The sequence below is a fragment of the Eutrigla gurnardus genome, assembly GCF_963514095.1.
Source record: "Eutrigla gurnardus genome assembly, chromosome: 6".
NCBI lineage: Eukaryota > Metazoa > Chordata > Actinopteri > Perciformes > Triglidae > Eutrigla > Eutrigla gurnardus.
The window spans coordinates 25,331,852-25,612,969 of record NC_139920.1 but is presented as its reverse complement, the minus strand read 5'-3'; the positions used below and the strand labels follow the sequence as shown (position 1 = coordinate 25,612,969).

Genomic DNA, 281,118 nt, shown 5'->3' with positions numbered 1-281,118 from the left:
TGCAGTTTATTTGTGTTAGTACATAGCAACAGTTTTTTTTTGGCACATAATGGCCTATAATAAAACTCAAAGGTGGATAATATATATAATGTGAAATTTAAATAAAGAGGGTATGATGGGAAGGCACATAACCTACACTTTTGATTTAGATTAGTCAAAATACAGTTATGTCATTTTGCACCACCGTCTTTTTAAAGCCAGGTAAAAAAAACGATTCAATTCATTGTTCAAATGTTACATTTGTCACTTTGCTGACAAAACAAGCCATTTTGAAGACGTCACAGGGGTTTCAGACAAATTTCACTCGTTATATAAACTATATAAGCAGTCAATTAAATGGAAACGATCAACAATTGCTAGTTGGATCCCTACAGCCAGGAAATGACGACACTGAAAACACATTATATGGAAAATGAAAGACGATATTTCTCTGAATTATGATATCAGGACTTGTAGAGGTGGGCGATTTTCAAATTAATTTGCATTGCGATGATATGATCATATAACATGCGTAATGTCAAATTCTGTTCTCAAAACAAAACTTTATAATTGATTTACATGTATTAAGAGTGGGGGGGAAAGTGCAACACGACTCACTGCATTAGGCATTACTGGAATTTTTGATATAAGTTTGGATAGAGTTGCCACATATTGATGTTATGACACAGATTTCAACCGTACCACCCAGCCCGTACTGATTCTTTCAAACAGTACATTTACCACACGTCGGAGATACCAACCTGTGGTGACGGCAAAATAACAGCTGATCAGTTTTTTTTCTATAACTGGACCCATTATTATATCCAGGCAGGAAAATCTGTAAACATTCATGTAAAAAGGTGATGGTTAACTTCAGATGCCACTTGGGACTTGTTTGGACAAGAACATTTCAATCTAATTGGGTTGTATTTTTCTTAGGAATGATGTGTGACTAAATTGTGAGTAATTCTGTACCTGCCTGGTGTAGGTGGGGTGAAACCTGTGATCGGCGTAGGTCATACAGTCCTCACGCAATCATTCGCCGTGATCTTTGGCACTTCCATGTCATAATAAGCAAAATCAACCCTTTTTTTGGATAATTAAAAAATGATATAATATGCTGAACAGAAGGTAGAAGTGACCTCTCGTGTTGCTGGAATCTCACCAGGCATTTGCTCCATTCTCCGGATGTTTGGAATAGTGAGTGGGTTACCTGAACAAGTTTACACCTGGTGGAGCTGCCCTGCTGCATTCATTTTTCACTTTCACACACCGAGCCATAATGAGTTTCCTCACGATCCAGTGCACACCGCCATGACTCCTATAATTGTCGTCTAATGACAATAACTAAGCATATTCAATATCCTTGAGAGGTATATATATCATAAATTCAACATGCATACAATTGAACAGTAACTGTATAGAGGCTGATTTGGACCTAAGCCTTTTAGATCGTATGTTTATTACAAATTAATCACACATTTGAGAATTTTAATGACTGCATTTGATAACATTTAAATGTTACTGTAAACACTGGTATGAAGTGAATACATTTGATTAGCCCTGACGGTTCAAAATGTTAATTCCTTTAAGTTCCTAACGAGTTCATGCTGTTGGGCACCTGTGGCTCCGGCTGCGGCTGCTCCGTTCATCGGTGTTTCTTCATGATTGAGGCAGATGTGACCGACTTTCTACTGAATGTGACCCAGAAGGAACACAAGGCCTCATTGACCAATTTAAGTTAAACACAAAATAAAAAAACCCTTCTGGACTCGAAGCCCATACTGTCTTATGGCTGTGCATGTTTTTCCCGTTGGACATGAACTATCACTGAGTCAGCAGGAGACACACTGATGTGACAGTGTGTCTCCTGTAACAAAAATATTGTGACCAAGCTTCATTATGGGAACCAGTGACTTGTGACTGACAATGACCTTACTATGGAGATCTCTCTGTGTGCCTTTCTTTCTCTGGTATAAAGAGTGATACATATATTTCTACAATTAAATTATTTATTTTTATTGTAAAGTTGATGAAATGCAATTGTGAAGATTAATTATATAAAACATATTGACAGCTGGACCAGAGGTAAAAAAAACAGCGCTTCCATACAAAAACATGTATAAGCTATTCTCTCAAAACCACCAAACACACTTGAAAAGCTTGAAGCCGTGAAAATTTTGAATTTGACTCATCGATCTTTCGACTAATCACTTCAGGTTTTCTTCATGCTGCTTCGTAGAGGTCTATAATCGATTATTAATTTTAAAAAAAATTAAGTAATGTAGCACATCAACTATATCCTACAAACAGGAATTTGTTTGAAAGATTTAATAAAAAAAATCTGAATCGGATCGTGACCCTCTGAATACTGCTCATTTTTAATTAATTATTTTTATAGTTGTAGTTGTTGAAGACTTAATACAGCCTAGACATGATTTGAAATTCCATCTCTTTTTTTGCCATTCTTCTGATCGACTAATGGAGTAGACAGTGTCCATTTCTGGTTATTATTTGTATCCTTATGGATGTGATGCAAGGAAGAAAGGTGTGTTTACTGGTATGTCTGCCTTTTATGCATCTTTGTCTCGATCCTAGACATGCATTGGTCCCGGTTCGACCACAGTATTTTCCTGTTGGCTACGTGGAGCCTCCAGCGTTGATGGCTGGTCGGTTGGTGTCAGAAGGCCTGCAGCAGTTCTAGCCTCCCATGGCCAGTCTCAGAGACCCAACTGCGATGGTGCCAAGCGGCACTATCTACTGTAGCTGGCAGCCTCATACTAAACAATAGACGGCTCCGACACACACAGCTCTGCCTTTGTCGCCCGCTGATCCTGTGCCATGCTCTGGGCCGGCGTCGGCCCGGCTGCATGACTCCAGTCACACAACTGGAGAAAAGACACGGCGAGTTTTACGACTATAAACTGTTGAAGGTAAACTCTATCCTTTCTGTGTGACAGCTCCTCTCGGCTGTGGTTAGTTACTGCAGCAGCGATGGTTTCTGTTTTGGTTTCTAAATGACATATTATCATCCAAGTGTGAACAATTCATGAGGTATGTCTACAAATCAATGCCATGGCATGCCTTCAAATCGGAGGTGTTTTTATTGAAACGCATCACGTTTTTTTGTTTTTTTTTCCAGCGTCATCTTCATCGTCATACCTGCGTAATGTTCCACCTCATCTCTCGTGCCGTTGCCTTTCATGATACGAGCCTCAGGCTGAAACACATTGATTAAAATAAATATTTGAGTGTGGAAGGTCATATCTGGTGTTTTTGGTAGGCGGAGGCATATGGTATAATGGATCCATGGTGGTCATAGAGGCAGCACCACATCACAGGCGAGCTGACGCTGAGAGCCTCTCTTCAGGGGGGTTGCGTCAGCCGGAGGAGAGTGACGTCACTCCCAGGCAGCTGAAAGCATTGCAACGCTCGCTGCCCCCGATGCCTCGTTACTGTCAAAGACCTCCTTGGCTGAGAGACGAGAATCCTCGATGAGCAGGCCAAAGCGCCGTCACTCGTGTTTGCGATGCAGAGGCAAAATGGCCAAAACAATGTGAACATATTATCTGAAAGGGCTGCTTTCCACTCATTTGCAGTATCTTTGCGATCAAAGCAACATTGTCTTAGTTGCTTATTTACCGTTTCGTAAAAATGACTGGCTTTTCTTTTGTGGTGAATTAGTAACTGGGCCCGTTTTGAAGGCTCTGCAAAAGAAAGAAAGAAAAGAAAGATAAAACACAAAAATCCTCCTTAACATTAACATGATTTCCTGTGGAGAGGAAGGGCTGGACTCGATGTAATTGTTGAATTATAGAAAATAGAACTGAAAATTTAATCTCCGAGGGTTAGACTTCTGGACAGCAGGCTGTAAAACAGCCTGGAAAATGAGGAGGGGATGGCGGGGGGTTGGGGGGGGGGTGCGGTCCACACATTTCTGAGGAGTGTCTAAGTGCTTTGTGACCCACATTCAGGCTCCCCAAGGTAAAGGAAGTGGCAACTTGCATGTGCGCACACACACACACACTTATACACACACACACACAGACATGCATGCTCGCTCGTTCAAACAGATCTGCCTAACCTGGACACACATTTCAATGAATGCTCACATAATGCACACACACTCACGGATGAATATATACACACATTTTCTTTGTCATTTAGACGTCTTATAAACAATGCACGCACACACACACACACACACACACACACAGGCACGTACGTACGTAGGTTCGGGACTCCTTGGGCGGGCCGAAAAAACAGGGCAATGCAACAACACAAAAGGCTGATTGAGTCAGGAAAGGTCAGAGCCTGCCTCAGATGGCCTTTTGAACCAGACCGGGGGTGTTTGAAGAGCCAGGCCACCCTCCGGGCTCCCACCCAGCCCCACCCTTTGCAGCACTCTTCCTTTTTGGTTCTGAACCCATGCAGGATACCTATATTTGTCTGATGGGTCATCCCATCCTTCACTCTCTGTCTCCCTGTTGAACTCATAGTATTTCTGTCTTTGTCTTGCAGGTGTCAGCTGGTAAAACGTGTGTGTGAGTGAGTGCGTGTGTGTGTGGGTGTGTGTGTGTGCGCGCGTGCAGGCACGTGTGATTCCCCAGGCCGATCAGTATTTGGAGCAGAGTGTGGCCTGAAACACATCAGAGGGACAATGAGTGAGCTGGAACAGTTGCGGCAGGAAGCCGAGCAACTACGCAATCAGATCCGGGTACAGCAACGTTTTGTTTGCACGTGTTTGCTTCTGTAAATGTGTGTTTGTGTTTGTGTGTATTGTACTAGTGTTTGTAAGTTGCATGTGTGCCACTGTCTGTTCACTGCGAGCTGTGACTCACACGGTTTCAAGATGAGAGAGTGACGCACTCAACATATAACTTGTCAATCAGCCACCTCCACTCTCGTGCAGAAATGCCATGTGGGCACTGATCTATAAATGTCAGTCGCTGCTGTGTGATTATTCTGCGATCACTGAGATATTCGGTTTCTGTGATTATCAATAACATAATGATGTGCTACTCTTCAACATCAACATGATTATTTGGGTTTTTTGTTGTTGCAGGATGCCAGGAAAGCCTGCAGTGACTCCACTCTGTCGCAGGTAAGATTTCCCCCACTTTTGGTAAACAATCCCTGTATTTTGCTCAAGGAGGGGGGTTGACATTCAGTGTTACTCTAAATGGCCCAAACCATTAAAAATAGTGTGGAGTGACACTGCAGACGCTCCTTCCTGTGTTTTGGCAGATCACAGCTGGTCTGGACTCAGTGGGCCGGATACAGATGCGGACGCGACGCACCCTCAGGGGCCACCTGGCCAAGATCTATGCAATGCATTGGGGGAGCGACTCCAGGTAGTGTAGTTATCCTACAGTCAACACAATCATTTGCTAGGAAATTAACCTTTTTATAATTGGTCTTTTTGTCTTCTTGTCGTCCGTTTGACTTAAATGCTTAAATTCTTATTTAATAGTAATTTGTTGAGTAATGCCACCAAGTTGAATGTCAACTTATTACAGCGGAACTCCAACTCTCACTGCAAATGTACACGAGTGCAATTAACAAGAATATTTTGTTATATTAGTATTATTATTTTGTGTTTAATATGTCTGTGTCACCCTTTTACCTTTCTCTCTGTCCATCTGTCTCCCAATGCAATGCACTGGGGCAGTGACGGCAGTCCCAGGTGTGGGGCTAAACTACTACCAGTACCACTACTACTATTACTACTACTACCACCACCACTACTACTATTCCCCTAATATGACTAATACCACCATATTTGACTGTCACTACCGCCACCTCCACTACTACTGTACACCTGTCTACTGCTCACTATAAGCACATTAATGATACTAGCTGGGCACAGAGACGGGCAGCCACAGCAGCTTATTTGATATTTCCTTAAAGATGCAGTTTGTAAGATCTTTTAAAAAAAAATTGTTCAAAATGTTATGATGATTCACAATTAATCTTTGAGGCCAGATTGGACACCAGCTGTGGCTGCTTGCATTGAGTCACTCAATTTTAAAAGTCACAAACTGCTTTTTTAACTGTTTGCTGCAATTCTGAGCACCAAAAATCATATTATCCCAATAGTATGCATGCGATGCAGTGTTCCTTGTCCGCAGGAAGTTAACTGTAGGAGAATGTAGACAAAACCTAGTTCTGTTTTTATGGTTGTTGAAGTGTTTTTAGAAGTCATAGGTCACACACTTCTGTTAAAGCAAAGTAGTTTTCTCTTTTTTCACCAAACCTACTGGAATTACCTGCAGCTGATGATGCAAATATGATTATTCTGTCGAGTGTGTGTGTGCGCGTGTGTGTGTGTGTGTGTGCATGTGCATGTGTGGGCGCGCCGAGCACCCTCTGGGTGACCCTGCAGGAGGCCAGTGTTTATTTTGTATACAGCTTCTGACATTTGAGCATGATGGCTCTGCTCTTGATTGTAGCGTAGCACCATCAAACCACTTCCTGTCCCCGGAGAGACAGACAGACAGGATGGGATGGAGGGGTTTCCAGCTGTTTTTCTGCATCTGCACCACCTATAACTCTTAACTCTACACTTTTCCTATCATCCATCATCTTCTCTGCATTCCTTTTCCTCGCCGTCCCTTCTTGCTGCCACGCCCCGGCTTCTTTCTAGCGCTTTCCACCTCCCACTCGACTGTAGGACTTTTACATAACCGGGGTAATGAATATTACATGGAGTGGGACATTAAAAGTGGCATCCCTGGATGAGGAGACTTCCACCGGGAGTGGGGGAGGAAGAGGAAAGATGGAGAGAAAATGGGTTCTGGGAGAGAAGAGTAGGGAACTCACGCCGAATGCTTTTTGACAGAGCACCTTATACTATATTCAGACAGAATACTGTTTGGTGGCTGCTGGCTCTCATTGCTTTTGAATGATCCAGGTGCATGTACCTCCAGATTATGTGGGGGTTTTTTTTCCAACGTCTGAGCCACGTGTCATGGCGGCTGTTTTTTTTTTCTCAAAATTGTTTCCAGGTTACTCGTCAGTGCCTCGCAAGATGGAAAGCTTATCATCTGGGACAGCTACACAACAAATAAGGTGAGACTATTAATAATAAATGATAGAATGTTTAATATTTACAAGAACTTTTACAGCACATTTTGGAGTTCTATTATAAATAGAAGAAGGCATCCTTTAAGGATTCTGTCTGACTTAAAAGCATCACACACAAAAGGTCACAATTGACCTTTTAAAGCTCGACATCGCTTACTTTATTGTATTTTCGTAAATAAATGACTCCGACTCTCCTCGTCTCCAGATGCATGCCATCCCGCTGCGTTCTTCCTGGGTGATGACGTGCGCTTACGCCCCTTCTGGGAACTATGTGGCCTGCGGAGGCCTGGACAACATCTGCTCTATATACAGCCTGAAGACCCGCGAGGGCAACGTGCGCGTCACCCGAGAGCTACCCGGACACACAGGTAGGCCCAGGGTCAGCCGAGACTCGACGGCATGGCTCGTTTTCATGCATGTTGTTATTTAACATACTTACCTGGGTCAGTGTAAGCATGAAATAAAGTACATTTTGCTGCAAATAGAGGAGAATGTAGTTTACAGTAGATTTAATTAGTCAGCCTGGGGAGGGAGAGTGTAGTATTTTATCATGGTTAGAAATTGTCTTCACAGTAGTTTTGCTAATAGTTTGACTCCAGAGCCTGAATGTGGAGGGATGTTTTCTACCACAGGGCTACAGCGCTGAATCAATACACCCATTTCTCAACTCGTTTTTATCTCAAATCGCAGGATGTGGATTAAGTTTAGGCTCAGCTAGGAGGAAAAGATGTCCCTCTTGTTTAAGCAACATAGTGGAGACGGGCTAGCACAGCAGTGAATATTCAGTCGTGGTAGGCCACCATGTGAGGGCCGAAGCAGAGCTCCCCTTCACTGACGTTGAACCCGTTTATCTCCAGGTTACTTATCCTGCTGTCGTTTCCTGGATGACAACCAGATACTGACGAGCTCTGGAGACACCACCTGGTGAGCAACGACCCCCTGAATGCTGTTTACATGATAGAAATAACATTGTTTTCTTGCTACATATAAGAGTAAAGAAACACCATCATATTGAATAAGAAGAGTTCTTCTCCAAATTTCTAATAATTCACATAAATCAGAAAACTCTGTTGTTATTGATGCCAGGATGTCTTATTATGTGTGTATATACTGTAACATGGCACGGCATCGAATGTAAAAGCATGTATTGTCTCAGGGGACACTTATACCGATACACCTTCCTTTCTTGCAGTGCATTGTGGGACATAGAGACAGGCCAGCAGGCCACCAACTTCACTGGCCACACAGGGGATGTGATGAGTTTGTCTCTGAGTCCGGACTACAAGACCTTTGTGTCAGGAGCCTGCGATGCCACCTCCAAGCTGTGGGACATCCGCGACGGCATGTGCAGGCAGTCCTTCACCGGCCACGTGTCCGACATCAACGCCGTCACCGTGAGTCCTGAACCTTCACGTCACACACACTGATCGAAGATTGACTATGGTTCAATATCGCTTGATTTTTGGAAAATGCAAATTTAACAGTGTCAAGATTCTCATAAATAATACATTTTTAATAAATAATACATTTTTAAGTGAAACCCACTTAAGAATTACTTTTGTGATCAAAAGAGTCCAACAAGCCACATGATTTTGGCTTTATTAACGTTTTAGTGTTTAAATCGGTGTATGTGACAACATGAATATATATCATGAGTATTGGTCATCACCGTCCTACTTCTACAGTATTACACATGTCAAAGTGCTCCTTTTGAAGCAGGTCAGTATCTTGGTTCTGTGCTCTTATATTGACCTTGGTTGGGGTTGTTAGGCTTTGGGGAAAAACAATGAGCATCTTTAGAGAAAACCTCTCCCCAGAGGCCTCAGTCATGTGCCTCAGACACATGATGAAATTTAACAACACTGTCCTGACTTTTTTTTTTTTTTTTTCCTCTCCTGCAGTTTTTCCCCAATGGAAATGCCTTTGGCACAGGCTCAGATGATGCCACCTGCAGGCTGTTTGACCTGCGCGCTGACCAGGAGCTCATGATGTACAGCCACGACAACATCATCTGCGGCATCACCTCCGTGTCCTTCTCCAAGAGTGGCAGACTGCTCCTGGCCGGCTACGATGACTTCAACTGCAACGTCTGGGACACTCTGAAGGGCGAGCGAGCAGGTAAATCACATGAAGCCCGGTCATTTTATTGAGTTTATTCATTTTTGACAAGGCTGTGAATTCCCAATTTTCGGAACTGAAATGTTTGGCTTTTATGCTTAAACTTTCATTAAACAGTTAAAAAATAATTTTGCAAATCAAACAATGGATTCAGCTCTAATATCTCACATGTAAGCATCCTAGAATAGGTATGAACAGAAAATTGAACATAAAGAGATTTATATTGACCAACCTTGATTGGTTCAGTTGATTCAGTTGTTAATGTATTTCTTTCTTACCTCCAGGTGTGCTGGCGGGCCACGACAACAGAGTGAGCTGCCTCGGGGTGACGGAAGACGGCATGGCTGTGGCCACCGGCTCCTGGGACAGTTTCCTCCGGATCTGGAACTAAACAAATCTCTTCCCTTGTTGTACTCAATCACTGCCTGCCAACTTGCTCCCCACCCCCCCCCACCCCCCATATCCCAACTCATCTACTGGGCTGGACCTGAGGGGTGCACACTGTGTCAGCCGAAATCCTCTCAACTCACAACCCCCCTCCCCCACCCTCCCCCACCCACCCAGTTCCCCTCTCTGCTGGCGACCCGCACACTTGTGAGAAAGTACCAACTCTTTCTACCTTTCAAAGTGACATTTTTTTTCACCCAGCTATTACACAGAAACAAAAATAACAACCTTCCAGTCCAATTGTCCAATCAAAAATAATAAAAAAAAAAAGAGAAATGAGTTATGAAAAACTGAAGGAAAAAAATATATAGAAGAATTCACCCCTTATACCAATTCTCTTCTAGGGGGCGATAAAGAGCATCTGTTACCGTGACTAACAACCAACGAGATGAACGTCAGTTTGTAATATGTAAATGTATATATAAAGACAGTATATATGTATAGCATTATGTGTGTATATATGCATCATATATGCATATATAATGTGTATGTATATATTTTTGTAGTTTATTTCCCACCCTTGGGTTTTTTTTTTATGATTTTGGGGGTGTTCTGTTTTATTTCAAATGTACATATTCACATTACTACAAAACATAATGCCAGAAACACGTATTTCGTCCTGTGTCAGACAGATTTAGACACGGCAACGTATCATAATTTGACCTTAAAAAGTCTAATTTCATCTTCTGATCTTTCTGGTACTTGCTGATTTAGAGAAGCCTGCTGGTCTAGCAACCAAAGAGGATTTAGCACGTGAACAAATTTACAAAACTAGAATTTGGCCCAGCTAAACCTCACTTTCCTCATCTGTGTGTATTATAGTTGCAGGCAGCAGGTATAAATACATGTGAATGATAGCATTTTAATACCACGACCCCTTGCATTCCTCACCACAGTCTTTTCATTTCATAGGAAACCGCCACACTGCTGTGAATTAATTAGGCAGAGCGCTTCAAAAACCAATAAATGGTGTTTTTAGTTCTTTTTTTTAACGTCTGGATTCAGCTTTAGCTCCAAAGTAGAAACTGGTGAATTTTAGGCTAAGATAGAAAACTTAATTTAACTGGAGGCCCTGCCTTGGCCTCCCTCCACTCAACATGGATTGTGGTTTCAAGTCCTTGGATGCTGAATATCTGAAGACAAGATTCATTCCATGCAAATCAACAGCTGTGTGACATGATTGAGAACCCAATAGTCCTAACTGGGGATTTTGCATCATAATATCTCCCGTCAGCTGTGGCCTATAGAATCCACTTCTCCTTAGAGTCGAGGCGAGCATCTCAAGTTGCCTGTACAAATGACACTGATGGAAAGGAGGGGCATCGCAAAGAGATGTGCGTTCTCCCCGAGCAGATGCTGTTTTCTACCTGCGAGCCTGTAGTGCTGAGGCCTGTATGGACTAATGGTAGAGCGGCCTGGTGTTACATGAAGATATTTAAAGGACTGTAACGGACAGCAGTGACTCTGTCAGCAGCCTCTGAGGACCAGAGAAAAGTTGTAGAGGGAAAAAGAAAGATGTCCGTCAATGCCATGTCATTAAATTGTTTGGGTTTTTTTTTTTTCCAAAGAGATGGATCGAGTCCTTTTCGTCGTCAACAAGGTGTGAACTGAGTGACTGCATGGAACTGAAATCATGTTAGCTGCTCCAAAACCACACCAGTGCCACCACAAGCCTGTAAAAAAAAAAGTTTGTTTTTTTAAAGGGTTCAACACTTTTTTTTTTCATCACCAAAACATGTTATGAACTGTTGAATATTGCTTGTGAAGAAAGTACACTTGATAGACAGAAATGTACACTTAGTAGAGAGCTAGACATGCACTCACAAACTGTAATACAAATGTAAACCATTGAGCACATGTGACTTATTTACCCATAGAAGTGCTATCTTTTGATTTTTGAGTATTTTCTCATCACACATCTTCCATCATTTTGGTTCCTCTAAAGGCTTAGAAAACAAAAACACACACATAACGTATGTGAGTTGGACCTATCCATTGGCTGTCTCAGGTGCCTATCTCTGAATACAAACATTTGACCCACACGGGCTGGATAAAGGAGGGTCTGTGCTCCTGTGAGATGTGGCACTCTCGTGTCTCCATTCTGCCTTACAATGCCATTCATGATAGAAGGTGATACTAGCATCGACTACAGTAATGTTTTTTCTCTTACTATTCCTTTTTACACCGTGATTAATAAGAGAGATTGATGATTATGTTTTCTTTTCCCAATAGAAGCACATTCTGATACTAGTGAACACTAAAAAAAAGCATGCTTACAGAAGACCACCGCGAACACATGCAGCTCCATAACGTAAAGCGAGTGTTTTACATCACTTTTTATACAATTCTGCTTTCTACTACTACCTTACAGTTTGTAGTATTTATTTAGGCTCAATCGGCTATCAATGAAACCCCTCTTTGGCATACTGTGATTCTAGTGACCTTTTTTTTGTTTGTTTTTAAATGTATTAGCTTCTTCTCCCTGGCTTTGCATTAATTAAATCCATTTTGAGAGAATGTTAAAAATAACAGTTATAGTTTTTAGCCTGAGAATCTCTTCAAGGTGTGTAGGGTGTGATATGTATTGCATATCAGTGTTGAGGTGTGTGTGTGCTTGGGTGGGGGGAGGGGAGGGAAGGGAAGGGTGTGATTTGCTGATGTATGTGGATAACTTATAGATTAAGTGTTACTTCCTCATTTGTGCCAATGTTATCCACAGACCCTGAGCTGTGAACTAAAAACTAGTCAATGTGACAAAAAAAAACAAACAAAAAAAAACAACATGTTTGCTCACTTTACTCAAGTGCCAGCCTTCTCCATATCCATCAATTAAAGTCACGTCGGTATCTGATTTTATACCCAGTTTGTTGTCTGATCGAACTGGTGGACTGCTTATATTCTGAATATGGGTTTTTGTATCCCAAAGTGGTTTTTAAGTTAACAGTGTTTTAGAGTAAATCTGACGTTCATGTGCCGCCAGATAAAGATGATGAAATGTATTTAAAGGAATAACTTGTTATTTTGGAGGGGAGGGGGGGGGGTTGTTTTGTGGAGGTTAGATGAGAAGGTTCTACACCATTATTCTGTCTATTTAAAAAAAATTAGGCTACAACGAGCAGCCTGTTAGCTTAGCTTTGCACAACCGGGAGATGGCTAGCCTGGCTAATTAGCATGTTATATATATATTATTTGTGAAACCAAAAACAAATTGTTAAAACGGTACTTGCCTTGTTAAATTCCCGCTGGTTGCCTGGCAACTGGTCAGGCACATACCCATTATATTACATGTGAAATTGTTTCTGTTCTTTGTGCTAAGCTAAACTAGCGGGCTGCTAGCAATAGCATAAGTTTGTTTGTTACAAACCAAATTATACCTTCCCCCTAACTACTCCAGAAAGCAATTGAGCGTCTTTCCCCAAAATGTCAAATTATTCGAATAAACCCATCCCCCGTTCTTTCATGACATTATTATAAGCTGTGTGAAATTTGGAGGAGAAAAAAAAAAAAAAAAAAAATACACCGTAGCCCTTAACCGGTGAACAGGGGATTGTGTGCGTTTCTGGCAATGAAATTCAGCAGGCAACCATTTCCCCCTCCGCTCTGTGTGTACATTCAGCAGTATTAGCAGCTGGAACCTGGAATAGTAACACTTCTACGTGCCTGTGCAGTTCTCTCATTAATCCTCAAAGGTGCTTGACTTCATTCAATTTCATCGTTATTTACCTGAAATCTCCTCCAGTTTTTTCTCTTAGCTGTACAACCGATACGGAGCTGTTGAATCAACTTCTTTGGTGTTACGAAATGTTGACTTTTGGTGCATTTACAGTATTGTCTGAAGTGCAAAGATCTATCTTTGCATCACTGGAGTGTTTTTTTGTTTTTTTGGGGGCGGCCAATCTAAGTTGCCATTCGTCCCCCTCAGTGGCAACACCTAAGAGCAGATGAGAAAATGTCACTTTCCCCCCGAATCTCCAAATTTTATACCTGGATATGAGAAATAGAAAGTTCCTGATTCAATGACACCCCACCACTTGAATTGATCGCCACATGATCACCACCACAGCACCGTCACAAAAATAATGCACTGCCCTTTGACTCTACAACCTACTGTTCTGACATATTTCTTTTGATTTATTTATTCTTTTATGTTTTAAGCCAGTAAATACCAGGGACTTGGTGCCATGATAATTCTCTTACAGTGCTATTGTGTGAAATTATAATCACTTGTTATGGAATAATTTTTATAGTCTTTTTCACACCAGACCTTTTTTTTTGTATTTGTACAGTGGCTTGGTGATACTGATATGTTGCCATGAGTTATTGTATCCAATAAAAAGCTTCTAACCAAGAATACAAATCTTGAATAATTTCCTTTTACAAAAGATGAGACTGTATACGTCTACTTTCAGAGAAATGTGTTTAAATAAGAACAACTGTTGAGGAGAAAATGGACACCTACTGTCATTGCAAAGGACCTGAAATAATCAAAGACAATTAAAAAAAATATATATATATTTTTTTACAATTAACAGGTTCATTTTGACAGCAATGTTTCATTATATTAAGAATATTAAGAAAGGGACATTGAAATAACAATTAAAAAGCGAACATTTGGTTATGGTTGGGGTTGATATATTAGATACGGAAGAGAACAGAATGTGGAAAATAGCATCTACTTAATTCAAAACATTTCTGGGGAAGGACCCCCCACATATCAAATGCTGCTGACGCCCCTGCATTTGGTGTTTTTAAGCCAAAAGCTCAACTGTATTAATATTTGAGCATTTAATACCCATTAATGTTTCATTTCATTAATGATTTTAACAGGTGGAACAAGTGTGAAATGTAAAAACTAGAATTAAAACTTGTCATGTCACAGTTTGCATTATTTTGTCCTATTAGATGTTTGTAAAATAAGAAAAAAAGTGAATGAAAAAGAAAAAATATGCAGTAACACACATTCAATGCATTTCCTTCCTTGAGCATTTGCAAAGCTTCAAAAGTATTTGAAATTGTGCAATCTTTACACCCTGCAGTCATCTTCACTGCCTTTGTTTTTACGCAACTGCCATCAATTGTTGATCAGTGTTGAAGCATGAAACCATTCACAGGATACGAGTCATGTTGCCTACGTAGTCAGGCATGTGCACGTGCTCCTCGTGCACAATACCACTCTCTGATAAAAAAGCATTTCTCTATGGTGCACATAGTGGTGGAGACTTTCAAATAAATGCACAAAACGTCTATTCGATTGTGGCAGATTTAATACAATCGGACAAACCTGGAGGTATTTCAACACACGTTCAACAAAAACGAAAAACCAAGACAATTTTACAAGTGCAGACTGGTGTTATTGTTGTAAGTCTGATGGGTATAAATAAAGTAGAAAACTATAAAATATATGAAATTTTCCAAAGCCTTTGATCTGTACAGGTTGGATAGTTAGAAAATAGGACATGAACCAACATATGCTAAAGACATGCTTTTCCCTTCCTACTCAAATCAGTGTATTTACTTAAACTAGGTCCTTATAATTATGGAAACAACTGTTCTCTTTAATTATTAAACATTTATTTTTTTGTTGCCAAAACAACAGATCATCTGCCCTTAACAGATACATGTTGTAGACACTCCAACTTCATTTGCTCCACAAAAGTTAGTCAAGAAAAAAAAAAAAGGCATATTCACAGTTAGAAGCACGTCAGTGTCAAAATGTAGCACCCGACCGGTAACCTTCCCGCCGACCGAGATTCTATCACCACCTTGTAGAGTGTCTTTGCGCATGAGCCCACATTTCGGTCTCACAGGCAGATATTGTTTACTGTACGGTTTTGTTCACTGTAGTTCCTCGAGCACCTGAAACGCCTGGTTGGCAGAGGAGGAGGGGAAAATACTGTCATGTAAAATAATGTCCGGGCCTTCTCTCTCCTCTGTCCACTAAGAGGGAAACTACAGATTATTTTCATTATCATTTAACTATTTTACTCATTTCTTTCTTGATTAACCGATTAGTCTACCAAATGTCCAAGTTGACTATGTGGCATGACAAAAAAAAAGAAAAAAAAACATTAACATCTTTTACAAAAAAAGAAAGAAAAAGGGCCGAATCTTCACATTTGAGAAGCTGTAGAATTTTGGTGTTCTTGTCTGATAAATGACAAACCTTTCTTTGATTATCAAAATATCTATGATTTCTTGAATTCGTCTATCCAGCAGCACTACTGTCCACACAACAACTGTGGTGTAGTTTTGGGGGATGAGGGCCGGGGCGCCGTGAGGAATGACTGGCTCAACGAGAGCCAAACTACGGAGTGATGAAGGAGAGGCAGCTCACTGCTGAGGGTGCAGGTACTGGTTTGTGAATGCCTCCAGCTGTTTCTCCAGATCCGTCGCTTTATGTCTGCAAGGGGAAACAAACGCATGTCAGACCAACTTTATACAAACGACTTCAAAAGTAAAGCTTGTAATTTAATTCATTTCTAACTGTTAAATTGTAACATCTGTATAAAATAATTTTAAAATATGTATAAAATGAATGAATAGCCAATGTTGTGCCATAAACCTTTCAACAAGAGGAAATAAAATAGAACATAATCATTTTTCAGACTTGCAAACTGCCTAAAACCCTATTAATTTGACCATATCTGAAAAGATCCATTTGAAAATCAATTAGCTGCTTCTTAAACTGCAATTTTTTGCAATTTGATTGTCTCCAGGTCTTGAAATGTATTCACTACTTCCTGTAGTATCAACCCCATCATCATACTCGTTTCCCCCAGACTTGACTTTCCAAAATAGCCATCTACCCCCCCCTCCCCACCCCCCTCTTCATGGTGCCCCCAATGGGAGAAGGAGCCGGACTGACCGCAGGCTCTTGGAGTGGCTCTGGACGGTCTCCAGCTGATCTATCTTAGCTGTCAGTTGGCGGATTTCAGCCTCGAGCTCTTTCTGCGTCTGGTCCACCTGCTGACAGAGCCGAGCAAAGGTCGCCGCCATCTCCCTGGCAACACAGAGGGCACAGCAATGCAGTGCTTATTTATTTAGCCCCGCTACACAGAGGAAGGCTGGGTGGGGAACAGAGCAGGGCTGGGCTGGGATCTGTGTCTGTGTGTGTGTGTATTGGTAATATTAGACAGGCTTTGTCGGTGGGTTAAATACCACAGAGAACTGCTGCAGAGAAGGGTTGTCATCAGTTTACCATTAATTGGCTCCCAACAATATTTCTGACCAGTCTATAGGTTCAGTTCAAATTTAAACGGGTGCAGAAGGAGGATTCGATGCTCGTGTTAAATGCTGTGGCAAACATGCGTGTGTGTGTGTGTCCAGCTGTGTCACTTGAGAAGAAAGCAGACAAATTAGTATTGAAAATGTTTCAATTCAGAATCGATGCTTCATCTGATCTTTGTAGAGACCACGATCAAACTATCTAGAAGGAATATCAGCGGAGGTCCAATCGAATGGTTCACCCTTAAAGTAAAATTAAAATGTGCTCAATAAACGTCGGCAAACTAAAGTAAATACCAATTTTAAACAGGAAACGGTTGAATTTCAGCACCTCTAAATGGACAGCTCTTCCGAACTGCGACTTACTGTTGGACCTGGTGGCTACAGTTTGCACTCGTAAAGCTGACGATGAGCTGCAGCTTCTCGGTTGCGTAGTCCACAAACTGCCGCTTCAGAGTTCGCTCCTTTGCCTTCGTGGTCCAGGTGAGTCTCTCGTACAGGTAGAGAAAGCCGTACAGGGAGGCCGAGAGGGCGATCAACCTCCAGCCAACCGTTCTCCACACCTTAAAAAAATAAATGAATAAAGAGGAGCTGGGTTTATTCCCTCAGTTAGTCCAGCCTTATCGTGGATGGTTTGTAGTGAAATGTGCTGCATTCGTATGTCAATAAAAAAAAGGAGGTTGCTAAGTTTTCTTTGCATTCAAATCTTTACACCTGATATTTATTATCCTATAGCAAAAAAAAACCTTTGAAAGCAAATGACTGGGAACATTTTTAATCCACAACTTGGAGCAGAACATGACAAAAAACAGAAATTTGAACCAAACAGAAGGTATTCTGAGCTGAAATGCAGAGAAGAAAACATCAACATCATATATAACTGTACCGGATGTCGATATACACAAACAACAAAAACATACCACTCCGCCAACGATGACGGCGCTCATTGACGTGCGGGAGGTGAGGGATGCCACGTTGGTTGCCATGGCCACCATCAAGTCCTCTTGGGTCATGAGTGCCGTCTCGTTGTTTGGCGGGGCTGTGGTGGAGGGGGGCCCAGAGGAGGGCGTAAGGGCCAGGGGCAGCACTGGTCCAGAGGCCTGAGTAAGACAACACACTCTGACTTTCTTCAATATATGGTTTGCATTCATGAGAGTAAGAATCATTACCGACATTTAATATCACAATATGAATAAAACCACGTACCTGGATTTTCTGGTCCACCAGCTTGAGTGCTCTCTGTGCATTGACAGATCCCAGGAAGCGATGGACTAACGCAGTCCATCCCAATGAAAACTGAAACTCAATGTTCTCCTGGAAGTCATTGCAAAGTGTGGCGCAGTTGAGGTCGTAACTGAGGTCAAACTTCCTGCTGGGCACCAGCATGTGGACTTGGCTCTGGGCCATGGAGGGAAGCAGTGGGAGCATGCTCTCTGGAGAGCGAGAAAACACCAGTATTAAACCATGCACTGAAAATATATATATATATATGAATATCTGGCTTTTCTTTATCACTCCTTGGGGGGGAAAATACAAAAAATAAAATCACACCACAATTTCATAACAGCACCTGAGTCCTTTTCATCAGAGGGCACATTAACACCTTTTCAACACCGCTGTCAATGAGCACAGCTTGCATGCGTGTGCCTGACACAGTGACGCATTTGTAGCATAATGGGGCATGTGATGATGGCATTCAGCGAGGAGGGTAAATATAGCAGAGCGCTGGGTGTTGCAAACCATAGCCCGACTGCCCAAAAGGTTTTGACTAAGTTTAGCAACACTAAATGAGCGATTGAGTGGGGGAAAAAAAACAGTGTTAGCTTAAAATCTGGACTGAGGTCATTTGATATTAAATGATTTATTCCTTGGCCTTTAAAGCAAGGAACGTTTTTGAGAAAATTATATTATTTGCTTTAGCCTTAAATCTTCCCTATTCTTTCATCAGCTTATATTTTTTCGTATTTCTGCTTCATTAAAAAGATATACTCTAGAACACTTAATATGATAAATGACCAAGAGAAAGCTATAATCCCTCACTGATGGTGGAATTCACTTCGACCATTAAGACATAATTGATGGGGTGCAGATAATTATTCTAACTTCATGTATTTCAGCCTAACTGTTCACTGATGGGGAAACCTAAGAGCTATTTGTTCTTGGTAAGCCTCGAAATTACTGGAACATGACCAATAACACTCAGTACTGCAAAGGAGATCTCATTATTTTGTGCAGAGTTATGTTTCCAGTTTAATTACCCATCATGTATCTCTGAGAGGACTGGACAGAAGCGTTGACGGCGTTGGAGCAGCGGAAGGCCAGGTTCTTGCCCATCCCCTCCTCCACGTGAGTGAGCAGCTCCTGTAAACAGTGACAGGAGTGACATGACAACATGCAGGAGATATAAAAAGAGATGTTTCCTCAGAAACGTATGATCCCAGTGAATTAAACTCACATTCTTGTAGATTTTGAGGACATGCGACGAGGGGTGGAAGTCAGTGTGGAACTCATCAACGATGACGTGGAGACGGCAGATCTCCTCTCCCATAGCGTTGGATACCTGAATGAAACACGTCGACAGTAATCAGCTACAACACATCACATCAGCACAGGAGCAGGCGGGATGATCGGTACACACTGGAGCTGCATGCTGTTGTAGAGGTATTTATTTGGGAGACGTTAAACTCAAACTCATTTAGAGAACGGGTGAAATCATTTGTTGGTTGATTTATTATTTGATAAACAAAAGAATAATGCAATTTGGATAATTGCTTAATATTTTTTAAAGATCATGCAAAATGACTCTTCCACCCCCCGACCCCCCGAAATGTTCTGCTATTATAACCAGACTGTTAATCAAGACAATACTACATGCATTGATATCAATCAATGATGAAAACCATTGTTATTTGCAGTCCTTAATCAGAGTTGGTAGGGGGGCAGGTCCCGTGGACTACAGTTGGGGTAAAAACACATGAACAGGACTTTTACCTTAGACTCCACCTCCTGACTGATGGCTTTGATCTTCTTCTTGATATCATCAATCAGCAAGTTGAGCTGATTCTTGACGAACTCCAACCGGTCCATCTGATACTCTCTGTCCTCCAGCGCCGCCACTCTGAGGCCCCACCCCACAACAGGAGAATAAAGTCACAGACGGCACACTAGCAGCTAAACGCTTTCGCTGTCAAAAAGAATCAGGTGAAGAGCAACACAGTAGAAAGTAGCACTACCCACTGATAGTTATATTCTTGAATTTATCCCTATATTATCAAACGAAAATACCATTTAAATCATGTCCCACCATTGATTTTGTTTCAGAGATTACCTCTATAAGCACTTCCTGTCATCAACACCCAGAAAAAGTAATCTGTACGAACCCACTTACACTAAAAAGAGTATGGACGGACCAAGGTACTCACCTCTTCTCTGCCGCCTCGATGTTGATGGCATCCATGATGCTCTTGACTGTTTCTGTGATCTGCTTGGCCCTGATAGTGTGCTGCTCAAACTTAGTTTTCACTGCTGACTGCGAGATACACTCCTGCGAGGCCATAACACACACGTTACTGTGACGGCTAAAGGGGCTGCTGCTGGATAGGGTGCAATTAACTTGCACGCTACCAGAGACGAAACAGAGAACAAGATAGACACCTGCTACTTCAACTTAAAAGAAATGGAAACACAGGTGTGACGATTACAGCAGCAATGTGTCTATCTCGCGTCCTGCAGCCGACATATTGTAAAGTCACAGTAATGTGTTGGTGAAGCCACAACAAAATTAAAAACAACAACAAGAAAAAAACATAGCAAATGCATACAATCAAGAATTCAATTGAAATAAAATAAAATAAAGCATATAAAAGAAGGAATATTGTGTCATTTTGGGATAAATTATTAGTTATGATAATTCACTCAACACTCCAAAACAGATGTGTAAAGCATCATCATTATTTCACTTAGTTATAATCCTTAAGATTTTCATGAAATCACACCTTTTCAAATTATTTGAATTCAGTAATCATCTCTAAACGCTTTAAAGTCGTTTTTATTGATTGTATGCAAATTACCTTTGCATACAAGTGGGACTCACAGAATGCATGCAATCCGATGTGATTATACCTCACTGATAACAAGCTCACTTTCTATTGTTCACTCGACTAATGGCGTATCTGGGCTGCACTCAACTGGGTAAAAACAAAACGGTGGGGCTTTTATTGTGAAAGTGCAGGAGTCACTACATTTGTCCCAGACAGTCTGCACAACTCCAAGTCCTCAGCAGGTTACACACTTTACTGCTGTTGTGTGGAAAACCACTTGTGTAGCTAAACCGACCACAACTGCAATCTTAAGGATTATAACTTTTATTCTCATGATAATTTCCTCCCAGAATGGACACAATAACATCCCAGCTACTTATGAGCAAAACACAGAAAACTGTCCAAGAACAAAATCAAAAGTGCAAAGAAAACAAAACGGATGTCCTCGCCTAAATGAATCTAGACTTCAGCAATGAAGACGCAGGTTGATGGAAAAGGCACAGTGATTGGTCTAGAAGGCCCTGGAGTCGCCAGCTTCATTGTTCATGATTGGTGGCGAAACCTAACCACTGAGCCAAGTTGGAGCATTCTAGTTGACACATTATTGTAATGTTATTACTTTCCCCCGGTAACGAGTAGTGTAAGGCATTACAATATCCAAAACAGTTATTATACTAAAATTATGAATCAGGCAATTTGTATTTTTGAGCGAGGTAGACTTGTTATGATGACGCACTGCTTGGGGTGAATTTTCGTGCAAATATTGCCTCAGGTGCATGTGTGTCCAAACCCTGAGGAAAAAACAGGCCCACTGCTACGAGGGTGCAAAAGCATGCTGCGCACCCGCAGTTTAATATTTAGCACCGTTAGTTGAAATGTGTCTAATAAATGCCAGTGCAAAGTGATCATCTCCATGCACACTTTCTTCTTTGGTTCATGTATGTGCAGCTGCACAACACGCAGCACGGCTGTGACGGTGAATACCGATTTTAATTATTACTCTTAGGAGAAGGACTGTGGATGCTTCTTGTTCTTTTCAATTTCTATCACCATGCAATAATCTCAAACACATGCTTCTCATAATAGTGATTTCCTTTCCCTCTTCAATTGTAACTCATTCTCTCCAGCTGCAGCCAGACTGTGCTGTTTTTGGCTTGATTTGACATTAGCTCCCCCACGTAGGAATACCCGTTGAGATGTCTTTCGGGGGGCAAATATATCGGCGTATAATTACAAATATGCCAAAATGATTGAAAACAGCTCCATTTTCTTTCAAATCCGCCTGTCAGGTTCAGACAGTAAAATAGATTTGGCTCTGAGAAGTGTGAATACAATTACTGGAAGCTATGAAGAGGACACACACACACACACACACACACAAACCTCAAACCTCCTCTCAAAGCATTGGAACTCCTTCAGCCTCTCCTGGAAACCCTCAGCCAGGGCTCCACCTGTTGGATGAAATGACCACATTGTTTTTTAAATGATGCACAAATACAGAGCTTGCATGGAAACAAACACATTATCCGATCAGGTATAAAATACAGAAGTAAAAAAATATATATATATCAATGCCGGTTGTGAATGATATCACAGCTCCTCCACAGCCTCACCTGTTTCAGGCATGCCCTGTGCACGTTGCATGCGGGAATTGAGCACCTCTTTGGCAGAGACAAAGAAAATGCGGTTGGGTGCTTGATCACGGTCCACAACCTTCAGCTCCTCCACCAGGAAGTTCACGCAACGGTCAGTGTGCTGCTTCCTCACCTGGAGGAAAAGTGACAAAACAAATGTTATCTACTTATCTACTAATCTGTTGAACCAAACTGTAAACCTAGGGGTAGCGTTTGCAAAAATCTCTAAGACAATCTCTATTGACCCATTCTGTAACAATCAAATGTTAGAAATTCGGTTGACTCACATCCTCCATGTACTCTGGTTCGTTTGCGGAGGCATCCCAGCGGTTGTTGAGGATGAAGATGTTGGGCTTTGACAGGCGTTCGTTCACTTTGTGGAAAAAGTGCTTTTCCTAGATGGTAGATGGGGGAACAGAGAGGACACATAAGTCATTGTCAATTCAAATTCAGTACCTACATTGGATGTATGTACTATACATCCAGTGCTCAGTCCAGAAACAGGCAATCAGTGCTTTTAAACTACAAAGACATACAGGAAAAACTAGCAAAGATAAATGGGACAAAAATGTGGGCATTCTAGCATATATCTAAGGTTAAACTGAAGGGTTGAATCAGTTAAAATTAATATTCTGGAATGGTAGAAAAGCAAGAATAAAAAACAAAACAAAAAAAAGCATGTTACAACATGGATGACTGCTTACTAGTGTAGTGGTATTCATCCCAGTTAAGGCAAGGCATACCCATGTATTACCTTGCAAACCAGGACAGCAAAGCTGGTTGGCAACAATCCTCGTTTGCACAACCGGACAGAATTCCGGCTCTCAATGACGCATGAAACCGCGACCGGGACTATCCTTGATTATTTACATAATGTCGGGGATTTATTTCCATGGAAAGCCCCAGAGGGAAATGTGTGTTTGCTTTCCCTTTAAGAGCTACTGCCGGGTTGAGGAGCTCTGTGATTGACTGTGTGTCCAGCTTCACATTGCATGAATGCCTGAGCAGACAGAAACAAGAGTGGGGCACTGTGTGGCCGGACACAAACACAGACAGCCACATTCTCCACTCAGTAATCAGCTCAGCATAGAAAACAACCGCGCTGGCCCTTTAAGTACACATAAGTGACTGATAACTGAAGAATTACTTTGCTTGCTATTGTGGTATTGTGTTATTATAAAGGCGATATGATGATGATTTCATATCACAAATATCCTGCCATAAATAATTGTGGTTCACGATATTATCACAAAAATCATCAGAATGAGAATAAAACTCTTAAAATGGCACTCAAAGACACACAACATCCTTTTTGGTGAAAATCGAAAAACTTCAAATAAGATGATCATGAATTGTCATGTCATATGTTTGCATTAATAAAGGATAAAAACATTTAAAAAGTAAAATACTGAGAGTTCACAGCTAATATTCAAAGAAAAAAAAAATCTGTCCTTTGATCAGTTGTTGAATTAAGGATGCAAAGTCGTTTTACTATCACTTACGATTGTAAAAGGCACCTAACCTGTTTGTATTTCCAGTTATTATGACTGTAAACTGCATAATAAAGTCAAGGTGTCATCTCAGCTTTGTAAATCCGTGATGCATAACAACAACAAAAGGCCAAACCTAAGTACCAACATGTAGTGTATTGGCCAGTCGTGCGCTTCATGAGGCTCAGGGGCGTTACCGTGTTCATAAGTGTGGATTCAGAGTTGGCCACCAGCACAAAGACGTCAGCGTCCAGGCAAAACTTGTCAATCCAGCTGTCCAGTTGTGATGTGACATCTGTCCCTGGGCTATGGGTTGTGGAAGAGAGGTCAAGAGGTCAAATAAATAACAACAACAACAATGTGACGTAAAAATGTCTGATTGAGCTTGATTTCTTTCCCCCTCGGTTTATATCCAACTTTTTTTTTTTTTTTTTTTTTTTTTTACACATTTTCCCAACCTTCCAGATCTAATGAGGCGATCTTGTTACCTGTCTACAAGCACCAGGTCGTCTCGAAGCAGAGCACACTTAGTCTTCGGCCAAAACACGCGGACGAGACAGCCGGCGTCCAGACTCTCGTCCATGTGGAGCGCGTGAGCCAGCTGGTTTACAGTCTGCAGAGGAGACGTAAACAGACTGAAGCAATGGTGGATAAGGTCATGACTTCTCTTTAATGCAAAAGCATTTTGCAGCTTTTGTGTGGTTGAGCTCAGGAGAAAACAACTATAACATGATAACTTCTTTATAAAGATATTTAATGTGTTATCTAATTTTTACAGCATTTAATGAAAACTTACATACTTCTAAGACGTAGCATTATCATTATTTGCAGTATTAGCCAATAATATAATAATTTAAACAGTGAAATGTTATTAGAAAGCTTTTCGTTGGATGTGTATTACATTGCCAAGCTTCCTATACTATCAACTACCAACATCAACAGATATTAAAGTTAAATTCACTCGACAACTCAAATTAAGCTCTGAAACTGCAGACAACGATGTAAAAGCTTTAAAGAGATAAAGAAAATATAAGAGGAGAATAATGAACTGAATTACTGTTAAACGCAGGCCGACATTCAGTTCAATGAGTCAAACTTAAGAGAGGGTGAGTCTTCCCACATCAGGCTTTCGTTTCGTTTTCGACACCTGACACCGCCGAGACTCTCCTGCATACCTGTGTCTATTTTAACATGGCTGTCGCTTCAGGTAGCATGTGTTCAGTTCACACATGTTGGCTTAAGAAAAACAACACAAGCCAGTGGCTGCATGGAAACAGTATTCTTTTCTGCGCCTTCAACTGACAAGTAGACATGCAAAATGTAAGGATTTCTGTGAGAATTAACGAACTAACTATATTATTACATTGAAATTGACTTTAAAAATACACTACTGTTTATCAAACCATTTAATACGACCTGTCGTATTCCTGCCTTTCCAACTGCACATTGGCAAACACCACTGATGTTCTGCTTAGTGAACATGGCTATATTTGGGTTTGTGTAAAACAGTTTCCACGATTACTGACAAAGTAGATCTCAATAGCTGAGAAGAACTAAAATCTGCAAATAGAATGGGAGACCAGTGCTCATAAAAGACCAGACCATGTATTAAAATAACACTTACCTTAATGCTCTTCTCCTCATCAGAGCCCTCAGTCTTGAGGTAGGCCTTGTCCTCATCCGTGCCCTCGACACTCAGGAAGCAGTTGGTGGTGTGGCCGATCCCGCTGGGCAGCACGCGGTCCCTCAGCATGGCATTGACCACCGTGCTTTTACCATTACTGGTCCTAAAAAAACAAAAACCAAACCGTCACTGAATGTATGTGGAGCCAAATAATGCACTCATATTCCACCTGGCGAGCAAAGCTCCTAAGGGTGTCGCATCCTGATTTACTTTGAATGTTAATGCAACACAAAATGTCGGACCGAGCAGGAAATCTGGATACACTTGCAACACAAAGAATTAAGCAGAGGAAATCGTTTTTTCCCTCTGACACACCCTCCCTGCTGTGTTCAGCATGGTGCAATTAACATCCTTTTAAACTCAATTAGGAAAAACGGGTTTTAAACAATAGAAAATGAACGAGGCAACTGAAAAATATCCCTTACAGTTGTCAATTACATCTGCAAAGGCTGCTTTTATGACGAATCAAAACAGAAAAGTCTTAAAAGACGGTAACATCTACAAAATACAGTTCAGGGTGCGTGTGTAGATGTTTTCACCTGCCAAAAAAGGCCACTTTCATGTGTCTGCGTGCCAGCACCTCCTTGATGACAGCGAGTTTGTCGGCGTACGACTGAATCTGCGACTTCTGGTCCTGACTGGCAATGTTCTCCAGAGCTTTATTCCCACAGGTTTCTGTCCCAACACACACACACACAGCAGCTACTTCATTCATTCATTCAGACAGAAGCCGGCTTCTACCAGTGAAATGATGTCTACTATTAAGTGTTCCCGTTGTGGTGCCAAAAAGTGATTGTCCAGCAGAAACTGATTGCTGCTGTATTGCCCAGTTTATATACGTCTAGAGCTGCTTTTATCTGGATCAAACAGTCATAACTACACATACAAATAACTTCATGTTCATGGTTATAGCAAAGGTATGTCTTCGTGAAACTTTAATGTTTCTTGTAATCGGATAATCATGATTGTGACCAAAGTGTTTGCAGTTTATATCAGAATCAGTGCATGACATTTAAGTGATTACAGGCAATAGTATAACATTGTGTTAATATGCGTTTGTATTGCCTGAATTTGGAAACTAGACTGTTATTAACATGATAATGGATGGGTTATGTAAAAAATAAAGAATTGATCTTTATTACAATTGTCCTCATGACTCTCCATTATCTTACCTGCTCTGTGCCCTATATTATAACCAATCCAGTCCTCTTTACCTGTTGAAATAGGTTTAAAGAGGAAGAAAACTCCTCTCACCTTCCACAAACTCCGACGTCTCTTTCACATAGACCAGAAGCTGCTCAAACACGTCGCTTATGGTCTTCTTGGCCACGACGAAGCGCTTGAGAGGGGAGAACTCCCCCCGGGCCGAGTCGGTCCGGAGGAGAGGAGGAGCAGCGGCCATACTGTTCAATCTAAACAGTTACATCACAAGAGCAGCGTCGGTCAACAACGTTCATATTTTTTTATTTATGTATTCATTTTAGATCGAGCTGAACGGTTAATATATATGTATTTTTTAAGGTAACGTTAAAAGTTAGCTGGCACGTAAAAATAACGCAACGTTAGCTAAAGTTATCCAGATGACGTCCTAGAAGTTAGCAGTGACCTCGTGCAACTTCCGACACGCATGACGCGTCAGAATAACAAGACTGTCTATATAAACGTACGTTTTTGGCTTTAAATTCATTATAATGTTTGGAAAGTCGTACGTTAAACGAGCTGACGCCGGTGTACTGGTGGCCAAATAAGCCCACAGATTAAGCTAGCTGACGTTGCAGGCAGCAGCGCGGTACTGAACTAGCACGGCTAGATGGCGGTGTTATTTACTTACCAACGTCAACACAGCCAGTGTCCTCTTCTCCAAACACGCACAGTATCGATCCCAGGCGACGGCACAGAGGAACCCCTTCCCTCGCTGAATGATAACCTAGCTGTCAGCCTGGCTAACCTTCTGTTTGTATCCTCCTGTCCTGTGGAATGGCACCGATGTCAAGGTAGTCGCACAATTGAGGAAGCCTTCCGGAACAAAACTTCAAAATAAAAGCCGAGTACAAGTCGAGCCGAGTCGCTGCGTGATAACAGACACGGGGTTTCAGTTTCATTTCACACTAATAATAATACATGTTTTGCGTACGTAAAAAAGAGGGATTGTACGTACGACGAAAAGTATTCTGATGCATAACATCCCGCCTACGTCTTCTAGATTGCAGAAAGTATTGATTAACTATTTCTCTCAGACATTCCATTTCACTTCCATTTCACTTATAAAATGGGTAGGCTGCAGCTAAATGTTTTTTTACCATACTAATGACAACATATAATTCTAGAAACACATGTTTGTAGTTCTTCATAAAGTTATTTTAAAAAAAATAAACACAATAAATATTCCATATATTCACCCCTCTCAACCGACAGCGAGCCGATCCATGTTTTTATATTGGATTTGAAAGTAAAAGTATCAAACTTCCGGCTCTGTTGGGATTTTACTGTCGGGAGCTTGGCGCAGCTTTCAACCGCACTGACGGGGCAGGAGGGGGGATGGGGGCGGGGCCAAGCGACGATAAATGTGTTGGCCAATAACCAATCAGCGTGCGAAGAATCCATTCAACCCCTGAAATCTCCTTTACTGTAACTGACTGAAGTACACGAAGGGTAGATTGATTACACACAGGTCACGTTTGTGGCATAAACAGAACGAAACGTGTCAGAAATGATGGTAAATATAGTAGTAATGCACACAACAATTATGCATAATTATTTACTTGGGTAAAAATAAATATAGAATCTTTTTCAGACCAGAATCAATATCACTTTATCAACAAACACTACTACAATAATGTCCACATATCAATCCATCCAATCTATTGTACTATGGACCTTCCATTGTGTCCTGAATAAACTGTATTATATTATATTATAATATGACAATTATAATCCATCAATAACGTTAACTGTTAAACCCATTTTCAATATTATAGGTGGCAACAGGAATATATGAACACACATTTGTGTGCATGGACAATGGCAGGAGGAAAGCCCCCCCTCTCTCTGTGTGTGTGTGTGTGTGTGTGTGTGTGTGTGTGGTTGACCTTAGCAACTGTGGCACACTGTCATCAGTCAGAGCTCTGCACACTGAAATACCTCCACCGGGACCGTCGGCATCTGGTTTGGATTTGGGATATTTGTCAACCTTTTTATCGTCTCAGGAACTTGGAATTGAACTGTTTTTACTTTTCTTGCTGGATTTTATTTTGTTACGGATTGATGATGGAGAATTAAAATGGTGAGGAAGAAAAAGCTGCTGGTGTTTGAGTAAGTATTATTCCTGTATGAATTTGCTCTGTGTTGACTGTTGACATGAATTCAAAATTACAATCATCATCATTACAACAATGGACTTTAATGGTATCTTTAATTTGTATATATTGTCTACAGAATGGTTTATATACATACCATTCTATATATATTCATAAATTATGAATGATCACAAAATAATGACATAATCTCCATAGAGAGTTAAACTGTTTGTTTCATGTTAGAGTATGAAGTTTGGTAAAATAACATGGGGCTTTTTTTTCTCAGCGTGGCTCCAGCATCGTGCATTAATGATGACATGGATATACTAATTGCTCTCCTGGGCAGATATAGATTTCATCCCATCCCCGTGTAATTTTGATCCAAACTAAACTCGCCTCTCTGCAGGAGTAACAGGAAGTCTGGAAACTTTTACACAGCCTGCGTGTGCTATGAGTCGTTTACATTCACAATTAGTTTTACGGGTGATTATTTCTGTGTGAAATAATGTGGGCTCCAGCTATGTTTCTGTCAGCTTCCCCATTGTGTGGAGGCCATTGTGGCAGCAGAGGTGACACAAGAGCCCACGTCTGTATTGTCTGTGTGCGTATGTATAGGTGCCCTTTGCATTGTGTCATCCTATCTAGCATTCTCTGTCTCTGAGATTTGAGTTATTTTGCCTTTTGACTCTTGTCTTGACATAAACTCAGTAAAAAACACACACACATATATATAATATAATTCACGTCCAGTGATCTATTCTGTTGTTTGTTTTTTTAAATATCTGTGTTTTCTTTTCCTTTTAGAACTTGTGGAAGCATGATGTGGGATGGATAAACAACAACAAAACTCTGATGTAAGTATGACCTGAAATTAAACAATGTGTGATTTTATGATGGACAAATGTATGTAATCATGGAGTATGAATGACCTTTGCTGACCTCTGAAAAGGGAAACGGTTTCGTGGGTCATTTCAATAGTCTATTCACAGCTCTATAGTTTCCCTAAATTGTAACATTTATATAACTTTGACAAATAATTCAGCACCCGTTGATAGAAAAGTAAGTTTTGAATGTGTTGAAGTTGTCAAGGCTTGTCATATTGCATCAGATGTTATTATAATATGAAATAATTTTAACTTTGAACATTTCCAAAATGTCAATTGTTCCATCATTTTTTTTAAATAATAGACACAAGCTTTGTATAACTTCTGTGAAAGCAATTATGTGACATATTTGTATATTTTATCTGAATAAACTGTATCTCTCTCTCTTTCTCTCTCTCTCTCTCTCTGTGTGCAGATGGCCTCTCGTGACCCGGACCTTCCTGACCCCTCTGGTGACCCCCAGCCTGGTGACCTCATTGAGATCTTCAGACCAGCCTATCAGCACTGGGCCCTCTACCTGGGAGATGGTTACATCATCAACTTAACACCTGTTGGTCAGTAGGAAACCAGACAAGTGGAGCCGGCTGAGCTAACATCAGCATTTCTACTTATTTAAAGGGTCTAAATGTCTCTTCCGACACTGTGATTTGGTTTAAAACCCCTGGAAACATGTCTTTTTTCTTCATTACATTCCTTTCAGACCTTAAGGCGATAAAACTGCTCCTGTTTTGGATGAAATGATATACATGATGGTGTTAAACTGTGTTTCTGTGGTCAGGAGCCAGAATTGCTTTGGGCTGTGTTTGCTGTGCATCCCCTCCATCAACTTCTATTTTCCTAAACCTGCAAGATTCCAGGTCTGAGAATATTTACTTTAGGTAGAAAACCTCACTTTCCCTTTCTTCCCCCCTCTAGATGAGAACCAGGCAGCTGCCATGTCCAGTGTGAAATCCGTCTTCAGCCGGAAGGCAGTGGTGCGCATGCAGCTGCTGAAGGAGGTGGTGGGAAGCGACTCGTATCGTGTCAACAACAAGTACGACCACAACCACGCACCCCTGGCCGTTTCCGAAATCATTCAGCGATCGCAAGTCCTCATTGGCCAGGAGGTGTCTTACGATCTCCTGGGGAGCAACTGCGAGCACTTTGTTACCCTCCTGCGCTACGGGGAGGGGGTGTCCGAGCAGGTCTCACTGTTTCTTTTCTCTCTGTTTTTAATGTGCCATCAGGGCAAAAACACTAACTTTTCCCTCCACATAGGCTACCACAGTGACTGGCATCATGTCACCACGGTTTAGAACAGAACAGGGCATTTAAAATAACATTTATTTGAAGTAAACCTAAAAATCTACTATTACTTTTTGGACTAGATACTGTTTTCTGTGTACATTTCAATTATGTGATTGTGGTTGCCAATTTGTGTAATATAAAGAGACAGTATTTTATCATTTATTTTACTCAGAGTGGATTTAACCAGTTTATTTCCTTCCCATAAGTTTGGCAAAATTAGATAAATGGTATCTCAACTAAACATAATCACTGGGCCTGATTGGTTGGCTTTAGACACAGGTTTGGAGGTGTTAAAGTTAAGGCTACAGTCTGGGTGGATATAAGAAAGATACTCCACCCAATGTTTTGAACGTCATTCCCCTCCATAGCCTTGAAAAGTAGATTTTGTACTTCACAGAGGATAGCAGTTGTGGTAAGGTTGAATTAACTTAAGTTTAATTTAGCAATACTTTTGCAATGGTTTTAGGTGGAAACATAGTCCTGGTTATTTCATTTGTTGAAGATCACGGTAATCCTTAGCCCACCTCCTCCTGTCCTCCTTGTCTCCTCAGGCTACGCGGGCCATCGGGGCCATCAGTTTGGTGACGGCAGCAGCCAGTGCCTTCTCTGTCCTGGGACTGATCAACACACGATCCAGAAACAGGCCTTTCTGACCGCTGTCTTTCACTGAAGGGTGTTGTTTCCCAACATTCATGCGCTGTGATTAAAGATAAATAAAAATAAATTATAAAAATGTGAATGACTGTGTTTGTTCTTCAGAAACTGGCCTCCTGTAGTTTACGCCATGTGGTCGCCCAAATTACAATGTTTGGTTGGTTGTTAAAAACTTTTCATTAACTTTTAATGGTATCTGATCATGCAGACAGTTTTGGTTTTATACGTCCAGGTTTTGAGATGTCTGTCTCTGAGGTTCTTGCCACCATGTCAGTACAAAGTGGTTGGAATTAAGTTGAATATGTTTGCATGAGGACTGTTTCTCCAGGAGAAAATAGCTCTTATGAAAACTGTTCACAGCCACATTGTCTGTGGATTATCCATAGTAACATGGACACCGTTCCTGGAGGGAAACATGCTGAAATGTTGTATGTAATGTATATTTTAAATGCAGTGACCTCAATGTAAATTTACTATACACTATATTATACATTTTAAAACATGCACACATTAAGAAAAAAATAGCTGCGTGGCTAGATTCCACTTTGTAAGAGGAAGTTGTAGTTTTGTGTGATTTTTACTGCATCATCATACATCATTTAGTACTGTCTGCAGGGTAATACATACCTTTTCGTGACATTTTGTATGTAAAAACTTAAGCAGAAACATGTAGTGAACTAAAAAGTACATCGGCCTCTAAAAAAGTGGCGTTTACATTTTTATTACATACATTTAATCAAGTGCACTTTGACTTCTTACACTGGATGTCATCTGCTGTGCGGACAGCAGGTGGCGACAACACCCAGTAAACATCAGCGACACAAACCAGAAGAAGAGGAAAAACGTCACGTGTGACGTCAAACGCCTGCGCCGAGTCACAGCGCGCACGTGTATGTTTTCATGGACGTCTGAGTGCGTTTCTGTGCTCCTTCTCCGTTCTCCTAAAGAGTAGAAAAAACACCGCGACAAACATGGGGAAGAAACTCAAAGTTGGAAAAAGCAGGAAGGATAAATTCTACCACCTGGCTAAAGAAACAGGTAAAGTACTAAGATAGCAAGCTCGAGGCTGCGGGATATGCGTATATATATCAGCGTTATTAGCAAGGATACTAGCTAACTCGCTAACAGGGTCAGCCATCTGTTAACTTCGTCCTTTTTTTCCAGGTTATCGCTCACGTTCTTCCTTCAAACTCATCCAGCTCAACCGTAAATTCCAGTTTCTCCAGAAAGCCAGAGCTCTGGTGGATCTGTGTGCTGCTCCTGGTGGATGGTGAGCTGCCTGTCAACACCCAATCAGATGCGATTTACCTGTCGAGGAACATGTCAAGGGTTTAAAAGCAAAACTGTAGAGACGTAGAGGGAGACACACAAAGTGTATTCACGACCTGCTCAAAGATTACTGGAGGGAAACAAAGAGATTTGAGTTCCTTCTGAAATCAGCAAATCCTCCAAAAAACAGTATCTTGGCCTCCTCAGGTCACATTGTTGCAGGTGAATTCGTTTTGTTGTCCTCAGGACGCAGATATATCTTGCATGACAACTTCTCTCAATCATTTATCCCTTTTGCACACAAGCTCTTAAATTTAAACTTTCTATAGGTTCTTATATGATGCTTCTCCCCCCTCATGGACTCATTAATTCCAGTTAATGCTCCTTGGTGTGTCTATCTCTTCGTTTGATGTATTTATGAGACAACCTGCAGTTGCTCAAAATCAGCAAAATACAGTTGTTTGAATTGAACTGAAGTGAACAAATAATAAAACATATGTTTAGTTCCCAGCAGAATGCAATGTGACCAACTGTGGGATATAGTTGCCACAAAGAAACACTCATGATTTAAAAATCTCCTCACAGGTTGCAGGTGGCGTCCAAGTTTATGCCCGTATCAAGTCTCATTATTGGTAAGTGTTTTCTTTTTTGTAAATTTTTTTTTTGTGGTTTGGGGAAAAGCCTGATTTCCAGTTGCAATCTTATTTTGATTACCGGGATACTGTGAGAATTATTTTATTTAAAAAGTGTTTCCTCCTGTCAGGTGTTGACCTGGTGCCCATCAGGCCCATCCCCAATGTGGTGGCGCTGCAAGAAGACATCACCACTGACAAATGCAAACAGGTGAGATATACACAGAATAACCAGTGTAACGACACACCTGCGTTGTTTACCAAGCATTGTATTTCTCTGACATGCATTTGGTAAGTGAGGTACGCTCTTGTCTCACAAACAGGCTTTACGAAAAGAACTGCAGACATGGAAGGTAGACGTCGTGTTAAACGACGGAGCCCCAAATGTGGGAGCCAACTGGTCACATGATGCTTTCTCACAAGGTTGGTGCCACTAAAGCAAAGAAAGTAATGTGTTTATTAATAGGTATCATGGGTCTGAAAAATATCAATACATAAAGAAATGGAAATTTAAATATTTACCATTGTTTCCTGTATATCCACCTGACATAATGGATCCATTTGAAGCTAATCTCCCAAAACTGCACCTTGTTCCCCTCTCACCTCTAGCTCATTTGACTCTCATGGCCACGAAGTTGGCCTGCGACTTTCTGACCAAAGGCGGCACTTTCGTCACCAAGGTCTTCCGCTCCAAAGACTACCAGCCGCTGCTGTGGATCTTCCAGCAGTTCTTCAAGAAGGTGCAGGCCACCAAGCCGCAGGCCTCCAGGAACGAGTCCGCCGAAATCTTTGTCGTATGTCAAGGTCAGTGGCGGCTGCACATTATTAGTCTGTGATGAGATGACGTATTTCTCAGCCACTTTCTGCAGGATTACGTCTGAGCTGAATTTGTCTTTTCCCTACCAGGTTATCTTGCTCCGGACAAAATCGACAGTAAGTTCTTTGACCCCAAATACGCGTTCAAAGAAGTGGAGGTGCAGGCGAAAACTGTGAGGGATCTGATTCCTGTCAAGAAGCCAAAGGCATGTACTCTGTACACAGATGATGGTATACTAGATGATTATTGTTTAACAGATTGTTTGAAGTAACCTGATGAATACACCAAGCTGACCTTTTTCCTTGATTTCCTGTACTTTCCTGAATAGTTGTCACTATGATTTGCTATTGCAATGATATGTTGCGATTAGATCTCATTCACAAATATTATAATGTTTACTTTGGCCCTCATTTGCCTCCAAATGTTGAACTCTCCACTGACTAAGCTGCTCTTGTGTTCCAGGCAGAGGGATACGACGACGGGGATCTGACACTCCACCACAGTTTCACATTGACGTCCTTTCTGAAAGCAGACAGCGCCATAGACTTCCTGAACAAAACCAGCGAGGTGAGATCTCTGTGCCACTATAACTTGTCGAAAGACTGCTGCTGGAAGTCCACACGTTCTCTTATTTCATAGAAAATACTGGTGGATATACTGTAAAATGCAGCTGTAGGAGAAGGATGGTGAACAAAAGTGAAGGTTTTATGATGAATTATCCTGGACCCATTATTTAAAATAAGTCCACAGTACAATGTATGCAATGTAAAATGACCAGTGAGAAAAGAGATGGGGAAGATCAAGTGTTTCTGTTCTCTTGTTCACTTAGATCACCTTTGACAACACCGACCTGGAGGCTCACCCGGCCACCACTAGCGAGATAAAGGAGTGTTGTCGTGACATCAAAGTCTTGGGCCGCAAAGAGCTCCGGTAAGTCTTCGGCTCAGTAATGCCTGTAGGGGCACGAACGTCCACCTGGACTCATGGCTGAACTGATTGGATTTGGAGGTCAAAGGTCACTGTGGACTCATTTCACAGTCTTGGGAATGCCTCAAGCTCATTTCTTCAAATTCCTTCAGCGTCAACTTGCATTCAAGGTTGAACTGATTCGTATTTGGTGGCCGATGGTCACTGTGACCTCACAAAACACGTTTTTTTTTTTTTGCCATAACTGTTAAGAATTCATAAGCTAATTATGGCAATTTCCCACAATTCTCTAAAAGGATAAATTGATTAAGTGATGATATTCTTGACAGCCATGGATGTGATGTGATTCAAGTATGCATGTGTGTGTTCTTCTTTCCCCCATCCTCACACCTGCAGTCTGCTGCTGAACTGGAGGTCCAAGCTGAGGAGATTCCTGGGCAAAAAACTGAAGGGGGAGACCAAACCGCGTGACCCAGAGATCAAGTAAGAACTTTACAATCACATTTACAAGTCTTTGCCAAAAAGTGTCATTGCAGATGATAAAAAATATCCTCTTTACTTTGTTTTTAGCTTAAGTTCTGATGAAGAAAAAGGGGATTCAGATGAAGAACCAGACAAAAAGAAAAAGGATGGGGAAGAAAAAGAGGAGGACGAGGAGGAAGAAATGGAGAGAAAACTGGCAGAAATTAAAGCCGAGGAAATGTCTGAGCTCAAAAGGTATAATGCAAAATTGTTTGTATTACTACTACAACTTTATTTTCTACTCATGATTTATGATCTGTTGCAGAATTAAGTTGCAACAGACTCTGCAGGCAGTGAAGTAGCACTTCGATAGGCCTTGTTAACCTGTTCCGTTTGAAGTCGGGGGGAAAAATATACAAAATTGAACTTGTGGTTTTGACAATTCTTAAGAAATGTTTTTTTCATAATTGTCCTGCTCGGTTAGGAAGAAGAGGAAGCTGCTGAAGGAGCGGAGGAAGCTGAGGGAGAGGGTGGAGCTGAAGATGGACCTGCCTGGCGTCTCTATTGCAGATTCACACGACACGTCCATGTTCTCCCTCAGCGCCATCAAGAAGAAACAGGTAAAGACGACAGACAGACACAGAGAAACGAACTAATAAAGCCCCAGTCCCTCTAAACTATGTTCCTTTGGCATTCACGTCTCTCTATCAGGCCCTGGTGGATCTATCCAAGGGGGACATGCAGCTGGCAGACTCCCTAGTTGAAGGAAATGACGACGTCCACCTGTCTGACGATGACGACGACGAGGCAGATAAAATGTCCCTGGCCTCTGATTTGGATGACGATGACATGGAAGAGGTGGAGCAGAGACAGACAGAGCTGGAGCAGAAGGCTCCAAAGAAGTACGTGAATTAATTCCCGCATGAAAGTCAGTTTGCTATTTGAAATTTCTGTTCCTGCCACGTTTTCAGGAATGATGTCCTACTTTCACAGGAGAGAAGACGGGGGTCACACCCTCAATGATGATGAATTGTACTCTTATTTCGTTCTTGCTTTTTTGTGTCTTGTTTTCCAGAGTAAAGTTCACTGAAGAAGAGGAGGACGATGACGATGAAGGGCAGGATAGCGGCTTGTTGGTGGAACTGGAGGGAAAGGATGAGAAGAAGGAACGAGAGACTAACTTGTGGTTCAGCAAGGTTTGTCAGCTTGAGCTCCCATAATGTAATATACGTATAAACAATGTTTAACAGTTCCACAAGCTGCTGTTTTATAATGGTTTATTACCTGCTACTTTGTTCACATCATTACTGATCCCACTGAGTTTATAAATGTGCCGCCTGTGACCTTTGACCCTCCATCCTTTTGTTCTGTAGGGCATATTCTCAGAGATCGACCTGGAAGGAGACGCAGAGAGCGAGCTCCGACAGACCGAGATGCTTCAGAACAAACAAGCTGGTAACCGTCTCCCCTGTTTCTATTTTTCTTTTCTAAATTTAATTTCCTAGAAGAAGGTATATCTAGTATAAAATATCACTATTAAAAGGATAATTCTCCTAAATCATCGCCTGACAAAATAATGACAGTTTTACATCTTTTTTTGGAAAAAGGCAAAAAGAGGAAAGCCGAAGAGCAACAGGAGGAGAAGGAGGAGGAGGAGGAAGAAGAAGAGAAGGCTGCTCCGCCAGAGGAGGAAAAGGCGGGACCTTCAAAGGAAGCTGAAGAGGATAGTGACAGTGACTCGGATGACAGCAGCGATGATGAGAAGTAAAACCTCAATAACTGTGATGATTTGTTATATTTATGTTCAAAATATATAATGGATCCAACTGGATTCATACCGTTAAGAACAGAAAAATAACCGTTTCTGCTTGTTCCAGGGAGATTACCAAGATGAAGCAGAAAGGGGCTGGTGGAAAGTCAAAGGAGACCAAAGAAGATAAGCTCCAGGTTGTTCCCGTAGAAAGCACCAGTGAGTATGAGAAACATGTATGTTTCCGGTGTTACGCTGTTGATCTCTAACCTACACAAACCAGTTTGGAAAACCGAAACGCTAAACTCAAAACCACGATAAATAAATGTATGATTTTAAAAAACAGCGAGTGAAAGCTGTTCAGCTTCATGTTTTTGTGCAACTCGTGCGTTTGTGACATGTTTGCTGGTTCCCGTGCTCCTCAGGTAAGAGAGCCAGGATCCTGGACGCAGAAGGCCTCGCCCTGGGCTGCCAGATCGCTACGTCTAAGAAGACGGCCAGGAACCTGATGGACGGCTCCTTCCACAGGTGTGTATGTTTGAACATGTGGTATTCAATGTGTGCCCACTTCCCAAGTGGTTTGTATTGTCTCACAATGCTTCAAATGATTCAAATATAAAGCTGAAGTTATATTTAGACCGCTGACTGAAAGCTTGCTTTATAAGAAAGATTTTCTGGACAGATTTGAGTGTGTGGAGACTTTTTTTCATTAGGTTTGATAACTGACTAATACTGGGTGAGCGGTGTTTTCTTCTCCATACTCAATCCCACATATAAAGACTTGCTGTCGTTGCTTGCTGCTGCAAAAATATACTTTGAAAATTCAAACACACACTATATTTGTGAACCATTTGAAAACCATTTTACATCTTCAATAGAAACAAACAGGCTTGAAGGTGCAGACACACTAAACTGACATCACTGGACTAGTGGTGACAATGGTTGACTGTTGCTTTGCTTGTGTCTCAGCCAACGAGCACGTATGATCTGTGTCGATGTACGGACGGAGGAAATGACTCCATTCCAGCAGGTGGCGGTAGTCTGTTTCATTCAAAAGGGGAAACCAGAAGACCTCTGACTTCAGTTATACAAGCTGTTGTTACGATGCATACATGAAACAAAGAAGATGAATAATGAGAAGAGCCTACTGTGGAACCTCACTGCCATTTCTTCTCGTCTACACTGATTCGCTTAAACTAAACAGCCAATCAGAGTGATTTCTCACACCAAGTGCTTCTTAAACACTTCTCAATCGGCCAAAAGGGCACCGACATGGGCAGACACTTAAGTGCATAATAGGGAGGACAATAAGAGAAATATAAAATAACACAAGACTCACAAGTTACATGCAGTATCTGATTTGTAATACAAGTTCATTTAAAAGATGCCTGTACAGCGAGCTGATTGTGTGTTCCTGCAGGTTTGCTAACTCCGAGGAGCAGTGGGAGATACCGGAGTGGTTCCTGGTCGATGAACAGAAACACCGGAAGAAGCCCACCCCGGTCACCAAGGAGATGGTGGAGGAGTTCAAACAAAAATGGAAGGAGATTGATGCCCGTCCCATCAAACGAGTTGCTGAGGCCAAGGCCAGGAAGAAGAGGAGGGTAAGATCGGGGGGTAGGGGGGAGTTCAGCGGTGCAACAGTTGATGCCAAAGAAGATCAGACATAAATAAAGAACATGATTGAAAACGTTAACTTAAGGCAAAGTATTTCTGTAGATCTTCTGTTGATGTTAGTCTCTCTGTGCCGTTTCCAGATGCTGAAGAAGATGGAGCAGGCCAAGAAGAAGGCGGAGGCCGTTGTCAACACAGTGGACATATCTGAGAGGGAGAAGACGGCTCAGCTGAAGAGGTATGACATCACACCTGAAGGGTTTGAGCTGCACCCTCAAACGACAATGATGACTCTGTGAAACTAACCTCGTACTGTATCAGTAACAGAACTTTAACCCTTTTTTTCTTGTCCTCCCCCATTCTGTCAGTATCTACAAGAAAGCAGGCCTTGGGAAGGAGAAGAGAGAAGTCACATATGTTGTGAGCAAAAAGGGAGCGGGAAAGAAGGTGAGGCGGCCCGCCGGCATCAAGGGAGCCTTCAAAGTGGTGGACGGTCGTATGAAGAAAGACATGCGGGGGATGCAGAGGAAAGAACAACGTACTAAAGGGGGCAAAGGCAGAGGAGGACCAGCAAAGGGTGGCAGAGGAGGGATGAAGGGTGGTAAAGGGCGAAAAGGAAAATAAATTGCCAGTCTCGCCTTTTTAACTATGGAAAAATGTCCCTGTTTCACCTGAACATGTTGCAGGTGAGCATTTATGGAGCTTTATGAGCTAAGGTGCCTGCCGCAGTTTGGCTACTGTATCCTGAACAGAGGCTCAGATGAGGTTGATCATTCACACGGACACCGTCTTCTTTGTGCAACTTTTGCTGAGGTTCCTCAAACTCCTTGAAACAATGTATTTAAAGGCTGGTGTTTTGTATGCATTTATCTGAAAATGTAGATTTGTCTGGAACGCTGAACAGAATGGTTTGAACAGCTGAAGAAAATCAAGTAAAACATAATAAATGCCTTCCTAAGAAATGTTGCTATTAATGTAAATATTGTATACACATTTTTACAATACATTTTTTGAATCCTTATTTAAGTGTTTCTGTGATTATTATTATTATTTTTTAATTGTATTTTATTGTTGAGATTTTAGTAATGAATTGTGCTTTGTCAAATGACATCACTTGACACTAGAGAAGTTCTATTAGTCTGTTTCTCTCTCCAGTGTAGCCATGTAGTTATGATTCCACATTTTTAACTTCAATCTGTGAAATAATTTCCCATTAAGTCCTAATGCAAAGACAAATAACTCGAACAAGTGTGTTATTTTCTTATATTGTGTTTTTGAGGTGCATTTACTGGCTGTGAAATGCATTATCATACCACTGTATTTTGACTTTAGTAAGACATTGAATCATCCAGGTATTTATATATATATATATATATATATATATATATTTATTTCACATTTGTTTCTGTAATTAAGACTATAATTATCATTATATTATTAATAATTAACTAACTTACGGAGTAAAAAAAAATGTTACGTTTGTCAAATATTATTTTAGTCTTTCCTGACCAAAATAACCTTTTCTATTAAAAAAAACTACCGTTCCCGTGAGCCTTTGCGACCTAAGTCGTGTGACCCGCTTGTGCCGTAAAGCGGTTCTGTCGTGTAGTGTTGTTAATCATCTGCACTAGCTGTTTTGTGTATTTTAGAGTTGAAAGGCTTTAATATTTACCTTATTAATTGTAGCTTGACGCGTCGTTCAAAGCCTTAAATTAGCATAACAGCTACTGTTAACTTGTTTAGCTGGTTAACGTCACTTTAATCAAATTCGCGTTAATTTAAGTTAGCTAGCCACTTTGTTTTCGCTTTCCCCCCAAGCTTGTTTGGATGTTCGTTAGCTGTTTAGCTTCAACACCGACGGCTAGCCGGGATGCTCCTCGTTGTCCTGGCGTGCTGCCTGTCCCTGGCTGTCGTGGGACAGGACGTGGACAACGACTGGATAGACCCTTACGACATGATCAACTACGATGCGAGCACGAAAACCATGAAGAAGCCCGCTGAGGTTGGCCGATGTTCAATGTCCATACAGCCCGAATTGCATTTGGTTAACGTTGCCCTATAATGTTGACATCTCCGTTAATGGCTGTGTGTTGTGTCCTTGCAGACAGTCAACTATGTCAATGTCCCAACCAAGAGAAGAGAGCATACCCAGGAGGACCCAACCAAGAGAAGAGAGCATACCCAGGAGGACTCCAGTCAAATGGAGCTGACGCAGTGTCGCACACAAGTAATGCACCTACAGAGATACTTATATATTTTTTTGCACAGATGTAAGCAAAAAACTATCCCCAACTCTATCGCTTTCCAAATTTAATTATCTCAAATCTCTCAAATTGATTAACTCTAAAAAAGTATTAAAACTCTCAAACTCTGTAATTTATTTATTGAAGATTCATATTTTATATATATATATATATATATATATATATTTATTTTATATGGTGTGTTATACTGGAATTTTTTTAATTTAGTTTATTTTTTCTCAATGTGTTGTCAAAAGTCAATTTTATGTGGACTACATGTCTGCTGTATAGGTGAAATTCTTAAATAAAGTTTGTAAAAACAAAACAAAAACAGCGAATTATAAACTTATTATACCACAGCAGACAATGGCGATTAGTTCGGCTTTTAATTACTGTTCAAACAGACAGTAAATGTCTTTAATATGCACGTCAATCAGTCTGGAAAATGCAAGATACAGAAATTTAAATATAAGTGGAACTATGAATAAAAATAGCACAGTAAATTATTTAGAATTTATATCTTGAAGGGGTGTTCATGTACGGCTTCCTTGGCTCACTGAGTTTAATCTTTTAACAAAGTTGTTAGAACAGATGAGTATTTCAGTATTTCTGTTCCATTGATTTTGTTAGTCTTCTAAATGTTCGAGAATCAGAGCAACAAACAAGAACAGATGCCTAAAACAGTCAAAACAACAAATAAATACAAAATTGAAAACCACAAAAAATGTATATTAGCTTCTTAAGTTTATTTTATTTTGTAGGGACAAAGCGTCTGAAAACTTGCCTTCATGGACGAAATCAAGCCTCACTGATATTTTTCCTTTGCTGTCATTCAGATTGAAGACCTGAAGAAGAAAAACACACTCATCTCACAGCAGCCTACATGCAACCCAGTGTTCAAGCGATTCCTTACCAGACTAAGGAAGGAAATACAAAGAGTTGGTTCGGTATGTGGCTTTTTTTACGAGTCTTAAATGCATTCTACTGAACCGTCCTTGGTTAGCATTTGACAACCTGTCCCCCTTTTTGTCCCCAGCCCAGTGACTCTGCAGACCTCTACTATGATGCCAAAATCAGACTGTCCACACAGGCCATGACAGAGATTCAGACATTTCTGGAGGGCGAAGAAGGCTTGAGGACAGGGGCTCTGGACAATGCCATCAGTCAGATACTTGTAGATCTCAGACCACACGACTACAATGCCTGGAAGTGGCGTTTTGAAGACACCTTTGGCCTGGAGCTTGACACAATATTAAAAGTAAGCTCATTCATTAATCTGAAAGCTTTACATCTGAGTGTAGTCTGAAGTCTTATTTGCATGCAGCTGATTTGCAGATGCTTTTGGTGTATATTTTGTGTATATACTGTATTTTTTTTTATTAAGTGGATTTTTTTATGCAACCAGTCAAGTTGTACTATTTTTGTCTGTCTTGTGTTTCAGTTGGGCCTGGGTTTTCTGATCATAGTGGCCATCATATGCACTCAGCTGTGGTCGATGGTGTCCTGGTCTGTGCAGTTCTATAGGCTGTTTGCTGTCTCCTTCTTTGTCAGTGTTTTCTGGAACTGGCTCTATCTGTACAAGGTGAAGAAGACCTCTTTCAGTTCCCGCGCTCTCGTTTAGCTGTCACTCGGTGCTTTGTTTGTTTTGTCTGGCAGATACATTTGTAATCCTACAACGTCTTTTTTCAGATTGCCTTTGCTGATCACCAAAGAAACATAGCAAAGATGGATGACGTCTATGAAAAATGCAGCGGAGTAAAGAAAATAGACTGGATCGATAGCTTGAAAGGTGAGTCACACAGCATGAACATATTTATTATGCACATTTAAAGGATAACTTCAGACCCTATTTTACCATGTTACATGAATAGTCACGATTCGATTATTAAACTCTATTGTGGATTTAAATATACCTTCTAATCTTTCAAACCAAATTGCATAACACTTAAGCTACGCAAAAGTCACCTTTCAGAAGGAGACCTTTAGAAAAAGAAAAACATGGGAATATGTGGTTGAGGTTGAAAAATACAAAAGTTGCCCTTTTATGTGCAAAATGCACTTTTGCCTGCAATGTTATGTAATATGTTCTTTATATCCTACACTCTCTACTACTGACTGTGACAGTGACACAAAGCTTTTGAAGAAAGACACTAGTTTCCACTAACTCTTAGCTGCCTCTCCTGTCTGGTTGCTTTCTTGCAGAGTTTTACAGAAGTACCTTGACTCTTCAAGATGACCCTTGTAAGAAATACTATGAAGCCATCCTAGTCAACCCCGTTCTGATGGTGCCTCCAACCAAGGTAGGCCAATGATGGCATATGTGCTTTTCCCACTGCATGCACAGGCTACATCCCCAACTATTCTTTTTTTGAAATTGCTATCAGTTTCGGTATTTTGGCAAAATTGCATTCTAAACATCCTTTTACTCCGTTTAGGCCTTCGCAGTTACCATCACAACCGTCATCACAGAGCCACTAAAGCACATTGGACAGGGGATCAGTGAGTTTCTCGTAGCACTCCTCAAAGATCTACCCATTACCCTGCAGATTCCAGTTCTCCTCATTATCGTGCTCGCCATTGTGGTAAGGACCCTTAATAAATGACAGCTCGTGCAAATGAATGAAATCAGATTATCTATACTGGTATGATCATTGAACTCTTCTACAGGTGTGTGTGTATGGAAGTGTGCAGGCAGCCTTCCTGCATGGCATCGCCGCACCTTTCCGCCGCCCTCGAGGAGACCCACCTCCTCCACAGCTGGAGCAGCCGGGGCATCACGTCCAGGAGATCGAAGATGGTGACCACTTGGCAGAAGGGGATGGTCAGCGACACGTCCCGAGGCAACAAGCCCTAAGGCTAGAAGCCCCAAGGCAACACGCCCCAAGGCAACAAGCCAATGGTGGCAGATTACAAGCGAACCAGGATGTTCGTCGGCGGGTCCACAGATGCATAGAAGAGCCAGCCCGGGGGGGTGTGGAGACACTGGGCACTGCCGAGGATGAGGCGGATTTGAACCTGCGGGAGGTGCAGCGGAATCTCTCCGCTGCGTCAGAAAACCTGCAGGAGACGCAAGAGGACCTGGAAGGAGAAAGTGCAGGCGCTGTTGCTGACACAACCCAGTCAACAACTAACCCCACTGAATCAGATGCTCCATCAAATGCTCAACCTCTGCATGTGAAGGAAAAGCTCTCTGAGGACCGACTCAGCAGAGACGGAGCAGCAACTAGATCTCAGCCAGTAGGAACGCTGCCGTCACAAACCGATGTCGAGGTGAGTTGTTTTTAAAATACCTGAAAACTAAATCAATTTCATCTTTATAATATCCGACTTTGCACCTACGATTGTGCCTCTTAACTGTCACTCAACCTTTAAAGTGCTCTCTTCATGTCATGTTTTAATGCTTCAGCTTTGCAAACACACTAATGGGATGGTGAATATTCACATGCAACATAAATTGGTAAATAAGTATTTGATTTATTGCTGTTGAGCTTGTCTTGTGAGTGTTTGTGCCACGTGGATCGATATGATAGCTTTATATGCAAATTTATTTGCTGCCACACAATATCTCTTAAGTTTGGCTCAACGTTTAATAACATAAATGATTATAACAGTGGATTTTTGAGGTGCCATGGCATATGGTGTCTGATTTCCAAGAACCTCATTTGATTAAAATTGGTTTTATCTACAAAATTGTTATTTTAAAATTTGTTTTGCTCTTACGATATAGCAAATCGATACAACTGATACCAAGATGTATCTTATAAATATAGACTTTTATACTTAATATCATTTTGTTCACAATATTGAGGTTGATTCCACTGCAAATGAGCAAATTTAGTACATTAAATGTTATCTCCATTTGAAGGGGTTGTTGCAGCAAATAAAATGACTCCTTCTCTTTCTGAAATGTAATGCAACTAAATGTCAAGTTTCAACATTTTTGGGATTCAAGCCAGTGATATGCTTATCATGAGAATCCAGCTGCAGTGCAATGCAATTACGTTATTTACTCCATGAGAGTGGAGATGTTTTATTGGTTGAATAGCTCTAAATGTAAATGTGTTACCCTTTGCTTTATGCATTTAATTGAATTTCATTATGTAAACCCCCATCTCTGCAGGACTCACACCCCTTTGCAGAACACAGGACCGATCCGGTTTCGCTGCTGCCTGTTGAAAACATCAGAGTTTCTGTTCAGGAGACATCAGTGGAGTAGGCGAAGCTTCTACCTCGTTTAAAGCTGCAAGATAAACGTTGTCAGTGTTGGATGTGCTGGACTGTGGAGGCCATGATGCCAAGGAGCACTCGTATCCCGGATTGACTGACCTCCAGACGTTGTTTAAATGTGCATACAACATGTTGGAGGTAACCTCATGGAGAAACCAGCCCAGTGTTGCCAGCTAACTTATCTTGTTGCCATGCGGTCAACTAAGCAGAGTTAACATACTGTTGTTTCAAACTCTTCAAAATTAATTCATGGAGATTTTTGCTCAGCTGCACTTCATCGGTTAGAAAGAGCAAAATGTTTTATTCAACCGCAGCCAGACGACATCAGGTATGAAGGAAACGGCAGGCGGATATGTTGAAACCGTATTACTTGATGTGGTGTTTCCGAGGGTCTTAGGTAGAATCAGGGTCAGGTTTTTCTAAGGGAAGAGCTTAATTATCACAATGATTCAATTTTAAAGTTGAAATACACATTTCGATTTTTTTAATGTTAAAAGGGATAAAAACAACTTATTTATGCTGTTTTTTTGTACAATAAGCTTTTTGTATATAGAGGGCTTGAGAAAGCGATGCTTAGGGCAGCAGTGCAACTTGTTTTCACTTTCTATTGGATGAGGCGAACACGAAGCATGGCGGGATGTTGCATCATGGCAAATTACAGAATCATTGATATAAAGTTCATATATGAACATATATTAACAGCTCCAGTAGAAACCTCTTTCTAAAGACCTCTGAAGTATATAATGTTTCATATCTGGTGGCTTATCACAGTAATGTTTACTTGGTATGGGATAATATAAATAAATATATCTTTTGCTAATAAAACAATACAAATAATTTGTTGTTGTCCTGTTTGAAGTCACTCAGCTTATGTCATATTCAGATTCAGATTCACTTTATTGTGTCTCCCAGGGGAGAAATTTGTCTCGGTTTTTGGGTTGGTTGCTGCATCACATGACATACAACATACAGCTAGTTAACCGTATGGGTAAGACAATTAAAAACATAAGAAAGAGAAGTAAAAACATTTGAACAGTGCAAAAAATGGTTGTGATATTGTGCAAAGAACGCAATTAACCAGCCATTCCATTCCCATTCATTCTTTACATTCACTCTCTCATACATGTGCAAAACAGCAATCACACCACCCAACATAGATCCTGAGCATACTGTCCCTCCATTCATACATCTATACCTGTGCAAAGTAGCAATCCCACCAAACATACAGTTATTCATTTTAGTCTCATTCATTCATCCTTACATACACATCCATCAGATCCTGTCCACTACAGTATGCATACAATTTTCCCTCCACAACTCCCTATACATTTAGTCCTAGTTACCTATACAGTTCTACAGTACTACATTGCTTCCTCCACACAGTCATGATCACCGTTTCTCATTGATGAGCTTGACTGAGAGAGGAATGAACGAGTGTTCACACAATACTTCATCACTAATAAAAGTTTCCCTGACAGTTATTCCTAAAATAAATAAAACAATTACAGAAATAAACTACTTTTTTTTTCTTTTTTTTTTGGCTGGAAAACATAATCCCAACAATAATTGGTGAACAGTAGATAAAAAGCACTTTTTTTGTTTTGTTTTTTGGACCCATCTCGATCCTCTCGGTGGCCCCCGGTGGGTCCGCGGGCCGGAGATAGGAGACCTTTGAGCCGCCTGAAACTCATTTCCTGATTGGCTGAGTGGAAGGTGCCTGGTGTCGCAGAAAGCCCAGCTGAAGAGACTTCTCTTCGTTTTAACTGTCTGTCAGCCTTTCGACAAACTACCACGTGGATAATCAATCATGGAATTATTGGTTCGATATCTGGACAGGAGCAATTCAATCAGGTATGATCATATATATGTGTGTGTGTGTTTTTTGTAATGATCGGCGTTGGAAACCAGCTTAGCGGCTTGTTTGGACAAAACACTTGGTTGAGTGTGAAATAGTTTTAGAATTATGACTCTAAAATATGATTTTAGGCCAAACTAACTGAAATATCGGATTTATTTGCTACAATGAACACAAAACCTTTTTAAATATCCAAACATTGTTGCCTTAACTTTTTTACAGCACCTCATTTAATTCTTTCTCACAGGATCAGACAGTTATTTCAAACAATTCAGCTGAAAATGCCTGTAAAATGTCTGATTCACCGTAAACCTCCTTTATGGTTATTTTCCAACAACAGTACAAGTAGAGGGACTCCATTATCACAGATCCGGCTATTTGAGTCATTATTTTCCCAAAATCTGACATTGATATTGGTGCATCTTTAGTAACAGTACATGGTTAATTTCAGGATAACCTCTGCGTGTCTTTAAAACAGTCAAAAAATTAATTCTAGAGATGGAATGCGATTTAATTTTTTCGAGTAATTTATGTTAGAACTTGCATTAATAAATCATCAATATTAGACCACACAAAGGCCTTTTGTTTATTTTCTCCCTCTGTTCATCTCCCTCTCTCTCAGTTTGTATGCCACATGATCCAAAGACTGCAAACCTATGGAAAACCCAGAATTCATCCTTTTTTGGTGATAAAAAATTTATTGCATGTGTTTGCAGCTCTCATGCATCACTTACTTTTTCTTTTTGGAGGTACATTCAAATCCTCCATTTTTGCTTTCAGGCTCAAAATAAAGTTCCAGCTGAAAGGAATCAACCTCCAGACGGTGCGTTCACGGGAGTTACCTGACTGCTACTCGTTCTACGTTACGGTGCGGCTCAGCTGTAGTTTTTTATCATTATGAAATAAAGTTTACTTTGCAGCAACTTCAAAACATATTGCTCACATAACATTTGATGAAACTTCTCGTTGTTTTGCTAATCTACTTCCCTTGGTCTCGTCTAGATAACATTCGACAACCAGTGTCACAGTGGAAAAGTGAAAGTGTTCCTGGACATAGATGCTCAGAGCTCCACGTGTGAAGACTGGAAGATATCTGGGACGGGTAAGTGTCGTACAAATGATCGCATTCAGCAGGTTGACCTCACTAAGCACTTTAAACAAATGTTCACATTTTTGGGAAGAAGATGTTGATTCAAACCACCTTAGTATTCCTAGAGGAGGCGACTTACTGCCCACGAAGCCAATTAAGAGGTATATACACCTTTGGCATGTGTGGCATCAAGAATCAATCACTGAGGGCAATTTTTATGTAAAAGTGAACATAAGTCTGTGGGATTCTGACGAGTTGTCCAAAATGTATAACTTTTTCTCAAAAGCCTGTTTTTTTTTCATTTTCGGAGCAGAAGATTATTGGAGCGCATGTGAAAAGAACGACATAGATAATGAGAAAAAGTTTGACTCTGAGCAAAGCTGTTTTTTGAGATAAATGTTAACTAAATTTGGACAGTGCTAATGCTGCTAGCGTTAGCTGTGCTGCTAACGTTTGTTTCTATGATCGAAATGAATAACGTTGTTACTCGAGCCAATTATTTTTTAATAAGAAAATACTGCCAGACAAATGACCTGTTTCCAGTGGAGCGTCCTCAATTTCGACCTCATTCGACTCCGTTGTTCGGCGGTTTGAGGGCAAGGTAGTTGGTGCTAATGTTCGTTAGCTTGCTGTACAGTGTTGTAACAACACTGTTGTAGCAGCATGCGCTGTGACCTGCACCGTTCCTCGGATGTAATTTCTTTTTCATTTAGTTTTCCGCTGCTTAACCAGCAGATGGTGCTGCCAGCCTGCCACTATAGACTGTATAGCCTGCCGCACACTTATACACACAAACACACACAAACACACACACTAAATTATTTATATACTACACAAATCATGTGGCAGTGCCATCTAGTCTTCATTTCGCGATCCATTTTTTTCAAAAATCGATACTATCACGCTGAAATATCACGTTTTGTATCGCGATATTTCGCCAAACGATATTTCGTCCCATCCCTAGTTCACATAGTCAGGTGCAAATATGACTTGTATAAAAGTCATCGTCTACCGCTTATCCTGTATTCAGGGTCGCGGGGTGGGCTGGAGCCGATCCCAGCTGTCATTGGGCGAAGGCAGGGTTCACCCTGGACAGGACGCCAGTCTATCACAGGGCTAACATGTAGAGACAAACAACCATTCACGCTCACATTCACACCTACGGGACATTTAGAGTCAATGAACCTATCCCCATCCTGCATGTCTTTGGACTGTGGGAGGAAGCTGGAGAACCCAGAGAGAACCCACGCTCACACGGGGAGAACATGCAAACTCCACACAGAAGGAACCCGGGCCGACCCGGGAATCGAACGCGGGACCAGTGTTCAGTCGTTTCCTCTTCTTATGGTTGATTTTTTTATATTTGTTTTGCACTGTGACCTTCACTAGATGTACCATCAGTCGTCACACACTTCGTCCCATAGAGGTGGATTATTGTGATTCTCACAATTCTCAAGTTGGCATGGTCTACAAGCAGGCATACATGGCAGTCCATATGCCCTGCAACTGCACCGTTGATCAGTTGATCATCTGCAGGAGGCCTTCTGGGGCAGCAGTCTTCCTTTCCAATCCACACCATGAGTGGTGGATGTGCAGGTCACAACTTGTCCACAAAAGCGTATTGGAGATGTTGGATTGTGTATTTGACGAGTTTGATGAGGGAAACCAGGAAGTCCCATTAGCCTCCGTAGCATAGCTCTGAGCAGCTAAAAATAGCTTACACCGACAAATAAAGGTAATGAACCTATTGCTGTGACTATAGGGATTATAGCAATGGGCCAATTTGCCAGAGTGTTGACCTATCCCTTTGTTTTTGTTTTTTGGAAAAAAAATTCTGGCATAGACGCCTTTTATTTAGCAGTGGACAGAGAGGGGGGTCACTGTGCTGCCCTGAATGAGGAGGAGGGTGGAGCAGGAGTGGAAGGAAGGAGTGGTGAGCTAGATGGATGAAGGGTGTTTTTTATACATATATATATATCCATCCATCCATCCATCCATTTTCTTCCGCTTTATCCGGGACCGGGTCGCGGGGGCAGCTGCCTGAGCAGGGACGCCCAGACTTCCCTCTCCCCGGACACTTCCCCCAGCTCCTCCGGGAGGACCCCAAGGCGTTCCCAGGCCAGCCGGGTGACATAGTCACTCCAGCGTGTCCTGGGTCTTCCTCGGGGTCTCCTCCCGGTGGGACATGCCTGGAACACCTCCCGAGGGAGGCGTCCAGGGGGCATCCGATACAGATGCCCGAGCCACCTCAACTGGCTCCTCTCGATGTGGAGGAGCAGCGCCTCTACTCCGAGCTCCTCCCGTGTGACGGAGCTCCTCACCCTATCTCTAAGGGAGCGCCCCGCCACCCTGCGGAGGAAGCTCATTTCGGCCGCTTGTATCCGGGATCTTATTCTTTCGGTCATGACCCAAAGTTCATGACCATAGGTGAGGGTAGGAACGTAGATTGACCGGTAAATTGAGAGCTTCGCCTTTCGGCTCAGCTCTCTCTTTACCACGACGGACCGATACAACGACTGCATTACTGCAGCCGCTGCACCGATCCGCCTGTCAATCTCACGTTCCATCCTTCCCTCACTCGTGAACAAGACCCCAAGATACTTAAACTCCTCCACTTGAGGCAGGAACTCCCCCCCGACCTGGAGGGAGCAAGCCACCTTTTTCCGGTCGAGAACCATGGCCTCAGATTTGGAGGTGCTAATCCTCATCCCGGCTGCTTCACACTCGGCTGCAAACCGCCCCAGGGCATGCTGGAGGTCCTGGCTCGAAGGAGCCAACAGGACCACATCGTCTGCAAAAAGCAGGGATGAAATCCAGTGGCTCCCGAACCAGATCCCCTCCGGCCCACGGCTGCGCCTAGAAATCCTGTCCATAAAAATAATGAACAGGACCGGTGACAAAGGGCAGCCCTGCCGGAGTCCAACATGCACCTGAAACAGGTCTGACTTACTGCCGGCAATGCGAACCAAGCTCCTGCTCCGGTCATACAGGGACCGAACAGCCCTTAGCAGAGGGCCCCCGACCCCGTACTCCCGAAGTACCTCCCACAGAATGCCACGAGGAACACGGTCGAATGCCTTCTCCAAGTCCACAAAACACATGTGGACTGGTTGGGCAAACTCCCATGAACCCTCGAGCACCCTGCAGAGGGTATAGAGCTGGTCCAGTGTTCCACGGCCAGGACGAAAACCGCATTGTTCCTCCTGAATCTGAGGTTCGACTATCGGCCGAATTTTCCTCTCCAGTACCCTGGAATAGACTTTCCCGGGGAGGCTGAGAAGTGTGATCCCCCGATAGTTGGAACACACCCTCCGGTCCCCCTTTTTGAATAGAGGGACCACCACCCCGGTCTGCCAGTCCAGAGGCACTGTCCCCGACTGCCACGCGATGTTGCAGAGACGTGTCAGCCACGACAGCCCCACAGCATCCAGAGACTTGAGGTACTCAGGGCGGATCTCATCCACCCCCGGTGCCTTGCCACCGGGGAGCTTCTTAACTACCTCGGTGACTTCAGCCCGGGTAATGGGTGGATGAACCTCCGAGTCTCCAGCCTCTGCTTCCTTATATATATATACATACATATTTATGTACTGTATATATTGTGGGAGAAACCTGAGCAACCCTTTTACATTGGAGGTGAGGAATAACAGAGTGGAGGGAGATGGAGGTGAGGTAGATGATGAAGGATGTTTTTTTAAATATAAACATAATATATATGTATATATTGTGGGAGAAACCTGAGCGCCAGGAGAAAACCCTTTTATGTTGGAGGTGAGGAAGGACAGAGGTGAGGAAGGACAGAGGTGAGGTAGATGATGAAGGGTGTTTTTTTAAATATAAACATAATATATATGTATATATTGTGGGAGAAACCTGAGTGCCAGGAGAAAACCCTTTTACGTTGGAGGTGAGGAAGGACAGAGGTGAGGGAGACGGAGGTGAGGTAGATGATGAAGGGTGTTTTTTTAAATATAAACATAATATATATGTATATATTGTGGGAGAAACCTGAGCGCCAGGAGAAAACCCTTTTACGTTGGAGGTGAGGAAGGACAGAGGTGAGGTAGATGGAGGTGAGGTAGATGATGAAGGGTGTTTTTTTAAATATAAACATAATATATATGCATATATTTTGGGAGAAACCTGGGCACCAGGAGAAAACCTCTTTCAAAGGGGAGCTAGTGTCCAACCTAAGCTGAACAATCAGCAGCTTCCTCCACCTTTTCGTCGACACTCAAACTATTTGAATTTAGCCTCTCGTCACATTCTTTCTCCTCCTTCTGCCGCTTGGCTTCCTTCTCCTTCTCCTCCTTCTGCCGCTTGGCTTCCTTCTCCTTCTCCTCCTTCTGCCGCTTGGCTTCCTTCTTCTTCTCCTTCTCGTGCATCTTGTCCTTCATCTTCTGAAGCACTGCCTGCTCGTCCTGGATCCTGCCGAAGAAGATTCCTCTCCTCTTCTTCTTCATGTTCAGACAGAGCTTCTCCAGGACCCTGTTGTCCTCAAGGACCTCTTGGACTCTTGTCTCACAGATCTGTACTTCATTGGCCAGGGCCTCCTCCAGCAGTTGGACTTTTGCCTCCAGCACGCGGCTGCTTGCCTGCGAGCTCTGCTGGGACACAGCCAGGTACTTTTGGAACTTGTCCTCCAGGTCCTTTTTGTCGTCCTCCATCTGTTGGACTTTTGTCTCCAGCAGGTGGATGCTTGTCTGCGAGCTCTGCTGGAACACAGCCAGGTCCTTTTGGAACTTGTCCTCCAGTCCCTTTTTGTTGTCCTCCATCAGTTGGACTTTTGTCTCCAGCAGGCAGCTGCTTGTCGGCGAGCTCTGCTGGGACACAGCCAGGTACTTTTGGAACTTGTCCTCCAGTTCCTTTTTGTCGTCCTCCAACTGTTGGACTTTTGTCTCCAGCAGGTGGATGCTTGTCTCCGAGCTCTGCTGGGACACAGCCAGGTCCTTTTGGAACTTGTCCTCCAGTTCCTTTTTGTCGTCCTCCATCTGTTGGACTTTTGTCTCCAGCAGGTGGATGCTTGTCTGCGAGCTCTGCTGGGACACAGCCAGGTCCTTTTGGAACTTGTCCTCCAGTTCCTTTTTGTCGTCCTCCATCTGTTGGACTTTTGTCTCCAGCAGGTGGATGCTTGTCTCCGAGCTCTGCTTAGACACAGCCAGGTCCTTTTGGAACTTGTCCTCCATTTCCTTTTTCTCATCCTCCATCTCTCGGACTTTTGTCTCCAGCAGGTGGATGCTTGTCTGCAAGCTCTGCTGGGACTCGGCCAGGTCCTTTTGAAACTTGTCGTCCAGTTCTGTCTTCTCCTCCTGTGTCTGAAAAAGCTTCCTCAGTTGGTTGACCTTCGTCCCCTGCTTCTGCATGGTTTGGTCGTTCTTCTCTGTCTTCTCCTCCTGTGTCTGAAAAAGCTTCCTAAGTTGGTTGAACTTCGTCCCCTGCTTCGGCATGGTTTGGTCGTTCTTCTCTGTCTTCTCCTCCTGTGTCTGAAAAAGTTTCCTCAGTTGGTTGAACTTCGTCCCCTGCTTCGGCATGGTTTGGTCGTTCTTCTCTGTCTTCTCCTCCTGTGTCTGAAAAAGCTTCCTCAGTTGGTTGAACTTCGTCCCCTGCTTCGGCATGGTTTGGTCGTTCTTCTCTGTCTTCTCCTCCTGTGTCTGAAAAAGCTTCCTCAGTTGGTTGAACTTCGTCCCCTGCTTCGGCATGGTTTGGTCGTTCTTCTCTGTCTTCTCCTCCTGTGTCTGAAAAAGCTTCCTCAGTTGGTTGACCTTCGCCCCCTGCTTCTGCATTCTATCTCTTGATTGGACTTTCCTGCAACACCTTGAAGAATGGTTGTGTTTGTTCAGTACCTGCACTCTATTTATAGACTGCAGTGCTTTGAACATGTGACATCACAGAGACATCAACGCTGCTTTGATGTCTCTGTGATGTCATCAGAATGGAATGGAATCACAGAAGGAAAAAAAACATCAAAGCCACCATAGACTGTGGATTCTTTTTTGTGCACTGTAGCACTTTGAGGTCATTGAGTTGATGTAAAGTGCATTATAAATAAATAAATAAATTATTATTATTATTATTATTATTATCAATGAAGGGAAAAAAATAAAGAATAGGGAAAGAACATGGAATGAAATTATGTCACACACACTGGTATTTGTTTGTTTGTGTGACTCCACCCTCATTGATATAAATGTGTTGGACAAAATATATAACAAATATTTAAATATTAGAGACCACAATGGAAATAAGCCTTGGGGCTTTACTGTGTCATCCCTGACTATAGTTATGTATATAATGTATGGCACAGGTTGCTGTTTCATATATTTATATCAAGAATGGTCAAATAAAATAAATTCAAAAACATAAAGCAAGTCCAGTTTCCTATGATATAGCTTTCAAAGATCATAGTATCATCATCTTCAATTTTTAAATCATGTGGCGCGCAGGTGGAAGAGTGGTTAGAGCGCATGCCATGTACCCATGAGCATACGCAGCGGACGCAGGTTCCAATCCCAGCACACCCCCCTCTCTCTCCTGTCTTTCCTATCGGTCCACTGCTAATAAAAAAAGGTGTCTATGCCTGAAAATATCTTAACATTTTTATTTTTAATTAAATCATGTTGGATACCTATTGAAGGAGACATTGGGGGTCATTCGGCTGTAAGAACTTTCTGTGGTGTGCAATGTAGTGAGCGGCTTCGGCTGCAGGGCAACAATCGATCCACTCTCTCCTCTCACACTTTCTTTTCACTTTCTTTACATCCCGCTCTCCACCCAACCTCCACCTGCTGCTACCTTTTATTAATGTCTCCATCCTAGTTCTCTCTCCCCCATTTGTTGTTATGCTTGAGACATTTATCTTACTGTAAAAGATGATGAATGGTGGATTTGAGTGTTTCTGTTTGCTGTTTTAATGACAGCAGAAGCACGATTCATACTACAAATCACAGTTATCTGCTGAGGTGATCATTTGAGTAGCGTGTTCATAAATCTGGATACAAGATAAAGGTTGTCGTTATACTGTAACTGCAAACCTCCATTGTGTTTCACACTTTCCTTTCATCTCTCCCTCGTTCCATCCAACAGTTTTGCTATTTTTTGTTATTCTACTCCGATGTCACTTACCTTGTCTTCCACATGCTTTCTCTTTGGCTTCTACTTCCTTTCTTTTACCAGTATCAGGAGGAATGCATGTTCAGACATGGAATTAGAGCATCACATATTTCACATAAACTCAAAAGCCTCCTCTTTCTGTAAACAATGTCTGTCATGCTGTCTTAAAACTACTGGCTGGACTGAGGCTCGGTTGGTGGTAACAGTATTGAATCCCTCAACTCTCACTCATCTCCAAAATCCATCGTCTTGTCAAAATCTGGATAAAAATGGATCTTCGATTCATGTTGACTTCAGCTGGGACCTTAATAAATCTTTGACAAACCCTAATTCACCAGAGCCTGTCAGAATAATTTAATAGTAAAACTATCCGCCTCCTTCCAGCCCCCTTCTTTCAGCATCTCTACACGTAAGCAGTGTAAAACAAGACTGTAAGCAACATCAGCTGTGTGTGTGTGTGTGTGTGTGTGCTAGAATAGGCCTCGTAAAAAAACCAAAAAGTTGATTATCCAGCCATAATTTACATACATTAAATCATTAGTTAGTTCAATAAATATGAATTTGTCGCCAAGTCGTTTACTGTGTATATTTCTTCTGAGCCAAAAAAAACCCAATGCATTCAGGGTTTACGTTTCAGATTGTAAGATTGATTCATTGATATCTAACAATTGGTCCCTGACTGATTAATAATGGCGGAGAGAGTCATTATAAGAAATTCTGTAAATTCCTACTGACCCCAGGTGGTGTCAATCAACCCCATCCTGCATGTCTTTGGACTGTGGGAGGAAGCCAGTGAGAACCCACGCTCACAAGGGGAGAACATGCAAACTCCACACAGAAGGATCCCGGGCCCAACTGGGAATCGAACCCGGGACCCCCTTGCTGCAAGGTGAGATTGCTACCCACTACACCACCGTGCAGCCAAACCCCTATACAATCAGACGTATTTTTGCAACCAGTGGAGTCACCCCATGATGGCCAGAGAGACAATACAAGTTTAAGGTACTTCAGATTGGCTTCACTTTTCAGAATCAAAGGTTGCTGCCAGGCAGCAACGCAACGTGATGCCATCTGGCAATTTTTAACTCGACTTCCTGTAAGTCTCACTAGTACCTTAAAACAATGCATATCAACTTACTTTGCCCCACCTCTTTTTGACGATGACACCAGTCCCGTGGTGTAACAACTATCAGTGGAGTACTAACGTTACGAGGCATACAGAGACAGACTAATGGAGTAAAATGTAATAACTTAATGCTTCATCCACACACTCTAATCACACTGTAGGAAACAACATGGATATTGAATGACGACATTGTTAGCCTGTACTTTCTGCATATACTTCTTTTAGAAATGGGGCTAAACTTTCACAGAACTGCTCATAGAATTTGACTGTAAAGCCATCTATTCCATGTGATTTATTGATCTTTAAATGGTTCATAGCGCTGATGATTTCATTCAATATAATAGGGCGATTGCAAAAAATACTATCTGCTTCACTCAGCTGATTAATATTAGGAATAGAGTCAAAAAAGTCAGAGCTAGATTGAAGGCAGTACTTGGAGGTATAGAGATTACTGTAAAATTCAGCACAATAATTAGCTCTTCTCTTTGGATCCTCACTACCGCCCCGGTGGGTTCAACTGCACCTGCAGGTTGGGGGGGGGTACGAGGCGTGAACGGATGACCTCACCAAGTGTCAGCGTGAGTCAAACATCAACTGCTTCATTCTTGTTTTTGTAAGGGGTGAAATATATGACTCAACTCTTGTTAACGTCTCCGCCGTTCCAGCTGTGTGTAACCCTCCGTGTCAGAACTATGGAGTGTGTGTCGGCCCAAACAGCTGTACCTGTCCTCCCGGCTACCCTGGACCAGGCTGCTCAGGTGCAAACATCATTGTAGAATATACTGACGTCACAGTTATTTGCCGTTGCTGTGAGATAACGGATCGGTGTCGACTGTGTTCTTCAGCCATGTGCTCCCCACCCTGCGCCCATGGAGGTACCTGCATGCGCCGGAACAAGTGTCTGTGTCCTCCCGGCTGGACCGGAGCCGGCTGCCACACAGGTACGTCACCTCTGCTGCCACACTTCTGCACCAGCGAGCACTGCAGAGACTCATTGACATTCGTTCTCCCCGTCTCAGCGGTGTGTGAGCTGCCCTGCGCCAACGGCGGCCGCTGCGTGGGGCCTGATACCTGGCAGTGTCCCTCTGACTACACCGGCCCCCAGTGCCTCTTACGTGAGTAAACAACACCACCATCTGGCATCCGTTAAACTGGGTACTTCTGGGAAATTGCTAGTCATTTCTACCTCCCTGCCTCCAAGCTTGTAGAAAATGTCGTGTTTAGTTTACACATTATATCGCCTAGAATCATTTTCAAACACAGACCGTGTGTCCGTGTGTGTGTGTGTGTGTGTGTGTGTGTGTGTGTGTGTGTGTGTGTGTGTGTGTGTGTGTGTGTGTGTGTGTGTGTGTGTGTGTTGCAGCCCTGTGCACTCCTGCCTGCCAAACGGGGGAAGATGTGTGGATGTCAACAAATGCACGTGTGTCGGTGGATGGCAAGGAGCTCGTTGTCAGATAGGTGAAACTACACTCACCATCTGAATCCATACACTGTTATATGATGGGAAAGTTAGTCAGCATTCATTTTACATACGGGACCCATGGTCAACCTGTGTTTTAAGGTAGTAAAACAAATATTATCAATAACCACTCATCGTCAAGAGGATGGTCCACTAAGTCCTAATTCAAGCAAAGCAGGAAATATAATGAAAAAACTTTGATGAGGTGGTAACTTTGTTCTCTGCTCCTGGCACACTGATTTTAATTTGCTTCCATAAGGAGGTTTTACCTCCCTGCAGGAGTCACGGACTGATATGTAAGATTCCAATAGTCCATCAGCTGTTGGGCTTTTTTACCAGCTGTGGATGCAGCGGAGATGTCCTTGGTTTCTGGCTGGATTTACTTCACACTTTTTAGATAAGACAGTTTTCTTTTTCTGTTGCTGCCTTTTTCAGTATTTATCATCATTTACTGCTGTCTTAAAGCCATATCCCCCTACTAGGAGATAAACTTGAGAGGGAAAAAATACTGTCAGAGCGGGAATGATTAGTCAATGACAGAAAATTAATTGGGAGCAACTCTGATCATCAATCATTTAAATTATTTTTCAAGGAGAAATTCAAAACAAAATTGCTGGTTCCAGCCTCTCAAATGTGAAGATTGCCTGATTTTCTTTCTTTTATATAAACTGAATTCCTTTGCTTTATAATTGCTGTCCAGACAAAACAAGCATTTTGTAGAAGTCATCTTTGGCTTAACTATTTTACATTTTATAGATCAATGAAGTGTTTGACAGATTTCCCTTCAATGAACCTAGTTAGTTGCAGCCTTTAGGCTTCAGAAAATGTGGCTTTCATTTTAAACTATCACCCACGGCCACAAGGTGGCGATGTGCACAGATTATAGAGCAGCACCAGCATCTCTAAAGGCCTGTTTGTAAATCCAGCAGCCTTCAAAAAACCAACAGCCTTTATAATAAGTGAACTCTATTGACTACATAATAAACTGGTGGATTTTGCAGGTTTTAAACAATATCTTGTTCATTTAATTTAGCTTATAATTATCGTCCTTTTTTATTGTCTTTTTATTGTCTACTTGTCTTAATGTGTTGCATTTGTGTTTGTTATTGTAAAGTCAATTTCAGCTACATGAAATATGCTCCATTCATAAAGTGATTGCTATTATATTCTACCAATGACCCTACTACAATAGCTGCTCTGTGGATTTCTAGCATAAACGTTGGTGTATCTTGACTTCTGTGTCCCTCAGAGCCGGTTCAGTGTCAGAAACCTTGTAAGAACGGCGGCGTGTGTGTCGGCCTCAACAGGTGCCGCTGTGCTAAAGGGTTTACTGGAAGTCTCTGTGAAACAGGTTGGTCTGCCTGTGTGTGTGTGTGTGTGTGTGTGTTTTAAAGACCTTTGTTTGCCGTCACTCTGCATTAAGACTCTCGCTGTGTGATGCTTCTGCAGCGGTGACCACTCCCTGTGTGCCGCCCTGCCAGCACGGGGCCACCCGTAGTCCTCACAACACCTGTACGTGTCCGGAGGGCACCGCCGGCCTGCGCTGTGAGAGGCTGTAAGACTGTAACACACAAACAACACCAACAACGTCTGCTGCTCTGCCTATATTTTGTCGATATTGTCGCACACAAAGCTGCATTCTTCTCTGTTTAGGCCATCGCAGTCACCATCACAACCGTCATCACAGAGCCGCTAAATGGAGATTTTTGCTCAGCTGCACTTCATCGGTTAGAAAGAGCAAAATGTTTTATTCAACCGCAGCCAGACGACATCAGGTATGAAGGAAACGGCAGGCGGATATGTTGAAACCGTATTACTTGATGTGGTGTTTTCGAGGGCCTTAGGTAGAATCAGGGTCAGGTTTTTCTAAGGGAAGAGCTTAATTATCACAATGATTCAATTTTAATGTTGAAATACACATTTAGATTTTTTAATATTAAAAGGGATAAAAACAACTTATTTATGCTGTTTTTTTTGTACAATAAGCTTTTTGTATATAGAGGGCTTGAGAAAGCGATGCTTAGGGCAGCAGTGCAACTTGTTTTCACTTTCTACTGGATGAGGCGAACACGAAGCATGGCAGGATGGTTGCATCATGGGAAATACAGAATCATTGATATAAAGTTTATATATGAACATCTCTAGAAACCTCTTTTCCAAACACCGTAAGTATATAATGTTTCATATCTGGTGGCTTATCACAGTAATGTTTACTTGGTATGGGATTATATAAATAAATATATCTTTTGCTAATAAAACAATACAAATAATTAGTTGTTTGTCCTGTTTGAAGTCACTCAGCTTATGTCAAACATCCACACTGACCAATCCATTGGATTTGGGATATCTTGGGTCTTGGAGAGCAGCAGCAGAGGAGCAGATATCATGAATGGCCTGCTGTTGGACTCATGCAAAATACATTCTCCTCAACAATCTTTCACAATACTCATCTATCAGCAGAGATGCATTTCCTTAAAAGTGGTTTTGATGTCACATCTGAAGCAATCCCCACCTATCTCATCCCAAAACTGAAACTGTTCATCCTGTGAGTGTGCACACAAACGAAGGATGCTGTGAGAAATGTTCACTGACCAGGATGAAAACTATGAATGAAAGTCATAACTTCTTCAGCATTCATTTGTGTGAATGTTTTTAAAGTTTCTTTTTTACTACTTTGAGCATCATACCTACTTACACACACACACACACACACATACTACTACACGGTGAAATTACACCCAAATATGGTCACGTCACAGTTTGCATTTCTATTAAACAATATGGACTTCAACTATCAACCTACACTTCCTCAGATGTTAAACCCCACCGAGGAGTGTTTCTGTGTGTTGGCTATGACCCGGTGTGATGTGAGGCCGGTTTTACGTTAAGGGACACCATTCAGACACTGGTCATATTTTTATGGAGGTGTTTTTGCAGCCATGGGGAAGTTTACATGCAGCAACTTAAAACAGTTATAGATTTTATAGACTGATAATATGTTTTAATATATTCACACATTACTTCATCACTAATAAAAGTGTTTCCCCGACAGTTATTCCTAAAATAAATAAAACAATTACAGAAATAAACTACTTTTTTTGTTTTTGCTAAAGACATAATCCCAACAATAATTGGTGAACAGTAGATAAAAAAGCACTATTTTTTTCTTTTTTGGACCCATCTCGATCCTCTCGGTGGCCCCCGGTGGGTCCGCGGGCCGGAGATAGGAGACCTTTGAGCCGCCTGAAACTCATTTCCTGATTGGCTGAGTGGAAGGTGCCTGGTGTCGCAGAAAGCCCAGCTGAAGAGACTTCTCTTCGTTTTAACTGTCTGTCAGCCTTTCGACAAACTACCACGTGGATAATCAATCATGGAATTATTGGTTCGATATCTGGACAGGAGCAATTCAATCAGGTATGATAATATATGTGTGTGTGTGTGTGTGTTTTTTGTAATGATCGGCGTTGGACACCAGCTTAGCGGCTTGTTTGGACGAAAAACTTGGTTGAGTGTGAAATAGTTTTAGAATTATGTCTCTAAAATATGATTTTAGGCCAAACTAACTGAAATATCGGATTTATTTGCCACAATGAACATAAAACCTTTTTAAATATCCAAACATTGTTGCCTTAACTTTTTTACAGCACCTCTCATTTAATTCTTCCTCACAGGATCAGACAGTTATTTCAAACAATTCAGCTGAAAATGCCTGTAAAATGTCTGATTCACCGTAAACCTCCTTTATGGTTATTTTCCAGTACAAGTAGAGGGAGAGCTTGTGGGCGACACAACTGTGGGGGGAAATACTGAAAGTGCACTCCCTGAGCTAACCTTGGACTTAAACCTGGGCAGCAGCATGAATGCAGCCAGTGTACTTGGTACATGGAGTCCTTCCTGTGAGGGATGACTATTGCTCAAATATTATCATCATGAAATAACTGCAGCTTTCACTTCTGTTTTTTACCCCCCTTCTCCACCCTGAATGTCTTGGCTTCTTCATATTATAATTTGTGTAAGATATTACATTTTTGTGACTCTTTTTTTCTTTTGGTTTCAGCTCTGCGGCGTCGAATCAAGACGTGATCAAAGAGGACAATCTGAGAGATGACCTGAAGTATTACTTCATGAGCCCGTGTGAGAAGTACCGGACCCGGCAACACAAACCCTGGAAACTCGTGGTGCAGATTCTGAAGATCGTCATGATCACAACACAAGTATGCACAGTGTGGGAATTAATGTAGATCTGGTGGAAAGGAGATCCACCCAGAAAACACTCCCCAGAGCTGTTAGGATGTGTGTTTTTAAATGTGTATCATATTACACAAACAGGGTCCTATATACAATCTGAGCTTCTTTTCAAATGGAAGATGATGAAATAAGTGAACCCCACAGATGCACGTGATGAAGTTGACTAAACAGATATTTGTTCTTATGTTGCACCAGAAGTTTATTTTGTTGTTTCGATGGTGGACAAAAGTAAACGAGGGACACAATGATGAACGATTTAATGAATGACTTCAAATTCACTTCTTAAACAAATATGAATTGGCTTTGAAAATATTCAAAAATAAACAGGCTTAAATGTAATGCATCTACATCCCTTCTCCCCTAGCTCATATTGTTTGGCCTCAGCAACCAGCTGGTGGTGTCCTATAAGGAGGAGAACACGATGGCCCTCAAAAACCTCTTCCTGAAGGACTACAGCGGGGTGGATGAGGACGACTACAGCGTCGCAGTCTACACCCAACAGAGTGTCTATGACAGTCTGTTTTATGTCCTGGATCAGGCAAGTTCCACCCTCTGGACACACACACACACACACACACACACACACACACACCCTAACTAACTAACTATGGGCCTCATGCAGGACCATTCTCTTGAACTTCTATTACTCTCTGTTGAGAGAAAAACCCCGCCCCCGTAGCCCTATAAGGGCAGGTGTTGCATCATGTGCAAATACTTTTGCACATGCCGGAGAATTGGAGAGATGCCACCGAAAACACATCTGTAAGGAAAAAAAAAAAACCCAACTTCAGCAGTTATGACAGTACAGGAACTCCTTAAATGTAAACAAAGTAAATGTATTTATTCAGAAGCTGAATGCAAACACTATCATCCAAAGGTCTTAATTGGAATCAATGAACCAAAGTATTTTTGTAATTTAGTAAGAAACCATTTGATTACTATAAAACATGTAATAATCTAAATTTAATTATATGATCGTTTTGCTTTTTGAAAATCTTCCTCAAAAGTAAAAGTTATGTTTCTCTGCGTTGGACAGTTTTTATGAAATAAGAAAAGTTTGATGAATCCTAGAAATCAATGGGAACTAAAAAAAAAAAACAGAAGTAAAGTTGAACTAAAGTGTTGTAGGTTTGAGTTTCTCTTTCCTTATGTTACTGACTTTTTTTTTTTTTTTACAATTTCCTTCTTTTAAGCCATACGGAAATGGAAAAACAATCAAAACTGTAAAATTATTTTTGATATGTTTTATTCAGTTAATATTTCACAATGCTTTGTGTGATATTTTGCAGCTTCTAATTCAACATGCTGTAAATGGCCCTGTTGCAGTCTGATTTTACCTGAGGCTTCTGACATTTATAGTACAGCCAGTTGGGCCGGCTCTCTGTGGGTCCCATCAGTTACGGTGAGGATGAGGACGGCAACGTGCTGCCTCTCGTCCTCTGCAAAGAGTACTACCGGAGAGGAAGTGTGCAGCCCTCGGACGAGGCCTATGATATCGATGCCCAGCTGGAAACAGGTGAGAGACAACATTGTATTGTTGTTTCCTTTTGGACATGCGGATTATGTCACTTTTCCCAGTACCGATGGACATACCTGGGTTTTAGGAATTACAATAAAAGTGTAATTTCTTTTTTTAAATGCCAATTGGTCAACAGATTTTCAAATTCTGGTATATAATGTATATCAACAATAATGGAATTGAATAGATGGACTCCATTGTCACCGATCCGGCTATTTGAGTCATTATTGGCCCAAAATCCGACATCGCTATTGGTGCATCTTTAGTAACAGTACAGTTCATTTCAGGATTACCTCTGCGTGTCTTTAAAACAGTCAAAAAATGAATTCTAGAGACGGAATGCGATTTAATTTGTTATGTTAGAACCTGCATTAATGACAAAGGCCTTTTGTTTATTTTCTCCCTCTGTTCATCTCCCTCTCTCTCAGTTTGTATGCCACATGATCCAAAGACTGCAAACCTATGGAAAACCCAGAATTCTTCCTTTTTCGAGCTGGACTTTTACAGGTAAAATGTATTGTATGTGTTTGCAGCTCTCATGCATCATTTACTTTTTCTTTTTGGAGGTACATTCAAATCCTCCATTTTTGCTTTCAGGCTCGTTGACATCAAAATAAAGTTCCAGCTGAAAGGAATCAACCTCCAGACGGTGCGTTCGCGGGAGTTACCTGACTGCTACTCGTTCTACGTTACGGTGCGGCTCAGCTGTAGTTTTTTATCATTATGAAATAAAGTTTACTTTGCAGCAACTTCAAAACATTGCTCACATAACATTTGATGAAACTTTCCTCGTCGTTTTGCTAATCTACTTCCCTTGGTCTCGTCTAGATAACATTCGACAACCAGTGTCACAGTGGAAAAGTGAAGGTGTTCCTGGACATAGATGCTCAGAGCTCCACGTGTGAAGACTGGAAGATATCTGGGACGGGTAAGTGTCGTAGAAATGATCGCATTCAGCAGGTTGACCTCGCTAAGCACTTTAAACAAATGTTCACATTTTTGGGAAGAAGATGTTGATTCAAACCACCTTAGTATTCCCAGAGGAGAATGGGAATACGAAGCCAATTAAGAGGTATATACACCTTTTGGCATGTGTAGCATCCCTTTAGTGGCAGAATATCCCATGAATCACACACACGGGTCTAAATATGTATAATTCCCACAAACTTTACGTCAGTTAAGTCTGTCGGTTTCTGATGATTTGTCCAAAATGTATTTTTTCATTTTTGGAGCAGAAGATTATTGGAGCGCATTTGAAAAGAGCGACATAGATAATGAGAAAACGTTTGACTCTGAGCAAAGCTGTTTTTTGAGATAAATGTGAACAAAATTTGGGGAACCTTTGATCTTGTGGTCTTATTTTACCAGTAAGGGCTCCAGCAGAAAGCTTGTTCCCCAATAAAGAGCAAAGAACTGAAGAGATCATGTGATTTATGAGCCGTTTATTGAATTTGGCTTTTCCCAGAGATATTTACATATGCATATTATTGTACGTTTCAGACGAAGAACTTTATTAATATGTCGTGTCAATTTGTTTCACATTATGTATGTGCACCTGTAAATATGTTATCTCTTATTTTTTATGTACTACATGTTCGCCAAAAAAACCCATCTTTTGTATATTTCTGAAAATGTAAAAACGATTTGGCCCCCAAAAATGTAGCTTTTTCTGTTGGCTGTTAGCGAGGAGTTTCCTGTAAACGTGAAGTTATCAGTACTGACTGTGAGGGAGTTATGTCAAAGATAAACTTTCTCTCTCTCTCTCACACACACACACACACACACACACACTTCTGTGTTCCAGCCCAGAAGAACACACACTATCTGCTAGTATTTGACGCCTTCGTCATTGTTGTTTGCCTCACGTCGGCCGTGCTGTGCACCCGCTCCATCGTCCTGGCCGTGAGGTTACTCCAGGTCAGTCTTCAAGTCTCGACTCACACTAGATAATATCTTCTTATATTACTTTCCTTTTCTTAAGCCACTATAATTGCAAAATAACGATGTTGCAAAACATTTAAATAATAACGTCTCTCTCTTTTTAGGAGACTGAATTGACATTTGTATGTTTTTTAGAGATTCTCCAGATTCTTCCACGACAACTACAACCGTAAAGTGTGTGAGGACGACCAGAAGGAGTTCCTGAATGGCTGGTATGTGCTGGTCATCGTCAGCGACCTCTTGGCCATTATTGGATCCATCCTGAAGATGGAAATACAAGCAAAGGTAAACTGACTCATTTACTTCAGAGGTGGTTAAAGTTTGAGCCGGACTTGGGACCTGAATCCTTGACTCCTCCCCATGCTGTAAAAGTCAAGTCAAGAAAAAGAAAATCATTAAAGTAAAGGTTTTAAAGGAGTCGGAGTAATGTGCAGATGTCTGCATCACATTTTGATTTATGAAGCAATTGAGAAATAAATTGTGGGAGTGTCTCAGTGTCTGGCAGACTTTGGACTAAAGAGTAAAAGTATTAACCTGACTGTCCTTTTTAAAGCCATCATATGGATTCTGACAGAAGCAGAAATAATCTTCTGAGGCTTTTATTTCACAGGGTGTTGTTTTTAAGGGATAGCTTGTTTCTGTGATATGCAATAAAGTTAATAATTCCACATTCCTAAATGACGGCAAACTCCTTCATTTGTGAACTCAAACGGGGAAATGAAGATAAACGATAAACCATAACAATGAGTTTATCTACAGTAGAGGGAAAATGTTTTTGTTAGATGGAACAAAATGTCCTCGGAAGTATTTCTGTAATAACCCTAGACCATAAAAGCAAACTGTGACATTATGTCTCACACAGTTAATAACTGATAGGCTTTTCCTCTGTTGGAGTTCCACATTGTACTTTAAGCCCCAAGAAAAAGATTACACACATGTCACGTCTCGGTTTAACACAAATAACGTGAGTCATACCGCTTTAATTTAACTTAAAATGTGACTTTCTCTGACTGTGTTCCCCTGATCAGTGCATCAGACGCTGAGTTTGAGGCCTGATTTCCAAGTATGACACGTGATTTTTGTCCCCCCCTGTTCTGTAGAGTCTGACCAGCTACGATGTGTGCAGTATCTTCCTGGGAACGTCTACGTTAATGGTGTGGGTCAGTGTGATCAGGTACCTGGGATACTTCCAGAAATACAATGTAAGTCTGTGAACCTTTTTTTTCCCACTCGTGCGTTTTAAACCCCCCTGATGAAGTTAACAATCCTTCTGTTTCCATCCTTCCTGTGTGCCAGGTCTTGATTTTAACCATGAAAGCAGCCTTCCCTAAGGTCCTGCGTTTCTGCTGCTGTGCCGGCATGATCTACCTCGGCTACACCTTCTGCGGGTGGATCGTGCTCGGGCCGTACCACGAGAAGGTTGGTTGGTTTGAGGATGTAGAGTTTATGGCGGGGCAGTTGCTGGTGTGACTCTCCATACTGACTATTAGTGAGTCGTGTGGGGGAATTAGGGGAACTGTTATGACTCTTTCCTGCAGAACTGCTGAGGTCGACAAGAAAAATTAAAATGTTGCATTAGGAGTTCCCAAACGTGCATGTGTGCACAATATCGTGTGAAACGGCATTCTTTCATAGAACACAATCCAATCTGACTGCAGTGAGTATTACTGGTTATTGCACAGAATTTAATTTTTTAAATTTTATATAAGTGTGTAGATTCATACAGGGGAAATATTTAATTTACATAAATAATAATTATTTAAAATAATAATATTCATCATCACTCTTAATAAACACAGGTGTTTTGTATCATTTACCACATTTAAATAAAAATACTGGTGTCTTTTTGACATGATTCATCGGTTTACTCAAAATTGTTATGTAAAAGTGTAACTAACTCAGACTTTATCCCCACGGTTATTTAGCCTTTTATTTGTCTTGTCGAATGTCCTGCAAATTTAGGGAACTAAATTGTCTTCTTTGTCCGGTAACAACTTCACATCATTGATGTTTTTATTGTATTTTTTTTTTAAACACACTGGATATATATGACCACTAGATGTCAGTATATGTCTCGTCCATGAAACTCCAAGCTTCAATGAGAGCAGCTTTCTGTCCTGAGGACCAAATATCTACACACATTCATTCATGTGCACACATTTATCAGACAGAGGACAGTGTGGAGGTAAAAGGAGATTATATGCATTTTATTTGCATGTATTTTAATAGCAATGAATGGACATTGGACAGGGGGAGACCTACAGCTTCAACCCAGATGAACACCTTAACTGGGAGATCCTTGTGCCATCAGGGAAAATATGTGTGTGTTTAGCTGTCCTCGCCCGTTAAGATAAATTATTTACGGAAGTCCGAGCAGCGGTGGGCGTCTAAACAAGCATTTCTCATACTGTAAGAGGCACAGATGTGAGATAGACTGAGATCAGCCGCCCCGGGGGGTCTCACTCACCAAATGGGAATTTGCTGGTAATCTTAAAAACTGAAGAGGAGTAACAACAGTAAATAAGCTGTGGAAAGATTTGAAGTGCGTTTGTCAGGTCCGTTTACTTAAGGATCACATGCTCGTTGGACCATAACTTGAAGGATTTCCATGAATGCTTTTTAATTAGTAAATGGCACTGATGTATTAGTGCGTAAGATTTACACAAAGCACGAGAGCGGTTAATTAAATATAACAAGAGTCACGTTAATTGCAGTTTCAGTGGAAGTGAAAGTGACTTGTCTTGCAGTGCTGATATGATTACAGTTTAGGTAAACAGGTTTCAGTTCCCTGTTTGTCCAACGCTGCGGTCTGCTGAGACTTGGTCACGATATTTACATTGCTGTTGCTAGGGGAGTCCCCACGTAGTACACTTGTCGGCCCCTCCAGGTCCCTCTGTGTATTTACTGAAGGAATAAACAGAGGATGTTGTAGGACTTAGACTTGCCGTCCCACACGTCTTCAAGTGCTGGAATCCATACTGTCGCAGTGGGATCAGGATGTTGTGTTTAGATCCTATCACGTCCTGCATGGAGCTTCCACCTCATCGTCCTTCTTTGGAAGGACCACACAACAAACATATAGCAAATCTACAGACAAAATGTGATTTGGGTGTGCATGTTGATTTCTTGAACGCACTTGTTGCTTTGTCTCGTGGTTCCCATGTTGCTACTGAATCAGAAATGATGATTTGGTGTATCATCGTTTATTTATTAACGAGCCCTCCAGTGCTGGCCAGTTCAACCAGTTGTTTCTTTTATTTTGAAAACCTTTTTTAGGTGATAAGATAAATCCAAATCCAAAAAAAACCCAGTTTCTGTTGCAGAAATGTGTATTTTATTTCTGCTTTACTGCTTTCATCTCACAGTTCATAAGATTTCTCTTGACTGGCTGTTAACCGTCCGACCCATCGTCTCCATCTCCGTAGTTCGAGGGTCTGAGTCGCGTGGCCGAGTGCCTGTTCTCCCTGTTGAACGGCGACGACATGTTCACCACCTTCGCCCAGCTGAAGGACAAAAACACGTTGGTGTGGCTCTTCAGCCGGGCCTACCTCTACTCCTTCATCTCCCTCTTCATCTACATGGTGCTGTCGCTCTTCATCGCCCTCATCACCGACGCCTATGAGACCGTCAAGGTACTTCTGTTTGTTTTTATAGATGTATCTTGTAAAGGGAGTTCAGTAACTTAAGGATAAGCTGATTTGATTAGTGGCATCTACAGCAGGACGTCTCCCTTCTTCTTCACAACGTTGTAAGTCAGTAAGTTTGCTTGTGTGTTCACCCACAGAGGTTCCAGAAGGATGAATTCCCGCTGACCGACCTGCAGAAGTTCCTCAGAGAGCAGAAAGACTTCCCCGTCGTGGAGGAGAGCAGCCAGGCAGATGTTCACATTAGATACTCCGTGTTGTGCTGCTGCCAACGGTACGAGGTTATGATGCTTTCGATAATATTTACTCACGCACACGGCTGCACACGCGCTCAAAGCCGGAACTGTCTGAACTTAACCGTTTAGTGGAATCGGTGATGTCAAACAGACAACATGGGTCGCACAGAGATGTCTTCTACTTTAATTTGAGTTGGCGCTCTTTAATCCTCACATTTTAATTGTGAGAAATTATTTATTGGATTTTGCCTGGAAAGATGTAGAGCTGCAAGTAATGGTCAATCTGCTTAATTTTTTATATATTTTTCGGGGGACATTGATTTGCCTACAAAAAAGTAGAAAAATAGAAGTTTCCCTAAAGTCCAAGTTGATCTTCTATTGTCTTGTTTTGTCTAACCAACAGCCCAAAACCCGAAGAGCCTCGGTTTATAATGATATAAAACCGAAAAAAGAAATGCATCCTCATAATTTGAGAAGCTGGAAGCATCACATATTTGCCATTTGTCCTTGGACATGGACATAATGAGTAATTATTATTAAAATAGTTGCCTCTTTTATATCCGTCAGTTGAGTAATTGACCATTTTTTGACGCTCTAGAAAGATGTACCAGGTGCTTCGGGCCGGTTTTAAGAAACTGAATGTACAGCAGTTTTGTATCACACATTCACCTAAACGTGTGACTTTTAGAAGCTGCGGTGTCCCCTGTGGACAAAAGCGGTAGTGTTTCCAATCACCAGGGTTCCTTTAGGTCTGACAGACGGTTCCCCCTACACAATGCTGGTCCGGGTTCTCCTGTGCCTCCCTTCTGTCCAGCAGGCCCAGCAATGTGGCCGTCAGACCAGCGAGGTGAAGCTCTGCTCCTCCGCTGCAGCAGAGTGCTCCTCCACCCGCCGGAGCTCCGACCGCCGGAGGAGTTTGTGGTCGACCTGCGTGCCATAAAACACTTCCTCTAATTTAGCGGCCAATTGGACCCAATGATGGGCAAAACAATAACCATATAGAACTGTATAGAAAAAGCCAAAATGCTTGCTGATGGTCCCGTTTGCGTGGAGGTCATATAGAGGCATCTGTTTTAAATGTACACAATTGAGCAATTCCTTGTAACTTTAAGCAAATGACTTGCACACAAACATTACACGTGCAGAAAAGCTTCCCCGAGGAGTTTGCTTTGCTTTCACCTCGTTGCCACAACAAGCGTTTTGTCTATACGTCCCCGTTTTCTGCTCATTCCTTTACTATGAGCCAATCTCTCTCATCGGCAGGCAGCCGGCAGGAGTTTCCTCCACGCTGTGGTTTGGCTCGCTCCTGCGTGGTCTGAGAGCAATGAAATTAGTGGTGGGAGCTATGCAGACACACCCAGTGATGGGCTGATTACAGAGAGACTGAGGCCGTGCACTGGGAAGAACCCCCCCACTCCCTTTCACCCCCACAGCCTTCGCTTCTGTGTTGCCTCCCGAATAAACAGGCGCACTCGGGTGAAACTCGGCCAACTGAGCCAGAAAAGTTTTTGTCAAAGCGCGGCGGTTTTTTGGGGAGAGTCATTTGATTTTGAGCTTGATGTGTGGTGCAAGTTTAACTCTGGTTGCCTTTTTTTTTTAATGTGCAGTGCAGTAAAATTCAATGACTCTCCGGTGCTTTGTGTGTGGAAGGACTTGCACTGTAGTCTCTCGTTCTTCATCATCAGGCCATTGATTTCCTGGTACTTGTACCAACTTGTACTTTGAATATTCATTGCTTCCTCTTTAATTATCTGCTTTTTAATAACAATTACGAAAAGGCTTTTTTAAATTCCCAGCAAAGCAACTAGTATATTGTACAGTTTTTTGCTTTTGCCATCAAACTATTTTCTGCAAGCCGGAACCTCAACTACAAAAAACCATTAATGCAGGAAATGTTTTCCTCATATTGCTTGCATACTGTAAGAAATAGTATCAGCTCTCTTGGGTTTTCCATCAGTGTAATTTTACCGGATATTAACACAATCCAGAACAGGAAAGGCAGTCAGCTTGGCGATAGCGTGAGCATGTCGGTAAGTAGCGAAGTCAGTGTTTTAAGGAAGTATGGTTTCAGTTACAGAGCCATTATGTAATAATGTGTCATAGTGCAACGTGAATCAAGACAAATGACTATGCAGCGTCTCTGTGGATTTATCTTTTTTTTACAGTTGCTGTCTTTTCGTCATTACGAGGACTCTTGTCAAGTTACACTGATTCTGTAATTGCAGTCATTTGCAGTCTCCAAATTGAATTTTCATGATCATCTTTGTCTCTCTCTGCTTACAAATATTAGATCAGCGTTCTCGTCTAACATGGTAATGTCTCAACCTACTGGGTGAAATTTCATCTGCATGCCATTAGCCTCTTCCTACTTTTATCATCTTATCACGTTAAGAAATCAAGAAGGAACGAAAGTTGGATTTAAAATGACTTGGAGACATTTAGAAAAAGAATTGACGAAGGGAGTGCTAAACTAAAGCTAAATGTACTACAGAGTCGGGTTGGACCACAGGAACAGAATAGGAGTAGAACCGACATTTAACGGTTTTCCGTGCTCATCAGACTAATAGAAAACAAAAATGGTGGTCGTAGTAAGTTGTTAAGGTGGGCAACAGGCATCAGTGGGGGCCGGAACTGTATTGTACTTCTCTGGAGTGGGTGTGCTGTCTATGCAACTGTCTACTAGTCCACCATGCTTTAGTGCTACACTCATAATAAGCTCATCTGGTGATGGCAATGTGCTTTTTGTAGTGTGTGTAAATGAAGTATTTAAGAATTTAATAGTCAACTCACTTCCAGCACGGATACAGACACTGTGGATAAAAGAGGGCCGACTTGTAGTTCTTTGGTGGTTCTTTGGTGGTTCTGTGACGAGTAAGTCCTGAAGAAGGGCAACAAGTTATTTTAAACCAGTCTATAGTTAAAAAAAGGACTCTTGGTGACAAGGCTGTCATTTTCAACATGCCTGTTTGGGTGGTTTTATTCTCAAAATGGGTAGAAATCACTCGGAACACCCAAACCTCTTCCTGCATCCCTTCGTTGTCTCTCTGTGTGTCCGGGGCAGAATATATGCATTTTAGACACATTGGATGCGACTTCTCAGAAGAAACAAGAATGAATGTTGTAGACTGTAAGTCAAGGTCACTGAGGAGTAACTTGTGACATAATTGTGTTCAGATGCATCAATTAAGGGACCCGTATTGATGCCTTCCAATTCAAATCACTTTATTCGTCCCCATGGGGGCAATTTCCAGGAGAAAGCATGTACATTATACTCCTTCTGTTTGGATCGTGTTGTTGCAGAGTTCCTGAAAGTGACGATGTCGTGCTGATCAGCTGACCGCTGTCTGGCCTCCAGAGGACACGGATCGGGGAGGAGGAGGGTGCCGAGAACATGAGCTCTCACGTCTGAGACCAGACTTCGAGATCAAACCATCCGCTGCAAAATCCTCCAAAAGTGCAGAGTTATCAATTCTGTGAAGTGCAATATGAAACGTCAAACTGGAGTTTGAGCTGGAACTGGAAAGAAAAGTTTCATAACGGTGTCTATTGGAGTTTGGGATGCTGTTGAAGTTTACTGGGCCTTTTTTGCTTTTTTTAAAGGTCTCTTCGTGCATTTGGTTGCCTGAAAGGACTGGAGTCAGAGTTTGCTGTGGCTGCAAACACTGGTGCTATATTGCAACGATATGTGTTGCAGTGCAATGTAATTTATTTGTCAAGTGTTGTCTTAAAGTAAAGCTTATCTTTTCATTTGTTCATTTAAGAGTTTTCAGTCTTTGCTGCATGTGTGCACAGTGAGTTTTCCTTTTTTTTTTTTTTTGTTTATTCACACGTAAGCAGTCGAAGCCGTGTCCCACAGTGAAATATTTACACGGCCGATATCAAATCTGCAGTGATGGGAACTTGATATAAAATGTTTAAAACGTCACCGTACAAATTTCATAAGAGCTGCGTTTTAAAAGTGCTCCAAAGGTGTAAATTGCATCACTGAGTGTGAGTAAGACGGGAGATTTGAATGACTAAACCAGAACAACAGAACCAGTCAGTTTTATCAGCAAATCAACGAGCAGGTGTAGACGTCCAGACAAGCTGCAGCACGACATCGCTTTTAACTCGATAAAATCAGTGGTGCTTCCTTAAACTCGGTTCCACACAGAAAAACAACTCTGTCTGGCTCAGTAAGATGCTTCTATAATTTCATCCAGAATAACTGATTTGGGGATTTTCATGTGAACCGATGTGCAAACAGGGTTTGATTCAGGGTGGTTTGTGAATTTGCACTGCACCTTTTTGTGAAAGATGTGGTATTGGTATCCTTTTTATATGAGTAAACTATAAGCAAACAAGTATCAGCAATATGTACTTGAAGTATCAAAACTACACATTATGTAGAAAATGGGCCCCTGTGACTGACATGTTACATTTTATTAATAATACTAAATAAGTGAAGTATAGTGGTGGTGAGGTAAAGAAAGGAAAAACTCTTATTTCTGACGTTTCCCAAAGCTTTGCATATTTGTATTAATTAGAAGATTTGACCTCTTTGGGTCACTTGCAAGTGAACTTTTAACAACTCAAGGAGCCCAACCAGACGTTATATTTTACAAGCATATCCAATGTTTCTTATGGAAATGTTTCAAGTAAAAAAAAAAAAAAAAAATCCCCTCTGAAATGTAGTGCAGTGATGGCAAATACTCAAAGTCGAGATGGTGAAATAAAAAGTATGACTGCGACCATTAAAGATAAATAAATTTGATGGCAGCGCAATGATGTATTAGATGAAACACTTCACTGCAATAGCCAGTGATTTTGTGTGTTTTTATCTTTTTATCGGACCGTGAGAGCTCGCGGGGGCCTCGCGCGGTCAAACCGGAGGAATTCACACGTGAGACCGGTGTGGCGCGCACACACACGCCCTCTACGTCACCGGGCTGAAGCTTCAAAAGAGGAGACGCGCAACTTTTTTTTGTCCCTGCCTCCACTTTGTCGTCTCGCGCTGCGCCGTCACCTCCCTCCGTCCACCGCCGCGGAGGCGCAATGCTGCGGGGGGAAAAACACGCTCATTAACTCGGCACGGAATATTTCGCAACTCGTCGCCTCACCTCGACTCACCGCATACAGGTAAGAAAAGAAGAAAAACTCACCTGGATTACTGTTCGCTCGTCTTCGTCGTTGCTTCTGGGATATTTTTGCTTTCTGTCGGCCAACATTATTTAGTCGTGTTAACTTTCTCCTCCTTTAATCCCTTTTATGAGTCCATCTGTGTTGATAGGCAGACAGGTAATACATGTCTCACTCTCTCCGCTCATAGAGAAAACTACCTCCGTGTGTTCGAGGCTACCTCGGAATCTTGTTTTGCTGCATGTCAGCAGTGCTTATTCATAGAATAAATTGTACAGGACCTATAATGTTGATCGACTGTCTCTTCCTTATTTATTTTTCAAACGCCACCGTGGCCACTGTCTTGTTTAACGTCTAACAATGGAGCTTCAGCAGCTTCTCCCATACAGTGAAATTACTTCTTACACTTGCCTTTTGGACTCGAGTCATTAAATCTCCCCTAGCCTTGGGAAAACTTGCACTGAGGTTTATACTTTGTTGAGACATTAACGATGAATCTGCTGATTTTCATGATTATTAAAATGATTGTTGAATGTCTGAAAATTGTGACAAAATTGCTTCAAACTCTATCATCATGTTCCTGATGCAGGAAACGGGAACATTTGATGACCATTAATCGATTATTTGATAAATGGTTTCCACTCATTCTCTTTCCACAGACCTCAAAAATGGCCCAACAGAACCACACGTGTCATTACAGCGAGTCCATGGGCTTCTTCTACAACAACAGCGGCGCCAATGACAAATGGGACAAAGCCCAGCTCATCCTGGTGCAGGTGGTGGGCTCTCTCTTCTGCTGTTTCATCCTGGTCTCCAACGTCATGGTCATAGCCGCTGTCATCACCAATAAGAGGTTTCACTACCCTTTCTACTATCTTCTAGCCAACCTCGCCGCCTCGGACTTCCTGGCCGGCATAGCGTACGTGTACCTGATGTTTAACACGGGCGAGGTGTCGCGGAAGCTCACGGTGAAAGATTACTTCATCCGTCAGGGTCTGCTGGACGTCAGCCTCTCCGCCTCGCTGTCCAACCTGCTGGTCATCGCTCTGGAGCGCTACATCTCCGTCATGAACTGGAAGGTCCACAGCAACCTGACGAAGAGGAGGGTGACCCTGCTGATCGTGCTGGTGTGGGCCATCTCCATCTTCATGGGGGCCGTGCCGAGCCTGGGCTGGAACTGCATCTGCAACCTGAGCGACTGCTCCCGGCTGGCTCCCATCTTCAGCAGGAGCTACCTGATCTTCTGGTCCGTGTCTAATCTGGTGGTGTTCCTCGTGATGGTGGTCATTTACATGAGGATCTACACCTACGTCAAGAGGAAGACCACGGTGCTCATGCCACACACCAGCGGCTCCATCAATCGCAAGAGGACGCCCATCAAGCTCATCAAGACGGTCATGGTTGTGCTCGGTAGGTGGTCTGAAATTCTCCCTGATCAGTTGAAATCCAGTAGGGGTGCGAATCATGGAGTAACTCACGATACGATACTTTGCCCAAGATAGCGATGATATCACGATTCTGCGATACATGACATCACATACTTTGTGAAACAATCTAGTGCAGAGTGTTATCTTAGTCACGCTTTAACACACTGACTGAACATGTCTACGCACGTCATCGTTCCAATATAGTCATAAACTGGCAAAAGGCCAAGAGGAGTCATGAAGTAGCGACTCTGGTGATGCAAAATGATAACAGGCATGCACGGAATCAGTAGATAACGCCTGCATCATTTTAATAAAAAAAAAAAAAAAAGAATATCGATATTTGGCGCCAGTGTATCGATAACGTATCGCGGCAGTATCACGATATTTTGATATAATGTCGCACCGCTAGCGTCCAGCTGTGTGTCGAGGTCAATGTCACAAAGTCCAGGCGATTCACATAGTGAACCGCTGAACACGCTGGACTGGTATGAAGGGAAACCTTGAGCAGTAACACAAGCTTTCAGTAAACATGTCGCGTGCTCCTCTGAGCCTTTATATGAAGGCAAAGCTGGAGTTGGCAAAATGTTTCTTTTATTCCTCTGTATATCATTCTATTTGCCACTTTTTAAGGGATTACTACAATGTAGGGAATTAATCTTGTTGTCCATTAGATACGGTAATCAAGCTCATAAAAGGTTGAGGTTTTCTTCTATTCCCGTTCTCATCCCAGATGAGGTAGTCTGATATCCCGGTCTGGCTCCTTTTTGGTTTCGGTGTTGCAACAGGACACCTTGCAGTAGAGCCACTGTACTTGAATAGTTTCCCAGCACTTTCCTATAAAAAGATGCATTCTTCATTTAAGGATCCAGACAGAAACATGCATGAGACAGTTGTAGTGACTTTTGCGAGGTGGGCCTGCAGGGCGATTGTTTGTCATTGTTCTTTGTCTCGTTGGGCACTCCAGATGGCTGGATAGCGTTTGTAGTGTGGGAGCTGCTGTCTGCCTTTGTACACACTTTGTTCCAGACTGCTGTGTAATTATCTCTCCCTGCAAGGACACTGCTCTTGAGCCTGTGTGGCGTACCATCCGCACCACACCACACTGGCCTTTTTAATGAACGTCCCCTCCTCCCCGCACATCCAGAAAAGAGGGGAAGAAAAAAAAGGAACAAAAACCTATACTTTTCAATCGCTTTCAGATGCTTTGCAAAGTTCCCTTTTGGCTTGTGCCTGTCGAGATCGCTGTGACTTTGGGGGTGAAATGTAAAAACAAAAGCATTCTTGAAAGGTGGCGCCACAGCGGCGACATCGGCAAGAGAAAGGAAGGAGCTTTTAAGACATCGGAGGCTTGGAGTCAGGTCCAGGTCCTTGTGATATACTATTCAGGGGGAAAAAAATAAATAAAGTGACTTTTTGTTTTGCAAAAAAATCATCTCAAGGAGATTTGGTAGCTGGATAAACCAGTCTGGAGCCCTTTACCCACACGTGTGTAACATGAATGGGTGCTAAGTATACAGTCAGTACGTGTCACTGACACCTAAGAAGCAAAGAAAATATTATTAGGGCCCGAGCGCCGACAACGTCGGGCTGCGAAGCCCTATTGAAACTGAACGGTTTTTTATTATTATTATTATTAGGGCCCGAGCGCCGACAACGTCGGGCAGCGAAGCCCTATTGAAATGCGAATGTTTTTTATTATTATTATTCTTATTTTTCTGCCACTTTGCGTGCCATTTTGGGGGCCTTAGCAAAATAATTAGCTTACCAAATTTGGTGTGCTAATAGAAAACGGCGAAAATTTTGATATTTTAAAGGTTTCATAGTTGGCCACAGAAAAGTGGCTCGCTAGCGCCACCTAACGCAAAGAAGGATGGCCAGCTCACACCGTAACTCCAATTAACTTGAAATTTTGCACAGATATGCAGATCCGTGTGCTCTACAAAAAATTACATTATGGCACCAAAGTCCGCCTACCGAAATTTTCCGCCATTTTGAATTTTGTGAAAAACGCGTTTTTGCTAATTCCTCCTAAACCGTTGATCCGATTCTCACCAAAATTGCTGTGTGTCATCACTAGACCGACCTGATCAATGACTATAAAGGGCATTGTGAAACATTGTTGAGTTTAGAAGTTATAAGCCAATGAACATTAGAGGGGCGGGGCTCTAGAAATCAATACACATAACTCCACAATATTTAACCCAATCATCATGAAACTTGCAGGACATGTTGAAATATGTCTTTGGAACATATCCTGAAAGTTTTATTAAAATTGACCACTCGGGGGCGCTACAGTAAATCAGCCATTTTTCATTTGTAAGCTTTGTATTTTAACGAACTCCTCCTAAACCGTTGATCCGATTCCTACCAAACTTTGTGAGCCTTTTCTAGAGGCCTCGACAATTAAAAATTATCAAAAGGTCTCACATAAGTCCTATGGGAGCGTAATTACAGCGCCCTGAACATGGACGAAATTCATGCTTCGCCACAATACTCTAAACTGTTATAACTTCAATGTACATTGTCCGATCATGTTCAAACTTCTCACATTTGATGAGAGTCCCATCTTGAACGCGTCTACATTAGAATTTTGACTGACAATCAGAGCGCCCCCTAATCGTTACATGAAATGTCATGTTTTTACACTTGTATAAGATCCCAGTGTCGTGGAACTTTGCACCCCAGTCGAGCGTGATGACTTCAATCATCTGACACAGTGATGGACAGGACGATTCAGGCAAGCGACAACCGGCGCCGTGGCGGTGGCCGGGGATCACCCGCGCCGTGGCGGTGGCAGGGGACGACCCGCGCCGTGGCAGTGGCCGGGGACGACAAGCGCCAGTCGTGGCGGTGGCCGGTGACGACCCGCGCCGTGGCGGTGGCCGGGGACAACCTGGGACGACTGGCAACGTGGCGGTGGCCGGGGACGACCCGCCCCGTGGCGGTGGCCAGGCCAGGCGGTCCGACACGTCAGGCGGCCGTAGCACTAACCGAGTTACGTGCCATGCGAGGGCCCGTTATCACTGCTCGCAGTTTTAATTAGGGCCCGAGCGCCGACAACGTCGGGCAGCGAAGCCCTATTGAAATTGTAATGTTTTTTATTCTTTTTATTTCGCAAGTTCGACGGCCTTTTTGGGGGCCTTAGCATCAAAATTAGCTTATAAGAATTGGTGTGCACATGGGGACTGGCGAAAAATTTGATATTTTAAAGGTTTCATAGTTGGCCACAAAAAGGTGGCTCTCTAGCGCCACCTAACGTGTGTTAGGCCAGCCCCAGCACACCGTAACTCCAATTGACACAAAATTTGGTAGACATGTGCAGGCAAGTCTGCTCTACAAAAAATCCTCTTGGAGCACCAAAGTCCGCCTACCGAAATTTTCCGCCATTTTGAATTTTGTGAAAAACATGTTTTTGCTAATTTCTACTGAACCATAGATCCGATTCACACCAAAATGTCTGAGCATCATCATCTGACCAAGCTGGTCAAGTCCTAATAAAAGCTTTGAAAAATATTGTTGCGTTCAGAAGTTATAAGCCAATGAACATCAGAGGGGCGGGGCTCTAGAAATCAATACACATAACTCCACAATATTTGACCCAATCATCACCAAACTTGCAGGATATGTTGACATATCTCCCTGGAACATATCCTGAAAGTTTTATTAAAATTGACCACTCGGGGACGCTACAGTAAATCAGCCATTTTGGGCCATTTTTTCACATTTTTTCAATTGTTGGGTTTGTATTTTAACGAACTCCTCCTACACCGTTCATCCGATTCATGCCAAACTCGCTGAGATTGTTCTAGAGGCCTCAACGATGCAAAATCATTGAAAGGTCTTCCAAAAGTCTTACGGGAGCGCAATTACGGCGCCCTGAACATGGACGAATTTCATGCTTCGCCACAATACTCTAAACTGTTATAACTTCAATGTACATTGTCCGATCATGTTCAAACTTCTCACATTTGATGAGAGTCCCACCCTGAACACGTCCGCACTGCAATATTGACTCACAATCAGAGCGCCACCTAGTGGCGACATAAAATGTCATGTTTTTACACCCGTATAAGGTCCCAGTGTCGTGGAACTTTGCACCCCAGTCGAGCGTGACGACTTCAATCATCTGACACAGTGATGGATGCGACGATTCAGGCAAGCCACGACCAGTGCCTAGGCGGTGGCCGGGGACGACCCGTGCCGTGGCGGTGGCCGGGGACGACAGGCGCCAGCCGTGGTGGTGGCCGGTGACGACCCGTGCCGTGGCGGTGTCGCCGGGGACGCCCGGGGACGCCCGGGGACGACTGGCAACGTGGCGGTGGCCGGGAACGACCCGCCCCGTGGCGGTGGCCAGGCCAAGCGGTCCGACACGTCAGGCGGCCGTAGCACTAACCGAGTTACGTGCCATGCGAGGGCCCGTTATCACTGCTCGCAGTTTTAATTAGGGCCCGAGCACCGACAACGTCGGGCTGCGAAGCCCTATTGAAACCTTACGGATTATTCTTCTTTTTATTATTTCGCAAGTTCGACGGCCTTTTTGGGGGCCTTATCATATTCAGAAGTTGAAAAAAATGTGCATGCCCATGGGGACTGGCGAAAAATTTGATATTTTAAAGGTTTCATAGTTGGCCACATAAAACTTGCTCTCTAGCGCCACCTAACGTGCCGCGCAAGCCTTTTAGGCCAAGCCTCTCACACCGTAACTCCGATTGACATGAAATTTTGTAGACATGTGCGGGCAAGTATGCTCTACAAAAAATTACATTATGACACCAAAGTCCGCCTACCGAATTTTTCCGCCATTTTGAATTTTGTGAAAAACACGTTTTTGCTAATCTCTCCTAAACCGTAGATCCGATTCTCACCAAATTTGCTGTGCCTCATCATTAGACCAAGCTGGGCAAGTGGCATGAAAAGAGTTGAAAAAGGTTGTTGCCTTAAGAAGTTATTAGCCAATGAACATCAGAGGGGCGGGGCTCTAGCAATCAATAGACATAACTCCACAATATATAACCCAATCATCACGAAACTTGCAGGATATATTGACTTATGTCCGTGGAACATATCCTGAAAGTTTTATTAAAATTGACCACTCGGGGGCGCTACAGTAAATCAGCCATTTTTCAATTGTAAGCTTTGTATTTTAACGAACTCCTCCTACACCGTTGATCCGATTCCTACCAAACTTTGTGAGCCTGTTCTAGAGGCCTCGACGATTAAAAATCATCGAAAGGTCTTCCAAAAGTCCTACGGGAGCGCAATAACGGCGCCCTGAACATGGACGAATTTCATGCTTCGCCACAATACTCTAAACTGTTATAACTTCAGTGTCCATCGTCCGATCTGGTTCAAACTTCACACGTTTCATGAGACTCCCACCCTGAACACGTCTGCACTGCAATATTGACTCACAATTAGAGCGCCACCTATTGGCAACATGAAATGTCATGTTTTTACACTCATATAAGGACATTAATCCACAAGATTTAACTCAATCATTACGAAACTTGCAGGATATGTTGACATATCTGCCTGGAACATATCCTGAAAGTTTTATTAAAATTGACCACTCGGGGGCGCTACAGTAAATCAGCCATTTTTCAATTGTAAGCTTTGTATTTTAACGAACTCCTCCTACACCGTTTATCCGATTCCTACCAAACTTTGTGAGCCTGTTCTAGAGGCCTCGATGATTAAAAATCATCAAAAGGTCTTACATAAGTCCTAGGGGAGCGCAATTACGGCGCCCTGAACATGGACGAATTTCATGCTTCGCCACAATACTCTGAACTGTTATAACCTCAATGTACATTGTCCGATCATGTTCAAACTTCTCACGTTTGATGAGAGTCCCACCCTGAACACGTCTGCACTGCAATATTGACTCACAATCAGAGCGCCACCTATTGGCGACATAAAATGTCACGTTTTTACACCCGTATAAGGTCCCAGTGTCGTGGAACTTTGCACCCCAGTCGAGCATGAAAACTTCACTCATCTGACACAGTGATGGACGGGACGATTCAGGCAAGGGACGACCAGTGGCGTGGCGATGGCCGGGGACAACCCGCGCCGTGGCGGTGGCCGGGGACGACCCGCGCCGTGGCGGTGGCAAGGCCAGGCGGTCCGACACGTCAGGCGGTCGTAGCACTAACCGAGTTACGTGCCATGCGAGGGCCCGTTATCACTGCTCGCAGTTTTAATTATTATTATTATTTTATTTTCTAGAGGCCTTTTTGGGGGCCTTAGCAAAATAATTAGCTTACCAAATTTGGTGTGCTAATAGAAAACGGCGAAAATTTTGATATTTTAAAGGTTTCATAGTTGGCCACAGAAAAGTGGCTCGCTAGCGCCACCTAACGCAAAGAAGGATGGCCAGCTCACACCGTAACTCCAATTAACTTGAAATTTTGCACAGACATGCAAAACCGTGTGCTCTACAAAAAATTACATTATGACACCAAAGTCCGCCTACCAAAATTTTCCGCCATTTTGAATTTTGTGAAAAACGCGTTTTTGCTAATTCCTCCTAAACCGTAGATCGGATTCTCACCAAATTTGCTGTGCGTCATCATTAGACCAAGTTGGTCAAGTCCGATCAAAAGCTTTGTAAAATGTCGTTGCGTTCAGAAGTTATTAGCCAATGAATGTCAGAGGGGCGGGGCTCTAGAAATCAATACACATAACTCCACAATATTTAACCCAATCATCATGAAACTTGCAGGATATGTTAAGATATCTGCCTGGAACATATCCTGAAAGTTTTATTAAAATTGACCACTCGGGGGGGCTACAGTAAATCAGCCATTTTTCAATTGTAAGCTTTGTATTTTAACTTACTCCTCCTACACCGTTGATAAGATTCCTACCAAACTTTGTGAGCCTATTCTAGAGGCCGCGACGATTAAAAATCATCAAACGGTCTTACAGAAGTCAAAGGGCGTGGCCAGGACGGCGTCCTGAACATGGACGAAATTCATGCTTCGCCACAATACTCTAAACTGTTATAACTTCGGTGTCCATCGTCCGATCTGGTTCAAACTTCTCAAGTTTGATGAGAGTCCCATCCTGAACACGTCTGCACTGCAATATTGACTCACAATCAGAGCGCCACCTATTGGCGACATAAAATGTCATGTTTTTACACCCGTATAAGGTCCCAGTGTCGTGGAACTTTGCACCCCAGTCGAGCATGAAAACTTCACTCATCTGACACAGTGATGGACGGGACGATTCAGGCAAGGGACGACCAGTGGCGTGGCGATGGCCGGGGACAACCCGCGCCGTGGCGGCTGCCGGGGACGACCCGCGCCGTGGCGGTGGCCGGGGACGACAGACGCCAGCCGTGGCGGTGGCCGGGGACGACCCGCGCCGTGGCGGTGGCCGGGAACGACCGGGGACGACTGGCAACGTGGCGGTGGCCGGGGACGACCCGCCCCGTGGCGGTGGCCAGGCCAGGCGGTCCGACACGTCAGGCGGCCGTAGCACTAACCGAGTTACGTGCCATGCGAGGGCCCGTTATCACTGCTCGCAGTTTTAATTATATGTGAATTTCTTTGGAAGGGCATCCATTGTGTTCTCTTGGTTACGTTTTGACTTCACTCTCCATGGCACTGGTTTGTTCAAATATAGCCGACAGCCTTTTTATCTGCAGTGTATCAGTGTGAGTGTTGGGGCCTGTTACTTCTATGAAGCGTGTGGATTCACATTTTGTTTTCATTCTTCAAGTACAACCACCATCATCAAATGAATGCCAACTGAGGAAAGGAACACATGTGTGAAATGTGTGTTCGTAAAGCGTTTTTTTTTTCGCCTTCTTTTTTTTGTTGCTTTGTTGTAGATTAAAGGGGAAGAAAGTCTACTTTTAAACCTCAATACATGAACAACTGCCAAGTGAAGACCAGTAAATGGGGTCTCAAACAATTTTACATGAACATGTGGACCATTAAAGAGGAAGAATAATTAAATAAATAGAAATTCACTGTGCACAGTGTTGATTCATGCTTGAGTATGTGTGACAAAGGGAGAGGGAGCTGTGCGGAACGGGGCTTGTTTTTGTCCTTCAGATGCATCGAGGCCATAGAGATGCAGGTTGTGCGGACAAGTCGTAGCTTGTGGCTTCCTTTCAGTCCCAGAAATCTTAGTAGCTCCATTTTGTGCCCAAACATGTTTGAAATTGAGTGATAATTGACTGCTTAAGTAGCCGTGTGACCTCCAAGTACACAGCATTGAGCATGACAATGGCATTGTACTCCTATCCTTGTTCAGACTTGTTCATTAACGAAAGTACACAAAATCATCAAATACACTCTGATTTAGTTTATTTTAATTTAATTTTTACCCGTCTAAAACCCAGCTGTGAAATTGTGTGTGTCTTTTAGTTGCTGTCAAACTAATACTGATGCACTTAATACATCAGTCAATCAACAGAAATGTATTCAGCAACTATTTTGATGATAGATTCCTCTGTTTTTTTTTAAATTAATTGTCATTTTCAAAGAAAAAACATCCTCAAATGATCAGATTCCAGGTTTTAAATGTGATGATTTGTTGCATTGACTATTGAATGAAATGTTGCTCCGATATTTGAATACAGATTAATCAATAATGATGATAATCGTTAGTTGCTGCCCTCATTAAAGCTTATTATTACTACAATATAGTAACAATTATAAGTTGATTTAAGCTTACTGGCTTTCTTGCCGAAAGAAGATCATATCTGTCATAAATATGAAGCTACCGCCACCAGTCAGTTAGCTTAGCTTAGCATCAAGACTGGAAACGGCTAACCTGGCTCTGTCTAAAGGTAAAAAATAAGCTAAATAAAGCATTACATCTTTTGTTATACTATTCCCAGATGATACCTGCACCACAAAAGGATACATTTCAGTGTATGTTGTGTTACAAAAGCCTAACTGTGTCTAATTAGCTGTATTTCCCTCCCGAAGGGGCTTTTGTGATCTGCTGGACTCCCGGCCTGGTGGTCCTGCTGCTGGACGGCCTCAACTGTACGAGTTGTAACGTCATGAAACTAAAGCGCTGGCTGTTGCTCCTGGCTGTGGCCAACTCCGTCATGAACCCGTGCATCTACTCCTACAAGGACGAGGAAATGTGGACCACTTTCAAGAACCTCCTGCGCTGCATCGGCAACGGCACGCGGCGGCAGCGCTCCACGCGGGCCAACGCCAGGCCGCTCAGCTCCGGTCAGGACACGGGCAACAGCCAGCCTCCCTCCGAGGAGGTGAAAAACGACAATCAGGACATGATCAAGACCTGAAAATGGAACTCGTTGAGAATGAACCCGAACTCCTATCCAGCTCCGACTGGACGTACCTTAGGAAGATACAGACTGGAGTCGCACTCGTTGGGTATTCCGTTGGAGAGACACTGCAGGCCGGCCGCTCCGGTGAAGAGCTGGTGAGACGGAGATAAGAAGAGACCTTGATGCACTACTAAGTCCTCAAATTGGATGCAAAGATGTGCTTTTTCAGTTTTTATTCAGGATTTTACAGTTTTTTTTCCCCCATTCATGTGTTTTGGGAGATTCCTGTTGCTGTTTCATCCTCACTCCTTTTTTTTTTGTCTTCCTTTATTGCAGCCCATTTAAAATTGGACTATTCTGCTCTGCAATGGCTGAAGAAATGATCCAGTACACAGTGGTACATTCTACCTTTTACCTCCCAAAAAGGGTAAAAATAAAATCACACAAAGGGTCACCTTGATATAAATGTGTACAAATAATTTTCTTTGGATTTACTTCCTGTGTAGCATTAAGGAATCAATTTCCTTTTTTTACAATTCACGATTCTGTAATGGATGTCAGGTACTATAAAACTGGAGGTTTTCTTGAACAAGGGACCGTTTTAAAGATTATTTTCTGTCTTTAAAACGCAGCCAAATACTGTTAACTGCTGCTGCAGGTATGCCTCCGGGGAACAGATAGCAGCGTCCCTCCTTTCCTTTCCCGTCTGTCATCTTTTTACCAGTCCACCTTTCCAAACAACCTGCAGCTCCTCGTTGAGGCAAACTCGTTCTTCCTGTAGCATTTTGTACACTTCCGCCTCAACGCACTGAATGGCCGCTGTTGCTCTGACGAAACAGCTGCTCACCTGACAGCGCAGGGGTTGTAAAACGATGTTGCGACACACTGGATTCCTGCCGGAGTTTCAGCAAATACTCCTGTGTACCTGCAGGGACCAAAGACGATATGACTGAATAGAATTGCCGCCCATACACAAGCCCTCCCTCCCAGACGGCTAAATCATTGACCGGGTTCAAATGCGTCTTCGTCAACCTGCCGTGCAGCATTTCTGCCACTCCTGCAGTAAAAGACATGACATCATTAAAGCTATTTTTGATTTTCATCCGGGGAGTGTGCCACGCATGAGAGAGGTGATTGTAACGGTTTAGTGCTTGAAACCGAGATTATTCATGATCATTACTGTCTGGTGTGACCTTCAAACTGTAGGAAATCATGAATAGTTGCTTTGTTAAGTAACCGCATCGTGAAGTTTAATGTTGTTTTCTTTGACAAACATAATGCACAATGTTTTACCGTCAGAATCAGCATGCAGGTTGATTTCATAAAAGGGCTTGACACTATATACAGTAGCCTAACTTTCTCTATACACTAATAGTAGCTGTAGTTTAATATGAGCATCAGTCAAAGTACCAAAAATCAATCTGATATTCATAGTATTAATAAAGTAGCGAGCAGTAACGCCTACCTGAGCTGATCTCTGTGTGTGTTGTTATCCGATCTTCTACCTTCATAACCGGGCAGTACCCATAGCAACCGTCCCCCCTGTTCCCCTCGATTCCCCCTCACAAAAACACTGTTAGCACTGTTGTTTGTACTGTTAGCACCGTTAGCTCCAAGCCTCTCTAACACAAATGCTCCCAATCTTATAATAAACACCTTTAAAATAAATAATATATAATAATAAACAGCATGTTAATAATATACAGCATGTGATTGAATTGAGATTTTCTTGCATTCACTATACGTTTAGCTCAATGTGGCTAATGGAGATAGCGTCAGTCTTCACTTTGGTCCAGACTGAAATATTTAAGCAACTATTGTATGGCAACTGTATGGATTGACCTAAATGTTTGCTGGTTTGATCATCTCCGTTTTCCTTCAGCGCACTTATCAGATCAAAGCAAATTAATTTTTTGACTAAATAGGCTTATCTGCAAAAAACGAATGGCATCCAATCAGCCTGAGCTGTACTGTTGTGTGTTAATTACCAAACGCTGATACGAACATGTTTAACTAAGATGGTAAATGTTGTAAACCTGATACCTGCTAAATATTGGCACTCTAACATTGTACGCTGTGAGCATGTTAGCGCTTTGTTAGTGGCTGCAGCCTTTTTAAACGTTGCATACGCCCCCGCTTGGCCAAACCAATTACTTGTAAATCCTGTTTCACTGAGTCAAACTGACTCCTGAGTTTTAATCCAAAATAACTCACTAACTGATAATACATATAATAACATAAAAAAAACTGCTTGAGATTTGTGGTTCTCAAGAGCTGCCACTTGAGGATGATTTACTCTGCTCGGGCCAATTAGTGGCTGACCTTTAGTCTCCATCCAGTCAGTTACATCATTGGCGAAAGAGCTTGAGAAAAAAACAGAATTGACTCTTTAGTGGGAGGAGGAACAACATCTTCTTCTGAAATAGACTGCAAAGTACTTGCATCAGTAAAAAAATAACCATGTACAAGTACTTTTTACAGCTTTTAGTAGGTTTTTGTGATTAACAGTAATTTGCCATGTTGACATCTGATAAATAGTTAAGTGTTTCAGGCCAAATGAAGAGTGAAATATATATATATACATATATAGAGTGCTATTTAATGTATACATTTTACCTGGGGTAGCCAATCTACAGCCCATGGGCCGGCTGCAACCAGCTGCTCAAACTATATTCTACAAAAATAGACTATAGTTTGAACGTATTCCTAAAAAAATGCACTGTATGTAAATTGTACATATTTTAAACACTAGATGTAGAACTAAATTTAGTGAGATTATCTCTGCTTTAACACAGCAAGGCCATTCACTGTATTTTAGTTTAAAAGTATTGAATTAATTCAAATAAACACTAAGAGGAGCAGAACAGATACTTTTTTGTAATGTGTACACACACACACACACACACACACACACACACACACACACACACACACACAAATAAACGAGTAAACTCGTGTTCCGTAGTTATTTTTGATCGGTTTATTTTGAATTTGGTTTTCCTGCATCGTAACTGGTTGAAAATGATGGCTTTGCTATTGTTTGGACTATAACTCCTTATTCTTTTCTATATGTGGCTGCCAATCAAAAAACGGTTGGCCACCCCTGCTGTATACGAATGCCGTATCACCCCTCTAATTTACTCAAGATGACATGTTTAAAACCTTTTACTCTTTGCAACCACATGTTAAACTCCTTATATGCTGTAAAGTCCCACTTTTGATCCCCTGAACACAACCTGCATCCTTTGACAGCAGGAGAGAAGAAGGTTCAACACTGTAAACTTTGTTCATAGAAAACTACTCGAGGTGTAAATGACATTCGGTTAAAGGTTGAGGTCTGATTGAAGTCGTGTCATTTCCATGAAGAACGTGCTGTATTGTAGTGAGTACTGTATGTCCTCAGAGCCCTGTGCAGAACTGTCGTGACTGCTGCCTGCCCAGAAACATGATCTGTAAACTTGTGTGGCGTGGCAGGCCTTTTCCATACAGCTGTGCTGTAATTATGCATTCTTGAAAAGCCAATTAAATTTCACAGATGTTCAGAAAAATTCTGTCTTTTAGTTTGGTCTTAATCGCCGGGTAAACAGATGTAGGCAGAAAGAGGAAAATTCTCATCACTACACTTGGTATGCTGTTATATAAATATCCTTTATGCTGTAAAGGTTCCAAATCGTGTATATGTTCAGAACTGACTGGTTTCTCCTACAAAGTTCCCAGCTAAGCTTCAACTGACCACAGTGAACACATATTATACCTGATAAATGGCAGCAATCACTTCAGAAATGAAAGCACAGCGTTGACTTGTCTAAGACAGTAATTGATGGAGCACCACAACTAATCATATTTTATACACATATTACCATTAATCATATATTTGAATTGTAAACACAGTGCATTTACATCATTTTACCATTTGCTTCATTCACTCAATTATTCACTTGTTGTTTATTGTTTTGATCATATTGAGGATTTATTATTTTATAAAAACCTGTATGTCATTCTTCAAAGGTCATCATTTGGATATGGATCTAAAACCGTACTGGCAGTATAGTATTGAAAAAAAAAATTGCACAACTAAAAGGTCACCTGTTTGGCACCTATAACCTTCTTCCTGTTGACGTCGTCAAGGAGACAGTAAAACCCACCCTGCATTGTAAGCTTAACGCCTGAAATGAAAGCGTTAACATTAATGGCACACCTAAATTCAGACATTATAGATGGACGTCAAATCATACAGAAGACTTTAAACAGTAGAAACGATGCCCTGGTGGTGACTTCGGGTGCAGCAGGGGCTTGTGGGAGATTTCTGACCCCCGTAGCACAGTGAAGGTGAGCTGAAGCACCTCGTTAAACGACGACATGTTCAAACTGATTGGAGAGCCTCTCCTGTTGATTGGACAATTAGGGACAAGGGAGAGGGTGGGCCTCGGGACGGAAATAAAACATTTGGAGAAGGGTACTTTCGCTGCGTTGAGGTGACCACACACACACACACACGCACACACACACACACACACACACACAGGTCTGGCCCGTTCACTCGGTCAGTTCAGAGCGGGTCCAGCCACAACAGCAACACCTCCTCATGGCTCTACGGACAGTGACATCCCTTTACCTGTGTTTCCTGCTGGTAAGTTCTTGGTGGAGGGTTGTTTAATTTAACACTACAGCCGGTTTAAATCCAGAGAGGAAATGTGGACAAATTAGCCACAAATCTGTAAGTTATAATGGACTTCACAATGATGTGAAATGAAGGTGATGCATGTATCTTTGTTTATGCAGAGGCATAACTACTGTGTAAACTGTTATTCATATTTTTCCTGTATTGCCCGAGGTACCCCCCCTTGCTTTTGTTGTCTTGTCAGAAACACTTGCTGCTGTGGGGCATGTGGTCATGGGCTTGTGGTGTTTCTGTGTGGCGCTGTGCTACTGTGAGGCTGCTTTTCTCCATTATTAAATACGCTGTGTTGAATCTCGAGAGAAAGATAATACTGTGATTCTTACTTACATTCACTCACCGTAGTGCTTTAGTGATGTTGATATCAGCTGCTTGTTTCATCATTCAGTCAACTCAACGAGGCTCTAAAGAGCTCTGTGTGTGTACATACACCCAAACATGCCTCTTTATTAAAACAGCTTTGTTTCCTGCAGGGACTACATTGCTGGCATGATCTTGACAACACAGAGTACGACTGTTGGCCGATCAACGGGCCAAACGACTATAACATGATTAGCTGTGGTGGTGAGTTTTTTTATGCATTTATGTGTTTTATTGCAGTTGATCCGAGGTTGCTTTTCATGTGTTTTTACTGTAAAATCAGATGCTTTTCCTCTTGTGGCTGAAAAGGAAAGAGACAACATTGACAGCGTTTTGTCCAGAATTAATTACAGTGACTTAATAGGTGGGGCCCGACAGAATGATGTGCAAATACAGCAACGCGGCATCCTTTGGTATCCGCATTCACCTGCGTGCTGTTTGCTGGATGTGTGTTTAGGTAACGAGTGTGTGTTAGTGTGTGTGTGTGTGTGTGTGTGTGTGTGTGGCAAGTGTATTTACAACATCATGGTTTCCCACACTTGATAAAGGAAGGATTTGACCAGACTCAGGATTTCACCCGTTGTTTGGTTAATTGAACAATTCATTCAGTAAATCAGTATTTTCCTAAATAAAACAATGCAAGCACAAAGTACAGCATTTCAAATCAAACCAATGAAAATTAAGTTCAGTGTGTGTGTGTGTGTGTGTGTGTGTGTGTGTGTGTGTTGTCGCAGGTCTGGAAATGGCGTGGGTGCAGCGTCCTCCAGAGAAAGTATCCAATGGGGAAGAGTTCAATGTCTCGTATACGGTAACGGCCTCGGATTCCTTCTACGAGTACGCAGTCAGGAACAAGATTTTCCAGTTCGGGTGAGCGTGTTGCGTAAACACCTGGCACGCTAAACGTCTGCCATGCCCTGAATGTGCACACACACACACACACACACACACACACACACACACTGAGTCACCACACAGATACTAATACACTTATCAAAAAAATGAGAGACAATCAATCAGATAAAACATGACCTGTCCCGTTTGTGTAATCGTGTGTGTTTTGTCTTTAATGAGGCTACTTTAATTTAATAATGAAGGCAGGCTTGATCTGTGGGTTTTTGTTTGAGCTTCCACTGTAAATATCATCACAAGGTTTTGAGCTAATGTGTTTGTCTACCCTCCCATGTTTCCTTGTAGTAATGCCTCAGAGGCAAAGAGGTTCTGTAATGAACACGATTGTCCGACCAACTGGAACAACGCCAACGACATGAACTGCTGCGTGTATCACGCCAACATCCACTCCTGTCCTCTGGGCCTGATGGTGGGTTCCCAGTAGTGTTTGACTTGTACCCTGGATTCCCTTTCAAATTTCACCAAATACACCAACACCAGGGAATCGTTAGACTTTTTTCCTGTGTTTCCTTTCTCAACGTTTATCTTAAGGTTTGTTATCTTTGGAAACGTTGCATTTTAAGAACTGCACGTCCAATTTTTTAATGATTAGATGATTATTGTGAATCAATGGTGTGAGCTTATCATACGACAGTGTTTGTAAAAGCTGAATGACTTGAATAATTGTCATTAAATTACACATTTCTGTGCCGAGGATACATTTGACAGGTATTTCCCCTCAGCTTTGGCTTTGAAAGCAGATGTAGTTATCATGTCATGTTTGAGGCTTCTTCTAAATTTGGTCTCAAGGCCCTTTGTGACTTCGTATCTTGGTAAAGCTGCAACTTTTAAACCCATTGCCTGGAAGAAAGAAGAATTACATAAAAATACATTTTAGCCAATGATATATAATGTATATTCAATGGTATTAAAATGTCCTAGAACAGCAGAGACACATCAGCTCTCTTAGTGCCATGGCTGAACTCTCCTGTTACGTCGTCTCTTCACAGAAACAAGGTGGAATCTGTGGCCCTTGGATCCCTGACGATGGCAAAATTGTTACTCACACTGTCTCCAAGGCGGGCAAGATATCCCAGAAGTACTGGACTTCAAAGGTGAGCCAACACAAACACATTTCATAAAAGAATGGGTACATTTATTAACACAGGTTTAGAGAACACATCAAATATCAACAATACATACACCTAAAATACATGTGTTCGACATAAGTGACACATCCTCTGTGAAGCCTGTAGTCTGTTATGTCACGATTATATATTCACGAATATTCTCTTATGCCGTCCCGAAAAGGACAAACAATACATTCACAGCTCTGTTTTCTTTTCCACTCGTGTTGGTTTCCTCATATAGGTGGTGCTGATCCACGTGGGAGTCACCTCGGTCATCGCTCATATCAAAATGGGACACATGCACGCGGCGCTCGAGTCCAAAGTGCTTGTTGTTAGTGCTCAAGGTCAGTCTGCTGAGTTTCCATTTGTTCATATGCTGAGTCCTACAGTACCTGCTGAGTAATGCCACCATCCAGTAAATCCCAATCTAGTTGTGCAAATGACCATGTTCGGGGTGTTGAGCAACGTATAACTGTATAGATAAGTTGTTTTATTAACCAGTCAACTTGTGTGGGACATTGAAGTAAGAATAGTCATCATTTTGAAAGATATATGGATCCACTTAAACAAATACTTCTATGTTAACGTGTCATTTTCCTTAACACATCATGATCAACAGTGTGGATTACATTTTAATTCAATCAGTGATGGAAAATGCATACGTCCTGTATTTAAGGACAATTTTTACATTTTCTGCTCTTTTCTGCTTCCTGTACAGTTCGATTTTTTATGTATTATGTACTTTGCAGATTCAGATTAATAAAAAAAAATCATAATATATTATATATTATATATATATGTTAAGCTGAGATAGAATATATGATTGATCCCAGGTGGAAATTCACAAATAATGAAAATGATCTCCATCTGTGCCAGCTGCAGCACTAAAGACATGTTCATTTAATGCATCAATAATTAGAATCAATATAATATAATATAATTATTCTGAAAAGATCCAGTGTATATGTGGTTTTTGTTACTTTTGCTCCCGAGTACTTCCTCTGCCACTGAATTTAATGGATGGAAACCTCGAATATAAAACGAGTGATTGTGTTTCAGTGTGTGGGGACGACGTCTGCGAGCTGGAGGAGAATTGTCTGAACTGTCCTGCAGACTGCGGCATCTGCCCGATGTCCATCACCATCAAGGTGGCCATCGGGCTCCCGGTCGCTCTCTTCAGCAGCGGCTTCATCCTAACCATGGTGGTCAGTCACCAGTCACACACACACACACACACACACACACACACACACACACACACACACACACACACACACACACACACACACACACACACACGATGTTTCATGCACTGATGTCTATCCTCCCTGCAGTGGCTCCAGTACCAGAAACAGAAGATGCTTTGGGATGAAAGCTGGATCATCAACTACAAGAAAATTATATTTGGTAAAATGTCTCACAGATACTGTTCTTTCAAGACTTCACTGTGTTTCAATTATTGCTTTCATTTTACTAGAAAGCAACAGGAATATGTTTGATATATCTGTTATGCTATCTGTTATATCTGTCACAAATTAAATGTTAATGTTAGTAAGACTTTGACAGGTCTGTGGGTTATGTTACCCTCCAATAAAAGCATATCTATTTATACAAAACACACACAGTCATGCATGAGTACCTGTCTGCAGGTAGAGTGTGCTGCATGGGCCTCTGCAGCACCCTCAGTCTGCAGCGCGTCAAGAGTAACTCCACCATCAGTCAAACTACCGACGTGACCGTGTGCACCAGGATCAACACCTCCTCCATCCAGCCAGGCATCTTGTGAGAAACATTATTACTTTATACAAATACTCGATCACAAACATTGAACTATGTCATTTTGTGATAAATGGATCAATATAATAGGGGCAGTAACATAAAGATAAGCACTCTCCAGTTTGGAGCCATGGCTAATCAATATAAGATAAGACTTTATTGATCCCAGATGCTGAATTCACATTAGAGACAGGCGGGGAGGTAATAAAATATTAAGTGAGTTGTGCAAATATTTGTGCAAGAGAAGCCCAGTGAAACTCAGCCTTGGGATGTGTGAAAATTATATTAAGTTACAATAATTACAATACAGTAGTAATGAAATAATGTTGCTGATAGTAATATAATTAATACGACGCAATGAAAAGTAAAATAAGAATCTAGATTTTGTACTACGTTCCCTTATTGATTGTAACTTTCACGAATCAAAGAAAGAAAGAACCATTCAACTTTTTATCACTGGTTTCTCTGCATGTTTCAAATATATGATTATTTTTTCCATCTTCTGGCATTAACTCAATGACCTTTGCTGTCTTGCAGTGACGGCAGGACGGTGGCAGTGAAACACATCCAGAATAAACATTTCACCCTGTCTAAAACCATCAGGAAGGAGGTGAAGGAAGTGAGGTGAGGATGTGTAAAATACATTTTACTGACATCATAAAGTCTTGTCTCTCAAACTCCCGCAGCTTTATGTGATTGTTTCTGTTCCCTAGGCAACTAGACCACCCAAATCTATGCAAGTTCATCGGTGGTTCCATCGAGGTCCCCTACATCAGCATCATCACGGAGTACTGCCCAAAGGGAAGCCTGTCTGATGTCCTGCTGAACGAAGACATCCCCATCAACTGGGGCTTCAGGTGGGAAAACATCACACAGGGCTTCATATTTTTTACCATTTAGTAGTGGAGGAATTTAGTACTACAGCTAAGTGATGTACTTTAATACAAATTCAAACTTGACATCCAAGCACATTTCATGGTTCCAGCTTCACAAATGTGAAGATTTGCTTGTGACAATTTTTTTTTACATTTTTACCAAGCAGACAAATGTTTTAATCAGCAGATGAATCTATACTGAAAATAATGACAGAGCTATAAAAAGTTCCACTTCCACCATCTACAACAATATCCTTCTTTAAATTATTTTTAGTTTTTTGAATAGTTGATACTCACACCGGAGCTGAATATCATCATCATTATTTAGTTGATTAGAAGAGGGGATTTTTTTCTATTTTAAGGATTATTCTACAAGACACAAAAAAAACCCATTAAAGGTAACATCTAGAGTATTTCTTCATGCAGACTTTCCTTCGCCACCGACATCGCTCGTGGGATGTCGTACCTCCACCAGCACAAGATGTTTCATGGGAGACTCCACTCCAGAAACTGCGTGATCGACGACCGCTGGGTGTGCAAAATCTCAGGTAACAAACATTTTGGTCTGTGTTACAAACTCTCACTCTATGGAACAAAAACATCTCCTCATTGAAGGCTAAATTCAGGCAACGTGAAATCCTGCCTCACTGTACTCCATGTGTTTCTGTGTTTGCTCCAGATTACGGGCTCACGGCCTACAGAAGGGAGGACTTTGACGCCGTCAGTAACGGATTCACTTGTGGGGATGTAAACCGAATATACTGCGCTCCCGAGGTCCTGCTGGGAAGCAGCTCCACTATGACGCCAGCAGCAGATGTCTACAGGTGTGTTTGGTGTATAAGCTGTTTATTGTAGTCAGTAATCAAAGATGTGGAAATTGAGTTATGGCAGACAGGCAAACATCTTAGGGTAATAACGTCCTGTCTTCTCCACTCCTCTCCTCAGCTACTCCATGATTCTGGTTGAGATTGCAACTCGCTCCAACCTCATTTCAGTGAGCATGACAGACTCCTCTGCAGATTACAAACTTCACTTTGCCTTTGATGGTTGTGTAACCAGCAGTCCTCTTGAACAGGACCAGGCCGAGGGGGTGAGGATGGATGTCATGTGGCGCCCCCTTCTGCCTGAAGTCAAAGCCGGGAAGGCCGACACCGACTGTCCGAGTCAAGGAGACTACTGTGAGGTCTGTCATGTGCACAAATGTTGCTAGAGCTGTGTACAGATATGGTGTGTTTGAACATATTAGACAATGACGCGTTGCTCTCTCTGGAACACCCGAGCAGCTCATTAAGAAGTGCTGGTGTCATAACGTCACCATGAGGCCCACGTTTGATCAGGTGAAGAAGATGCTCGACAAGATGAACCCACACAAAGTCAGCCCCGTGGACATGATGATGAACCTGGTAATAACCCACTGAAATATGGCTAAATAATGTAGAATTATATCAGTGTAAAGATGCATATAATGTGACATTATTTGGATGAATTTCCCCAACTGTACTTCTTCCAAAACAAAGAATGTTCTATTTTTAAATAGTGTTTGTTTAACTGCAGATGGAGAAGTACAGCAAACATCTGGAGGCCATAGTTGCCGAGAGAACACAGGACCTCCTTCAAGAGAAACAGAAGACCGATCGGCTGTTATACAGTAAGTCAGGATGGCAGTGAGGAATGATGGGAAAGAGTTGCATAACTCTGATGATTGATATCCCTGCTATTGACCAAAGTACAGCCTTTAAGAGTTTCTCTTGGAGACATTGCATAGATAACGCTATACAAGCAGGATCAACGGCAAACTGTAATATGTGCATATAGGTTAATTATCTACAATATTTGCATGCTTTAGTGCAACATCAGGTCGAGTTGTCAAGGTTAAGTTCATGTCAGTTAATCATATGACTTACTTAAAGTGTAAATATTGAAGTATTACCGTCTGTGACCACCACTGCCATCTGGTGGTGCAGAAGCAGCACCTTCAGCATTCTGACTCATTCATTCATTCATTCATGAAGACTATTTTGGGGGCATTAGTGCTTTTAAGTCCTGATATTCCTGTGCAGGTATGTTACCGAAGCCGGTGGCCGATGACCTTCGTCAAGGTCGAACAGCAGAAGCTCAGAGCTACTCCAACGCCACCGTCTACTTCAGGTTTGTGTTGCCTTCATTACACAGACGTTTATTTTTTGAATGGATGTTTGTTCAGTTTTATGTTCTCTGGAGTAGAACTGACATATGTTTCAATAAATGGGATACATTCAGATTTATTTTGCCTCGTAAATTGTTGTCGAACTAGAGAGGATTCACGGTGTATTACTCCCCCTATGACAGCGATATCGTGGGCTTTACTCAGCTGTCCGGCTCCAGCACTCCCTACCAGGTTGTGAACTTCCTGAACTCTCTCTACACCACCTTTGACGATATTATTGATAATTACGACGTCTACAAAGTGGAGACAATAGGCGATGCATGTAAGTACGGACGATGTAGACGTAAATAGACTAAACGTGATGAATCATTTTGATGTATATCTCAGCCTCAAGACAATGACAAACATTTGTTGAGAGGCAACCACACTTGAAACAAAAAATATCCATTGTCTAAAGAGTGTCAATACTGGAATACTGGCTTATTTTCCAGACATGGTGGTGTCTGGAGTCCCCCAAGAAAATGGCATAAACCACGCTGGAGAGATCGCCAGCATGGCTCTGAATCTGGTCAGTGTCTGCCACACGTTCAAGATCCCTCACAAACCCAACACACAGCTGAAGATACGCGCCGGCATCCACTCAGGTACTGAATCCAGCATCACTTTACCTCACCTGTGCTTTTCCCCAGAGGTCAGGATAAAAGATGGAAACATTCACAGTTATTCAGGGGACAGAGGTCAAAATAAAAGACGTGAGAGTAAACTTAATCGACCTGTGTGCATATATGAGAAGCTATATGTTAATACAACGAAATGTAAATGTTACATGAATTTGAACCTTAAATGTGTATTTAATAATGTTCTACAGATCTGGTCATAATAAAAAGGATTACGCGTTATGCTTTTTTCGCGATAATTTTCCATTCTAAGTTCCTTCAACTCGACAACAGCTTTTCGATAGATAAAGTGAGTAGTTGTCTTCTTCAAACAGAGGAATGTTTATAGCATTATCACATATTTCATCACATGTGCAGCCTGAAGTCTGTACAAACCAATAAAAGATTCATTATCATTGTAGCAACACATGCCTGCAGCTAGAAAACTATTTGACTTGTACCATGACTGACCGTTGGTCTTTAGTTGCTATGGAGATCAGTTTAAAGGATGCATGGGGTGCCTTTTAATTTTAATAATACTATAACTTTAGACTTTGATACTGACACCAGAAACATTAAAGTTTTGTTTTCTTGGGGGCCGTCTTCGTGTTCACAATTACTCATTTGACTGATTCATATGACTCTTAGAGGTAGTCCTCCTTTAAATGACCTTGCATGTATTATCATGATTTAGCGTTTTCATTTACTCTATATTATCCACCCAGTGTTACAACCACAGCTGTTTTATTCTGCCAGGACCTGTTGTAGCCGGTGTGGTCGGCACCAAAATGCCTCGCTACTGTCTGTTTGGGGATACAGTCAACACAGCATCACGCATGGAATCAACAAGTGAAGGTAATGAAGAATTAGATACACTGCATTGATCCAATTAATGTCTCAATGTTGCATATTTTGGTCTCAGTTAGTTCTGTGTGCCCTCTTCGTTATTGTCCATCATTGATTCAAGGGTGGGTCTGCAGTGTTGGGTGCAACTGGCTTTAATATAAGGTCGGGATTAGCCTTTGGCCTGTGCTGCTGGTTTAAGATTTCCTCTGTGTTTGCTCACCAGCACAGTGACGTTACAACATGGAGGCTGGACAGTTTAGTGGACATAATGATGCACAAAGATTGTACAAAAACATAAATAAAACTGCTACGATAAATGCATGAATTTGCATGCACATTTTATATGTTTCTTCATAATTATGTCCTCAGCCTTGAAGATCCAGGTGAGTGGTGCCACAGCTGACCTGCTTCACGCACTCAGAGGTTACATTCTGACATGCAGAGGAACACTTAATGTGAAGGTAACGTAAAGTGTGTGTTTGTGTGTGTTTGTGTGTGCGTTTAACGGATCTATTGCAATCATTTGTATTAGGGGTCAGCACATTTCTGGTCATATAGTCATTATGGTTGCTGTCGTCGTCGAACTATTTATTGTGTTTGATTGGGAAAATCTCACTGACAGGTATTTATATTCTTTTTTTTCCCACCAAATGTACATCAGTCAGTTTAGGCTAAATGATGGAAACACTTCTCTTTGTAAAACAAAGGGCTGAACATGATAACCTTCATGAGAGCCGAACATATTGCAGGCCTGCTGTAATTTTAGCTAGGTGTTTGTACGAAACTGGCACAATACATCCACAGGCATCTCTCAAATTACATGCAAGCTGGTTGCACCACCTTTGAAAAACGACGAGGGACTTATGAGGCTGAGATTTGAAAAGAACACATTAGAGTTCCCTCCGAGGGAAAGGAGACTGGGTGTGTCTGGTATTTCCTCTGTTTTTCAGGGAATCATTCAGGTCTACTGGCTCCTCTTCACTGTAACCTAAGACCACGTTTGGGGTGGGGGAGGGCTTTACTTTCAAGTCCCAAAGGACAAGGTGGCTGACACTTGTGATGTCTTATTAAGACGTGGTCGCAGCTGCTGCTCTCTGCCCCCCCATCAAACCCTAATGGCTTTATTTAAAATTCAAAGTGACACATGCTTTGCAATATGACCCTGCCCTCTCTCTCTCTCACTCTCTCTCACTCTCCCTCTCTCTTTCTTTCATTCACTCTCATGTTTTTGACTTAACAGGGAAAAGGGGATATGACAACATGGTGGCTTGAAGCAAAGAGAGATGATTACACGGACCCACTGCTCAGACCATCTGAATCCAGAGGAATCCCAGTGCCAGTTAGTGACTAGTTCAGGGCCTCAAATGTGACAAAAACTGGTCAGGCTTTGTGTTGTGCAATATAATTATGTCCAGTGACGTGTGTTTCAGTTAAATGTGCAGATTCAATGATAGGTTGAACTTAATCATGAATTTAAATTCCATATTGCACTGTAAATCCAATAGGTGTCAGCCTACTGTTAAAATCATCGTCGTGGCATTGTGACCAGTTGATAAGAACACTAATATTGATTTGTAGTTTGTTTTTTTTATTTGTAAATAACTAGATTTATTTGTAATATTATTGTGCAGGACATGGTCATTTTTTTCTTTGTGTTTTTTCACTTGTTGGGAAGAATGTAAACAAATATGCAGAGAAACATGCATGAGTGAGGAAATGCTATCTCTTTTATTATCACAGCTTAAAATTATCTTTATCTCATGTATAGCTTTATTTGTATTTTTGCAATCTGAAGCACTTTCTTCTGGTAAATTCAAGTAAAGGAGATATTCACTGCCTGAAAATTTATTTAAAAAAACCTTTCTGAAAATAATAATAATAATAATAAAAAAAATAGAAAAAGTCCATCTGAATCGTAATCCAATGCTTTGACTGGCCTTTTGCACAGGAAAACCATGTGATATTAATGAATAATAATAATGGATTTTTGTTCATTTTTTTTAAGAATAAGGACCCCCAATTTTGCACATGACATGACTTCTTTGGAAATAAAAAAATCCACTATTAATGCTATTAGTTTACATGTGCTCTTTCTGCTATGATAAGTATATGTATTATTATATTTTCCACATGAACTATTCGTGCTATTAGCTAACTAACGACTGTTAGTTACTCTTTTTGTAAAAATAAGGATGTACATTTGTCTTTAGCAGTTTTTATGAGGTGTTGCTTATTGTACCGTGCAATGAGCTGTATTATTGTATTGTTATTAAATTCAGTGATGTATAAATTGCATTAAAGCTACTTTAAAGTCACAATTTTGTTGCCTTGCCCCTTTACAAATTTGACTTTGTCTGTTGTTCCTGATTATAGTACAACACGTAGACTAAAGACTGTTTTAATGCTTTAATCCTTAGTTTATTTTATTATAATCATAATGAAAAAAACAACAACAAAATATATACGTGCAATGCGTTCAGTGGACGGTTATCGATTGCTAATGTAACTGTTTAAATCAACAGCATATTATATTGTTTAAAATAACAACATTATCGATTAGAAGTACATTACATCCAAACCTGGAAGTGCCTTTCGGGCCAGGAGCCAATCACGTCGAGCTGTGCTCGGTTGCTAGACAACGAGTCGGCCAATTAGCGGGCTCTTTGGTTTGCTTGCAGTCAGTCAGTGGTGAATAACGTTGCTGTCGTTGCGGGACGTGTGTTTTATAAGGAGCTGCTGTATTCGAGGAGGAAGCAGTTGGGAAATGCAGCGTTAAGTAAGTAATCGAAATACGTTGTTATTCACTTTAATAAATAAAATAAAAGTCCACGTTTTACGGGTTTCTAGGCAACTTGTTCGGCGACAGCCTGCCGCTCGGCTTCAATGTCAGATTGTTTTCAGGTAGGAGGCTCTCAGTGGGCAGTCAACGATTTGTTTAAAGTGAACGGTGTCCCGGAAATACGTAGCTTTACTTAAAGCTACATAATATTATCGACATTATTACTTGTATTCCAGGCTATCCCTCCGGGTCCTGTGCTTGTAGCTTACAGTAACTGTTACACTTCGTTTACGCTAAACGCTAGCTTAAACAAAACACAGTTTTAACTGTTGGAACTGGCTAGTGGAAGTATGATAGGAAATATTGTCAGAGAGTAGTTGGCTAGCTAAACTTCAAATAGACTGCATAGAAAGTGGGTAATTTCACAAAATGTTTAGCTAAAGTCATATAAAAGTATTTATATATTTGTTTAACCTGCTATTATCAGAAGATAGAAGAAAAATCTGCTAGTTTTTTTTGATGTACAACTTGCATTACTATTATACAACCCTGTGTTCAACTCTCATTATATAGACTGAAGTCTGTGCTGCTTGTATTGTAGGTCTGTTGCATCAATACCTCTAATGCTGAGAGGTGTGTCTTCTATCTCATGTGGGTGACAATTCAAAATACACTCAATATAACTTGTCCTGCTTTGAAACTGGGTCATGGTTGAGAATCTAAAATGTCAGTCAAATTTAAAGTATATTCTTATCAAATATGTGGCCCACTTTTGGAGATTTTATACTGGAAAGAAATATTGATTTCTGAGTTAAAGGATCACACTTGTTGAGTAGTCAGTCTAGGCTTTTCTAAGCTACGTGGCTGTAGGCTTGCCATCTGTCTCGCCAGGCCCGCAAGATGATCACTGAAACCAAAGGGCAGGTGTGTTAATGAGCGACTAAAAATGTAATTCACAAAATGAACTACGTAGAAATAATATTCTGTTTTCTTTCTTAAAACTATTTCTGCTCTGATAGTTGCTTTCCAATGACGAGGTGCTGTACAAGTTTCCAGTGATATCTATATACTAATGGTGGAAAACACAGGAGCAGAATGATTGTGATTGTGTGGTTCTGCAGACAAATCAGCATGCTGTGTGTCTGGGATTAGCCTGATCAGCTGATTATAAGAGCATTGAGATAAGATGCTCCCGGCCTGTAACCTGTTAAACACCCCTGTGGTGACAATAGTGGCCAACCCAAATCACAACAACAGCAACAACAACAATCACAACAAGCTGTGTGGAAGACTCTCTATATAAAAGTACATTTAAATATATAAATGATCTATTGGGTGGCTGCGAGTACACTATGTGATCACTGTTTAGCTTGTTTAATTAGCTCTCGTGAATCCGGTTGCTGCATGTTTACACCCCTCATCGCTGCACGTCCACCTCCACTGCCTCGTAATCCAGACTTTGTTGAATCGTTGCTGCTAATCTCATCCTCTATTTCAGGAGCACTGACTGCGTAGGTCGATCTTGTGGCGAGCGTTGTGTATCCTGCACATGTAGTAGAAGATCCAGATTACGTAGCCTGAAGGCTGCACTGCAACCATGCCGGAGTCCTCCATGGGTGAGTTTAGATTTTAACGTGTGTAGACCACTGAATATGTTTTGTGAATGAGACATGTTAAACAGTTCATGTCTCAGAAACGGTACAATATTTCGACATGGGATTTGACTTTAGGTTAGTTAGATGAAGTACAGTACTGCAGTTTTCTACCTTCAGCAGTTGTGTGTGGGTTGCTGTATAATTTTCTCTATATCTGTGTCAAATGTTGTGAGTTAGGAACAGGTTAAACATAAATGGCACACGAATGCTATTCTTAGTTTTTGTAACCTCAATTTTTGTTATGTTTATTGTATGCGATGTGGTTTCCTTTTCTTGGCAACAGATTAGCGTAAGGCCATACTTTATATATTTGACAGAATTTCTTTCCCCCAGAAGTCAAGGACATTCGCAGCAGCTCCGTTGAATGTGGACCATCTCCCTCGAGGCGCTATAGCCAAGCCTCTCTGCCCCTGCACAGAAACTACATGCTCAGTTCCTTCTGCACAGAGCACAACGTGCAGGAATGTCTATCACACATAAATCAGGTCAGTCACCTTACATGATGCGTTATCAGCACAGTTGAAATGTACATACTTGTGGTTTAAAACGCACAATATGACTGCAATCCTTTTCTTCTTATATTCGTCCTTTAACAGGAGGTGTCCTCTCTTGGCCTCCCGCCAGTGTGCACGGAGTTCAGCGGCCCCTCGGAGACGAATGTGGTGGCTCTGCTAAATTGCATGTACGACCTGATTCAGCTGCACCGCAGGGGCCTCCAGACCCTGGAAAACATGGAAGTGGACCAGATTAAGTTCAGCAACAATATGGACTACCTGCAGCTCACCAGCACCCAACTAAAAGTACAGTAGCATTTCAACCCAGTGACTGATTCTCATTAGTATTGTATTTAATAAAAATATAGAAAAAATGTTTAACCAAAACTACCTCAAGTGTGTACTATACTGAAAAAAACACTTTTATATTAAAATCCATGTCCATGTTGTTGTCATATCATAGGAGCAGCTCGAACTGTCCAAAAGAGAAAACACAGGACTCCTTGAAAGAGAACGACAGCTGCAGCTGAAAGTGAAGAGTTTACAAAACTCCCTGAAAAACGAGAAAGATGAGGTACTTTCTTTGGACTCGCTGCCCCGGTTAATGTTTAGTGGATCCACGGGCAGGTTTTTGGATAAACATGATCATTTAAACGGTGAACACTTGTTGTATTTTCTCCTGACAGGTGCAAAAACTCCAGAACATAATTGCGAGCCGGGCCAGCCAGTACAACCATGAGATGAAAAGGAAAGAAAGAGAATTCAACAAACTGAAGGAGCGCTTGAATCAACTTCTAGTTGACAAAAAAGAGAAGAAACAAGGTTAGAGAGAAAACCTGTTCCGCCCCAGAGAACATATTACGTTTTCAAAATCAACCAGCATCTTAACACACAAGATTAAAATATGCATGCACTTTGAGACTCTAATTTTTTCATTTTCTACATTTGTCATGTTGTTTCCTCCAGCCATCGATGTGTTAAACAACATCGGAAGAGCTGACGGGAAGAGAAGCCTTTGGAAAACTGAAAAGACAGAAGCAAAGTAGGTTTGCTTCTAATGGCTTTTTGTCTCGTCAGTTTACATGATCTATGAACATTGTCTCTATAGACATTTGTACGTGTAAATAAAAGGTTAGGAACACAAGAGACTGAAATAAACTGTATGATCTGATAATGTACCATTCATCCTAGTTTTCGGCAAAATGTATTTATTTCATCCAGCCTGTTTGACAATGCTGAATTAGTGATATTAGTATGGCTTTAATTCATTTCCTCTGTAGACATGTGTGTGTATGACATTGTAGCAAATGAACATAGATGATTGTCTTTGTCATCCCAAGGCATGAGGGGGAGATGTATAAGACTCTGCTGAGTGACTATGACACCCGACAAAGGGAGTTGCTGCTGGAAAACGCGGAGTTGAAGAAAGTTTTGCAGCAGATGAAAAAAGACATGGTGTCCATTCTGAGTTCAAGGACACCAGCGCCGAAAGACGATGATGGATTACAGGTAGGACACTTTTAGATATCGTACCAGGGGGTTATTAAACCACCTATTGCCCTCTTTTGCTCCCCTTATTTTAACAGTAACATTCGGTGGAGAGCATCCTAAAAACTAAGCAGATAAACACAATAACCACACGTGTGCCAGTTATTTAGTCTATGTTTGCCAGATGTGCTTCAGATAGATTGTAAAATATTAAAATGTTCGTTGTCAGGCCGACTCGGAGGAGGAAGAGCAAGTGTTTGATTCAAGTAATGAAAGTCTTGAGAAGTATTGTGTTCACGCCCGGGAGAAGCTGACCAACAGTATTCGCCTCCAGTGGAGAAGACTCAAGAGCCACGTCGAACAATTGGACAGCCAAGGTATACATTATTCAACCGAAGTTACGTTATATACCAAAGACAAATTAATACACAGAAGACTGAGGTACATATGATTGAAAAATTTGATTTTCTGGGTTGTTTTTTTTCAGCATCTTTAGCTCAGATGGGTGAGAACAAAAACAGCGATGCTGTTCCCCGAGAGACTCACGAGGAGGAGATGGACCGACTGAAGCTGGAGATCCAGCAGTGCAAAGACTTCATTCAAACACAGCAGCAGCTCCTGCAGGCGAGACTAACATTTTAGCCATTAAGCTGTTTGGAGAGTTCATTGGTTCACGTGGCCAATGTCAAGAGTCAAATTCATATTGTTGAGACAAGAATGCCATATAACCAATATTCAATTTTGATGAAGAGATGAAGGAACACTTGGATAGTTTAACTGCTAGTTCTAAATATTAGTTGACACTGTAGCTTTAACTCTTTGTTTACTCCCGCTTTTATAGTTTAAACCGAGCACCTAAATTGAAACCTTGTTTGCACGTCGGAGGAAAGATATTGTACGTCATTTGTTGTGGCTTTAACACACCATGCCTCTTCTTTTTCTTGCAGCAGCAGCTGAGCTCCCCGTGCGACGAGGAGGCCGCGTCCCTGCTGAGCGACTGCTACATGCTGCAGGAGAAGGAGCGCTTCAGAGAGGAGTGGAAGACCCTCGAGGAACAGAGGAAGATCTTTGAGAGGGAGAGGAGGAACTTCACTGAAGCGGCGATAAGACTAAGCCATGAGGTTATTTTACAAAACATCTTCTTTTTCAAAAGTTGGTCTGAAATAGAATTAATAAACCTGTGTGCTAACTTTGAAAAGTGTGACTGTTTTTGAGATGACTCGTGTGTGGTTTGACTTGCAGAGGAAGGCCTTCGAGGACGATCGGGCAACGTGGCTCAAACACCAGTTTTTAAACTTGAGTCCGTTTACTGACTCAAAGAAAGCCCAGATGTCGAAGTCAAAAAGTGCCTTTTTACTATGTGAGTTTCTACTCCTTTGCATTGTACCGGCCTAGTTTGCCTTTGTCTTGGTATCATTGATAATAATTGTAGAGTGATCAATGTGCCTATATCATTCCCTCGTACCACTGTGATGCAGATTTATTTAACTTAAACACTTCTATTTTATTCTATTTATCAATCACACTATAAGTTATTGGTTTATATTATTATATCTATCCACTGTTACTTGTTTTTATATAAAACTATCAGTGAGTCACCTCCCTGACAAGGATCAATAAAGTTTCACCTTATTTTTGCAGCTAAATCAGAGGCAACTGCTGTGTCGGCTCCAGAAAAGCTCATGAAATACCCGTCTGACTCAACCTCCCCCACGCCCAGATGTTTCCCCGTCACATCGTCATCAACAGCCGACGCGTCTCGCACACATCGCCTTATCCCTGAAAACAGGTATGTGGTCTTTATTTGAGCAAATCATTCAAAAATACCTGTGAAGGAAATGAAAAGGAATGCATATTGTGTTTCCAGATCAACCAAACCAAAGACAAAGACTGAACACGTTGAAGAATCGAGCATCTTTTTGAATGGGAATGTTCCATTTCAGCACAAACGGTGGAACGGCAGTGAAGACCACAGCAGCCACACACTCCCTAAGGGAAAGACCAGCTCTATATGAAGCCTTCATATAGAGCCTCTTTCAGGATTATTGTTAATGTCCATTGATTATGGGTGATTTGTGGTATTTCAGAAATGCACCTAACTCGATGGTAGACTGTAAGATGATTAAAGCTGTTCACAGTCAACACCAAACCTTATGGTTAGCTGCTGTGCAAGTTGTCCTTTTTTTTATTATCTAACTGTTTTATTTTTAGATAATGTGATAAATGTATGTATTTATTTATTTATATGTACTATAAATGTAGGTTTGGCAGTCAAACCGTATGTCTAGGATCTTAATTCGATGCTAGTTTTTTTTTTTTTTTTTTTGTCATAGAAGGTGTGTTCTGGTAATGACACTTTGTTTGGCCCCACATTCACAGTCGCTGTTGAACCCAAACTGTTTGTCGTCATGTTAAACTTGTTAAACTTGTCAACCGGCACAATGTTTTAGAATGTATATTTAATGCTGCTGTTTAAATTAATGCAATAAGAATCAGGAAAAGTGAAGTATTTTTCTATAGTTTGATGTAGAAATGTAGTTGACAACATTGTTATCTAGTAACTGTTGCACATTAGCAGCAGGCGATGTATGATGAGTTAAATATGAGGTAAGGCCGTAAGTTAATAACATAATGTTTCGTATTGCCGTCAGGCCACTGTGTTTATTTTATTGGCTTTTTACTGACAAATGAAAATAATTCTTACCACATGAATGTGACATGATTTGTAGTCGATTAATCTTGGAAGTATTTATTATACATTCTTGAAACACAGGTTTCTTGTCGTTTCACATTTATTGGCCTCTATCGGAAACAATTCTGAGACACTGATCAACAGAACCGGTTCACCTGTCGCCGTCGAAAGTGGAGACCATTTAAGTAAATGCAGTAAAGCAGACATTCAACAGGGACTGTCTAATAAAGAGGTAAGTGCTTTAATACATTTTTCTGTCATTTACTTTCGTGGCCAATCTTTCAAACACTGTTGTTAATTAATATCTGTAATAAGAGGTCTACACACTACTAATTGTACATTGGTGATTTTGCTGTATTAATGAAATATACATTCAGTAGGCACATTATGTTGTTGTCTTTTTGACAAAAGTCAACCAATGTAGTATTTGGAAATGTGAGCATGAATTGAAACTGAAGAGTTCATCCTCAATTTGCTTGGCTTGGATTGGAGGAAACCTTCACGCATGCATTCTTTAACAATAACGGAATAAACCTTTAAAACTGTTCCAATACACAAAAAGTTCCGTTCACAAAAGCAATGGCTCGACATAATAATAATGTGATCTGATCACCTGCATCACTAATATCCACCCTGTTCCGTTTATATCCAGTGAACTACAGCCACCACACTGACCGATTAATGAATAGTGTATCAGTAGGCCAAAGAACTCGGTTGTGTTGGATGATACTTGAACCGATTGATGAACTTATTCAGACTTGAAATTCAGTTTATTTAAAATTCCATTTGAAATATGCACATAATGTGAGTAACCGACAGGTTTGTTTTTTAAGCACACTGAGCAGTGCAGCTGCAGGCCAGGTGTGCTTCTGCTTTTTCCCTCAGGTCCACGCTGTTTTCTTGAATGCTGCTTAGACTCTCGGGGCGGTTTAGGGCAGACTCTGCACAAGTGAAAGGTAGCAAAGCAATTAGGAACTGTGTCGTTTCTCTCCACATTTTTGGTGTTTTCTGTCACTCAAAACATTTGTCGCCTCTTTGCTAGACTCACCGGCGGGCAGGCAGTGGAATCCGATGGTGACGGTGGCGGTCTTCACAGGCACACAGCCGGGCAGACATTGCAGCACGGGCTCCACAGAGTAGCATCTGGAGTCCTGGCCATGGATGTTGACCTGCCTTTCCAGCTGCACAGATTCCAGCTTCATACGGCACTCTGATAGAAAGATGTTAATACGTGAGTTTCTGACATCTAACAGCACAAGAGACCTGCTTTAACCAAATGCAGTTATATGACAATATGATGCGAAAGGATGTTGCTGCAAAAGTGATTCTACATTAACTTTGTGTCTCACCAGTGGTGTCCCTGCAGCTGTCGGCTGGCAGAACCCAGGAATGAGCGTAGCTGACTGCGTTCTTGGTCAGGCGTCCGTTGGGTGTGCGGTACTCCTGTTTGATTTCCCCATCAGCCTTTCCACAGAGGCCACAGGTCTGTCCTCTCATCCAGTCCACAACTTTAATCTGCATTGCAAGATCATATGCAACATTGTTAGGCTATCAAATATAGTATATCAAAGGTGTAAAAGCTCTCGAATGTCTTAATCTAAAAAACAATTACTTAAATCGTCTATAGTCTTGCAATTACCGTCCATGACTTTGCGTCGAAATACACTTCATAAAGACCATTGCTGGGAGCGTACACAGAGATGCCTTCAGCCTTTGGCCTGATCTCGATTTTAGCTGTAAAAAAAAAAAACAGTTTCAAAGTATTTTATCTCAGCCGGTTTCTTTTCCTTCTTTTTTTTTTTTTTTACATTATTGGGACTTTATGTTTTATATTATTGCAATATTAAATCACATGTTTGTAGACCAGCTCAAGATTTTGAGGGAGGGATGCGTATAGAAACCTGTGGGATGCCGGTACGGCAGGTTGGCCAACAGTATTTCCATTCCATTGACCTTCACTGCAACACCAGCGTTCTTTGAGTACAGATCAATGTCACTGTGTGGAAATGAAAACGTAAATTTTTGTTTTTGTCAGGTTGTGGATGAGAGTTTCTTTCTTGTTTTTAACGGACACTCACATGTCAGCGATTTTCACATTGATGTGGTTCTTTTCTAGAAGATCCTTCTTCAGCAGAACCATGAATTTCAGTTCATTGGTGCAATCTTGTGCCAGAACTTGGTAGCAAGACTGCGGCATCTCGTTCTTGTATCTCCTGTTGTTGAACGTGGTCAGTGTGTCTTTGAGGAAGCTACATTCAGCTGTGAAGATTTTTATAAAAAAATAGTTTAAATCCTTGTCATAGAGCCAAAGATGCATGTCAGTGCCTTTCATATTAAACAATAATGTCTTCCATTACCTGCGCCAGCCTTGGCAAGCCAGTAGTGGGCTTTGTCGGTAAGGCTATCGAAGGGGGTGAGACCTTTGATTTCTTCAAGTGGCAGAGGGATGGGAAGATGCAACGCCAGCTTATAGATACGCTGTTGAACAGAATGATTCACATTTATCAAGAAAAAAAATTCAAAACAAACATGATTTCATATTTTGGGAGAACTACTTAATCGTTCATACTGATGGTGTTTTCCAAATGAGGTCAATGATCCTGTCAGATGTGGCAACCACTGTAAATGAGAGCTGATTCATGCTGTGTTCCTCCTTTCCTTGAATCCAGCGAGCCTTTATGTAGGCAGGAACGAAGTCTAAAACCCTGTAAAATATATATTTTTCCGAACATCAGACATGTTCACTTAGTCTCTATTGCATGTGAGTAGGCTAACGATGAAGTTTCATACTTCTTTGCAGCATGTTCAAGGGCAGTAGGCAGGTTGTTCCAGGCCACTCTGAGGCGAGCTGCAGGGCTTGGACCAAGTAGACCAGTCTCAGCAGTGATCATGGTGTCAAACTGCTTGCATTCTGCTCCCCACGCAATTTTAGCCTTTTGAGAGACAGCAAATGGGACAATAAGGTGGCCACTTCATATTAATAACTTATATCTATGACATAAGCAAGAAAGTGTCTTACTGTGACTTTGTGCTTGCTAAGCAGAACTCCATCAGCACATAACTTCCAGTTATCATCGGCAGCCAGGGCAGCCAGAATGATCTGGAGTCTGGCAGTAGGTCTGTCCAGGTAGACCGCCAGTTGGTATCCCAACACCTTTTTGTCAGCTCTGACAGCACGGAAGATGATGGCGAAGGTTGGAGGAACTTCATTGCCAAGGAATTTGTTCTGTCAATCCAGGTATAAATCATGTGAGTACACCAACAAACCCATCAGTGAAAAGATTTGAAGAAGGATTTTCTATTATTTACGATGACCAAGATTCACCTGTTTGTAGATGGCCTCAAAGCTTGCGGCGCTGCTTCTGCTTCTGGAAACTGCGGCTGCTTGAGAGTTGAGAGCCTGCAACAATAATGTAGGGAAGTTGAAGGGCCCACGAAAAAGCCGCAACCCAAATTAATGTGTGCAAACTATACAATATGTTGTCATTATATGTTACTGGTATTTTCTACTTATATATTATAAGTACCTGCTTCTTGTGGTTCTTCTGGAACTTTTGGTGAGAAATCACTCGCTGTTCAGAAGAAATACTGGTCAGATTCCACGCTTACTATGATGTGTGGACACATTCATGTTTCTTTCTATGCAAATGATCATGAGGTATTTACCTTTGAGAGAAGAGCACTGGAGCTAGAGGAACTTGAGCTAGCGCTGAAAAGCGATGCAAGGCTTGATGCGGAGCTGGACCTGCCCACAGATCTGGAGGAGCTGCTGCTGCTGCTGCGTCTGCTGCTGCGAAGTTTACGGGTTGCTAGAGAAATGGCACGAGATGAGGAGCTGGAAGAGGATCTGGAAGAGGAGCTAGAAGAGGAGCTGGAAGAGGAGCCAAAAGAGGAGCTGCTGGAGCTAGAGGAGGAGGAAGATGAGGTGACATTCTTCTGGCCTTGAACCAGAATTTTCCTGAGCTTCATCAAGGCCGGTCCTCCTACAACTTCTTCACTCAGGTTTATCTGTTTAATGAGCTTCTCTGCAGCCTTTGCTCCGATTTGAACCTCAATCTCCAGTCTCTCAATGGCTTCGCCTTCAACTGAAAGTATCATTATTATGATTAGATTATACCATTAATAATTGGTTTGTGCACACTGCTTCCACAAAATCCACAAAAGAATTGGGTTCTCACAATACTTACTATGTATGACAGAGACAGCAAGAGAGTGCCTTCCAATCAGTTTGTACAGGGCAATGTCCTGGATAGCAGCAGCGTTTTCAGTGGCAATCTTCACACAGCCCTTCATTCCAATGGCAGCAGCTTTAAAACAGTACTTCTTCTCATGCTGAAATAATTTGCGAGCTGCCATGTCCTGGTTAAAGACCTCTGAGGATTGTGACTATAAAAAGAAAGACATTAATTATATGGTAAATGTAGATATTATTGTTCATAATCAATCATAAATCACAAAAGACAGTGTTTAAAGCTCACAGTACTAGCAGATGCAGATGGAACAATCCTAGACGTGAGAGCCTCCCTTGAGATGGCCTGCAAGGCTTTGTCAGGGAAGATGGGAATGATTCTTGCAGCAGGAAGATCCTCAATATTTCTTGCTATGGCAACAGTCTCAACTCTGTTAAAAGATATATAATCATCATAACATAGACTCCACATAGACTCTGAAGATTTATACAGCTTAAAAGAGACGAGAAGATTTTAATAATTTTAAGAGCACACAGTATGTTAAAAAATGTCGGGCTTACCGCACAGCTGCAATGTTTTCAGGCACGGAAACGGGTAGAGCTTCGAACTTAAAGTAGCCCTCATTAATGTTGAGTCGTGCAGCGAGTTTGGCAGGCATAATGGAGTTGAGTTTAGCTCTTGATACCACGGCAGCTTGGAGTAAGTCGGTGTTGACCCCCATCACAGCAAATGTGTTCACAGCAGCGCTAGATGGAGAAGATATTTGGATATTTCATTTCATGATATGATATATTTTCAATTTTTTTTATTTTCCTGTCAGATGTTGTACCTACCTTGGTCTTATCTCAGTCTCAAACTCTATGTCTGTCTTAAGAATGTGAGCAAGATGGAAGTTTTCTGGTAGAGCTGGTGTTGTGACAGCCTTGACTAAGAAAACAAATTAACAAATGTCACCACTTGGCATAATACTTTTGGCTCCACTATTAGATAATATTATGTGCCATGTCCCATCAGTGCTTCAATGCTTTTTAATTGAAGCCAAACAAAAAACGTACCCTTTGGAAAAGCAACGTGACAGTCAATACTTGCCATATCAAGAATTACAAATAGCTGTTTTCAAGTACCTCAAGAGTAACTCAACTTTCGATAGGTAGGACCTGTGGACGCTTCTGCTCACCCTTAACAGCTGCAGCAGTCACAGCAGCAGTGATCAGACTGAGCTCCAATGGAAGACCAGCAGCAGTTGGCATGATACGCCTTACTTCAGTGAGCAGCAAAGGCTTAGCAAAGTTGAAGGAAGCACCAGACAGCAGAGCCTTGATGGCGTTCCTACCCATTGCCTGAACAGAGGGTCCAGTGGCGAGCTGTAGGGAAGAATTTATTAAAACTATTGGCACTTGCAAAAAATAGTGTGCTGAACAATCTTTCTTGAAATCTTGAAGGAGACATAATCATTTGAATCATACTGCAATGGCCCGGTCAATCAACACTTTGTCAAGGTTGGCAAAGGCAATTTCTTGTCCAAAGAATTTGACATAGATGGAGGCCAGAGGTGAGCTGGAGGGCAGCGCCTTCCACTGCGAGAGCTGTGGAGAAAGGAAACGCACAGTCCAACTTACTCTCCTGTTGCATGTTATCATGTGCCTTTGTATGCTATTTAATCTTGGTATTTTCAACTTCCCAATGTTTCATACTTACAGCCTTTATGACACGCTTCATCTTGGTGATCCTGTCAACATTATCAGTGAGTGCAGGGTTTTTCAGTAAAACCTCCTGGAGTCCCTCAGTTCTTACACCAACCTAGGAAAAATGCAAGATGTTAAAAAAGGTCATTTTCAAATTAAAATACTGAACATATACCTTAGAGGGCAGCTGTTGTCCTATCTGTTTACCTCCAGAACATCAGCAGCAGCACCAGCAAAATAGGCACTGGTCTTAGCCACAATAGATCTAGGCAGAATGGTGGCAGCATCATTGATGTAGAAAGCGCTGGCAGCAGCACCAAGCATCAAGGGATCTGAAAGAGTTGGATGAAATGTTATTAGTTGAGGTGATAGAAAAGAATAAACTTGGTCATGCAAACCAGACAGAATGCTGGCCTTACTGCTGTACATGTCCATGTGGATGGCTTTGCTTAAACGCAAGCTCAGTCTGTCGAGCCTTGGGCTCAAGATTTTGATGGCGACGTTGCAAGCTGCTGCACTGCAATGAAAATGGAACCTGGCTTAGTAAGCAGACATCAGTTCACGAAGATGGACCTGATGATGAATCTGATCAGAGTTGCTGTTACACTGAGGCATGGATAGCGGCGGTGCTCCTGGTCAGGGACTTCATGTGAGAGTAGGTGAAGCTTGCCACCTGCAGGTTCTGTTCCGTCTTCACAATATTGGCAAGAGTTGTCACCAAACCCATTGGAGGCCTCGTCTCAAACAGCACGATGCACGCAAGCATACGAAGCTCTGGGTGAAGAGCCTTGTCCATGTAGATTTGAAGAGCCAAATCCTGGACCTAATTTACAAGAGAAAGTAAACTCTGTATGAAGTGTATATGCAAGAATTTAAAACATTTCGAAATATGTTTTGGTGTTAAGAATTCACCATTCTGGGCTCCTTCTTTGCAATGTTCCTCAATGCCATGACGGCATCAGCATGGACTCTCATGGGCAGAGATGCAGCTGCAGTGCCATGAATGGGCAGGATCTTTGAGATCGGCTTAAGGCTAGTAGGATGGCCAGTGTTACCCAAAACCTTCACGAGCAAGATGATGTCCTTGGTCTCACCCTTAGCGACAGCGTCTGCGAGGAGAGCCTGGATGGGCTGTTGGGAGAACATAAACAATCCTTTTCCTATCCAGAAATGTGCAGAAGATTGTGAAGTAATATGAAAAGAACAAGGTTATATCACCTTTAGAAGTTCAGCGGGGCAGACAGCCTTTTCAGCACAGTGTTTTGCAATCATGGTGCCAAAGCCAAGGAGGACGATCTCACGCAGAAATGGGTTTTCCACTATCTTGTTATCGTAAGCCAGGGCCTATAAGAGCACTACAATCAGAAATGTTTTACACCCGCATTTTTATTACGGACAAAGTAACTTTGTGGTATACCCACCTCAAACAGCTTGAGGGCCTCAGCGTTTGCTGTCACCATGTGAACAGATGCAATCAAAGCCTGAGCAGCTTCAGCAGTGGTCAGTTCATCAGCTTGGAATTTCTCCTTGATGAATTTCAGAGCAGCAGCAGTTCCAATGGCAGGGATGGCATCCAAGATCCACTGTCTGAAAATGTAGTGAGTGAAACTCTCTCCATGTATTTTCTTAAATCCTAAAAATTGTTGAGAGAGAAACTCACCTGTAGGCAGGTTGGGTTCGGTATTGGCTCCAAAGCCTTTCCAGATCTTCAAAGCGGGCTACACGGAGGAGTTGAATGAGTTCCAAAAACTTCAAAGGAGCATCCTCATGGACCTTCTCCAGATTGTCGGCAACCAGAATATTCAGAACCTCCACAATCTAAGAACACAGAACAGAAGAGGAAATAGTTGAATATCGTATCGACTGACTTCACTGATCATTCAAAGCAGTCGAAGACGATACCTGGGCGTGCATGTTGGTGATCTTCAGTAGCTGAATGGGTGACTGAAGAAGTTCAGTGGAAAACTCGTACTGAAGAGAGCCACGATGAAGATACTGAGCATTGATGAGTTCAATGGGTTGCCTCTGAACCTCAAGGAAGACGAAGGATTGCCTTGAAAGTAATGTGCAAAAAGGTTAATTTGCCACTCCATTAAATCCAAACACTGCCATTATTTCATTCTTCGAATGCTTACATACTTGGTCTCCATCTGAGCGGCTCCATTCATCTCAGTGAAAGGTGAGAACTGGATCAGCTCATTCACAGTGGCCTCCAGGATCAGGATGCCCTGAGCAGCTTGCTTCAGTACATAGTTGTATGCTGTAGCTCCTCTCAGGTTCTTTGAATCCTGTGAAGACAAACCGCATAGTTACTTAGTCATGCAACTTTCTCTGCTTGTCGTGGATGTACGCATGACACAAAATGAGTTTGAACCAACCTGCTGGCATTTGGCACATTTTTCAGTGTAGGCCAACCCGATGTCCTTGATGATCTTCTCCTGACAGTGGTTCAGATCCCTGGTCTTTGTCAAAAGGATGCGTTCAGCCTTTTGGTCTTCACTGATGGCGTAGAGGGTCTTGCACACACCCTGAGCTCCGGCCTAATGAGCGAAAAACATAGGTTTACTGGGGAAATTCATCGTGCTATAATGTATTTAGAAGGTACCAAAGGATCTTTAACAGACCTCCTGCATCTCGTAGACATTCTGTGTCTTCTTGATATTGAGCTGCAGGACATTCAGGATACCTCTGTACAAATTCAGCACCATGGTTGAAACTCCCTCAGGGGCGTACATTTTCCCAACAACACCGTTGGCATACTCAAACTTGATGGGAATCAAGAGCTGAGGTGCCAGGGCTGAAGTCAGCTTGGTTGCTGGGATTAAAGGATCCTTAGGCCAGATGCCGCTGTACTCAAAGAGCTCCGGTTCCTCAAGCTAGTGTAAATTGAAGATTTATTACTATTACTGGGCAGTATGCATTTTGAAAGTGAAATGATTGTTGCTTTCTCCTGGTTTTGATATTTACCTTCAGCATGTACAGGTTATTGGCTGGGATTGCACTGATGAGAACTTTGCTGTTGACTTTGATTCCAGCTCTTGCCAAACCTTCCTCTGGGAGGCCGCCGAGGAGCAGTGCCTCATACTTGTATACATAAGTCTTACCGGCAGCAAAATCAGGAGCTGTGAGAACAATTTCACTCAGTAAGTGTTTTACCTTATCCTGGAAATCTATTTGAGTTATAAATTACATCATATTAACCATAAACTATGTAGTATGTATTTTAACTTTAGAAGTTAACACCTTCATGTAACTATGGCTGTCTCAAATGTTTCAATGCATTGTGCATCCCAAATACTCAATGTTTTTTTGAAAAATGGAAGCTGTCTTGTAAGATTATAATAAAGTACTGAACTTACCAAAGTTATGAGGTTGACAAGCTGAAATGACAGTAAAAAAATTAACAATCCATCAAGTAAATTCTAAAACTATTAAACAAAATGCATTACAATTTAGAGCCTGACCGATAAAGGATTTTGAAGGCCGATACCGATGCAAATGTTTGTTGATTTAAAAATCCAATATTCCGCTTTATTGGCCGATATTTTTTTCAGAAACGCGTAACAAAACATTAACAGATTTCCCTAACATTAGTTATTTGTAGTTATTTATGAGTCTTCACTAAAATAATATGATAATGCAGTTTAAAAATAAACTTGTTTATTTTATTGTCACAACGGAACAGAGGAACATCAAAATATATTAAAGTTCTGATAAATAAAATGTATAAAAATACAAACTTAAGATATAAAACTTAAAGTCTATTGAACAAAAACACAACAACAACAACAACCAAACACAAAGTTACCAGTATTAAAAGACTTGGTAAGCTTCATAAATATAACTTCGAACAAGACTGGAGACAAGTTCTATAAGGGTGTTTCGTCCGTTTTTATTTTATTTTTAAAATATTCATTTATCGTCCATTATAAATGCCGATACCGATAGTTTGGAAAATGCCTAATATCGGCCGATAATATCGACCCGCCGATATATTGGTTGGGCTCTATTACAATTGCGTTCTATCAGAAATACCTTCAAATTAAATAAATAAATGGCTTTAATACAAATTAATCTATTTTTATACACCCAGACACGCTGTATTTGTCTCATCAGCGTAATTCAATGTACAGTATACAGTTATAGTTACTCTGATACTGATACTGATATTTGTTTATGTATTATTGTAATAGCAATGATAGATTATCCTCTCTGTTTTTGTCACTTGACATTTGATTACTGCAGTCTTCTAGGTTATACTCATTTTTTTGAAAGCCTGGGAACATCAACCAATTCGCGTGCATTTTAACATAAAAGCATCAAAATATAAAATATATTATAAGTATAATATATTTATTTTAATAAATTTGGCTGAAATTAAAAATGCATCGTCATATTTAAATGAAAACTGATCAGAAATGTTACACGGAAAACCCTTGAAATTCCAATAATTTGTTGCAAAATCCGAGATCCTACTTACCCGCGAAGGCCAGAGTCAGGGCAAGAACAACCACCCTCATGGCTGATGAGGCTGTGAATGTCTGCAATCACAGGCAGCCTTTTAAGGGGATTTTTTGCTGACAAAGTCCAACTAGGATGTCATGAAGGTATGATATCAACCCTGGTATCAGATAGATAGATAGTTTTTTTTTACTTTTTTTTTTTCTTGGAAGGTGAATATCCGTGGATGACAAGTTAGTTTCACCTGACCTTGTTCTCCTCAGATATGCCGCTTAGAGTTAAGTGGCATGTTTCAAAATGTTTGCTTTGGCTCACAAATTATCTGTTTTTTTTATATGACCTTTTTTGCAAATATACTGTATATGAATGAATAAAAATATAAAAAAAACATGGTTTACTTTAACCCAAGGCTTTGACCACCAGGGTTATAGGGCCCTACATTGTTTTATTAAAGGTAAAAATGAATAACAATATATTTATAAGCATATAAATGAAGAGGGAATTTAGTCAGTAATTTCTGTCATGCTCCATACTCCGTTTAATCTCCTATAAGTGTTGGCTTTCATCATTTTTGTCTTTCCATATTCATAACAGTGTTATTTATTAATCTCATGAATATGTGTGCTGTCTCTTCATCGTCTCAAAGTTTGCACAAGAGGGCACAATGACTGGCTGTTTGCTCACTTTATTTGTTATGGTCAGGGTGACCACTGATGTCATGACATTGCAGCAGGTCTGTGTGTTGTGTGCTTGACAGCGTTGTGACTGTTCACGTTGTTCATTCTCTAAAACAGGGGTCTCAGACTCACAACGACCTACAATTCCTTCCGAGAGCAACATTTAAAGTGCCGCACACCTCGGTTGCTCATGAAAACAGACGATATGCCTATTTGCATATCAATTACTTTCATGCAAACTTATAGTTATCGGAATTGTGTTGATAAATGCGTGTGGACAGTGATAATACTTTAATGGTATTTGTATTCGCTGCATGGTGGTGTAGTGGGTTCGATTCCCGGATCGGCCCCAGGTTCCTTCTGTGTGGAGTTTGCATGTTCTCCCCGTGTAAGCGTGGGTTCTCTCCGGGTTCTCCGGCTTCCTCCCACAGGACAAAGACATGCAGGATGGGGATAGGTTCATTGATGACTCTAAATTGCCCGTAGGTGTGAATGTGAGTGTGAATGGTTGTTTGTCTCTACATGTTGGTCCTGTGATAGACTGGTGACCTGACCAGGGTGTACCCTGCCTTCGCCCAATGACAGCTGGATACAGGATAAGCGGTAGACAATGGATGGATGGTATTTGTATTAATTTATTTCAATTAGGTTACAAATGTTTGACAAAAACGAAACGGTCAAACAGGAAGGAGGTGCTGCTGGAAGTGAAGTCGGTCAGTGAACAAGCTGTTTATAAAACCAAACCAACATGAGGAGAAGTGGACGATGTGCTTTTTGTAGTCCATTATTGTAGATTCTCCACCGCAATTGATTCTCCACTGCAATTGCCGGTGCCGATCATCAGCTGTCAAGCATCAGCGGGCGCATTATAATGACGTAGCTTAGTCAGATTTATGTTTTCCTAACTCCTGATGAGTTCTCCTTCCAACTTTGCTTGACCCCATGACGTTTCACCCCGAGGTCAAGGAAAAGGCGTTAGGAATAGGAGTTAGGACCTAATTTCTTGACTATTCAACCGCAGCCCCTGGTTCTGTCCCTCACGTAAAAGTCTAATGCGTAAGATCTGGCTTGAATTTGAGTTCAAAATGTAAACACAATAAAAATGACTAAGTTCAGTTGTGAAAATATGACAGTGTGATGTGACATCAAAGACGTTTATGCATTGTGTTGCAGAGATAACTGAAGTGATACTGAAATGAGCACCCATCCCGTCTTATAATACCACGCCCATCTTGAGAGACGTGGACGTGAAGTTCACCAAATATCTGAGTTTGCTGTTGGTTTGTGTTGCAAGTCTACCATCTTCCACACCCAGAGTCTATCAAAGAGGGTGTTAGAAGTGGTCATTTATAGTACAAAAGAAAATGATGATTGGTGTTGGCTGTTATCAGAATCATTTAGGCCAGTTGCAGATGGGAAGAAACTGTTTTTGTGGTGTGAGGTTTTGGTCATGACAGAGCTCAACCTCGAAGGGAGCACTATAAAGAGTTTATGTCTGGGTTGGGAAGGGTCATCCATGATCTTCCCAGTGTCCTGGAGGCGTGCCTGTTATGGTGACAACACATGTCAGCCTGGGAAGAGAGAGGATGAAGGTTTGGGCGGAGATGGATACCAGAGCAGCGGCAATTGAGGTAGAGGGCCTGTTGCACCCAGCGCAGCCTCCTCTGTAACCAGTGTTGCTTTAATGTGAGGTGATGCAAATGCTTATTGTAATTCAAAAAAGTGCAATGACAACCTGAATATGAAAACATTTAATTTCACATTTAAACTAAATAAATCCTTCAAGTTGCCTTGTTGCTCTGGATATATTCCTATGGATCTATGATTACTCTTTTAAATGATAAAAACCATTAGCCCTTATAATGTTAATATAAATATATAGTATTTGACACTCATTTGAACCATGAGCCGAGTTATTTCTTTGTTGAATTTTTCCGTGACATCTAAAAATGAGAACCTAAAAAAACCACAGGGAGAGGATTCCGGCTGTTTCATGTTTCCATTCCAATGTGGTGTTTGGCGCCTTTTTGCCAAGTGCATGCTGACATATGGCTCCTGATTTTAATCCTAAAAGGGAACAAGTGGATGTTGACACATGGGTTTTGGATGGCAGGGACATGTCAGTGACTCAAACTTCTTAATGCTGTGGAGAAGCTTTATGCAGGTTGGTTCAGAGTGACCCTTTTCTGTCTGATATCTCTACGGTCTTCAATTAATTCCATTCCAAGTCACTGAAAAGTGTCTAATGTATATAGGGCCTTTACTAAAAAGTTCTCACCATGTTGGTATTGACCCCATAAGGCAGCACACACTGTTTGTTCTCTTCAGTAAACAGCGATTTGCCCACTGACTGCTTATCTCTGCTGCTTCTGAAACCTCGTCAGTGCTTTACACTACATTGAGTCTACATTTCCCCATTCACACACAGATGGCAGAGGAGTCTGCATTCCAACCAGCGATTTTCTGATTGAGGATGACTCGCTCAACCCCTGAGACACAGCTCAACCCCTCCCTCCCTGTTGACGAGGTCATTATAGTTAATTATAAAGTTGGTAGTGTTGTTTTAATTGAAACACAACTTCTCAAAGAGCACCTTCCTCCATGACGTCGCTTTGAATGCTCAGTGACAGAACTCTCTTTGAGAGTTAGATGAGAAGATCGGTAACTCCTCTCATGTCTGTTTGGTAAATATGACTATCCCCTTGCAGCCAGATAGCTATTTAGTAGGCCTGTTCGATTAATCGATTTTAAATCGTAATCGCGATTATGTAGTTAGGACGATGTTAAAAACGTGAAAATTGTAAAAATCGATTTTTCAAAAAGTTAAAGTTTACTTTATAAAGCACTTTATTCATTCATTTTTGTTTAATGGACACACCTTAAGATACATGTGAAAGTGAGTTTTTTTCTCTTAATCCCAAAGGGATTGTTTTTTTTGTTTTTTTTTTGTTTACAAGAGGTCTACAAGAAGATAACTTGGAGCAAAGCCAGATGGCAAAAGTTCATTAATTGTTCTTTATATTAATCCCTTGAGGGATTTTTTGTTTAATAAGAGCAAGGTTTTCACTCAAATCCCAATGGGGTAATTATCTGCAAAATGTTCAATAAAAAACAGCATATTTTAAATAATTTCTTTGCCTTTTGTCATTTCACAAAATACTCGTAATCGAAAATCGGATTTTGAGAGAAGAAAATTTTATTTTTGGGCAAAATCGAACAGCCCTACTATTTAGCCTAGATTAGACTGGAAACGGGGCAAAACAACCCACCAGTACCTCTGAAGTTCCCTCATCGGCATGCTATGTCATATTTATACCCTACAAAAGCCAAATTGCATAAACAAAGTTTGTTCAAATTTATGTGCAGACATAAAGGTCTGACTTAAGTGTTGTGTTGTGTAGTAATTCATATACTTTAATACTATACCATTATCATATACCATTATCATCTCGCACAGTGTTTGCTGTTTTTTTTTTATGACCGGTAGTTTAATTGAATACTAACAGGAGTTCATTTTGATATATGCATTTACACCATTTTATATACTGTATATCCATGTCTATCTTGTAATATGATATTATTTCTTGAGTGAGCTTCAATATTTCAGACAATAATAATTGACTGTAACATTGTACTAGTAGAACTAGACTCCATTGTGTAAAATATATAGGCCAAAGCAAGGCCGACCGTTTTCGTTTTCATTCAGACTATGTCTTTATGACTACACAGTTTAGACTTTTATGACTTTTCACTATCTAAGATTAGAAGAAAAGTATTTTGTGGGGGTGAGAGGAACAGTGTTCTGCATATATTTGATGTAGCAATAAGAAGCGGAAATTACTCTTGCCTGTTGGTTTAAAACATTTCGTATTCATTTATTTGAGCTGTGTGTCATTTCAACATGGATAATGAATGACTTCCCAGTGCAAATGATCTTTCAGTGTACTTTATTGGAAATGTCAAATGCTGACTTTAGACAACACATGCTTCTGTAATTTCCTTAAATGTACAGTTCAAACGAAGAATTTTACAGATCAAAACACAATATAACTGAAGGGATTAAGCACACTGAGCGTTGCAGCGACAGGCCAGGTGGACAGCTGCAGTTTCACTCAGGTCACTGCTCTTCCCAAAGATGCTGCTCTGACCCGCAACGCTGTTCAGGTTAGAATCTGCAATTAATGAAGAGAGTAACACAGTTAGACACTAGGGGTGTGAATCTCAATAGCTTCACAGCGATTTGATTAACGATACAGTAGTTTGGGATTCGATTCAAGGACAATTTTTTTTCGATTCGATTCAGTAACTTTTTACCAAAATTCTATATCCATGAAATAAACATGCAATAATGCGAGTGAGACGATCTGTATTCTTCTGAAAGGTGAAAAAATAAACAGACCACAGAATTACTTATTTAACATAATTATTCTATAAAAAAGTAGTCCTGCATAATATTTTATGCTGAATACAAAAAAAATGTAATGCTCAGTTATTTTGAACATTTTTCAGTAGACTACATGCTGGCAGGGGAGAGAGTGTCTTAAACGTATTAAAACATTAATTATAATTAAGAATCACGATTCATTCGATTAAACGCATTGATATTGGTGAAGCCAAAACAATTCATTCTATTTATTTATTTTAGCAGATCGATTAAATTGAATCGATACGACTGACAATCGATTCATCGATGCATCGAATGAATCGTTACACCTCTATTAGGCACCATATAAAATAATCAGATTATGTGTAACTATGTAGTTTTGTGAACTGGCTGTGATTTGTTGCAGACTCACCAGTGGGAACGCAGTGGTAGCCGACAGTGGCGGTGCTGGTCCTCACTGGAACGCAGCCAGGCAGGCAGCGCAGCACGGGCTCGACAGAGTAGCATTTGGACTCCTGACCATGTAGGACCACCTGCTTCTCCAGCTTCACAGACTCCAGCTTCATGAAACACTCTGGAAAAGGGTTGAAAAGGAACGCACTATAAAAACACGTGTTAACCTATAACAGTAGCCTTTAATGGTTTTCTTTATGTGCTGCATTTTGCCATTCTGGGTACAAATACTCTAATAGAGATGGGTGAAGCAGGTCTGCTGAGTATTACCGGAGGCATCGCGGCAGCTCTTTCCAGGCACAACCCAGGAATGAGCGAAGCTGACTGCGTCCTTGGTCAGGCGTTCGTTGGGTGTGCGGTACTCCTGTCTGATTTCACCGTCAGCCTTTCCACAGAGTCCACAGGTCTGTCCTTTCATCCAGTCCACAACTTTAACCTGGAAAACCCCTCAAACTGTTAGGCATTTGTATGGATATAAAAATATATATTTAATTAAATATTTAGAAAAAAAGATAGTAGTCCGATTTGTTTGTATCACCTTCAGGACATTCAGATCAAGGTAGACCTCCTGGAGACCATGACTGGGACCATGGAGAGCTATGCCCTCACCTTTCTGTCTGATCTGAATTTTGTCTAAAATGAACGCAAATGTGATTTTTTTTTTAAACAAACTGAATAATTTGAGTATGACAGTTAAATTTGAAATAGCAGAATACCTGTGGGATGCTGATATGGGAGGTTGCTGACGGGGATTTCTACTCCGTTGAGCTTCACCATGATAACACTGTCCTTTGGATACAGCTCCACGTCACTGTTGGAAAACAATAGAAATACATGTATTACAGTTAATTTCTTGTCTTTTTTTCCCCAGGGACTATTCCTATAATGTGGATCTAAATAGTTGTTGTTCTTACAGGTTTGCGATCTTCACATTGATGTGGTTTTGTTCCAGTGCTTGATCCCTCTTCAGCAGAACAACAAATTTAAGTTCTGAGGTACAATCCTGAGCCAAAACCTGGGAGCAAGAGTGGGGCATCTCATTCTTGTATTTCCTGTGGTTGAATGTGACCAGTCTGTCTTTGACCATGGTGCATTCAGCTGTGAGTGGGAAGAAAAGATGAATCATGAGTTAATTATTTACCGATCAGCTTGACTATTCAGTAAAAACCTGTTGTCTGTTAATGTTTTCACCTGCATGGGCCTTGGTGAGCATGTAGGTGAACTTTTCGGCCCAATTGTTCGGGAACAGTTCTAGTTCAGCGGCGGTGTCTTTGATTGGCAGAGCAATGGGGATTCCCACGTTGAGTTTGTAAACGGTCCTCTGTAATGTTAAAATACAAACTGTGTGACAGAGTATGATGCAGACATTTTTCTTAGTGTAAATAATAACGCAGTAAAAACGCACCTTTGGTGTCTTCAGAACAACATGCAGGCTTCTATCAGAAGCAGCAGCCACAGACAGTTTGATCTCATTGCGAACATTTTTGACCTTTGCCTGGCTTATTCCATATTCCTTTGCGATGCGGGAAATCAACTCGGAGATCCTAGGTATGCATAAAGGTTAAGGTTATTATTCTTAAGCCATGTGTGGTAGATGGAGGTCACGTCTACATCCAGGTTGCCTGAATAAAGGTAGTTGCAGAGCGTATTTAGAAACTCATTACTTTGTTTTCAACATTCAACAGGAAATGAACACTTTTTAAAATCTGTATTAGTGCGTGACATTACTCCTTTGCGTAGCGCTTCATGGTCTTTGGCAGTTTGTCCCAGGTAACCTTCACACGCACTGCAGGATCTTTACCCACAAGACCAGTCTCCGCCGTGATCTCGGTCTCGAATTGTTTGCACTCAATGCCCCACGCAAACTTGGCCTGAGGGTGTTTAAAATCAGATTTAAAATGATCAAACATCAAAAAGATCAGACTGCACAACTGATGCCTAGTCACAGAATCAACGTTGTTTTACCATCAGTTTGTGGTAGCTCAGCATTATGCCATCGGCACACATTCTCCAGTGGTCGTTCTCAGCCAGGTTGGCAAAAATGATCTGCAGTCTAGCAGTAGCTCTGTCGAGGTAAGCTGCAATCTGGTATCCCTGAACCTTGTGGTCGGCTCTCACAGCACGGATGAGGACGGTCACAACAGGGGCGACAGCATTAGAGAGATACTTGGCCTAAAAGTTGAACGCCGGAGAGCCACATCAATGACACTTTAGATTTTCCCACCGAACACAAGAGACTGTGAATGGCTTCGGTCTGACCACTTACCTTATTGTAGATGGTCTCAAAGCTGTAGGCGCTGCTCTTGCTGATGGCACGTTGTGCGGAGATGGCGTGCTGAAAATAAAGAAACCAAACATTTAGCCCACTCAAACACGATGGACATGATGTGGCTCTCTCGTCAATCTGATAATTACCTGGTGGATGTGGTTCTTGGTAAACTTATATTCATTCAGTTGTTGCTGCAATAGAAACAAAAACAGTAGATTTATGCTATGTATCAAAAGTGTTGAAGCTTGTTTTGTTTGCTGACGATACAAACATATTTTTTTTTCTGGTGATGATTTATATCAATTAGTAGAGGTGATCAATTTAGAAATGAGCAAATTAAAATTATGGTTCAATATTAATAAATTATCTTTAAACTTATGCAAAACAAAATTAATGTTATTTGGAAACTGCAGAATAAATTAACAAATAAAGATACGGATTGATGGGGGACATTGAAAGAGTTAGTCAAATAAAATTCCTCGGGGTAACAATTGATGAAAAACTAAACTGGAAATCGCACATAAAACATATACACTCCAAGGTGTCCAGAAGCATTGCAGTATTATATAAAGCCAAACAGGTTCTGGATCTTAAATCACTACACATTCTCTATTGTTCACTGGTTTCACCTTATTTAAGTTACTGTGTAGAGGTTTGGGGCAATAATTACAAGAGTACATTACTTTCACTGTCTCACCTTGGACCATGCGCTGGACCTGGAGGAGCTGGAGCTAGAGGAGCGGCTGCTGGAGAGGAGAGATGAACGACTGTTAGAGCGTGAGCTGGAGCTGGAGGAGCTGCTCAGCCTCTTTGATGCCTTGCTGAGTGGAGTTGTAATGTCGGCTATCTTGCTCTGGCGGCGAGAGGAGCTGGAGGAGGATGATGCAGAGGAAGAGAGGCTGGAGCGGGAGCTGCTGGAGCGGGAGCTGCTGGAGCGGGAGCTGCTGGAGCTGGAGCTGCTGGAGCTGGAGGAAGCTGTCCTGTTCTTCAGACCGGGAACCAAGATTTTCTTGAGTTTCATCAGGACGTTCTTGTCCTCAAGAATTTCCTCTTCCTCGCTCATGTTTATCACTTTGATGATCTTCTCTGCTGCTTTTTCTCCAACCTGAACCTCGATTTCAATCTTCTCTATGACTGGTCCAACAGCTGCAACCGGATTAGATAATAATGTTATTTTTAAGCAATTATACTTATGCCAGTAATATAACCCCCCCATCCATTTCACTTGCCTGGAGCAACCTCAACCATGATGGCATGTTTTCCAATCATGGCGTAGAGTGGGCAGTTTCTGATGAAAGCAGCGTTGCGAGATTCAATCTCAGTGCACGCCTTGATACCGAAGGTTTCCATTTCAGCGCACATTTTCTTCTCAAAGGCCTTGGGGAATTTCAGTTTCTGGACAAATTTACTTGGGCGGTCAACAGTAATGACTTCAGATGATGCTGACTGTAAAATCAAAAACAGAGGTCACCACTGTTATTTGGGAAAAGGGTAAATGCTCGTGTTGGAAAAGGTGGTTAGGAAATCAAACTCACAAAGCCACTTTCGAAAGAGGATGACATCCCTGAAATCTTTGAAGAGAAGGCCTCCCTTGACACCTGAGCAGCAGCTGCAGCTGGAATCATTGGTGTGTATTTGGCAGCTGCGAGGTCCTCCACATTTCTTGCAATTGCAAAAGTCTCCACACTGTTGGAGAAAGGAAAAAAATTTTTTCAAGAACATAGATTTTCAAAAGCGGGTCATATCGGTTTTGACCTGGCCAAAAGGAAAAGGGCCTACAGTGCAGATGCAATCTTGTCGATGCCCTGGACTGGCAGCAGCTGAAGCTTGAAGTTGCCCCTAATCATCTCAATTCTGGCTTCCATCTTTGCAGGAACAATTGTGTGAACTCTTGCTCTTGACAGCAGAGCAGCCTGGATGAAAGCAGTATTCACTCCCATCACTGCATAGGTATGCATGGAAACACTGCAAGGGACGGAAACAAATCAGGTTCAAGGATGAGCTCCCTGAAAACATTTGTCTTTGAAAGTTACATTTATTCCGATGAGTAGAAGTTGAATGAGTTAAGTAAGATACACCTGGTTTACCTTGGAGTAATGGCAGCCCTCATGTTAATGTCAGACTTCAGAAGCTGGGCAGGGTGAAAGTTGGCAGCCAGAGGTGGTGTCACAGCAGCTTGGACTGCGGAAACACATTTTCAGTATCATTTTTCAAATGAGCAACATATAAGCTACCTAAATGCAACTTACATTCAACAGATGCGGCAGCCACAGCAGCAGTGTAGAAACTGAGCTCCATGGGCAGACCAACGGTGGTGGGGAGGATGCGGCGAACCTCAGCAACCAGAAGTGGTTTATTGTAATGGAATGCAAAGCCCTCCAGTAGAGCGTCCAAAGCCTTCCTGCCATAGGTGTGAATTGCTGGTCCACTGGCAAGCTGTAAACACAAAACTTCTTGTAAGACAACAGATATTCAGTTTGTAATGCATGTATTCACTGTACAGTAGAATACGGTGATGCCGTACCTCAATAATCTGATCAACTATGGCTTTGTCGATGTTGGCGAATGCAATTTCCTGTCCGAAGAATTTCACATACACAGAGGCCAGGGGCTGGCTGGAGGGATGAGCTCTCCAATCGGAAAGCTGTGCAAAGAAGAAAAGTAAATGGAATATAAAGATAAAATCCGTAAAAATGAAAAAATCATGTTTGCATCAGAGTGATGACTTTAACTTACAGCTTTCATAATTTGCTTCATCTTGGTCATCCTGTCAGCATTCTCGGGAAGCTTGTGGATTTTCAGAAGGGACTCCTGTATGCCCTCAGTTCTCACTCCAAGCTGGGGGAAAAAGGGAAAACAGCATTTGATGGGTGAGTATTATGAGATTTTATTTATTTTTTTGCTAATATGATTGGTTACAGTGCATGGTGCAAAGGTGTGTAAGACTTAGACGCACATGCCATATGTGTAAGTGCCTTTCATTGTGAAATGTCATTAACTAGCTATGTAAGATTACCTCAAGAACATCAGCATAAGCTCCTGCAAGGTAGGTGCGAACTTTGCCCATGACAGCCTTTGGCAGAATCGTTGCAGCATCGTTGACATAGAAGGCGCTGGCAGCGGCACCCATCATCCAGGCGTCTGCAGTGGAAAACAGGCAAACCATCAAACTACAAGTTTTGATCTGAGATCTCTGATGACAAATAATCCCGTAATGCTCTTACTCTGGTAGGTATCCATATAGAGAGCTCTGCTGAAGCGGTAGCTCAGTCTGTCGAACTTGGGGCTGAGGATCCTCACAGCAACGTTACTGGCAGCAGCACTGAAAGTGGAACATTCAAACGTATTGATTACTGCTGCTACCATTGCAGCAAAAAAAAAACAAATAATAATAATTAGTATAAATTCTCACAGAGTGGCATAGTCGGGAGCGGTGTTCCTGGTCATGGCCTTCAGGTAAGAGTAGACAAAGCTAGCAACCTGCAGATCCTTTTCTTTCAAGAGGGCGTCGGCAAGAGTAGTCACCAGACCCATTGGCAGCTTGGTCTCAAACAGTACCATGGTGGCAAGCATACGGAGCTCTGCGTGGAGAGCCCTGTCCATGAACAGCTGAACGGCTATTTCCTGGACCTAAATCACAAAGATGAACGTTGTGAGTAAAACAGGTCTTAAGTGTATTCGTTCTTACTGATGGCAGGAATAGGAAAATCAGCAGTCTCACCATCTTGGGCTCCTTCTTGGCAATGTTCCTCAGGGCCAGAGCAGCATCGATGTGAACTCTGTGTGGCAGAGCAGCGGCATGACTTCCGAAGCCGGGCAGGAACTTCATGATTGGCTTCAGGCTGGCAGGATGTCCAGCATTACCGAGGACTTTGAGGATGAGAGCCAGCTCCTCAATTTCACCTCTGGAAGTAGCTGAGATAGCAAGTTCATGGATGGGCTGGGGAAGGGGAAAAAAAGTATTTATATATATATATAAACATGTAGTATATATGTAAAATATGTGTCACAATTCACTGATGGCTGAATTTAAATTGAATGGCAAGTTAAAAATGGTACATACTCTCAATAACTCAGCTGGGCATGTTGGGTTCTCTGCACAGTATTTAGCAATCAGGGTGCCATAGCCCAGCATGGCAATCTCACGCAGAACTGGGTTTTCTTGGATCTTAGCGTTCAAAGCCAGGCCCTGAGGAGTGGTGAAAGTAAAGAATTGATGATTATGTGTCTCCTTGTTCATAACTTATTACACATTCCAGAAAAAAAAACGTTTTAACGCTGACTTACCTCGGCAAGCCTGATGGCCTCGAGGTCGGCGGTCACCATGTGAACGGACGCCAGCAGCGCTTGAGCAACTTCGGCAATAGTGAGCTCTCCAGTGAGGAACTTCTCCTTGAGGAACCTCAGAGCAGCATGAGTACCAATGCCAGGGACAGCATTCAGAATCCAGTGCCTGAGGGGGAAATACATATTACCTGATTATATTATCTATGGTACCTATTTATCATGGCTCTTCTCTGAATGAAAGTCCCAATTACCTGTGATCAGCTGAAGTTCTGAACTTACTCCAGAGGGCCTCAATACTTTCAAATCTTGCCACACGCAGCAGCTGAATGAGCTCAATGAACTTGAGAGGGGCATCTTCGTGGACCTTGGCCACGTTGAAGGTCACCAGGTGGTTCAGAGTCTCAACAATCTGTTTGGACAAAATATTTCCCATCTTAACGTTTGTTCCCACAGGATGAATTCAAGAAAAATCTGTAGGGGAGGAAGAGGGACTATTCCCTGAAGTACCTGAGCCTCGGCATTGCTGATCCTCAGAAGCTGGATGGGTGTCTGGAGAAGCTCGCTGCCGAACTCGTACTGCAGGGATCCACGGTGAAGATATTCAGCTCTGATGGGTGCCACTAGGGTCTTCTCCATCTCCACGAAGGTCAGGGTTTGCCTGTGAGTATACATGAGCGCTACATCAATCTGTACCGTGACACTGTAATGAGAATAGTGCTGACAACACTGTTGCTGCACTCTTCTTTTAAATTTAAACCACATACTTCGCCTCCATCTGAGCAGCGCCGTTCATGATGTTTAAGGGGGAGAACTGGATGAGCTCTGTAACAGCTGCCTCCAAGATCAGAGCACCGGTGGCTGCTGGCTTAATGACGTAGTTAGCGGCAGCAGTTCCCTTCAGGGCCTTTCCTCTCTGCGTATAGAAGACCCACAATATGAAACTATAAGTGTCCGGGACCATAGCGTATTAGAGATTATGAAGTGAGAAGGAAATAGCTCTTACAGCCTCACACTCCACGCATTTCTCAGTGTAAGCCAAGCCAATGTCCTTCATGATTCTCTCCTGGCAGTTGTTCAGGTCCCTAGTCTTGGTCAACATGATGCGTTCGGCCTTTGCATCCTCGCTGATGATGTAGTGGGTCTTGCACACGCCCTGTGCTCCAGCCTAGTTCACAAAACAATCCAAACAGTCAGTTTATTGTGGACATTTTGTGGGTGGAATTCTACGGAGAAGTTTGCTATCGTTACCTCTTGCAGCTCGTAGACATTCTGAGTCTTCTTGATGTTCAGCTGGAAGATGTTGAGGATTCCTCTGTAGACGTTCAGCACAGTTGCGGAGATTCCAGCTGGTGCAAATACTTTGCCAACCACACCGCCAGCATACTCAAACTTGATGGGTGTCAAGAGCTGAGCAGCCAGGGCTGAGGTGAGCTTGGAAGCTGGGATGAAAGCATCTTTGGGCCAAATGCCACTGTACTCAAAGATTTCCGGGTCTACAAGCTGTAAGGAAGAGTGACAGTTTGAATGAACACTTGCTTGTTTGTCAGCCACTTGCGATTATTCATGAATGAATTGTTTTCACATCATCATCAGAAAATATTTTTATCACTCCATGGGGGAAGTTCCTACATTACAGCAGCTCTTTTATATAAGACAATATTAATTTTTTTATGAAATAAAGGACAATGTAAAATAGAAGTAAATTGTGTACATAATGCTACAATATATACTTCAATATATACAAACAGTACAATTAAATAACAAAAACAAGAAATGAGCCACAGAGTAAAGGGAATAAAAAATGCTGAGAAGTAAGAGTGAGAAGAAAGCTCTTTCAAGTTGGAATCATTTGCAAATGTTTTGTCTTTTATAGCGCCAAACAAATGTTATGCATGAATTAACTTCACCTGGGTAACTGACACATAATGTAATCAGTGCACCTGTTCAAAAGCGATTACTGATGCATTTAAATAGGAATAAACAGAGGATTGAGTCTGAAAACAAAATATTCCAACTTTACAGGCATCAGTGAATATTGAAATGTACAGTATAAATGCACTATTAATGGAAGAGCATTGCACAGTTGAGCGATTGTACAAATCATTTCAATGGTCTTTACCTTCAGGATGAAGGTGTCTGCAGTCAATGCACTGATCAAAACTTTGCTCCGGACTTTAACTCCGGCCCGAGCCAGACCCTCCTCAGGTAGGCCACCCATAACGAGGGCTTCATATTTGTAGACGTATGTCTTTCCAGTGGCAAATTCTGGAGCTGCAAGAAAAGACAAGAAAAACAAACTAGTGATTGAATTTGCATTTCAAGAACATTTTGAAACTGAGAAACAGAATCGTTCTACACTTATACAGCTGAATTAAATGTTTTTTAACAGAATGACAACTTACCAAAGTTGACCTGGTACCCCGCTACAAAATAGGAATGAAATGTTAATTTGGTTTTCGTGACAAACAAGATACATACTTTATTTAACTGGGAAGAAAGTTGGTAAAGCGAACTCAAGGCCTATATTTCTGCTAGCATCAGTCATATATCAACAGCATTACACTGTCAGCAGGTGCAGGAGTAGTCCTCTTAATAATTTATTGTCTTATATTTGTCCACAAAAAACACAAGAACAGTTGTGAAATGCCATGAACTCATTTACATGGCAGTGCTATTATGTCTTTCTACAAAAAGCAATATTTCATTAATTGATTAATTACTTTAATTATAAGTTAAATCTAAGTTGATTTAGTTTCAAAGGCATCAAGACCTACTCACCAGCAAGGGCCACAGTGAATGCAAGGACAAACACCTTCATGGCTGGTGAATGTGATTGACAACCTGACAGAACGACTGCTTCCTTTTAAAGCCTTTTTTTGCTGACTGTTTACCCATTGAAATGTATCATTAACTTAATATCAACTTGCATTGTCATTGATGTTACCATGCCCTGACCGTGCAGATTAAACAAACAGAGTAAGACAAAAATAAGAAATGCCATGTTGCAACAGCTCAATGTCCCAAATTCTTGTTGCATAAGCCATTTTAGTATTTTCACACTTTTAGACATTTATTTATTATTGTATTCTGTCTGTCTGTCTGTCTGTCAATGGATGGATGGATGAATAGATATAAATATGTACTATATGCATTTTAATCAACAGAAATATATATATATATATATATATATATATATATATATATATATATATATATATATATATATATATATATATATATGCTTATTTAGAATGGTTTCAGCTGCATAAACGTGGACATTCAAGTCTTTCAATAAAATGTCACTGTGTCCTGCCAGCTTGACCCAGAAACTATTGACCATCCAAACAAACATCCTATCTCTTATGCACGCATGGTTCAAAGTCTTATCACATTGAAAATCTTTTTCTAATATTTTAATATTTTATTACTGTGTCAAAGAATGTAGAGCACAAATTTTCCAATGACATGACAATTTTTAAAGTATTACTTTATGCTACAATAATATATATACTGTATATATAATTAATTATGACAAAGAAAATCACGGTGAAATTAAAGTCCCAGTTGGCAACATTTTTTTTTATCATATTCACTGAAGCCGACACTACGCTCCGATAGAACAACATAAATCATCGGGTTTTAGAAAAGTGCCTCTACGTGCAGGTAGAGCATGTTGTTTGTTTTGTAAAATATCAACAGCGCCCGGATCATCCTGTCCAATCAGCACGCAGGGCTGTGTTCGTGCACACACAGAGCCCCTCCCCCCTTGGGTCGTTCCACTATCACAGGGGGGAGGCGGAGGGAAGTAGCAACAAGCTTCCAATTCCTCCTTAAAAACCGAAACGAGGAGGTCCAAAACAACCAAGGAAAAGAAAACACTGGTGGAAAAGAAGGAAAAAAGATGGCGACGAACCGGGAATCGAACCCGGGACCCTCTCGCTGTGAGGTGACAGTGCTGCCCCACAGGTCAAGACCATTAAATTGCATCCACGTTATCACTCACTTGCCTTTGAACACAAGAAGTACTAATACTAAATGCACTCAGTTGTCACCTGTATAACAAACCGCTGCACACGAATAACAGCCCACATTCTGTATTCATAATGTGTACAAGTACAACAAAATATTGTTGGAGCAAGCCTGTAGATACCTAACATCAGTAAGAAAAAGTACTAAATCCAAAATATAAATATGAATGTAATTTATTCAGTAGCCTATTCGCGTTCGTATAATGATATTGGGAATTAATTTTTTAGAATATGACTGTTGAGTATTTTGAGGACTGAATTGAACTGTAAAAAACGGTAAAACATTAAAAAAAAAAACAATATAACAGAAAAAAAATTACATAACAAAACAAAATATAGCACAAGCTTAAGATAAAACACGTCAGTAAATATCCCCTTCGTGACGTTTGAAGCTTTTGTTCGTCTTTAAAATGCCAGTTTGCTGAATGAGACTACAAAACGTCATCACGTCGACGAGTCCTCGTTGTGTATACTTGAGCTCGCGCGACCGTAGTGTAGTTCGTTAATAGCCTGACGAGATTCCAGGCCCATTGCACTTATATTATACACATATTTATATTCCTGTTTAAAGGCAATTTAATGCATTTTTATTGTATGTAATGACAGCGTTTCGGTAAGCTTTTGGTTATCAACTACCTCGCGGTTAAAAATGCATGAGGGTTGTCCCATGTCAGCCACCGTACAGAAGGGATCAGGCAGGCTGGCGTGATTTGCGTGTGTTTTTAACAGTTCGGGTGTATATATTTTATTGACAGCTCTAAAGTCCGACTTCCTTCCACGTTGAAAATGTCCCGCTTTCCTCTGTGTGTGCTGTCGTCGCTAATCTTCCTGGTCTGCAGGACGAGCGCGTGTCCGTGCGCGAGACCGGAGCTCTGTCAAAACATCCGCGAGGAGAGAGACTTTGAGGTATTGTTTAAAAACACGGCGTTGCTGATCCTCCACCTGCAGCACATGACTGATAACTGACTTTTCTAACATGCAGTTATAATAGATGAGGTTTCATTTTTACTGAACTTTTCTGCTGTCATTTTGTGAGTTTCGAAATCAGCTGTTCCTCTTTTTCTACGAGGCCTGTCATTGATTTATGGCCATTTGTTATTTGAAAAGGTTCCCTTTTTGGGGGGGCACATTTGGGCTCTTGGACTATGGTTGCAGACGAATAGTCTAAAAAATAGGTCCTAACTCCTATTCCTTGACCTCTGGGGAAAACGTCACGGGGTTAAGGAAAGTTGGAAGGAGAACTCAAAAGGATTTATGAAAAGTCGACCGCGGTGCTCAGAGAATCCGACTGTACTTTCACTCTAAGCTACGTCATTATCATGCGCCCGATGATGATGACAGCTGATGATCGGCACTGACGTCTGCGCTGGAGAAACTACAATAATGGACTACATAAAGCACATCGTCCACTTCTCCACATGTTGTTGGTTTTATAAGCAGCTGGTTCACTGACCGGCTTCAGGTCCAGCAGCTCCTCCTTCCTGTTTGACCTTTTGCTGTTTTTACATTTCATTTGTGTTTTTAGTTTCGTTTCTGTCAAACATTTGTAACATGATTGAAATAAATAAAAATACCATTCAATTATTATCACTGTCCACACACATTTAGCAACACAATTCCAATAACTTGCAAGGAATTGTGGGTCGGTGTGATCTCCTTTCCTTTGGTATAGGAAGGTACGTTGCATCCTATGCTGAAGGAGCTCTGAAAGGAAGCATTGGAGCTCCTTTTCTTTGCATTTAGAGAATCCGAACAGCCCTTATCATGGCGGCCACTTGTTTACTTCCGGGTCACTTCTTCAGTTAGGAGCAAAATAGACTTTTCGACTGCAGCCACCTTGTTGTTGCTTCAAACTCTCATATCAAAGTGTACCAATTTTTTGCTGCACAATCATCAACATTTGATATTTATTCATTCTTGTTGGAGACTATTTGACTTGCAACTAATATCATTAATAACAGCTGCCATGTACCTTTACACCACTACTTCTGCTTTTTTTCTAATAGAAACTCTGTTTTACAAATTGTCAGCTGCTAACAGATTTCATACGTAAACATCAGTAAGAAGCATTTTACTTTCAAAAATGACAGGCCTTGTCAGAGAAATTGCTTGAAAGAAAATGAGAGGGACAGTAACAAAGTATGACTAACGGTTACGTGTCTGTGTTTTCAGGTGTTTGTGTTTGACGTGGGTGGGAAGGCATGGAAGTCCTACAACTGGAGCATGGTGACGACGGTAGCGACATTTGGAAAATACGACGCTGATCTCATGTGTCATGCTCACTCCAAAGGAGCACGGGTTGTACTTAAAGGTAGGAGGACTTCATACTTTTTTACTTAATTCACTATGGAATTAATTGATTTGTAGAGTACTGTCCATTATTCTCACTTTAAATCAAGGGCTAAACACGCTGTCTACATCAATCTTACAATTCATCCTCCTTTTCCATTTCCATCCAATTAGAATAGAGGGCATCATTTTTTTATGGAACCCCAAAAAATAGTCCTTTTCAATATTTCCATCTCTCTCTATTCTTGTCTGTGGCGTAAGGTGACGTTCACCTCCCCTTCATTGTGGACCAACATAACAGGACGTCGTGGATAATGGAGAAGGTCAACTTGGCCAAGAGTACGTTTATGGATGGGATCAACATCGACATCGAACAAGCGGTGATCACGGATTCGCCAGAGTACCACGCGTTGACAAGCCTGGTCAAAGAGACCACTGAGGCCTTCCACAGCGAGATCCCAGGCTCCCAGGTGACCACACAGTTTTAATGAGGTCCTCTAATAACGCATGTTGCTTCCTTCTTTTTCCCCGATGACGTCTGGGGAAACCCTTAAATCCCTCCATCGGCCTAAATAGGAATCAACCAGGCAAGAATATGAACCAATGAGGTGGTGTCAGCCTTCCACAACCTGTCTAATCTCAACATTTTATTCTTCTTATCCTGATCTCAAGGTCTCATTCGATGTTGCCTGGTCACCAAATTGCATCGACAAGCGCTGCTACGATTACGTTGCCATTGCTGAATCCTGCGACCTGCTGTTTGTGATGTCCTATGATGAACAGAGCCAGATCTCAGGGGACTGTATTGCGATGGCGAACGCCCCGTTCTCTCAAACGCTGAACGGTTTGTTGTCGAGTTGTTGGTGATGCATGAGTGTAAATCGGCTTGTCAATGCAGATCTATCCAGCACCACTTAATGAGACGCCTGCTGTCTTTTCCTTTTAAGGTTATGACCAGTTTTTGAGTCTGAAGATCGATCCAAAGAAGCTCGTGATGGGAGTGCCGTGGTACGGTTATGACTACCCTTGCCTCAATTTTTCCGAAGTAAGATTTGTTCATTTAAACGATTCAATTCAATTTTATTTATAGTGTCACAACAGGATATTATCTCAGGACACTTTACATATTGAGCATGACTAGAACACGCTCATGATTTTCAGAGTTAATACATGTTCAAAGTCCCAACATCACCCAGGAGCAAGAGTTACAGCGCCATCTAGTGGAGAGAAAATACTGCTTTAATAGGCTTTAATCAAATCAAATCAAATCAGACTTTATTTATATGGCACTTTTCATACATATAGTAGCACAAAGTGCCTCACAAAAAATAAAAGCAAACAAAACAAAAACAAAACAAGATGTGAGCAACAAAGAACACCACGAAACCAAAACCTCCCACCCCCACAAATATATAGACAGAGATACACAGAGACATACACACCCACACACATAAACATACACACACAAATACACACCCACACACATAAACATACACACACAAATACACACCCACACACAAACACTAACTGTTGCTGAGGAGACATGGCTGGGCATGTCTCCTCAGCAACACTAACTGTTGCTGAGGAGACATGGCTGGGCATCGAGATCTGAGGTGAGGAAGAAGCTACCTTTGGGGGCCGTACACACCGAGAGGAATCATGGTCCATGCCTGCAGGGGGCGCCGCCACAGGGACCACCCCAGCCCAGGCAGACAGGAGGCTCCACACCACGGTGTAGAGCTCTCCAACCACCCGGGCCATGGCCGTCCACAGGACAGCACCCCCAACGTTGGACCAGAAATAACTCCCGGTGTGGTAGGCCCCCAGGAGGAAACACTGGAAAATCGAGGGGCTAAAACAGTAAAATAAGGTCAAAGGTAGAAGCTAAAATCTGAGGGAATAAAACAATAAAACAACAAAAACAGTAAAATTCATAAAGATGTATAAAATAAAGTAAAATAGACCCAATAAATAAAACAATAAAAATAAATAAAATATATAAAACAGTAAAGCAGGATAAGCTAAAATAGATAATATAAAATAGAATAATAATAAAAAATGTAAGAAGCATAAAAGGAATTAAACAAGTCAGTTAAAAGCTTGATTAAAAAGGTGGGTCTTGAGCCTCTTTTTAAAAACATCAACATTCTCTGCGGCCCTGAGGTTCTCCGGCAGGCTGTTCCACAATCGGGGGCCATGGTAACTGAATGCCGCCTCCCCGTGTGTTTTGGTTCTGACTAGTGGTATGGTTAAAAGGCCAGCACCGGAGGACCTCAGGGTCCGCGAGGGTTGATAGGGTAAAATTTGTGCAGACAAATAAGAAGGCCCGAGACCATTAAGACATTTAAAAACTAGTAAAAGAACCTTAAAATCGATCCTGAAGCGCACAGGGAGCCAATGCAGCGATTTTAAAACTGGTGTAATGTGCTCCCGCCCTCTGGTCCTCGTCAGCACGCGTGCGGCTGAGTTCTGTAGTAGTTGTAAATTGTACATGTTCTTTTTGGGAAGACCAGAGAGCAGGGCATTACAATAATCTAAACGACATGAGATAAAAGCATGCATCAGCACCTCCGTACTGGCCTGAGAGAGAAACGGGCGGACTCTGGCTATATTCTTAAGATGGTAAAAACCTATCTTTGTTATGTTTTTGATGTGTGGAATAAAAGTGAGCTCAGAGTCAAAAATCACACCCAGATTCTTTATAGATTTTGAGGGTTTAAAATCCTGTAACTTTGGTAAAAGTTTCTCTCTCTGGCCTTCAGGACCAATGACTAAAACCTCTGTTTTTTCCTGGTTGAGCTGTAGGAAGTTTGCTGCCATCCATGACTTGATGTCTACAATGCAGTTAAAAAGGGCATCAATTGGCCCTGTGTCATCAGGAGACACAGCCATGTACAGTTGCGTATCGTCAGCATAGCTATGAAAGCTGATGCCGTGTCTCCTGATGACGTCCCCAAGGGGAAGCATGTAAAGGTTAAAAAGAGTTGGACCTAAAATTGACCCTTGGGGAACCCCACACTTTATCTTATGGGTTTCTGAGGAACATGTATCCATACTTACAAAGAAACTTCGATCAGTAAGGTAGGACGTGAACCAGTTAAAAACAGTACCAGAGAGGCCGACCAGGTTCCTCAGTCTATTTAATAAAATGTGATGGTCTACTGTATCGAAGGCGGCGGTTAGATCCAGTAGTACCAGGACTGTGAGTTTATGATTACGGTATCTAAATTACACCTGATGTCATTTAAAATCTTTAAAAGTGCTGTCTCTGTACTGTGGTTCCTCCTAAAACCAGACTGATGAGTCTCTAAAATATGGTTTGAGTTTAAGAAATCATTTACTTGATTAAAAACAAGTTTTTCCAAAATTTTACTTAAAAATGGTAAGTTGGATACAGGCCGGTAGTTATTTAAGACATTGGGGTCTAAATCACTCTTCTTCAGAAGGGGCTTCACCACCGCCGTTTTAAAGGAGGTGGGGAAGACACCCGTCTGAAGAGAGCAATTCACCAAATACAACAGCTGTTCCTCAAAGAATCCATAGAGTGTTTTAAAAAACGGTGTGGGAATTGGATCTAAAAGGCAGGTTGTGGGCTTTACCTGGGAGAAAACTCGACCAAGTGTCCTCGCATCAACCAGGGCAAAACTCTCCAGTGTTTCCTCCGGTAAAAGCAATGATCCAGGTGTTAAAAGCTGTTGGGATAAAAGACTGGATCTGATGTCATTGATTTTTCTTCTGAAGTGGTCTGCAAAGTCCTCGCAAAGGACGTTATCTGGTGTCTTAGAGGATTTTTTAAAATTTGTGTTTGTTAAAAGATCGATTGTGGAGAATAAAAATTTGGGGTTATTTTTATGATCAGTGATCAATTTTTGGAAGTGGGAAATCTTGCTTGTTTGACTGCGTTATTGTAAATTTTGAGGTGTTGACGTAAAATTTCATAGTGAACAGTTAACTTGCATTTCCTCCATCTCCTTTCAGCACTCCTGCATTCCCTTTTGAGTTTTTTAATGTCCTCGGTTCTCCATGGTGGTGTAGGTCTTGTTTTAATTGTTTTAATAAAAGGTGGAGCCACTGAGTCCAGTGTTGACTTTATCTTATTGTTAAAATGGTCAGTGATAAAATCGCAGGGTGCTGGTAAAATTTCGGCAGGAGTGCTTTGTAATATCTGAATAAAATTTGCAGCCACTTCAGAAGTTAGGTAGCGTTTCTTCACTGTTCTCACCGGGGCCTCCCGCTGATTAAAACTGGTGATTGTAAAAAACACACAAAAGTGGTCAGATACAGCCAGGTCCACAACAGAGGGCGCACCAATGGACAGGCCATAAGATATAACCAGGTCCAAGGTGCGCCCTCTGCTGTGGGTCGACTGCGTCACATGTTGCTTAAAATCAAGGCAGTGTAAAAGGTTTAAAAAGTCTCTAGACAGTGAGTCTGAGGAGATGTCCACGTGTAAATTAAAATCACCGGTTATTAAAATTCTGTTAAAAGTGGTATGAATAATTGATAAAAGTTCTGAAAATTCCCTGATGAATGAAGTGGAGTACTGGGGTGGTCGGTAGACTGTTATACAGAGAATAGGTGGGCTGCTAAAAACGAAGGCATGGTACTCAAATGAAGAGTAACTGTTAAAAACTACTTCGTTAGTGTTCATATTGTTCTTTGTAATTGAAGCAGTGCCGCCCCCTCTTCTGCACCCCCTAGTTGAAAATAAAAAGTTAAAATTCGGTGGGGAAGCCTCAGTGAGAACAACAGGTGCATCAGTGCCAAGCCATGTCTCCGTAAGGAAAATGCTGTCCAGGTTATTGTCTAAAATTATATCATTTATGATAAAAGACTTGTTTAAAAGAGAGCGCACATTCAGCACAGCCAATTTAACGTCTGTGCTGAACGTGCGCTCATCGCGTTTTCCAATCGGAATGTTAAAAACACAGTTTGATCTAAAAACAGTCCTGGGTTTCAATTGTCTATGTGAGATGATGGTTGGGATGGTATGAATACTGTCCTGTGCCACTGGGGTCACTGAGGGAGGGGCGTGTATGAGCGGCGAAGAAGACTTGTCGGGGACCGGGGGGGCGTGGCAGGTCAACAGTCACGCACGTGTGTCAGATTGGACAGCATAGAGGATATAAGCTGTGTCCCAATTCAGGGTCTGCATCCTTCGGAGGCTGCATTTGAAGGCCGCTTACGTCACAGAGCTGCGCGAAGGCTGTCCCAATTCGTCTAAATTCGAAGGCTCCTCCAAATGCGGCCTCCAAATGTGTCCTCCTTTCCCCCGTATTCAGAGGATGCACCGCTACTATCCTTCGCGGCCTCCCATATCCCAAGATGCTTTGCGCGCCGCTGTTCAACCAACAATGGCGGCGAAAGACGGCAGCAGCTCCGGCACCGGCAGCAGTGCCGAATACACATTTAAATGTAAGTAACGGGTTTTTGCTTAACGTCGGACGTTCAAGGGGCCTTAAGACACATTTGCGTGTTAAAATACGTGAAGTTAATAATGCTAATACGTGTAGCCACCGGAGTGTAGGGCCAGCTACGTGATGTAGCTTAAGGCTATTGATACGAGGAGCTCAGTTAACGTTAGCCTTTAAACGTAACGTAAGCCTAAAACCCTTCACTTTTAAATGTTACAAGCTCCGATGGTAACTTATATCTTATTGTAACCGTGGAGCTGTTAAGTTAATTTGTACTCGTAAGTTGTGTAGGCTACAGTCCGCTCCGACGTTTGGATTGAATACAGAGCTAACCGTGGGATCATTATTACTGTTAATATCGTTATTATATCGTACAATCATTTTGCATGTTGACATAACAGGAAATGTGCTTTACATGTCGTTTTGTTGTAGAGAGCAAGGAGCAGACTGAGGATTTGATCAAACTCCGGGTCCGGGATGAGAACGACCACCTGTTGAGGCCAAGAACACGGGACCACCGACAGCAGCAAGAAAGAGGAAAACAGATGAATGCTGGATTTGATCAGGGAGGACATGAAGTTACAGAGGGAGAGCGAGGAAAGGAGAAAGAGAGGGGATGGAGAGACTTTTTAGTTTATTGGAGAGACTGGTTGAGAGGCGTTGAATTTTTTGGGGGGGTGGATGTTTTTTTTCTGTTCGATTAAGTTCTGTGTTGATTTGTAATTTAAATTGTTAATTAAAAATATTGTATTGTACCATTTTCTTTTCCAAATATTGTATATAGTTAAATTAAAATATTATAACCTGTAACATTATCTGTTCCATTTCTTATTTACAACTAAAGTCAACTTTTGAACTGCTTTTCAGTGACAAGAAAATAATTTATTTTTTGTGTAATTAACAAATATTTACAAAGTTACAATAACTTTTGACAAGTGGGTGTTCTTAACATGTAGAACTATTTACAAAAGATCAGCAGAAATAACTATTTACAGAGAACATATATACAGTATTGACTGAGCAGGAGTCCCTGGTGGTGCTGCTGGACTGGATGGAGGACCCTGGACTCTTCTGGCTCTGAGTGGGACATCATCTGGGAGGTGGGGGGTGTGGGATGCATGTCTCCACTGTCCACCACATCGTCCATCATCGGGGTTTGCAGGGCTGATGCAATCGACGGATGCCATGTCACTAAAATGTTTAAAAGAGAGGCAAGAATAAAATATTGAATTAAGTCAGGGTTATTTACAGGATTCGTACACATTTTACTATTCAATTCAATCACTTTATAAGCCAAGGATTTAGACTTAAATTCAAGCACTTTTCAGACCTTGAAAAACAGCATTAAAATTACAGCATTTTCAAAGATTTTACATTTTAAGCACCTGTACGAACCCTGTATTAAGTCTTATGGTTAAATGACATTATCCATGTCAATCTATACTTAATATGGCTCGTCACTTAGCGGTATCATTTATTAACGGGGAATATATTAATTACCACGTACTACGCTAGCTATGTATGAACATTAATATGGGTTAAAATAACAGCTTTAACGTTACCTCCCCACAGCTCTCCCAGCCGGAGATAAACAAGCCGCCGGTGTCGCCGCAGCCGCCTCTCCTCTTGCTCAAAAAAAAAAAAATTAAATTAAATTAAAAGAAAAAAAAGAAGAAAAAAAAAATATATATATATATATATATTAAAAACTCTCCATCATGTTCGTCTGTCGTATTTTTGTTTTGACCGGTGTTTTTCCCGGGCTTGGCCGGCAGAAGTGATGACGTCGCGACGCAATCAGGAAATGCTCCGTTGGTTAGACCGTCCCATTTACCGACGGTTGACCCAGCCTTCGGAGGAGTCTCCGAAGGTGTCGCCTCCGTAGACCACGTAGGCTGGGTCCTCCGAAGGCTGCAGACCCTGAATTGGGACACAGCTATAGTCTGTTAAAATGTTGCTACCTAGCCAGCTCGGATGAACCCCGTCAGCTCTAAAAAGGGAGGAACGATTCCAGAACAGATTAAAATTGTCGATAAAACCTAAGTTGTGGGCAGTGCAGGAGGACTGGAGCCATGTGTTGAGGCTGAGGATTCGGCTAAAACGTTCTACTCCGCGGGCCAGAGTTGGAATCGGACCGGAAATGAAAACGGACTTTCCACAGTTTGTTAAAAACCTAAAAAGATCTTTAAAATCAGTTTTGGTCAGCTCGGACTGCTTTCTACCTGCATCATTTGATCCAACGTGCACTATGACACGTTGGATGGAGGGCCCGAGAGAGTTCAGCAGTGCTGGGAGTTTGTCCAGTATGCCGGGGACGGTGGCTCCGGGAAAACAATGCGTTGCGGCATTGAAGAAGCGGATGTTTTTAATTATTGAGTCTCCAATTATTAATGTGGTGGGCGAAAAAAGGGGGCGGGGGGGTGACGGTTTCTGGCTCACCTGGCAGCCAGTGGCATCGGAGGTTGGAGTGTGATTCCCCGCCGGGTCCGGGCGAGGAAACCGACCGGAGCGGCGGAGCACAGCCTCCTTCAGGATCTTGCGCCGGGCGGAGGAGGTCCGGTTCGAAGGCCTCTGAGCAGAAATCTAGAGCAGACCAGGCTCTTCGGTTCCATCTGCCTCATTTTTGGGGGGGGGGGTTTTCTTTGGTGACATTTCAGTGTAATGTGTTGACAAATGAGGTCATGGTCTTGGATGGATTGCCATGAAATATATTTATAGATATCCATGGTACCTAGTGGATGAAATCCTAATAACTTTGGTGATCATCTGACATTTCCTCTTGCGCCATCATGAGGATTTGTTGATGAAAAGAAATTGAACACCATCAACATAAAATAACCCCATTCCTGTGGTTTAATGTATTAAATTAAGCAATTTAATTGCCTTTGTGTATAAAATACAGAATGTTATGCAAAAGTTCAAACGTTTAAAAATCAAGCAAATCCTGCTGGAATTCTTTAATGCCCCAAATAAGTCTCCTAAAACTGTCCAATTGATCCAGAAGGCTGCAGCATGTGATGACTGACAAAAACTAGGAGAAGAGATCATATTACTCCTTTATAGTTTTCTCTGCACTGACTCCCTGTGCAATCCAGAAAGAAATTGAAATCCTCTACCTCACCTACTAAGCCCTTAATGGTTCGCAGTAATCGTTTCTATTATTCCCGCTATTACTACAATCATTATATGTAACACATGAGGATTAACTATTTTGTCATTTTCTTCCGTTGTTTATTGTGTACACGTGACATCGGCAAATTTGTGATACAACATGAATTAGCTACTCTCAGCCTTTTCTTTTTCCTGTGATTTACGGTCTTTTGTAAGGTTGTTTTTTCATTTTTTCCATCATGGAAAATGGCAAATCATGCTACTGCTTTTGTATATTTACACTGAAAACACTGAAAATGTTTTTTCGTAAACAGGATGGAGTATGTTCTCTGATCAAAGTGCCTTTCCGGGGAGCTCCCTGCAGTGATGCAGCTGGAAAACAGAAAACATACAAGTGGATCATGAAGCAGGTCAACGGCTCAATGTCCGGCAGGCTCTGGGATGACGAGCAGCAAGCTCCTTACTTCAATTACAAGGTATGTTGTCTTTAATGTATAGTTTAAGTCTTAATTTTGCTTTAATTTGCTGAAAAATATACAACTTGGGTAAGATGTTGTAATAGGTAGATAATTGGGCCCCTAGTTCATGGATTATTTGTCCGTCTGTCAAATTTAAGCTTGACTAACTTCATCTCTTGTAGTCCTGATTAATTACGACTCAATAAATCAGGCAGACATTTCAGAGTTCATCCAGTCCAGAGTGCCGCCATCCGCCAGACTTCCCAAATAGAACAGATCACCTCTTGGAAACAGCCATAAAACTTTCTGCTGAACGTCTTCTTGTTGGCTTTTAAAGTCTTCTGTCATCTGATCAGCATTGGTTATCAATTTATTGTTTATCATCTTAGTAGGATGTTGCCTGGGGTCTTAAGAACTGTTGAATGTTCATAAATCAATTTAAATGTTTTCCAAGTTATTGCATTCTGTAGCCTAGTTGCAAAAGGTATATTTTACCAAAGAGTTTGTGTACTACAGCTTCATGAAGTTGTAAAAATGCATTATTTTCAGATTCATAAATATGCGTCTCTACAGGTAGATATGGATAAATGTAGACAGTGTGTGAGTGTTTTACAGGTGAAAACGCAAGGCATACTCCCGTTGTGTTGCCCAATCAGATGTCTTCTTTGCCGTCTACTAAGCACTATTGTTAGCTTAACACAAACCATTAAACATACACTCGTTAAAAGTTTTATTTAATTTTTTTTTAAACAATGAAAACAACTTCCCATAAAGCTCAAGTACTGATACCGAGATCATGGTAAAGCTCCAGGTATCCAGTCTGATCGGCGCCTTACACATCCATTTGTACTGTTGATAACATCCATACCACTAATTCATCACTTGTACCTGTACATTTTGACATTTTATGATGGTTTTGAAATTATTTTTTTAAGACAAATTATACTTTTTATGACATTTTCCATGATTTTTCCCATTTTTTTTAAAATACTTTTTTTCGCCATCCTAAGATACTACTTTTTTTTTTATGACATTTGAAGTAGCATTAACAGAATGTAGTCCTTCCATCAGTCACTAGGTGCCACCAGTTGCCTGGCAACCAGTCACTTTCTCCTGTTGACCTCCTGTTCCCTTTTTTAATGAGAAAACATGTAAAAGACAATAACATTAAGATTCAACATATAAAAAAGTTTTATTGTGTGTGAGATGTAATCTATTTAACGTTTCTCCTCAGGACCAGAAAGGACAGATTCATCAGGTTTGGTATGATGACCCACAGAGTATCTGTCCCAAGGCAGAGTCGGTGAAAGCGAAAGGTTTGAGGGGCATTGGCATGTGGAACGGTAACATCCTGGACTACAGCGATGAACCGGTTGCCAGGCAGCAGACCGCCGAGATGTGGAATGCACTCTTAGGATGCTAGCTGGGATACACTTGACACTCTTGCAGAAATGTACATCACCCCTCCTGTTTGTTGTTAAGTCAATATATCCCTTTGTAGCAGCGATGGGGTGTGGATTCCCTCTGTTCAGGGATGCATACTTGCACTTCAGGCTTTATTGTGGCTTTTATTGCTGTTGTCCTTGAATGTAGTCTCGTCGTTGTCATTGAATGTTGCCTCGTAGCAGACATTCCTCTGCCCAAAGTGAAATAACAGATTCTTGGGGGGAAAGAGAGACAACCAATCAGTTTAATGCAACATGGAAGGTATTTTTGATTGACTGCTACTGAGCTTATTGATATTTTTGCACCTTTTTAATGAATAAAATATTCATAAAAAAAAACATATGTAAGTGACTTTTTTTGACAAACTATACTATGACTTTTTACTTACTTTTGACAAACTATACTATGACTTTTTACTTACTTTTGACAAACTATACTGTGACTTTTTACTTACTTTTGACAAACTATACTACGACTTTTTACTTACTTTTGACAAACTATACTATGACTTTTTACTTACTTTTGACAAACTATACTATGACTTTTTGGACAAACTATACTATGACTTTTTACTTACTTTTGACAAACTATACTATGACTTTTTGGACAAACTATACTATGACTTTTAATTTACTTTTGACAAACTATACTATGACTTTTTACTTACTTTTGACAAACTATACTATGACTTTTTACTTTTGACAAACTATACTATGACTTTTTACTTACTTTTGACAAACTATACTACGACTTTTTACTTACTTTTGGACAAACTATACTATGACTTTTTACTTACTTTTGACAAACTATACTATGACTTTTTACTTACTTTTGACAAACTATACTATGACTTTTTGGACAAACTATACTATGACTTTTTACTTACTTTTGACAAACTATACTATGACTTTTTGGACAAACTATACTATGACTTTTTACTTACTTTTGACAAACTATACTATGACTTTTTACTTACTTTTGACAAACTATACTATGACTTTTTGGACAAACTATACTATGACTTTTTACTTACTTTTGACAAACTATACTATGACTTTTTACTTACTTTTGACAAACTATACTATGACTTTTTACTTACTTTTGACAAACTATACTATGACTTTTTGGACAAACTATACTATGACTTTTTACTTACTTTTGACAAACTATACTATGACTTTTTACTTACTTTTGACAAACTATACTATGACTTTTTACTTACTTTTGACAAACTATACTATGACTTTTTGGACAAACTATACTATGACTTTTTACTTACTTTTGACAAACTATACTATGACTTTTTGGACAAACTATACTATGACTTTTAATTTACTTTTGACAAACTATACTAGGACTTTTTACTTACTTTTGACAAATTATACTGACTTTAAAAAAAAAAATCCGACAAACTATACTAACTTTTTTTAATTTTCAACATACTTTTTTCAACATCATATACTATGACTTTTTATGCCTTTTTTCCGACCTAATCTACGATTACTTTTTTTAAAATACTATACTATTACTTTTTTGAACATACGACAGTATGACTTTTTTCAACATGCTATACTAGTCTCACAAAAATACATCAGTACACAGGAGAAAACAGGCATAATGTTGATGCAGATGATCCAGTTCATAGCATTGCAACGTGAAACAATGGGTTACCAGGGGAAGCCCGGAGGAATAAAAAAAAAACATAAACAAAGAGGACAGCATGTGTGGCATTTTACATGAACATCAAAGATTTAATATAGAACATAAAACACTTCAAATCATAGAATAGGAGCATTAGCTACACACCTGGTTTATTCATCAAGAAATACTTTTCAGAGGTCCCTTCATCAGTAAAAAAAAACACAAAAAATAGTTTGACTTTGTTCCTAACTCATTACAGCACCTGAGAAATTCAACAGTATCAACATTGTGAATGAAATCAGATCACATTAAACTATAAATAAAGAAATAAAAACTCAGCTGCACAAAATCAACAAATCAGCTGCTGGCCCAGCAAAGGTTTTGTTCACAGTTCTGTGTGAATTAGTTGGAGGTGCTTTGAACTTGCCGTCTGTCCCGTGTTGTCTTTCCAAAGCCCAGAGATGATGTGGGACCCGGATGAGAGGACTGACTCTTCTTCTGGGCCAGCTCAGCCTTCAGGGCCCTCAGCTCTGTGGCAGCCTGTTTCCTCAACTACGCCATTCATGAAAGTAAATAACATGACTTCCGGCTATTAGACAGAGGTGGAATAAACGATTTACTCAAGTACTGTACTTAAGTACCGATGCAATGGACAGGCAATCCTTTTCTCATAGGCAAATATTTTACTCCACTTTATTTATAACAGCTTTAGTTACCATCATGATTAAAATTGTTCATCCTCCAAACACTGAACATATTGCACTGTAGACTTAACTAGCAATAATTGTGTCACATATTTTATGGAGGAATATACATTTCCAGAACACATATTTGTAGAATGTTGAAAAGAAACGTGCCATTTTTTCAAATACACCAACTCGATATCTACTGCTTTTGTTCAGGAGGATACAAACATTTAGATAGATTCATAGAAAACCAGTTACCTTTATCTCCGTTACCAGCTTCATCTTAGCATCCTCTACTTTCCTCTTCAGGTCGTCAATCTCGTGGCTCTCCGTCATGATCTGGATGATGAGTTCATTCTGAAATTCACCATCCTTCAGTCAGTCATTTACATAAAAAATTGTATTTTAGTAACTGCAGGACTTGTGACACTTCGAGTCCCTTCAAACAGTTTCTTTTCTTGCTACAAATTGAAATACACGCTGTGAAAAAGGTGTATTGGAAAATTAAAAATATCACTCAGTTTATCCAATTTCTTTGGAAAGAAAGCAATATTTCGACTGTAATAAAGACAAAGGTTAAGGAATCCCATCTGAGAAATTCTTCATCCAAATATATACTACCCTTGCCTACCCTTTTCATATGAATCCAAACAGTCACATTCCATAAGATCAAATAAAATGTTACCTTTATGGAAGATCTGCCCTGTCGTCTTGGCTTTCCTCGGTTATCTCTGGCCTGGAGCTGGTGTAAGAGTTTATTGTAAAATGTCTCCAATTCCTGTCGTAAATTTCTCAGATTTTCCTCCAGTGGTGCTGTGGCCTTCTTGGTCTCAAAATATTTCTTCTTCCAACTATCACGTGCTTTACATTGAAGGGGAACAAAAAAAGCAGCGCTTACTTTTGACATCTTGAAAAAAAAATTAGGAGTCAGCAATTAGTCTACAATTAGCCATCAAGCAAAGCTTTTGTACTAGAATAATAATCCTTCATTCTAAGTTAATTTCACTCTTCAAAAGTAATATGTTACAGGTTACAGATTCCTTACAAACTCACATCTTATAAGGAATCATAAAAGTATTTTATTGATCACCTTGGTTCCTGCGGTGTCGGTTTTGAGCCAACAAATCTTTCCCCTTTCTCAACAACTCTTGCCTCGTCCACTCCAGCTGCTTCCTCTCCTCCCTGACCAGCTTGATCTCCTCGATCAGTTCCTCTCCTAAAAGAGACGACAAACATGGTAGTTGGGTTTTTATTACATTTTTAAAAAGGACAATAAATCCTTGGCATGTAGCCAATGTGACAGCTTACTGCTCGTCTGAATGACTGGCGAGGCGGTTGGTTTTTGAGTGACCACGGCCAAGTCCCGTCCTGGAGGCGGAGAGGTGAACCCAACGGACCGACACAACCCAGCTGGACTCTCTGACACCTTAAAAAAGATTAAAGGTCTGTATTCCTGTTGTTTACATCAAAGACCTCACACACACACACTACTGCAGTGGAATCTGGACTAATAACTACACTAAACAACATGCAAGAAACTTGGCACTTCCCGCTTGCTTTAAAAGGCCTGTAAAACTCAATCAAGGAATCCTTTGATGGCACATATATAATGCTATACTTTACTCCACTTGTCGGTTTATTCCTGATGGACTTCAGTGCTTGTACCTCCTTTAATTTCCCGAGCCTGTAAAACACACACCCGGTTAACCACAATCAGCATGGTAGTATGAGAGCATCGTGGTGTTCACATTCAGTCATGCTGTACAGTAGTTACCCGTCTGTGAGGGAGAAGCCTGAATCTCTGTCCTCCAGAGACCGGGCCACTCCTGAATCTCTGGCCGCTCTGTTGCGTCTGTGGAACTGATCCTTCTGTTTGCTGCTTTCTTGGTTCCCCGGCGAGTCCTTCACCTGAGCCGGATCAGCTTCACATCGTTGTAAAGCTGTGGATGTATAACAGCTGCTATACGAGATCCAGACGTTTCAAAAAGGTCTAAAAATGTCATTTCAGATGTATATATTTTCACATTAAAACATAATTTCTTATCCGTTTGCCTAAATTGGCTTTTCAGTGATATCTAGCAGGATATACAAGACTTTTTTCACATTTACCTGAAGGATATGAGTCACAAAATGAGTGATAGGATCTAAAAGCGCTTCGTTTCAAAAGAGAGAAACCTGCTCTTTCATCACGTGGCATAACTGCACAAGTTTCAGGCTGCAAATGTGCACACTCAACGCATTCTTTGGCGTTGAGCAAACTTGAATATAGCATACCTGTATTGCTACCTTTATTATGTGAAACAGGCTGTGGTGCCGTTTGATTATGAGGCTTCCTTGGGCAGCACTCTTGCTCTGCCCACTCCAACTTGTTGGAAGAGACACCCTCCTCTTCATTTTCTCCTTCTGAAGAACTATAGCTCTGGTCCTCCTCATCGTCCTCCTCCTCCTCCAAGTTGGGAGAGGGAGGTGGCTGATGGGAACGCCGTGGGATGAGGGGAAATTTAACAGGCTCCTTTGTTGCTGCTGGCAGGCTGCAGGTCTTAGGGTGGTGGTAATAGGTCTGGTGGTCCGGGGAGCTGCTGCTGGTGTCTGAGGTGAGAGACTTGGAGCAAACACTGCTGTCGTTGTCCACAGAGGGCAGCAGGTAAAGCTCTGGCTGTGGGGCCTGTCGACAGGTGACAACAAGATACTAGAGGCTTAAATGGTAACGAAGATCACCAGATAATGCAGGGGACAAATTAGTACATACAGGTAATCACTTAAGTTCATACCTGCTGTGACTGAAATGCTTATTAGTAATACCAAATGTGATATTTTCTTGGAATTTTCCTGATTTTTTTCAATAACTACTTAATATATAATGTTAAATGTTAAATATGGAACCTGGTTCTATACGTACATATGGTGGAGCAAATGTTTTCACTTTCAGATCCCTCTCCTGTTTGCTCTTGACCTGTAATAGCAAAGAATTTGGTGGTTATAAGAGACCTGGCAGTAAAAGCAGTGTGGTCTCTTCTCTCTCGCACCCCCTCAGGCATGAACACACACACATGCACCCTTTAGTGTCAACAGCTTGAATAGTGAACTTGTTAATCAAACTGTCTGCATTGTTTCTTTCTACTGTCTGCCCCCCCAGTGAAACACAACCCGCTATAGAAAAACCCACCAATGCCAAACTGCGGCCAACACATTTCAGGAAGGAGAATTTGTCGACGTTCCTGTCGGCGCCAAGAAGAGCTCCCAGCTCGCTCCTCAGAGTCTTCAGGGTGACATCGGGATAAACCCTGAGTGATGAGAAGGAACACAATACATGTTTGCACACTTGTTCTGCACTGTGACAGAACATGGGAAACCCAGATAAAACTATTTGTAGTCTGATTTATGTGGATTTTAGTTACCTGTTAGAGTCTAAATGCTGCAAATTAAAATCTGGGGGGAAATTTGCTGGGATTTTTAAAAAAAAAACAGCTTTCAAATCCTTCAGTTTATCAGGCATTAATGCGTCTGAAAGGTTTGGTTAGTTGCATACATTCAGATAATGTTAAAGAATAAGCAACACCTGAGAATGCAGACGTCTATATTTCACAAATTTGAATCAAATTCTACATTTACAGCATTTTTCACCTGATGAAGCCGGCAGATATGAAGCTCTCCACCGCTTCAGCAGGGACTTTGTTGAGCCTCTCGTTCCACTGGTCTTCTGGCACAAACAGCACGTGGAGCTCCACGAACTAAACCCAGAAAAGACGGACATAAGCACGTTTCATAAACGAGTGACAGTAAAAATAAATTAATTAATTAATTTAAAAAAACGTGCATAATTCCCATCGATACCTACCTTGCAACTGGCCGGTCTTTTATCCTCGGGATATCTCACTGACTCACAGGACAGCTCCATAAGCACAGCTGCAAGACGCTGGATTTCCTGTATAGTTCTGCGTGGACTGGACAGAAACAATCTGCTGCAACCAAACACAGTCGCCCAGCGGACTTTGTTTTATGAGAGTGCCAGCGCCGGTTGCTCTGGTGCTGATGATGACAACTGCTGCAGAATGTAGCTGTTTATTATCCCATATTTGGAGACCAGAGAGCTGAGCTGTGGAAGTGACGCTGGCCATACGTTTTTTTTTTTTTTTTTTTTTTAAATAGCAGGGTAATTTTCTTTCAGGTATGGTGATATGTTATAATTAATTTTCTTTATCAATATTTCGTTTTTAAGATTGTATTATGGCTTTTGACTACCTCCATTAAAATACAATCAAAAAAATTGATGTATAGTCATTTTGTAAACACGTATTATATTGATAACATTCACGGCATCTCGGTAGTTTCCGTTCGTTTTTCCTTATACAGTATTTCCGATGACATTTGAGCGCGATAACACTTTATCCACAGATTCAATTCACTGGATGCTGCTTTCGCGCACACCGGAGGTTGTCGTAAATATTAACTTTAACAATAAATTAGTGTTTTTTTTTTTTCTTCTCCCAGCCCAAAAGCCCATTCGTGGTTTTCGATATGATGTTTAGAGCGAACAACACCAACAATCGTCAACAAAGATGACGTTTAAAACATTTTATAAAAAGTAATAAAATAATGAAAGTACAAATAATGCTAAAACCACAACATTCCCGTTCATTGCTTTGCACTCGGAGCGTAAACAACACAGTTATTTTCCATTTTTATTTCAAAATTAAGCAGCAGAACATTAGCACGTAGTTAAACTTGTTGTAATGTTGGTGATTTTCCCCATTTAAATTCACTTTACGATTAAACGGTGGACGTGAATTTTTTTTTTTTTTTTTTTTTTGGATCGTCCCTGAAGGCACCAGCGGCGGACACTCCTAAAGAAAACCGGAAACTCGGCGATGAGGAAGAAGTAGTTAGCGATCTATCCCGAAAGTGATTTTGATAGTTTTATATTCGTTCTTTATTAACACCACGTTCCCTTAAACTCGTCACAATGTCGGGATCATCCAGCGTCGTAGCGATGAAGAAAGTCGTCCAACAGTTACGCCTCGAAGCGGGCATAAACAGGGTTAAGGTAACGTCAACGGCTGGACGTTACTCTTCCTTTATGGCTGTGTGGTTTCACTTTGTTGCTACTTTGGCTTGTTGTTAACACGGATGGCGTCGCTCGACGGACCGAGCGTTTCGTTGGTCACACGACGGCAGCTAACTTGTTTGTTTTCTACAGGTGTCCCAGGCCGCGGCGGACCTGCAGCAGTTCTGCCTCCAGAACGCCCAGCAGGACCCTCTGCTCACCGGCATGTCGTCCAGCAGCAACCCGTTCAGACCGCAGAAAGTCTGCTCCTTCCTATAGCAGCGGCTCGACCCTCCGACCCCCCCGTGAGTAGCTCCACCCGTTCCTTTCATCGCTCTCCGGGCTTCGAGGGGTTCACAAACTCGTCGCCATCTTTCACGGTTTTCACACCCTTCTGTGAGAGCAATTAACCAATTATCATTTTCATTATTATTATAATCAATAATTTTCCATTTTGGAACTTCATCCTCTTTCTAAAGGAAGTTATTTAACTATCAAATCAGCAACAAACAGCGGCAGAAAGTAACTAAACATTCACTAATGTGCACTTTAATTTTCTGTTACTTTCTACTTTTATTCCACGATTCAGAGGAAAATGTTTCTTTTACTACATCTATTTGATAACTGTAGTAACGTTGCAGATTCAGATTAAGAATACTCGGATCAATAAATACATGTATTATAAAAAAAAATTAAAAATAAGTACCTTAATTAGAGCTAACCTCAAGGCAGTTTGTGTGTATTTCTCCATAAATTAATACTTTCACTATATATTTATATACACTTAGACCTTCTCTATAAGACATGAATTTATTTATTATTTTTTTTACATTATGTGACCTTTAAATAATAAATAAACAGTCAATATCTGAAAAGGTTAATCTGTTTTTTCAACTGCTTTTCTACAATCGTCAGATGTTTATCTATACTGGACGTTCTTATTAGAAAAGTAAAAGCATATGCATACCAGTTTACATGAGATCACAATTTACTGCTAGATCGTCCTGGAGTTTCTTCTCGACTCTAAATGAAACTTGTTTGAGCCTGGAGATGGTGTGCAGCAGCTTCTCAGTAAACCGGTTACTGGGTCTGACTAATGCATGCAACATTTCTGCAGGTTTTGGACATTGTGGTGCCTTGTTGGAACTGAGCTGCAGGGCCTGCGCTGTGGACTGAAATTGTCTCAAGAGCATTCGGGAATTTGGGGACAACAAACTAACTTAATTTTTCCTTTGTTTTTTTTGTTTTTTTACTTTTGCCTTTGTAAAATCTTAAAGAAAGATTTCCAGGTGCTTATGTGGCCACGATACGTCTTAACCTTCTTGCTTGGAAGAAACTTACCTATATCAACACACACGTCGTGCCTTTTGAATTGTACATTTATCATGCCTGTTGAGAATAAATAAATGCTATTTCAACATTTTAAACTTGCAACATGTTTTTTTTTATTAAAATGAATATATGCATTTCAGAAGTGTCTTCCATAATTATTTTGAAAAGAGCTGTACTGTAGACACATAAACCATTACCCATTTCCAGCCACTGTTGCACTTTAAGTCGCTGCTCCAGATACAATTTGCACAGACCAGGATGTAACATAGACATGACATTCTGATTCATTTCAGGCCACATTCATCCAGTTTGTGGAGATATATTTAAAAAGGAACTGCACAGAACATGAACATAAGATCACAGGTCAGAATTTTCAGGTTATTGGGATTCATAACTCTTGTCCCCTTTCTGGTGTCACCCAACTAAGAGAGAAGGTAAGAGTCTTTGCCATTAGTTACAGGTTCCTGTCCCACACTTGGCCTGCAGATGCAGCTTCACAGAAGTCGTTTTCATGATGAACGCGATTCTACAGCGATGTGATCTCATAAAATCCAGTCATCTGTGTCGGGTGTCAAATTAAGTTGAAAGGACAAATAAGGTCGTCCTTGCCTGACCACAAAAGCCGGTTGTTTTGTATTCAAAGCTGGAACTTCCTTCTGCAGGCATCCATCTCATGGCGCTGGAAACGGAAAGTATTATTTTAGCGTTACAGGAAAAGAAAGGGACATTTAAGTTACTCGGCGAAGCACATTGTAATAATTTTTTACAACAAACCTGGCAGTAAATTAGCCTGCCACATTATGTAAATTTAAGTCAACATCAATACACTTCAAAACAAATTAGTATTATTTAATCGCTGACACCATCAGAGCAGTTTTAGCGTCTCTGAGAAATGTTTCGGCAGAGAGACTCACCTTTAGGACCCACTCGTACTCCCCAAACTTTGAGTCGAAGGTGCCTTTCTGTAGCGAGCGGAGTTTGAGGGTGAACCGAGGTCCCAGCTCCTGAATACCAACTCTCTTCTCATTCTTGAAGATGTACCTTTCAGAAATACAAATACGAGTATATTAGATCATCTAGAATTAAGATGAACCGTCACGAACAGCTACTGAAAAAGGAATTGCGTTACAAAGTGAAAAATTCTAAACCGACTTAAAAAAATGCTCACCTGTGGAATCTGAAAAATACAAAGTCTCTCTGGTTGTGGAAGGTGGCGACCTGTCGACCTACAAACTGAGGGTTCTGTGGGAAGAGGGCTGCGAACAGGCGGCCGATGCTGTGGCCCAGACGTGTGGTGAAGTTGTTGAGGATAATCTCCGGAGTGTGTTCAGTTGGATCCTTGCCTCGTCTCTGCAAAAAGAAAACACTACGATTATGATTAAAATCACACAGTGGCTTCATATTTTAAAATATGGGATTATAAAGCAATAAGGAAAATACCAACTAGCATCTGAGTAAACTGTTGCATGCTGTAAACTAGCTGCTCTAGTGTCTAGTTGTTATACTTCTACGTGGGATCCAAGACAACATGTAAATAAGGCGACAGAATGGGAGTTTTTTACCTACACGTTTCATTTTTGACTAGAGGTGAACATTTCAGCAAGCACACTCAAACCTCACTTTTAGAGACGCTAAATAAACAATTATTATTGTCATGGTCTTACATGATATTTCCCATTTAATCAAAACAGAGAAAGAGTTTAAATGTGTCAACTTGCCTTCATCTCCTTACGTAGTCGAACACTGCTGATCTTGAAGTGTGCAGTTGGCCCGTCAGGAAGATGACAGAGAACCAAACCATCTTAATGTCAGATTAAGGAAGCATTACAAAGGTCGGACTAGGTGAGCTAGTATTACTACAGCCAGCTCACCTTGTCACAGTTTACCAGTGAAGAGTCATTCCACTTATTCCAATACTTCTTGCAACTAACATTCATCGCTGAGTTGTCATCTAATAAAAAGGTCTCTGAAGGTAAAAAATTAACAAAATGCCAAGGATTTAATCAAACACAATCCTCATTCGTTATCTAAATGATACTAATGCAGTAAATACTGGATAACAGAGAGGTGTATATAGAACACTGTATCCTCTCTCCTGACACAGCTGCCATTGAGGATACTGGGCACTTTGCGATCCTCGTTGATGACCATCAAGTAGGTGAAGTTCCTGGCGACGCACTGAGGAATGATCCTCTTCAGGGCCAAACCTCTTCTGTAGTAAACGTGGGCGTTGGGGACTACTGTGGCCAGCTGCTCACAAAACCTCACCGTCCTCTACAGGAGAGAAAAAAAAAACAGAGCGATCACATATCAATTACACACAAGATTAAACAGCCTCATTTTATTTGTTGTGACAAGTTGCAAGCCATATTTAGGTACACAAAGCTGAATAAGACAAAATCTATCCATCACCTGTGATTTCAGCTGTGTTAAAGCTTTTATACATAAACTGCCAAAAAAAAGAACAATAGTCTAATTCTGAGCTGCAGCCACTCACCCCCCTTGGTCTGTCAGATGTGGTGATGAGCACTTTGGGGTTTGTCAACCCGTTGAAGTAGGCAGAAAATTCATCAGTTCCCTCGTCAAATGCAATCTGCAGACGAGAGGAAAACACACATTTGTGTAAATGCATTAAATAAAACCCGAGATCGTTTGAACAACCACAGCCAAACGTGATCAGCACCTCTTCATCTTCTGGGTCAACTGTTGTCTCGTCGTACACCCTCTGATTTTCTATCGTCTTTGGGACCTCTTTTGGCGGCGCCTTCGTGAGAGACAGAGGAAAAGAAGAATTGAATGCCCAATATTAATGCTGTTACCTTGTTTAATGGTAAAATCCATCATACTAAGATAATAGCTCTGATAATAGGGACAAGACAGCAAAATAACTCACCTTGTCACCTAAAGCTTCTCTTTCTTTTTTCTTCGTTTTCTTCAGCTGTATTTTTTGCTGAAATATGAAGACAGAAAAATATAAAACACTGAAAGTCCAGCCAGGGTGTGGATGTTAAGTTTACAGTACAGCGCTGAAAGATGATGAATTAATCACAATGTTTCTGTCTAAAAATGATTTGGATAAGCAGTGAGCAGGAGCTACACAGAAATGCAACTTATTCTTTGTGTCCATCTTCTGAAATGTGATGGTTTTCTGCTCATGTGTGCTTAATATCTTTGGTTTTAGATTGTTGAGCAGAGACAACAAGCAACTTGATGCCACCATAGAATGAATAGATACATATGTAATGGAAGTAACCGTTAATAAATTGTACTTGCAGCCCTAGAACTGTGTATTGAATGTTATAGGTTGAGCACATGTATTGTCAAAACATCTGCAACTTATAAGAAGTTGTTGTAAGAAGTAGCATATGTCAACTGAAATGTAGTGCAGTAAACTGGATAAATAAAAGTGGGATTAAATTGGCAGTAATTCATAATTACACTGAAGTTAGTGTACTTAGGCACCTTCCTACTGATTCACTGCGACCAAGCGTTAGGATAGGCTTACATGTTTTTAAAAAGCTGACTCAATCAATCCATTTCAACCAGACCAGTTCTTCATAGCCTGCATAAAGGGAGGCTTTTAATCTGTTTACCAGCCTGCATTAGCTTCAGCTAGCTGCACCAGCTAACGTGTAGTTTATCATGACAACGCCAGCTAAGCTAGCACTTCGGTGTGTTTACCTTTCGTTTGTCCTGTTTGAATTTCATGAACATTGCGTGTCTTCGCTGTTTATTCTTGATTTCGGACACACTGAAGGTGGGAGGGAAGGCAGCGTCGGCTTTTAGCTCGCTCTTCTCCATCTTCTTCTCCTCTTCCTCCTTCGTCTCAGCTCCTCCATTTCCCTCCCGACTCGCGCTCTTATTCTTTGGCTTCTTAGTCTTCTTTTTCTTAACTTTGTTGTCCTCACTCACGGGAACCTCCACGATGTCCATCTTGTGTCAGCTGCCTGTTTTGGCTAAAAAAAATAATTCACGTGTGGTGCTCGCACGACCCGGGACCGGAAGTAACCGAATTGTGGTGGTCGTGATGAAAGTGTGGCGACACCTAGCGGCGGGGAGGAGAAAGAGCGGGGACAAACGCGAACTCCAACACAGCTTCAGCAAATGTTTTTGATTTCAAATAGAGAGATTTACGGTGGCCCAGAGGTGTCAATCCAAATACAAAAGCCGCAACACAAATACAAAAGTCACAACACAAATACAAAAGTCACAACACAAATACAAAAGTTCCAACACAAATACAAAAGCCACAACAGAAATGACCTCAAACACATCTCATACTACATTTTTTTTTTTTTTACTTTATTGACATCTCATCCTCATCTTCTCTCACATAACTGAATCGATTTCGGTTCTAGCTCCCATTTAATGGACATTACTTATCAAAATATAAAGCATGATTAGTATTACACTTAATTAAATATTTCAAAATATTTTTTCAGTCAAACTTGCTTTTTTCCTCTTACCCGAGTAGCTGCTTTCACTCGCCGTCGATCGCAACTAATATATTAAGCAGCTTTTATCGATCATTAATGTTCATAGATTGTATAATTCCTCTGACCACGGAACACCAGCACCTTCACCGCGGAGACGACGGAGGAAATTGGCCGTCGGAGGAGCTACATTATTCACATACATGGAATTTGGATTTCCCTCTGAAGTAAGTAATATCACTTATCCGGTTTAAATAAGTTATTTGATTATTTGATTATCAATAGACAGGCATATGCATGCATAAACAAAATCAACAGACATGTAGGCTAATATAAGCCGTTTTAATATCATGTATGAGTTTGGTGGAATAAAAAAAACAAGTAGTGGGCTATTAGTGAATCATTTATTAGACAAATAATCCATGTTATATATACAGGTTGCAATACGTGTATGATAAGAAATAAGTACTGTTCATCAACAAATAAACAGGAAAACATTCAGAATAAATGTAATATCTTGTGTTTTCTGTTACAGGTTGGTGCCAGAGGGCTGTACTGCAGGTCAATCCTCATGTTCCCCCGCTGGGGGAGGGGATTTAAGGAAGGACCTCCGTCTTTCAAGGCGTTCCAAGGAGAACCTCGTCCACTGCTTACTAACAGAACATACCTTATATATAGTTTACGTAATTTCTCCGGCGGCTGAGGAAGTTTAAGGTCTCCCCCTCCATCCTGAGGACCTTCTACTCCGCAGCCATTGAGAGCATCCTCACAGTTTGTACCTCAGCCTGCTATGGAAGCTGCACTGCACGGCACCGAGCTGCATTGCAGAGGGTATCAAGGCATCCCTCACCATGCTGGAGGAAATGTACAGCAAGAGGGTGATGCCGAGAGCCAGGAAAATCAGGCCTGACGCCTCTCACCCAAATGCTGGCCTCTTTACCCTGCTGCAGTCGGGCAGACGCCAACGCTGCATAAAGGCCAGGACAGACACTGAGGAAGAGCTTTTTCCCCGCAGGCATCAGACTTCTCAACCATGATGGACTTTAATTCGCACTTTATGCACTTAAAAAAAAAACACACACACAAAAAAAACACCTGCACTTTTTAAGTCATTTTTTATACTATACTTTTTATCAACTATTTCTATAGCATCACCTTAGGTAGATGCCTGTTTTTTTTAAATACATTACTATTTATAAAAGTCTTAGTTTTTCTTTTTTTTGCAGTGACAGACGGATTGCTTTACCCCTTTTAATTTCACTGTATGTAAAGAATGCTGTTTTTTACAAAACATTTGATCAATAAAACTTGAAGAAAAAAAAAACAGATGGGTTCCATGTCCATATTTCCACGGTAGTGATGGGGGTGACTGCAACAAAGCCAACGAGCCACTTCAGCAGTCCTGGGATATCCTCAGAGTCTCCAGCAGTCCTGGTACATCCTCAGAGACTCCAGCAGTCCTGGTACATCCTCAGAGACTCCAGCAGTCCTGGGACATCCTCAGAGTCTCCAGCAGTCCTAGGACATCCTCTCAGAGTCTCCAGCAGTCCTGGTACATCCTCAGAGACTCCAGCAGTCCTGGGACATCCTCAGAGTCTCCAGCAGTCCTAGGACATCCTCTCAGAGTCTCCAGCAGTCCTGGGACATCCTCAGAGTCTCCAGCAGTCCTGGGACATCCTCTCAGAGTCTCCAGCAGTCCTGGGACATCCTCTCAGAGTCTCCAGCAGTCCCGGGACATCCTCAGAGGCTCGCAGGTGCAGTGTCTGCTCCAAATGTCCAGATCCCTGTGTTGCAGGAACATGATTATTGTTGAGGTTTTATTTTTGTTTATCAGTAGTGCAGTTTATAAGTAACACCACACGGTATAAGTTCTTACAGTCAAATGTTTCCTGTTAAATGTTTTAGGAATATATCTGATGATCTGTACAAATCTAAATAATAAATATCTGAATATATATATTATTGTTGACTCATGTTTTAGGCCTGCAGGTCTATTTCCCTCCTGCTCTGGAGGAGAGACCCTGCTGCAGTGGTTGGCTTAATGGCTGAGGAGATGGGGTGTAGTGGGGTAATAGCAGGTCTTTGCTCCATCACCTCATCCATGATAACAAACACTTCCAGTGTGCAGCAGTGACCTCTCCTCCCTCAGTGCTGACACTGTCAGTTCCTATAAACAACATATACAAACACACTATTCACCACTAGTCATATATTAGAATATGTACTGTAATACTGTTCCACATGGGACCAACTTAATGGACTCTGATGTTTGAACACATTGTAGATATTACCCAGCACTGACTTTACCTGGGTATTAATAAGAAAGACAACCTCATCTTGTTATTTTATGCTTCACATCAAGCATGTAGAGTTCAATACTTTAAACTGCTTACAACTCACCTTCTATTTCTGCTTCATGTCCTCCCACTTCTTAGCTCATCCAGCTCCACCTTCCCTCCACCCCTGTTCTTTAAGAAACATCCTATATGAAGAACAGCACATAGAAAAGTGTTACAGCACATTGATGATTTCTTGCTGTTAAACAGAACGTTTCAGGTATATATCTCAGGAGAGCAGGACATCTCCCATCTATATACGCTGGTGTTCAACCTTATATCATTGAGTAGCTTAATATGCACCAGTAGTAGTTAAGCCCTGCATATGAGAATTATAACATTTAACACCACATTTTCTTAAGTGAAGCCTCTCAGAGCAGCATTCCTCCTGCCGGTGAACTTCTCCTCATCGTTCCCTCCACCGGATGAGGCGCTCGGTGTCTGCATCCTTCCCTTTAACGAACAACGATGCGCCGCGTTATTTACCACCGTTAGTTAATATATAACCACGTTTTAACATAAGCACTATCTTTTTAGTTAACGGTAAAAACGGCACATTTGCTGCTTAGCTTAAGCTCACTAACCTCTACGGTAAATTAGCGTCAGTGGGCTAGCCGGCTAGCAGGACCTTCGATTCGTAACGTTAATTCAATTCAATTCAATTCAATTCCAACAACAATAAAGTAACGTTCATTATCAATACGATTTAAAAGTCATCTGGAAACATAAAAATCATGTTACAGTATACTTACATGTGTACGCGGTTTGTTGCTGACTGTCGCCAGAATCACCGCAATCGTCCGCCATTATCCAAAACTTTTCAGAAGTCAGACGAGCCGCAATGCATTTTGGGAAGTTGAGTTTATCTGTGTTTTAGGTCACTTCCGTTGTGGCTTTTGTATTTGTGTTGTAGCTTTTGTATTTGTGTTGTAGCTTTTGTATTTGTGTTGCGGCTTTTGTATTTGTGTTGCAGCTTTTGTATTTGTGTTGCGGCTTTTGTATTTGGCCTGACACCTCTGGGCCACCGTAGAGATTGCATTGTAAATTATAGGCTTGTTCGGGATGGTCTTGGCTTGACTTGACTTGACTTACCACGCCGACGAGAGCTGCAGGTGTCTGAGGGGGCGGGCTCTAAAAGAGACGGCAGCCAAACGCCGTCAAGTCGGACAACAAAGTCAACGTGACTATGGTGCTCAAGCGATAGAACACAGCAGCAGACCAAAGAGGATATGTTTATATATATTAAACACACACACACATACATATATACATAAATACATACATACACACACACACGCAAGGCAACATGTGGAAGGCATTATTTTTTCCCAGTATATTTGTATTATCATTCTATGTTTGTATTAACCAGACCTCACATATAATAGGCCTACTCACAACACAATGCACGGAACTTTAGATCAAGCCATGAGATCAATGCGACCAAAATAAAAAGTATCATTTCACCACAAGGTGGCCGCCGAGTGCGGACCTGAACACACGTCATTGAACTTTTAACCAATGAGAACCATTCCGCTGTAGCGGAGGTGTGGACAAGCCAGTTGCAGCCACCGTGGACCGCGCTGCCAAGCGCTGCAAGAAGCGCCTCTTAAAAACTTGTTCCCGCGATGTTTTGGGTCACGTGATATGGTCGCGACCCTGTGACGTCTTTGCAGTCGGCTGCTAAGTCGGACACAATGCTAGCCATCATGCATCACTTTCAACCCACAATACATCACGTTAGGTAGCGCGCTGCAGGCGGCTACATCAAGTCGAATTCGCCTTATGGTGTGCACACAGGAAATAAACACTCAGTTTAACTTTCGGGCACACATTCGGGCTATTTTTATACATTTAAATATCATTCATAAAATATATGATATTTATCATTAGCTGCTAAATCCCCCTCCGTATTCCAGCTAATCTGTGTCTGCTGTTTGGTGTTGATTAGGTAATGTGGCTGCAGGGGGGGTTTACAGATTAACAGCTGTTGCGACCTGAAAACAAAACTCTCTGAATTCTCTGAAAGCAGAGATTGAACCAAAACAGTAAAAAATAATTCAAGCAAGACAATAATGGGAGACACTGAATTGATCACACAGTATTTATTAGGATGCCAGACTATTGAGTTACATTATTGCTTTTTGCCTTGAAATTACAATTTTAAATGGTTATATATATGACATAATATGACAAAACATGATGCATGAAAGCAACAACAACACAAATGTCAAACAGGCAGCAGCTAATTACCCAGGGTTCAGCCTTTTCTTTTATTATTGCGCTTGGGTCTACCAGCTGATTTCCCAGCACGTTTAACTGCTCGATGATGGTTTTTGGGCACTTTATGATTACGTCTGGACATTCCTTTTCGGGAGATGGCAGGTGACTCTGCTAGGACGTTGAGCCTCTGTGCATGGGGCGGCTGCCCTGACCACTGCGCCACCCGCCGCCCCGAGCGGTTCTTTCTTTTAGTAATACGCTTGGATCTACCAGCTGATTTCCCAGCACGTTTAACTGCTCGATGATGGTTTTTGGGCACTTTATGATTACGTCTGGACATTCCTTTTCGGGAGATGGCAGGTGACTCTGCTGTCCTGACATTGGTCGGGAGGTTGTCGAGGACGTCTGGCCTCTGTGCATGGGGCGGCTGCCCTGACCACTGCGCCACCCGCCGCCCCGAGCGGTTCTTTCTTTTAGTAATACGCTTGGATCTACCAGCTGATTTCCCAGCAGTTGCTCGGTGATGGTTTTTGGGCACTTTATGATTACGTCTGGACAGTCCTTTTCGGGAGATGGCAGGTGACTCTGCTGTCCTGACATTGGTCGGGAGTTCGTTGAGGACGTTGGGCCTCTGTGCATGGGGCGGCTGCCCTGACCACTGCGCCAGCCGCCGCCCCGAGCGGTTCTTTCTTTTAGTAATACGCTTGGATCTATCAGATGATTTCCCAGCACGTTTAACCGATTGATCAATGTTTTTGAGCACTTTATGATTTTGTGGAGGTGGAAGTTGAGAATGTGGAAGTTCAGATTCACATGGTTCATATGAAAGAATTATGTCATTGAAAGCCTTCGCAACTGTAAGATTGTCGATGCATATTGCTCCTCCGCCTCTTTTCATCTGACTCCGCTCCCTGTTTGTATCAGCGATGCAGCTCCAGCCTCCTCTGGGAGTCACACACCACTTGGAGTGATCTACAGTATCACTGAAGGGCGCCCCCTTCAGGAGCTGCACTTCCTTCACGTTGTACACATGAGCAGGGATGCTGGTGCTGCAGTTAGAAGGCAGACGCTCAGCTCTTCCCCAGCTCTTCACAGACAGATTCTGCTTCAAGTCGTCCACAATAAGGCCGGAGTAAAGATCTACAACAGTATGGGAAAAATAACACACAATACTATTAGCCATTCAAATATGCATAACAGAAGAGCCCCACACTGAACAACATTTTTGAAATACAGTGCAATGCAGAACAAGATATTACACCCACAGTCCACCCCATCCTCATTTTCTCATACAAACATTTCATTCATAGGAATGTAAACTTGTGGAATTCAAAGTTTAAATATATATCTGATTATACTGACATAGAAGTGCAAAGTATAAAAAATGGAAATAATCAAATAACAATAAAATGTGTTTAAACTTTGTAACAGTATAAGTATGTTTGCTCAGGAGAGGTCATTTTTAATGTAATGTAACTTTTGTTTTCACTTGTGCAAAATGGAAACTGGTTGAGTTGCGATGATTTAATCTTGCAGGCGCAGCGCAGGCAGTTGCTCTAGAAATGCAGAACTGATAACATTTCCTCCAAAACCATTAGAAGAGCCTTGAAATGAATTGTAACTATACTATATATATAATATATATATATATATATATATATATATTATATATATATAAAATCACTCACCATCCCCAAAACGTGTGTATTTTGCGTAGCTTTTGAAATGACCTCCTTTCATCGAAGTTAGATTCTTTATACGAAACCAGGGTGCGTTCTTTGGGTAGCAGCTTCGCTGTGCAACACATCGCAGCTCATTGTGGAAGGTTGTCGGGATGGAGGAGTCAAATGAATAAGCATGGATGTACTTGAGCTGCAATCCTGAGAAAGCAAATTAAGGTTGTTAAAGTTGTTTAACAACAAGTCAGAAATGTTAAAGTCATCAACCCACCTATTTCTTTGAATTCCTCATAGGAAAAAGTCACACACATAAATGTTTGAGCATTCCGGTTCCCATTGTTTGGCCAGAAGGTTTTACTGCTTAATGGTATTGTTGGGAATTTTGGTGTACTGTGTGAGAGCCAAACTCCAGTTTGTTTGTCCAACATCACGACTCCTTTAGGAAGTAAAACGGTAAAACAAATGAACACAAACAGAGATTTGTTACTGAGGACTGGATACATATTGCAGATAGCAGTAACCAATGTCATAGCTGAAGTGAGCCATTTGGGCATATAATGATGTAAATACAGAACAGATATCCACAATACATTTGTCTGCAATCGCATTGTTTTTAGTCATAATTTTAACTGCATCCATTGGAAATGGTCTTTTTTTTTTTTAAAGTGGCTTTTCAAAATTTACATTCTGCATATTTGGAGTGGTTTTTTTTTAAATGATAACTTTGTACATAGTGTTTGTACATCTGAAATGCAGTTTTAACCAATAAGGCTTCTATTAAACAAAGTAAACAAGTACATTTTCAATAAAAAATGTATTTGTAGATGCTATTGTGGTTCTCTAAAATGTGATTCGATTAAGTGTTAAAATTGTTAAATTATGGAACCTTTGACTTTGAACAAATAAAGTGGAACTTTGCTGCACACACCTTTGCTGTGGCCAAATGATGCAGAGACAGCGTTTTGGTCTGGAGGTTGATCATTATAGAGCATGTATCCAAAGCCTTCGGTCTACAAAAGAAGAACAGGAAACGGAATCAGCAAGTTAAACTAGAAAGACACACGCGTCCATTAATACCTCACCTTTTTGGCGTAGAAGTCGAAAAGCGGTTTCAGGGTGTTTGCCAGAGAACCAGATTCACTGTTGATTGCTTTATTGCTGGTTGTCCATCCATTGGTGCACTCGTCCATGTAGAGATATGACAAAGGGTTGTCCACTGCACTGGGAAACTTGTATAGAATAAACCTAATGATACACAGATAAATGATTTTAGCTCGTAGTTTCCGGTGAAACCAACTAACCGGTCAGTTACAGTTGAACAGTATTGATATGTATGTCCACCAACCAGTCCACCTCGTTTCCATCATCATCCCTGCATTTCACATCTGAGTCACAGCCTTGAAAAAGGGTCCCGATACTGAAGAGCAACACCATCATTGTTTTCTGGAACGATCCAACGTATTAATGAGAATTACAATGACAACAGGAAGTCAGAATAAGTCAAAAACATGGTACGACCCTTTAAGAAAAGGTTTTTTTTTCTCCCTCATCCAAGACACATTTGTTTTAATGTTTGTTTTTTGCAACATTATAAATGGTTGATTACAACAGTGGCTGAGCGTCGGAGGGCCCCGGTTTTAAAATGGGGCATGGTGGTGGTGTGAACAGGAAGTTGTGGTATCGCTGGGCGAAGACAGGCCTTCAAGAAAAAAGTCCCTTCCTGGAGCATCAACATCAAATAGTCAAACCAACAATCAGCATTTTAATAAAATTACTCATCTTAAATAACATGTTTGCACAAAGTATGAAATTAATAACACATTTCTATTTCTGCAAGTAAAACTCTGAGGCTCTAAAATGTGGACTTCTTCATGTGCTTTTTGAAAGTGAACCGTTTTGTTTTCTACAGAGGGACAATATTTGATTTAGTTTTTACTCCATTTAGTTTCAAGATAAAGATTGTGCCCTTAAAACCGGAAGCTCATCGTATGTTCTGCATTTAACACATGCGTTAGTTTGACTTTCAACAAGACATAGTGTTTCATCCAGTAACATACAGCTTCATATCCTTTGTTGTATAACCCTTTTTAAATGCTTCATATGTTCTTTTATAAGAGCGACTTGTTTGTATTGATCATAGATTTAAATTAAAACATATTAAACAATGAAAATAAAGCATCTTTGCGTATGCATGATAATCAAAACGACAATAATATTTGTATTTTTGTTTTAATCGATTACTATTTTTGAATTTACTCACCATTTTCGCCATCTTCATTCTTCTGCTCTTAGTTTGAGCTCTCGGTCCGAAAGTTGCCTCTGTCTTATATATATCACGGTGAAAATTAAAAAACTCCACTTCTGAGTATTCACCCGCTTCCTTATTACTCACTCACTTCTCTATACTGCAAATTAGCCATTAATTGTATGCATGCCACTATAATATTGACATTCTTGGTAAAAGCAGCAGAAGTGGAAGTTTAGCTGGACAACATCTTAAATGTTGATCTATATGTTTGTACCCACCATGCACAGTATTTGAAATATATATATGTATGCTATTCGCCAACTTTCTGCCATATTAGCTTCCTAGATCAATCCAACTTCATAGATCAATTTCCTGAAGTTGAAAAAAAAATTGCACCTGCTCTTTCAGGGTGAAATTCCAAATGTATTTGTGAAACTATGTGGAATTGAAAGCAAGGCTACACACATATATATCTAGATTCAAGAATATTTTCAGCAAAATCTGAGTTGACCTGGAGAGGTTCCCTAAATGTAGGTGAGTTGGCATGGAATGACCTATGGTGATATCCTTTAACTGAAGTGTTGTTTACTGTCGCATCAGTCTGTATTCCATTAGAATCAATCAAAACATCCCTTCTAAATGAAACGATGTATTCAGAATCGAAAGAAAACTACAAATTCAAGCCCTTATCCTCGGGCTGCAGAACATGTTCGTTCTCTTTGTCTCCGATTGAACCGGGAGATTTTTTTTCATGTGCAGTAGATAGTTGGACCATAGTGTCCATCAACAGCCCAAAAGTCAAGGGTTTCTGGTTTGTATCCTGAATATTTGAGTGTTGTTTATTTAGTCATTTTTCCAGTGTAAACATATTGCATGCTCAAACAGACAGCAGGGCCACAGAGGTTCAGTGACTCCGTAAGCTCCAAGGTTACCGCAAGTCAGGTTGTTTGCAAAAAGGGAGGCGACAATCTGTGCAGCGATAAACACTAAAGCATAACTTCAGCTGCCATTATATAACAAAAAAACCCTCAGGGTGGGACCATCAGACCCTTTCTTGAAGGGAGTCCTCTTTAAATCTGAGAGACCTTAATTATTTGAGCTTTGTGCTACATGAATGTGTTAACGTGGAGCCAGATAGTGTCCCAGCATTGAGAGACTGCACAGACTTGAGGATCTTGGAGTTTAGAGACCTCGGCTGTTCATTTTTCCAACAACAAAAACCCCACCTTGCAGCAACATAAAATTTGCAATTTTATCATTTCAGTTTATTTCATATACAATTATAGTATGATTGTATAGAAGTTAATACTGAGGCATTTCAAAATTAGAACATTGAGATGCACCCAAACATGGTGCAGTTAGTGTATCTTAGTACTTAATGTGGAAGTGCAGATTCACATGGTTCATATGAATGGATGATGGTACTGAAAGCCTCCGCAACGGCAACATTTTTGGTGCATATTGCTCCTCCGCCTCGTTTCATCTGACTCCGCTCCCTGTTTGTATCAGCGATGCAGCTCCAGCGACCACTGGGAGTCACACACCACTTGGAGTGATCTACAGTATCGCTGAAGGGCGCCCCCTTCAGGAGCTTCACTTCCTTCACGTTGTACACATGAGCAGGGATGATGGTGCTGCAGTTAGAAGCCAGAGGCTGACGCATCTTTCCCCAGCTCTTCACATACAGATTCTGATTCAAGTCGTTCACAATAAGGCCGGAGTAAAGATCTACAACAGTATGGAAGACAAAAACAAAGCACAGTGTAGTTATCTATGACCATGAAGAGTAACCCCTGGACAGATGGACATCGGGGGATCAAATTTTAGAAACACAATCAATACGCACATAACAAAAATGACTGCAAACCAAAAGGCAGTGATATACAGTAGATGACACATCTTGTTCAGCAGATAACAGGACATACAGCCTGTCATTGCAAGGAGAATTGTATTTTTATCGTCAACCTAATGTGAGATTTTAACACTTCCTGACATCTTAAAAAATATATAAAAATGATATAATAGCTCGAAAATAAAACCACTCACCATCCCCAAAACGTGTGTATTTTGCGTAGCTGTAGAAATGATCTCCTTTCATCGAAGTCAGCATCTTTATACGAAACCAGGGTGCTTCCTTTGGGTAGCAGCTTCGCTGTGCAACACAGCGCAGCTCATTGTGGAAGGTTGTCGGGATGGAGGAGTCGAATGAATAAGCATGGATGTACATGAGCTGCAATCCTGAGAAATCAAGTTAAGGTTGTTAAAGTTGTTTAACAACAAGTCAGAAATGTTAAAGTCATCAACCCACCTATTTCTTTGAATTCCTCATAGGAAAAAGTCACACACATAAATGTTTGAGCATTCCGGTTCCCACTGTCTGGCCAGAAGTCTTTACTGCGATATGTTGGGAATTTTGGTGTACTGTGTGAGAGCCAAACTCCAGTTTGTTCGTCCAACATCACAACTCCTTTACGAAGTAAAACGGTAGAACAAATAAACACAAAGAGATTTTAATTACATTATTTAATTTCTCACTTTTTTGTGCAATTAAGTGAAGCTGCACACACCTTTACTGTGGCCAAACGATGCAGAAGGAGACTTTTGGTTTGGAGGTTGATCATTATAGAGCATGTATCCAAAGCCGTCGGTCTACAACAAAAGAACAGGAAACCCAATCAGATTAAACACCGTGCTGCGTTCGAGAGACCTGCGTCCTTCATAACGTCACCTTTCTGTCGTAGAAGTCGAGAAGAGGTTTCAGGGTGTTTGCCAGAGAGGCAGATTTACTGTCGATTGCTTCTTTGCTGAGCTTCCACCCGTCGGTGCTCTCGTCCATGTATAGATATGACAAACGTTCTTTCTTTGCATGGGGAAGCTTGTATAGAATATACCTATATGGAAAAACATTGTCTATTCAGCTGACAATAGGCGAATAGGTGAAGAGCAGTAACTCTAAATGTCCACTAACCAGTCCACCTCGTCTCCGTTGTCGTCCCTGCATTTCACATCTGAGTCACATCCTTGCAAAATAATCCCAACACTGAAGAACACCATGACTGTGCTCTGAAACAAGAATCACGGGAGGATTACCAGGATACAACCTGTTCAACCTGATTATTCACCACTTCATTGCCTTGAATAACACATTTTCTGAAAAAGAAAAAAAAAATCCTAGTTCATCGGACAAGAATCTTGAATTTAATTTGGATAAACGGTGAGCAAAGCATCCTGAATTGGATTTAGAGTGCGATACATTCAAAACGGCATTAAAATATTATCTATGTAAAATATCCAGGAAGCTACCTTGTATCTTTGAGCAGAGGATGCAAGGCTGTCTGTCCTGGGCTGTAACTAGTATATACTATACTAATATAACTAATATATACTAAACTATTCGCCCAATGACAGCTGGGATCGGCTCCAGCCCCCCCGTGACCCTACAGGATAAGCGGTAGAAAATGGATGGATGGATGGATATACTAAACTAACAATACTACTGTATTTATATATATATATATATATATATACTGTATATACAGTATAGTTACAATTCATTTCAAGGCTCTTCTAATGGTTTTGGAGGAAATGTTGTTATCAGTCAGTTATCAGTTACTACAGAGCAACTGCCTGCGCTGCGCCTGCGAGATTACATCACAGCAACACAACCAGTTTCCATTTTGCACAAGTGAAAACAAAAGTTACAATACATTAAAAAATGACCTCTCCTAAGCAAACATACTTATACTGTTTCAAAGTTTAATTACAGTTATTTAATTATTTCCATTTTTTTATACTTTGCACTTCTGTCAGTATACTCAGATATATATTTAAACCTTGTATTCCACTAGTTTACATTCCTATGAAATCAGCTCATCGTGCGTTTTAACACTAACATTTCAACAACCACCATCATTCTTTTTGAACCTGTAAATATTTCTACTCACGTAACTGGCCATTGTCATTTCTCTTCACATCCAACCGTGCATTCGTTTTTTGCAAAGCTGCAGTTGTGAAATCTCGCGCTTCGATGGAAGTGACACCCACAGCCCTCATATGTCAACTGCTTCCTCGTCCCCTGCTTTGACACGTGGTTGCAGATAGTTTGTGTTTCAGGCCACAATGTAGATCTGCCTGTTGATACTTGTCTAACGCAACAGTTTTTTTGAACAATTTTGAATATTTTTTTTAAGTTACTTTTTGGGCTTTTTTTTTTGCCTTTTTTTATTGAGAGAGAGTGAGAGTGAAAGGGGGGGAGAGATGGGGAAGACGTTGCAGAAAAGACCGCCGGTTGGATTGGAACCCAAGTGAGGACTCCACCACTGAGCCATCCTGGCACCCAATTTCGAATAATCCAAGAAAGAACAGTGATTATGAAAGAGAAAATCCCAATCTGATTTTCTAGTTCAACAGCAGAGGCACGCTAGCATTTCAAGTCAAACAGTGAGTGATAGAAGTGGTGCTGAACCAGGAAGCAGTAGATGCACAGTAAAAAAAAAAAAAAAACCATCAAAAGCTGAAAAAGGTTTCTTGAAACAAGCCAGAATAAGCCTGCTGTATTTATTAGTGTGACTGACAGATTAACAGTGTGAAAATCCATTGTACTAAATTGACGTGTATTGAAAACATGAAGTAATCTTTGGTAAGGGAACTAATAAGGATGCGTTACAATAAAACACTTCTAGCTGTTTCTTCATTAAATCATGGCTAATTCAATACCAAAACCGATCCAAACCCTGTGAGACTATTCCAGTCCGAACCTCTCGTTTTAACAGCTAATGTACCCGTCCACCACCTGTCTGAAGGCCTTGTAAATTAAGGGGCTGAAGGTGCAGACCAGCCCGCCACCACGCCAAAGCTGGCCCCTCTCCCTGTTCAGATCCCCCAGGCAGGTCACCTGGTCCTCGTAGGCCAGCGACACGCACCACTTTGAGTGGTCGTGGTGGGACTGGAACAGGACTGACCCGGGAAGTCGAATCCTCTTGATGTTCATGACGTGTTTGGGCAGGGAGCAGTTGGAGGGCAGCTCGTGACCTTGTGTCTGCCAGGACTCCACCAGCAGGTCTGCATCCAGAGCCTGAGCCACCCAGCCCACGTAGATGTCTGAAACATTCAAAGCGAGGAGGTTAATGCATTATGATGAACACAAAAAGCACAAGTATCTTCATATCTCCATTATCTCGATGTGTTGTTTTTTGTTTTAAAATATAAGAAATCAGGGGGCACTAAAACTCCTGAATGAAGAAAAGGGGAAAGAAAATACACTGAGGCCTTAAAATGTGATGAGAGTCATAAGTAGGTCATTGCCTCAAACGTAGGGAGTATTTATACACCTATTAAGGCCTTGTGTGTGGTGTGTTTATACACTTCACAGTTCTGACATGATGCCAGCAGCTGATAATGAGCGACTTTGTCAGACGAGCGAAGGACGCAAACAAGATAGTAGAAGACAGAAGTTTTTGCATAGTTGTTGAGTTGCATAAAACGATTTTGTTCGTTTGACAAAAAAAGGCCAAAAAGGTGCTTTTGTTGTTAAAGAGTAAAACAGAAATAGAAAAACGGTTTACGAGGAATACCTTACCATCCACGAAACGTTCAGATTTAGCAAAACTGACAAATTTGTCCCCTTGCATTGAGTAAAGCTGCTCCACTCTCTTATCCGAGGGCAGCGGTGGTTTGGAGCCGTCGCATAGCTGAGCCAGCTGCGGCAGGTCGGCCATGAAGGCAGCCGGTATGGAGCAGTTGTAGAAGCGAGGGTAAAGATACGCCAACTGCTTTGCTGCGGAGTGAATCACAAAGAGGAGAAGAGACGCCGTTGACTTTAGAAAGGGTGCACAGTGGAAAGCTTGTGTATAGAGATTTTAAAAGGATAATGTTCCTTAAAAAAAACTATTAATAAACAGAAAAGATCAATTACAGCTATCCAACTGTGTCTACAATCTCCAGATTGTTGTGTTGAATGCTCGTACGAATACAAGATGAGGTCCGAGAGAGGTCGGATTCATTGTTAAAGTCAACTTCATCAATAAAACTCACTTCAAGTTTCTTGTCTTGCTGAGTGTTTGATAAGTGGATTCCCAAAAATGTGATTGGAATGTCTTTTATTCTACTTTATGTTCCTCAGACGCGGACACTTGTTTCTATTTTTTAGCTCTTACTTTATCGGCCATGATATGTTGTGGTTTCTTTCTTGCGACAAATGTACTTATTGTAAGTTGTTTTGGACAAAATATATATATATATATATATATATATGTATGCTTATATTTGTGCATGTGTCAATAAATAATTTCAATCAATCAATCACTGCATGACTACATTTACTCCTTCACCCACATTGAAAAATCAGGGATTCGTGAATGTGCATACATCTTTCAAGAGTAACTTCTCTATCTAGTGTATTGTAAGTTGCTTATTGGACCACGATATTCAAGTGGAGGGGGACTATTTTTTCAGGGCTTATTAGAGGTGAGTAGACCCTCACTGGAGAACGTCGGGGGCCTGTTGCTCAACGCTCACTCACCTATGCGGAGGAACTGCTCGTAGTGGTAGGTCACGCAGAGAGCAGTCTGGCCGTTGACTTTGCCGGACGAGGGGTAAACGTAGCCTCTCTCAGGGAACGAGGGGAAGTGGGGAATGCTGTGTGAAAGCCAGAAACCTTGAGAGCGGTCAAAGAGCATTAGCCCTGCAGGAGGCAGACACAAAAACATTTCCATCCAAGTCATGTCGGGGCAGTCATTAATCCAGAGTCAACAGCGGTTATCAGCTGGTTGCTCTTTGCCCGTTTTGTCCCACCGTCACAAAAAAGACAATATCGATCCGTTGTTCTTTTCAAAATCATAGCATTGCAAACTTTGATAGACGCCTGGAAATACACCAGTTATTGATTATCATCAGAATCAGAAAGGAGTTTATTGCCAGGAACTTGCCTTGATGTTCAGTGCACACAATATTTTCAACGAATAAACAACAAAGCAAAGTACTGCAGTCAAGAACATGAATACACAAAAGAAATTACCCTAAATGAAAAAAAGACACTCTATACACATATGCACCATAATATAATGCTATTTACAATGTTACATATACAGATCCCACAGGTATAGAGTGTTATCTTGTCATGCAGTCCTGATTCATCATCCTGCTGAAATCAAAGGTGAATTTTCACAATGCATTGTACCTTTAGTGTGTCCGTATCCTCGGATGTACTTCAGGATCGGTGGTCCATCGTTGTAGAGTGCATAGACTGAACTGTTAGACTGAGGGAAACACTTGTTTATGCATTCAGTGGAGAGAAGAACACATTATTTTGTATACACACCATTCCTGAAAGGAAACCGTTATTTGCTGTCTTGTCGAGAGTCACATAGTGAAGAAACAGTTTGGTACATAACTCGCTGCACAACTTCAACTTGTCATATTAACGAGTCAGTTTTAGGATCCTGGTAGGTGGACTTTAATACCTTTTGAACTGAGCCAGTTAGGCAATTCCCAGTCTTTATGCTAAGCTAAGCTAAGCTAAGCTAAGCACCTGCTTACCTGATACATATATTTAGCGTACAGGCATCAACGTAATCTAACTCTCGTGAATATCGGCCACACAGATGTTCTCCAAACATGACTCGCAATTAAAAAACAAAGAAAATGGCATGAGGAAGTTTTTTCTTCATCTGGCTGGAGGCACTTTTTAAAAAAGCTTCACTTCCCCATGTGTAATAAAATAGTGCCTACTCAGTGAGTTCTAAGTCTGATTATTGCCAAAAAGGTGTCTATGGACATACACAAGAATCGGAGCACATCATCTCACTTGATAGGCCTTCCCCATGTAAAGCTGGCTCAACGTGTTCCACATGGCTCCTTGACTGGTGTTCACCATGAATTTGCTCATCTGCCAGCTCCCGACTGAGGAGTCCAGGTACATGTAGTCCACCCCACTGCCCACCTCGCCGATCTTATCCCTGGGCAGTTTGTAGATGATAAACCTGCAGCGGTAGGAGAGATGAACACACTATTCTTTGGGATTTATAAAAGAGAAAATCTTTATAATAATGATGATTTTTTTATTTAAATGCCCAAATGTATTAAAATATAATAAAAAAACAATATTGCATAATCTCCAAAAGACAGACAATTTAAAGCAACATAAGTAAAAAAAAAAAACCTTGTGGTTTTAACGCGGCTGCAATGCATCATATCAACTCACCAATCAACAGGCTCGCCAGCTTCATTCTTACAGGAAATGTCAGCGATGCACAGAGTGCAACACAGACATATGATGATAATCTGTAAGCAGCGATTTAAATGAGCAGCCATCCTGAATGATTCCTGGGCAAAGTGAACCAAGAAGAACGGAAATCTGAAATCTTTTGTTGGGTCTGTGTGCTTCATGGTTGAGTAACTGTGAAAGAAGAAGAGTTACAGCTGTCTGGTGATGCAAAACAGGAAGTCAGACAATCTGGTCACATGACGAGGGAAGACAGAAAGGGAGACTTTATAGGAGTGGTGTTTAATGGAATGTTCTCAATCTGTGTAAATATCTTGCATCTACATCCTGTATATCTGCTTATTAAACAGCATTGTTCTTCACATTCAAAGTGTTGCACCTGTTTTTTAACTCAATTAAAAAAAGTCACTAAAACTTTAAAAGTTGTAGTTCCACATAAGAAAGACACCAGGGAAAAGTAAAAACATGTCAGTCAACAGTAAAACGTAAATGACTGACATGGAAAATACTCAAGAGATGAAGCATTAAAAGCAAGATCAACTTTTCTTGGTTTTATAGATCAATAAATTGAACGTCTCCTACTACAAGATGATTGTTCTCCTGAAAGGATCCCATCAATAACTGTGGGTAGTCCTATGCTGTTGTTTTTTAATGATCTGTCATCACTTCTTTGTTAACCGACATGCACTAAGTTCCAGTGATAGTTAACACGTCTCTCACATCCTCATGCAGGTGCACAAGCCTGCATGGAACAAAAAACATTTCGAAAAACTCAGAAATAAAGTAATGGATTACTTGGATTGATAAAATTATAATATAATTACTGTTTTGGAAATTGTAATCCCTGAAACTACTCATTACTGGGGAAAGTAATAATAATAATACAGTAATCAGTAACGCGTGACTGATATAAGTTGAGTTCTGAAGAGTTCAAACCAAAGTCACATCTGCAGAAACTGTATGCAACCTATAATTAGCTGGAAGTGATTTCACTACCCTTTTCAGATATTTCAGGACCACTTTCTAAAAAGGCCACCTGTAAAGAAGATTTGAACTTTGAACGCATCGCCGAACAGAAAAAGTCCCGCCCTCTTCGTTCAGACCTCTGTTCAAAGCCGCTCCCCCAGAAACCCAAACGAGTGCTTGAGATCAGCAATCAGGAAGTAAGCATTGACAGACAGGCTATTATTATTTTCACCGGCCCGACTTATTTAATTGGACGGGGTTTTTACAGTCCTGCGACGGCCATAAATTTCTTTAATGTCAGAGCATTTCATTTATTCATTCTATCGGTGTTACAAGGATTTCAAGTTATATGACATATAATATATAATCACCTACTCAACCTTTAAGTGTCACTAATGAGAAACAACAAATGCTATTCCTCCGACTCGCATCAAGAATCCCCAAAACACACATCTGACTGCTCCACACTGTCTGCTTTTAAATCACAAGTCAAAACCCACCTATCTAGATCAGTTTTTAACCTGTGATTAATGCTTTTAAGACTGTTTATTATACATTTATGCAATTAAATCTTATGTATTTATGGTAAATGGTTCTCATTTATATAGCGCTTTTATCCAAAACGCTTTACAGCAATGACTGACATTCACCCATTCACTCACACATTCACTCACACATTCACTCACACATTCACACACCGACGGCGGAGTCAACCACGCAGGGCGACAGCCAGCTCTTCAGAAGTGTCTTTGAGTATCCTGTAAAGTCCTTTATGAATAAAATGTATTACTATTATTGTTATTAAGACTTGCTTTGTCTTTTTTAGCGAGCTCTAGTTCATCAACAGCATGTAATTTGGCAGAGTTGATGGTTCATTAGAGGGCACTCAACCCCTGACCTTTTGTTAGTGACTAACATTTATAAAAGTATTTATTTAATACTTATTAACACCTATAACTGCAGACCTGATGACTCATTAGGTGAGAACTCCCTGTTATTAATAACATTATACATATTATAACATTAAACACTTAAATGCACGCACGCACACGCACACACACACACACACACACACACACGCACACACACACACACACACACACACACACACACACACGCACACACACACTCACACGCACACACTCACACACACACACACACACACACACACACATGGAGTCCTTTTTAAAATAACAGAATAGGAACTTTTAAACTTCTTGCTTTGTTTTTACTAAGTACTAAACTCAGACCTACAGGTAAAAAAGCCTACAGGCTTAAATTAATATTCATATTTTACTGACACACGGGGCAAATACATCAGAGTGAAACTGTATAACAAGGAAATCTATGATCAAGTAGGTGTGGACCTACAGTGTATTTTCATTTTTAAAGTAGACATCACAAACTTGCCCAACAGGTAAAATGGGTTGAACTTCATGATGCACAAAAATCCTCCCAGATCAGCAGGGACTACCTTCTGCCTGAAGAGCTGAGGACAGACAGACCACTGCTACACAAAAGGAAGACATCATGGCAGCGGCAGCAGATCAGGTAACTATTCAATATATTTTGTTTTTTACTGGAAGAGGATATTTAAAAAGATCCAGCAATGTTTCTATTTTTTGTCAACTCTGGTTGTGTAAATCATGAACTAACGAACTGCAGACTGATTTATTGATTTAAAATTTCCTCTGCAAAAAAAAAAAAATCCTTGACCCTCTAAAACTTACAATGTAAATGTTCACGTCTATTTTCTGCAAATAAAATGTCTTCATCGATTAATTAACCTATGTGAATTTGACTGATTTTTATTTCAACAAAGCTTGCATGTAACCGAGACAAGTTTTATCAGCAGTTTTACTCTGAGTTTTTGTTGTTGTTATATATTCTCTTGTTTCTCGCCCTAATACTCCCCCGCTTGAAACTTTAAATTGGAAGAAAGCTAGAACGTGAACAATAATCAAGCTCAAGCAAACCAAGCCTCACATTAAACATTTTCTGGGAACACGTCGGTAAAACGCTCCGTTCTCCTTTTTTTCCCCAGAATGTGGAGTTTGTGCGAACCGGCTACGGCAAGAACACAGTGAAGGTGCTGGTCATCAGGCGAGAGGGCAGCCAACACTACGTCACTGAGCTGAAGGCCGACGTGGAGCTCACCCTCAAATCACGCAAGGATTACCTGACCGGAGACAACTCGGACATCATCCCCACCGACACCATAAAGAACACCATCCACGCCCTGGCCAAGCTCAAGGGGGTAGGCCACCAGCCTCTCCACCCTGTCCCCCATAACAACGCTACTATGGAGGGCGGTTAGGACCAGGATGGTTACCATGGTTGCATGTATTAAGGTCATGGGAGGACATAAAGGTCCAGGATGGGTGCTGCAGTGTTTTAAACAAGCTGGAGCGTCTAACCCAGAGAGAAGGATCATTTTGAAATTGAGGAGTTACTGATATTAATTCAGAAATAATGATTATATCTGGACTTTGTTTCAGCTTTTGACAAATTGGCTTTATTTCCATTGAGGAGAAGTTTTAAACAACTAGATTGGAGGGGAGAAGAGAGATTCAACAGCATACCTGGAAACAGAACTTGTACATTCCCTTATTGGGCTTTTAATTTTAAAGGGACCCCTCCCCACACTTTGTTCAACCGGGAGACTTCGACTACAGTTATTCTTTAACACTAAAGTGACACAAGCGACCTCTGGCAACCTGTTGCTCAAACACACACACTGATCAAATACAATCACGTGTTAACAGACCCTGTTATACTTGTTTATTTGCCCTGAAGGACTTTTGATGCGCTCTGCGCTTCCTTCACATTTATATACGAGACCATTTTTGACATTTACTCTGCTCTTTACAAAACACTCAGGTAAAGACCATCGAGCAGTTTTCCTTGGACATCTGTCTTCATTTCCTGACCTCTTTCAACCATGTGCTGAAGGTCAAAGTTCACACGGAGGAGGCTCCGTGGAGGAGACTGGAGAAGGTAAAAGGCAGGGTTCAGTTCTCGGTCGGGGACATGTTAACTCATCATAACAGGGACAGATTACATGCTTTTCCCAGCGTTTCCTAATTCAAAGGGGATCGTCACCCAGTTTGTCGTGTGTTTTCTCAGAACGGGATCGAGCATGTTCACGCGTTCATCTACAGCCCAGAATCCTGTCGCTTCTGTGATGCTGAACAGAATCTCAACGGTAACCACTGCAGAGGACGTTCAAATCTCCCTCTCAAACTTCCAACAGCTCATGTGCTTCTGTAGAAACCACAAGTGCACTTGAAGGTGCTCAGACATAGTACGCAATCTGGACTGAGATCAGTTTTTGTTGTCCTGTTGGAGAGGATAGAGTGAACAACACAAGCACAATTATCTACAAAATAATAATAATATATTTTATTTTAGGGGGCCTTTCAGGACACACAAGCTGACCTGACAATTCAAACTGCAAAATATGTAAAAAAGAGCAAACAAGAGAACACAACAGGGGTCACTAAATGACATAGCTGCAGGGCAACAACAATAGGAGAGTCAGCAAAAAAAACTCTTTACAATCTCAGCAGTTAGTGCATCTGTGAAAAATGATGTGCAAGAATGGGATGCCATGGGTTTTGTCCAGTTTTACCTCTTGATGTCTTACATTTTCTGTTGTTTGAATGGTGTTAACCGAAGTATCTCCAATTTTAGCTCAGCCCTGCTGCATATCAATGATACTGCTTGATGGTAGAGAGTCCGGTGCAACACTTATTGTCATGTGTGTCTGTTCTCTGCTACGATGTTTCTGGTTACTTCGTACTCACTGCAGGCATCCCGGTGGTCCACAGCGGCGTGAAGGACATGACGGTGCTGAAAACCACAAAGTCTGGTTTCGAGGGTTTCCACAAAGACCGCTTCACCACGCTGCAGGAGACCAAGGACAGATGTTTCTGCACCTCGGTCTATGCCAGGTGGCGCTACAACAGACTTCAGGATGTCGACTTTGACGCCGCGTGGTAATCGCCTTTAAAGACATCCAAGTTGAAAAAATTAGATTCTTTCTACATCTTATGATCGTCCCATGCCGTCCTCATAGGAAGTGTGTGAAGGAAGCAATTATTGAGAAGTTCGCCGGCCCCTACAACTGTGGGGAATTCTCACCCTCGGTTCAGAAGACCCTTTATGATACGCAGGTTCTGGTCTTGGATAGAGTTCCTGAGGTAAGTCCTGCACTAAAGCTAATACGATATATATATATATATATATGAGGGAAGATGAGGGAAGAATCTTAAGTTATAAGATATAATAGGCATTCAGAAAAACTGTAAGTATTCTGTCTTTTAGATCGACGAGATCGAGATGGTGATGCCCAACAAGCACTACATCACGATAGACATGACAAAAATGGGGCTCACCAACAGAGATGAAGTAAGTTTTTCTCATTACGGCTCATATTTATTCAGTTTTGTCAACACCGTTTGATTACTGACCTGTATTTGCAATCCCACAGGTTCTTCTTCCCTTGGATAACCCGTCGGGCAACATCACAGGGACGGTGCGCAGGAAGCAGCGAGCCAAGCTGTGAGGACGCCGACGCATCCAGGAAAACGCTGCTGCAGCCAACGTACCAAGATCAACAAGTTACTCAATAGAAAAGCATGTAAATCTAGTAATGTTCCATCCTTCTAAACACAACATTTCCTAAATATACAATCAGATGCGAGTAAATAAATTCATAAACAAATACTTTTGTGAGAAAAAGAGCACCATTTATTGCAAATCTTTGATTCGGATATTCAAACTCCAGTGTTATGTTGCACACATACATTGGTCATACACACTTCAATACAGTTGTCTTTTTCTTCGACAACGTTGAAAGCACCACGGGTAGGAGGAACATACGGATATATACAAATGAGCCTCAGGCCTAAGTGATGCAGGTGTGTGCAGGAACAAAGAGGCTTCTGTTTTTGGCTCGTTGTTTCTGGGGAAACAAAACGCTTCATTGTTACATGCTAAGGACGTTTCATGGACTCAGCTGCACAGTTTAGAGCATAAAAACCGACTTAAAAACATCAGAATCATTTTCTGCATGTATCAAAGTCTTCAGGTACGACAACATACACAGTTTTCAACTATATATAATCTTATATACAAATACTTTTTTTTTTTGTTTTAAACCAACATGGGTTAAATTCACTTTGCAAACACGCACAAACACACACACACACACACTCACAAAAAAATCATACCTGCACAGTATTCGCCCCAAAAATGTCCCTCTTTCAAATAAAACACAAACAATTAAATACATACAGTATCTCAAGCAGCAGAATTAAGAATGGCTGAAAGGGTAAACAGCTGAGTGGACCCACTTTTTTTGGGGGTCCACTCTTATAAAAACATACAGCATTCAAATCCTGTTAAGGTGCCGCTGTGGCCAGAGGAGTCTTTGTGAAGTGGCAGCTAACCTCGGGTCCCCCGACACGATGATTGTCACTGAGGTGGGTGTTGGGACGGCCCGCGCCGCTACGACGCGTTGCTCTTCAGGTGTTGAGTTTGCAGCGGCTTCACGTGATACTCGTAGATTTTGAGTGCGGGGCCGAGTTTTATCGACAGCCCCGTCAGGACGTCGTTCCGCGTCATCAGGAGCAGGGACTTGCCATCGATTTCCTATCAGGTGGAGAGAGAAATAATTGTCAGACATTGTAGTTTATGGGTTTTTTGGAGCAGCGAGAGCACACACACCGACCTGATCCTGGAACGCCGTGGCTTGCTCCTCAAACCCTGTTGCCTTGAAGTAATTAACGACGTCGGCGACCCCCCAGTTGGCGGGGTCCGGCAGCTGGCCGTTCTCCACGGGGCTGTACGTTCACAGGGAAGGCATCTCAATGCACACGCAACCTTAACAGACACTTGTTCTTTGAAAGCGTTCAATAAAACAATATCGTGCACGAACTGGAAAACATACCTTTTGGTGTCAACAGAGCCATTTGCCTTGTCTTCCATGCCGGCTGTAAAAAAAGAAAAGAAAAAAGAAGTTAAAAAAAATACAATAAAAATGCATATATAATAAAAAAAATAAATACATTTAAACCAAAATGGGTTAATTCACTTTGCAAACACATGAACACACTCACAAAATCAAATCAGGCATTACAGCACATGTTCAGTCAGCTGTGTGTGTATATATATAAATAAAGATATAGATGGATTATGTGTATACACACAAGTCTCTAAATCAGACAGAACATACATTAATTTGGATTTTGACATGTTATGAGTTCAAACAGTTAATATTGAAATCAGGCCATTAAACTTGGCTCATGAAGCTTCTTTTTCTTCACAACACGAGCTGTGGTGATTTCCTCACAGGAACCTGCTGTGGACAGACTGCACAGACCGCATGCTTCTTTTAAAGTCTAAACACTAACGTAGCTTTAATAAACTCAGAGAGCCTCTTACAGTCTGTAAGGTTGCAGTTGTTTCTCATCAGATGTCTTCTCTCGGGGAGCTCAGTGGGTCGGCAGCTGGAGCACCATCGTCCTTTCTCTCTCTCTCACAGCAGCGTTTCACTGCAACGACATCACAGCAGCACACACGTGTCGAAACGGGACAAAACAACACGTACGACAACGACACAAAGCTAACATTAATATGCATCATCAACTGACAGCGGGGGGGGGAGAAGAGAACAGCAGCACGAAAAAAAAATTCACGTTGTTAGCTGGTTTAAAAATAGCACAATAACGTTACATGCGCCGTGAAATTGCCTTAAATGACGCAATTCAGCACAACACGATAAACATACGTTACGCTTCACCGACGACAGCCAACGTTAACACCGCGGATATTCGTGTTTCGCGTTAAGCTAACAGGGATAGTTAGCCGGGCTTTGCTAATACAACAATTTTAAGTTACCGTATTTTTTCAGATGATTTCCGCCTCACAGCGCGGCGCGTGCACGCGACGCGTCTCCTTCGGGTGTCAAAAAGTTCCCTCGTCGCTGAAATATTAGACAAATTAATAAACGGCGGCGTTCATTTGATCAAATCAAAGATTTAATCAAGTAAAGACAACTAGCCCTCTTCATCGGTTAAGCTTCCTTTCGCCCACATGACAGCAGAGAATCATGGGAAGTGGAGTTTTTACCTCCACACACACAATTTTAAGGCCAGCGCCTGTAGTTCTGCGTGATCCATCACTGCAATGACACATGCAGCAATATTTCTCATCACACATTAAATACCAACAATAATATATATATATTTGTTTTGATAAAAAGAATTTATTATAGTGACATATCCTTTTGTTACATAAAATCTGCTACAGCAAAGTATATTCCCCTTGCAAACACAGGTAAACATGGGGGAGGGGGGGTGTCAGCCTTCTAAATGGTGTGAAAAAAGATCCCACAAACTAAATACAGACACATTTCAGTTTATTGATCCCATACTGGCGTGTGCGACTAGCTACGGAGAACCCATGAAACTGATTTCCTTCAGTCGGGAGTGTGAAGTGGCTCGGGGGAGGAAAGTGCCGTCATTTACATCAAATATGACAAACATTATTACACACACGGGGGATGAACGACACGTAAGAAGAGCTGTGGATTTCCTACACACTTTTATCGGAAGATTTACAACACAGGCAGTTTGGATTGAAACATGCTGAATTCCCAGGTGTAGTTTTTCCAATGTTTTGTCCAAATAAAAAAATAAAGAAAAGTCGATTCTGCAATTACATTCTGTTCACCCTTCAAACTGGGAAAATAACTTTGGATCCTCTTTAAGGAGAGAAAAAAAAAAAGAATTACAAAGAAAAACAAGAAAATAAGTTAAATTAAAACGTTACAAATTGAATTAGGCGTCAAGAGAGGCATCAATGTGTATTAACTGGTAAATATTTTCATTTGGATACATCTTTTATTTTAATATAAGGGTAAATAGAAAACAAATAAATAATCAAATAAATCCACTGTATATAACACTTTTGTGAACAGTTGGAGTCTCCGTATATATATATATACCGAGATCTATGCAAGTTTAAATATTTAAAATGGAATCTTATTAGACATCTCTAATATAAATAAAAATAACATATGAAACAGTTGTGCCTTTTGAAATGAAACCTGGGTTAAATGTATATAATATATTATATAAAACAAAATTTGTTTAAATTCAGGCATTGGCCAATGTCAATATACAGCACACCAGTACCTGAAATAGCATTCAGTCACCAAACCTTTTTCAAATTTGGTTATCCAAGATTGTTGAACTTGATTAAATTGCATCCCCCCCCCCTCATCTACAAACACTCGAGCACCATGTAAAATAATGATCTAAACTTCAGTTAAATTATGCTGAATTGAAAGACTGTCAACAATGCATTATTGTTTCCAACAAGATGTGAAATGATTCGACTTCCCCACAACCCTGAGTGTCCGACCTGCAGAAATGACCTCAAACTCTGACCTCCCCGTGGACGGCGGAGACAAACTTCCCTCTGGGGAATCAACGGATCACAGAAGCAGGAGAAATCTGGAAGTGAATACCTTGGCCATATAGGTATCAAACCTTTGGAATACAGATTCTATGGTTAAATGTTAAATACACATGTCAGCCTGGCACGCCGGAGGCAGGGCTACATTTCCGCAGCAAGGACGGGCAACATGTCAGAATTCATGGGAATTGAATGGCGATTCTTATAGAAAAATCCCTCATTAATCCTAGATGTCTCTCTCGAGGGAAGAACAGACGTATTAAATATGTATCAACAATAACTTAACAGGAGAGACTTACAATGAAAAAAACAATTAAATGTTGTCTTTTGACCTTATTCCCTTTGAAAATCTGTAACAAGACCAAAACATTTTTTGTCTGTTATTCTCTAACTGACCTGACTCAGCCTGAGCAATTTTTGCGAGGAAGAATGAGCAAATATCGCTCCATCACAGTGTACAAATTGGTTAAAAGAATTACATTAAGACTACAGTTGAGGTAAGCATGTCTCAACCAATTGGTGACCAAGATGAATGAATACTTTAAGGTTTTGATATTTGCGTTTCTTCTGTTGTTATTTCAAGGTTCATGGTTTTGCTTTTTCGTGGGATTATGCAGAGGAAAATGTAACTCGGATAAAAATGTTCTATATAATGCATCGACATCCCAGAACGATGGGAAACCATTTAAAAAGGTAACAAAAACACAACAACATAAACATGGGAACACTTACAGGGCACTATTAGCTTGTCGTGACACTGCTGTACAAACGTAACAAACATGCAAAAAGTCAAAATGAAAATAAAACAAATATGGCAGTTACACAATGCCTTCGGAGTGCTCTGCGTACGCACGATTAAAAAAAAGAATAATCCAAGAGAGAACCTTTGATAAGACAAAAAAAAACAAAAAAACGTCCATGTGTCTGACATTGCTTTGCTTCCACGACAACACACTCAAGAAAACCTAACAAACTGACCTTTCAGCTATTGAGAAAATGCCACATCAATGCACTTCATAAATGTCTGGACGTACCAAAGACAGACGACCGGTTTTTCGGAGTGACATATTTTAACCACTTCAGTTTTCCTTCATTGTGAAACAGACTTGTACCTGAAAAATAGATATTTATATATATCATCTCATTCCCTTCATTTAATACAACACCCAGCCTGAGATGTGACCAGATATGAATAAAAACGATGCTACAATTGAGTTAATACAGCACTGATGTGTTTCTGCTCCATAATAACACTTTACTCATCTCTTCCACAGCTGAATGACTGATTGCTAAAAAAACTTAGGAAACTTCATGATCTCATCAGTGATTTTCTTTCACTAAACATTTCTTTGATTGAATTTTGGTCATGCTTTGACAACACAACGTGTTTATAAATCTAATATGAATATTTCTATATGCACAAATACATGGTTATAGGTCTTAAGGACACTAGAATGATAAATGATGGTTAAAGTCAAAGTGTTCGTGATCAGGGAATAAAGAAAATTAACCCCCAAAAACACACTCGGCATTTAACAACATACAACTGACAAAACTCAATGTTAGGGGGAAAAAAATAAATTAAAAAATCAACCTTCTATTTCCCAAAGCTTAAATCACAATGTGTGCAATACCAGCTAATACAATCAATCACTCTTTGTGCCATTTTAAAATGGGCATAATAATAGTTTTCATGTTGCTTTTCAAATCATTGTTTGAATTGAAATACGGAAGAGGGAGGCTATTCCAAAAAAAAAAAAAAAAGAAAAGAAAAAAGACAAAAGATGAGAACGTGGTCTAGTATTTTTGTGTTGCAGCACAAGGGGTGTCTGCATAATGTGCCTGTGTGTAGATTAGTGCTAACTGCACGCAGGATCATGGCAAGAAGGACCTCATTCAGCTGTGTGGAATGAAGGAACGAGGCATTTGTTTTGAACATGTGACGGCCTCAGTTCAACCTTAACCCTCAGGAGAGTGCAAATATCCCAAAACATGTGAGCCCTGATGGGACTTCTGCCCACTCACTAGAAGTCAGCAAACTCTTTTGCACACTTTTCCGTTTGCGAGACACGAATGTCCTCCTCTTCGTAGTCGTCAAAGTTGCTCGTGTCTCCTGGACCTCTGCACTTTGGCAAGAACGGAGCTTCTACCTACGAATGCGAAAAAAAAAAGAAGAAAAAAAAAGAGAAATGTTTTTCTGCATTATTCATTTAAATCTGCCAAACTGTGGCTGGATAATTATCTGATCCATCCCAGATTTTCCACACCAAGAATGAGCTCTTACCCTCTGGCAGTTGATATAGACTACTTAACTGTTTTAAAATCTCATTTGTGCCCACCACAATAAATATAATTAAATATAATTGCTTGAGGCTGCAGGGGTTGTTCAATAGCTCCATTGTATGTTGCGAGGGGATGTGGATTAGATTAATGATATGATACGAGGGGTCGAGTCAGTACATGTTGCTTTTTCTATTTAATACGTTGTCTGTTCCTTCATCATTACTCATATGGAGGTAGCTTTATAGATAAGACATGTCACCCGTGCAAGATATGAGTTCAAGTTCAAAGTTTTAAATAGTTTGGAGGTCTTATAATACAAATACATGATCATGGCTGCTAACAGTGAATGTTTTGTATCAAAATAATTTGCGAAAAAATGAGAAAAAGATAACTTAATGACAGTAACAGATGTTTACCTTTCTCTCGTAGATTGCGATCCAGTCTGTTGTGGAGAACCACTTGTGATTTTTTATGTCGTTCACACCGTTCTTCAGGTTGCCAAATCTCTTGGTCAGGTCCACCTGGAGCAGGTTTCTCAGCAGATCCTTCAGGTCGGAGCTGAAGTGAGAGGGAAATCGTACCTACGGGAGCGGAAAACAAAAAGGGAACGCTCTCATGTACGATCAACACAAAGACGCGCGTTATTTCATACAACATGCTCGGTTACGGTATATAAAGAGCAATAAGGAACACTGGAGAAACAATGCAAAGTTTGTGAAGCTTGTGGTTGAAAGGCAAGCAGAGAAATGACAAATAAATGTATATATTAAAAACGTTGTGTGCGACTAGCTGTGCATACCTTGCCAGACACAATCTTTTCATAGATCTGGATAGGCTGATCAGCAAAAAAGGGAGGGTAACCAGCAGCCATTTCATAGATGAGAACTCCAAGCGCCCACCAGTCCACAGCTTTGTTGTAGCCCTGGAAGAGTCAGAAACAGAGAAAACGACCGGTAACGAGAGCTGGAAAGGCTTAAGACATTCTTTCTTGTTTGGATCTTCACTTAGATTTCATTTGTGGGTTTTTATTTACATCGCATGATTCTTGTAGTAATCGCATCCCTTCATAAACGATCACCCAATTTTAGGACCCAAAGTGATTCGACATCTCAGAAAGATCCGGGCTGCTACCGTGGCCAGCTTCAAGTCCTTGATTACTTCCTTGTTTTAAAAACGTATTGTCTTGTCTGTATGATTAGAATAATTGCACTGCTGCATTTAATCTAAGATGAGGTCATTCCTTTCCTCTGCAGATTAAGACAAATCCATCCATGCTTTCATCTCCTCCGATCACAAGGTGGTGACAAGAGAAGACAGATCCTTGTTACCCTTTACTGGTTTACTGGAGTCACTATGCATTAAAAAGAGCTACAATAAACATGTTTCCATTAGTTACTATTTATTGCTTTCTAACTGTACTGGGTGTAAAGCGTTCACCTTGCTGAGGATGATCTCTGGAGCCAGGTACTCTGGAGTTCCACACAATGTCCAGGTCCTGCCTTTTACTCTCTTGGCAAAGCCAAAATCTGTGACCTGAAGAGAGAACAATATGATTAGATAAGAACATAAATCATTTAAGGGCAAAGTTCACATGTACTCCACTATCAACAGAAGCCTAAATCTTTTCAGTCAGGTTTATTAACGTCAAACCATAACTATAAAATGTGTTGATTTGCATGATTTATCTGTCTTCATATTCATAAACAGCAGGTCCACCTACTCTTTTCAATACCAGGGGTATCATGAACTACAGATCAAGAGCTGGGCTCCCCGTGACGCCCCCCGTTCCAGGGATGGATGAGGATGAGAAACCTTCATCTCACTAGACTTTAAGGCTTCTCCAAACACTGTTTGTGCTTGATTAACCCTTCTTTCCACAGAAAAACCTTGACGTTTAAAAGATTACACAACATTTCTTCCTCTCTGGACCTTTCCCCAAGTCTTAAATCAACTAGGAATGTGTATTGTGGTGACTTCTCTCTGCTGGGTAAGCATGTAAAACCCTCTTCCTCCCCTATTTTGCCAATAACTAACGCCTTGGTATGTGAATACGAAGGGGGGGGGGGGGTGTCTGCCAGACACATGCTGATAAGAGAGGTACGTCATAAAACCTAAGCAGTAACGCTGTAGGAAGTGGGTCCCACCACTGGTCTGTAGTCTCAGTGGATTATATTGATTGGTTCCTAACTGATTAATATTGGTCGTCAGAGTCAACAAATTGAACTCAATTTGTAAATTCCTGTTGACTCACAGATGGTGCCCCAATTCTAACACTCATGCAGATATTAATATAGATAATACATATTAATATAAATAATGGATGGTACCTGGATATACCCATGTTGATCTATGAGCAGGTTTTCTGGCTTCAGGTCTCTGTAGATGAGGTCTAAGGAGTGAAGGTACTCGAAGGTGAGTACTATCTGAGCTGCATAAAATCTTGCATGGTGTTCACTGAAAAAAGGGAGGGCAGACAGTCAGACAACGGTGCAATATACCAACAATATACTCTTAAAGAGCAAACTCAATCATTTATTGCGCATCGTATAGCCACCTCAAAATGATGACAGTCTCAAGCTATTTCACCCACGACATTGTCAGAACACAGTGTGTGAAGTGGAAACCACCCAGCTATTAGTAGCAGATATGCAGATAAAAACGAAACAGAATAAAATAATTAGATGTAGACTTTACCTGAACCTTCCAATGCGTCTGAGGTGTGAAAACATCTCTCCACCGGGCACATATTCCATCACCATGTACAGGTTTGAGTTGTCCTGTTATTAAAGCAAGAGACCTTTGAGCTGGGGCACACCAACAATCACATATTGAATGATTATACATGAGGTTGTTATTAATTACAAACAGACAGTCGGCTGGGTATTTTGAGATGTACTGTACTGAACACAAAAGGTCTGTTGGGTGAGCACTGTGAGTCATTGGTGAATCATATAAAACACTAGTAACATGGTAACCACGTAGCTGGCTGAGGTGGTTGCCAGAGTGTACCTTGAAAGCGTACTCCAATCTCACGAGGAAGGGGAAAGAGACTGCCTGTAGTATTCTCTTCTCATTTAGTGTGTGTTCTATCTGCTTCAACTTCACCACCTGAAAAAAAAACAAGGCAAAATATAAATACTACGGTTATATGAAGCAGAGTGTGTTCTTGATAGTTGAGTATGTGTTTGTTACATAATTTCCTCAATTCAACGTAAAGAAAACCACAAGCACCCAAACGTGATTTTGTATCACCAGATGATGACTGATGACTTCTAAAAGCATAGTTTTCTTTTTTTACATTTATGAATTTTGTCTAGTCAGCTGCTGTACTTCAACTCATTTCAGTAAGGTGTGAAACGCAACTTGCACAGACTTGAACCATAAGCCTTCAGATTTAACACCATCTTCTGTTTTGTTGTGTTTTTTCCAGGTAAATGATTGAAAGTGCAATTCATTTTAAACGTCTACCGCACTAGGACATTCAAGATTTGGAAGTCAGGTGATCAACGGCATTCAAAATCAAAGACAGAAGACTGACAATAAGCAAATAATATATAGACTAGTAATCCTAATTTGCTTTGTCCTTTGTTTAAAAAGATGTCAAACATTAACTCAATCCACAGTTGCGACTGTATTAACACACAATGATAAAACAACTGGCCCATAAGTGTGATAAATTAAATTACTGTATCTCAATCAAGTTTAACAAATCTGCAAGTTAATTTGCATACTGTACTGAAAAAAGGGGAAACAATGGCTACCTGTAAAGTAGTTAAAACACATTCACAAACCTGTAAATACACAATTTGAAATGTACATGACTAGTAGTAGCAGTGGTAGAATAAAAATGCAAAAACACAGAATAATCCTTTCAGACCCTTGTGATGGATTAATAAAGCTTTGGCACACAAAGTGTGAAGAGAAAAAAGAAGAAGCCCAGAGAGGAGACCTGCACGGTGATAAAGAATGTATTTCAGCAGTAGAGCTGAAACAGAAAGTGAGACAGCTTTTCCTCTTAAGCCAACTGTGTGAATGTACCGTTACATGAGCGACGCACTGAGGACAGGCCAACCTCCTCCTAAGACTCTCACATCAGTATTTTAAGATCAAAATGGTCATGTGAAGCGTCTCTGAGGTTTTCAACAATAACACGGTGGCAGTGCATGAGTGGACGTGTTCGGTTTCCTTTTACAGATGCACAGTACCAGGAGTTTGCTTTGCACACACCAACACTGATTTACAACGTTCTCATGAGATTGTCAAACTGTTCTTAAAAGCCATACACTTACTTTTTGTTTGTCCAAGATCTTCATGGCGTAGAAATGATTGCTTTCTTTATGTTTGACAAGCATAACTCGCCCGAACGAGCCAGTGCCCAGAGTCTTGAACCTATCAAAGTCATCCAGGCCAGTTGTGCTCTGAGGAAACATTATCAACGGAAGTTAAGATAGCAAACTGATAACTAAAATATTTTACTTCTGCTTGGTGTAATTGCAGCTCTTATAAGATATTTTGCCTTCAATGAAGCTTAGAGCAAAAAAACAGAAGTTGGGTGGATTTTTTAAATATTTTTTTTACAATAAATGCCTCTTAGTGTCAAAGTACAATTATGCAATCACTAACATTCAAGTCACCGAGCCCTGAACCAGGAAGTGGCTAGGCCCCATCAGACATCTACCCTGTAAGTTAAGGGAATTGAAAGTTTGAATTCTGTAAAGCAAAAGTACTCACAGGGATCGACCTACCTGTGGTGGACACTCCCATTTTCTTAAAAAATCTTCTTTGGCTTTAGCTAAGAACTCTTTCACTATAAAAAAAAAAAGAGAAAGATGTGAAATTTAACAATCTGTGTTTAGAAACTCACACAAGGTCAGGTAACCAACTGGGGCAGTTTAACGTGTTTGGGAAAATAAACAAAGGCAGTTCTCAAGTTCAGGGAAACAAATGCATTTAAAGGTCAGGCAAATGTCATGTACTGGGGATGCAGGACCCCCCCTCCCCCCCTTAAAAAACCCAAAACCACACGTCTAAGCAGGAAATTGTAATTAATAAAGTGATGCAAAGAGCTTTTGTGGGCTTTACAGAATTAGCCAACTCAAAGTCAAGCTATTCTGCATCGCTTTGAGGAGTAGCAACGAGTCAAGGAGGGAGGCAGTAACACTGGGTGGAGAAAAAACACAAAAACAGAACAGAACTGAAGCTACGGTGCAGGCATTAGAAAGACATTGTGAAATTCACAGCAGACATGAGATGTCCAAAGTCACAGAGTCACGGCAAGAATCTAACATCTAGTTGTGCACTTTGAATGTGGTTGCTGATTTAAATACAAACTTGAAGGACTATGTGGAAGCTTTACGTTAACGGACTATAATATTCAAACCCAATCGTAGATGTAGGATAATATAAGCCTGATAAGCCTAAACTGCAGAACACACTCTCTCTCTGTGACTTAGGATGCCTCATGGAAAAATGAGCATACCAAAAGTCTCTACAGTTCACCAAGGGTTTGCAGGAACATTCACCCACATGGATGGAAATGGTGGAGAAGAGAAAGAGAGGAAGAAACATTTATGAAGTGCTTAAGAACAAGAACATTTGAGATTCAAGTGGTTTAAATGCAACACACAACAAAATGACACTGGAGAAAAGACAACTACCTCTTTAGTTAACCCTGAAGTTAAACCAACTAAAGTAGTCTACATTAAAACAAAAATATATTTTGGTTGGCAGACGTAGTTCTTCAATTGACTACGAAAACTGCTCTGTAGCTTAAACCAAACGTCAATAAGTGGATATTTCTGTTTGTAAGGATTTGATTCTTCACAGAAGGTAGTCTTCAATATTTAGACCTGACTTTTTCTTACTCTCCTCAACTAAATGTTCTCTTGCAGGAAGCTTTCTATATCCTACACTGAACAAAATATGTTTAAACTACAAAACATCTGTCACAATGTCTATGAAACAATAGTGATTGAAAAGACAGTGTAAAAAGCACACATATAACACATTTCATACCTGCATAACAGTACACAAAAAGGACAGGACAGAGATGATGCAAGCAACTGAACAACCATAAATGGCCTGCTCTACAACGCTACTCTAACTTATGAGTGGATGCGTGGGCTTGAGACAAAGTAAAGAACAACTATTTACAAAACTTAAAGGCGTATCTAACCTATTAAAAGACCTGTACAATTTAGACTAACTCGCCACATGGTTAATCCTATCTAAATCAGTTTTGCGACAAATAAAACACCACAAATGCAAGCCGACTCGTCCTCCTCAGAGCTGCAGAGGATGGCGGACATATTGTAAGTATAAAAGCAACACGCCACACTTACTGAACTTATCCCATGTGATGGTGAACTCAGAGATATGAGGCACCTCACTCTCTGGTGCTTTCTGATCTTGGCTACTCTTAAGACATCTATGGAAAAAACGGCTGGCGAAGGAGTGGTCCTTTCCCTGGGCCATTTTGAGACAAATTCCTTGCTGTGCGAGTGAAAAAGTCTCACAGGCAAATAACCGTCTTCAGACGGAAGACCAGTGAGTGATATGAACTTCCTGCATGCAGCAGAGCACACTGCAATGCTTGGCTAACCACATAAAATTAAGCTTCCTGTTCAAGTGCTCCGCTACAGTTTCAGTGGCCAACTGCTCCGTCTACTTTTTCTATGTGGTGTGGAAAACACGTACTTGTCTCAAATGCGAATGGTGATGTTGCTCTGACAAAAGGCATACAAAGTTAACCAAGCACACAAAAAGGCCGGGCTCTTACGGTAAGGTTATGTCAAAAACATTGCACAGCTGTGGTGCATTCAGACTGCTGATAAGGAAACTGTGAGCCTGTAACACCCACTGACTGACTAGGAGAGAAGTTATCGCCAGGATATCTTGCTCTCTGGTGGTAGAGCTCAACAATGCTGTTCTCCAAAGAGCTTTCCCCTACACTTTAAGTCACCCTAACACATCGACCCTCATGCTGCACACCTTTTAAACTGTAAAGTACTCAAAAAATGTTTTCAAATGCAGCAGCTTGGGCCTCTCTGGATGATACAATCTAAATGACACCATCAAAACAGTGTGTTCTTCTAAGCTTGCTGTTTGTGTCACGTGACGTTACAACCCTCAGCCCCTCCCTGCAGCAAACTACAGGTGGCTCCAGTCTCCAGGCTGTGAGACCGTATGGACTATTGACAATCAGAAAGCAGGTCAAGATCGGTGCTCTCAAGCCAGACAGTTTAGTGGATTAGTTTGGTCATTACTGACAAATGCACACCAAACACAACAGAGTGCCCTCTGGGCTACTGCTTTCAAGAGATTAATTGAGCACTTCAGATCGCAAAATTGCTATTCAACAGGTGCACTTTGACTGGAATGGGCGCTAGCTTGGCTTGATGTTATAAGCACATCACAACACGTTAATGTCACTGTAAGGAAGCAATGATATAGGCACAACATATTTTTGATTTACAGTAAACTTGTTGACAGCTGACTTGACACATTAAGTGAGCTGGCTGGATGGAAAAAAACGTTGATAGCCGTTACGCAGCCCATTTATTTTGGAAAAACAAAGCAACACTAGACACAAAAAAAAAACACACACAACTATTAGCAGCATTAGCCAGCTTTAACCACATCAAGCAGCCATCTGGCAACTTAGTCTCTTAGTTGTGTATCAGGTACCTGTTGTTGGCAGTGACTAGGCCTTGACTGCAGCTTTAGTAAATACCAATGTTTACTGATGTTATCTGGATCCGGGAAGCCGTTTTTAATTAGCTCCTTTTGGGGAATTAAATCCACTTCACACGTCACACTGAGAATATCCTTAATTTCCTTGAGTCGAGGGTCCCCTTCTTTACATTCACCTCACTGTCATCTGCCCCCAAAAAAGTCACTTGAAATGATCAGCTAGCTGCATCATGTTGTGGCACCGTTTCCCAAATGAGATTAGCATTACGAGGGAGCTAACACACCTTGTGAACTGCCCTACCAAAGATGGTTCTCCTCCGCAGCCCATATTACTGGACAACAACCGCTAAATGCTACTATCCGCTGACTTTACGATAAGCTCACGGTATACATTAGCTAACACGGCTAACGGGCTAGCTGGGATGGTGTTCAGGTACTCACCACTTTCTTGCTCGTTGCCTTTCTTGGCAGTAGCTGCGTTTCCCATCGTAGGAAGACAGGGCGATGCACAGCTGGCTAGGAGCGATGATGGTGGCGGTTAGCTAACAGGGTCCCTCCGTTAGCTAGCTAACAAATTTCAGCTTGCGCTAGCTGGCCGGCTAACAACAACATCAATGTCGTCTCTTTGTGGACAGGACCTCGACGTGCTCTGCTAACCGCCCTGTGGATCTTTGTTTTCAACGTCCTCGTCGTTCAAGTATGCCTCCGCTGGAGAGAAAACATGCTCCAGACTTTTCACCTCTGGTTGCTGTCGTTTTGTGCTGCGTTCAAGTAATATGGGAATACCCACGGAGCAGACTTTGACGGGTGAAGTGCTGCTTTCAAGTGCCGATCGGAAATCGTAGCTCCTCATACGTCACATGATTTATTATGTAAACGTTGATGTTGTATCATATGAGTCATATTCAGCAAATATTTACATAGTAAGGTCCATCACTTTGACCAATGGTGACCAATGACCGGTTGGTGCCTAAAATCTGTCAAATTTATATTCTTCTTCTCCTATATTATTAGTAATAATAATAATAATTAATATTATTATTGTAGTTGTCATTGCTATGGTACCCAGCACTCCTGAATCCCTTAAGACATCACATATGAGTCAGCTTAAGTTTGTTGACAAGAAAATATTTCTAAAAGGTAGACTCACATTAAACTACTTTAGGAAATGTATTCCACATATTCATTCAAATATGATACTTTTTTATTAGGAAGTTTGCTTTAATTTGATTGCTATTAGTAGTTATTATAAGCTTATTACTAGTGATAGGAAAGCAGACAATCAAAACAAATGCGAGAAAACACACAAAGGCAAAGAAGTAAAACTAGACATGCAACGAGGGGAGCTTGAATTTACAGGAAAGGGACTAAACAAAAAAAACAAGATCATGACATTCATCTTGTTGGGAGTGAACAAACGTTAAGTGTAGCTATCAATCAGGCATTTATAGTACAAATGAAAAAACAAAAGTTATTAATCTTGCCTTTATATTTGAGAATGAATCATGATTTATTGTACAGCCTGCCGGTGATAGTGGTTGACAAGGTGTGACTGTAAATTATTACAAATGTACAGATGCACTGTAAATATCAAAAATTACAATTGCAGTTATTTAATTGATAAATCAAATATCTTAAAATTCCTATGAATAACGGGACAAATGTTTTTTTTTAATGGAGTGATCTAGTCAGCAAATTGTAAAAAAGACAGCAATAAGAGATGCAATTTGGCCTTTTTTGTGATTTGTGAAGAATTACATAATACACAGAATGTCAGTTGGAAAGCAAGGGTCATGAGGTTTTGAGGAATATTTCCACGTCATGGCAGCGATAAATATGTAGGGCCTAACGAGATGCGAACTGAAAGACCTCTGAGCCGGACGCGACGGGACGCAGCCATTAGTCTGCAGGGTTGTTTGTTTTAGCACCATGGTCAGCGACACGGTTGCTAGGTAGCGTCCCCATGTTTTCTAGCAGAGTTGTGGAGAAAAGAGCCGCGCGTGAAACAACGACCGACGATATATGCGAAACATACCTCGCAGCTTTTGGCAAGACTTTTCTGTCACTTAAAACTACTTAATATTTGAAAATAAAACGTGCTGACTTCACGTGTGTGCACGTAATGCAAACTTCAGCACTTCAATCTGCACCCCCCTTCCTCACAGAGCGAATGGTTTAGCCCGTGGTCTCGCGCTTGCACTCCTAGCACCCAGGAGGAATACAAGATACAGATTTTTTTTTGTTGTCAGTCAACCAACGTCAGTTTACAGTAGTGACATATTAACACCGTTATACCGCTCGGGTGTCTTTCTTTAAAGGGAGCCCAGTGTCTCACTTCGGTCGGCTAAAACCAGCGAAAGCGACCGCCGGTGCCTGGAATAAATAAGGTAACGTTAACGGGCTACTTCGCTTTCGCCTCTCCATCCTTTGCTAGGTTAGTGCGGCTAAGCTAACTGTACAGTAGCACCAGGGGTCATCATGTTTCATTTTAATCATTAGGCAGGCATCTCACTCAGTAATGCGTTGCTTTATTTTGAAGCTGCGTTAAACGAAGGGAAATAAAAAAAATAAAAAATAAAACAGGCAGTTCGCGCTAAATATTAACGTCGCTCAAATCCGGTGGTAGCAAGTTAACCGAACAGCACACATTGTCAGATTGTTTCCTTGTGTGATTCCTTGCCACCTGACCAATGCAAGTGGCTAGCAGCCTTACGTTAGCCATACCCGCTAGCAACTCGTTTACACACGCTAAGGCTTTATGACGTTTATTTGTGAGTGTGCGAACGAATTCCAGAAATACCCCAACAAATATCCAAGATAAACACACGCGAGATTTGAGGAATCCAAGTTTGCGCTAATTCTGAAATCCAGACAAGATTGTGTTAAAGGGGATGGCCTACTCCTCCTTTCAGGGATCAGGGAGATACCACACTGACGGCTATGCTGTGACAAGCATAGATCCCATCGCTGCTCTCAGAAGCGTAGCTTCTTAGCCAAGGCTAGCTGTGCGTGTACCCGACAGAAATATGTCTTGGCATGTGTGGTTCTAGTCCGGTCTGTTTGAAGTCCACTTAGACACCAGAAGGGCACCCTTGGAGATCACCATTCCTAAAAGAGCGGATGCATTACATAATAATAACAACACAACATGTGAGTTCTAGCTGGCACCCTGCCTCCTTGGACTTAACCCAGACATAAGGCTATTAAGAAGGATATGATATGTATAATCTTTTATTATCATGCAAGCAGTTGGATTAATAGAGGATATTCAATGCTGTGCATTGCACCTACAACACCTAAGCAATTAGGGTTTATTATTTGATGCATGTTCACATTTTGTCTGTTTCAGCTAGCTGACTTTGCCTCACAGGGGCATTCCCTTCGTCTTTGAGTTCTCTCGTATCGATTACAGACCCTCGCTGGATTTTTCTGACCGTAGACCACTTACTGAGGCCCAGTCCTACAAGATTAGGTATGAATTTAGAGCAAAGTTTTTGATTAACAGTTCGTATGTAGTGACGATACACCTGCATACACGTGGAGCTTACTTTGAGTGCAGTGCTGCACAAAACAAACCACATGCACATTGTTACAGCCATCAATTAGTTGCTTCACTTAGTCTGACAGGAAATACGGTCAGGCAAGATTAAAGTTCATATAAATGTTTTTTTCACATTTCACCAGTTGGCCTGCATCACTGTTCATTCTCTCTTATAAAGTTAAACGTAGCGTTCAGCTGTTTGTGGTGTATTTCAGTACCCTGTGGGCTGACAGCTCCCACACTTGTTCTTCCTCATATCTGGAAGAAGGCACAAAGCCAGAGGTGGGTCACTGGTTGGAGCTAATTTTAGACCCACTGGCAATTCTAAACCAACTACTTTCCTGTGAGCGTAGTCTGCAGACTCAGCTATCATTTTTCCTGTGAGGACAATGTGGTGGTAGCGGCCAAATAGAAAATGATATAAATAGTTTTACAAAAAAACATTTTTCAGCCATACTTGAAGAAGTACACAATCACATTGGCATTGTGCCTTGTAATGGAAAATTGTGTTTCTCGTATTTCTATAACTGTTTTAACTAACATTACATTGCATTTCTACATGATTTAAACACTATCTAGACTCTTGTCTCTGCTTCTGACGTGCTTTAAGTATAAGAAAATGTCCAGTGAAGGGGATTTATACCATTTGTTTAATGACAAAAGTCAATTTTCTATTTGAACATTCTTTTGTTTACATTTGCTTTCCATTCAAGGATATGTAAGAGTACAACATGTCTCCTATCTTAGCCATTGTTTCTGTCGTGAATAGAGTCGTTACACATACCCCGAGGTCCCTGAAACGCTCTAATGGCAAGACCGGGGCACACTGCATGTACATAAAAGAAGTGCTGACATAAGGCTAAGTGGCCCTTTTCCAAGCCTCTCTATTGATTCTGTATTTGACAATTTGACACGTTCAAGACGTGGTTTCATGTAATGCAGGAAGAACATAAAACAAACCCTCCAGGGAAGTACAGCTGGCTGTTGAAGTGAGTTGTGCAAAAGGTGTTACACTGCTTGTCATGAACAAAGAGTCGACTGCTTTGGTTCAGCTTTTCCTTTGGCACACTTCTTGTAAAGATATTTGTGCTTTTGGATTTGCTTTTGATAGAAAAAAGGAGTACCATATTTTTGGAGTGTTATTGTGTTATAATAGTGGGATAATATCATTGTGAAGATGAATTTCTTGTAGAGGTTTCAATGTTTGATATATACACACACAGACAGATTGATTAATTGATTGATTGCTGAGAGACAGAACCATGACGTACAGTAAGGCGATGTTTTCTTGAACTTGTGCTGGATAATTAGTGGTAGACTCTGCATAATAAAGCCCTGAAAGACAGACATGCTTTTGTCATGCACATGGAGCCTGTGAGACAGAGAGTGATGCAGATGAGCAGCATAAAGAGCTGACTCTACAATGAAACCTTTCTGTGTTGTGGATGGCAAAGGGGAACTGCATGAGATCAGCATCCAGAGTTCTGCATGTTCAGCTCTGCTCTGCTCTGGTGGCTCTCTGGCTCCCCCTTTTGGAGAAAAGCTGCCACTGAACCAGAGGATTAACAGATACTCTCCTTAGTGGATGGGATTTAGTGAAGATTTAATACTTCACTGAAGGATTAATTGCAATGATACAAGCAAACTGATTCTTTTTAAAGTCTGAACCCATTTTGTGGATGTACTTATGTTTTATTCCCCCACAATCTTACGAAAAGTAACCAGAAGATTGATGGGAAAAAAATGACAGCAGCTCACAAATTCTTCAGCATAACACAGTATACAATATAGGACAGTGTTAGAAATGTCACTAAGCATACATTGTCTGTACCGCCTCTATTTAGATATTGTATATTCTCTATATTATTTGACAGGAAATTAAAATACTTCAGGTAAAGTAAGGGTACGGCGTGTGACAACGGTCACTGAGCTCAAATAAAACCTGTGATGTCACAACGGGATGTTCTGCTTTGGTCACGCTCTCAGTCACTCTAATCTGGTGTCCAGTTACACTGAAATGTGAATGCAAGTAAAACTAGGCCGTCGTTGTAGCTTACCACTAAGACAAATGGGCAAAACACGACAGAGCCTCTCTTTGCCCGGTCATCCATCTGTGCACTACCAAAGTGCCTCAACACTGACCGTATATGGTATTCAGGCAAACAAGTCTGGATAGAAATCTGTAATTTACAGGCGCAAGGAAATAAATTGAATCACATTATTAGAAAAGATATTTGAAAAATATTGGCAAATGATTGGCAAATGTGTTCTTTCTTCCCATTATGATGGTATAACATGAATTAAACGTATTGGGTCCAAACTTTAAGCACCAAACCAGTGTTACTACATGTCATTGTCCATTGACAACATCGACCGCCTAGATTACATAAACCTCTACCACGTTGCTTGATTTTTTAGATTTGGTTTGTTTGTTTATGTCAATGATTGGCTGAAAGTGACACCTCAGGCTTGTGTGAATTTCAGGCTTGTACTGATGCGGCTCAACAATCACCATAAATTAATGATATTCATCATGTTGTGAAGTTGTTCTCTGACCAGTATCTTCTTCTCTACATTGAATTTCGGATCGTAAACCAGGCGTTGTCCAATCAGAGCCAGCCAGAGAAATTTCGGCCAGTGGGATGCAGCAAAGGGAACTTGTGCTCCTTGAGCCGAGAGGGCGCGCTTGTTATAGAGGTCGGCGTACGGCGAAATGAGACTCTCTTGAACTTGATATTACCGGCTAGCTCCACCCGGGCCACTCACTTAACAACAAGTGCTCCCAGAACCTGCTGCTAGCTTCGGACTCAGAGGTGATTTGATATCATTGCGTGGATTTGAATGGCTTTTATTAGAGTAACGGAGTAATTTAAGAGAAAATAGGTTCAATTACGTAAACCCAGGGACCTAACAGTCTCGTAGTGTGTTTTTACACACCGTTTTCATCATGAATGGCAGAATAAAACTGGTATGGTCCTTTAATGCAAAATAGCACTTTAAAACGGAATGTGAAACGAGTTAAACACCATTAATTATTTTTTTAATATTGACATAAATAGAATATTTACATTATATCGTAGCTGACAATGCTGATATTGATTCACATTCATGCAAAATAGTGTCAAAATAATGAAGTTTAACATCGCAGCTCTTGTCTGGGGATTGTGGGTATTTTTCAGTAATTACTTGCATTAAATTACAATTGTGTGTGCTAGTTGTACATGTACGTTAGTCGGTGTTTAGTTGCATAATATGTGCCTGTCAGATCCCCCTTTGTTCCTGAGGGATTACATGACACCAAGGTCCAGTGCTCCTATAGACACAGTGTTCCCTGCCTCCTGTACAGAGAGCCAGTGCACCACTGGGAGGTGGGGGCAGGTTGTTGTCAACAGCACAGCTTGCCTCACTTCATCACCCTGACTCTTTGCTGTTGCTCTCCCCCTCTGTGCTGATCTCATTCCAGTTTCTGTCTTCCCCGGGATCAATGTCTTGTGCTTACCACAGGCAGGCCAAGGGGCTGACAGTGAAGACTAGAGTGATCGAGTAACGCGATTGGATTGTTCCTCCGTTCTGATTTGTCCAGAGGACGCTGATTGATTTGACAGTGTTGCCTTTCATGTCAGCATGTGCATATCTTCACATGTGCATATGTGTACATGTTGACCAACAGGTGCATCTATGCGTGTATGGACGGTAAACACTGGTAGAGAGAATAGGCTGAAAAAGCCTATTCTCACCACTAGAGGCTACTGTTGATCTCTGTATGAAATGCAGAAGCGGCACCATCACCACAAGCCAGACTGCAGATGTAGAATAAATGGTTTATATTACCTGTGATTTATAGTTCAGGTAGTTACATCTGTTACGATAATTCATGGACACACAGTCACATTTTTATTATTATTTTTAATAATTTTTCCTTAGCAAAATGATGACATCTTGATTAGAATGTTACATGTTTTTTTCAATTTCAACAATAACAGAAGATCATGTGTTAACAGTGGTGGAATGTAGTACATTTGCTGAATTACTTTACTTAAGTACAATTCTGAATTACTTGGACTTACTTACTTACTTGAGTATTTCCAATTTCACGCTACTTTATACTTCTACTCAGCTACATCTCTATTGTACAGCTTTAGTTATTTCAGAGATCCAGATTAATAACGCTTATTATAATAAACTATTAAATTATTATATATGAATATAGAAAATAAACTACCCAACAGTATATAAAGTAATTAAAATGAACCTTTACCAGCTGCAATTTTAAAGCTCAATAATTATAGTACAATCATATATATATATATATATATATATATATATATATATATATATATATACTTTATTATATAATATACTTCCACCACTCTATGTTAACATTGGTTTATGTAAGGGTTTTCTTTTACTCACACACAGGTCATCAGTGTAGTGCGAGCACTGTTTACCTTTCCATCATCTGCTGCTGTCTCTCGCCCCTCTCCCCATCATCCGCTGCTGTTTGGTCTCTCTCTCCACTGTGACTTTAAGAAAGTGCATTCCCACTTCACCTGCAGTAAAGCAAAATGAGTCGATTACCATTTCGTATTGGAGCCACGCTGTAACTTAAAGTAATGTTATGCAATGTGAGGTTTGTCAAATAAAACGGTACCTACGGTCATGAAGAAGAGAAATGTAGCCAACTTCATATTGTAAATGGTACTTTATAGGTTCCTACACTTCAATCTGTTTTGGATAAATACAAACACATTGGGGTATTTTTTTTCATCCCTGTCTTGTAGCTCAGCCATTTCTCCTCTAATGTTACTCTTCCTGCTGTGCAGTGAGTCACTCAGCGCTGACTGGCAGACAGGTTTAGAGACCTGTATTTACTCTGACTTCTTATTACATTCCATAGACTACAGCACTTTCTCACACTTTCAAAGTTTTTTTCTTCAAAGGCGTCCTATATTGTTAAAAGTGATATTTTCATGTTTTGTTTTTGTATTTATTATAAAGCAAGTCTAAGTGCTGTACAAATACTGTGAAAGTATTGGAACACTCAAGGTTCTGATGTCACAATGATACAATATAAAGACCATTTCACAGTTGAAATGTTTTTTTCCTTGACAGGAAGTAAAAATGGACCCAATATGTTGCCTAGCAATGCAATTACGCTGAAATGCGGAGCATTTCATATAGAGGGTGAATGCAGGTATTTTCAGGCACACAATATGAGAAAAAATATCGTTTTTGAACAATAAAGCATGTAAACCTCAAGCTGGAAATAAGCATTACATATGACAAAAATATATTCGCAGCTACGTTCAAAACATTCAGGGCTTAAGGCCTGGCAGAATGACCTGCCGACGCCAGTGTCTTTGACAGTGTGAGGGATCTAGATCACCTGGACAAAGAACCCACGGTGACAAAAGGCAAACGTGCACACCTCACACAAAGAAGACAGGGACTCAAACACAGTCCTCTCTTGCTGTGATGCAACAGTGCTAACCACTGAGTCACTATGCTTCCCCCTGCCAGCGAGAAATTAAATGTGACAGGGCATCTCAGCAACGGTTGATTACCCCCGAAAGTGGTTTCAAGACACACTCTCTGACCACAGCCAAACAATAACAGAATTTGGCTGATGACCTGTGTTATTTCCCACAACACTTCATAGCCTGACGCATCCTCTTAACAAACCACTGTAAAGATGCTATCTGTTTGAATGCAGTGACCTCTCAGCATTCAATGAAACCCAGCTGGCACAGGCATCAGACGCAATGAGATTCTGCGAACCCTTTACTTGACAGCCACATTAATATTTCACAACGGTTCCACAGAATACCAATTAGTCCAGCGGATGTCACAAGGCTTTAGATTATTTCATTAGTAGTACTGCCGTGTCAGAGCTGTACAGAGCTCTCGTTGAACGGTTACGCTCCGTGTCAGATTGACTGATGTGGCCAGTGATAGGCCTATGAACTGCTGCGTTACATCAAAAGCACGTCCAGTAAGAGCGTGCACCCAGATCCAGCGTGTGCACTGTAGTAACCCTCTGAGCCTGCTACTACTGTTCTGCTGCTGCAGAAGACCTATTTTTTCATCTCTTTTTTCATCTCCTCTACAGGCATTCCGATCCAGCACTCTGCCCACCGCCTCCTTCCCTCTCTCCTCATGGGGGTGTAAAAAGGCTGGGGCTGTGTAGACCCTTGAGAGACCCCCCCCCGTCCCCCCCCTCTTCCCCACCACCGCTACCTCTTTCTAACTCCCTGCCCTCTCAGACTCCACTGCTGCTCTTCATGTTGCTGAAAGGCACCAGGGAGATGCTCAGATGATCCATTGGGTCATCCCGAACCACATAGTCCATACGGCCCGAGACAGGGAAGACTAACTACCGCAAGTGTGAGAGAGCCCTTGGAGGGGGCTGTGGGTACCCTGTGAGGCCAGCCCTCCCGCCAAGCCTGGCAGAAAGCTTGGCTTGCCCCTTCACTCCTCCAGCCCCTGAGATGCCCTCTCCTCCCAATGAAGGAGGTGAGTAAGAGAGTTCAAACTCTCTCAGGGCTGATAGGATTATTCTGTTAGATGGTTAGTCGGCTTGATTATTATTATTTTTTTTACACACATACACACACCTGACCACCTGCTCTCATATGTACCTGCCATCATCACTACTATTCTCCTCTCTATAGAGCCACACACACACAGGTTACTATAAAAGCATCATGATGCATGCAGCTATAGCTAACTCGATGCCTAATTTACACCCTAGCCCAATATAAAATATATTGCAATACTCCAGGAACTCCTGCTCCGCTCCCAGTCTGGAGAACAATCTGTGACTGTATCTAGTGTTGTTGCATGCCGTCTTTTCCTCCAGAGGATCATGGAGCGTCCCCCGTGAACGGGCAGTCTGCGGGCTCCTACCACAGCAGTGGCAAGAGGAAGGTGCGCACCAAAAAGAAGAAAGGCACCATCACCGCCAATGTCACCGGCACCAAATATGAGATTGGTATGTAACCTATTTCTCATGATATTAAAATATATTTGAAATTAAAGTTACCACAACAATAAATACAAAAAAATGTTGATCATAAAATTAGGATTTTCGCTGAAAAGAAAAGAAAAAAAACAGGTTTGAAAAAAACCGACACACAACAGAAATGTCAGTCTACAAAGATAAGATATCTTTTGATCAGAGAGTTCGTCTTAATGGAGAAGATGGTGCAGGATGAAAGAGGCTTTCCCTGAGATGGGTGATGAAATCCTTTCATTGATGTACATTATCCTAGTATTGAAGTTTTTTTTGTCAGAAAACAGGCGAGTTGCTTGAAATGGTTTATCTGCAGCGTTAGTGCTTGTAGCTTCAGGAGTAGTATTTAATACATTATTTTTCTTTTCAGGTTATTACTTACATATAGACATGTTGGAATGCTTTATTAACTCTGATGAACACACAGTAAATTATTATTGTCTGGAAAGCTAACATTACGTCAGATCTCGCTACATCATGTATAAGCCTCAACCTCAAAATCTCTCAGATCTGAATTTAGATTTTTTTTCCGCATGAAGATTTCATGAGTGAGCAAGACGAAACTTTTGGGTGGTACGGCAGGTAATTAACGTACTGTGACACAGTGAATTGTATATTAATATTGGAAACTCAGTATGACTCAGTCAGTCCCTCAAAAACACAGCAAATCTAATCACAATGTTGTCTCAACAATAAAACAATACACTGTAGATTTTACTCCCGACAATAAAATCTAATTTGCTTTGGTGGATTGTTTAAAGGACGCCGTTGTTATTTAATGTCTTAAATTAAACCTAATAGAGTTGCAGTCCTGCAACAGTTCACACAGAGACGGCTTTGCATGCATACATAAATCTTTATTGAGGTAATTTAACTTGGCAGTGAGGTCTTTTTCAGAAGGGCAAACTGAAGCACAGTAAGCACTCCTCACATGGTCAGTATATGCCAGTGTGGCAGCACAGCTCTCAGGGGTGAACTTCAACCTATGAAATGAAGGAGTCAGCAGCATCAAGTAGAAGTTGGGGGCTGCCCGGATCCTGTAGGTAGATGAGAGTCTAGCTGTGATTCAGTTTGCTTGCTGTGACGAGACCCTCCCGGTGGCCATTCGGAGACTCGTGCGAGGCTATTTCGAAGGAAAATTAACACTAAGGGCCAGATGGATTGCTCGTTTTTGCCGTTACCTTTTTTTGCAGCTGTATTTTTCTGTTTCAAAATTGATAGTATTGCAGGTAAAGGCTAAAGGTCAGGGAATATGGTGAAATTTGCTCTACACCCACTGAGAAGGTAATGTACATTCTGGCCCTAAGGATATCTGTTACGCAAGATGTGTAGGAAAGGATTGATTATAGCTTTGTACCCAAAGACCCTACTGGTAAACGTAAGCATAGGCCTGCTGCCATGCAAAGCCTCCCTGTTCCAGTTAGCAAAACACCGTTAGCCTTTTCAGACGTTAACAGATGGATGAAGTTACATCGGAAACACCTTCTTCCCATTCAAGTGCCATCATGCAACATTAGGCAAGCCTTCTCCAGGTTTGTGAAGGCTTTCAAGAAATTAATTAATACCTCGTTTCGTTAGGGCATATGAATTTTTCATTACTCACTGAATAATGAATAGTTGTCGGATTAATGTCCAAATGGGCTTGCCACCTATCTCTCATACTATGGGGGTTCCAGTGGGATTCGAATGCATTACAGACAATTAATTTATCTTTTTGAAGAGAGGCATTACGATTGCTCTGCAACCATACCATGAATGGTAAATATAGCTGTGAGCTTTTTTCATCTATAATCTCCCAGACTCATTTCTCTCTTAATGTATGCAAAAACAGAAATTATGCTCGGCCAAAAAAAGTGAAACCGTTTGAATGAAACATGGATCTGTAAGGTGGAAATATTTGATTTGTGGGTCCTTGTCGCACCTTGTGAAGTTTATTTAAATGACCGCATAGCTAATTCTATCAATGGAGTACAATCTAATGTGTTTTCCCCCAGTTCGTATAGTCATCAACGAGGTGGACTTCCGCAAGACTCGGGAAGATGACGAGACTGCCAACCTCATCTGGAATGACTCGGCCGTGCAACACGAGAAAATCGCTGAGCTCAGGAATTATCAGGTACAATGCATGTTACCATGTCACGTCAGCACAGCTTGTTCGGGGACGGCGTAGCCTAGAGGTTAGTGTAGAGAGCTTAAGGATAAAGGTGTCACATCCAATTGCTGCACCGGAGGAGGAAAAAAACAGCATCTTAACCTTTACCGTATACTCCAATAAAGCGGCTCTGTGGCCAGCAGCCAAAGATCACGATACTGATCAGCTCCCAGCGGATGTATGTAACTTTCCAAGTGGAAAGTCTCAAACAGCAGTTCAGAAAAAAGAACACATGTGTTGAGCTGACTTTAAAGGTGAACCAAATGTTAAAAACAAAATAACCTGCCTGTGATGTGTACGTCGCTGGGAAGATGAGGAAGGATCTCAAACCCCCACGATTCCTTAAGAGAAAAGGAGAAAGCGATGCCTCGGAAATGAAACAGTGCACCAGAAGCAACGGGGATGAAAAGGATGAAAAATTGAGACAGCAACTGCAATCCTCCTGTGCTTAGAGATGTTTTTCTAAATTATTTTCCTATAAAGAAAACCAAATCCCTTCCTTCAAAAACTACTTTGGTTGGAGTTGGATAAACATGACACGGTTTTTATAGAGATTCCACCAGAAATTATTGAAGCACCAAGAATTTAGGATACAGCTTATATTCTCCTGTGTGACCAGTGTGATGCAAGGCCTTCTCCGAAGCCTTTCAATAGTATGCGCTATAATGTGATGAAATCTGTAGCATACACAAACACAGGCGAGGACAACAAGGTCCCACGTATAGTGCAGACATGCCACATGCCTGCAAAGATAAATTATTTTTGTATCTGTCAGTTGTTAAAATGTTTAAATGAATAATTAGTACGGATGCATATTTATTTGTCATAAAATACTTTTTAAAGTTACTTCTGCCATAAAAAATGTGTTTACACACCGCCATGTCCTATAACCTGTTTCTGTACTTCTCCAGGAGATAAAAGAATAGGTAAAGGGAAATATAAGGTCTGACTAGATTAGAACAGATGGAAGTGGGATGTTGAAAAGAGACATTTGGGACAGATGGAGCTGGGAGGAAAAAAAGATTAGGTTTAAAGTAGTAATAGTAAATGTCAGAATGAAATAAAATAGAATAGAAAGGAATGGAAAAAGTGAAGATGGATGGAAGAGTGTGAATGTGCCCATCTGCTTTTCCTTAGACCCTGGGAGGTGAGAGGGAGACAGCAAATAGGAAAGAGTGAGAGGGAGAGGGAACAACAGCGCGTACACAGAGAAAGATAAGGAGATTGACAGGTATACTGACAAGTTGTGAGCGGCGGAGGGTGGGGGCAGGTTTCACATGTCACTTGTGATGTTGACAAGACGGGCCTAAACAACAAGGGTGGCTCTGAGTCCTGAGTGCTAGTCTAAAAGTGATCTTACCTCTGTTTGACCTCCCTGTCCTGCTGACTGAACTTGCTGCCACCACTCCCCCCCCTCCCCCCTTAGCTCCGAGCGTTAGCCATCCATCTTCCTGAGTGCTTATTTGATTAGACTGGGCACTAATGATCGATTAAATCACAGGCTAGGAAGAGTATGGCTTGTTAGGACAGGGCAGCGAGAGTTCAGCTAAGTAGATTGAATATTACAAATACTGTAACACACACACAACGTGTAGCAACGTGGCTAATGTTTTCACATAGAACTGGTGATTTGCTGTCAATTGTTTTCACTTGCTCTCTCTCATGCTGCTGTGGCGTTCCGCGAGATAATTTCTCAGTAGAAAAGTGGAAGTCCCTCAACAATTGGTTTTGATTTCCCCTCACAAGCCATGCCGTCTCGCGGCATTGGAGTAATTGTGCAATCTCTTCCGAATCCCTAATTACGTCTGTCTCGTTTGGATAATAATCACAGGATCCTTTTACACTCTGCGTTCTTTTTTTCCCCCCTCTGCTTTCTCTCTCTCTCTCTCTCTCTCTCTCTCTCTCTATCTGTCTCTCTCTCTCCCCCCATTTGAATTCTTTCCTTTTTTTCCTGTTTAGTGATGTACTGTGAGAGTTTGCTGTCAAGTTTCAGTTCATATGAGCCTAATTAACGCCCCTGTTCAGGCTCATTTGGTCAAAGAATACAGAAAACCCAGAGTTTTTCCTTCCCCTCCCACCCCCTCCCTTCGGCGCATTCAAAGCAATTCATTCAACTGTCACTGCAGGAGCTTGCGATGCAGAACCAATTACCTCGGCCCCTCGCAGTTGAGATTGATCTTTTTTTTTCTTTTTCTCGCCTCTTCCCTCCCCAACCTTTAAAGTATGAAAAAAAAAACACGGTAAACTAAATAAGGGTTGAGAAAGGTCTCAGCGTCACCTTTTTGTTTTGAGTCCGTAATTGGGCATAAATGTCAGAACATTGTAAGCTCACTTCAGGTTGCTGCCTTTAATGTGCTCATTTTTATGAAGGGGCGGGGGTGGAATTGAGTGGCGTAATGGTCCTAACAACATTATTATGTCTGTCTGTCCCTCTGTAGAGAATTAACCATTTCCCTGGCATGGGCGAAATCTGCCGGAAAGACTGCCTAGCAAGAAACATGTCCAAGTAAGTTTTCAAATGAGAGCACTTTGGTTCAGTTACAAATGTGCAAAAAAGCAACAGCATTTTAAATCTTAGTGTTTAGCCACCTGGCAGTCTAATAAATCACAATTGTAGCACTCCACCATCACAAACCAAAATCAGTAGAAGACAACATTTATCTTAACTGTTATATTACAAAGTACAAACACAAACATGCCTCACATACTCCCACGCAACCCTTTGTCATTGTTTCCCTAGAATGATCAAGTGCCAGCCTCAAGAGTACAGCTTCATACCCAAAACCTGGATCTTCCCCGCTGAGTACACTCAGTTCCAGAACTATGTCAAGGAGCTACGCAGGAAACGCAAGCAGAAGACCTTCATCGTCAAACCTGCCAATGGAGCCATGGGTCACGGGTAGGTCAGAGGCTAGTGAGTTCCCCAGAGCACCGGCTGCAAGGCTGACAGAAGGAGCCGGGGGTAGGAGAGAGAAGGAGAGGGAATGAAGCAGAGGATAGAAGCTAAGCAAGATAGTGAGTGAGTGAGTGAGTGAGTGAGTGAGTGAGTGAGTGAGTGAGTGAGTGAGTGAGTGAGTGAATGGAAGAGGAAATTAGCACTAGAGCAAATAGAGGACAAGCACAACAAAACAAGGCAATAAGAGGTTTGTGACCCTGACATGGGTGTCTATGGAAAAAGCATTATGGCTGGGACCAGACTGAGGGTGTGGTGAATCTCATTGTTGGCCTCATTGTCCTCGATGGTCACACTCTTCATAAATCAGATGTTATCGCTGCCGGTGGAGGACACACACACACCCACACACACACACACACACGCGGTCCCTGGCAGTCACTGTAGTTCCTTCCCTGAAGGTCTCTGCATGTGGTTATTTGGATTCCTTTATGAGGCACCATCAGCAGAGACCAATCAGACTAGAAAATGGACCAAGATGGCTGCTGCAGGGGACTCTGTCTCACAATGGCATCTCTTTATCAAAAGATGAGGAGGCTGTGGTACCTGAATGCATATTTCATACTCGCAGTCCCATGGGGTGAGAGCCTACGCCAGGTTCTATGGTATGTTTTCACAATCCTGAAATCGTGAAGTTTTTAGAGAATTAGTATATAGGGATGGTGATGTGGCCTCTGATGTCCTGACCAGTTGTTACGCCTGTACACCCAAAGGCAATCAAATGTAAAATTCCAGAAATAAACAATTTGGTGATGCTTCTGCCGCCCCCCCTCTCTCACTCTGACAGTGTCAACAAAACTGAACATTACAAGTCTGGCTGAGCGTTGAAGTTCTTTTGCCTTGGGTAGAGCCCGTTGAGCTAGTTTAGTCGTCTAGTATGAAATCTCCCAGGAGAGCTGGTACGAAAGCTCCCCTGGCTTTTGGAGGAGTTCCAGGTGCCATTGGCTGGGAGGAGATCCGTTAATGAATATTAGAAGCTTCTCTGCTAAGTCCGCCATAACAAAACACTGACCAGGATAAGTGGTTAAAAAAAAGCATGGATGCAACAGAAGTGGTCAAGTATCCTATAGTCTGTAAAATAAACCCAGTAACTGATTCTAATGTTCTATTTATGAGCCATAACCAACTCATTTGACACTCGAAAACAGAATTCTATTGAGCTTCTGTGTGAAGGTCAAGCCTGCATAGACAGGACTAATATAGAGTGGAAATGCTAAGTGGTTTCAAATAATTCAAAATAATTCATAAATTATTCGTATGACATTATTCATTCATAAAATCAAATAAAATATAAACTAAAAGACAGGCCAAACTGTGCATATTATATCTGGCTAAAAATACAGGCTCCTCTGAACTTTGCTCACAGCTTTCTGGAACACTTCAGAATATGTTGAAACTGCTTAGATTGCGAAACATTGACTGAATTAGTTTTTAAACTTGTTCTTTTATTTTTATTTATACTTATTCTTTAAAAAAAAAAAAAGAAGTATTGCATATGTGAAGAAATACATTGGAGTGCATTTATCACCGGCACCAATAGGTGGGGATATTGAAGTACAAATGGCTCAGTGTGCTTCACCTCTCCCTCTAATCTCTTTGAATTTGTCCATTCTGGTATAATGTGAGCATTACTTATAACGCCATGCTGCACCAAGCCTTTATTTATTAAAGAATAAAAGGCAGCAAAGGAATTACAGTAATACATTAAGAATATGAAAGATGATGAGTTTAGCTCGACCACTCAACGGCGGGCGGCTCACGAGATTAGATTTTTCTCCACTTTTTTTTTTGGTGCGGTGTGACGCGGCAGGAAATTAAGTTATATCTACCCCCTGTAATTTATTTTTCCGTCGGCCAACCAAATGAAGTTATTGTTTGTGTCTGAAGCGCAGCTTGTTATAAGGGAAACAAAATAAAAGCGCGTGCAGGGCTTAAAAAGGCGAGATCCCCCTCTGGTGCCAAATTAAATAGGCAGGGGAGAGTGGGCTGTGATAATCTGACACCCCAGCTCATCAATCATATCGTCTGCTCCTCAGCTACTCCTCCTTGACGAGCCAACACTGTTAACCCCGTCCTCATCATTCAACTTGCTCTTTGCCTGTTAGGAGGGCTCTTCACATCGTTGGCCAGCCTACCATCAAGTTGTCCCGGTTCTTTTCTGTTCAAGCACCGTGATGAGCGGGCCAATGACGCGCTCATCTCTAATACACCGGCGTTTTAGTTGGCAGGAGCGAGTGGTGATGAGGAGAGGTAGATTAGTAACAACGACATTACACTATATGGATCTACAAGCCGGGAAACCGCTGAAGGGAAGACTCCTGAACGAAGAGCGGAGCACTCAATCCCGGTCTAGATTCACACTTAGGAGCTCATCAACAATGCTCCAGTGTTTTTGCTTATTAGATGAAACCGAGCAGGTGAAGTCTTTGGTTAAATCACAACAACACAGACTGCACTGTTCCCAGGGTACTGTATGTTCTGTCTGGAGTTACAGAGCAGAACAATGTTTGCCCTCTGGTGGCTTGGTGCCACAATGTCTTAATAGCTGAAACTGTACTTTTTTGAGCAATCAAGTCTTTACATCTTGGCCAAATATTGTGTTTGTGTGCGAGTGGTGTGCCTGCTTGAATGTGTATAATGGAGCCTTCCAGGCCGTGCATGTAACCAATTTAGGCCAGGTCTGCCTTAACTAAGAGTGATGGTGATATAGGTCAGTCGCAATCCTTGTACATAGTGGGAGATTGTTTAGAGACTTCCCCTCACCCTCCAGCACACATGCATACACCCACACCCACACGCGGCCAGACGTACACACTTTCACATTCACAAAGTTTTGAAAACACTGCCCCTCACCCTTCGTGTGCGCGGCCACATGGATGCATGTAAACTAACACAGCTCACTCTTGAGTCCAGCGAGCAATGGCCTGCGTTCTATAAGGCCTGAGTGCCGGTGACATGAGACCAAAGCAAATGAATTAGAGTGGAGGTTGAACCGGAGCACGACGTCTGCTCCCATTAACCTGCACACGACTGCAAGACCCCGCCACAGCATTTGATGCCATTCAGACAGAGCGGAGTTTGGCTTCAGAAAAATCACAATGTTCTCCAGATGCTCACAGAGTCTTTCTCAAGACAAACCAGCATTTGTGTTGTACCTGCCTTGTTTTTTTGTTTTTTCTTTGGGACATTTATTTTTAAAACGTCTTATTTAGATGGTCAGTGGTAATGAACGGAGCGACAAAAAGTTTTGGAACGTTCAATGACACCCGGAGCCAAACAGCTTGTCCTGCTCAAAGTAGACCAGAGGCATGCTGAGCACACCCATTTACATATGTTTTCAGTGAAGGTTGTGTAGCAGCGAAAGGTCATATCATGAATACCATCAGGGCACAATGGCTCAGACCCTTTCACTCCAAAAGGGCTAAACGTCTTCACTGTAAATGTCATTCCATGCACAGTAAGGACATATCTTCTCCCTCTGATTGCATCTAGTGCACATTATACTTATGGGAACGCGAAGATTGAAAGTATCGCAATAATAGGCTGATGTGGCACCCCCAGTAATATGTCCCCAACTAATCCGGATGATTTGATATGAAATATAGCGATAAAACCCATAAAATCTGTATACTGTTTGGCTCAACTTTTTTTTCTTCCTTCAACACGTATATAAGACAGTGCCAATGTCATCCGTCATGTTCATGGTCCCTGCTATGCTGCCATCTATCAGTTTTTTAATTATCTTTTTTGTCTTTACTGTGCCATATTTTATTATGCTGCTGACGACACCCCAATTTCCCCCCCGAGGATTAATAAAGTTTCCGTCTATCCAGGATCTCGCTTATACGTAACTGTGAGAAGCTGCCAGCCCAGGAGCACTTCATCGTTCAGGAGTACCTGGACAAGCCCTTCCTGATGGAGGGCTACAAGTTTGACCTGCGAATCTACATCCTTGTCACCTCCTGCGACCCTCTTCGCATTTTTCTCTACAAAGACGGCCTGGTCCGCATGGGCACAGAGAAGTACCATGCACCCAGTGAGGCCAACCTGGTGAGTCACTGACAATACTACTACTAATAAAGATTATAGCATTTATTCACGGTTTTTCAAAGTGTCACATAGACATGAAAACGCACACATGGTCCTAGACAAAATATCTTGTAACTAATTACAGGACATGCTTTATCTGTGTACCATCTGTGCAAAAGGCCAGTTTGATGAGTTGCAGACATACACACAACTGTTCAGGGATTTATACAGGAAAGTACATACAGTACTTCGTGTGTGGCTCGGGCTCATCCGCAGTGCACGACAGACAGATAATACAGTACATTCACAGAACAATGTATTTGCACTCCCGTGAACCGGAGCCATGGGTTTGTGTAACGCGACATAATTGAATTAGACACACACAACACATAGGAGGACAGAGGTTGGGAAACGCAGCACAATCTCTGTATGATCACAAAAGCATGCACACGGTATACTCGTATACACAGTCAACAGCGCCCAAATGCAGACATCTGTACAGCTGATATTATTCTCACTAACATTAACACCAACACTAACACACACACACACACAGAAAGGGCAGACATACTGAATGCACACAGCTGAGTGTAAATGTCTACATGCCAGATGTCTCCTGTAATATCAAGCCGCTCATATTTGCCTTGAGGTTCTGCACCTGCTGAAGCACAGTCTGTTGCTGATGATGGGATGCACACACACGCACACACACACACACACACACGCACACACACACACACACACACACACACACACACACACACACAGCCTCCTATCGAGCGTGATGCTTATCTACGATATGAACATACGCTCACATAGACGCGCCGGACCCCCCCGTGACACAAATGTGTATTGTCTTACCCAGTCTGTGACACATGATGGAGTGAGTCACACCACGGAGATGGATGTTCAATCCCACAGGGAGTTGCTCCCAGACAGCCATCATGGGTTGGAGTGGCCTCCGGTCGGAGCCTTATTGCCTCGGAGGCTAAGGATAAGGATGTATTGTCTTCGACTGTGAGGGACAGGGTTTAAAGAGACGGATACTACAAGGGTTACACAATGGCTGGTTATAATCAACCGCTCAATGACGCATTTTAGCCATGCTCCGTTGGAGCTACGGGACGCGGGCGGTGTGAGTGCTTGAGATTTTGGTGATGTATGATCGTAATCTGCCGTTGCACTCGTTATCTGTCGAGGCCACGAGAGCACAAGAACCATTTTTAGAATCGCGCATCGGCAATTCCCATATAGCACAGCGAGCAGTTCTATACTTTTCTTACTGCACCATTTCTTACCATCTTTAGTTGTTGCCAAGGGATACGTTTGTGACTTTTGCCTCTTCCTTTATTCATGTCCATATTACTTAGAAGAAAATGTTTAACATTACAGCGTGGGTATGTGCACTGTGGGGATAAGGGCATGAACACCCTTGAGGATGTACTTTGCCGTGATGATTATCATCACTGACAAAGGGATAATTACACTAAAGAGCACTAGCACAGGTACCACAGCTATTTAAGAAAAATATACAGTTTATACTCCATGTATTAAACGTTTCATTGGATCTACTGTTGCTCTTTTTTCCGTGGAGCAATTTGTAGCTCTTAGTATAAGATTGAGATTGTACTGGACTCACAGCTATGCATCTAAATTGGAGCAGGAAACAGGTGGGAAAAGAGCCCAATTTCTTCATCAGCTCAGTAACTAAAGGAATTCAGGGGAAAGAAGAGGATCGTTTTTCTTCCTTTTATGCAACAACAAACAAAACACACCATCTGGTGCAAATATGATCTACTGTTGCTATGACATTTGTTTTTGTATGTTGTCGGAGTTTATAAGAAGATGTTTACTTGTTTTACAAGTACACCACACACCTCTGACCCGGCAATCACATCTAGTCAAATGATTGATATGCTGTATTTTTTTATTTAAAGAAAAGTACCAAGTTTGTTTATCAATTAGATGATGGTACCAAGCTGTAAGTGTCAGCGAAATATTATGCCTATTTCTCTCAGATCTGTGTTTCTATGTAAGAGCTATCCATGACGTTGTTGCACTGCAAATTAAGTGACAGGTGTGAACATGCACGTACCAATGTCTAACTCCCCTTTTGGTCTCCACAGAGCCAGCTCTACATGCATCTGACCAACTACTCAGTCAACAAACACAATGAGAACTTTGAGAGGGACGAGACCGTGGACAAAGGCAGCAAGAGGTCCATCAGCTGGTTCACCGAGTTCCTCCGCGCCAACGACTACGACGTGGCAAAGTTCTGGGGCGACGTCTCTGTACGTGGTTGGTCCACACAAACAAAACACACCACTAATGCAAACAACGCATGGATGCATCCTCCGCTTGTATATACACACACACGCTCTTGGTACTAGCCAACACACGTCTGCGCAAAGAACACATGCGGGCCAGCAAAAGATTTGATATGATTTGTTATGACAGTAATTCAGCGAGCTTCCTAGCTTTGTTTAATTCCAGGAAGAACTCAGTGAAAACATCATTCCAGGAGGGTGAGATCTCCCTGTCTGGCCCGACTCTCAGCTCATCCAAACACCTTTACATCGTTCGTTTTCTTTCATCAAAGACCACCGACTTCATTTTACACATCATATGCACATCTGTCTTTCTGTTACTACTCATGTTCTTTTCTTATTTCATTCTTCTATATCACCAGTCTTGACCTTGACTTCACATTCATTTTGGGTTGTATAATCCATTGTCTGTTCTCCTGCCGCAAGCGTTCAACCTCAAAATCAAATCCCATTGGTTATTATACTTTCAAGGCATCTTCTATTTCTTCTTTCCATTAGCTTTCACTTTTCGTTGTGCTCATACTGAACAAAGTGGCTTTTGACACTGTTGGAGGTGTTGTGGCCAGTGTGTGACCTTGTGCATTAAGTTCTTGTTTAGGGAATGTTTCCTTTCCTTTATTCTCCTCTCTTATCCATCTCGAGCAGTCTGTCTCTCTGCTCCATTTTGTCCAGGCTTTAAAGTTGTAGTTGCACTTTCCTTCCTCACATCTTTCTCGTCTCTCAGTGACACATCAGAGTGTCACCCTCTGACTCAACTAGACCATCCTCCTCTTCTCTTGCTCTCTCACCATTTCGTCCCCGTTCTTTTCCTCAGAAGTTGCACCACTTTGGTGTTGTGCTGTCAGTTTGCACTCACCCACTGTGTTTTGTTTCAACTCTGTATTTATGCTCTCCCCTCACTGTCCTTCTCTTTTCATCTCTCCTCTTACATTTTGTTCCCGTACAGACCAAGCAGACTGCCCTTTCTCTTTCCACCGATGGTCACGGTCAGAGAGTTTCTTTGCCCAAAAATTGTCTTTGGGGTTTTTGAATATAGCATGTTTTTTTTCATGTTCACTGATATCTCTTACATATTATGCTATCATGAATGCATGCTGCAGCTTTTTTTGTGGGTGTAGTTTTTGAGAGCAATGTCTGACCAAAAATGGGATATATAGAGAGGTCGTAGCTAGACCAGCATACTGCTCTCCAGCACCCAGCAGTTTCACTGGACTAAGAAAACTGCAGGCCTGCAGCACTGCCAAGCAGCAACTTCTGGTGCGCAGAATGTGTAAGTGCCAAAAAACAGCACCTCCTCAACTTGCCACTTGAGAGCCTCTCCAAAAGTGAGTCAATTCCCATAGACCCACCGCTCTATAGCTAATATCCTCATGACTGTACGGGAGGTGAAATGAGACTTAAGCTTAAATGTGTGCAGAATTAATGACAAGTGTATGCCATCACAGCCAGTAGCTGTTTGCTAGGTGTCACCTGGGCTCATTTGAGTCACTGAAATTATCTTTGCGGCCATGATTGTGGTGTTTGTCTTCTGGAGAATTTGTCATGCAAATATGGGACAAGTAATGAAGTTAATCGTAATCGTATGCTGGGTTCCTACTGGCCAATGTGTGGCCGTTGGATGACATGCGTGCATGAATCAGTTTTCACGGGATATTAGGAACTTCAAAGTTCTTGACATTTGGCTAACTCCTGGACTACCGGACAGTGTCAGTAGCCTCTGGAATGAGAATCGAGGACGTGTGTGGTTGATGGTCAACCATGTTTAATGCACATATTGAAGGAGCTGGAGAGATTACATGGAGTTGTAACGTTACCTTTTATGAGTTCATGGGACAAATAAATGGACTCATTGGAGAAGCCATGCTGGTCCCAAGTCCTAAACTTTGAGCTTCGACTCCTAAACAAGTTATAATAGTCTTTTCACCAAATGTTATGCCCCTCGTGTCTCCGTCTGTAATTTTCAAACCATACGTTTTGCTCACTGAAATGTGTTTTGTTTTTTTTGACCACTGCATATTTCTGGTAAGGAAATTCTGGAAAGTGCCGCAGAATGATGTAATGTTAGTTCTTCACTGTTCTCTCATGCAACTTGATTGGATGCTGTCAGATCGGTTCAAACAAAGTGGACGTGGGGTCGACATGCTGGGAATGAAAAGCGTTAATGTTGACTTCGGATATGAAGGGGAATTAATTGATTCGTGGCACACTGTTTGAATTACATACATTTTAATCGTTTGGCTTGTGGGACGGAATTGTGCAATGTAAGTCCAAGTGAAGTCAAGATTAATTAGTGTCAAAGTCAATTTGCAAGTCTTTTTTTTATTTTTGTAAAGTCAAGTCATCAATTTCGTGACTGATGTTTGACTCGAGTCCAAGTCAAGTCAGTGACTTGAGTCCATTCCTCTGTCCTGCTGTCTCTATTACACCGAGACGAGAAAGAGAAATGATGAATTAAAACAGACGTGATGTAGATGCATTATACATGCGCACACAAAGGGCTAAAATAATTAATAGATGTATGCAGGCAAAATAAAACAAAATAATTCAAGAGTTATAAAAGCATTTTAGTCCAGCGCTTACAAAACACAATCACAAGTGCACAGTGTTAGGCAGTGGCCAGTGCTGGGGGCTCAGGATAAGGAGGGAGGTGATGTGGGCAGACACACACACACACACACACACACACACACACACAGCAGCCAGGACCGGGGACTTCAGGCATAAACGACAGTAGTGGGAGCAGGTGTTTGTGCTGTGTAGCCTGTGGGTCAGACGGGTGGATGGACAGACAGATGGGTGGATGGATGGAGGTGTGTGAGCGGCAGACAGAAGAGAGACGGGTGCCTGCCGCCTTATCAGGCCAGGGCCAGACCGCCATACCCCTCTCCTGCACCCAGCAGTCAGACTGGACTGGGCAAACTGCAGGCCAGCAGCACTGCGTGGGGCTCGACTGGTGAGGGAAAGCTTTTGTGTATGCGTGTGTCATAGTGTCAGCATGTTTACCCCAGCCGCACAGTGGGACTAGGCAGGCAGGTAGCAGCCAGCAAACAAATGTGAAAACACACACATGAACACAGGTTGGGGAGCCAATAGGCACACAGACCACAAGGATTGGTGAAAGTCTGCGAGTAAGATTCTGTGCCAGTAACACTTTTTGTTTTTCCTCTGCGTTTAAGCAGTATTTTGGGAGAATGGGATGATGTCCTACCTCTTTAAAGCAGAACCGTAGGTTACAGGTCTAATACGTGTCATGATTACTCCATTGTCTGAGGTCTGTCTCTAATCTAAAGGTTCAAGCATCTGCCTGCAGTCGCAACCTGCAATTAAAGCGGGACTCCTAATTGCACCATTTTCTATTTAATAGGACCTTTAATCAGCTGCTACAAAAAAAATGGCAGCTTATGTCTTTAGAGAATGTAGGCAACCGACTCAAACAAGAAGTAAGATTTGTGCTCTCTTTGTCATTTTGGCTTGGTGATTCTCTTTCTCTTTGTGTTTGTATCCTGCCAGGAGCTGGTGGTGAAGACCATCATAGTGTCTGAGCCCCACGTGCTCCACGCCTATCGCATGTGTCGCCCCGGACAGCCACCAGGGAGCGACAGTGTCTGCTTTGAGGTCCTGGGCTTCGACATCATCCTGGACCGCAAGCTCAAACCCTGGCTACTGGAGGTACAACGACGTGTGTGTGTGTGTTTATTTTAGTGGCATGTGCGAAAAGGCGTGAACGCATTTTTCATTACTTTTACTATGAATTGTATCATTGCTGATGATGATGACAATGTATTTACTCCATTTAAAGGGACAGTATAATTGTTTTAAGTTTTATACATATTCATTTTCCATTTATTTAATTAAATTGAGCATAAAATATAAAAAAGTAATGGAAGTAAGGTATGAGATATACATCTGTGATTTATGAAATGTTATTTGAGGGTGTATGTGTGTGTTTGCCAGTCAGAAAGAGGAGGGCTGCAGTCTGCGCTGTCTCACCTGTTTGTGCTGCTCCTAAAGTGACAGCGGCTTCTAAACTGAAGTAATGTGGCATCAGCGGGAGAGAGGGAGACGTTGCTCCGCACTGACAGAAAGCATAAACACGCTGATTTTGCTTACACACTCTCGTCCCCGGAGCACAAAAACACACACAAACATCCACACAGTCTCGAGTATGTATTTATGTACCTACGAATGCAAGCAGAAGACACATTCCCATGTAAAATGAAAGGAAAATACGCAGCCACAAACATGCAGACACAATTACATGGATGTGTGCATTCTTACGCAACCACGCATACAAATAGATATGCATACATACATACACGGCTGCATATAAGGCAAGTCAGAGACCCATTTACCTCATGCAAAGGCACACACACACGTATGTTAGGGAAATATAGGTCAGGATGGCAGGTTCACTGGCAAGACACCCGCCCCTCCTTTTCTCTGTGTCAGTCTCTCAAGTGTCAGTCATTCAGGAGGTGGATTCAGAGTCCAATTGAAGTTCAGAGTCCACTCCGGGATTTCAGTCTCACCGTTCTGATGTCAGCCAGTCAGTTAAAGCTTGACCTAAATCCTTTAACCCAAAGTGGCTGCGCGCCTTTCCCCCCCTCTTTTCCCACAAATTGACTCAAGGATGAGAAATGCCTCTGGGATAATTGTTTGTTTTCCCCATCATGTCAACCCGAAATAAATCTTGCTTTTTTCCCAAAAACCTCCGATTTGGAGAAAAGTGGCATTTGATAGTTGGTTGGTGTTTTTCTCTCTTCAGAAGAGTTGTCGTGGAATTAGGGTGTTATAATTACCTGACTCTTTTTGTGTGGTTGAGCAGTCGTACTATATGACAAAAGGATGTACAAGAGAGAGCAAGATGGTGGTGTTCCTTTTGACTGCGAGTGCACTGTGACAGTTAGTGTGTGTGTGTGTGTGAGAAACATGGCAAACAGCCGTGAATGCAGTTGTTCCACTCCAGCAGTAATGATCCCCACTGTGCTACTAGCAGCTCTCTATAACTCTCATCAATTAACAACCCACGCACACACATACACACACACACACACACACCCCTGCTTCTCTTTCATGCAACATTTACAGCAACAATCATTTATTTCCAAAATGCAACTGATTAGTCAGGGGATAGTTGCAAGCACACCCCTTCTCAAATCCTCACTTTGTATGCTGTCAAGCCTGAAAATAACTTTATTACCTCTTTTTAGCCTTGTCAACGTTCATTCCTATTCTGCAGGGACGCCACACACAGTCTGGCCCATAGGCTGGTTGCCACAAACGATACCCTATGGCAAGCCCTCAGGTCCAAATTACATTTTTTAAGCAGAACTCTTTAAAGCATTTTGTGTTAACTTGAATGTATTACACTGCATTTCACCATTCTTCTTATTATAATTGTGTTTAATTTTGCTTTCTGGCAGCCCCTTGTGCCCCCAAAACAGTAGAAAATTGTGTCAGGAATGGAAACACAATCGAGGCCTTACAGGTTTGTTTTGGATTTGTGGACTTCAGATCTCAGGTTTCCTCATCGGTGTCACTGTGAATTACACGTGCCACGCCTCGTTGGGCCTTTACCCAGACTGCTGTTCCGACAATGTCTTCCCCTCTTACTCTTTAAAATGTCAAAGTTGGTTGTTGGACACGCAGCCAGGAAATGAAAGTTCAACCTGTGTAAACTCAAAGCTAGTCGGATACCTGAACGCTAGATGGTATCATATATAAGAAACTGTCAAATGACATTAATCCTGCCCTTTGAATTTGTATTTTTGTCTGCCAGGGTGTGTGTGTGTGTGTGTGTGTGTGTGTGTGTTTGTGTGTGTGTGTAGGTGGCTGGAGAGGGAAAAGGAACATGATTGCCTCTCACATCCTCCAATTACACCTCTAGAAAATAGCCACTGTTTTTTTTTTTCTTTTCTTTTTTGGACAAGGTATTGAAAATAGTGCAACTCCAAACCCCGATGTGATTAGAGGACAACACGGCTCTATCTTGCCGTAGCAAGAAAACCTCTGTGTGTGATACAATACACCGGCTCTTTGTATCCAGACAAACACGAAGAAATCACGGCAAATATACTGATAACGAATAGGGATCCTCAAGAGAAACAACCCACAGACCGGCTCACACCTGCTAAATAGCTTGTCACGGGGGGTGAAAACAGAGAAGGCAAGAGTGATGCTTCTCAAACCAAGGCCAGGCATCAAACAGACGTATTGTACGTATTGTACTCGCATTGAGTATAGAATGAAAAGAAGAGACGGCAACAAAAAAAAGAGAGAGACATGCTTTTGTGAGATCCTTATCTTAATTCAGCAGGGTTTTCAACACACGTTTTACCTCCTATTGACATTCAAAACATCAGAACTAGATGGGCGCACACACACACACACACACACACACACACACACACACACACTTGCTCAAATGGCGTAACCTGAGACGTTCACTTTCATTAAACCAGCCCAGACAGCATCTGTGTCTCGTATAGGAGAGGCGTTTCATTGAGCCGTGATCTTCGCTTCATACAGACACAGGCACACAGAAGTACACACAGAAGTACACACACACACACTCTCACACACTATCACACACACCCACAGTCAGCTTAGACTGTGGTTTGTATTGTCAGTGCCAAGGATTTTGCTCTGAGTGCTTCATTGAGAGTTTTCTTTGTCTTTCAGAAGCGAAACAATGAAGAAAACCAACATTCCATAGAAAACATAATCAATGCAGAAATAATCATGCATTTAGTTGAAATCAGGATCATGATACAGGCTTCACTCAAGATTCTGCTCGCATGTGGTGGTGGTGTCTTTTGGGCGTATGGGTCAAAGGGAACGGCAGCCACCTCCAAATCCAAAGTGCATTTAGTCAATGGCAAAATATAGCAATCACAAGTTTATCCAGGGTCCATGTGATGTAAGCTGCCATGACAAATAATGTCAAATGGAGTAAGGAAAATGAAATAAAAAATACTACAGGTCTGATGGGTGATGGTGAGGACAAGAGAAATATATACACACAGAAAAAAATATTCCTTTAAATGCTCAACCCCCTTCCATCTGAAACAGAGCCAGACAAAGAGCATGATTCATTGTTCTCACGGGCTCCTGACTGGTGTCCATGGACCACTACCTAAGGACGGGCGGATTGAGACCCAGCCTCATTACAGGCTCTGGCTCACTTCATTTTTTTTTTTTTTAAAGCCGGTCAAGTCAAAATAAGAAGAAACAAGTGTTTGTAGTGAACACGAATAATTAGAAACCTGCCTGGTCTGTGAGAAGCTGTCTCTCTAGTGTCAGGCTCCAGCAGCTCAAAGGCTGGTCGGCCTGCTCGTTAGAGGCCGCCGTCAGTGTGTGAGGGCACACGTGTGTGTGTGTGTGTGTGTGTACACCTGAATTTGATTTGTAATGTGTCAGTGTGTGTGTGTAGCGTTTGAATGTGTGCATACTGTAGGTACTGTATGTGTGTGTTTGCCTGCTCTTTAAACACAGACGCACTAAGAAAGCCACCACAGGCAACTGAGGGTGTTTGTGTGTCTCTTGTGAATGTGTGTTCTCTCTCTCTCTCTCTCTCTATATATATATATATATATATATATATGTATGTTTGTGTGTGTGTGTGTGTGTCTGGATGTGTGGTCTCTGTCCTTCTGGGAATAGTCCTCTGTAGAGTGTGTGTGTGTGTGTGTGTGTGTGTGTGTGGTTGGCCATTCTGATCTGCCTACCAAACCAACTCCAGCCCACAGCCCGTCTTTTTATCCAGTCGGAGAGACATGAAGGAATCCTGCTTAAAACACAAAAACAGACCGAGGCAGTACGTAACGGAATAAGGAGGAGGAAGGAACATTGTTTGCCAACTTTTTTCTTAACTGTTCAGTACTGAGATGCCATCGGACACAGGAGCTTAGGCAGCTTGATTATTGATGGCTGGAACTTAACTACCATTTCCTCATCCATCTCTTTCCCTTTCTACCCCCCCCCCCCCCCGCCCCTCCCTTGTTGTGCTTGTGCAGAGTGATTGGCAGCTAATGAGGCAGGCATGGTTAGGTCAACCGTGGCACTGGTTTGTTTGTGTCTCGGTGTGTTTGTGCGCGTGTGTGTGAATGGGCATTACGACAACAGACCAACAGACTGCAGCTGGACTTCTCCCCTTAGGGTGGTGATTCTTCACCCCTGAAACGCCCCCCTCCCTCCCTGCAACTTTCCCCTCTTTCTATGCTCTGTCCCCCCCGATTGTTTCAAGATGAGTTTGGTTTGCCTGCCCATCCCTCAGAGCCGACATAATCCAGACTTCCTCTTCTTTTGAGTGCAAGTGTAAACCTATGTGTGTATGTTTGCGTTGGGGTGTGTGTTTGTGGGCAAGTGTAAACAGATGTAAACAGATGCCACGATACACATAGAAACAAACGCCTGGATACTACTCTCTCACATCCCCAACACACTCTGCAAATGAATTACAACTGCTGAATATACTGTTAATTCCCCGTGTGGAATAAATAGCGCCTCACTCTTCAGCTTTCAATTGAAATTCTATTTCATCTGTGCAGAATGAGACGAAGATCTTAATGTTCTTATAGCTTTCCATAAAAGTGTAAAAGAGTAGCCATTCAAAGCGTAACTGTTTTTCCTCAGAGTTTGAGAAGAAGGATTTAGAGGTTAGCCTGCCTTTCACATATTTCCTCAGGAAATTTGAGTGTTTTCTAACCCCTACAATATCCGAGTCGAACATTATTGTGTATTCAGGTTGATTAAGGAGGAATTTACTTGCTACCTGTGCTCTCCAAATTTCATCCCCCCCATGATTGAATTTTCTAGGGTGAAAAATGATAGAAGAGAATGCATACAGTCTGATATACTCAATTATCTTTCAGAGTCTCCCTTGCACCCTTCCACCTTTCATTCTCCTTTTGCCTTTGATTAATCTTTGGCACTTAGCGCGAATCATTCTTATTTAAATGTGGCTCTGAGGGGGTGTCCTTCTCTCTGTGAACCCTAGGTGGCAGTAGGTACCTACGAGCCACTCTTTGGCTTATGAGGGGGTTTATTAAAGAATAATTAGAATGATGTATGGGACTGTCCGTCTCTATCCACATCCATTTTCCCCCAACATGACTATTTCATGGAATAAGTATCAAATTAGGAGCGCACAGGCCTTGTATGTGGGGCAGTAGAAAACACACCTCAACATTTAGTCATTTATCATCAGGCATGCACGGCAGCACCAGTGACTGTGTGTGTGTGTGTGTGTCTCTGTTTGTGTGCATGCATGTGATTGAAAGGGAGGATTTATCTTGCATGTTTATGAGTGACATATGGAACTGCAGCGTGTGTGGCTGAGTGTGTAAGAGGCCATAAAGGGACATGTATACACTTGAATATTTATGACTGAGAGCTTTTGTTGATATATATTTTGACGTTTATAAGTAGGCGTGTGTACGTGCGTTTGTGGATGCATAACTGTGTCCACCTTTACCTGTTTGTGCATCTTCAAAGCACCCTTTGCTTTTTGTGACTGTGTCAGATTATATCTCTGTGTGTCTTCACACACAAAAAAAAAAAAAAAGCCACAATAAGGAAAGCAAGATTCCCAGCACGCTGCCAGTCAGGCAGGTCAGGCTGACTGGTGGCTAAGCTAAGCGTAGACCTGCTCAATCCCAGGACCTTTACCAGCAGCTCAGCATGCCCAGCTAGAGTTTCCCCGTGTCTGACTGGACCACTCAAAATGCCACAAAAAGAACAAAACGGTGATTGATAAGACGGCTGAAACAAGAGAGCGACTTAACATGGCGGCCAGCTGTCTGTCTTTCTGTCGCTCCGCTACTCGCGCTCTCCCTCCCTGCCTCGTTCTCCCATTCCACCATTGTGCGGCAACAAACACTCCATTCTGACAGCGGTTGAACTGTGCCGATACCCTCGAGTGTGCGGGGCAGAATGGGAGGCTTGTCAAAGCAGTGGTTGTTTACACTCTGCCAGGAATAATAAGAGGGGGTCGTTTTTCTGAACCGATTAATCACGAGCAGCCCTCGCACTTGTTTGACGAGTATTCCAGACATAGAATGGATGTAGATGTGTGGAATTTGTTGTGGAAAGAAAGCAGCTGATAGTTGCTCATCTATCTCTGCCCACATTTTCAACAATAAGCGAGTTATGATCATTGTGAGGGTTGATAACAGAATAACGGCGACCGAGTAGGAGTCATTGTCATACCATGGTATCCATCGAGATCCAGTTAATTCTCTCTGGGTGTGCAGAATGACCTTAGGTTACGTTAATAACAGTGTTATTCTTAGGGTGTGATTTTGCTGTGTGGCCACTACTGACCTATTAACTATCTTTGAGCAATACACCCCCACAGGGGCCGAACATTATGGGATTGACCCCGCATCCAAACCACAGGGTTAAAGAGAATTCTACTTGGAAATGAATAAAGTTATATCAAATCAAATAAGGCATGTAAAATATGCTAGTTGACCTCTCTGTTTGTATGTCAGGGCCTGCAATAACGATCGGTACAGGCTTGCAGTTCACAGACAATTCAAGTTCAAACCCCTAGCACAAGCTTATTTGCCTTTATAAACACTGGCAGGCTACTTATGTGTCTCAGTCACACACCTCCAGGTGCAGAAAATAAAGGAGTCCCATGTCCTTTGAATATGTTCATGATTTACAACTCACCCTCTGATCTTTGTATGTTTAACTGGGCGATCAGATGAGGATGAAACCTGTCCTGTGAAAAATTACGGACTGATATGTTATTCTCCTACACACTCATTCTAGTGTTTGATTGAGTGATATTTGGGCTATATTGATGCGATGCTGAACCGAATCAAAGCACGAGTAAAAAGGACTTTCTAATCTTTTCATCTGACATTTTTATTGAATGCGTCTTGGAGCAACCGAAGGCTCCTTTAAGACCCTGCCAGAGTCACTTAAGGAAATCGGAGTGGGGGTTTTTGGGAGCCTGCAGGGGTTCATTAGGACCAGACTGGTCCAACTTCCTCTGTCAGAGAGGAAAAGGCGAACACAAAAACGTATACAACAAAAAAAAAAGAGCAAAATGAATAAGAGGGGTAACGACCAGAGAGCGAGGGCAGGCGAGCGGAGGGGGAAATGAGTGACCAGACAGAAAACGGGTTCAGAGACGGGAAGGAAAACTAAGCAGAAGAAGAGGGCGACAGGCGGAGAGAGTATGGGAGACAGACGCAAGATTGAGGGAGAGCAAAGAGAGACAGCGTGTGCTGCGATGCCAGTCTAGTCTGTGACAGCTTGACACCACAAATCAAACTAAGAAATGAAGACAAGTAACGAGACAACCGTCGCTAGGATCACTGCCAGTTTGGCTGTTACCTATAGGCTACGGTGCTCTAAAGCCATACTCTTTTCATTGTGGCTGTCATATCGGGGAGCGCTCTAAATGAAAACAGACCTCTCCCCTCTCTTTCTTTTGTGGTGTTTTTTCCCCTGAGGTGAGGTACTGTAGGTTGAAGTGGAGCTCTGTCCTCCTCTGCACACAGAGGGATGTATTGTCGACTTCGTTCTATTGAGTGAAAGAGTTGGAAAGGGTCCCTGCTACTTTTTTCCTCTTTTCACTGGAAGACATTCATCACCCCTCCCCCCCTCTTCTTATAAATGGTTGCCGTGTAGAAAAATGCATGTGTGGCGTGCACGCTTACGAAGGCACACCCACACAAACCCGTGTCTTTTTGGTGCGGATCTAGAAGCATCACGTGGATCCATCCTCTGAACTAGTCGAGGAGGATGATACAGGTCATACCGTTGCTTCAGGATGACGGCTACAGCTCCGAGTTTTCATATCCATGGATGCTCTTATTCACCTGTGCTCAGCATCATCCATTTAAACATGGACGCCTCCTTGTATGTATATTCATATCATGGGAGTTTGGGTTTATGTGTGTGACTGAAGTTGACCGTTAAAGCAGGAAGCAGCTTTATCACTTACGCCCACCGAGATTTTTTTTCTGATCCAAATGGACAATCTTTCAGTAGTTACTGCTTTTCTCTTTTTTTGGGGGGCTACCTGCCCCACAGCTGGAGGCACAATAAACGCACTGGCTCTCTTATTTCCTTGGACCCTGGTTGTGATGTAAATATTATCTTATTATGTTCCCAAAATCTGCCACACAGCAAGTAAGAACTTTTGTGTGTGAATTAGTAATGGCCAGTTCAGAAGAAGGGAAGAGAAAGCGACCTTTGAGACGCTTTGTACATCTCTGTACAGTGGCTTTTGGGTTTTGTTGCTGATTTTTAGCCCGAATATCTTTATCGTTCTAAATGGCCTGTTTTTGCACATCAATCTCTTTGTCTCATTGGCCTATATCGGTATTCTTTAGCCGAGTTCCTGATTGGTGGATAGAATGGATCTTTAACCTCCGATTGGCTCAGCGTTGCTCCGTTACAGAAATCTCGACCTGCGATTGGCTGCTTTGATGAGTTCAACTGTATCCAACGGCTTTTTTTCCCTAAAGGAAGATAGGAACAGGACGGATGATGTCTCTGACACAAATACTCACCCCAAATGCAGATTAAGGCTACTGGAAGGTACCGCACTTTTAGCAGTGATTATTTGATTGAAAACGATCATTGGTTTTCACCAATGTATGCAGCCATTTTGGGTCAGAGCACGGCAGTAGTCGACTCCACACACTGACAAGTTTTAGTCCGTATGGCTATGTTAACAACGGTTCATGTCCACCGGATAATAACCCCTACTTTGTACGCATATATTTACATTTTTTGAAACAATAAGCTCTGGATCTAATTTAAAATCTACACCTCAAAAGGTGCCAGTCGTCCTGGCGTTCCCACACAAAAAATAGAGGAGGATTTTAACGACGTATCTCAACAAACAAAAGTTAATAATCAGGGTCAGCCTTTCGGTGGGCATCTGTTGTAATTTGAAGACAACTCGTAGGAAGACACCACTCCAGTCATAGCTGCCAGTTCATTCACCCTCCCTCTGCACTTCCCTCCATTTTGCTGGGCCTTTTGTTGTCTCGCGCAATCTCTTTCTTTCACCTTGGCAGAGAGACAGAAGGAACATAAGAAAGAATAAAGGGGGAAGAATTGTTTTGTTGTGTCACGTATAATAACTGATATCTGAATACCTTGCTACCATTGCTGGAAATTGTTCTGTTAAGAAAGGTAAGCTGCTCTTGAATTTTTCCCTGGGTGATACCGGCTTTTGTACCTCAAATCACAGGTGACTTATTCTGTTCTCGCTCAGTTGACTCTCCCTCTGAGCGCCCTCGATTGTATATGAAGGGATTGAGCCGAGCGCTGGTAATTCGCTGATGCTCACAAAGAGATTATTGGTGGCAGTGGGTAGGTGTTGCAGTGCCTGGCATACTTAAGTTACAGAGGCGTGGACCGCTTGCTGTGGTTGACTGAAAAGGACAGGGTCACTGATGTAGTGACGGTTTAAAGAGTAACCCCACATTTAAGCTTGGTTTATAAGCTATGATACGCCTCCATTGTGGAAGAACACATCACTGCAGGTGTTAAGATTGACATCTTACCAAATTTATAATAATCAGTATTAAATCATTGAAAATCTACTGTTTTTAATCAGTCAAAGCCTATTCTGAGATAGACTCTATGGTTTGAGACTAATCTATGGCATGGAATAAAAGAGCGTTAACATCCTCTAATCAGACCGCTCCCCTCCTCGCCTCTCCCCACAGCGCCGATCGTTTCTACTTCGTTCCACAACCACAGTGTCGCCTTACAATCACAGCACAGCACAAGCCTGTTTTCCCCTTTCTGTGGTCTGGAAACGAAGCTATTAGCACATTACAAATCTCGTGGATCAGTGTTAATGACTGATTATCTGGAGATAACAATGTGCGACTAGAGCGTGTGGATGAAGTTGTTGTGGTTTTTTTCTCATTCGGTGGCTGGCTAGTTAGTTTGCTAATGTTAGCTTTCTAATTCCACCATGCTTTCATGAGTGGAAAACAGCGGGTCCCACCACTGGGAGACTAGAACCGGGTGGAGAGCAGACGGAGACAGAGGTGCTGGGGTTTTTAGTCTCCCAGCTGCAGGGTATGAGGTGGAGGGACTGCAGGGTGTAGTTCTTGTCTGATTTGTGGTATGTTAAACAGGAAATTCATCAAGCTCAGTGCCACTATGCCATATCGCTGTTTTCAAAGCTCCTGGAGGAAGGCTATCGTCATACGAAAGTGGGCGTGAGCTAAATTAAACAGTGCATGTACCTGGTAGTGAAATTGAACTTAATAATCTTTTCACATACATGCACTCATACACACACACGTTCATGCACAAGCATTCACACGTCAGTGTCAGACAAGATTTATGCCCAGGCAAAGGCTAACAGTCCCAAAGTGTCCTTCAAAGAGAGGGAAACTCTCCCCTTCTAGCTCTCTCTTCTCTCCTCTCTCTTCTTTTGGGAACAGATGTCTTTTTTCCAAACATGCCCTAAATCCACTCCTGTAATTGCATAGCATTTCTGTCTGCTGAGTTGAGAAGAAAGAAGAAGAAGAAGAAGAAAAAAAAAATTAGATGAAGTAGGAAAATATTCTTTGAATGCTTCTCTCCTCTCTCCTCTCTGGCAGATCAATCGAGCGCCGAGCTTCGGGACCGATCAGAAGATTGATTACGACGTGAAGAAAGGGGTGCTGCTCAATGCTCTCAAACTCCTCAACATTCGGTACTGTTTCTCCACCGCGGTCGCACACACGCCTGCTTACAGATATATACACACATGCATCACATCTAGGGGATCATTAGGTTTAATGTGCCGAGGCAGACAAAGCTCACGACAAATTCAATTTTACAGGGCTCTGAATGTTTAAAAGATTTCTTTCAGTTTTCTGTGTTTGGCAACCTCCGAAAACTTTGGAATCACACAAAAGCCTTCTTGGATTTTTTTTCAGACTGATGACACAGTAGTGACATTAGTGGGTAAAAGGAGGTTTGAGCTGGTGATCAATAATACATCGCGGCACTTTTAAATGTATTAATGTGTTGGTGCTGCTGTGGTGGATTCAAAGACAGATTGTGGACAAGGCAAAGCTTCCACAAGACATACATCCATTTACATTGTGGGGACTTGCCTTCCTTTTGGGGACAAAATGCACATCTCCATAGCGTTAATCATTAAGTATGAGGCTTGGTTTAAGGTGAGGTTTAGGTTAAGATTAGGGTTAGGGCTAGGATTATGCTGGTATGCTGAGTGTGTGTGTGTGATAAAGAGGATAATAGTACGTTCTTCTATCTGTATTTCAAATTCAACATTGTTTACCCCGCTCTGCATCTTTACAGAAGCTTACTTGCTTAGCTTGCTTTTTTACTTTACTTTGCGACTGTATTTGTTTGCCTGTTTACAGTAGGTTATGCACACTGTCATTTTTGTTGTGTAATATATTTTGTGTGTGTGTGTGTGTGTTTGCCGGCATGCTTTTCCATCCCGCTGGCTACAGTGAGCCTGAACATTGATTGATCATCGTACTCAGACCTCTTTCTCTCTTTGCGCTTGTCTTCCTCTTACTGGTCTAAATATAGTCTCAACTACTAGTCGCACACACACACACACACACACACACACACACACACACACACACACAACACACACACACACACACACACACACACACACACACACACACACACACACACACACACACACACACACACACACACAGACAGATCAATGGATCAATTACATGCAGCACCATGGATCTAGTTTGGCCAAGTGTGGTGCGTTGTGCAGCCATCCCACATAAAAACTCATTCACTCCTCCCGTTAGGCTTCAGTCGACACAAACAAATCCCTTATCAAAATGATTTGTTTCATGGCTGATGTTTGCTGTATCGCCATAGATTAAAAGAGGAGATTTGATTATTTCCTGACAAATAAATCGTAGGAGGCCTTGAATGGCAGCGGGGAGCTATTTCCATTGGACAAACTGCTTATGTTCATGCTGGAGTGAATGAAGGCTTTGTTCTACCTCGCTCACTTTTTCCTTATATAGTAATGGCTTTGCTTCCCAAAAGGGAGGGGTTGGTGGTGTGTAGAAGTAGGGTCAGCTCTCAAGTCTGCGCACAACACCAACTGTATCAACATGGGATCAATTCAGACCCGGCCGGGCATGGACATTGATAAACCTCAGCCCCCCAACGGCACTCAATATCCAATTTAAAGGGCCAGCGATTGACTAAAATGAATTGCCCTTTCTCCAGACCGCAATGGCCCACTTGTTCAGAATTAGCTGTCTGGTCCTGTTCATCCTACACTTGTCACTTTGTTTTATCTCTGTATTGTTGAATGTTTTTTGAGGGGATTTTTTTTGTTTGTTTTAAGTACAACAATGATGTGAAAAGGCAAATTCAGGTCAGTCTATCAGTTCGGGATGAGAGCTGCATGCCGTCAAACTTCACCATTGTTTACAGTGTTTATGAAAACTTTTGGAAAGAAGCGGAGATAAAATACATCTTCTGTATTCTGAAAGAACTATTACAGTTTGCGGTTATGAAATAGAAATGAGAAGGGGGAAATGCACTTAGGACAGGAGTTAAAAGTATTATCGGAAAACAGAAATGTACTTTCTCTTCCAGTTCTTCCATATTTGAAAATGGCAGCTGAGAAAGAAGTTGCTCGGGTGAACTCCTCACTATAGAAATGCACAACGCTACTTACAAGTTAGTAAGAAAGTGTACACTGTCCACTACATAGAAGTGTGCTAACTGAAGTATCCACATTGAGACACAGACACCGCTTCAGAGCTTCAGTAGGAAAACACACTATAACACTTCTATTCTTAGCTAATGTAGTTGACTGGTGCCGTTCTCTTTCCTTACGTATTAAGTGTTTATTCTTCTGACTCCTAGTTGTTCTATGTTGATCCAGAGCCAGTGATAAGAAACGCAACCTCGCCCAGGAAAAGGCCGAGGCTCAGCGACGGCTCTACGGGCACGGCTCGGTGAAGAAGCTCTCGGCCGCTTCCTCGGACTGGGAGAAGCAACGTCACACGCTGGAGCGTAGGAGAGAAGAGCTGGTAAGGAACAGCCGAGTTATTAAACTATAGCATTTGATTTAAACGTTATTATTAACTCCGAAAAAGATTTGCTGAGCAAGACTGCGCTTCACATTTATACAGTTACACACATTCCCAACTGCCTAGTAAAACCACAAATTCTCTCCGCTGGCAGCTGACCAACTGCAGCGGAGCATCTGGGATGCAAAGCACTTGCATTGACTATGGTTGATGGAGTTGAGAGTGAAACTCATTTATTTCCCTACCCAGACATTCATAACCAGCCTGGGAACTAAAACAATGGCAGCACAGATTCCTGTATCATAAGTCATGAGATACCGCTTAAGCTTTTTTAGGCCACACCAGCAAAAAAAAAAGAAAAGAAAAAGGTGGCTTGGACTTCAGCAATACAGGGACAGGTCCTCTTCGGTTGTTCAACCAAACAGTACATTCGCATTTTGTGTGAACTTTCCTCGGGATTGAAAGAGACGAAGAAAAAGCTCAGAAGCAGAAAACTCAGTTTCACTTACATCTTACTCTACGTCAAAAGAATCAGAGTTTTCTGAGACAAGCACACCATTTAATTAGTTTCTCTTTGAAATGAAGGAGTCGGGGGAGCTTTTCTCATATATATGGGGAAAAGTGGCAGCTACCAGTACTTTACGCCTCCCGCCCTCTTTGATTAGCCTTTTGATCAGCCACGGCAGTAATCAGTGGGAATAAGGAAAGATGGCGCAGAGGCACTATTTTAAAAAAAGGGGACTACCTCGAGTTTGAGTGCTGTTATGGCTGAAGTGCAAGACGAGGTTCAGGTCTATTGAAGGCACATGTCGCTCAGAGCTCAATGATACTACAGTGCCAGTGGTGGAGTGAATCCCTCCTCTCTGCCTTATGCTAAATTGGCCAACTGAGCTCCACAATTATACCTTTGTATCGTATCAATAAGAGAAAAGATGGAAAAATGCCTCTTAATCACGGGGCATTGTTGGGTGAGACTGCTCTCCCCCCCCTACCCCCGTCTTTCTCCCCTATTGCCTTCTCCTTTTTAAGACTTTATTAGTTCTCTTTTCCTAATATAAGATAAGGTGGGGGTGGCAGTGACTTTCACCTGAGAGATTAAGTCCTTTTACCTTTGGTTTTCTCCTATTTGTAGAAGGAGCGACTGGCACAGGTCCGCAAGCAGATCTCCAGGGAGGAGCATGAAAAGCAACATCTGGGGAACTACAGGTAAGGAAGAGGGGGAAAAAAGGGAGGTTGCTCTCCTTCCAGGAACTCTACCCACTGTACCGGTGCCAGCTCCGTTTACATATATGGGGTCATCTGCAGAGTGCTATGCTCTCAGGAGAATAAATAATGCTGCAGCAGAGAGAGGAAAAAGCAATAGAGAACGCCCAGTGTTTTAAGAGTGTGAGTTGGAAGAATTAAGACTGAGAGAATCTATAAAATAGGAAGGGTGAAAAAGAAATCAGGGCTAGTGTTTAATGCCGAGGTTCAAGTTATTACTTCTCTATTCACAGTGTTTTCAGCATTTTTGGAAATTCAAATTGGCACATAAACTTAAACTTGCCCACTGGAAGCCATCCTCCATCAACCCCCCCCACAGTTTCTCCTCCAACTCCAGCTGGGACGTTGGAAGACATCACACACGTCCATCTTTAATGGTCATCTCACAGATGGAGCAGATCCGTCTCAGAGCATGACTCAACAACACCAAGTTCTGATTTACCGCTTATCTCTTCCAAATATTTAACCCTCCTTCACTCCGTTTCTCTTTTTGACTCCCATCTCCGTATCCAACATGTAAGCACATGCACATTTCCAGATTTTCTGTCTTTCTCCCTCAGACACGCATGCCTACGATTGGCTCACATGCACACTTACCCTCACTGCTGTCTGCCCAACTGTAAGTGACTTCTTGACTCATCACTTGACTGAATGGATAGGCAGAACACTGATCCCAGGCCTGCATGAAGTGCTGTCACCTCCTTCCTCTTTTCAGACATGCAGCCAGACAGTCAATCAGACAGGCTGAGGTCTGTCTGGAGCACCCCTAATAAAGACCTCTTAGCATTCAAACGGTGTCCCGGCGCTGCACTGGAGTCTGATTAACACACTGCTTCTCATTAGATGAGTTCTGGTAATGAACTTACTTACATCCGGCTATTAGATGAAACTTGCATCAGTTACAGACAAGCCAGGACCCCGTGGCATCCGAGGGAAACCCAGCTGGCTGATGCTATTGTTGATGTTCATTTAACATCGTTTACACAGTCGGAAATCGGAGGGCTTGAGAGGCACTGTTGACCAAAACAAAGATATTTCTAAACTTATCTAAATTGAATATGCAGAGCATTTGGGAGGAAAATAAGCCTCAGCATGAGAATTTTATTCTAACAATATTGCAGGGTCACCCTCAAATAAAAAGTCCATATGTTCGGAGATGGAGGGTGCCAAAAGGGGGAGCAGTTAACACCCACTATTAAAGTGTTGACCTTTTTCTTTTCAGTCAAGTGATTTATGTTGCACATTGAAGATTGACAGTTTCTGGTTCTTTTCATATATTATCATTTAACTACAGTTTATCCCCCTTTTATGAAGAGACTTTTTCCACATTTCTCTCAAGAGGAACAAAGTAATGCGGTCCATGTACCTTAAAAGGTGGTTAAAAAGTATGGCAGTTATAAAAATCTCATATATATAAGGTGGTACCAAGGGAAGGTAATAAAACGATTGGTTCATCTCAGGTTTCTCAACATTCAGTAGTTGCTGGAGTTCAACTGCAGCAACTAAAGCAATGCATAGAATTGGGTCAACTTCTCAACAATATGGAAATCATGTACCCAGAAAAGCTTCTCTGCATGGAGTTGTTAAATGGCAGATGGGGCGCAGTAAAACTTTTAATGGTGAAATTATGCTAAACTTAAACTTTACTTGGATTGTACTTTCACTAAAATGTACGGCTCAGATGCTGATGTGTGTGATTGGATTAGCAATCAATATTTAGATGATAGTAGAAAATATGACGCTGCTGCATAAACGTTACACCCATCTTCGTGCTTTAAAAGAGGACGTACGTCGACTCCCTTTAACGCACTGTTGATTCAAAGGCCGAACCGGGGAGGGGGGCTCTAAATGTCAGTAAAGACGCCAAACCCCCTACTTTTCCACTCCACATTGGCCAGTGCTTATTAAAAGACTGTCATTGTTTTGATTTGATTGATAACGCGATGACATGGGGGGAGTTTGGAGATGTACGATGAGGATAGCCAGGCAGACGTTTATACATTTCCCTAATCCCCTCAGGCCTAAAATAAACACTGAGCACTTTTAAAACTAAGCAGAACTATGAAGAAGGTGTCTCGGGGAGGGTATATGGGTGTGTGTGTATATATATATATATATATATATATATATATATATGTGTGTGTGTGTGTGTGTGTGCAGTTGTGCATTAATGCATTACTCCACATGAAAAGACAGGGTTGAAGTTTGTACAGGTTCCCTCAAGGTCTCCATTAATACGTCTTCACCTTTCTTTTCTCTCTCCATCATTTCACACCTCTCATTGAAATACTTATAATTCTTCCCGCCTGTGTGTTTCCCCTCCTGCTCGCTATCTTTTCCGTCCGTCGACCACTCTCACCCGCTGTGCCTCGACCTCTCTGTGCCTCACTCCCTCCACTCCTCCTTCATCTATCATCCATCTCTCCCTCTCTAAATCTTTGTATTCCCATTTATTTCTTTGTCATTTTCTTCATCTTTCTATCTCTTTAACAACCCTCTTTCTTGAACCTTCTTTTTTTTTTCTTTTTATCCATCATGGCTCCCTCCCTCCCAATTCTGTCACCGCTCCTCCTCTCACCTCATATCACGCTTTTTCCTCAACCCCAATCCCCCTCGTTTCTTTCTTTTTCTCCACCCTATCACTCCCACCCTCTCCTTTGTGAACCTCACCCCTGTTCCCTCTATTTCATCATTTCTTCTCTTACCACCGACGACCCTCCCTCTTTGCCTTTTCTGCCTCCCTCTTTCTCCGCTTCTCCCTCACTCTCCTTGCTTTTCTCTCCTGTGTCTCTGTGGTCTACAGACGTATTTACCCCCCAGACGACAAGCTGCTGCTGGAGAAGTATGAAAGCCTGCTCTCGGCCGCCTTTCAGACCTTCCTCGCCGGGCGAGCCGCCTCACTTCAAAAGGAAATGAATAATCCTCTGAAACGAATGAAGGCACGTACGTCAGTGGCAGACTGTCAGGCACACAGACACATCATAGAGACCTGCAGAGACACACGTGCAAACATATACACACAATTTGCAGACACTTGTGGACAAGCACATTCAAAATAAGGAAACGCATGCATTGTTATTGAGATTCTGCCCACAGAGAGAAGAAAAGGATGTGCAAATAATGCGGAAAGTATGCCGCAGTCCTTCAGATTTATTAGAACGTCTGACAGAATGTCCTTCTCCTTCCCTATCCGCCTCTCCTTCCCAGTGTCATTCATTCAGTCTCTCCACAAATATTTATTGTTCCGTGTACATGAGCTTTTAAAGGCAAACGAAATCCCACACGACAATGACATTTTCTTTTCTTTACGGTTAGACACTCTTCAGTTTCCCTCAGTCTTTCTGTATCTTCCTGTCAGAGAAAGTTGTGAAAAGGCTTCAAGGTTGATTACAGTTGTTGCCCACATCCTGAGGGTTTTCTCCTACAAGTTGATTATTTATTCAACAACATTCAGGAATATACGTTTGAACATATACATGAGGATGTGCACACACAGACCTGTGTGGCCATACACAAAAATATCTGCAATACGTCCATGGGGTAGAAGTCATTGTATGCATATACATGCAAATGCCTCTCTGACACCTGGAGGAATGTAGCCTCTGCTTAACCTTGATGGTAAAGGTATGAAGAGACTTGAAAGTGAGAGATTTCCATCCCACACAATTTTACCAGAGAGACTTGGAGGGAAACTGATGTCAACACGGTCACAAACGTGTATTACATGATCTACAAATGAAAAATAATACAGACAATGTGTACAACACATCATTTTGGGTATTTACAAAAGCGTAATCCAGTCTTCACTGAAATACCAACCAACTTGAACACAGGAAAACTGGGAGAACTAGGCTTTCGGTGAAATCTGGTTTAATGTTAGGGGGAAATAGATAAGCTAGATAAGCTAGAAATATACATAGATGCTGCGTTGCTGTTTCCAAATTGCTTAGTATTTGTGTGTAGATTGGAACACACTTTTGTGAATACCCCAAATCATACAAACATTGTTATCACATTTGTAAATCACATTTTTTACTTATAAATCATGTAACATTTGGGAGAGTGGGGGAATAGAGAGGAATCTTAAATGGTGACGAGGGAAGGATGAGAAAATATAAAGTACAAAAGATGGTGAGATGCCTAACAGAGAGAGTCAGTCTGTCACTTTTTTGTGTTTATAAAATACTTTTTAAGTATTGCGACAAGACTATTATGAACAGGCTTAATGAATCAGGATGATTCGAGTTGGAAAAAAAAGAAACAGAAGGAGGCAACTCTGTTTTCAACTCATGTATACACAAAGAACAAATCAATTAAACAAAAACACACAGAGAAAGGCATTGTGGGACATTAAAACACATGGAGGGAAGACACATTGATGAGTTGGAAAGATGCAGATGAAACAAAACAACTTTGACAACCAAATAATTGCGGATACTGATAATGGATTTTTTTTTACAGTAGTATTGACATTACCTCAACAGGCTCTACCCATCACAGTCTGTATCTCAGAAAGTTATTGTGTGTCCTTTTAAGAGGGAGCATTTTTATAGAGGTGTCAATCAAAGATGTTGCTCTTGTTCAAAGTAGGAAGGGAGAGAGCACAAATGACGCTCTGAAGTTTGCTTTCTAATGACATGATCATGAGTGACGTTGGGACTGTTCTTATTAAAGGGACAGCGTGCAAAATAGAAATCTTTTAAGTAAGTTTTGTGCACCTCAGCTTTGCTTTTGTGTAGTTGTCAACTGCATCACAAACACACACACACACACACACACACACACACACACACACACACACACTGCTACCAAATATTAGTGTCAAACTTATGCTAACTAAACATAAAACTGTTTTAAATTTTGTAGCTAAACCTACCCATCTTAAAGGCAGAGTAGGTAATTTGGAAAAACTACAGAGACTTTGAACGCACCGCTGAACTGAAAAAGTCCCGCCCCCTTCATTCAGACCGCTGTTCAAAGCCACAGTAAGCATTGACAGACAGGCATCCAATGAATTTCTCCAGCCCGACTTTTTGGATTGGACAGGGTTTTTAGAGTCCTGCCACGGCCACGGATGACATTTTTTCAAAATGTTTATGTCAGACCTTTTCATGTATTCATTGCTTTCGGTATCTTACGAGGATTTCAAGTAATATAACAGAAAGTGTTTCTGAATAGAATCACCTACTCAACCTTTAAGGTTTCTCTCTTAACGTGATGAAGAATGATCGTCTGATAAACCAAAGCCTTTCATTTTGTGCACCAGTGCGATCCATAATCCCTCATAATCTGACATGTATTGCCTGTTTGGCAAGTTTTTTTCCCCCAGGGCCAGAAATCATTGGCCGACGTGTCACCAACATATCTGTCAGGTCTGATCGACAAGACTCATGTGTGCCGCCTTTGTGGGCTTCTCAGGGCCATGAATTGAAAAATGTCATGGATTGTCACACTGTCAAAGAAAGTAAAACGTGTGTTGTATTCCCGGCGATAACGTGCACCACGGAGCCCGGCTCCATTGCTGTGCTACAGACAACACCCCCACTGGTTTCTACAGGGTTTGCATCATCCTTCTCCCCACTTCCATTACAGTTAGTTTGGCAGGGACGCATCGACTTGTTAGCTATCTTTGTTTTCTTGTGCACGCCTTCACAAATCTAGAAGGTCCGAGAAAACTCTTGCTGAGCACGGCTGAAAATTGACTTTCCGTAGTTGATTGTGAAGACAAAACTAGGATAAAAAAACACGAGCTGCTGATTCATTCGCACATCAGGCAGAATCAACAACACATCAATGATGTACCTGGAACCAGGGCTAGCTAGTACAACCCGTTTTCACTCCAAATATGGTCAGTGGCCTTCTGTGTCCAACTAAACTACGCTCAGGTGACGTGGCATTTTTTTTTTTTTTTTACAGCAGCTGTTTGTTATGTAAGAATCTTCTAAAAATTGGAACATATTTTCTGCTTAACAGTAAGAGTGGAGTGTCACCGTCTATCTTCCCTCTACTAAGCCTATCCTCCCTGCTTTGAAGATGAAATGAGAGGGGTCCTGAGGGTTTTTTTTTTTATTTGTCGAAAAGAATAAGCCCAATTTTACCTACAGAAGTCTTCTTCTGGCTCAGGGGAATGTGAGTTTATTTATTTATTTATTTTAAAATGGAGGAAGTAAATCCCTAACCACAGAAATGGACGAGACAGACTCATCTGTCAAACAGCCAAGAAATATGAAGTCAGAAAATGTCACGGTAGAAGCTGCCAGCAGTAGAAATAAATGACTGCTTTCTCAAAAAGAAAAAAAAAATGGATGAAAATATATAAAAGCTTGCTGGACAGGACTGAACACTTGGCCATTCAGTGCCAAAGAAGTACTTTTGTTTGGGGTAATATAGTTTATGAGCCGACGTGTACAGGGCTTGTTGGCGATAGCGAAGCTGCTCCAGCTACGTATTATGTGGGCTGACAAATTCTTAATTTGCAAAGTGATCATTAAAAATCATAATCTAGGAAAGTTGGGAAATGCTCATTAGTGACCATGCAGTCAGTGATTGCTTAATGAGAGCTCTCCTATACGATCTATGGAGCAGCACCATTTGATGCAGACTGACTGCCTAATAAACATATTTACTCGAGAGAGAAAATACGTAGCTTTTCAGTTAATCTGTCATTTCTTTATATCTGTCAAGTTATGTTTTCTTCCGTGCTGTAAAATGTGTCAAAACATCCACGCAAACCTGCTTTGGAGCAATTTAACAAGGTAATGGGCCTCCAGTGATTTTTAAACCATTGGTGGGTGGGGGAGGTTATTCAGTTGGCAGATTTTAAAAGTAAAAAATGGCTCCAATTTCTAAATAAATTCTTCAAAGCACGGCAAAGCACTGAACTCTCCTTTTAATCTTTTTGTTTCTTTCTTTTTTAACATCGAAAAAACAAGTCTACACTTCTGCACCTAACACCATCTCAACTGTCTAATCGTCACGCATCTACACACATGCAAAGTCACATAAAGGTACATTCAAACTCAAAAGACACACACACACACAGAAGACAAGCATCTTTAGACTGTATTTTAAGCATCATTGGGAGCCTTTTTATGTCCTGGGTCGTGAGCAACATTAATTGCCCTTGCTTGCATTTCAGCTATGGCCAAATGGCCACAGCCCCAGCACACTGGCGAAGGCCATGACGCTGCCTTTTTCCAAATTCAGCCTCTATGAGCGATGCCAAATAGCAATGCATGTTCAGCCAGGACCTTTTTTTTTTACTGTACTTTTTCTCATAACCTCACTTTGACTTCAAAGTTATTACAAATATGAAACATCAAAGAATTTGACTTACGCCTTATCAGTGTATCCTCAACATTTAACTGATTCTTGATACTATATTTGCTTCATGTAACATAAATCATCTTCTCATCTACCTTGTGTTTTTTTTATATTTCCCATGTGTTGGGTGTGTAGGAGGAGGACATCTTGGATCTGCTGGAGCAATGTGAACTGGACGACGAGAGGCTGATGGGCAAATCCTCTAGGCAACGAGGCCCCAAGGTGGGTGAGAGAGAGAGACAGAGAGAGAGTCACCAAAAGAGAGGAGGGAGAATAAGGGCCACATGGCTCAAGGGAACTTAAAAAAAAGTGTGAGTGAGAGTGTCAGAGAGAGAGAAAGAGAGAGGCAGGTAGGCAGATGCCTGAAGCTAACACCCACAGAAAGCATATAGGCCGTGATTCAGAAAAATAAAAAGGAGGGGTCGCGGTTTGGATTAGAAAGAAAAGAATCAGGAAAGGGCCCAAAGAAAAGAGCCAGCTCCCTTAGGGGACAGCTGTCAGGCTGTCTCTCTGGCTCTCTACGTGCTATCTTTCTTTCCGTCTATCCTCCTCTCCCTCTGTCACATACACCTATACGCCCCCCCGATCTCCCACGACAGCACATTACTCCCTCCATCACCTTGCTTCACTCCCTTCCCTTCCATCTCTCCATTCCCTCGCTCTCAGCACATCTACATCCGCTCCTCACTCGAGGGCTAAATTGGCTGGAACACTCAAAGAGTGTGTTAGGGACTCGACAGGGCAGTTCAGTGCTGCATTAGAGGGGCCTTAGCCGGGAATGAGGACTTGTTCAGACACAATCACTGTTGTCCAAATTAATTTGGACCCCGTCAGTTTCGATGTTGCCGAGAGTGTGCCGAGAGAGACGTCGAGAGCAGGGGGAAGAGGGGGGGGGGAAAAAGCTGTGACGGATAGATTCACTCCTTGGGGTGTAGCGCTTGCAAGCCATCTGGTGTAAGTGAACCAGCGAGTGTGCGAGAGTGGAGCGAGGTGAAGGGATTAGAGACGAGATTTTTTGAGGGGAAGGAGAAGGTTTGTTATCGATAGGAGGACATTTTCAGACAAAGAGGACGAGGGTGAGGAAGACAGGAAGGGAAATTGTGAAAGGAGGGATAGAAAGACATTCTCTTTCTCCTCCTTAATAGCCGTTTGTTCTTAATTGTCTTTTTGACTCCTACTTTTGTAATAATAATATGCACCATTGAGTTCCTCTTGGTGTCCTCAGCTGACCATTTAGCTTGATTTTACCCAATCATCCTCACTCTGCCATCCCAACTTTCTTTCTCTCTCTCCTCATCTGTTCGGTGTCTGGCCTTCTCTCTTTGTCTTGCTCTGGTGTTTATCCACTGTCTGTTCCTGTCTCCTTTTTTCTCTCCGCTCGTATGTTCGGTGTCCTTTTCTCTCTCTCCGTGCTCATTTCCGTTCCCCCCCTCCCTCCGTCTATTCAATGCCTCCTCTCCTTTTCTCACCACTGCCATACTCAGATTCACCTTGTCCTCCTCTTTTATTTCTCTCACCATCAATCTGATGTTCCCATCTTCCCTTTTATTCTTCTCTCATGTATTTAATCTCTCTGTCTCTATCCTCCTCCATCACTCACCCACACAGCTACCCAGTGGGGACTGTGTAAGCCGTGTGATCACTTCCTGCCCATTAATTTGGGTGGCCTGACAGCGCTGCCCGAGCTAACCGTTGAATAACAGATGTATAAATGCTTTATTAATGCTATCAATGTGTCCCTTTCCAGGATCTAAAATAGACAAGGCTCAACTTAATGAACTCCAAACTAAAAAGGATGCTTATCGGTGTGTCGTAGGGCTTAAGCAGATCACGATTTCACATGTGCAGAAGTGCAGCCACTTTTACTGAGCTGAGAATAAAAGTTTTGGTTATCGTCAAAATGACATATTAAAGACACGATGCAGCGGGAGTTTCAGAATAAAAGTTACACGTCAGATATTTAATATTCAAAGAAACTTTGAAACGTATACTTTGAATTTAACTTTTGCGTATCAACCAGTCAGGTCAAATGTGTTCAATACATATGAAGCCACTCATGTCCCTGTTCATAATTACAGCCGGGCTGATAAAGGCGCGCATGTGTGATTGTGCATCTGTGCATAATAAGCCCGCAAGCAAAACATACACGTGTGGCCATGTGGGCTCGCCGTGTCACCACCAGGTCTCCCAGTGACAGATGGTAACTGGCTGAGGGTGAGGAGAGGCTCAGGGAGGTTGACAACATCTCAATGTATTTATGTATACGTGTGTGTGTGTGTTTACTGTTGTGCTTGTGTCCTTGTGAAAGGCTGGTTGAGTTTTAGACTTCGACATTGTGTTTGTGTGCACACATGAATACCAGCGACCTGTATCCACCTGTACGTCTAACGCATGCATGTGTCTGTATTGGCGTTTGTCCCTGCCAGCCCATGACCGCCATGCCAGAATGCAGTCAGACACCGAGACGTCAGCGGCCGGACTACCTGGCTGACTTCACCAGTGGCAGCAGCGCCGATAACTCGTGCTCCTCCTCGGACGAAGATGAGGAGGAGAGGAGCAAAGCAGGAGGAGGAGGAGGAGGAGGAAGAGGCGGAGAGAAGCGGGAGAAGAAAGTTTCCTACGACCTTGCCGAGAGCAAGGAGAAGAACTTGGCTGAGCGCTCAGGTAAAGCAGCAGGATGTATCAACGTGTCTAAGAATGTCTTCATTAGGAAGCCAGAGCGTGGGGGTTTGACAGGGACCTTGTTTCCTGCAATCTTTCCTTCTTCTCCATTTGATTTCTTGTTTACTTTGGGTTTTTTATTTTGCCTGCTTGCTCTCTCTTCCTCCTAACTCGTTTGTTGATTTCTTACTTTTTTAGCTGCTACTTTCCATCTGATTACAGGCGATAGCTTAATTGCTAAAACAAACTTGTTTTCAGTGTGCAAATGTGCCCAGTCAACCATACATTTCCATATTTTGTTGTTTTAGCATTCATGTATCTATTTCCATCCTATATGACCACGACAGAGAACGAATTGCAGGACAGGAACATAAAAAGTGTGAATGTATGCGATGATACAATGAGGACATTGGAACGGATCATGTGATGCACCACTTTTCCATATTCATGCACAGAATCTGTACCTATAGCTCACATATACATGTATGAGCTATACGTACAGATCAATACAAAACACATGCATACACACATGCTGTTTGAGCACGTGTGGAACCTATAGCTCACACATGTACAAACAGCAGACTAATTGTTGTGTTAAAATGGTAGCAGGTCCTTGGATTTTAATTAAAGTGAAAGCAGCGTGATCATCTTCTTTGACTCGTCAAAAGTGGCTCTTTGTTGCCGGGTTTCTAAGTAACGGAGTAGCTATACACACTAGCTGGACACACACACACACACACATGAAGAAGCACTGAAAAGCACTCGAGGAGAGAAAAGTACCCTGAACAGTGCAGTTCCACTGAATGAAAGGTGACAGCAGAGAGGGAGGAATTTGATTGAAAGAAAAAGAGAGAAGAAAAAAAGAGACCCTTTTTTGGTGTTTACCTTGAAAACACCTTGGGTTTACTGCTGAAATATTCCTGGTTTTATAGTGAGAGTGAGTCTCAAGCATTCCCACCAATTTACATAAGCCACATAGATCAACTCACTTTCCTTTCTCTGAAGTGAGGAAAAAAAGGGCACTTTTCACGGCAGTATATGCGCCAAATTTGGAAAGAAGATATTCACCGGTTGCATTGGGCCGACATTTTTAATGCTCAATAGAAATGACCCATGCTCGATGCGCTGATTCATCCCAAATTAATTTGTCCAAAAATATGGGACGAAGCCATGAAAAAGCCCAACTTTTGGATCTTGTGTGTGTGTGTGTGTATGTGTGTGTGCGCGCAGAGAGAGAGAGAAACAATGCCAAGCTCTACACCATACCAAGCCACCAAAGGGTTGCTCGGACTAAGCCCCATAATGCTCTCATTTGGCAAAATGTGGCGAGACACACGGACAGACACATATAATCACTTGTGTGTGCACTTGATGTCAGATAGACACACACTGCACTGAAAGGACTCCACACACACACACACACACACACACACAAATACACTGGCTGGAAGACAATCTGGAGGAGTTTCAAGTGGGACAGGGAGTGCTCGTGGGGGTTTTCAGCTTTATTTCCTGGTTGTTTTTGGAGTATAGTGTGTGTGTGTGTACATGTATGTATATGTGTATGTGCGAGAGCAAACCAGACTGGACTACTGTTTAGTTTCTGGTTTCGACTACACATGCTGCGGTCGTTAATAACGCACACACAGACACACACACACACAGTGTGCCAGAGTGTGGCAATGGGAGTTTTCTAAGCCACACTTCATTTCCAAAGCCACGCGCCAACGGATGGAAAGCAGAGAGCAGAGTTTGACAGTGACTGGGGCACTGAGACAGGATCAGGGAAGAAAAGAAATTGAAGGGTGACAGCCAGTCAATGTGTCCCCCCCCCACCCCCTCTTCTGTTTCCCCTGCAGGTCGCATGCACTGGAAACCTCCAATCAAGTCCCTCAAAACCAGCCCCGCCCCTTCTGCCTCCCCGACACTTGCTGGTCCAATCAGGCGCTCCATCTCCTGCCCTCGCTCCATCGCCTCCCTCTCCTCGCCCAATGAGCTCCGGTCGTTATCCAACAGGCCTTCTCCCACCGTTCCCATGGCCACGCCCCTCGTCAGGCCGAGCTCCGCTACGCTGCGCTCGCACTCGCTGAGCCGCAGTGGCTCCGCCCACCGTGTGCCTCACAGCAACAGCATGGGGACCATCCACTCCAACATAGTAAGACGTGCCACACACACACACACACACACACACACACACACACACACACACACAAAGTAGGCTTTACCTCTTTACAATTCAGAATGCGTCAGAGAAGTTGTCAGTCATAAAAAACTGTACAAAATTCATTTTCAAACACTCAAGCTGTCACATTTCAGGCAATCCTCTGCTGAAATCCGACTCCGAGCGGGTTTAAAGTAAACAATGAAGCGTTATTTTACAAATATATTTCACCAAAATGCATTTCTGCCATCGCTGCTTTTCTCTTTTGGCATATATTGTATCCCGGCCCACTAGGAATCTCTTTCGCAGCTCCTTCAACACTGTATAAGCCTACTGTAACCTTCTATTATGTTGCCATCTGTTGCTTTCCACCTGCCTCCTCCATTCGCCTCCCTTCTTTACAAGTACGCTGGCAACCTTTGGACACATTTGAACAACTAAATGGAGCATTGAGAACAGAATGAGTGGAGAGACTTTGTACTGAAAAGGCTATAGAGTGCACCCATTGTATGCTTGTATCTTTACAAACATGTATCCAAACTCACTGGAGAATTTCATAAGCAATAATACAATTATATTAAATGAGAAGGTTATTTTTACCACCTGATGCTTGTTACTGATGACTGTCTGTCTGTTTATCTATCCTGTCTGAACTAAATGCTACGTAAAGAAAATAATGATCTGTCATTATAACAGGTGGCACCAGGATCATAAATTATTGGTTCATAAATGGACCTGCATTCCTTTAGTGCTTTTCTAGTCTTTTTTCGACCACTCAAGGCACTTTATGTTAACATAATATACTGATGGCAGAGGAGTCGCCTGCCCCTCAGGATCTAATCTGACCCATTCACACACATTCACACGCCGATGGCACAGCCTTCGGGTTTCAGTATCTTGCCCAAGGACACCTCGACTCGAACAACCGATCTCCCATTAGGAAGGACTACTCGCTCTACCTCTGAGCCACAGCCGCCCATAACAATGACAAATATTTATGATACAGTAATAACACATTGTTCACATTGTTTTGGCATGTCAACAAACACTTCTATGTGAATGCACATCAATACTGTGACTTTTTTTGTCAGGAGAAAATCATATTAATTGATAGGTAATTGATCATTTAAATTATCTCCTCGGTGGACTTGAAAAGTTTTCCGTAATCATAATGTCTATCTGTAGACTCAATCGGTTTTCCTCTCCTTGTGTGTGTGTGTGTGTGTGTGTGTGTGTGTGTGTGTGTGTGTGTGTGTGTGTGTGTGTGTGTGTGTGTGTGTGTGTGTAGGGCGATCCACTCATAAACCTGAGGAGCAAAGAGCAGGAGGCTGAGCTGCTGCGTCAGACTCTGGCTGCGCTCACCGCCATGAGGATCAGGTTTCCGGGCAAAACCGAGGAGGAGGCTGAGGCTGTGCTGGATGAGGTGTGTGCACTATTTCTATTGCATTTGAGTGTGCGTTACATTATACAATGATATGATGCATTATTATCATATCAAAATTATTCAGAGTGTAAAAAAAAGAGGTTACAATGTAATGTATGAGGAAGACTGAAATAAACAAGGAGGGATAAAAAGAGAGAGTGAACATGGAGTACAAGTGAAATCCGGACCCAGGTATTCCCAGAGCCCCCTCTGTGGCCAGGTGCGGTCACTCTGCAGCCTAACTAAAAGTGACCTCCGTGCCTCCCTCCACAATAGCCTGTCCGCTCTGGCTCGGCTCCCATTGTCTTTCAAACGACCCCAGTGACAACCTGTCGGTCCGTTTGCAGCCCTGCCTCTATTCCCCACTGCTCCTTCGAATTAATCAGTGCCTCCTCTATTTCTGGTCAGATCTCTGTGTCCTTCCATGGTGCATGTTTGTGCTGTGTTTTAGTGCAGTAGCTATTGCTTAAATGAATCTTTTTGTAAAACCCGAGAAGTAATATTCTCGGGTCATGGATACTTTTCTCATGTACGCTGCCATTCGCAGCGATAACAACCACTCTAACGAAGCACAACTTTGTGTTACTATATTGTATTTCTAAAAATATTAGTAGTCCAATCCAAAGGGAGGCAGAGGCTCACCTTCAACTCACAACTGAAGCGACACATTAGTGGCACAAAAGTACCATGAAAGCATCCATCCATCCACACTGACTCTGACCTCAGAACAGCGGCCGGCCAGGCCGTCTTCATCGGGTACTGACAGAAATACCATTAAAACAGCATGTTCAAGGGGCAAAAAAAGTTCTCAGTTGGCTACATGGGAAGTATAAAGTAAGAAAATAACAGTTTACTTTATTATATCACATACAGGCCATGTCTGTGGTCCTTTTCTCAAGTGGGCACTAGCCAATTAAAGTAGCTGGGTGGCTTCAAGCCTAACAATCCTGCATTGCTCGGTGATGAAAAAAAAAAACGACTCCGGAGCTTCTTGACTGATGATTCACTTCATCAATGTTCAGCAACAAAAATGTTGTTTGGCTTAGTCATAAGGCCACAAGACATGGTAACATATCACATGTGTTGTCATGCACATAAGATCCCTTGATTTAAATTTGAACATCCCCTTATAAAATTCCAGTAAGCTCAAGCTTATGTAAGTGTTAGGATTAAGCTTAAGTTAGGGTGAGCCACCAAGTAGATAAAGTCAGCACATACGACGCCCTTACAAGAACAGCAAAAACAATGTGTGTGCCAGTGACATCTGGGCACGTCTGGGTCTTAAGAGACAATTAGCACCACACCTGTACGGTTAACAAACCCTAATGAGAGCACCATGGAAACGCAGATGAGCAACTGCACCTGCACTGCTCACTCTTTGCCACAGGAGAGAGAGAGAGAGGAGGGTTCACTTGGCATGAAAACAATCTTTAGCAATTCATATTTTGCTCGTTAAGTTGAGGTCTAATTGGACTAATGGTGCGTTTCTCTCCGAGTAATTGCCTCTTTTATCTTTCACTCAAAATCTGCCTTTTTGTCACAAATGGAAACCATTGAAAGATGAAATGTATGGAGGGTATGTTGTTGTGCTTTAATTGAGGGTGATCTGTGTGAGCACAAAACAAATGTGACAAACGGTCGTACGTCTTACCAGACAAGGTTCATAAGGTTCTTATTTAGAGAGAATGCTAAACAAGCAAAGAAGTAACTTTCTGGAAAGCAGAAAAGGAATAAATAAAAAAGTGTTCACTGCACACCATAGCTCTGTATCTGTGAGTCCTCGTGGGTTTGCTTTCTGTGTGTGCGTATCTGTGTGTGTCGGTGAGTGTGAGTAAACAGAAAGTTTACACTGGAGCCTCCCGATGGGAGCGCTGTTTGCGGGGAATGTAACGTGCTGCGTGAGAGGTTTATGTGCACCAGTGGGGAGATGTAGACTAAGTCAACAGAGCAACAATAGCAGTGCCTGTAGGTACACAGTGATGTTGGCACCGGGAGCGAGAGCATGGGAATATTCTGCACAGCTTTTGAGCAGAACGACACATGCCCCAAGGATTCTTGATACACCTGCAAAACATTGGGGTTTTTCTGCTCGAGAACCAAAGATCACGGCTTAATTTATTCTATTATCCCTGAGATGTGAAAAAACACCAAAGATAAGCGCTGTATTCTCTAAATGTTAGACATCATTCTGAAAATGACCTCAAGTTTTCTTTTCCCCGAGAGGGCGGGCCACTTACTTAGAGCTAATTAACATTGACACTTATTTCTTTCTATACATGGCTCAGATGTCAGTAAAGTAGCCAGCTTTAATGTTCGAAAGAGGAAGAAATAAAGCACATTTGTTTCTCATATGATCTGTCTGAATATACCTGTGTTCACCCTCTGTTTGAAACGCTTAAGCATTTAATGCTATATAACGTCTGTCTCTTTAAGACCCCCTCCTGCCAAAGCTTGCATGCGACATAGCAAGGGGAGCCAAATCTGAATGGCTTGTTGGATCACATGTTTTCTGACTAGGCAGCCCACGAAAAGCTGAAATAGCTGGATTAGGCAGATATCTACATGTATGAAAATGTTTGTTTTTCCCGACCCTTTTAAATAAAAAAAAAGAGAGTTGTAATGTTCTCTGGCTTGGCAGGTGTCTTTTATAGCCTGATATGTTGATTGTTATTTTTAACATAATTGGACTAAACTGTAAGAATACTGTAGGAGCCCTGGGTTTCTTTTGATGGAGGACTGCTGTGAAGCAGCAGATGTAATAAAATGGCAGGGGAGTAGACCTGCAGTGTTTGTTTTTGTTAAAAATGCTACCATTAAATATTCAGAGTTTCTTTTTCTTGATTATATTTCTATCTTTAAAGGAAGTCCGTATTCAAACACATTTTGTGCATGTTAAAAAATATTATTTTTCACTTTTTTTAATTCCGACTTTTCTTCCACAGATCCTCGACAACTGGAAATACCATAAATCAAAAGTCGCCTCCTATTGGCTCGTGAAGCTGGACTCAACCAAACAACGGAAGGTGAGTCTTATGCTGGAATAGGATCATAAGAAACGTGACTTGTCCCTCCAGAGAATTTTAGTCTGGCTTCATGTCTTCCTGTAGCTACCGATGCTCAGCAGAATATCAGCCCAACATTTGTACATCCTGAAGTGCTACAAGAAACGAAGGCCACCTTATTATTTCAAACCTGTTATTACATAATCACTGCTTCCTAAGTAGACTAGAACTTAACCCCAACAATAGATAATTCCACAAAGAAGAGGAATAGTGAGTTGAAGTCTATTGGTTTGAAGGAGAGGTTGGTGTAAATGTGGCCTTGAGCTGCAGAGATGAACATGTTCTCAATCATCTGGATTAAAAAAAGAAGATCTGGTTCGTGTGTTTGAGAAAGACAAAGAGCTAACCTGTGAATGAGAAAATCTGAGCTTAGTCTCGTTACCAACCAATCTTTCCAGGATTTTGTGGGCTTTTTCGGGGATTGTTGTGGATTAAAATGTCTGATTTGGCTGCAGCTTTTAAAAAAAAAAAAAAAAAATGGGGATGTTTTTAGCCGTTGTTTTGCAATTAAAGTGCGGGAGCAAGTGAAAATTAGAAAAAATAGTTGAGGTTTTTGTTGTATATTTCATTGAAAATCAATGGCAACTTGTTCCAGTGAGAATAACATGGCACTGTTCTGAGTAACCTTACCAAAAAGGATTACAAAAGGTCTAACAAAATGTGCTTTATTTGTCAATGAATAAGTGTGCCTGGAGGCTGTTCCACAAAGTAGCACGATCTTTTGGAGCTCTCTTCTTCTTTTTCACACACAACACACAGCTGTCAACAAAAACACAGATATTCTAATATGAAAAAATATATTTAACAGTGAAAAACCGCAGCACTACCGCTGACTGACTTAACTGACAATGCCACTTTCATTTATTGCTAATGAAAGGTAATATAAGGTCAACAACTGTATGATGGATGAGTAGTACATGCCATCTTCTGGCATTTGTACTTTTAAAAAGGAAATACACATTTAATATTGCAATATTAACTGGAAATGACAATACAGCCAACAGCCAAAAGGAAACATTCAAGCAATCTCCTGGTAATCTCCATGGAGTCATCTGCCAACTTATTTAGGATATTTGTGGGTAAAGTTTGGGAGTTTGGACTAAACTGCAGTTTGCACATTATTTGCAGGGATCGGTTGTATATAATCATAACACAACGACTTCCTGGAGGGGCTGATTAACATTTTATTCAACACTTTATTTTTCGGATACGTCTCAAAGTCTTAAAAATGGGCCAAATGTAACTTTTGACACTTGTAAAAGTTTCCCGCCTTCGCCATCGCTCCCACACTGTCTATACTGCCACCCTGTATAGAATGGACATGGTTAAAACCGGCGAATATATCAAAATGTACCTATATTACCTATTCCTTTGAATGCCTCTGAACAACTTTTAAAGTATGGAAATAATCCTCGAATCAAACCTCAGAGTGAGAAAAAAAAAAAGACACGCATGAAGATCATTATCATGTCAGACAGTGAGAGACAGAGACACCAAATAGGATGTAAACAAAACAGAAGAGGGGGACAAGACGTGAAATGGCATCCAGTAGGCGTGTCAGTAATGATGTGATCTCTCAGCCGCTGCCTTCTGCACGGCTGTGTTGTGGGCTGTGGCGGCGCGAGCCGATGTTTTATTTGGAGTGGAGCAGCCTAATGAGCAGCAGGCAGAGGTCAGGAATGTAGCGCCCACTGCTCTGCCGTCTGATTACCATACCAAAACATATCTGCGCGTGTGTGTGTTTACTCATCTATCGGTTTGTTTGAGTGTGCGTGCGTGTGTCTCACTCGCCTCATATTGGAAATCTTGCCTCTTCGCATCACACGCACGCCCAGTCAGATGGGAACGTCAGTAATGAGGAGCGAGGAATCAAAGTCAGAAGAGCCACAGCGCTGCACTATGAGCCGGGTGAAAAGAGAGGGAAGAGGGGAGGAGGAGAAGGCAGTGAGGTGGGTAGGCATTGGGAAAACAAAGAAGGGAAGATGGAGGGCTGGCGCAGGTGTCCTCAGACCACCGGGGAACTTCTGACACCTTCTTTCCAAGACTGATGTCGGTGCAGCAATTAGTCCTCTGCCATGCTCTCCACTGTCTGCCCCAGCATTTTTTTTATTTTATATTTTTTTGTCCTGCTTCTCCCACACACACACACTAGGCTGTATGTCTGTGCATGACTTGACATGAATGCAGAGATAAACCTGCTCAAATCCTCCCTACATGTGTGCCGGGTCTGATTAAATTAGCTTTCAGGATGTGTTTGTGCATATAGTGTATGTATCGGTGTTCTTGTGGGTGTGCATGAATCCATCTGTTTATTCATTAAAGCAAGCTTTTCTCTGCTACTGAGTGAATGTATTAGCCTCTGTGATTGCTAATTTTGAGGTAAGATTAAAAAAAAAAAAACAAGGAGAAAGAAATCTTACAGTGGGAACAAATGCCAACTCACGCATATCAATTACAAATGCTGTTACTTTTTGTCTGGCAGCATTAATTTCCTTCATTATCACATGCTTGATTTAAACCTCTCCTCCATCTTCCTCCCACTCTCTCTGTCACTCAGGTGTTGGACATTGTGCGTACGAATGTACGCTCAGCGCTGCAGCGGATCTGGAGGGAGCCAGACGTAGACAGTCTGCACCTCTACCGGCTCCTCAACCGCGTCTTCAACCGGCTGCTCTGGAGTCACGGCCAGGGCCTGTGGAACTGCTTCTCCAACACCGGGTAGGCCAGCCGAGCAAAGCTGTGAGCCGGGTTAGGATGAGGGTAGAAAGACTGGGGTATGCATGAAACTGAGTAGTGTGTCGCTTGACCAAAGTGGGGCAAAAAGATGTACAAACTAGAGGTAGAATGTTGTGGAGATACCACAAATCTCCAAAACCATTTAAACAGATATCTCTCAGGAACAGCAAAGGTGTCTGAGCCCAATCAAACAGCACTGGAGACGGCATTTACAGTCAACTTACTGTCAAATTCTCCACGTGAGGCTGTAGCAACATTCATATGCAAGGATATACGTCCGCACATCGTTGTTGAAATCTCTCATTACCTACGACTGGGGGAGTCAGTGGGTCATGTTGAATAAAAAGTGCAGTAATGGAAGTGCTTTGGGGTCAATCTAAACATTAATAATTTGAATCATGCTCCAGGTTAGAGATCCTTTTTTTTTTTGCAGGAGCATTAGCTCTGTTAAAGATTTTTTTTATTGAGCTGAAATATCTCTGAATATATGAATTTATATCCAATCGGAAATCGAATCAAATCAGGACCTTGTGAATCAGAATTAAATAGATTCAGAAAAGAAGTAGCAACGCCCAGCTGTAGCCCAGAGCATCACATAGAACAACCCTGGAAGGAACAGGGATGTTGATGGACACTAATTCTTCTAAATGAACACAAACAAGTGATCACACTGCAGGCCAATCACCACTGTGTTCATAGCATGACGCCACTCTTTTATCTCCATAACAACAAGTTCACACACCGCGCAATCCCCCTCCTCCCATATGTCCTCAAGCCCAGGTTTCATCCATATATCATTTTCAGTGACAGCAGGGACAATTTGCCATTTTAAATCAGCATGAAAAGGGAAGCAACTGCAGCTGAATGACAGAGAATGAGTGACAGACCAAGCAGACCCCACTGCACCTTTTCTGAAAGCTCTTGAGGATGAAAGAAACATGTTGCTCTGTAGAGACAGGGTGCAGAATAAGGTCACGGATCTGGGCTGTTAATCAGAGCTGTTTCACAGGTAAGAACAAGAAACGAAGAGGGAGGAATGGAAGCAGGAAGGAGGTGAACGAGGGCTTCTTAGTTCTTCTACTATGGTTTGTTATCAGATACTTTGAATGGACGCTTTGAGTTTTCATTTGGTGTTTATTTATTCTACTTTTTGGATGTGACAGTAAGCGACTTCCTACAAGATGAGTGACATTATATGGACAGCCAACTTGATCATGTTTCTATAGAAACCCCAACAGCACACACACACACACACACACACACATGCAGACAGCTGCTGTGCTGACAGCTTTTCATCTCGTCTGTGATGAAGGTGTGACCTTCTCGCATCTCCTCCTCACCATATTCTTTACAGTTCAGTTGTTCAGCGGCCGTGTTTCCCTCGACACAGAGGGCTCAGGGGTGTAACTGAAGTCGCTGCCCACAGCTCCCCGTTTTCCCTCCTCCCCGACTTCCTCAGCAACAGTAATTGAGGGAGGCAGTGAATGGGTGATACAGATGAAGGGGATGATAAGCAGGAGGCGAGAAGGGGAGGGACCCGGCGACAGAGAGGAGAGGGACTGAAAACCAGACATCATAAAAGAAGAGAAAGAGATTGGGTGAAGGGAGAGAGGCCTGGGAGGATTAGCCTAGCCTAGCCTCAGCTACCCCACACAGCTTTACCTACGCCTGGATGATCCCGCTAGCTTGCTAGCCCACGGGCTGGCCCCTCCCTGCGACAGGCCACGGCCCCAACATGGATAAACCCAACTAGGGGGCCTCGATGTCACGCAGCGACAGAGAAGCGGTGCACCTCCAAAAGCACGCTCAAATCCGGGTCCCTCCCCCTCCCTCCAACTCTCTGTCCCTTGTTTGATATTTTATCTAAGGGACTTAACAACAATCAAATGGTCGAGCTGCTATTGTGGGCGATGAATTCAACAGGCTTTGAAAACGACTTAGGGAAAGAGAATGGAAAAACACACAGCGTTGAACCCTTTCAGAGGAAGCGCCCCCCACATCCCGAGGAGTGAAAGGGGGTAGACATCAAACGCACCCCCCGCGGTTGTGCGTCTCAGTTGTTGAAGCTCTCTCACAGTCAGGGGTATGTCCGGGGTTGTAAAGGGGGTTAACTGTCCTTGGATTTGTTTCATCCTTCCTCCCCGTGTCTTACTGCACGCTTGCATGCGAGAGTGTGTATGTTTATGCAAATGTGTATGCACACCTGCACGGCGAAGGCCACACAGACTGGAGAACACATTTCCATATAAATCAATGCAACCTACTCTGTGTTCCTGCAGCCATGCACACACATGATATACATGCGCTGCATACTTGTAGACGAACACGTGGCGATGCTAATCTTTAACCGCTAACTCAATCTCTCACTCTGTGCGCGTGCCTTCCGCTTTGTTCTCCAGTTCGGCGTGGGAGACCATCTTCAGCAAGAGCAGCGAGGTGGTGTCGCCCCAGGAGCTGCAGTGCTGCCGCCGGCTGGTCCAGTTGTGTCGAGACTGCCTGTTGGTCGTCTACAAGTTTGTGTCAGAGTCCCGTGGCTCTTTGACTGGACTCAGCCCAGAGTGGGACGACACCAGGTGAGAAGGAGCACCAACCGTTTGATGTCTTCCCGCTGAGTTCTCTACTTTTGAAAGATCCATTTCTCATAGCGTACCGGCTGTAATAGATAGTTCTTTAAATAAAAGTTTGGCTGGAATACTGGTGTCTACTGGTAGGACCCAGGTTAAGGCTGTATTATAAGATGAGGCACACTGTAGTAAACTGCATTGATACTTCCCTTAGAAAGCACTGAAAAGAAAACTAGATTTGAGTTAAATGAATGAATAAACAGACAAGAAAACTCTGATTTCAACAGCTATCATCATTAAACCCTCACTCAGGAAACATTTCCTCTCTCTCCTCCATTGAGACTTAGAGCCATCATCTCCATCACATAAGCCCGATGAAAGCAAACAACAAATCCTCCTCCTATTTTTAAGGTTGAAGCCCCGCAGGAGACAGCAGCTCAGGTTGGGAGGGAGCGTACTCTTAAAGCACATAGGCTTTGGGCTGGCAGACAGAGAGGAAGGTGGGTGGGGAGAGGGAGAGAGGGGAGTGTGCTGTTAACAGGAAATAATGGCCCGCAGATTAGCGGTCAGGTTAGCCCGGGGCCCCCCGAGGCCTGCTTAATTCAATTAGAGCCCAGATGAGCCTGTGCAGCAAATGACCTTACGAGAGAGAGAGAGGAGGTCTTTTTTTTTTTTTTTTCCTGGGGCCTCGCTTTACATGATTCATAACTCTTGCGCATATTTTAACAGGCTATCACTTTGCGCCTACGGTATGAAAACCTGGGCTGTTAAAGAGAAAAAGTACGTGGGGTTTGTGAACAGTGGTAGATCTACTCATGTTGTGACTAATCCGACATTGTTGTTATTGTTTTATCGTGAGCGTATTTGTTTTGAGGATGGGTTCGAGAATATAAATTAATCAGTGGAGTACGAGAGGGACCTCTGGGTAAAACTGTGATTGCATTTAATAACTGGAGGATGCACAACATGACCCCACTAGTGTATATATGTGTGTGCAGTAGGTATCCTTGAGAGTCCGTGTAAGCATGCATTGGTCTGTCTCTCCTTATTTCCTCTGTGTCTATATATGTCTGTGTAAAAAAGCTTACCATTTGCTGCTGGACCAGCCTCTACCCATGGCTCCACCCCTGCTGCTGCTGCTGCCGCTTCTTCCTCCTCTTCCTCCGTCTCTTCGCCCCTCGACGCAGGTCTCTGCTTGGTTTAGTTCTTGCTAAACCCCCCCCACCCATCCTCCAGCACCGTCCCCTGTTCCCCCGCTGCTCCCCACCACCTCACAGCTGTAACTAAGGCTCGGTCCCACCTGCCCACAGGTGGTTGCTTTGGCTGCACGACCAACAGTCTTGCATGGTCTCCTCTCCTTTACCTCACTGATATTTAAATAGTGATGTTTGGATTGACTCATACAGCATTGGAATCTGATATGTATATGGATCTGATGCCCAAAACTATTAACGATGTGTTTCAAAGGAAGGGGATAGGAGAAGGAAGCATCTTAAGACTGTTCGGAGCACTATTTGTCCACACTCTAACCATTCGGCCAGCCTGCTGTACATCACCAGCCAATCACCTTGCTGCCACATGCTTAACTACGCCTTTCACTCAACGCCTTTATCAAGAGTTACCCTGAGTGCATTTTCAGTGTCCTCGGTGGGAGCCGGGCGCCTCACCTGCACCGCATCAGTGCCATGATCAACCTAAGCGTCGCTCTTTTTCTTGTCACAAGAAGACAGAAAATGGCTCGGCTTGCATCATGTGGTCTGCACAAAACACAAACACGGTTCACACCTCTCCCATCAGGCATGCGAGGAACAGTAGCAACCTGCCGCCACTTATAGATAGATGGAAAGTTAAAACAGTGATTATTTTCTCATTGATGCATAAGCTTTCTATGAAAGGATGTGTGTATGAGATGCATGCACATGTTACGCAACAATCATCCGTCCCGCCTCAATGTTTCACACTCTAACTAACCTGAAACTATTTCTCCCGAGCCGCGTCCACATCCAACTGACAAACACATTTAAGGTTTAGATTCTATTCAGAGATTCTATTTTTCTCTAAAAGTCTTACAACTATTCCGAAAATCAGTGCAAACCTTCTAAAAAGTAAATGTTATTCTGTTTTTACTTTGTTACGGTCATCCATCGTTTTTATTTGCATAAAAACACACAATTCAAATGATGAGAAAATCAATGATTATATTTTTATTTAAATGCTTGCTCTGATTAAAAAACAATCCTGGCATTAGTTTGAATTATGTATGATAAGCTGCTTAGAGCTTGTGTTAGTAAGTTAAACAGATCATAATCTCCCATTTCTGTTTTATCCTGCTGTGAACACATCTCATTCAAACAATTGTATTTATTCATATTTATTCTAAACAATGCATTTTACAAGAAAGCAATAACACCATAGTGTTATAATTTACCTAATCCTCATTTTACCGAGTAGAGCTTGAACGCACCGTAACGCCGTGCAACCTATTGTTGACTTTAGCTCCGTTATAAGCTGGACTGCCGGGGAGAGAGTCCATGCTGCCGGTCACTGTGATTACTGAGTAGCATGAGTGGGAATTCACTCCAGTACTGTTAGTCTCTGATCAAGTCTCGGTATTGATCGGCAGCCTAACATCTCTAATTCTGGCTGAAACAATACTCACATGCCCAAATGTACATGCATGGAAAGGGAATATGTCTTACTTTTAAATGTAAACTTGTAAATAAATGATTAAATATTAAAAATGAATTATTTTAACAGGTCAATAAAACAACTTCAACTTTAAAACAACTAAACTATGTGATGGACTGAACCACTGGAGCATATAATAATAATGTTTTCTATTATCCCTGGATACTATGTATGACATCACTCAAACATTTCAAAGGTGCAGATATTTTACAGTTCAATATGTAATCATATGAAAATGGATATTTTTATTATCTGGAAGGCCGGTTTGGGAACCTCCACGTAGTGATTACTCAAACTATTTCACACATTGATATATTCAGACAAATTCAAACTAACTCACTAAATATCCACACACAGTCATACACACACACACACACACAGACACACACAGTCAGACACACACACACAGACACACAGACACACACAGTCAGACACACACACACAGACACACACAGCCATACACACACACACAGTCACACACACACACACACTTGCAGAGCTCTTGGCGGCCTTTGGCCCCACGTCAAAGTGGGACTGTTGACTGAGGGCTTCGGGGTCTCCATTGTTGACCACACCTGCCCGCTCTTGTTCAAGCATCCTTCCTCTGTTGAGAGCCCTGATCAGGTGTGTCAACAGCTCCATTGGTCTTGGCAAAGTCCTTCAGTCTGCGTGGGCAGATGAGAGGAAGTAGCCAAACAGCTCCGCTAATGACTTTTCGTGTGAAACCCGGAATTACTGTCACTACCCAAAGACAATTTCCCATGATGACAAAAGTTTCAGATTCTATTAACTTTCATTCGTCTGAAAAGTGTGGCAGTAATTAGGGTTAATTGGGGTGTTGAGCTGAATGTGGGCTGCAGATAACCTTCAAGGCTCTTTGTAGCTCTCTTGGTTTATGATTGCGTCAGCCATCGGGGGCAGTCTCCCCCTCCATCCTTAGTCATGGCATTTTGTTTTCGTCTGGCCTCCTCTTAATTCACTGTGGCAGTTACATCTCGATGGAGGACTTAGCGGTAGCGTGGAAGGCCTGTCAGTAGGAACAGTGGTAGATCGTAGCTTTGCATGTCAAGAGCGGAGCAGGAGAGTATCTTTCTGTCTCCCTGTCAACTGACGGATTGAAGCAAAGCAGAAGTGCATGAACAAGCCTCCCCCTGGCTTTCAAGCAGGCACGTTGTTGCCGAGACCTTCTTCATGATCAAAAGGAGGACGAACCTGGAAGATACCGAATGGGAGTCCAATTAAATATAGCCTGCAGAGGCAGCGGCCGCTTGGACGTGAGAGACCCCCCCACCCCCTCCACCCAACCCCACCCCTTGCCACTACCAGCACCATGATGCTTTCTATAAGCAGAATATTCTCAAAGTGAATACCAGGGAATCTCTGAAGAACACACATTCAGGCCCCATATGAATGTTCAATATTTGATTTTCTTTCTTTCTTTTTTTTTTTACTGCCATTTCCACGCCTGGGCTTGGGGTTTTCATCGAAAGCCTTATGGAAATGAAGGAGAGAAACAACAGAAGAAGAAAAAAAAAATCACACCATAGATCCATGAACAGAATCTCAATGGATGAATACTGTGACGCTCATAGAAGGTGATGGAATAAGGTGCAGAAAGTGGGAGGGGGGGTATAACAAATGTTGAAAGAAATGAATACAAGGGTGACACAAAATCATGGGATGGAATTGCTAAACTCACCTGGAAGACTGCACTAAGAAGTAAATGTGAAAGGCTTAAAACAAAGCGTATGGTGCCTCTCTGTTCTCTTGGGTTTGAGTTGAGGAGTTTAAGAAGTGCCAGACTGAGCCGCTTGTTCTCCAAGTCCAGTCAGAGCCGAAGAGGATGTGCTGGAGGGACACCTTCGGCCCACTTGAAGCTGCCTCAAGGACACTCTTGTTGGACTAAATGAAGTTAATTTGAATCCCTTCTAACTCTCTGGAGTCTGGGGCTGTGGTGAAGCGGGCGCCCTCAGCGACATATGCTTTCTTTTTTTTTCTTTTTTCCTCTCTTTCCGGTCGACTTTAGAAGAAACTGCGGCTAATTTATCCAAGAGCTATTTCACAAGGAGAGAGTTGTCAAAAAAAGTATTGAATCTCTACAGTGGCTTAAAAGAAGATGTAATTTCTTCACTCTGTAATCCTCAGCCCTGGTGGCTCCCTTTCGATTAGATCGTCACATCTTAAACACTTCCACAGGGACTATTTCTTTTGTCCATTGCACTCGTTTTGACTAAACGAGCATAAGGCATATTTTATTATTAGCTAAAGATCCTTTCTGCAGAGGTGACAAAAGAATAAAGGTCACATAATGTATCATCACCACTATAAGTCAAGTGTTCAAGTCGATCTTCCAACTGATCAGTCTGGAAGAATTCAACTTCCCCTGTCTCATGTCTTCTGAACGGTATTCCCGACATTTGCATAACCTTCAGTTAACCTTGTCCAGGATTTGATCATCTCATCTGACATTGCTATGACAACCACATCTGACTCATTTCCAGTAGCTAAGGAGGACGGGAGCAGGGTTCAGCCCCTCCTGACTATCTCAACCTGACGCTGGTCTCATTCTCAGGTACTGGAACGCTGTTAGCAGGAGCTGCCTCACTGCTCTGTCTCGGTGGAAGGTGTCATAGAAAAGTCTTAGAAAGGTTCTGACGCCTCGGAACGATAGGTGAGGATTTTCTGTTCATGATACCAAAACTTTATTTAAAAAAAGGGTCAAAGTTGAAAAAATGTCAGTGTAAGGTCAATAATGTATTAGTCTACGAGCACATGCATAAATATTGCATATAACCTAATTGAACGGGACTGTAACTGAGATCATGTTGTGCATGGGATTTTAGAAACATTGCATAAACTTAGTAGCTGGATCGATTCATCGATTATGCAATCGAATGAATCGCCAACTATTTTGATAACTGAATAATCAAAATAGTTGATAATAATCGCTGATAATTATCTTAAGATGTTTCCACATTTCAAATATGAGGATGCGATGCTTGTATTTGGGTTTTGGACTGTTCCGATAAAACATCTTATGGTGCTGGGAATTTTTTTAAAAAACACCATTTTGCATTATAGTCTGGCATTTCATAAGCAAAATGATTAATTTATGAATCAAAACAAATTGTATTGGTTGCAGCAGCCTTACATAAAATACCCCAGATCATATGGATTGCACACTTTAAACCTTACATTTGAAACATATTTCTTTAAGCTGCAGGTGACCTCATTACATCTTGAAAGCTATTATTTAAGATGAAATGTGCAAATGGAGACGGCCATAAAATGGTAGAATCGATACAGGAGAAGTGATCTATGGGTGGTCTCAGTGCCGAGCACTAATGTGCCCTGACCTCTAAATTGTGACCTATGCAGATCTAATCCTCTCATTATGTTCATCCTTTCCCCTAATCCCTCCGTCCCTCGCTCTTGTCCGTCTGTCCAGGTATCTTCTGCCAGTGACCTCCCAGTTCATCATGAAGTGGCCTTCGTCCAGCTTTGGCCGCATCTCTTCGACAGTGCCGCGCTCACGCAGCCTTTTCGCCGCCAGAATGGGCCACTTCTGAGGTCACCGTGGCAACCCTGGCTACCGACACCTCGCCTTTTTGACCTCAACCCCGCTCCCCTGACTCTCACCCAGCCAAACTCCGATCTCAGCGAGTCTGGTGCAGATCTGAATTCAAGGCAGCTCTGGACGCTGGCCAGAGTCTCAGCCTGGGCCAAAACCCCCATGTGGAAGACCAACAAAGAAAGGCCTGATGATTTGGGATTGGTAAAGGGCCTTGTTCAGTTTAGATTGGACCAGTCTACACCAGCAGGCCAACCGGTACCCTCGACCCCTCTCCACCCTCCCACCTTTAGCCCCAGTAACATCAGACAATGGGTTGACTCCTCGTTTCTCATTGTAACTGCTGTATTATAACCGACTCAATGTACAGTTACAAGTCATGGTACTGTAAAAGGAAAGAATAACAAATACTAAACAATGCAAGGATTATTTATTTATGTACTTACTTATTTTGTAAAGGTATTCCTTGAATGCAGTGAATGCTGATGCAGAATGCCGATATGGAATGATATCAACAAAGCTATCCCTTATTTGAAAATGTGGATGTAATGATGTTTTTTCTGGCTGTAGTCAGTTCAATTTACGTCTGAATTTAATTTATTTAATAAGTTATAGCCGAGCCTTTATGTTTATAAATGTTTCAACAGTCACTTTATTTTCCGGTTTCTACAATGGAGAGGTGGGGAATTCAAAAATGTTTAACGTTTGAATGCTAATGCTTCATGTTTTACCTGTGTGATATTAAGTGCAGCACTATTAAGCAACACGATGTTTAGAATGTCAATGTAGTAAAGCCTCTTTGCCTCATAGAGAACGAGCGAACTTTGAGGCCACAGTGCAAAGAGCCAAACTTAAGTCTTAAGAGAGCACCCGGTTCCTAGTATGCATTTCGCAGTAAGTCACAGAGAGAAAGTGGGTGCACCGTAGTGTTTGCATGCCTAGATTTTATTCGGTGAGACAGAGGATCTGCGTTTGGAGATATACTTGAAGTTTTGTGTTGTCATTTAATTATTAGTGTGTCTTTGTGTCAGTTTCACTCAGAAGGAGACACACTTCACTCAGATGTGTTGTCTAGATTATGGATGTGCTGAAGATATCGCAGATTGCGTGGCACGTCGAATGGCACGGCTCATCGGCTAAAATGTTCCGTACTGTAACGGCGGCAATTTGCCTGGAACATGCTGCTGCAGCCTTTATCCCCCGGTGCATTGTGGGTACAATTGCCAGGGAGATCTCGGATGTGCCAATAACCAGCAGATGTACTTTGTGTGTTCAGTCAGGTTTTATTTAAGGTTAATACATCATGAAACTACCGTAGGACCTCAGTTAAAAACAGTATTAAATGTTGGCAGGGAGAAGCGCAGTGTTATATGTTTAGTCGTTGACTTGGCTGCGTGTAAAACCCTGTGAGATGACGCTAGACTTTTTTAAGATGGTAGTCGGTCAGCAGCTTGTGCAACACAGTGCAGTGTGCGTTTTATAACATCAATCCCGACTAACAAGTGGAGCAGCGACGCTGTGCTAAATCTGCTCAAATTTAACTCTCCCCATACAATGATCACCACTTCACAATGCCAAATATTTTTATTTTGCCTGATTTTATTTGTCTAATTTAAGAGTAGTACTTTTTCATTGGAGGTATGAGATTTTTAATTTTACATAGCAATAAAAATGTTTAAACAAACATTTTCTTTTTGTGTCATTTGTTTTTAATGTCGCATTTTACGATTGCAGCCAATTTCTCTATTTTACCTCCACATAAAATGTAACTTCTATTGTGTTTTTTAAAGGTTCTCTATACTGAACTCAGAGCATACCTATATATACCTCCCCATGATGTCGGTATGTTGGTCTCCTCAACACGGTGACGGCTAAGCCAGTGGCTCGCAGCTAACAGTGCAAACAATGGCAGTGTTTACTTGAGGGGGAACCACCGTATGAGCCCAGTGCAGTGCCGTGATCAGGACCTAGTTTTTGGGGCACGCTCACGTGTAACATGTACTAAAAGACACGCAGCCAGCCCGGCGATGTCAACAAAGCACAGAGAAGCCCGGATCACAACAACATAGTGGCCTGTCCATTTCATTAGCAGTTTGCTTTAGGGGTAATAACAGCAGTAGTGTGATTGTGTGTCATTGCGGTTATTTAGATGTAATTTGTGGTTCTGTTTCTGGGAATCCAATCCACAGACTCGGTCTTCGTAAACGTCTCTGCCCCGTCTGTCAGCAGCTCACTAACCTGCCTTCGCCAGGCTGACTGACAGCAGACATTTACTGGACCAAAATAGTTTCCATGTCAGCTCAATGGGAAGAAAACAACAGTGTTTGTCGGCCTATGTATTTTATTCATTGATTTTATTTCCCCGGCCACCGTAGCGAATGAGTGAAACAGGCTCACACACAGACTGCTGGACCGCGCCATTAACAGGCACATGTGGGAGAGTAGATAAATAGAAAAGTTGTGAATTGAAAAAGCTGCCTAGCTAGAGCCCGACTTTAAAAATACAGGATCATTTTTTGTTAAATACATTTATCCTGTATTCATGCAAGGAAACCATATGATTCATGATCGGCTTATTTCAGATTATTCCATTGTTCACTAAAAGGATGTTCATGATGTTCTTAACAAAATATTACATGATTCCAGTATGTTTTAGTGCCGTTTTAAGAGTTTTAAGCATAATATCACGACTATGTGGCCCCAGGCTCAACGTTTAACCACGATGAGCTGGAAGTCCAGGAAACCAGCCGGAAAATGCAGAAAAAAATTGCACCAGAGTCTAAGGAGCACAGCTGGATAGCTGTCAACACCTGATCAGAGCTGGCTGATGCTACACTATGATTGGTCAGTGTGTGTTCTAGAGGCGGGACACAAGGAATCAGAATGCTTGATCTGAGCCATGTGCTTTTAAAGGTGTTTTTCTCCCAGGATGCCTCTGCTATTAGAATACAGTATTAACTGATTTTATTAAATATTATTGTTTTTGTGCAAAAAGTATATATAATACTATTAATGTAATATGTGGATAGGGAGTGATTCACACAAAAGCCCTTTTACACAAGTGTTTTAGATGATTTGGCTAATGTTCTCAGACAGTACAGGTGCAGAGACCCGACATTGATTTCTGACTGAGGCCGCTATGCAATAGTTGCAGCAGTCTATGCGAGATGAAAGAAAAGCATGAATGACCTTCTACAAATCAGCATGAGATAAAGATGACATTTGTGAGCTGAACTCTCTTTACCTGCTCCTTAAAACGTCAGCTCACTATCAAAGATCGCTCCTACGTTTCTGGCCACAGACGTTATATTAGATAAGTCACTGAGATCATGTAAGAAATCATTTCTTGCAAAAAAGAATCCTTCAAGATCAAACATTTCTCTGAGTGTCAGTCTCTATTTCAATCCATAAGTGGAGCTTAAGTGCAATAAATGTCCATCACATTTCACATAATACATTCACACTTTTTGCATATCTGGAGTTCTGCTTATAATCGTATACTTAAAGCATCATTCTAGTCTACACGTCCGCCCACATATATCGGTGAATCAGGGCTAATATCAAGATATAGTGTAGATTACAGCAACTCTCAATTGAGCCTATAGCAGCAACAACTTAATCTTAAATCATTTAAATGTGAAACTGTATGGTTTTAATCACATTATACCTTTAAACTGCATATTTTGCTGTCCACAACCAGTGGAACTTTGAAGCATTTCAATGTTTTCTATATAAAATATAATTGTTTCTGTAAACTATTAGATGTTTGAGAGCCTGAACACTACTTTCGGCAAAGTGAATAAACATTAACGACCTGTCTGCAAGACCATGCTCGGGGCAAAATGAATCATATTACCTGCCGCCTCAGACAGCGGCGGATTTCACAGCAACATTGAAAACGACATCAAAACACTCAAACTTTCCTAAAATGCAGCGAGGCTTTAAGGGGTTGGTTATTTTCATTGAATACTTAACTGTAAAATACAGATTAAGTTCAGCAGCATGAAGACAAGGAGGGCTCAGTTCATCGTCCACAATGCATCTGAGGTGTGGGTGGAAGATCCCACCTGAGGCAACCCGAGGGGGGGGACAAGGTTCCACCTGGGTGCTGCTTATATTCACTTACAGTACAGTTCTCCAACCAATCATGATCATTTCTCCTCAAAGCTCCAGGGTGCAGACACAGCTTTGGTTTTTAGTTACTTTTTATCTTTTACATTTAAAGGTGCCAAGACCCCTGAACTGTCACTCGCCTCCAAATGGAGCGTGTACCTGCAGCCCTTTCTTGTCCCGTCTTGCCCTGAATGCCACCCGCTCGGATGATCGTTTGTGGGCACACGCCCCCTCTCAAGAAGAACGCCGTCGGTTTTTATTTCGCCCTGTAACGGCAGCTTGCCGTCCAGGATCTCGTGACCTCTCCACCCCTCCGTCCCTCTCTCTCCTTCCCTTGTTTCTGTCAGCAGAAAAGCTGCAGGGCCGTGTCCTTGAGGCTCTCCAGCCCCTGCTTTGGCCGCTGGCCCTGCAGCCAGACGAAAGGAGGCTTGACAGTCTGGCGCTGCGACCCCGGCCCGGCGCTGTCCAAAAATATCTCCCCCAGCAACGGGGCTGCGCTGTTCTGTCCTGACCTTTCCACTTGTCACTCTCCTCAGCCCCATCCCATCAATCGCTCCCTCCCTCCCTCCCTCCCTCTACTACCTGAGTGCGGTCCAGGCAGCTTTGCAGCCAGGGTCCAGCCTTTTTCTCTTTTTTAAATCAGCACCCAGATGACCCAGTTTCAGGGCCCTGAGCCGACCTCTCCAGCTTGGAGAGTAAAAAAAAAAAAAAAAAGCGGCTGGGAGCTGTGTGAGCAGGGTGGATGGTTCAGATGAGATAAGGAAGCAGACACACACACACAGGCCAAGCCTCTTTTTTTTGTTGCTCTTAATCCACTATTTCAAATGACATGGAGGGAAAAGAGCAGTGTGATTTGTTCTGTAATTATGACTGGCTGAGTGAGGTGTCCAGAGGCTCGGCTGCCCTCCTTTCCCTTTCTACCGGGGCTTTAAAAGTGGAGTCTGTAGTGGTTTGTGTGCTTTCAAATGACAAAAGTGACCTTTCTTATCAGACAAATATTGCCTGTGTATGAAACAGTGTGTGTGTTTGTGTGTGTGCGTAGGATTATGTATCTCTCCTCCCCCACTGTGTGTGTAATGTACTGTGCTGTATGTGTGTGTGTGTGTGTGTGTGTGTGTTTGTGTGTGTGTGTAATGTACTGTGCCTGATGTGTGTGTGTGTTTGTGTGTGTAGCATGTACACATATGTCCGCCGCTGTGTTTTATTAGTTTTTCCGGTCTCACACCTGCCTCGGCGTCCTGATCGGTTTGTGTTTGTGTGTTTTATGTGTATTCTCAAAGGGATGCATTCAATGACACCCGCTGCAGTACATTATCTGCGGCGCCTAGTTTACAACATCTTTGCTCTCAGCAGGGGTCCTGCCTGTAACCGACACATAAACCGACAGATAAACACATGCACACCGAGGAGCCGCGATGGTCTCCGCTCAGCTCGTCCCAGTGGCTCGGGTTATTTACCGCACACACACACACACACACACACACACACACACACACACACACACACACACACATTTTTTGGTGTTTACCCTGCAATACATTTTAATTTCCTAGAGCAAAGTCCTTTATATTTTATTAGTTACTGGACATTTCAGGGCTGTTGTAAAATTATTGAAATATAATTTCTGGTTGTTTATTTGTTTAATTCACACGCCGGGCCTTATTTCATTTAAATGCTCATAAGAGAGTAACATAATTCGGGGAATCTAACTTTTATTAAAATGGTGTAATATTCCTGCATGCCTGAATTTGGACCAATGCGGAAATAATAAGTCCACAAATTCATTAGTAGACTATCATAAAATGAATAATGATTTTAATAAATCAGTTGTCATTTGTCAAGCAAATATAATAATCAGTAGCTTGTTTCGTCGGACTCGTGGTTCCCACTGTGGATGCAGGTGGCTGCACATGGAGGGGCCATGGAAATAATATTAAAAAAACACAAAATGAAAGGGTATTGTTTGGTAACTACTGTTCAGTATGTTAATAATTTACAATATAACCATTAATAGACACAACAAGTAATTTTAGCTAATAATGTTGTCAGTGTAAAGACACACACTTCACAGCTACAACCTTTCATTGTCACACATGTGGACACACACACATGCATCTCGTCGCAACCATGGCAACAGCATTCATCTAATTGATTACGTTTTTAGCGTCGCACACACCGACAGAAACCACTGGATTTGTTGCAAATTCAAGGTGATGTGTGTTTATATATGCAGAGGTCATCACGTTTCTTTTCCTTCAACAAGCACGCTACATTATTCAACAAACTAACTCGGAAATGTTACACCCTGTGTCATAGAACAGAGTCTTCCATTCTTTTGTTTCATGGCCAAACTCACACACAATCACACACCAATCACTGTGTATCAGTCTCCATACCCTTGGTTTGTCCTGTTTGAAATTTTAATGGTAAGCCCATGTTGCTTTGGTTTGCCTGAGTCCAATGATTCTTCTGTGATTCACCCGTCAGCTCTCTGGCTTTTTCCTTTTTTGTTTACCTCTATTTACCAGGAGAGGGTTCTGCTGAGCGTGCATGCTTTCCCAGCTCTGCTTTGTTTCACATATCAACACACTTTCACACCTGGGAGCTGTGCAGTGACCGCTGGCTGCTGTCGGCTGCCACATGACGTCTCACATCGGTTGCTCGGAAAAAAAAAAAGAGGGCAGCGAGTTCCAACGCTCACCTTCCCCGGCCGGATTTTTACTCACACTCGCACGTATTCATTTAGACCAAGTGACCTTCTGCCTATAAACCCACTTCAACAACCTTAATGGTGCTGTCCACCCCAGCTGGGCCGACTTCCTGACCAGCCGAGCGGCTGAAACAAACTCCGGCTACGCTGCAAGCCCCTTTCCAAATGTTAACCTTGGTTTCAAAACTCAAGGAGCCTACTGTACTTTGTTGCAGCCACAGGGGGGTTCGACATGAGCTCCGTTCTGCATATGGCCATCATTCACAGCCTCGGGCTCCCCCTGAGTGTGTCTTGAGTGTCTCTAACAAATGGAGCCGAGCAGTAAAGGTAGGAACGTGAAGAAACGAGCCCCGTTGTGGAAGTGCAGCGAGGAGTCACTTTCTCCCCCCCGTCTGAACCCCCCCTAACGCGACGGAGCGGAGCAGGCAGGTGTGAGCGGTGGTCTGCACCTCCGCCGGCTGGATTACCACTTCTGATGGGAGAGAAGAGAGAAGGGCTGTCATTCTCTCTCCACGCCCCCTCCTCTGTGATCGCTGCTCCATGTCCCTCGCTCTGTGAGAGGGGAGACTCGAAATGAGAATAAATGAGGTGTGGGGAAGGCGTTCGGGCAGCGTGCCTGCATGTGTACCTGCCTTCTATCGCGTCGACATCGCATCCTCCAGCTGCAGTGTCTAGCTGTGCAGTCAAAAGACCGTCCAGGGACTCTTCATCCACTTGCTGCTGAGCGCCCCAGGGGATGGATTTAGCCTTGCAGGCTGGGATATTATCAATACAGTCCCTCCAGGCAGCCTGGGAGACAGGAGACGGAGCCACTGACTCACTCTGCCTATTAGTCTACTGCTGGGCATTTGGCAGGGGGCGGGGGGGTCCATCTTTTTCTCAACCATACCTGCTCATGTCTTTTTGACTTGCCTCATCTTTGCTTCTTCATGATCCTCCTATTTACTGTCCCTGCTCTGACCTTGCTCCTTCACCCACACACATCTTCACAACCCTCACACCATCATTCCCCTCTTTTCCTCGCTCATTCCCGAGCCTTTGAAGGTGCCGAGGTGCACCCCTACACCGCAGTGGGCAGGCCGCTCCTGTAATTACACATGCGTCAGAGTCACTGCCTCTGTATTTCAAATCTCCATCTCCACTTTGTTTCCCAGTTGTTTAATAATCCATTTTGTGCAATGAGGGGGTTGACCTTGTATTTGCATTTCTGAATACTTACAGTTGAAGCCATCCACATGTTGAATGGAAGCCAAAGAACTGCTGTGAACTTTTTGTTTTTTGAATACTTTCTGACTTGCAATGAATGTTCCAACATCTCCAGTGAAATGTAAAGATTCAGATGAAAACGAATATTTCAGCAGGCATTAATATGTGAAATATGGAGTCAATGAAGAGTTGAGGGTAATAGATGCGTCACTCACTTAATGTTAATGCTGTGGTCTTTCTTTTTCTTTTTTTTTTTTTAAGCTTACCCCTCTCGCTGCTGCCAACTACACAAATTCCAAATCATTCCTAATCTTGGCTTTAACCTTGATGATTCACAGGGACAGATCTCTGGCCGATCTGCTCTCAGCGCCTGAACGAAGGAAACTGGAGAAACCCTCAATAGAAAACCACAGCTCAGTCTCTGGAGCCAGCAGCCATTTTGAATCTCCCTCAGATGGCTCAAACAGGCGTAACCGTGACCTCATCTTTTTCAAAAACAAGAGGAATTTAAAAACGGTGACCCCCGTGAACCCTCTTAAATCGGCGAGCTTTTCCCTCCCCCCTTAATGCGTCCGCGATCCTTTTTTGCCTTTCTGACTCCACTTCACGCGTCTGTGTGACGGCTCCCCAGTTCCATTTTGTCCAAGCCATTATCCTGCAACAATAAGCCGGACACAGGTCACGGGTGTTAATGACCCCTCTAGTGATCCTTTGGGTGTCCGGGTCCCCCTCTAGTAAAGTGAAGACAAACATGTCTGGTGTGGTAAATATCCCAGAGTGACTCACAAAAAAGCGTGTTTTTTCTCCCACAGCTCACGACCGCCGGGGTACGATCCAAAAAGAAATCTCGTAAATATGTCACATTCCGAGCCTGGTTTGCTAGTTTGTGTAACTCCTTTCACAGAGTGGACATGTTGTGATGTTCTGCTCACTTAGAAATGTACTTTTTTTTAACTGGAGAGGCTAAATAGCATGGATTGGTGATATTAGACTTCGTAGATTTAGTAAGAGGTTTGTGTGTCAGATGTGTTGCGTGTGGATTTATTTCTTTGAGTGTTTATATATATATATAGATGTGTATGTGTGTGTGTGTGTTGTGAATTTAGGTGAATCAGTTTGTTTGTGTTTCACTAGCAGTGTGGTAATTTTGCATGAAATCACTTTAGTAAATATAGCCGTTATCTTGCTCCCATTATGTCTCAGAAAGCCGGTCTTTTGAAGCTGACAATTTCAATATATCTCACCAAAGAAAGACGCGCACCACTCAAGGTCCCTCAAACTTCTGTTTCCTTTCAGCGGCGGCGCAACTCGAGTCGCAGCTGCTCGACATACTTTTGAAGTTAAGGTGGTGTATGTCGCAAAAGTAGCTTACATAAATGGATGACTACATAAAACAAACTTTTCTTTCAAAATGTAGGGCTGACGTTAATCACCCTGGGTACTCAATAGGTGCAAATTGTTCGAGAGTATCTGCAGCTTTTCAGCAAACTGAACAAGCTCACTTTTCAATAATTAGTGGAGCATTCTCACAGCCTCTGAAACTGGAAATAATTGGCTCCTCAGACTGAGTCTGCAGCTCTCAGCTCGTACGGCTTCATCTTTCAACCCCGATGCCTCGCCTGTGCCACGTCACAATGACGGTAATTGAGATGAAACAGCACAGCACCTAAAAAATTCAGTGTAATAATGTATGAGATGGGATTATATATCCCTATGCTAACTGAATTATTATTATTTATTTTTTAACCCCTAGTGTGGACATAACTCTGTTGTGAAAGTGACAAAATCTGACCTCACACAGACAGCAATATAAACAGCGGGCAAAGTTTTCAAAACCACTTCTGTGGTAGCGCCCGCCACAGTAGGTGTCTCCAGGACAAACATTGTGCCACGATGACTCCCACACGCACTCATAAGGTGAAAACAAGACCAGTGGGTAAATAAATCAAAGTAAAGCGCTGCGGCGTGAGAACGGTCTGCAGTGGAAACAACAATAAAATCAAGAGTTGGGACTTTCACGGTCAGTGCTTGCACTCGTGTGACAACAGAGGTGACACTGAATCCAGGCTCCGTGAAGAAGGTTTTCAAGCTGAACAGACGTGCTGTTCATGTCATTAAACATTAAACAGGGGATTTGCAGAGATGTGGGTAAAAGAGGGGCAACAGGAAAATCAGAAAAAGAAGATAGAAGTTTGAAGTTTTTTCACAAATAACACCCTGAATAAATCTTATTAATATTAATCAAACGCAGGTATAAATCTACTTTTGTCTTGGAGGTAAAGTTACTGAGTACATTTACTCAATGCAACTGTGAGGTACTTGTACTTGAGTGTTCCCATTTTACCTTATTTACTTTAGTTACTTTATACTTCTACTACACTTTCTTCTGACAAATGTACTTATTGTTAGTCGCTTTGGATAAAAGCATCTGCTAAAAACCCTAAATACACACACACACACACAAATATACTATGCATGTTTTACTCCACTACTAAATGGAGTAAAAAGCTTACCGCTTATCCGTTTCAGGGTCACTTGACCTCGTTGATTGACAATAAAATAATAATAAATAGTTGACAATTAAAGTACTCAATATTGGGCAAATCAAACTCTGCTGACTGACAGCAGGTCATGTAGTAGTTTAATGCTTCTCACGTGTCTATTAATGGTCTCTGGTGTGAGAGGAGCTCACGAAGAAATACCTGATTAAAAGCATAATTAGACTGAACATTGATGGCCTCTTATGAATAATGATAATGACGAGAAAGAGGCGTCTTGCACAGTAATATTACAGGGGATAGTCTACTACTGTGGGATCAAAGTGTCATACAGTTTGTAATTAATGAGTACAAGCAGTACAACACACAGTTTTAACTCCTCGGTTAACACGAAGATCCCTGCACTCACAAGCTCACGTGTTCCCAGGCAGATACTCACATCGCACGCATGCACATAGGCTAACACACGAGGGTGCCGCTAATAGCCCTTTCAGACACAACGCGGTTTGAGCTGCACATCAAAGCAGCCACGCTTTGCTCGACACAGCAAAAAGCGGCACAGGCCATCGGAAATGATGGGTTTCAGAGCGCAGTGGCGCCATTGTCTCGCTGTGTCTGAAAGGGCCGCCGTGACGTGAGGGGGGGGGAAGACAGGAAAGAGGAAAGTAGGAAACTAAAAGGGCCGGAGAGAAAGAAGGGGATGAAACGGAAGGATGGAACAATTAAAGTAAGCAGGGAAACTAGAATGGAATGAAGGGCGCTAATGAAGAAAATGATGAAGGAAAGCAAGGAGGAGGTCTATAAACTGTAAGCCTTTAATTTTTTACTATTAACTTTAAATCTTTAAACCTTTGGCTCATACAATTGGGCCCCTGATCATTTTTGCCAGGTTATGAAATGTAATTAATAAAACAGCAAAAAACATCAAACCCTTTAATTCATTTCAATCATTTATGAGATTTCTTTGTTCTGTTAGATTTTAATTTATTTGATTTTGGCCAAAACATTTCTATACTACCGGGAGTCTGCACCATTAAATTATGATGGTGTGATCCAGCTTGTGTATGCAGATAAAAGTAGAATTAAAATGCACCAGAATACAGGACTTTTTCTTCAACATTTCTGGGTAAATCGTCCCACCCACATTTCCAATCCTTCCTTTTCCCAATACTGTGATAGTCTGTAGTTAACATGAACTGCATTTTCAAACGTTTGCATCTCCACATGCAAGAGGGCTCCAAATAAGCAATTAGTATAATTACCACTTCTTTATATCACAACATCAACATGCAACGACACCGGAGCCGTATAACTGGCTAATTACAGATATAATGGACACAGGCTATATTTCAGCACTCACACTCAAATGTATCATGAAGATGATAAATATAAACATTGCAGTTTCAGCACACGCTGAATATTTTACATCAATAACCTAGTGACACTGTAGCTTAGCGATATCCAGTGCAGATGCAACACATGAGGAAGTATTAAAGGATAAAGTCTGGTGATATTCTATATTTTTGTCAACTAATCCCAAAACCAAAACCAACAAAGATTTGATCCTTCTATTAAGTGTTTTCAAAGCCTGGAGCAGCTTATTCCTCGTTGCCATTGAGCATAAAAAACATACTGTTGCATCCTCATTGCCATGAAAACCCAAATCCCACATACACCATCCTGCTGCCTTTTGGTACTCAGTCGAACACCAAAAATTAAACCCCAGTTGAAAATAGTCCCCAACGAATCCAGAATGTAGCCACTGCTGTTTGAGAAACGTTTGACTACAGTGCCGAGCTGTTACAGGAAACTACTGAGGTTTGTACAAAAATGAAAGATTATATACGTGAACCAGTTCTAAAGATGAACGTCATCAGTGGAAACGATAGTGTTGAGATGGACTGACCCAGGGACTAATAATAATAATAACTTTATTTATATAGCACCTTTAAAAACAGCAGTTTAAGTGCTTATGACGGAGCAAAACATGGCATTTACGGGTCCATACACACATATACACATCAACCGAGCAGAAGAAACGATAGGTAGAGTTGGTAAGATAAGGTAAAAAGACAGTAGTAAGACAATAAAATATAAATACATAAATAAATAAGATTCAAAGTTAGAAACTAAAAAGTTAAAAAAGACTACATCCTTAAGGGTTCGACTTTGTTGATATTTGAAAAGTTGTATTTTAAGTCTTTATAGAACAGGTTTTGAGGGACACTAGAGGTGTGAGGGATGGGGCAATATATTATATTACCACGCATCAGAACAGGAAATGCTGAAAAATAATTGTCGGAATTGCCGTTACGGATTTAATCGTGAATATTGACTTGAAAACGATGTCTAGCGAGCTATAATGGTAGAGAAGTGAAAAACAGTTTGATTGTTTTTCACCAAAAAAACGATACGTCTTATTTGTGATGCAATAAAATATTTGTTTCTTTGCAAAATGTGATTCCGGCATATTTCAGTGGCATTTTAAGAGTTTTAAGAACATCTTGATGAATCCTTAATCGTGAATCATAGTTATTTTGGCCCGGATGACCGTGATATGAAATTTTCATTTCGTCCCATGCCTACTAGGTGTATTAATCTACTCATTAAATTAGGACTCTGCGTGGATATGATGCAAGGTTAATGGATAAGGGAGTCAGAACAACCACAGCCCGAGGGTCGGACACGAGCCTCTATCAACCCAAGCTGCAGATTTCTTGCGCGGGTCTGTCACTGGAGGATGAGCGACCAGATTAATAACCTATTTCTGTTCTGTCATCAAGGAATATATGCACTTGGGCTCCGCAGCTCTAAGAAGTGATAGTCCTGGTTTGTGGAGTCTGCTGCATCAGAGATGACAAGTAGCCGCATCTCCACTGCAGCGCTGAACTTCAATAGTGCAAAGGGAAACATTTCAACTTGATTTTATTATGAACGTTCCTTTGCTGTGCAATCATTTCAAAGGCCTTGCACAGATTTAAACGTTACATATCACCAGAGGTTTTCAGGGGGCTTCAAAGTGAGTGAGCGAACTGCCTTGAACCATGCTCTTCAAATGTATGCAATGATAGATAATTAATCCCAATTCTCTGCTTTCTTTTTTTATCCTCGTGAATGGCCAAACACAGTCGGGCGCCATTTTCACTATTTAACTCAGAAAAAGAAAAAGTCTCAGAGAAAGACACAGAGACAAATAATTGGCTTTCTCTGACAGACAGCCCGAGAGACAGATGGGTAGCAAAAGATTTTTTTTTTTTTGGTTGGGGTGGGAATGTAAACACGCCAATACACAAGTAAAAAGCATGATTAGTACGCCGATGATGGTGCCAGCACCAGACTCTGAGCATGAAATTCCACTTTGGTGTGTCATGTTTTGAAAAAATCAAGTTGTGAGAATATCTCCATACTCAAAATCAGAGCGAATGACTCTGACCCAGACAACTTCTAACGAGCTAACGGTGCTGCGAGGGGCCAGAAGTTAGCTGTTACCGTGGCAACTTCCCACTGCATTCCATCAGCTTTCTTAGAGGTGGATCACGTATTTCCGCCAGATGGATGACCGCTGCCACGCGTCGTGTGTTTACGCGTCTCTGTTTATGTCGCTGACCTTCCACGGTGTCAGTCAAGCTGGGAAACACAGAGGGTGTGGGAGGGACGGACGGACGGCGACGGTTTGAAAAGCTGTCGTTCGAGTCGTTAGAGGTCATTGAGGAAGTACAGCGGGATCTTTGCTACATTAATGACAAACTCAGATCTCAAAGCCTCTACAAGTTATTGAGTTTATGCTTCAATGCTGCTCTTTTGTTCACATCCAGCGTGTTCTTTATCCGTCATCTGTTCATTATAACCCATAAGATGGGTTTGCTGTATATTGTTATTAAGAACACATTTCTAGGCATGAGAGTTACAAAGTGGAAGCACATTGTGCTGCAGCTCTGGAATATTATTATTATTATTCACTCTAAATTCCCATTCCAAACGAGAGTCTCCTGGATAATGTAACTATATTTTAGTGGTATGTTATGGGCATCAGTTTTAGAGATTTAACTTTAAACACCCATGAGCCTTGGTTACTGTTGCTATGGAGAAGAAGCCAGTCAGAGGGATGAACTGATTCACACTGCTAAATCTATATCAGGTCTGAAGGATGACGCTTAACGTCTTTCTTTAACAGTTTGTTCTTAGGAAAACGGTGTCCTGTGATGTGTTTTGTGCATCCTATGTCTTTATGAGAGAGATAACAATGAAGTAATGACAGGAAATAAGGGGAAAGAGAGATGACATGCAACACAGATCCCCAGTCGAACTCCAAAAGGAGACCTGCTTACTGACTATATCCAAGCCTTGAAAGTGCTCCACCTGGCAGCCCCCCTATTATCCCAAAATAATCCCACCCACTTTGCGACACTATGAGCAACACGACTGTAACTTCTGAAATCTGAGACTGAAATCTATACATCACATTTATTACTGCCATCGAACAGGATGGAAATTGTACATTGTGTTTGAAACTCAAGGTTGTATATTTCCTTTCAACATCTCGAGAGATAGAAGTTAAATCCTTTACTACTTGCCTTAAACCAACTTCCAAACCTCTAAGAGCGCCGACGCCGTGGAGGCATGTGACTACTGTCTTGCCTGAAGCTTCATATTAGATATGAATGTGCGCCTCAACGTGTCATTGTGAGTGTGTGTGTATGTGCTGTGTTACTGTATTTCTGTGTCTGTTTCAGTGAGAACAGCGTGCCCTCTCCGAGCAACTCAAAGTGGATGAGCCCGAGGGGCCCGTAGGGGTTGGTAAAAATAGCCCCGAGGCTGATTAGGAGTGAGGCGGCGGGAGGATTTTAAAAACCTGCTCATTACAGCACCTGTAAGGCCTCTTTAAGTAGCCCTTCTGCAGAGCCCAGCTGCTCACATCTGCCAAGAGCTGTTCGCCCGTAAACTCCTCTCGCGCATCCTCCAGGGGCGGGACATCACCATGCAAGTCGCCGACAGTGGTGAGGTAAAAACTCTGGCCTCAATACATCTCCCGACACAGAAAAAAGTAACTCCATCTATGCTTAAGTGCAACATCCTCATTTTGCCATTACCGTTCTCCATATGGAGCGGCAAAGTTTTACGTTTAACCTTCAAATTAAAAGACGAGCTTGATCAAATGTGCCTCTATTTTCTGTATGGAGGCCATAAACGGTGCAAAGTTTTATGGCTGACTGCATTCCCCGCACACCTAAATGAAAAACTGACACAGACTAGAACAAAGCAATGACTTACTACTCCTTTAAAGCAAAAACACAAACAGCTCAACCATAGTTGATTAAAGTTGTCCTCTATAAAGGGTATAGAAACTCCCCGAGAGCGGTGTTTGGCGCCGTTATTGAACCAGCAATCTGTGGGGTCTGAAGAGGCTACG

General features: G+C 41.8%; 23 protein-coding genes and 1 long non-coding RNA gene across 41 annotated transcripts in view; 13 read left to right on the top strand and 11 right to left on the bottom strand.

Moving 5' to 3' along the window:
* LOC311014691 (guanine nucleotide-binding protein subunit beta-4) overlaps positions 1-13,987 on the top strand; it is a 14,802-nt gene extending 815 nt beyond the window's left edge. Inside the window, exons 2-11 of one of the 2 annotated variants that reach the window (XM_084011433.1) lie at positions 4,501-4,696; positions 5,045-5,083; positions 5,227-5,333; positions 5,651-5,665; positions 6,987-7,050; positions 7,271-7,433; positions 7,923-7,989; positions 8,258-8,459; positions 8,967-9,183; positions 9,468-13,987. In XM_084011433.1, the coding sequence (XP_083867559.1) occupies positions 4,640-4,696; positions 5,045-5,083; positions 5,227-5,333; positions 5,651-5,665; positions 6,987-7,050; positions 7,271-7,433; positions 7,923-7,989; positions 8,258-8,459; positions 8,967-9,183; positions 9,468-9,574 (1,038 nt within the window). In that variant the 5' untranslated portion in view covers positions 4,501-4,639 and the 3' untranslated portion in view covers positions 9,575-13,987. The remainder of the gene's footprint in view (positions 1-4,500; positions 4,697-5,044; positions 5,084-5,226; positions 5,334-5,650; positions 5,666-6,986; positions 7,051-7,270; positions 7,434-7,922; positions 7,990-8,257; positions 8,460-8,966; positions 9,184-9,467) is intronic. The other variant, XM_084011434.1, reaches the window with a different exon arrangement.
* Positions 13,988-14,876: 889 nt separating this feature from the next.
* Positions 14,877-27,696, bottom strand: mfn1b (mitofusin 1b). The gene is made up of 18 exons (XM_084012184.1): positions 27,534-27,696; positions 26,957-27,114; positions 26,242-26,377; positions 25,643-25,805; positions 24,507-24,631; positions 24,216-24,324; positions 22,816-22,923; positions 22,508-22,661; positions 22,278-22,345; positions 20,277-20,398; positions 19,846-19,972; positions 19,310-19,414; positions 19,113-19,215; positions 18,061-18,287; positions 17,775-17,954; positions 17,221-17,417; positions 16,496-16,630; positions 14,877-16,030 (listed from the first exon to the last, which is right to left on the bottom strand). The coding sequence occupies exons 2-18, from the start codon at positions 27,102-27,104 to the stop codon at positions 15,961-15,963; spliced, it is 2,277 nt and encodes a 758-aa protein (XP_083868310.1). The 5' UTR covers positions 27,105-27,114; positions 27,534-27,696; the 3' UTR covers positions 14,877-15,960.
* Positions 27,697-28,911: 1,215 nt separating this feature from the next.
* Positions 28,912-31,856, top strand: plaat1 (phospholipase A and acyltransferase 1). Of its 2 annotated transcripts, none has more exons than XM_084010860.1 (5): positions 28,912-29,014; positions 29,803-29,852; positions 30,298-30,436; positions 30,798-31,066; positions 31,721-31,856. In XM_084010860.1, exons 2-5 carry the CDS (start codon positions 29,826-29,828, stop codon positions 31,820-31,822), a joined length of 537 nt encoding a protein of 178 aa, XP_083866986.1. In that variant the 5' UTR covers positions 28,912-29,014; positions 29,803-29,825; the 3' UTR covers positions 31,823-31,856. The 2 variants fall into 2 exon arrangements, with proteins under 2 accessions (XP_083866986.1, XP_083866987.1); XM_084010861.1 differs by having other exon boundaries at positions 28,960-28,985.
* Positions 31,857-32,700: 844 nt separating this feature from the next.
* On the top strand, positions 32,701-40,315 carry ftsj3 (FtsJ RNA 2'-O-methyltransferase 3). Its single transcript, XM_084011152.1, has 21 exons — positions 32,701-32,861; positions 32,988-33,093; positions 33,678-33,724; positions 33,856-33,935; positions 34,048-34,147; positions 34,334-34,528; positions 34,631-34,750; positions 35,008-35,108; positions 35,371-35,471; positions 35,865-35,951; positions 36,039-36,185; positions 36,415-36,550; positions 36,642-36,832; positions 37,006-37,126; positions 37,304-37,385; positions 37,538-37,694; positions 37,808-37,899; positions 38,106-38,208; positions 39,101-39,284; positions 39,438-39,532; positions 39,663-40,315. Coding segments are annotated over exons 1-8 (717 nt in total). The 5' UTR covers positions 32,701-32,794; the 3' UTR covers positions 35,010-35,108; positions 35,371-35,471; positions 35,865-35,951; positions 36,039-36,185; positions 36,415-36,550; positions 36,642-36,832; positions 37,006-37,126; positions 37,304-37,385; positions 37,538-37,694; positions 37,808-37,899; positions 38,106-38,208; positions 39,101-39,284; positions 39,438-39,532; positions 39,663-40,315.
* A 583-nt stretch (positions 40,316-40,898) lies between these two features.
* Positions 40,899-46,587, top strand: clcc1 (chloride channel CLIC-like 1). 5 transcript variants are annotated; one of them, XM_084011824.1, is made up of 12 exons: positions 40,899-41,306; positions 41,403-41,416; positions 41,450-41,521; positions 42,374-42,484; positions 42,574-42,795; positions 42,979-43,119; positions 43,227-43,326; positions 43,740-43,837; positions 43,973-44,119; positions 44,205-44,807; positions 44,944-44,994; positions 45,658-46,587. In XM_084011824.1, the coding sequence occupies exons 1-12, from the start codon at positions 41,165-41,167 to the stop codon at positions 45,751-45,753; spliced, it is 1,797 nt and encodes a 598-aa protein (XP_083867950.1). In that variant the 5' UTR covers positions 40,899-41,164; the 3' UTR covers positions 45,754-46,587. The 5 variants fall into 5 exon arrangements, with proteins under 5 accessions (XP_083867950.1, XP_083867949.1, XP_083867948.1 ...); XM_084011825.1 differs by having other exon boundaries at positions 40,900-41,296; positions 41,399-41,416; XM_084011823.1 differs by having other exon boundaries at positions 40,899-41,296; positions 41,399-41,521.
* Positions 46,588-56,892: 10,305 nt separating this feature from the next.
* On the top strand, positions 56,893-59,960 carry LOC311014560 (uncharacterized protein). The gene is made up of 7 exons (XM_084011221.1): positions 56,893-57,523; positions 57,611-57,703; positions 57,791-57,886; positions 57,965-58,060; positions 58,309-58,403; positions 59,654-59,755; positions 59,854-59,960. The coding sequence occupies exons 1-6, from the start codon at positions 57,503-57,505 to the stop codon at positions 59,679-59,681; spliced, it is 429 nt and encodes a 142-aa protein (XP_083867347.1). The 5' UTR covers positions 56,893-57,502; the 3' UTR covers positions 59,682-59,755; positions 59,854-59,960.
* Positions 59,961-61,679: 1,719 nt separating this feature from the next.
* On the top strand, positions 61,680-74,363 carry mcoln2 (mucolipin TRP cation channel 2). The gene is made up of 14 exons (XM_084011827.1): positions 61,680-61,818; positions 62,462-62,618; positions 63,017-63,190; positions 64,012-64,168; positions 64,600-64,678; positions 64,769-64,865; positions 65,000-65,099; positions 65,976-66,088; positions 66,248-66,397; positions 67,213-67,314; positions 67,409-67,531; positions 69,538-69,744; positions 69,897-70,030; positions 73,293-74,363. The coding sequence occupies exons 1-14, from the start codon at positions 61,775-61,777 to the stop codon at positions 73,327-73,329; spliced, it is 1,674 nt and encodes a 557-aa protein (XP_083867953.1). The 5' UTR covers positions 61,680-61,774; the 3' UTR covers positions 73,330-74,363.
* Positions 74,364-74,953: 590 nt separating this feature from the next.
* lpar3 (lysophosphatidic acid receptor 3) lies at positions 74,954-88,720 on the top strand. Of its 2 annotated transcripts, XM_084012220.1 has the most exons (4): positions 74,954-75,110; positions 75,770-75,886; positions 75,993-76,520; positions 85,486-88,720. In XM_084012220.1, the coding sequence occupies exons 2-4, from the start codon at positions 75,856-75,858 to the stop codon at positions 85,812-85,814; spliced, it is 888 nt and encodes a 295-aa protein (XP_083868346.1). In that variant the 5' UTR covers positions 74,954-75,110; positions 75,770-75,855; the 3' UTR covers positions 85,815-88,720. The 2 variants fall into 2 exon arrangements, with proteins under 2 accessions (XP_083868346.1, XP_083868345.1); XM_084012219.1 differs by having other exon boundaries at positions 75,770-76,520.
* Positions 88,721-90,927: 2,207 nt separating this feature from the next.
* LOC311014626 (atrial natriuretic peptide receptor 2-like) lies at positions 90,928-101,450 on the top strand. 2 transcript variants are annotated; one of them, XM_084011340.1, is made up of 22 exons: positions 90,928-91,041; positions 91,572-91,704; positions 92,032-92,155; positions 92,736-92,840; positions 93,097-93,199; positions 93,915-94,060; positions 94,190-94,262; positions 94,505-94,637; positions 95,169-95,255; positions 95,345-95,488; positions 95,933-96,054; positions 96,186-96,330; positions 96,452-96,500; positions 96,582-96,689; positions 96,790-96,909; positions 97,061-97,154; positions 97,567-97,654; positions 97,835-97,974; positions 98,144-98,296; positions 99,065-99,163; positions 99,524-99,615; positions 100,395-101,450. In XM_084011340.1, exons 1-22 carry the CDS (start codon positions 91,026-91,028, stop codon positions 100,503-100,505), a joined length of 2,385 nt encoding a protein of 794 aa, XP_083867466.1. In that variant the 5' UTR covers positions 90,928-91,025; the 3' UTR covers positions 100,506-101,450. The 2 variants fall into 2 exon arrangements, with proteins under 2 accessions (XP_083867466.1, XP_083867467.1); XM_084011341.1 differs by lacking the exon at positions 90,928-91,041 and having other exon boundaries at positions 91,563-91,704.
* A 370-nt stretch (positions 101,451-101,820) lies between these two features.
* On the top strand, positions 101,821-108,343 carry LOC311014980 (afadin- and alpha-actinin-binding protein-like). Of its 3 annotated transcripts, none has more exons than XM_084011960.1 (14): positions 101,821-101,930; positions 103,432-103,549; positions 103,925-104,073; positions 104,185-104,388; positions 104,546-104,656; positions 104,769-104,904; positions 105,049-105,124; positions 105,423-105,591; positions 105,800-105,947; positions 106,058-106,194; positions 106,518-106,691; positions 106,813-106,930; positions 107,212-107,359; positions 107,438-108,343. In XM_084011960.1, exons 2-14 carry the CDS (start codon positions 103,531-103,533, stop codon positions 107,583-107,585), a joined length of 1,737 nt encoding a protein of 578 aa, XP_083868086.1. In that variant the 5' UTR covers positions 101,821-101,930; positions 103,432-103,530; the 3' UTR covers positions 107,586-108,343. The 3 variants fall into 3 exon arrangements, with proteins under 3 accessions (XP_083868086.1, XP_083868087.1, XP_083868085.1); XM_084011961.1 differs by having other exon boundaries at positions 103,922-104,073; positions 106,521-106,691; XM_084011959.1 differs by having other exon boundaries at positions 103,922-104,073.
* A 747-nt stretch (positions 108,344-109,090) lies between these two features.
* Positions 109,091-118,673, bottom strand: LOC311015203 (vitellogenin-1-like; the record flags this gene model as incomplete). Its single annotated transcript, XM_084012329.1, has 34 exons — positions 118,618-118,673; positions 117,497-117,517; positions 117,105-117,259; positions 116,762-117,013; positions 116,516-116,677; positions 116,277-116,425; positions 116,040-116,190; positions 115,798-115,955; positions 115,559-115,724; positions 115,356-115,481; positions 115,050-115,268; positions 114,743-114,960; positions 114,557-114,654; positions 114,345-114,469; positions 114,151-114,252; positions 113,919-114,038; positions 113,630-113,816; positions 113,286-113,379; positions 113,013-113,198; positions 112,741-112,882; positions 112,450-112,648; positions 111,929-112,347; positions 111,790-111,834; positions 111,588-111,662; positions 111,282-111,488; positions 111,053-111,195; positions 110,832-110,967; positions 110,620-110,740; positions 110,341-110,521; positions 110,164-110,258; positions 109,902-109,996; positions 109,612-109,777; positions 109,311-109,472; positions 109,091-109,203 (listed from the first exon to the last, which is right to left on the bottom strand). Exons 1-34 carry the CDS (start codon positions 118,655-118,657, stop codon positions 109,091-109,093), a joined length of 5,028 nt encoding a protein of 1,675 aa, XP_083868455.1. The 5' UTR covers positions 118,658-118,673.
* Positions 118,674-123,264: 4,591 nt separating this feature from the next.
* On the bottom strand, positions 123,265-133,486 carry vtg2 (vitellogenin 2; the record flags this gene model as incomplete). Its single annotated transcript, XM_084012331.1, has 34 exons — positions 123,265-123,447; positions 124,072-124,233; positions 124,383-124,548; positions 124,651-124,745; positions 124,829-124,923; positions 125,027-125,210; positions 125,304-125,433; positions 125,518-125,656; positions 125,841-125,983; positions 126,078-126,284; positions 126,379-126,447; positions 126,528-126,572; positions 127,079-127,527; positions 127,611-127,827; positions 127,917-128,067; positions 128,161-128,346; positions 128,469-128,562; positions 128,631-128,817; positions 128,906-129,025; positions 129,118-129,219; positions 129,398-129,522; positions 129,606-129,703; positions 129,794-130,011; positions 130,103-130,321; positions 130,445-130,570; positions 130,669-130,834; positions 130,920-131,077; positions 131,176-131,326; positions 131,433-131,581; positions 131,672-131,833; positions 131,917-132,168; positions 132,788-132,939; positions 133,071-133,091; positions 133,447-133,486. The coding sequence occupies 34 exons, from the start codon at positions 133,484-133,486 to the stop codon at positions 123,335-123,337; spliced, it is 5,091 nt and encodes a 1,696-aa protein (XP_083868457.1). The 3' UTR covers positions 123,265-123,334.
* A 1,895-nt stretch (positions 133,487-135,381) lies between these two features.
* Positions 135,382-147,742, top strand: ctbs (chitobiase, di-N-acetyl). The gene is made up of 7 exons (XM_084012330.1): positions 135,382-135,602; positions 136,869-137,007; positions 137,247-137,455; positions 137,658-137,829; positions 137,933-138,030; positions 145,825-145,986; positions 147,203-147,742. Exons 1-7 carry the CDS (start codon positions 135,483-135,485, stop codon positions 147,389-147,391), a joined length of 1,089 nt encoding a protein of 362 aa, XP_083868456.1. The 5' UTR covers positions 135,382-135,482; the 3' UTR covers positions 147,392-147,742.
* A 1,384-nt stretch (positions 147,743-149,126) lies between these two features.
* On the bottom strand, positions 149,127-154,436 carry spata1 (spermatogenesis associated 1). Of its 2 annotated transcripts, none has more exons than XM_084011660.1 (12): positions 153,580-154,436; positions 153,366-153,472; positions 152,908-153,025; positions 152,641-152,694; positions 152,016-152,406; positions 151,516-151,681; positions 151,365-151,425; positions 151,050-151,167; positions 150,832-150,957; positions 150,427-150,602; positions 150,000-150,098; positions 149,127-149,607 (listed from the first exon to the last, which is right to left on the bottom strand). In XM_084011660.1, exons 1-12 carry the CDS (start codon positions 153,637-153,639, stop codon positions 149,458-149,460), a joined length of 1,626 nt encoding a protein of 541 aa, XP_083867786.1. In that variant the 5' UTR covers positions 153,640-154,436; the 3' UTR covers positions 149,127-149,457. The 2 variants fall into 2 exon arrangements, with proteins under 2 accessions (XP_083867786.1, XP_083867787.1); XM_084011661.1 differs by having other exon boundaries at positions 152,028-152,406.
* A 143-nt stretch (positions 154,437-154,579) lies between these two features.
* On the top strand, positions 154,580-156,212 carry LOC311014825 (guanine nucleotide-binding protein G(I)/G(S)/G(O) subunit gamma-5). The gene is made up of 3 exons (XM_084011663.1): positions 154,580-154,785; positions 154,939-155,090; positions 155,903-156,212. The coding sequence occupies exons 1-2, from the start codon at positions 154,705-154,707 to the stop codon at positions 155,062-155,064; spliced, it is 207 nt and encodes a 68-aa protein (XP_083867789.1). The 5' UTR covers positions 154,580-154,704; the 3' UTR covers positions 155,065-155,090; positions 155,903-156,212.
* Positions 156,213-156,306: 94 nt separating this feature from the next.
* On the bottom strand, positions 156,307-160,114 carry rpf1 (ribosome production factor 1 homolog). Its single transcript, XM_084011662.1, has 9 exons — positions 159,799-160,114; positions 159,011-159,067; positions 158,801-158,881; positions 158,615-158,710; positions 158,238-158,391; positions 157,836-157,918; positions 157,286-157,467; positions 157,032-157,158; positions 156,307-156,796 (listed from the first exon to the last, which is right to left on the bottom strand). The coding sequence occupies exons 1-9, from the start codon at positions 160,048-160,050 to the stop codon at positions 156,755-156,757; spliced, it is 1,074 nt and encodes a 357-aa protein (XP_083867788.1). The 5' UTR covers positions 160,051-160,114; the 3' UTR covers positions 156,307-156,754.
* A 2,520-nt stretch (positions 160,115-162,634) lies between these two features.
* On the bottom strand, positions 162,635-163,739 carry LOC311014645. The gene is made up of 3 exons (XR_014597286.1): positions 163,639-163,739; positions 162,951-163,032; positions 162,635-162,717 (listed from the first exon to the last, which is right to left on the bottom strand). It is a non-coding gene; the product is annotated as an uncharacterized lncRNA (long non-coding RNA).
* A 1,240-nt stretch (positions 163,740-164,979) lies between these two features.
* Positions 164,980-169,103, bottom strand: LOC311015056 (plancitoxin-1-like). The gene is made up of 7 exons (XM_084012089.1): positions 169,046-169,103; positions 168,131-168,228; positions 167,868-168,030; positions 167,714-167,795; positions 167,057-167,221; positions 166,795-166,986; positions 164,980-166,246 (listed from the first exon to the last, which is right to left on the bottom strand). The coding sequence occupies exons 1-7, from the start codon at positions 169,061-169,063 to the stop codon at positions 165,144-165,146; spliced, it is 1,821 nt and encodes a 606-aa protein (XP_083868215.1). The 5' UTR covers positions 169,064-169,103; the 3' UTR covers positions 164,980-165,143.
* A 774-nt stretch (positions 169,104-169,877) lies between these two features.
* LOC311015058 (deoxyribonuclease-2-beta-like) lies at positions 169,878-173,282 on the bottom strand. The gene is made up of 7 exons (XM_084012092.1): positions 172,978-173,282; positions 172,002-172,096; positions 171,762-171,924; positions 171,601-171,682; positions 171,342-171,500; positions 171,080-171,271; positions 169,878-170,761 (listed from the first exon to the last, which is right to left on the bottom strand). The coding sequence occupies exons 1-7, from the start codon at positions 172,993-172,995 to the stop codon at positions 170,409-170,411; spliced, it is 1,062 nt and encodes a 353-aa protein (XP_083868218.1). The 5' UTR covers positions 172,996-173,282; the 3' UTR covers positions 169,878-170,408.
* A 270-nt stretch (positions 173,283-173,552) lies between these two features.
* dnase2b (deoxyribonuclease II beta) lies at positions 173,553-177,423 on the bottom strand. Of its 2 annotated transcripts, none has more exons than XM_084012090.1 (6): positions 177,234-177,423; positions 176,838-177,012; positions 176,211-176,289; positions 175,554-175,715; positions 174,612-174,809; positions 173,553-174,133 (listed from the first exon to the last, which is right to left on the bottom strand). In XM_084012090.1, exons 1-6 carry the CDS (start codon positions 177,416-177,418, stop codon positions 173,799-173,801), a joined length of 1,134 nt encoding a protein of 377 aa, XP_083868216.1. In that variant the 5' UTR covers positions 177,419-177,423; the 3' UTR covers positions 173,553-173,798. The 2 variants fall into 2 exon arrangements, with proteins under 2 accessions (XP_083868216.1, XP_083868217.1); XM_084012091.1 differs by having other exon boundaries at positions 175,554-175,688.
* A 2,218-nt stretch (positions 177,424-179,641) lies between these two features.
* Positions 179,642-183,437, top strand: uox (urate oxidase). The gene is made up of 8 exons (XM_084010950.1): positions 179,642-179,771; positions 180,265-180,477; positions 181,101-181,217; positions 181,347-181,425; positions 182,032-182,218; positions 182,299-182,422; positions 182,547-182,630; positions 182,713-183,437. Exons 1-8 carry the CDS (start codon positions 179,751-179,753, stop codon positions 182,785-182,787), a joined length of 900 nt encoding a protein of 299 aa, XP_083867076.1. The 5' UTR covers positions 179,642-179,750; the 3' UTR covers positions 182,788-183,437.
* Positions 183,438-183,578: 141 nt separating this feature from the next.
* Positions 183,579-185,322, bottom strand: samd13 (sterile alpha motif domain containing 13). The gene is made up of 5 exons (XM_084010951.1): positions 185,124-185,322; positions 184,668-184,777; positions 184,174-184,216; positions 183,955-184,066; positions 183,579-183,875 (listed from the first exon to the last, which is right to left on the bottom strand). The coding sequence occupies exons 2-5, from the start codon at positions 184,693-184,695 to the stop codon at positions 183,732-183,734; spliced, it is 327 nt and encodes a 108-aa protein (XP_083867077.1). The 5' UTR covers positions 184,696-184,777; positions 185,124-185,322; the 3' UTR covers positions 183,579-183,731.
* Positions 185,323-185,470: 148 nt separating this feature from the next.
* Positions 185,471-197,479, bottom strand: prkacba (protein kinase, cAMP-dependent, catalytic, beta a). 2 transcript variants are annotated; one of them, XM_084011103.1, is made up of 10 exons: positions 197,121-197,479; positions 193,733-193,794; positions 193,277-193,405; positions 191,997-192,095; positions 191,682-191,764; positions 191,315-191,441; positions 190,425-190,520; positions 189,787-189,909; positions 189,404-189,568; positions 185,471-188,854 (listed from the first exon to the last, which is right to left on the bottom strand). In XM_084011103.1, the coding sequence occupies exons 1-10, from the start codon at positions 197,164-197,166 to the stop codon at positions 188,729-188,731; spliced, it is 1,056 nt and encodes a 351-aa protein (XP_083867229.1). In that variant the 5' UTR covers positions 197,167-197,479; the 3' UTR covers positions 185,471-188,728. The 2 variants fall into 2 exon arrangements, with proteins under 2 accessions (XP_083867229.1, XP_083867228.1); XM_084011102.1 differs by lacking the exon at positions 197,121-197,479 and adding an exon at positions 195,329-195,538.
* Positions 197,480-198,927: 1,448 nt separating this feature from the next.
* ttll7 (tubulin tyrosine ligase-like family, member 7) lies at positions 198,928-266,859 on the top strand (the record flags this gene model as incomplete). Of its 5 annotated transcripts, XM_084011106.1 has the most annotated exons (23): positions 198,928-199,066; positions 206,330-206,733; positions 207,080-207,211; positions 209,227-209,348; positions 211,823-211,890; positions 212,125-212,283; positions 216,171-216,387; positions 218,493-218,657; positions 222,204-222,362; positions 233,288-233,382; positions 235,582-235,729; positions 236,862-236,935; positions 239,796-239,931; positions 244,451-244,537; positions 246,742-246,979; positions 248,836-249,131; positions 250,426-250,560; positions 253,503-253,583; positions 256,180-256,340; positions 258,758-258,931; positions 260,006-260,109; positions 264,183-264,281; positions 265,059-265,198. In XM_084011106.1, the coding sequence occupies 21 exons, from the start codon at positions 206,709-206,711 to the stop codon at positions 264,263-264,265; spliced, it is 2,859 nt and encodes a 952-aa protein (XP_083867232.1). In that variant the 3' UTR covers positions 264,266-264,281; positions 265,059-265,198. The 5 variants fall into 5 exon arrangements, with proteins under 5 accessions (XP_083867232.1, XP_083867234.1, XP_083867236.1 ...); XM_084011108.1 differs by lacking the exon at positions 264,183-264,281 and having other exon boundaries at positions 198,929-199,066; positions 265,059-266,859; XM_084011110.1 differs by lacking the exon at positions 260,006-260,109 and having other exon boundaries at positions 198,929-199,066.
* Positions 266,860-281,118: the final 14,259 nt, after the last annotated feature.

What these genes read in the sequence shown, in the direction of transcription:
- mfn1b (XM_084012184.1), bottom strand. Translation starts at nt 27,104, where the DNA reads ATGGCCGCTGCTCCTCCTCTCCTCCGGACCGACTCGGCCCGGGGGGAG. An exon ending in GACGTCGGAGTTTGTGGAAG is followed by an intron (nt 26,378 to 26,956) that starts GTGAGAGGAGTT and finishes GTGTTGGGACAG; the next exon opens with AAACCTGTGGGAATAAAGCT. An exon ending in GTCAGGAGGTGGAGTCTAAG is followed by an intron (nt 19,415 to 19,845) that starts GTAAAAGTCCTG and finishes TGTTTCATTCAG; the next exon opens with GTATCCAACGCTATGGGAGA.
- plaat1 (XM_084010860.1), top strand. Translation starts at nt 29,826, where the DNA reads ATGGATAAACAACAACAAAACTCTGAT. An exon ending in AACAACAACAAAACTCTGAT is followed by an intron (nt 29,853 to 30,297) that starts GTAAGTATGACC and finishes CTCTGTGTGCAG; the next exon opens with ATGGCCTCTCGTGACCCGGA. An exon ending in CATCAACTTAACACCTGTTG is followed by an intron (nt 30,437 to 30,797) that starts GTCAGTAGGAAA and finishes TCCCCCCTCTAG; the next exon opens with ATGAGAACCAGGCAGCTGCC.
- ftsj3 (XM_084011152.1), top strand. Translation starts at nt 32,795, where the DNA reads ATGGGGAAGAAACTCAAAGTTGGAAAAAGCAGGAAGGATAAATTCTAC. An exon ending in CCACCTGGCTAAAGAAACAG is followed by an intron (nt 32,862 to 32,987) that starts GTAAAGTACTAA and finishes CTTTTTTTCCAG; the next exon opens with GTTATCGCTCACGTTCTTCC. An exon ending in AATCTTTGTCGTATGTCAAG is followed by an intron (nt 34,529 to 34,630) that starts GTCAGTGGCGGC and finishes TTTCCCTACCAG; the next exon opens with GTTATCTTGCTCCGGACAAA.
- clcc1 (XM_084011822.1), top strand. Translation starts at nt 41,165, where the DNA reads ATGCTCCTCGTTGTCCTGGCGTGCTGCCTGTCCCTGGCTGTCGTGGGA. An exon ending in TGACGCAGTGTCGCACACAA is followed by an intron (nt 41,522 to 42,373) that starts GTAATGCACCTA and finishes GCTGTCATTCAG; the next exon opens with ATTGAAGACCTGAAGAAGAA. An exon ending in CGTCACAAACCGATGTCGAG is followed by an intron (nt 44,808 to 44,943) that starts GTGAGTTGTTTT and finishes TTAATGCTTCAG; the next exon opens with CTTTGCAAACACACTAATGG.
- LOC311014560 (XM_084011221.1), top strand. Translation starts at nt 57,503, where the DNA reads ATGACCTCACCAAGTGTCAGC. An exon ending in CGGCCCCCAGTGCCTCTTAC is followed by an intron (nt 58,061 to 58,308) that starts GTGAGTAAACAA and finishes TGTGTGTTGCAG; the next exon opens with CCCTGTGCACTCCTGCCTGC. An exon ending in AGGAGCTCGTTGTCAGATAG is followed by an intron (nt 58,404 to 59,653) that starts GTGAAACTACAC and finishes TGTGTCCCTCAG; the next exon opens with AGCCGGTTCAGTGTCAGAAA.
- mcoln2 (XM_084011827.1), top strand. Translation starts at nt 61,775, where the DNA reads ATGGAATTATTGGTTCGATATCTGGACAGGAGCAATTCAATCAG. An exon ending in CTGGAAGATATCTGGGACGG is followed by an intron (nt 65,100 to 65,975) that starts GTAAGTGTCGTA and finishes TCTGTGTTCCAG; the next exon opens with CCCAGAAGAACACACACTAT. An exon ending in AGATGGAAATACAAGCAAAG is followed by an intron (nt 66,398 to 67,212) that starts GTAAACTGACTC and finishes CCTGTTCTGTAG; the next exon opens with AGTCTGACCAGCTACGATGT.
- lpar3 (XM_084012219.1), top strand. Translation starts at nt 75,779, where the DNA reads ATGGCCCAACAGAACCACACGTGTCATTACAGCGAGTCCATGGGCTTC. An exon ending in GACGGTCATGGTTGTGCTCG is followed by an intron (nt 76,521 to 85,485) that starts GTAGGTGGTCTG and finishes TCCCTCCCGAAG; the next exon opens with GGGCTTTTGTGATCTGCTGG.
- LOC311014626 (XM_084011340.1), top strand. An exon ending in CCTGTCCTCTGGGCCTGATG is followed by an intron (nt 92,156 to 92,735) that starts GTGGGTTCCCAG and finishes GTCTCTTCACAG; the next exon opens with AAACAAGGTGGAATCTGTGG. An exon ending in AAGGAGGTGAAGGAAGTGAG is followed by an intron (nt 95,256 to 95,344) that starts GTGAGGATGTGT and finishes TCTGTTCCCTAG; the next exon opens with GCAACTAGACCACCCAAATC.
- LOC311014980 (XM_084011959.1), top strand. An exon ending in GTCTATCACACATAAATCAG is followed by an intron (nt 104,074 to 104,184) that starts GTCAGTCACCTT and finishes GTCCTTTAACAG; the next exon opens with GAGGTGTCCTCTCTTGGCCT. An exon ending in CAAAAAAGAGAAGAAACAAG is followed by an intron (nt 104,905 to 105,048) that starts GTTAGAGAGAAA and finishes TGTTTCCTCCAG; the next exon opens with CCATCGATGTGTTAAACAAC.
- ctbs (XM_084012330.1), top strand. Translation starts at nt 135,483, where the DNA reads ATGTCCCGCTTTCCTCTGTGTGTGCTGTCGTCGCTAATCTTCCTGGTC. An exon ending in AGCACGGGTTGTACTTAAAG is followed by an intron (nt 137,008 to 137,246) that starts GTAGGAGGACTT and finishes CTGTGGCGTAAG; the next exon opens with GTGACGTTCACCTCCCCTTC. An exon ending in GCGAGATCCCAGGCTCCCAG is followed by an intron (nt 137,456 to 137,657) that starts GTGACCACACAG and finishes CCTGATCTCAAG; the next exon opens with GTCTCATTCGATGTTGCCTG.
- spata1 (XM_084011660.1), bottom strand. Translation starts at nt 153,639, where the DNA reads ATGGAGCTGTCCTGTGAGTCAGTGAGATATCCCGAGGATAAAAGACCG. An exon ending in TAATAAAGGTAGCAATACAG is followed by an intron (nt 151,682 to 152,015) that starts GTATGCTATATT and finishes ATACATCCACAG; the next exon opens with CTTTACAACGATGTGAAGCT. An exon ending in GCCAGTCATTCAGACGAGCA is followed by an intron (nt 150,958 to 151,049) that starts GTAAGCTGTCAC and finishes CGTCTCTTTTAG; the next exon opens with GAGAGGAACTGATCGAGGAG.
- LOC311014825 (XM_084011663.1), top strand. Translation starts at nt 154,705, where the DNA reads ATGTCGGGATCATCCAGCGTCGTAGCGATGAAGAAAGTCGTCCAACAG. An exon ending in CGGGCATAAACAGGGTTAAG is followed by an intron (nt 154,786 to 154,938) that starts GTAACGTCAACG and finishes TGTTTTCTACAG; the next exon opens with GTGTCCCAGGCCGCGGCGGA.
- rpf1 (XM_084011662.1), bottom strand. Translation starts at nt 160,050, where the DNA reads ATGGACATCGTGGAGGTTCCCGTGAGTGAGGACAACAAAGTTAAGAAA. An exon ending in TTGACCCAGAAGATGAAGAG is followed by an intron (nt 158,711 to 158,800) that starts GTGCTGATCACG and finishes TCTCGTCTGCAG; the next exon opens with ATTGCATTTGACGAGGGAAC. An exon ending in GTATTTTTCAGATTCCACAG is followed by an intron (nt 157,159 to 157,285) that starts GTGAGCATTTTT and finishes TATTTCTGAAAG; the next exon opens with GTACATCTTCAAGAATGAGA.
- LOC311015056 (XM_084012089.1), bottom strand. An exon ending in TGAGGAATTCAAAGAAATAG is followed by an intron (nt 166,987 to 167,056) that starts GTGGGTTGATGA and finishes TTGCTTTCTCAG; the next exon opens with GATTGCAGCTCAAGTACATC. An exon ending in ATACACACGTTTTGGGGATG is followed by an intron (nt 166,247 to 166,794) that starts GTGAGTGATTTT and finishes ATACTGTTGTAG; the next exon opens with ATCTTTACTCCGGCCTTATT.
- LOC311015058 (XM_084012092.1), bottom strand. An exon ending in ATCGTTTGGCCACAGTAAAG is followed by an intron (nt 171,501 to 171,600) that starts GTGTGTGCAGCT and finishes TACTTCGTAAAG; the next exon opens with GAGTTGTGATGTTGGACGAA. An exon ending in TGAGGAATTCAAAGAAATAG is followed by an intron (nt 171,272 to 171,341) that starts GTGGGTTGATGA and finishes TTGATTTCTCAG; the next exon opens with GATTGCAGCTCATGTACATC.
- dnase2b (XM_084012090.1), bottom strand. Translation starts at nt 177,418, where the DNA reads ATGAAGCACACAGACCCAACAAAAGATTTCAGATTTCCGTTCTTCTTG. An exon ending in GCTGGCGAGCCTGTTGATTG is followed by an intron (nt 177,013 to 177,233) that starts GTGAGTTGATAT and finishes CTACCGCTGCAG; the next exon opens with GTTTATCATCTACAAACTGC. An exon ending in AGGATACGGACACACTAAAG is followed by an intron (nt 175,716 to 176,210) that starts GTACAATGCATT and finishes TGCCTCCTGCAG; the next exon opens with GGCTAATGCTCTTTGACCGC.
- uox (XM_084010950.1), top strand. Translation starts at nt 179,751, where the DNA reads ATGGCAGCGGCAGCAGATCAG. An exon ending in CCCTGGCCAAGCTCAAGGGG is followed by an intron (nt 180,478 to 181,100) that starts GTAGGCCACCAG and finishes CAAAACACTCAG; the next exon opens with GTAAAGACCATCGAGCAGTT. An exon ending in CGTGGAGGAGACTGGAGAAG is followed by an intron (nt 181,218 to 181,346) that starts GTAAAAGGCAGG and finishes GTGTTTTCTCAG; the next exon opens with AACGGGATCGAGCATGTTCA.
- samd13 (XM_084010951.1), bottom strand. Translation starts at nt 184,695, where the DNA reads ATGAGAAACAACTGCAACCTTACAGACT. An exon ending in CAACTGCAACCTTACAGACT is followed by an intron (nt 184,217 to 184,667) that starts GTAAGAGGCTCT and finishes CTTTTTTTACAG; the next exon opens with CCGGCATGGAAGACAAGGCA. An exon ending in CCACGGCGTTCCAGGATCAG is followed by an intron (nt 183,876 to 183,954) that starts GTCGGTGTGTGT and finishes TCCACCTGATAG; the next exon opens with GAAATCGATGGCAAGTCCCT.
- prkacba (XM_084011102.1), bottom strand. Translation starts at nt 195,461, where the DNA reads ATGGCCCAGGGAAAGGACCACTCCTTCGCCAGCCGTTTTTTCCATAGA. An exon ending in GATTGGAGTACGCTTTCAAG is followed by an intron (nt 191,765 to 191,996) that starts GTACACTCTGGC and finishes CTTTAATAACAG; the next exon opens with GACAACTCAAACCTGTACAT. An exon ending in ATCAACATGGGTATATCCAG is followed by an intron (nt 190,521 to 191,314) that starts GTACCATCCATT and finishes TTCTCTCTTCAG; the next exon opens with GTCACAGATTTTGGCTTTGC.